At 33.9% G+C, this 288,358-nt stretch overlaps 15 protein-coding genes, 4 long non-coding RNA genes, 1 other non-coding gene and 2 pseudogenes across 23 annotated transcripts; 15 read left to right on the forward strand and 7 right to left on the reverse strand.

Annotated features, from left to right (window-relative positions):
• The first annotated feature begins 7,948 nt into the window (after positions 1-7,948).
• On the forward strand, positions 7,949-9,821 carry LOC144546944 (uncharacterized). The gene is made up of 2 exons (XR_013508920.1): positions 7,949-8,388; positions 8,656-9,821. It is a non-coding gene; the product is annotated as an uncharacterized LOC144546944 (long non-coding RNA).
• Positions 9,822-11,202: 1,381 nt separating this feature from the next.
• Positions 11,203-12,206, forward strand: LOC144546651 (3'-5' exonuclease-like). The gene is made up of 2 exons (XM_078295182.1): positions 11,203-11,576; positions 11,903-12,206. The coding sequence occupies exons 1-2, from the start codon at positions 11,203-11,205 to the stop codon at positions 12,156-12,158; spliced, it is 630 nt and encodes a 209-aa protein (XP_078151308.1). The 3' UTR covers positions 12,159-12,206.
• Positions 12,207-18,938: 6,732 nt separating this feature from the next.
• LOC144547079 (uncharacterized) lies at positions 18,939-63,821 on the forward strand. The gene is made up of 2 exons (XM_078295685.1): positions 18,939-19,498; positions 63,472-63,821. The coding sequence occupies exons 1-2, from the start codon at positions 18,969-18,971 to the stop codon at positions 63,638-63,640; spliced, it is 699 nt and encodes a 232-aa protein (XP_078151811.1). The 5' UTR covers positions 18,939-18,968; the 3' UTR covers positions 63,641-63,821.
• Positions 25,128-26,667, forward strand: LOC144547080 (3'-5' exonuclease-like). The gene is made up of 2 exons (XM_078295686.1): positions 25,128-25,596; positions 26,173-26,667. The coding sequence occupies exons 1-2, from the start codon at positions 25,226-25,228 to the stop codon at positions 26,426-26,428; spliced, it is 627 nt and encodes a 208-aa protein (XP_078151812.1). The 5' UTR covers positions 25,128-25,225; the 3' UTR covers positions 26,429-26,667.
• Positions 63,822-73,619: 9,798 nt separating the features above from the next.
• On the forward strand, positions 73,620-75,487 carry LOC144547075 (3'-5' exonuclease-like). Its single transcript, XM_078295682.1, has 2 exons — positions 73,620-74,115; positions 75,027-75,487. The coding sequence occupies exons 1-2, from the start codon at positions 73,702-73,704 to the stop codon at positions 75,240-75,242; spliced, it is 630 nt and encodes a 209-aa protein (XP_078151808.1). The 5' UTR covers positions 73,620-73,701; the 3' UTR covers positions 75,243-75,487.
• A 3,232-nt stretch (positions 75,488-78,719) lies between these two features.
• On the reverse strand, positions 78,720-78,803 carry TRNAL-CAA (transfer RNA leucine (anticodon CAA)). Its single transcript has one exon. It is a non-coding gene; the product is annotated as a tRNA-Leu (tRNA).
• A 1,359-nt stretch (positions 78,804-80,162) lies between these two features.
• ATIM (timeless family protein) lies at positions 80,163-90,088 on the reverse strand. 2 transcript variants are annotated; one of them, XM_078295201.1, is made up of 19 exons: positions 89,796-90,088; positions 89,547-89,699; positions 88,612-88,771; positions 87,835-88,153; positions 87,431-87,553; positions 86,870-87,062; positions 86,502-86,632; positions 85,778-85,990; positions 85,141-85,307; positions 84,851-84,929; positions 84,031-84,705; positions 83,299-83,636; positions 82,880-82,996; positions 82,686-82,790; positions 82,030-82,227; positions 81,724-81,840; positions 81,354-81,458; positions 80,862-80,960; positions 80,163-80,530 (listed from the first exon to the last, which is right to left on the reverse strand). In XM_078295201.1, the coding sequence occupies exons 1-19, from the start codon at positions 89,896-89,898 to the stop codon at positions 80,338-80,340; spliced, it is 3,588 nt and encodes a 1,195-aa protein (XP_078151327.1). In that variant the 5' UTR covers positions 89,899-90,088; the 3' UTR covers positions 80,163-80,337. The 2 variants fall into 2 exon arrangements, with proteins under 2 accessions (XP_078151327.1, XP_078151328.1); XM_078295202.1 differs by lacking the exon at positions 81,354-81,458 and having other exon boundaries at positions 89,796-90,087.
• LOC144546670 (hevamine-A-like) lies at positions 89,744-172,699 on the forward strand. The gene is made up of 4 exons (XM_078295203.1): positions 89,744-89,747; positions 170,734-171,034; positions 171,566-171,918; positions 172,195-172,699. The coding sequence occupies exons 2-4, from the start codon at positions 170,738-170,740 to the stop codon at positions 172,442-172,444; spliced, it is 900 nt and encodes a 299-aa protein (XP_078151329.1). The 5' UTR covers positions 89,744-89,747; positions 170,734-170,737; the 3' UTR covers positions 172,445-172,699.
• PKP-BETA1 (plastidic pyruvate kinase beta subunit 1) lies at positions 99,278-106,910 on the forward strand. The gene is made up of 12 exons (XM_078295506.1): positions 99,278-99,737; positions 100,083-100,373; positions 101,012-101,177; positions 102,294-102,428; positions 103,382-103,492; positions 103,670-103,758; positions 104,057-104,119; positions 104,675-104,850; positions 105,397-105,499; positions 105,829-105,977; positions 106,086-106,194; positions 106,525-106,910. The coding sequence occupies exons 1-12, from the start codon at positions 99,507-99,509 to the stop codon at positions 106,630-106,632; spliced, it is 1,731 nt and encodes a 576-aa protein (XP_078151632.1). The 5' UTR covers positions 99,278-99,506; the 3' UTR covers positions 106,633-106,910.
• Positions 108,005-110,148, reverse strand: LOC144546797 (uncharacterized). The gene is made up of 2 exons (XR_013508880.1): positions 109,902-110,148; positions 108,005-108,787 (listed from the first exon to the last, which is right to left on the reverse strand). It is a non-coding gene; the product is annotated as an uncharacterized LOC144546797 (long non-coding RNA).
• On the forward strand, positions 136,583-140,120 carry LOC144546916 (protein VERNALIZATION 3-like). The gene is made up of 4 exons (XM_078295507.1): positions 136,583-136,789; positions 139,048-139,109; positions 139,473-139,513; positions 139,775-140,120. The coding sequence occupies exons 1-4, from the start codon at positions 136,601-136,603 to the stop codon at positions 140,014-140,016; spliced, it is 534 nt and encodes a 177-aa protein (XP_078151633.1). The 5' UTR covers positions 136,583-136,600; the 3' UTR covers positions 140,017-140,120.
• Positions 140,831-146,003, forward strand: LOC144546992 (2-oxoglutarate-dependent dioxygenase 11-like). The gene is made up of 4 exons (XM_078295592.1): positions 140,831-141,204; positions 142,342-142,589; positions 142,730-143,054; positions 145,584-146,003. The coding sequence occupies exons 1-4, from the start codon at positions 140,941-140,943 to the stop codon at positions 145,824-145,826; spliced, it is 1,080 nt and encodes a 359-aa protein (XP_078151718.1). The 5' UTR covers positions 140,831-140,940; the 3' UTR covers positions 145,827-146,003.
• LOC144546993 (uncharacterized) lies at positions 143,058-145,686 on the reverse strand. The gene is made up of 3 exons (XR_013508937.1): positions 145,554-145,686; positions 143,213-143,302; positions 143,058-143,174 (listed from the first exon to the last, which is right to left on the reverse strand). It is a non-coding gene; the product is annotated as an uncharacterized LOC144546993 (long non-coding RNA).
• LOC144546554 (hevamine-A-like) lies at positions 149,284-150,597 on the forward strand. The gene is made up of 2 exons (XM_078295090.1): positions 149,284-149,627; positions 149,879-150,597. The coding sequence occupies exons 1-2, from the start codon at positions 149,328-149,330 to the stop codon at positions 150,479-150,481; spliced, it is 903 nt and encodes a 300-aa protein (XP_078151216.1). The 5' UTR covers positions 149,284-149,327; the 3' UTR covers positions 150,482-150,597.
• LOC144546917 (hevamine-A-like) lies at positions 160,313-161,877 on the reverse strand. Its single transcript, XM_078295508.1, has 2 exons — positions 161,555-161,877; positions 160,313-161,024 (listed from the first exon to the last, which is right to left on the reverse strand). Exons 1-2 carry the CDS (start codon positions 161,858-161,860, stop codon positions 160,431-160,433), a joined length of 900 nt encoding a protein of 299 aa, XP_078151634.1. The 5' UTR covers positions 161,861-161,877; the 3' UTR covers positions 160,313-160,430.
• A 9,907-nt stretch (positions 172,700-182,606) lies between the features above and the next one.
• Positions 182,607-184,406, reverse strand: LOC144546756 (photosystem II CP47 reaction center protein pseudogene; annotated as a pseudogene). The gene is made up of 2 exons (XR_013508874.1): positions 184,350-184,406; positions 182,607-183,200 (listed from the first exon to the last, which is right to left on the reverse strand). The product of XR_013508874.1 is annotated as a photosystem II CP47 reaction center protein pseudogene (transcript).
• A 17,072-nt stretch (positions 184,407-201,478) lies between these two features.
• LOC144546671 (hevamine-A-like) lies at positions 201,479-202,571 on the forward strand. Its single transcript, XM_078295204.1, has 2 exons — positions 201,479-201,799; positions 201,957-202,571. The coding sequence occupies exons 1-2, from the start codon at positions 201,494-201,496 to the stop codon at positions 202,548-202,550; spliced, it is 900 nt and encodes a 299-aa protein (XP_078151330.1). The 5' UTR covers positions 201,479-201,493; the 3' UTR covers positions 202,551-202,571.
• A 4,614-nt stretch (positions 202,572-207,185) lies between these two features.
• LOC144546851 (hevamine-A-like) lies at positions 207,186-209,428 on the forward strand. Its single transcript, XM_078295421.1, has 3 exons — positions 207,186-207,488; positions 207,976-208,328; positions 208,898-209,428. The coding sequence occupies exons 1-3, from the start codon at positions 207,192-207,194 to the stop codon at positions 209,145-209,147; spliced, it is 900 nt and encodes a 299-aa protein (XP_078151547.1). The 5' UTR covers positions 207,186-207,191; the 3' UTR covers positions 209,148-209,428.
• Positions 209,429-214,993: 5,565 nt separating this feature from the next.
• Positions 214,994-217,062, forward strand: LOC144546860 (hevamine-A-like). Its single transcript, XM_078295444.1, has 3 exons — positions 214,994-215,296; positions 215,784-216,136; positions 216,532-217,062. The coding sequence occupies exons 1-3, from the start codon at positions 215,000-215,002 to the stop codon at positions 216,779-216,781; spliced, it is 900 nt and encodes a 299-aa protein (XP_078151570.1). The 5' UTR covers positions 214,994-214,999; the 3' UTR covers positions 216,782-217,062.
• A 16,262-nt stretch (positions 217,063-233,324) lies between these two features.
• Positions 233,325-235,393, forward strand: LOC144546861 (hevamine-A-like). Its single transcript, XM_078295445.1, has 3 exons — positions 233,325-233,627; positions 234,115-234,467; positions 234,863-235,393. The coding sequence occupies exons 1-3, from the start codon at positions 233,331-233,333 to the stop codon at positions 235,110-235,112; spliced, it is 900 nt and encodes a 299-aa protein (XP_078151571.1). The 5' UTR covers positions 233,325-233,330; the 3' UTR covers positions 235,113-235,393.
• Positions 235,394-242,584: 7,191 nt separating this feature from the next.
• LOC144547077 (uncharacterized) lies at positions 242,585-244,239 on the forward strand. Its single transcript, XR_013508996.1, has 4 exons — positions 242,585-242,784; positions 243,096-243,215; positions 243,553-243,588; positions 244,017-244,239. It is a non-coding gene; the product is annotated as an uncharacterized LOC144547077 (long non-coding RNA).
• A 7,478-nt stretch (positions 244,240-251,717) lies between these two features.
• On the reverse strand, positions 251,718-253,400 carry LOC144546794 (F-box/kelch-repeat protein At3g61590 pseudogene; annotated as a pseudogene). The gene is made up of 2 exons (XR_013508878.1): positions 252,072-253,400; positions 251,718-252,020 (listed from the first exon to the last, which is right to left on the reverse strand). The product of XR_013508878.1 is annotated as an F-box/kelch-repeat protein At3g61590 pseudogene (transcript).
• Positions 253,401-288,358: the final 34,958 nt, after the last annotated feature.

Genomic DNA, 288,358 nt, shown 5'->3' on the forward strand with positions numbered 1-288,358 from the left:
AACAAACAATTATACAAACACAAACAAGTTGTTTATTTTTTTTAAATAATCTCTGGTTATATATATATTTCTCAGATAACTTAAATACATATAACAAATGAAATATATATCAGAAAATAGCATCAGGATTGGTTTTTAGCAATAAAACCGATCCAGATACTATCAGGAACGGTTTTATTGCTAAAAACCGTTCTTGATAATTTTTTTTTTTTTTTTTTTTTTTAAGGTAGCATGGTAAAACCTGGCCAGCTTTCAAGTACGTTTTTTTTTTTTTTAAAAGAGGTTTATAATTGAATTAATTTCTTTAAAGAGGTCAAATTAAAGATATTTCATTCCCTATGTACATCCTATATATGAACCGTCTGATCAAATTCGAATCAATATGGTCTTGGTCTAACCATATATATTTTGTTATCTCAGGTAATATGAATTCGTTTCCATTTGTTCATGACATCAATTAAGCAATTAATTTTATGGTATTAATTTATAAATAACAAATAAATAATTAAACAAACAATTATACAAACACAAACAAGTTGTTTATTTTTTTTAAATAATCTCTGGTTATATATATATTTCTCAGATAACTTAAATACATCTAACAAATGAAATATATATCAGAAAATAGCATCAGGATCGGTTTTTAGCAATAAAACCGATCCAGATGATATCAGGAACGGTTTTATTGCTAAAAACCGTTCTTGATAATTTTTTTTTTTTTTTTTTTTTTTTTAAGAACAACTTTGAAAATAAAATAGTATTAGAATCAGTTATTTCAAATAACCAATTCTAATACTATTTTTTTGTATATGGCATATGGTTCAATTATATGGTTGTTGTATATGTAATTAGTGTGGTGATTAATAGAATATATATATGGTTGTTGTATATGGCATATGGTTCAATTATAAATTTTTTTTGATGAAAATTAATGTAATTTATATTATTAAAATTTATGTGATAATATAATTAGTTATTTGACATTAATATTTCATTTTGAAGTCATTTTGACTATTGAATTTTTTTTATACAATCATGCATGATGCATCAATGACTTGTGCCATATAATAATATACATAGGACTTGAACCCTTGTTGTGTGGGGTTGTGAAGGAACGAATACGAATATTAGCATTTGGTCGATCGGAACCGTTAAAATGAAAGAATGTCATATTAATTTCACCATTATAAAATTTGATACAATTCGGGATTCGTGTACTAGTTCATCAAAGCAAAACAATATAGCAACATCGCACGGCCGTAAATAATTTACGTTGGATCAAAACATACAGTTGTCGGGCCTTCGGCACTTTTACGTTATTAATGTTCCATGTTATATCTTGATCATTTTAAAAATTATTACATGTCATTTAATTACAGACCCACCGTTGGATGATCATGCAGAAATGAACGGTCTGCATTCCATTTAACAATTTGATGCCATTAATAATAATAAAATTGTACAAAATTGATCATAGTAGAGTTGATTTGGCCATACAAACACAAATAAATAAATTTTATATTTTTCACATTTTTCTTAATATTTATCTGTGTACATGCATTACCAACAGAAAAGAAAATAAATGGTAGCCGTTTGATGGTTGATAGACCATCAATATGAGTGGGGTTTACCGCAGTGATCTTTCTTATATATAGTATCAGGATCGGTTTTTTATAAAAAACCGATCTTGATACCATTTTTTTTCAAAGTTGGTTCTGCAGCAAAAAAAAAAAAAAAAAATAATAATTATTAGGGTCGGTTTTTTATAAAAAACCGATCCTAATAGTATCAGGATCGGTTTTTTATAAAAAACCGACCCTGATTTTTTTTTTTTTTTTTTTGCAGAACCCATTTTGAAAAAAAAAATTATCAAGATCGGTTTTTATATAAAAAACCGATCCTGATACTATTTTTTTCAAAGTTAGTCCCGCCAAAAAAAATTAGTATTAGGATCGGTTTTTTATAAAAAACCGATCCTGATACTATTAGAATCGGTTTTTTATAAACAACCGATCCTAATGATAACTCCCTATATAACCTGCTTAGGGTTCTTCTTATTTTCATTCCGCGCCTCTCATTTTCAACTTAGCGTCTCTCTCACTGTCTCCGGCTCTCCCTCTGTACTCTTTGTGTCTCTCTCTCTGTCTCCGTCTCTCCCGCTCCTCCGTGTCTCTCTCTCTCTTTCTCTCCGTCTCTTCCTCTCAAAGCCGAGCCTCTCGCACCTCCGGCTCGGCCGATCAACTATTACGGTATTAACTTTATCTAATTTTCTCATTATTATGCTTTAAAAACACATTTTTTGTATTTTTTATTGTAAAATGTTTTTCCATCTAATTGTTACATTTGTTTTTATTTTTAGGATCTTTTTTAATCTCAAGTGATGTGATTGCAAAAGAGGTAATTATTGATTTTTTTATTGTTGTGCTTTACATTAATTGCATAAATGTGTGTTAATTGAAGAAATAGCTCAATTAGTCACTTGTATGTTTGTTAATTAATTTTTTTTGGATTTAAATTTCTTGTTATAATATGTAATGCTTCACAAAACTTTGTATGAACATGAATTTTTTGTAATAATTTAAGATGTGTATGATATTTAATTTATGATGTGTATATGATATTTGATTATTGTTTCTTACTGTGCAAAAAAAAAAATATTTAGGATGCTGGCCAGCAAAATATATATGGAAGCTGGTCAAATAAATAAAAATATTTTTTTTAGCTTCAATAAAACATCAGGATCGGTTATTTTAAACAACCGATCCAGATTACTACTATTAGGATCGGTTATTTTTTTAAAAACCGATCCAGATTTCAGATCCTCATTCCAACAAAAAAAAAAAGTATCAGGATCGGTTTTATATAAAAACCGATCTTGATAGTTCGTATCTGGATCGGTTGTTATTCAAAAACTGATCTAGATATGTAATTTTTAATAAAAAAAAAATTCGAAAAACTTATCAAGATCGGTTTTTATATAAAAACTGATCTTGATAGTTCGTATCTGGATCGGTTTTTATTTAAAAACTGATCTAGATATGTAATTTTTAATAAAAAAAATTCGAATAAATTATCAAGATCGGTTTTTATATAAAAACTGATCTTGATAGTTCCTATCTGGATCGGTTCGTATTCTAAAACGGATCTAGATAACTACTATTAAGATCGGTTTTATTAAAAAACCGATCCTATTAGTTTCTATTTGGAACGGTTCTTTAAAAAATATAAAACCGATCCTGATAGTATCAGTATCGCCTTCATTAGTATCGGTTGGATTCCGATACTGATATGTGTATATAACCGATCCTGATTCCATATTTTCCACCGGTTAACCGATCTTAATAGGCACTTATCTGGATCGGTTATATCTAAGAACCGATCCTAATAGCTTTTTCCCACATTTTTTAATACCCATTAAAAAAAACAATTATTATCGGTTTTAATTAAACCCGATCCAGATTCTTCTTTCTAAGTATCGGTTTTAATTAAAAAACCAAATCTGATTCAGATGCTACACTATCAAGATCGGTTGTACATAACAACCGATCCAGATACTAAACTATCAGGATCGGTTTTAATGTAAAACCAATCCTGATAGTTTAGTATCTGGATCGGTTTTGTTGTACAACCGATTCAGATACTAAACTATCAAGATCGGTTGTTATGTACAACCGATCCTGATAGTGTCCTAAAAGTTTTTTTTTTAGAATTAGGATCGGTTATTTTAAACAACCGATCCTAATAGTAGTAACAGTTGTTTAAAATAACCGATCATGATGTTTTATTGAAGCTAAAAAAATATTTTTATTTATTTGACCAGCTTCCATATATATTTTGCTAGCCAGCATCCTAATTTTTTTTTTTTGCACAGTAAGAAGCAATAATCAAATATCATATACACATCCTAAATTAAATATCATACACATCTTAAATTATTACAAAAAAATTCATGTTCATGCAAAGTTTACCTAAACTAAAGCTTTAGAAATAACCAAAATGTGAACTCTCTATCAACAAAAATTAAGTTTTGCATCGCTAAAGAGCATAGTGAATTAGTCATCACTACTTATCCCTACAAGAAGATAACACCAAAAAAAGGAAAACAAATCATCAAAGTGAATTCCTCGTACGACCCTTGAAAAAATTTCATAATTTTGGCACCAAAAACACAATATCAAATAAATTTCAGAACCTGTCCTTGCCGAAAATAAGCCTTAGCATGACTCTCTCTCTCACGAATTGCAAAATCAGTATCTAATAGAGCACCATTGAAATCCCCTAACTTCAATTTGCAAGCTTGAAAAAATACCAACAAGGTAACGTTCAAAATAAAATTTGCAAATGGAAGACAAAATTAACATCAAAGCTCTTAAATCACATGCAAATTCACTTTGTTAATAAACCTAAAATTAATAGTAAAGCTTACTGAGCGGAGAGGGTGAGGCGAGAGGGAGAGCGACTTTGAGAGAGAAAGACGGAGACAGAGAGAGAAACATGGAGGAGAGAGAGAGACGGAGATAGAGAAAGAGAGAGACACGGAGGAGAGGGAGAGAACGAGAGAGGGATGAGTTGAGACTCAAATATTTTAGCTAAGTACAGAGGCGCGAAACGAAAATAAAGGGATGAGTTAAGACTCAAATATTTTGGATAAGTACAGAGGCGCGAAACGAAAATAAACCCTAGCGCTACATAAGCATTAGGATCGGTTAATTCCAAAAAAACCGATCTTGATACTATCAGGATCGGTTATTATAACCAATCCTAATTCAAAAAAAAACTTTTAGGATCGGTTATTTTAAACAACTGATCCTAATAGTAGTAATCTGGATCGGTTATTTTACTGATCCTAATTCTAAAAAAAAAATCTTTTAGGATCAGTTATTTTTAATAACCGACCCTAAAAGTGCTTCCAAAGCAACATAAAAGTAGATAGGCGTATATAAGTATATTACTAGTATCATACCCGTGCGTTGCAACGAGGACATATTATAAGAAACTAATATATCAATGAAAATAATATTTATCTAAAAATTAAAACACATGTTAATAGAAAATTTATATGATTATGTATTTTTAATTAACTTTAATCGTGATCTCTGATAACAATTTGATGATGTGATGATTTTTTATTTTTAAGTACCAATGATATCAAATAATAGCTCGATTCGAATCTAATATCAAATATCATACAATAATTCAATATCAACATATAATATGATATCAAAAAACATAAATAAAAAGTGTTATCGTGTGTATGTATAGGATACACACATACACATATTATAAGAAAAATATATATTTACACACACATTCCAATTTATATTCTTCTTTGTTTCCAATTTAAAACACACACACACACACATTGATATATTATATATCGAAAATATATTATAAATTGCCCACACCAATATGTATAGAAACAAAGAAAGAGAAATAAGGAAATAAAAAAAAATGATTTCCATTGTGATCCGTATAGAAATGAAGAAGGAAACAATAAATAAGAAAATGGAAGGTGGAGTCTTCTCAATTGAAGAGGAGAAATATGGAAAAAAAAAAATAAGGAAACGGATAAATATATCGCTAAATTTCAGAATTTATTCAATTTTAATTGTAACGTATCGTGTGGCAGTATATGTGGTGGGTATGTTTTTAACTAAATTTAGATTTCTATACATAAAACAGATGCATTTAATCAAAAGAAGATGAAATATGTAATTGGAGAGCTGAGATCAAATCCGAAATTTCATCTCTCAATCGTAGTCATTGGTGGATCGGACACCCAAAGTGCTTAATAATAGAATAAAGATATCCAAAGCAACATAAAATTTAATTGATCTAAAGTCATTAAAAGTTTATTGCTAAAAATTAATTGCAATTATTTGATAAAATGTAATCTTCAAATTTAATGCACCCTTATTTAAATAATTGTATATATATTAACAAATTTAATTAAATTTTAGTAATTGTTTTCAAAATGTATATCAGAAGAGTTAGAACATGCTAAGTACTCTTCTAGGCCCGAAGTGAAATCATGAACATTAGGATCCGTTATTAGCAACACAACCGATCCTAATATTTTTTAAAAACTTAATTTAATACAATCTGGATCGGTTCCTTACTAAATAACCGATCCTAATAGTATCTGGATCGGTTATTTAGTATTGAACCGATCCAGATAGTTTAAAATAAAAAAATTCTTAGAAATAATTTTACTAATTTTTATTGGTTTGAAAATATAAAAATTAAATAAATATCTTACTTTCTAAAAATACCGATGACGCTCCTATACTTTCTACACTAGTTCTAAAAAATATTTCTTACTTGAAACGCAGGTATCATCTGCACACCAACCGGGAGTGGCAGGGAGGGAGATAGTGCATGTGTGCCACACTCCAGTGAACAAACAATGCCTACGTTTCTGATAACTTTTGATTTTTTTTTTCAGTAAACTGATAACTCCATAATTTTCATATTTTAAAATTGTAAATACAAAAATGTTTGGAATAAGAAACCCTTGTAAATATTAAAATAATTGAGTAGCTTGATTCCAACTTTACTTAAAATATATATATATAGGGTCCGGCTAATTTGCTGCCGGCAGCAGTTTAGTCGGAGGTGCTACCATTGTTTTTTCTATTTTTTGATGTTCAAACAACAAATCTAAACCGTTAGATGTTTAATCTATATTATAATCTACTTGGAGATCAAATTTTACATTTTTTTGGAATTTTTCAAGTTGCGGAGGGTGGGGGCGGGGGCTGGAGGAGGGCTTGTAGAAAAAATTCTTCCCTTTGCATTGTTATATAATTAAAGAGATTCGATTTGGGAAGAAAGATGAAGAGGACTTTTATTTGTTGTTTAACAGAGAGGGAGGGGGTTAAAAGCCATTATAATTAATTAATGTAATTTTGATGAAAGATTAATCGCACGGTGTAAAGAGGCTTCGAACAATGTCTAGTCCAAAGGCATTCAGATAGGCTCCAAACCGTTTAATGAATTTTTTTTTCTTTGAGTTAAGGTTTATTGAACCTTTAATTTATATATCCTTAATCCCCTGCTTCTCCAATTGCCCATCACCTTTAAAAGTTAAATGTTGGGTTGATACATCTGATTGCAGGGAAGGAATTTATTTGAGTGTCATGCAAGGTTGACAACTTGACATATCAATATATCATGTATTGTATGGTTAGTAAATGCATTTCTAATAGCGATATAGCATGGTAAAATTCATCTTCATTTTGTTAATTATGAGACCTTGCGGTTGAAACATGGAGAGGCACAAGATGAGGTAGTGGGATTGGAATCCGTATCACCCCAGGTACCTAAGGTGCAAGTTATAAATCTGAACTGTTCTTTTCATGTGGCACAAATCTCAAAGTAGACCCCCTACAGTCCCAACCAGTTCCGAATTGAGTTTGACCCAACTGGAATTAATCTGGACCGTTCATTCTTTTAAATTGCACCTCAGGTACCTGGGTGGATACGCACTCGTGGGATTGAAGAATCTGGCAAGGTAGGTTATGGGGGCTGCAAATGGAGAAGCCAAGGTGGGTCAAGCTTAGAAACTTACACATGGTTCTTGGCAATCTTTATACAAAATTTGGCAGAATCAGTATTAAATCTAAAGAATCGTTGACAACTTACCAATTCAAAGCAAATTTCACAGATTCTTTGATGTATTCAACAGAGTGAGGGTTACTCAAATTTGTTGCTTCCGTGCTGTGTCCATGAATTGTTGCCCGATAAATTTAATAAGAAGCCAATCACAAATAGAAGCTTAACTAGTTAAAAACACCCTAAAATTTCATAAATATTAATATGAAATCCACAATGATAATTTCCGAAACATTATTTCCTTAGATGGTAAACAGAAGCTAAAATTTCATAAATATTAATATGAAATCCACAATGATAATTTCCGACACATTACTGCCTTAGAGCATCTCCATCGGCTTTCAATTGCAATTGCAAATCCGCGTTGGCGTCTTATGTGGCATTTTATTTCTTGAATCACCGATGCAGACAAAATGGCAAATATGCAAGCTTTCATATTATGAAAGCTTTCATTTGGCCTTTCATTTCGCTAAAATCACACTTGCACGGAGAATTTCCAATCAAATTCGCTCGTCTCTTGTATTCGTCGCTCCATCTCACCTGCTTCTTCCTCTCACAGGCGCATGACGAAGCTGAAATCTATGGTCGTTTTTCCTCTCCTCCTTCCCGTTCCCGTTCCTTCACAGATCTGAGCCCATCGCCACTGCCTCCGCTCTTCCCCTCTCCCCCTTCCCGTTCCCATTCCTCAATAGGTCTTTCTTCTCCATTAGAGCCTCCACCTTCACTTCAAAGGAGTTAGTGTTCCAGGATTTCACTGATAAGCGAGCTCTAAAGGTTTCTTTTCATGTTTTCAAACTGAAATTTGGTACCAAATTTAGAGGATCAAGGTTTCTTTTCATATTTTCAAACTGAAATTTGGTATCAAATTTAGGGGATCAGCTTACCAAGTAGCTTGAACAAGGTGTTTCGAATCTTGTCAAGTTAACCAGCTTTTAAGTTTCTGCTAGTTCGAATTTTGTCGACAATTACCTTTTCTTATAATCTAAACTGAAAAATTTGATTTGTGTGCTTTTGTGTATATTTGTATATATTTGTATGTAGATGGATTAGGGACATAGCAAATGGAACTAGCTCTAAATTGGATTTTGTCAGCAACTTGACATCTTTGGAAATTTTTGTATATATCCCTTTTATTTTAAATGCTTATTCAGGATTTCATTTCTCTAGATGTGCTCTCACCTTCAGTATATTTTTAATGAAGTTTACATTGTAGAATCTTAAGGAATTGCAAGATATCAGGTACTCTCCTAACAAACTTCTCTAAGTTCAAAATTTAAAATAAAACTTAAAAAAAATTTATTCATTTATTGATGTTTATTGCTTATGTTACAAGGGAAAATACCACCAAATGTCAGATTGTTCATTTTCCTTCTGCTACAAGGGAAAATACTGACAAGAGATGTGCTAACAAAATTTAAGGACTGAAGGATTTAAAGATTTTGAGAAGTAAGATAGAGCAGGGAATCTTCTGGTTTATCATTATAGTTAGAAAGCAATGTTTTTCTTACACTTTGGAATGATGTAAAAGAGTGGATGTAACCAGAAATTGCTTAATAAAACCAATACTGGCAGCATCTGTCAGTTCATTTCAAAAAAAAAGAAAAAAAAAGATGTTTATTGCTTATGTTGTATTTTGGGGCAGATTTTTTGGGAACAATAGTCTTAATACAAACTGAATGGGAGAAATGCTCCAATTCCAGGTTGCGATTTGCGTCTCCCGGTTAATTACAAAGCACTTCCTTTCTTTTTATGGTTGCTTGATTTGTGCTTGTGCGTTTTCTGTGATTGTGGCCGTGCTTGTTTGTGTGATGTGGCACTGGTACTGCTCTTAATGGGGCCCTGATTGTGGATGTGAGGTGCTGAGAGTGGTTACTGGTACGGTTCAGGGTGTGGAGATAGAGTTATTTGGCAAGGACGGGGTTACTGGTATGGTTCCAGGTCAGGGAGAGGGGCCAGAGGTGCACCGAATACTAACTAGTATGATCCTGGTAGACCAGTCGGACTGGATTGTAAGTTCAGTGCTGAACTCAGGGTGTAGTTTGTAATTTTTAATCTTTGAGGGTGTTTTTTTTATTAAGACCAGTAGGAGCCAATTCTCTTTTCATTTAGTAATTTTGATGTATGTTGTACTGTAGAAGATGATGCTACAGGATTGTATTTTAAAATTTCATATATAATATATGGTTTGGTAGCTACTGCCAATAGTTTAGTAAAAAAAAATAGAGAGAGGTCTGAGAGACTTTATGTTTGTTTTATCTATGTGAACAAGTCGGGAGAGAGAAAGGGTTGATAAGGATATATTGTTGACGTGACATTCAAAATGCAATTAAAACGAATTGCACCGATGGAGGGATTTTGAAATTAGAATTGAAGTTAATTTCATTTTAACTTCCGATGTGTATTTGCAATTGCAAATCACTTGCACCAATGGAGATGCTCTTAGATGGTAAACAGAAGCTAGCACATTCGATGATAAAGAGACGATAATAAATATATTTTTTGTAGCAGTGTTACTATGATCACATGCGGCAGAAACTGTGTGACCACGTGCTGCCTCTATGTTTTAGAAACAGGATTGTAGGCGAATATTGCAAAATTAAAGTTCCGTACATTATTTTTGAATTTTTCTTCTATCAAACATAGGGGTTGCAACGAATCGAACTTATTCTAGTTTGAGTTTGAGTTTGAATAAGATTCGAACTGAATTATATTTGATTTGTTTCGAATCGAACTAATTCTGAATTGAATTAATTGCGAACTACACATTTTTCGAATCGAAGTCAATCGAATTACGAACTATAATTTTTTTGGCAGCCCTAGTTATATCGATAGTTTATGCATTAGTTTTATTCTTACGGGACAAAATTCACACAACTTCCTTTTGTTTTTCACGAATTCACACTGATAGATTATGGACTAGTTCAAGATTTTCTTACCTTTTACGCTATTGGATTGATTAAAATCACGGCATGGACCTAGTCGAATAAAACTTATTCCATTGTTAATTTGTTACGTTGCTGAAATATTTTTCTATTATAAGTTACCATTATATTAACAATTTTGAGCTATGATATAAGTTTAGTTCCTGCATTATTAAAATTAATGGTTGAATTCATTAGTTATATTTTATTTGAGATTTGAACTTAAATAGTTCGCGAATCAATTTCGAACAAATTATACCCAATTTGAGTTTAATTTGAATAAAATTCGAACCGAATGGGATTTGATTTGTTTCAAACCGAACTAATTTTGAATCGAACTAAACTCAAATCAAATCACGAAATACGAATTTTTTTGACAACCCTAATCAAAGATATCTAAAAAAATTCTGAAAAACAGAATTAGTAGGTCGATATCACCGTTCCACAATCCACATTTTGCTACTACCAAAGACTGAGCGGTGCATATGCACTCTCTCATTAATTTGTCACCTCGGCTTCTCTGCATTTGCTCTAGAACAGACTATCATTTATATTTTCTTTCGCCTTCTCGGCTTCTCCGCTTTCTTTCCATATATATGTTTGAAGTGAGCTTTGACAGCCTCTGCCATGTAAGTTATTCTAAAAAAAAAAAAAAGGTGAGAGAGAGATGGGGATCTTCTACGACGATACCAACTCTACCTACATCGTTAGAGCCGTCAACGACGAGATCAGAGCCACGGTTACCAATTCTGGTGAAGTAGTTTCTGACTGGATCGACGACATCCTCCGCATCCACCACCGTCGCCTCGACCGCCTAATCGTCGGCCTCGATGTCGAGTACTGGCGTCCCATTAACTTAGATGGCACCTATGGGTGGAAAGCCGTTGCCTTGCTCCAACTCTGTGTTGGCCGTCGCTGCCTCATCTTTCAACTCCACTGCAGTGATTTTATCCCTGATAAGTTGCTTGACTTTCTCAGAGATGATCGTTTCAAATTTGTTGGAGTTGGGATTAATGGAGATGCAGAGAATCTTAAGCAAAGGTACATAACCTTTTATACTCGGCTGTAATTATGGTCTTCTTTATAAGATTCATTTTCTGATTTTGTTGGTTTTAACGCATAGTGTACTAAAATTTAATTGAATAATACTTTAGTCCTTCAAATATAGCTGATTTAATGGAGGGGGTCTTTTCAGTAAAATTTTATTCAAGTTTTATTGAAGATTTATCTGAGTGTTATGAATGGCAGACAACTTAACATATCAATATATATTGTACATGGTTAGTAACCTTCTAATAGCATGGTAAGAATTATCTTCATTTGTTAATTATTTATCCTGGAGTTAAGACTCAATTATGCTAAAATAGAAATGGTATAGAGGTTGGGCACGTAATGGATCTCCGACACCTTGCGGCCGAGCACATGGAGAGGCCAGCAATCAGGCAGTGGGGGCTGAAGAAACTAGCGTACAAGATCATGCGGGTGCAAATACAGAGGCCAAAGATGGTCATACTTGGCAACTGGGGGAAGCGCGTGCTGTCAAAAAAGCAGATCGAGTATGCGACTATCGATGCATTTGTGTCGTTTGAAATTGGGCGGATGATTTATGCCGGAGAAATCTGAGAGATTCTAGGAAGAATGGCGCTGTGGTTTGCAGTTAGGGTTTCTCATTATTTGATGGACCTGATGTCTGTGCATGTTTCTGTCTGGTGAAAATGATAAAATAGTCATGGATGTTGGTAGTAATTTTGTAGTATTTGATATAAAAAGATGAAGGTTTATCCATTTAACTTCCATTTTATATTCATATTTAAAGGATTCTCTCATCGAAGTTTCGGCCTTTTGAAGATAGAAATGCAGTAAATTGCACTGTCAAAATTGTTGATAAACTATATGCATGCAAGAAGACTTAATGATTTGCTAAATTTTTGTTTGGTCCATTGTATCTAAAAATTTACAGTTTAAGCTTCTAAAACTTTGAATTATGCCACAAACCTCCAGTATTACCAATACTTAACAACAAATGAGAAGGAACCGTCTCTATACTCCAATAATATATATACCCAGTTAACAAATCAGTAACCTAATTACCAATAACATTAAAAAAAAGAAAAGTAAATCGGCGTTCTGAATTCATAATGAATTTATTATGAATTAAAAAGAGGAACTAAAGCTGCACTCTCTAAAATCTACCCTATTAACAATTAATAACCAAATTATTTAAAATTTCAATAATGTCATCAAGCACAGATAGAAGCACTCAATCCGTAAAATACTTGAATTTCAACGGACCAATCAAATTAACTAGCCTGAAAATTCAGATTAATTGACACCAAGCATTTTTGTGAGTTAATTTAAATATATATTAGCTTCACTCAAAAAAGTAAAAGCAATGCTAATATGTGCTTAGGCAAACTTAACTCTAAAACTTATCTATGAAAAATGAATCCAAACTATTTAATCTGATCTTTCACACTAGAATTGTGTTAACAAGCTAAATTATAAATTTTTTTATTTCATTTATTATATAATTTAACCGGTAAAAAATGATGAAAAATGAATACATTAAAAATAATTTATGAATCTCTTTTATCATTAACTTTGCACTAAATTGATTTTTAAATTTTACATGTAAATGCATCACTCATGAAATAGTTTAATTTAACAGTTTGAATTCATCAATAAAAACTAATTCGATAAGTTATTAACCTCACCAAACACAATTCTAAGCTTAAAAACATGTATATTAATTTGCTTCAACAAAAAACTAATGCAAAAAAAAAATACGACTTTGCATCAAACATAAAAATTCTCAATTTATTGGAATGATTCTTGCTGTTTGCATACCTTAATTAACGGTATCCATCTAAATCTGAACAGCACAATCTCTATTTCAATCGAATTGAGCTCAGATGCGATTCTTTTAATTTATTTTTGATCAAATTACGAATATATGTTCATTAATTTATTTGAGGAGTGATAACTGCATTTCTTATCCGCACTATTTATATGCATCTCAACTGTATTTATATTTCAAAACAAAGTCTTTAAAATTTCTTATGATCATTCGGAAGAAAAAAAATATGATACATGTACACTTTGTGCATTAGATATATATAAACAGTTTATATTTCAGATATAATTAAGAACTTGTTGAAGTTACAAGCTAATACGTACAACAAGGTCCACATCCGATCTAGAAGAAAATGAAGAAGGAAATCATATATTCTTGGTTTATACGGCTGGACCAAAATGTTCTATATTTCCTTTATTTGTCATGATTGATTGGTGTGTAATTTATTTCCAAGTTTAGATTGGATTACGATTTGTTTCTAAAGAGGTGAACTTTGCTATAAAACATTCTTTGTAACAGAGAGAGAAGCATGTAAGAAAAACAAATATTTGATTGAAATAAACAAAGGGAGGGAAGGGAGATTCATGGGAGTGATTGTGTTCTTGTTCTTTGTTATATTATTCTAATAATTTTGACATGGTATCAGAGCAGTGATCGATCCGAAAACTTCAATATTCCAAAACCTCACCAATAATCTCTCCCTTTTATCATGAGTGAACCTGAAGCTAGTTCTTACTCCTCACGAGATGAGAACACAACAACATTGTTGGAAAAATTAACCCAACTTGTTGCACTACAACAAACCCAAATTATGGCCATTCAACTCGGTGGTGTGAATTCGGCTCAACCAGAAATAGGTTTTCAGCAAGGGATTCATGGTGCAGTTCAAGCCAAAACCAGCTATGGGTCTGAATCTATTGCCCTTCATGCTGCAGGTAGTTTGAGCAACTCGGGTAACAAAGAATGGGTCATTGACTCAGGAGCTTCCGACCACATGACATATTCTGAAAAAGATTTTATGGTGAGAAAGAAAACCAAAAAGGATGGTATTTTTAATGCGAATGGAATCGCTTATCCGGTAAACGGGGCAGGAGATGTACAGATTTCTAAAACTCTTACTCTTAAAAACACCTTGCTAGTGCCATCTTTATCTACAAAATTGATTTCTATTGGACAGTTAACAGAAGAACAAAATTGTGTAACTCTCATGTTTCTCAATCATTGTATTTTTCAGGATATCCTCACCAAGGAGATCATTGGCCGTGATACTAAACGAGATGGATTGTATTACTTGGAGGAGATGAAGACTGGAAACTCATTTATGTCAAAAACCGATTCAAAACAACTGAGAGAGCAAGTTTTGTTATGGCATAGGAGATTAGGGCATCCCTCGTTTGGGTACATGAGAAAACTCTCACCTCATTTATTTTCTGGTTTAAATGAACTATTAGTTTGTGAAACTTGTATTAAGGCTAAAAATCATCGTACAACTTATCTTGATAGTTATCATAAAAACCTTCTTCCTTTTGATTTAGTTCATACTGATGTTTGGGGACCATCCCCGGTTGTCTCAAAGTCTGGTTGTCGATGGTTTATTCTTTTTACCGATGACTGTACACGGATGACATGGCTTTATTTACTCAAAACTAAGGATGAAGTAACAAAAGTATTTCAAGATTTTTTTAACATGATAAAAACTCAGTTTGAAAAAGATATAAAAGTTGTCAGAAGTGATAATGGGACAGAATATGTAAATAAAAATTTACATAATTACTTTAAAGATAAAGGGATTATACATGAGACCTCGTGTGTGGGAACCCCTCAACAAAATGGAATAGCAGAGAGGAAAAATAGGCATATTCTCGAAACTGCTCGGTCAATATTGTTTGAGAGTAATATGCCCCTGAATTTTTGGGATAATGCCGTGTCTTTTGCAATTTACGTAATTAATCGTACACCAACCCGAGTACATGATTACAAAACTCCTCTTCAAATGTTATCCTCTCATATCAGAATTCCGTCTGTTTTAAATTTACCTCCTAAAATTTTCGGATGCATTGCATATGTGCATGTTCAAAAGAATTTTCGGTCCAAATTAGAACCTTGTGCACAAAAATGCATTTTTTTTTGGGATTCGGTACACATCAAAAAGGATATAAATGTTATAATCCAAACACGAGAAAATTCTTTACAACTATGGATGTCACATTTTTAGAAGGTGAATATTTTTTTAAACAAACTGAAAGTCCAATTCAGGAGGAGAATCAGGTAGAATTGGATTTCTCTGATTTACATTTCTTAACCTCTCGTGCCGAAAATGGTCCACCTATTACCGAAAATATTGCTACTGTCGAAAATAATCCACCTAATATACATCCTGCCGAAAATATTGGAAATGAACCTGCTGCCGAAAATTTGGAAATTGAGATAAATCCATATCTTACCAAATTAGGAAATGTACCTGCTGCCGGAAATGAAATAAATCCATATCCAATAGAATTTGGAAATAAGTCAAATCAGAATCATGCCGAAAATGCAAACCAGTCAAATCAGAGCCATGACCCAATTCGGGTCATCCAATCTGAACCGAATTTCAGGATAGACCTAAATGATGCAGTAATACAATCCGACCAAGTATCACAAGGGCTAAGATCTCCTGAGGATATTCCCGAGGTAAGTGCTACTAACACTCTCTGTAAATTACCATCTAGAAATAACTGAGGAAAACCACCAAAAAGGTACGTTCCGGAGGATGGAACAAGTGAGGAAGTAAGATACCCTATTTCTAATTATACAACCACTGAAAAATTGTCAGAACCTTTGAAAGCCTTTGTGAACCAAATATCTTCAGTAAATGTACCAGAAAAAATAGAAGAAGCCTTGAAAGACCATAATTGGGTAAAAGCAATGAAAGAAGAAATGAATGCATTAGAGAAGAATGGTACTTGGAAATTAGTAACATTACCAGAAGGGAAGAAAACAGTCGGGTGCAAATGGGTATATACTATAAAATATAATGCAGAGGGAAAAATTGAGAGATATAAAGCAAGATTAGTTGCAAAAGGATATACACAAACGTATGGTGTTGATTTTCATGAAACATTCTCACCTGTTGCAAAATTAAATTATGTCCGAGTTCTCTTATCTCTTGCAGCAAATCTAGACTGGCCACTACATCAATTTGATGTTAAAAATGCATTTTTGCATGGTGATCTGAAGGAAGAGATTTACATGGATATCCCACCTGGATATTGGTACCCAGAAACAACTATGAAAGTGTGTAAGTTGGAGAGAGCACTCTATGGGTTGAAACAATCACCAAGAGCGTGGTTCGGACGATTTTGTCAAGCAATGAAAGGTTATGGGTACACCCAGAGTGAATCTGACCACACGATGTTCTTTAAGAAATGTCGAGGTAAGATATCTGTGTTAATAATTTATGTTAATGATATGATTATTACAGGAGATGATCATATGGAGATAAAAGAATTAGAAGCTAGATTGTCAAAAGAATTTGAAATGAAAAATTTGGGTGGTTTGAAATATTTTCTTGGAATAGAAGTATCACGCAACAAAGAAGGTATCTTTCTCTCTCAAAGAAAATACATACTTGATCTTCTAACTGAAGTTGGAATGATAGATTGTAAGCCAGCAGATACACCCATGGTTCAAAATTTAAAACTGGACATAGACCCAGATGGAAAATCGGAAAATAAGGAAAGGTATCAAAAATTGGTTGGAAAATTGATTTATTTATCTCATACTAGACCTGACATAGCTTATGCAGTGAGTGTTGTTAGTATATTTATGCATTCTCCAAGCAGAGAGCACATGGAGGCAGTAGTAAGAATCCTGAGGTATCTGAAGGGTGCACCTGGAAGAGGAATCTCTTTTCAGAAAAACCAACACATGAATATAACCGGTTACTGTGACGCTGACTGGGCTGGATGTGTGGTTGATAGGAAATCTACCGCGGGATATTTTACCTTTGTAGGTGGAAACTTTGTAACCTGGAAGAGTAAAAAACAAAATGTAGTGACACTCTCTAGTGCTGAGGCTGAATTTCGAGGAATGGTAAAAGGTATTTGTGAACTGTTGTGGTTGAGAAAACTATTAACATAATTAGGCTTTGAGCCCCGTGCTGAAATGAAACTTTTTTGTGATAATAAAGCTGCTATAGATATATCTCATAATCCAGTGCAGCATGACAGAACAAAACATATTGAAGTGGATATGCATTTTATCAAAGAGAAATTGGACTCCAAGATTATTTCAATGCCATTCGTGAGATCACACGAACAATTGGCAGATATGCTCACAAAGGCGGTATCAAGAAAGGCATTTGAGGAATCTCTATCTAAACTCGGTATGACAGATATCTACGTATGAGCTTGAAGGAGGGTGTTGAAGTTACAAGCTAATACGTACAACAAGGTCCACATCCGATCTAGAAGAAAATGAAGAAGGAAATCATATATTCTTGGTTTATACGGCTGGACCAAAATGTTCTATATTTCCTTTATTTGTCATGATTGATTGGTGTGTAATTTATTTCCAAGTTTAGATTGGATTACGATTTGTTTCTAAAGAGGTGAACTTTGCTATAAAACATTCTTTGTAACAGAGAGAGAAGCATGTAAGAAAAACAAATATTTGATTGAAATAAACAAAGGGAGGGAAGGGAGATTCATGGGAGTGATTGTGTTCTTGTTCTTTGTTATATTATTCTAATAATTTTGTCAGAACTTCTATGATATAAGTATAAACACTTGTAATAAACACTTTGTATAGGATTAGATTTGAGGACAGAATATACATATCCAAAGATCGTGGAAGCAATGTCAGTACTGTCATTCTGCATATATCTTTGTTTCATTGCTAATCGAGTTTTGTTGCGAGGCTTGGTCACTTGGTTGATGAGCTCTTCAAGCTGAGTTCAAGAGGAGAATATGTTGTGTAATATAATAGTAGATACAAAAAAGACGGACACCAGATTTTCATGTATATAATATTATGATGAATTTTGCACAATATACCGATTTAATTTTTTTGTTTCATTCTATACATAGTCTCTTGCTTTGAAAGTCGGAACATTTTACTTAAGGCCACTAGCTATAGTACCACCATCATTTTTTTTTTCAATCAACAATTCTTTCTTAATTATATCTAACTAACTAGAATTTTAATCAGTTATTTTTCCATTTAGATGAAGCTGATTGGTCGGTAAGCACTACATATATAAGCATTTGGAAGTGAAAGATAATATATTAATTTATATTTTTCATTGTGCAATGTTTAAAATTATATAGTCAAATTTAAATAGTACGTATCCTTCAACTAGCCCATAAAATCTGATCACATGTGGCAGAAGCTGTGTGTTCGCATGCGGCCTGCATGGGTCAGAAACAAGATGCATGGAATGCAAGTATTGCACGATTCGGGTCATACATAATTTTGGAATTCTTCTTATATCAAACATATTTAAAGTTTTCTGAAAAATAGAGAAGGATAAAATTTCTCAACGTTCCACAATATATCCACATTTACTCCTACAGAAACAAATTAAGTGGTCTTGGTGCATGCACTCTTTTACATTTGTCTCCTCGGCTTCTCTACATTCTGCTCCCGAGAAAATTATTCATTATCTTTTCCTTCGCCTTCTCGGCTTCTCCCCTTCCTCTCCATATATAAATGAGAAACAGGGAGATTGTGAGAGAAAGGCGAGAGAGGCCGGAGAGATGGGAATTTGTTACAATGAAGACAAGTCGACTTACACCATCACAGCCGTCAATAACATTATCGAGGCCATCGTCACCAACAAAGGCCATGTGGCAGCCAAATGGGTGGATGACATCCTACTTATCAACCATGGCCACCTGAGCGACCTGATCGTTGGCTTCGATTTAGAGTGGTGCCCCAATACCTTATATGGCACTAGAGGAGAAAATCCTGTTGCCTTGCTTCAACTCTGCGTAGGCCATCGCTGCCTTATCTTTCAACTCCTCTACTGTGATTTTATCCCTGATAAGTTGTGTGATTTTCTCAAAGATTATCGGCACCGATTTGTTGGAGTTGGGATTAAAGAAGATGCAGAGAAGCTTGAGCGGGGGTAACTTCTTTATACTCAGTAATTCTAGTTATGGGTTAACGTTGATTGCTTTGCGTGTTTTGATTTCCTGATTTTGTTGGTTTGCGCATAGAAGTCTACCAAATTTGAAATAACTAATAGTGTTAGTCTTTGAATCATGAGGGGTTAATTTTCTGAATAAAGGTTTGTTGAAGGCTTTAATATATTGATCCTTAGTTCTTAACAGAATAGTTACTGGTAAGAGACGAGATGAATTCTCAGAAATGTAATTCCATTACTAATCTTGTATTATAAAGGTGTTGTTTATATAGACTAATCAATCACCTATTTATATCCTCATGCTAAGAGTTAATACTCAATTGTGATAAAACAGATATGGCACAGAGGTTGCGCACCTAGTGGATCTCCGACACCTTGCGGCAGAGCACATGGTAAGGCCAGAGATGAGGCGTTGGGGGTTGAAAAATCTGGCAAGGGAGGTCATGGGGGGGGGGGGGGGGGGGGGGGGGGGGGGGGGGGGGGGGGCTGTCATAGTTCATTAATTAAAGAAAATTCAACTTTCGTCAATTTCATTAAATAAAATATATATTACCAGTCAACAATTAATCATTAAGTTTCGTCAAATATATTATTGGAAATTATTTAAAATGGAGTAGCCAGAAATTAATACACATGGGGTAATTAACTTTTTTTAAAGGTTATGGCGGGGTGACTCTTTATTTAAAAAAGTGAAATTTTACAAATATTTTTTTCTAAAAAAAGTCAAAGAAATTAAATTTATACCTTCTTATCATATTTCTTCATAAAATGTCCCTTTCCTTCTTCTCTCCCTCTCCCTCTCCCTCTAGATTAATTAATTATATTTGTCTTCGACTAATAATAAAATTAGTTGAGTCACAAATTAGTTCTATTTTGATTAATAATTAATGAACTTAAAAGTTTAATCATATTAGTTCTAATGTGATTAATGTACGCCATTACTGTACCTTGCTTGAAAATAATCAAATTAGTTATAATTTTTCTGTTCTAGTAAAATTTTATATACTTTTAAGTATTATTTAATTAATGATATTATATCATATAGAAAAATTATACAGAAAATCAAGGCAACACAGGATTGGAGCATGATTTCACATGTATAATTTTTTTCCGGAAAGAAGGTTAATTTGTATGCCAAAGGATGCATGTGGAGTGTAATTGAAATATAAAACCAACTGTGCATTTTAACTCTACTATTTTGTATAACGTTTCCGTCAGTATGCATGTGTGCACCCATTGTACTACAATAATGTTTGCGTATGTCATAGCTAACAAAATTTGTGCTGCAATATCTTTTTTTTTTTTGTTATATTGATTTCGCACATATTTTTAATCAACGGTTTCACAACATGATGAAACTTATAATGCAATATTTAAGGAAATGTGGCAGAGAAAAAAGTCCAATTTTTTTATTAATATCCAAAAAGAATAATTAATTTCAAAATGCCCCTATGTCTAAGAATTCGAAATCTATCCAAACCGAAATTTTTTTTTTTGCAGTTTCAGACTAACTTTCTGCAAATTTTATTCTTGGTTCTGGAACCTCTGAAACCTCTGAAACCGGAAATTAAATTCCTGGTTTCTAGAACCGGTAAAAATATTCGCAGTTGTCATGTAAAAGTTGAGATATCTCAGAGAATGCGCACCTAAAAACCTAGTAAATCATAAAATTTGCATGAAAATGATAGTTATTCAATAGAGGTGTCAAAAACCCATGACAACGTGTACTATATGAGAATATTTTTGAGTTAACGTGTTATTCTTTTTTCTTATTTCTTTTGAGGAAAGACAACGTGTTATATTCAATAGGGGTGTTAGAAACGAGAACAACTTGGGTCCGATGACTATTGGATCCAAAGTAGTTTCAATGGGTTCGCTTGCCATCGGATTTGCTTCAGGATTCGCACCCGCACTTTTGCGTATGCTTTAAAATTCGTGCGCACGAATGAACTGTATTATTAAAAAGAAAATTGGGAATTTAAACATGGTATTAAAAATCCTCCCATATATTTTTTTCAAATAACGAGAAGTAAAATAGCATTGCGAATAAATAGAATGAATAATGACAGCAAGAAGTACATAAGTACATAGCTCAGGCGGAAATGCAGCATTTTTTTTCCTGCGTCAAAATTGATTGCAAGACCACACCTACAAAATCTAGCTCCATCTCAATTCGAAATGCAAAAATACTTTACAGATACAGCTATATAAATACTCGATTTTTTTTAGAAAGTAAAAAGTTAATTATTCGGAAAAGATTTTTTTTCCGAAAGATTGATATAACCAGCACTGTATTATTCATGCAGTTTTATGCATCTAATTTTCGAAATGATTTTTTTTTTATTTCTAAAAAAATGCCTATAGTATCTCGTAACCTTGAAGGTCACGTACTTCTTAAAGGAAAGTTCATTTCGTATTTGTCGTATAAACTTGTAATTGAAATTTTCTTGAACAAGTTTTAAAATTAAATGTCAGCGGACTTTGAATAAAATCAAAATTCGAATCTAATTGAGTATGTCGAACAGAAAGTAGATATGAATTGTAGATTTTGCACGATTATCAATATTGTCATGGATATTTTAGCCGATTTCCCGCGATGCGACGGTTCCTCCTTTTTAAACAGTGATTAAATTATTTAAAGGAAAGATAATATTTTGCAATATTATACAATAAAATGATTTCAATATGCTACTTGACGACAGTCTTTAGATCCATGAAATTTACAAGGGTGTTGTGAACAATTTGCTCAAGACATTTGAGCTTTAAAGATTAAATAAAATATACTGCATGGTCCATATCTGAACATATAATCCTGAAACTTATTGAAATAGGTTCATCTTTAATATAACTTAAATTCATCAATATAATTGGTGGGTTTAACTTAAAAAATTAATAAACTATAAATTTTGAATTTGATATATTTCATACAAATAATCATTTTATTAAGTTAATTTTCTATGGTTTTTTTTAAATGTTTAAAAGGAATTAGCAGCGGAATTTCATTATGGTTCAAACCGTTTAAACGTTTTTAAAAAATAACTAGCATCGTACTCGTGCGTTGCAACGGAAACATATTATTTGATTATAAAATATTGTAAAATGAAGAAGATCAAGCGTTTCATTATTTCATTATTTGCGTGACCTTTTTGAAAATCAACCGTTCAAATACGTGCTGCACAAATCTCAAAGCAATAATAATAATGATACGATACAATACGGATACGGCTATATGGCAATTTTAAAAAATGAAGGATACGATACGGCTATTAATATATATATAGTAGTCTACGGTGAGTTCCGAAGTAAAACGCGTTTCTACTTCACGCTGTATTTTTATTTTGAAAGTCCAAATTACCGATCCGAACCGTTAGATATTTAATCCATATTGAAATGTGCTTGGAGACCAAATTTTACATTTTTTGGAATTTTTTTACTATTTATTAAGCATTTTTAAAAATTGCTGTTTTGCTGTGAACAGTAAAAAACAGTAAAATTTTCTGGACCATCAGATCAGCGACTTTCAAAATTGCTTAACAAATAGTAAAAAAATTCCAAAAAATGTAAAATTTGGTCTCCAAGCACATTTCAATATGAAGAACAAGATGAACGGTTCAGATCGACGTTTTAAACTTTAAAATCGCAAAATATGAGCGTGAAGTAAAATAGTCGCTTTACTTCGCAACTCACCGTAGCCTAGCTCTATATATATATATATATATAGAGAGAGAGAGAGAGAGAGAGAGAGTTAGGCTGGGGTGCTATGGATAGCATAGTGGCCTCCCGTGCTACGGCTCAATATTCAAGTTTTCAAAATCCAAACGGTCGATCCAAACCGTTCATCTTATTCTCCATATTAATATCTGCTTGGAGACCAAATTTTATAATTTTCTGAATTTTTTTACTATTTATTAAGCTGCTTTGAAAATCGCTAATCCAACGGTTTTACTGTTTTGTGCAGCCACCGTTGGATCAACAATTTTGTAAAATACTTAATAAATAGTAAAAAAATTCAGAAAAATGTAAAATTTGGTCTCCAAGCAGATATTAATATGGAGAATAAGATGAACGGTTTGGATCGACCGTTTGGATTTTGAAAACTCGAATATTGAGCCGTAGCATAGAGGCCACTATGCTATCCATAGCACCCCAGCCTAACTCTATATATATATATATATATAGAGGTAGGCTAATATACAATCGATTGTTCCTGAGGTCTCGTACAACCAAGTCATTTTCCGATTTTTAAAGTCCAAATTATCGATCCAAACCGTTTATCTTGTTCTCCATATTAATATGTGCTTGGAGACCAAATTTTACATTTTTTTGAATTTTTTTACTATTTATTAAGTCACTTTGAAAATCCCTGATCCAACGGTAGCTTCTGGTTTTACTGTTTTGTTAAGCCACCGTTGGATCAGCGGTTTTCAAAGTGGCTTAATAAATAGTAAAAAAATTCAGAAAAATGTAAAATTTGGTCTCCAAACACATATTAATATGGAGAACAAGATGAACGGTTTGGATCGATCATTTGGACTTTAAAAATCATAAAATGACTTGGTTGTACGGGATCTCAGGAACAATCGATTGTATATTAGCCTACCTCTATATATATATATATATATATATATATATATTTATTATTTTATATATGATATTATATAATTATAATTTAAATCAAATTTGTAGAGAAAAATAGTTAAATACTATATTTATTTACAAGATAACACATGTGAACTCTAGTGTAATGGTAAGAATTTTGGCACCAACAGAACCCAACTGGGTTCGAATCCCACCTTCAGCAGAAAAAAAGGGTGCGCGGTGCACAGGCTCGGTCCGCAGACGCCGTGCGTTGTTCAGAGGCGCAGTCCACTGGCGCTGGGATCATATGCGGCGCGACCAGTACATGCTTAAGTGTTGAAGCGCATAATTTGAAAAAAATTTCTATGTGCGATCTGGAAATTCAACGGCTGAGCATTCTCCAAAAAAAAAATCAGTAAATCAGAACTCTTGCAGGATCTAGACATTAAGCTCTTTAATAAGGAGGAGAAATTAACGAAGTGTGTCATTAGAGATTTTAACATTAAAAATTAAATAAAACTTTTAAATGACTTAATGGCAAGCCCAATTATATTCCCTAAAATTTGGTATGGAAATTTTCTGACGCCAAAAAACTTCAGATTGAAGGGCGCGACAAAAGATATGATTCTTTTGGAAGCATCTCTCTTCCATTTCTATCCTGGTTTTTCTTGGAAGTTTGTCTTATCTGCTTAAGGAAAAAAACATCTAAACATATCCCATTTAGAAGATTTCGCAATAATGGACCTTCATATGTTCAATACACCTGGCGTGCTTTCACAAAAGCATTTAAACATTTTTTTTTTTTTTGCAGCATCATTTAAACATTTTAACAAAAAAAAAAAAAAAGAGTCCTCAACGCGGTACCGGATTGTATAAAATGAAATCTGACTTGTCTGATCTATCTTGGCACGAATCTGAAAGCAGACTCCTTATATTCCGAAGTGATTTTGTCTCAGCTGAAATATTCTATGCGGTCCGGTAACGGAGATTATTGTCCACTTCTTTTTTTCCAAGAATACAGTCCTAAATACTCCTCTCCTTCAGTCCCAAAGTCACTAACTTTTCGCTTCCCCTTCTCTGCATTTTCTCCATTTCTGAGGAAGATTTAGATCAAGAAAAAGGGAAAGACTGATGGGAATCTTCTACGACTACACCGATTCAACTTACATCGTCACTGCCATCGACGAAGCGATCAAGACCACCGTTACGGACACCGGCGACGTGGTTTCTTACTGGATTGACGACATTCTCCGCATCCACCGCCGTCGCCTTAATCGCCTAATCGTCGGGCTCGACATCGAGTGGTGTCCTCACGGTTTACATGGCACCTATGGAGAGAATCCAGTCGCCTTGCTCCAACTCTGTGTAGGCCGCCGCTGTCTGGTCTTTCAACTCATCCACTGCGACTACATCCCTGACGAGTTGAATGATTTTCTCTTGGATGAGCGGTTTCTATTTGTCGGGGTGGGGATTGGAGATGATTTGAAGAAGCTTAAGCGCTGGTAATTTTCTATCTAATTAATTTACATAAGAAAGATTTAAGTAGTGTTTCGAAACTTGTGTGGACTTTTTTAATTTTGACGCATAGAACTTCACCATACCGTTGAAGTATTTTCTTGTATCGATCCTAAACCTTTTAATGGAGTTGCGTTTATAGATCTGTTATTGTTTAGCATCCTTTGACTTTTAGAAAAAATATGTAGCCTCCTTATAATCCCTGTTTATTCATCCTTCTTATTTCTTAAGGAATTTTTATTATTAGAAATCTGATTGTTGTTGTGCAATTTTTTTTTCTTTTTTTTGAGAGGAAGTAGGCAGATTGCTCTTATTATACATAGTTATATTTGTTACACTTTGATATTGACTTGATGCAATTACTTTTGAAGGATGTGATCTTTGTCCACACGCATAAAAATGCTTAATTTCTCTTTCTAACTCAAAAATCTTTTGAACTAATTAATACTAATAATTGCATGTACATCAGTTATATCTTCAAATTTAGGTTCTATTTGGCAAAACTTTGAGTTATATTAATTGTATCGTAATGATTTTTCATACTTTTAACCGTGGTTAAACAGGTATGGTCTGGGGGTGATGAATTCCTATGATTTACGGGATTTTGCAGCATGGTACCTGGGCCGGCATGAGATGAAGCAGTGGGGGTTGCAGAGTCTGGTAAGGGAGGTTATGGGGGTGCACATGGAGAAACCAAGGTGGGTCAGGATCAGCAACTGGGCAAGACGTGTGCTGTTCAAGGAGCAAATTGAATATGCTGCTGTCGATGCGTTTGTGTCGTTCGAAGTTTTCCGGCGGCTGTATGATAGATATTTCTGACAAGGATGCATGGAATCAATGGACCAACCAAATGGTACTGGTGTGATGGTTGTATAGTGAGGGTTTCAAATGCTAGATTTGGTTTTTGCCTATTGAACTTGTGTTTTCTGAAATCGAAAAGCTGGGTATTGAGTATGGACGTTTCTTTCAAAAGCAAAATAAGAGTGAGTCTATGGTACTATGCATATTACGGGTTGGTCCGTAATACGGCTCAATATTCGACTTTTCAAAATCTTAACGGTCGATCCGAACCGTTCATCTTGTTCTCCATATTAATATGTGTCTGGAGATTAAATTTTACATTTTTTGAAATTTTTTTTACTATTTTTTTAGATATTTAGAAAATCACTTGATCTTGAAAATTCTGGACTATTCAAAAACAGTGATTTTCAATAAATCTAAAAAAATAGTAAAAAAATTTAAAAAAATGTAAAATTTGGTCAACAAACACATATTAATATGGAGAACAAGATGAAAGGTTCGGATCGATCGTTAGGATTTTGAAAAGTCGAATATTGAGCCATATTACATGCCAAATCGTAATATGCATAGTACCATAGACTCACTCGCAAAATAATGTTTGAAAAAAGATGTGTTCGATCTATTGTTATTACCATCCCAGTCTTGCTTGATGTTCTATCTACTCTTTATCGGGATTTAGCAGCACTATTTTTGGTATTTAGCATTTATCAATAAGATAAATTAATTTGATTTAAAACAAAGCACAAGGATATGCAAATTAAAGAACTACTATCATACTATGTTCTGTGTAAGATTGGAATTTGGACGCCTATAATTAAAATCTTCTCAGATTGATCATATATTCAGTATTGTTTGTTTGTTTTTGTGGCTGATGATGCAGTTGTGCTACGAGATATATTATATAGTAGTTATGTACTATGATCTGTCATGCTAAGATCATTGATGTATTGTAATTGTATGTATTTAATGGATGGATAGATTCTAGTAATAGAAACGGTGACTGATTTTTTTTTTAAATAGAATTACTTTGAAATAATTTAATGGAACAAGCACAGACTGTTGGGATTTTCAAAAACTAGCCTCCACCGATCCTAAGGATCAGTGGAGCAAAAAAAACACATCGTACACCGATCCTACGGATCGGTGCAGCCTATTTTTCATCTGCCACAACACACTGCACGAAAGGTCACACCAAATACCCCTCCACCAATCCACAGGATCGGTGTAGCTTCAAAATAGCCCTCCACCGATCCTGTGGATTGGTGTAGGTTTTTTTTTTTTTTTTTTTTGATTTGATAAACTCATTTTTTATAAAATAGTTAAAGTGGTATAAAATGTCATTTCGGATCTGCTGTTCGTCTAAGATTTCAGATATGACCGTTCATAGTAAAGCAAACGGTACATCAAGATCATATCTAATTTTCTTTTCTGATGAAATCAAGTAATGCATGGGGAACGTTGCATATATTCATCATATCAATTTATAATTGACTTGCAGATTTTTTGGTGCAGCACCAAAGTTTTTATTTTGATCTAACTGATCAAGTAATGCATGGGGAACGTTGCATATATTCATAATACAAAACATCAATAGGGATCGGTGGTCTAATATAGATTTTCTGTAACGTTCTGTGGCAAGAGAATGGTGGGGTGATAAATGGGCTGCATCGATCCTAGGGATCGGTGTAAGATGTATTTTTTTTGCTCCACCGATCCTAGGGATCGGTGGAGGCTAGTTTTCAAAAATTCCAACAGTCTGTGCTTGTTCTATTAAATTATTTCAAAGTAATTCTATTTAAAAAAAAATCACGGTGACTTTGGAGCTGCTGTTTTCCAAAGATCATGAGCTACCTTTTTTTTAACAAAGAGAAACTTACAATATTTTTAGATAACAACTTTAGTTACTGTGAAAATAGCCCTTACATTATAAAAATTGCAAGTATTAGACTGGTCTTTTCTGGTAAATAAGGTAGAAATTAGACTGTAACAATGGCAAGGAAGTTTGCTATCCATAGGAGGTCGTTTAACCTTAATAAACTTTGTCCTTACAGCTGTACCTTTATATGCACTCTCAGTCTATAAGATTTCTCTTACGATAATCAAACAAATAGATAAGATTAGAAGACGTTTTTTATGGCAAGGTAATTCTAAAAAGAAAAAATATATTCTCATAGACTGGTACACCTCAAATTTAGCTAAACAGGTTGGTGGTTTAGGAATTCTCGATCTAAGAGAAATGAACATTTTCCTTCTACTCAAATGGTGGTAGAAATTGAAAAAATTTTAATACAATGGACTTTGGAAAACCCTTCTAATACATAAATATGTGACAAATCATCATCCATTAAATTCTGCTTTTTGAAATGCCATGTTGAAAGTTAATCATATAGGGGAAATGAGGGTATCTTATGAACCAGGGGTAAATTTGCAAATTAGGTTCTGGGTTGACCAATGGTATCAAAACTGCACACTAGCTACTAGGTACTACACTTTGTTTACTCAATGTACAAACCCAAACATACTCTTAATTGATGTGATACACTCTCAAGGGCGATTAATGAAATTTAAAACTTCATTAGTAGGAATAGATCTTCAGGAATGGACATAATCACTCCACCTAATCAGCTCTACTTCATTCACTTACTCACACGACAAAATTGAGTGTAAATGGGAAGCCTCAGGGAAGTTTTCAACTCATTCGATTTATAAAATTATTAACTTTGGTGGATATCAACCAAAACATTCAATGATATGGTGGAACTTGCTGGTATCACTAAAAAGTAGAGTATTTATGTGGTTAGTTTCGCATAATACCATATTAACCAAATACAATTTAGCCATTAAAGGGTGAGTTGGAGATCCCAAATGTTAGTTTTGTTTGCACCATGAATCGATTGACCATCTCTTTATCACTTGTACATTAGCTCAACAAATTTAGTTTTGGTTAGGAAAAAATCAATTTCTAATGCAATCGTGGACAACTTAGGATAGTATACTTACATTTCCATATTATCTTGATGTCATAGATAAAACAAGATTTTTAATTATCCTTAGTGTAGTTAGTTGGAGTTTGTGGAAATATAAAAATAAGGTTTGTTTCAATGCTTGTGCTATTAAAAGTGTTAGAAATCTGATTTTACTAATTAAATTTCTTTGTTCTTATTGGGTAGGAAACATGAGCAAGAAAGTCAAGAATGCTATTGGAGAGTGGCTACCGATCATAGAAGATGCAATTCCCTTGAACCAGTACATGCCGATGGAGCTAGTGCCTTTCCACTTGGGTGTAGGGGTCTATGGACAGTAAGGAGCTACTGCTACCGATGTGTGACCTTAGCACAAAATAAAGAAGCGTCACCAATTTTGTCATATAGTTATACTTAGCCTTAGCCCAATACTTTGTAGCTTAGTTTTAGCAAATTTAGTCTACTTTTGGTGCCTTGCTAGTAGCAAGATTTGGCGGTTATATTGCATTTTACTAAATTTTTTGTTTGTAAGGAGGGTTAATGAACTCCATTCTACTGGCTAGATAAGAACTAATCTTTGTAATTATTATATTTCAGAAATGAAATTGGCATTTTTGCCTTTAAAAAAAAGTTATTGTGAAAATAAATGCCTTCAATGTTAAACCTAATTACATGAATAGGGAGTAAGTACTAATTACATGAATAGGAAGTACACGTTGTAATGAATACATACGGATCTCATCAAATTTACATTAGTATTTTGGTCTCCATATTTTTCAACAATATCTCCTTAGATACCTAGTAATCGGAAAAGAGATCTGACATGTGAGTTCGATTATATTTTCAGATATATGAATAGATACATGATCAAGTTTTAATCGCGCTTCTAGTTTTTTGGTTAAAACATAACACCAAAAATATGCTCGATTTACGAAAATTTTAAAACTATAACATGTATATCATTTATACATGAATTCACATCCCCTCACTTTACCTAAAGAAACTAAGATAAGGAAAAAATGAATTTGAGGATAACCATTCTTTTGTATTTCTTTCTCTGAATCATTTCATTTACAATGAACTCATTATGTAGAGACTTGATTACAACACTTAGCTCCTCTAATTCTTGTTACAACAAGTATAATAGACTAACTACTTTGACTAACATAATATGTCTTATGTTGTCACACCCCAAATTCACGGGTCTGACAGCCTGCCGCGTGTATCTATTAAGCGTCACATATACACGCGAGGCAGTTGATATTTTATATGCATTACCAATATCCTCATTTGCTGCGTCCGTGTAATGAACCTGAAAATAATCGGGGAGAGGGGGTGAGAATAAATTCTCAGTGCGAAATTTGCCACAGTTTAGATTATTGGACTTGCAATCAAACTTTATATTCAAAAATGAAACCCAAACAATAACAATGCAAACAAATATATAGATAATCATAAATAACAGAATGCCAATGCTCGACAACAATTAATCAACCTGAAACACAGTTCACGGAATTTCCAATATGAATTTCAAAACACAACATGTATTTGGCTTAACTCGATTCATTAGGGCTTGTAGCAACTACAGATGTTCTTTCGAGCTGGACCGTTATCAAACCCACATCTGTAGGGTTACAGACGCCTACAGATGGCCAACCAAGCTGGACCCTTTATCTGACACCCATCTGTAGTTGTTTGGCTTAACCATTTCCTAAGGTCTGGTTAAAAGTCACCTATACAGGTCAACTTGACACAAATGCAAACACACGGAATCAAAGTCAGCCATACCGCTCAACTTTGCAATTTCATTAAAAAAGAATCACAATCAGCTATCAGCCTCGCACAATTCACTAAACAGGTCAACGGATAGGTCACCGTCACCTTATCCAGCCACCTTAACAGGTCGGTCTGGCAAATCCATAACAGGTCAAACGCATAAGTCAGCAGCGTCACCCTATCCAGCCACCTAAACAGGTCGGTCTGGAAAATTCTAACAGGTCAAACGCATAAGTCAGCAGCGTCACCCTATCCAGCCACCTAAACAGGTCGGCCTGACAAATTCATAAACACAGGTCAACGGATAGGTCACCGTTACCTTATCCAGCCACCTAAACAGGTCGGCCTGGCAGATTCATTCACAACAAGCACAATTAATAGAACTAAACAAATAATAACCATACCAACATGCCAATCAACCTTAACTAAAACAATTCAATCATTCTCATTTATGCAAGAATCAATATGCAGTTTGAATTCCAAAATATGCAACAATTAATCATTCAACATGACAAACGAATAAACAGTTTAATTCCTTAAAATAAAGTATCAAACAAGTCCAAGAATCCCGCACCTTATTATGACGAGCGTACCGCTTAATCTAAGGATCGGGCGTCTCGAATTACCTCGCGATATCTTGCTCGACTGAGCCTACACCTATATCATACGTATACTTGGTTTAATTCGGTTACATTATCAAAACTTAAATTCCAAAAGCCGTCTTTTAATTCGTCAATTCTTTTATACCTTTCGGCTCATTTATAATCATTTCAATTCAAGTCCATTATAACTATTTTCACTTTCAAGGCCCATGTATAAAATTCTCATGCATGTCATACATTTTAATTTAGTCCAATGCATACATAAACAAAGGCCCCCAATTCATTTAATCAATTCATCCACAAGCCAACAATAACGGCCACGGCCTAATTTATCACATATACAAATTTGGTCTTAAATTACACAATTTCACAAGGTCAATCATTTTACAATTCTAATCTCGATTTATGACAATTTAGGAGAAAGGCCACTGCCATTGCAGTTACTGGTAAGCCATTAGGATACACACAAAACCAGAGATAGAGATCAAGGAATGTGTAAGCACCAACTAACTTAACACAATCATAGAGAGCAATTCTGGACAGCAAGGGTACAAATCAGAGAGGGTAATTTGCACTATACTACATATCAACAAGGAATCAACCAAGCCGTAGCAACACAATCACATTAGCACGCTGTAGCTACCGTGCTACGAAACCAACGCTCAACTCAACCTTTTAAATATGATTTAAATTTTATTCGGAGTCGCCACCCGTAATGCAACGGGAAATACACAATCTAATTTATTTTATGCCCATGGATAAGCTAGGTTCGTGTCTTGGTTATGAATGTGGAAGGTGTTAGGCACCACACTCACCCGATCAATTGGTCTCTACTAATTCTTAGCTTTCAAAAATTTATTTCAACGATAATGTATAATACAAAATGAGATAAGCAAGCTTGACAAACAACAATAAAAAGAAGGAAGAAAGAAGAAAAAAAACCAGAAATAAAGCAACTAAGAGAGGATCAAAAAAATTTCAAGCCACAATGGTCTTCATTCTCGTTATTAGCACGTCATGATAATTTCTTCGATGGCTTGGATGGATGGTTTTAGTATGTTGAGAACTTGGTTAATGGAATAACATAACAAGGATGTCACTCATGATTTTTGAGGGTCATTATGTTAGGGTTTCATGAGGACATTTGTGGAAAAAACTGTTTTTCTTCCTTGCTGTTTTTTTTTCTGTGGGCTGAATTATGGACGTTTTGCTCTCTTTTTGTGCTTTGGATGCACTAACCAACCATGAAGATGAAGTGAAGATGTAAAGGGCAATTTATAGGTGGAGTTGGAAGCCATTTGAAGCTTAAAATCATGCTTAATCTGCTGCAAGAAGCCATGCCCCACAGCTGATCCTGTTTTGAACAGATTTGACTAGAATTAGAAAAAGGCTGTGAAAATACAGAAATATAATGATTATAATGCAGGAGCAAAATCCAAACAATGTATACAGGTACTTAGCTGGTTTTTCTTAATTTTAATGGCCATTTTACACACTTTAATGATGTTTATCACCAAGAACAAGAGAAAACATAGCAGCAGGATTCTTGCTGCTGAAATTCAGAAATTAGCCTTGTTCTTTGATCAATTCCAAGAGGATAAAAAAGCTGAAAATTTGCAGCAAGGATATGACTAGACCATATGCATAAATGAGTTAATTTTATTGCTTTAAATCTCAATTTTTGTTGTTGAATTTGCTGCTGAAAAAAAATGGTGCTGTTGCTGAATTTTTTGCTGCTGATTTTTCTAGCTGCTGGAATTTTTCCTATAGTTGAAATGAAGTCATAAAATATTCTTAATATATGTAAATACAAGTGAATAATTTAGGATTTTAAATTTTAGGTCCCAAATGATGATTTTTTATATGTTTTTGGTGTTTTGATTTGCAATTATCTAATTTATTAGGAGCATATGATCAACAACTTCCTTCTTGTGAAATAAAATTTTTGGGCAGATGGATAGCATGTTTTACACCTACAAAATTCAGTAGGTATGTTCCCCTTCAAGGAAGATTAATTCAATTAATATCTAAGAACAACATCATGTGAAATAGGCAAAGATTGTGCTGAAATTTCAGGTGCAACTTGATCTTTTGACTTGAAATGACATGAAGAGCTAGAATCTAGCTGAAAATGAGTTACAACTTGTTCCTTGGCTGGTCCTACCATTTCGAAAGGTGATTTTAACATATATTTTATAATCACAACTTGTCATATTCATTCATGAGACTTCCTTGAATTTGTCTAAGCTTTAAAACATGGTATAATCATGCACGAAGCTTCATGAAATGTAATTTTTCTGAATTTTTGTGACATTATAAAATATATTTGCTAATTCTAGAACACTTAAGTAAAATGACTTGTACACCAAATACTATCATTTTCATATTAAAAAGTTTCATTTTGGTGATGAAAATAACATATGCTTGATAGAAATAATAATGTCTTGCAAAGTAAAGAATTGACTCTAAAATTATTCTAATGGTTCGTAATATTTTCTAAACTAATTTTGATATTATAAAATCATTCATATTTTTCTTGGAAGATATGTTTGTGATTTATCCAGTATAGCTAGATGTTGACAGAAACCGTAACACACTTCTTTGCGTGCAACCTAACATTAATTTTACATGGCAAAAAAACTTGGTTCCTAGAATAGATATAAATAAGACTATCATTTAGAACACATTAATGGTATGGCTATTTCCTTTGGAGTTCAGTTGCGTAAACAAGAGTTTAGTTCAATCTTTGTCCTAACCATCATTTGTATTTCATATTGCACCTGATATATAGTCAGTCATCATTGGACTTTCTTATATGTAAAAGTATGTGCATCGATTAATTTCTGAAAGAATCCAACGATGAGCGCTTCAGCTTTCCATTATTTTTTAAGTTATCATATTATTTATTTATTTATATATATATATATATATATATATATATTTTAAGTAAAGACTTTGGATTAAACTTATCACTGATAGGGTTCTACATCTACCGAATAGTAATCCTTGTAATTACTTATGCAGGACGTACTGGAGAAAATAGCAAATTTTAGTCATAATGCTTTATCTGAAAAATGCAATTCCAATTTTAAAATAAGTCATCGGATGTTGTTGTAGGTTGGCACCATCCATAATTTAATTCGTGTCTTAGTAGAAACTAGTATTTTGTTGTATTGAAAATTTGACGTTCTTCTTTAATCAGGGCTAAATTAGCCACTTTAAAACAACTGGTTTTTGTCATATTTCTAGATTTTATCTTAATTTTGCGAGATAATATATCTGAGAAGTATATCTTTTCTCGTCATATGTTTGGATTTTATTTTAATTTTGTGAGATTATACTAATAAAATTTATTTCAAAATCGTAGATAAATGAATGACTAATGTCATTAATAAGTCGACAAAAATAAGTACCCATGAATATGATACCGTCAGTAATAATTTTATTTTTATCGTGGATATAATTATATAATATTCTCGTGCTGCATTAATTTTCACCTTATAGTGCACATATATATTCAACTCAAAAAAATGAAAAAAATCAATTACGCAGCATACCTCTTTTGCAGATACCTCGAGATTGCATTCTTCATTCGTCATTAATTTCACAGAGTTTTATGTAAGAATATATTTTTTCCAGGACTACACAATTTGGGGTGTCTACACACGCAAAAATCATGGGGGTACCAGCCGCAATTTACCAGCACAACATCAACACAGAACCAGCAAAACAGGTCAGAACAGAGCCAAGCAACAGGTCAGAACAGCCTCAACAAGGCACAACAAGGCAGCACCTTTGCCGGGAAAATCAACAATCCGACAAGGCAAGAATCCGATCAAATAAACGAGGGACTCGGAATTTTACCCGATTGAGCTATCACGAGATGGATTGGGAAAAGAACGGCCGGCTCCAACTAAGCACCAGACAGCACCAAGCCGACACCAGCACGGCATCCCGCGAGCACCGGGACAGCACCAAGCCAAGCACTGAGGCAGCACCACCTCAACCCTAGTTTCTAGAGTTTCATGGGAGGGAAGGGGGGCGGGAAAAGAGGAGGAGGGGCGGGGGTTTTCCGAACCGAGAAGGAGAGAGAGAGAGGAGAGCATGGGGCGTGGGGCGTGGGGCGTGGGCGGCTCGCCGGCGACGGGAGGGGCGGAGCCCCTTTTTCTTCTTTGGCGTAGAAGAGAGGAGAGGGGACGGAAAGGAGGGGGGCTGTCACGGGTAGAGGGAGAGGAGAGAAAGAGAGAAGGGAGTTATTAATTTGGGTTGCTTTAAGATTCGTGCTGGATCAGATGGGAGGTTGATATAATTCCAACATTTAAATTCCAACATTTAAGATCCGTGTTAGATTTAATCGGATGGTCCAAACAATTCAGAATTTCAATATGATCTCATTTAATTGGTTTAAAATCTGTTTCTCCTATAAATTCGAATCGAAAGTTCATAATATTTTTGTAACTATATTTGCACATAGAATTCGTATATTTATTTCTCAATTTAAGATTCGAATAATTTAATTTTCCTTTTATATAATTATATATATTAAATTTTAGAATTCGAATAAATCGATATCGGATAGTATCTATGTCTATATATAAATATCAAATCAAATCCTTAAAATTCTCAAATAAACGAAATTGGTAACTTTTATATAATTTATCTCGTACGAATAATTTCGTATAATTATACTCTTATTTGGAATTCAATTACTTATTTATTCACACGAATCTAATTAAATCAATTTCTTCTTTCCTAACAATTAAAAAGAATTGTAACGGATTTTCTAAGTTTCTAATTTACTGAATAATTATAATTTTATTCCTAGAGCTATATTTTATTTTATTTCTAAATCTCTAAATTTTATTATACATAATTTCATACATTATTTATATTACGAAATTTTTGTTTCGTTTTAGTCGGTCAGAAAATTCCCGAACGATCGTTAAGTTAATTAAACTTTTTTTTTATTTAAGCCAAATGATCAATTTAGAAATTTTAATCATGTTTTAAAATTTCAGAATGTAACATATGTTGTGCTAATTGCCTATCAACTGTGTGTTGTGCTAACTGCCTATCAACACTAACTAATCTTGACTCTTGACCTGTCTATTAACCCCCCCCCCCCCAAACGATAGGTGAAGAAGTCACGTAAGCTTGGATAGAAGAAAACAGAATCAAGGTGCTACTAACGGTTTGGTAAAAAGATCCGCAAGTTGGTCATGTGTGGAGATAATCGAATAATCAAGGAATTAGACATCATTCGTTCAAGAACAAAGTGATAGTCTATTTTGACATGCTTAGTGTGAGCATGGAACATAGGATTGGAAGCCAAGAAAGTAGCGCCGACATTGTCACACCATAGAATAGGTGGACCCAAGAGAGAGAGAGAGAGAGATGCGTAATTCGGCAAGTATTGAAGCCAAACAACTTCGGCACTTGTATTAGCAAGACTTCGATATTTCGATTCCATGCTCGAGCGAGAAACAGTGACTTGCTTTTTGGAGCTCCAAGATATGAGATTAGGATCAAGAAAGATACAATAGCCCGTGGTATGAGATTAAGATCAATATAACTGGCCCAATCAGCATCACTATAGGCATGCAAAGTGAACGAAGAAGCAGGTTTGATAAAGAGGCCATGAGTGAGAGATCCATGAAGGTATCGCAAAATGCGTTTGACCGCTGCCCAATGTTTGATTTTAGGTGCTTGCATAAATTGAGAGACCTTATTGACCATGAAGGAGATATCGGGTTGAGTTAAGGTAGCGTATTGGAAGGCGCCAACCAAAGACCGATACAAGGTGGGATTTTCAAAATAATCACCCTCATGTTGAGACAAGTGGGTAGATGGAACCATAGGGGTAGGAGACCGTTGGTGAATGAGAGACCTCAATACCAATAAAGTAATGGAGAGGGCCAAGGTCTTTGATGGCAAACAAGGATTGAAGCCTTTGGATAAAAGATTGAATGAGCTCTTGATTACTTCTCGTAACAACGATATCATCCACATAGACTAATACAATGATAGTATAGTCTTTAGTGGAAAGAATAAAAAGAGACAGGTCATAATGAGAAACAAGAAATCATTGTTGAATGAGAGCAGCACTTAATGTGTTGAACCATGCACGAGGTGATTGCTTGAGTCTATAAATTGCTTTGACAAGACAGCACACGTGATTTGGTTTAGTCGGGTCAATAAAACACAATAGTTGTTTAATGAGCATAAATTATGTATACTTTTGCCTAGGGTTAACTTGACCAATTTATATGCATTTAGGTTAATTTAGTTTAAAATTATACCAAGAATCAAGTTACTGTCCAAGTTTATTTAAATTTCAGGAAAGGGAGCAAATTATAGATCTCCTCGCAAGCTTTCTGAAAAGTGATAGAACACTGAAAATAGAGCTACGGATAATGAGTTATGACCATTTGAAGTTTGGTTCACAGCTAAAACAGAGGCAGTACACGGACCATGCAGAAAGCAGACAGAGCACCCCTGGCTGAATATAAAAAATTTAGCTTTCGACATCTTTTTGTATTTTGACCATATTTTGGCCATACGAACTCCGTTTTAGACAAATAAAAGCTTACTGAAAAGAGGACAATGAGATCTACAATTTTAGGAAGGTTATAAATCAGAATTTGTACTGTGAAAGTCGCAGGAACCTTTTAGAAAGGCATCAACTGAAATTTATTGCCATATCTCATGAGATCTTGATTGATTCACCTTCCATCCTTGGTTGCTTGCTCCCCAAGTCACAAAATAGCTATAAATGAGAGGGAGGCTACAGGAGAAAGGATATCTCCCATTTGGGGAGGCCATCTCTAAGATACCACCATTCTTCTCCACTTTATTTCTAGGGCTTGGAAAGAGGAGGCTCAGTTTGGAGCTTGATTTCTTAGAGTTTTATCATTTCTTTCTTCTTTCTATTTGTTTTGTTTTCTCTTTAACTATGCTAAAGTAGACTTTTTAGTTTCTAGGGTTATGATGTAGTCGAATACAGTTATTTGAATCTGTGTTGATATTTGTGTTTTTGCTTGCTTATGTAGTATTTTAATTGCTTAGTTGAAATTGTTTGAATTATTCTTGGTTTACTGTTAGATGTATGGCCACATCTTTCTTGTATTTTGGCCCTGATCTTTCTCTCAACCAGACTAAGTATATGAGATAGATTTGTGAGCCGATAGGTGAAACCAAGTAGTAGCCGAAAGGTGAAAATTTCCTTGCGTCAACAGACAGAGGTTACCTTTAGTAAACCAGACAAGTAACTTGGGTAGAATACCAATAGATGACAATTGAGGTTTCGAAACCTGAGAGGGCAGAAATTGCAATTCCAATACCGAGTTTATTAAACCAAAAGACGAAATGTGAGATTTAGGAACATCAAGTACGGTCAATAGCACCCTACATAAAGCTGCAAACATAGAAACAGATAACTGTTGTATTAACTCTAGGACCACATGGACTGTGTATGAATGTACACGGCCCGTGTACATTGGACACGACCCGTGCATGAGAGTGCACGGACCGGGCACCGAGAGGCAGAGTTGAGATGAAGTTAGAAACCCTAGAAACTTTTTTTTTTAATTCTTTCTAAAACCAAAACAAAAAATCTTTATTGTTTTAAGTACAATCAAATTACCATTTCTCACTTCTAGATTTTAGTTAACTTAAGTAGAGTCCGGTAATATTCAAACCATCCCTGAGGATCGATACCTGATAATACTACGCGACAAAATTGTATACTTGTAATATGAGTCGAAAGTGTAATCAAGGTTAAAAAGTATAGCTTTCTATTCTGAAACTTTGTGTATTACCTTTTGGTGTAACAAGTTTTTGTAGTATAGTGGTGAGTATTCCTGCCTGTCACGCGGGTGACCCAATTCGATCCCCAGTAACGGAGCCAAAAACTTGTTACACCAAAAGGTAATACACAAAGTTTAAGTATAGCAAGCTATACTTTTTAACCTTGATTACACTTTCGACTTAGATTGCAAGTATACAATCCTGTCGCGTATTATTATCAGGTATCAATCCTCAGGGACGGTTTGAATATTACCAGACTCTACTTAAGTTAACTAAAATCTAGAAGTGAGAAATGATAATTTCATTGTACTTAAAACAATAAAGATTTTTGGTTTTGGTTTTGGTTTTGGTTTTAGTTTTAGAAAGAATAAAAAAAAAGGTTTCTAGGGTTTCTAGGATTTTTGACTTCATCTCAACTCTGCCTCTCGGTGCCCGGTCCATGCACTCTCACGCACGGGCTGTGTACTTTCATACACGGTCCATGTAGCCCTCGAGTTAATACAGCAGTTATTTGTTTCTGTGTCGGCAGCTTTGTGTAGGGTGCTATTGACCGTACCTGATGTTCCTAAACCTCACCTTTCGTCTTTTGGTTTAATAAACTCGGCATTGGAATTGCAATTTCTGCCCTCTCAGGTTTCGAAACCTCAACTGTCATCTGTTGGTATTCTACCCAAGTTACTTGTCTGGTTTACTAAAGGTAACCTCCGTCTGTTGACGCAAGGAAATTTTCACCTTTCGGATACTACTTGGTTTCATCTGTCGGCTCACAAATCTACCTCATATACTTAGTCTGGTTGAGAGAAAGATCAGAGCCAAAATACAAGAAAGATGTGGCCATACATCTAACAGTAAACCAAGAATAATTCAAACAATTTCAACTAAGCAATTAAAATACTACATAAGCAAGCAAACACAAATAACAACACAGATTCAAATAACTAGCATATAAAGCAAAGTATTCGACTACATCATAACCCTAGAAACTAAAAAGTCTACTTTAGCATAGTTAAAGAGAAAACAAAACAAATAGAAAGAAGAAAGAAATGATAAAACTCTAAGAAATCAAGCTCCAAGCTGAGCCTCCTCTTTCCAAGCCCTAGAAATAAAGTGGAGAAGAATGGTGGTGTCTTAGAGATGGCCTCCCCGAAGGGGAGATATCCTTTCTCCTGCAGCCTCCCTCTCATTTATAGCTATTTTGTGACTTGGAGAGCAAGCAACCAAGGATGGAAGGTCAGTCAATCAAGATCTCATGAGATATGGCAATAAATTTCAGCTGATGCCTTTATAAAAGGTTTCTGCGACTTGCACATTATAAATTCTAATTTATAACTTTCCTAAAATTGTAGATCTCGTTTTCCTCTTTCCAGCAAGCTTTTATTTGCCTAAAACGGAGTTCGTATGGCCAAGATATGGCCAAAATACGAAAATATGTCGAAAGTTGGAATTTCTATATTCGGCCAGGGGTGCTCTGTCTGCTTTCTGCACGGTCCATGTACTGCCTCTGCTTCAGCTGTGAACCAAACTTCAAATGGGCATAACTCATTATTCGTAGCTCCGTTTTTAGTGTTCTACCACTTTTCAGAGAAATTGCGAGGAGATCTATAATTTGCTCCATTTGTTGAAATTTAAATAGAATTGGGCAATAACTTGATTCTTGGTATAATTTTAAACTAAATTAAACTAAATTAACCTAAATGCATAGAAATTGGTCAAGTTAACCCTAGGCAAAAGTATACATAATTTATGCTCATCATTGTTGCATGAAACCCGTCTCTTGAAGATCACCATATAGGAAGGCATTTGAACATCTAATTGTCGAAGCCCCAACTATAGAAAATAGCAAGTGTAAGAACAACCTGAATTGTAGTAGGGTGGACTATCAGACTAAAAGTGTCAAAAAAATCGACCCCTTCTTCTTGATGGAATCTTTTTTCCACTATACGTGTTTTGTAACATTCAAGAGACCCGTCGGCATGTCTTTTAATTTTATAGACCCATTTGCAACCAAACGACATTTTGATTGGGAGAAGGAGAAATAAGAATCCAACTGCCATTCTCTTTGAGTGCCTCAAATTTGGTTTTCATCACTTGCATCCATTCGGATTGATCTTTGGCTTGTTTGCAAGTTTTATGCTCGTTGGTAATAAGGCAATAGTGGAAAAAGCAACAAAATTAGGATTTTGCCTTTTCTTTCTGGTGTTATCTTTAGTGCGCGTGGTCATTGGGTGAACAAAATGAGTCACAACATGTGTAGCTAGAGAGGGGCTCGAATCGGGGAATTTTTACAAACTACCCATCTTTCATAAAAGATCAAACAAAATACCCCCTCTCTAAATTTCTTGACAAAATATCCTTGTGGGCCCCAAACTTCCCTCCCCTTCCTCTCCCCCCTTCTCTCTCCACGTTACTCTCTCCTGTAGGCTTTTTAATTTGGAATTTTTTCTTTTAGAAAGTGTCAAATAAAGAAGGCTCCATTATTGTTAACTTTCTTATACCACATTTAATTCCTTATGAGTCATTTATTTTTAATAACATCAAATGAGTGTAATATTAAGCATATAATTTATTTTTAATATTTTATTATATTATTAATTTATGTAGAAACCAACTGCCTCATAAATGCATGTAGATTTAAATTGAGTTCTGAAATCATCTAATTCCTTTATATCACCAGCAAATCAATGACATAAAAATATACCATAACAAATTAGAAAAGGCATTGAAATCTAAGAGGACTACATTGTATCAAAAGGCACATATACCACATCAACATTCTTACATACGTCTGACTAAAAATGAAAACATCAAGCACTCGTATCGAGTATAGAAACTTTAGTTGATAAAAATATTTCCTGATATGGGCAAGCAATTTTTTTTTTTTTGAGAAAAATTTGTAGGTATGCTTGCATTGATAAAATACTAAAATAGAGATGTTTATTACAGTAAAGGATACACTAAAAAACTGATACATAGCTAATGGTAAATAAACCTATCTACTGGTATTGAAAAAGAGAAAGATAGCTAAAATGATTTGAAAAAGTAAAAAATAAAAATAGAAACTAAAAGGAGCCTGTTTCCAGTCCATCTTATTGTTAGTCCCTGCTGCAATCACCTTCAGTCGCTTATAATGTACGTATGAGTCCGGGCTAAGCCAGGTTGGTATATGTTTGCAGCCTCTATCACTTCCAGCATATCTGTCATCTATCTCTTGTCCTGTGGACCTTGCTACATTCCTGTAGTTTCAATTTTAGCAATATATTATATCAATCTACTAAGATATCAAAAATTATATTCTGATAGAAGTTCATAGCATAGGCGTTTAGTATAAAATGTACCAACAAGGTAAATACATGCGTTGGCTTAGTTGGATGAGGATTAAAGAATATAGTATGACAATACCAAGTAGAAGTTATTCAGCAAATTGGTTTCATCAGCTCTTCTTCATAAATTGAACCCAGGTACTCGTCTATACCGTATAATAATTTCCAAATATATTTTTAATGTTTATAATATTTATCTGTAATAGGTATAACAAGGTTTAAGGGGAGGAGAGCAAACCTAACGGCAATTGGGCTATGTGCAGAGGAGAGGCATTGGGAAAGAGGTGAATCAGAGAGGCGAAAAGCAAGTCCGGAGGAGTTCCAATGAGGCGGTGCGAAGGAAAGACAGTGACGTGGTATGGAGGAGAGACAAGGGCAGTGCAGAGGAAACATGGTGCCGAAGAGGAGAAGGAAAATAGTGAAAGTAAACACAATGGAGGTAAATATTTTACTTGGGCGGGTCCTACAATGGCACTTTGACAATTTTTTTAAGAGGAGGGCATAATGTTTGATCTTTTCTAAAAAGAGGGCAGTTTGTAAAATTTATCCAAAGGGCTGGGCGCGTGAGGAAATTTGAATACCGATGGGATCCGCTCCAATTCTAGTAGTACCCACTACATGAGAAGTAGGGTGCACCAAAAGGGGTGGGGGATCCCCTGTAGAGGTAGTTGTAGCATAAAATGGGTGCCAAATATAGCATAGCCTAGCCTAGCCTATGGGTTTATGCACACCAATTCCTATTACAATAGGGGTTTATATAGTATGGGTGAGGAGTCATGGAGAACATGGAGATCATGGGAGATCATGGGTGCCAGCATAAAATGCTATATTTGGAGTGCTAAACTTAGATTTCAAGGCGAGACAAGGCCTGTCACATCTGGAGATTCGTTCTTCTAGAAGGTTGTTGTCCAACGGCTGAGATTTAATCCAAACTAGACAGTCCACAAATTCAATCTGTGTGCCCCTGCGACATAGGCATTTATGCCGCATGCGACATAGCTGAGCCATAAGGCACTGTACTTAACCGAATTTCAGTGAATTTCACCATGTTGCATGTTGTGCACTTCGTGTGAAGTGTTTGCATAATCCATGTGTTGCCCTATTTTGACGTCATCTTCAGAATTAGCTTAAATATGACATTTTTGCACCGTTTTCGGCCTAAATTCGCAACTTTCTCCAAAACCTGCCAAAATAGCCTTAAAACACGTTTGCGGTGAATAATTTGGAAAAATGGGTATTTTGCACACGCTTTTTCACTATTCTCTGTACTAAAAAGTAATGATTTTCGCTATATGTTTTGGCATTATCAACAAGCCAAGTTATTGATAGTATTGTATTAGGATTGCAAATGCCTTATTATCTTGTCATCAGGAGTGTTGTATTAGGGTTGTAAATGTCATATTATCTTGCCATCCTAAGATATTACAAGAGTGCTCCAAACACCTTCAATTCGGGTGTTGTATTAGAGTTGTATATGCCCTATTATCTTGCGATGGAAACACTACTATAGTGCTCCAAACACCTTCAATTTGAGTGTTGTATTAGGGTTGTAAATGCATTATTATCGTGTCATCTGGAGACACTACTAGAGTGCTATATACATCTTCAATTGGAGTGTTGTTTTAGGATTATAAATGCCACATTATCTTGCCATATAGAAACACAACTATAGTGCTCCAAACACCTTCAATTGGAGTATTGTCTTAGGGTTGTAAATGCACTATTAGTTGTGTCTCTAGATGGCAAGATAATAGGGCATTTACAACCCTCAAACAACACTCCAATTGAAGGTGTTTGGAACACTCTAGTAATGTCTCTCTATCATAGGGCATTTACAACCCTGATACAACATTCCAATTTAAGGTGTTTGGAGCACTCCAGTAGTGTCTCTATATGGCAAGATAATAAGGCATCTACATCCTTAATACAACACTCCAATTTAAGGTGTTTGGAGCGCTCTAGTAGTGTCTCCAGATAGCAAGATAGTATGGAATTTACAACCCTAATACAACTCTCCAATTAAAAATGTTTCGAACACTCTAGTAGTGTCTCCATATAACAACATAATAGGGCATTTACAACCCTAATACAACACCACAATTGAAGATGTTTGGAGCACTCTAGTAGTGTCTCCAGATTCCAAGATAATTTGACATTTACAACCCTAATACAATAGTCCAATTGAAGGTGTTCGGAGTACTCTACCAGTGTCTCTATATGGGAAGATAATATGACATTTATAACCCTAATACAACACTCCAATTGAAGGAGTTTGGAGCGCTCTAGTAGTATCTCTATATGACAAGATAATAGGGCATTTACATCCCTAATACAACACTCCAATTGAAGGTGTTTGAAGCACTCTAGTTGTGTCTCTAGATGGCAAGATAATATGGTATTTACAACCCTAATACACCACTCCAATTGAAAGTCTTTGCAGTACACTAGTAGTGTCTCCATATGGAACGATAATAGGGCATTTACAACCCATAAACATCACTCCAATTGAAGGTGTTTGGAGCACTCTAGTAGTGTCTCCAGATGGCAAGATAATAGGGCTTTTACAACCCTAATACAACACTCCAATTGGAAGGTTTTTGGAGCACTTAAGAAGGGTCTCCAGATTTCAAGATAATACGACATTTACAACCCTAATACAACACTCCAATTGAAGGTGTTTGGAGCTCTCTAGTAGTATCTCTATATGACACAATAATATGACATTTACAACCCCAATACGAGAATCCCATTAAAGATGTTTAGAGAACTCTAGTAGTGTCTCTAGCAAGATAATAGGGCATTTACAACCCTCATACAACACTCCAACTACAGTATTTTGGAGTGCTCTAGTAGTGTCATATGGCAAGATAATAGGGCATTTACATCCCTAATAAAACACTCTAATTGAAGGTGTTTGGAGCACTTTAGCTGTGCCTCCAGATGGCTAGATAGTAGGGCATTTACAACCCTAATACAACACTCCAATTCAAGGTGTTTGGAGCCTATGGCAAGATAATAGGACATTTACAGCCCTAATACAACACTCCAATTGGAGTTTGGAGCACTCTACTAGTGTATATGGCATGATAATAAGGCATTTACAACACCAATACAACTCTCCAATTGAAGGTGTTTGGAGCACTCTAGTAGTGTCTCTATATGGCATGATAATAGGGAATTTACAACCCTAATACAACACTCCAACTGAAGGTGTTTCGAGCACTCTAGTAGTGTATCCATATGGCAAGATAATCGAGCATTTACAACCCTCATACAACACTCCAATTGAAGGTGTTTAGAACACTCTAGTTGTGTCTTTAAATGGCATGATAATAGGGCATTTGCAACCCTCATACAACACTCCAATTGAAGGTGATTGGAGCCTATGACAAGATAATAGGACATTTACAACCCTAATATAACACTCCAATTAAAGGTGTTTGGAGCACTCTACTAGTGTTTCTATATGGCAAGATAATAAGGCATTTACAACCCTAATACAACACTCCAATTGAAGGTGTTTGGAGCATTCTAGTTGTGTCTCAAAATGGCTTGATAATAGGGCATTTACAACCCACATACAACACTAGAATTGAAGGTGTTTAGAGCACTCTAGTAGTGTATCCATATGGCAAGATAATATGGCATTTACAATCCTCATACAACACTCCAGTTGAAGGTGCTTCTAGCACTCTAATTATGTCTCAAAAAGACATGATAATAGGACATTTACAACCCTAATACAACACTCCAATTGAAGGTATTTGGAACACTCTAGTTGTGTCTTTAAATGGCATGATAATAGGGCATTTGCAACCCTCATATAACACTCCAATTGAAGGTGTTTGGCGCCCCTAGTTGTGTCTCTAAATGGGATGGTAATAGGGCGTTTACAACCCTCATACAACACTCCAATTGAAGGTGTGTGGAGCCCTCTAGTAGTGTGTCCATATGACAAGATAAAAGAGCATTAACAACCCTAATACAACTCTCTAATTGAAGGTGTGTGGAGCACTCTAGTAGTGTCCCTATATGGCACGATAATAGAGCATTTACAACCCTCGTACAACACTCCAATTGAAGGTGTCTAGAGCACTCTAGTAGTATCTTCATATGTCACTATAATAGGGAATTTAGAACCCAATACAACACACAAATAAGGCATTTACAACCCTAATACAACACTCCAATTGAAGGTGTTTGGAGAACTCGAGTAATGTCTCTATATGGCACGCTAATAAGGCATGTACAACTCTCATAAAACACTCGAATTGAAGATGGTTGGAGCACACCAGTTGTGTCTCCATATGACAAGATAATATGTCATTTACAACCCTAATACAACACTCAAATTGAAGGTGTTTGGAGCACTCAATTTGTGTCTCTAAATGGCATGATAATAAGGCATTTACAACCCTCATACAACACTCCAGTTGAAGGTGTTTTCAGCACTCTAGTTGTGTCTCTAAATGACATGATAATAGTGCATTTACAACCCTCGTACAATACTCCTATTGAAGGTGTTTCGAGCACTCTAGTAGTGTCACCATATGACAAGATAATAGTGCATTTACAACCCTAATACGACACTCCAATTGAAGGTGTTAGGAGCACTCTAGTAGTGTCTCTATATGGCAAGCTAATAGTACATTTCAAACCCTGATACAACACTCCAATTGAAAGTATTTTGAGCACTCTAGTAGTGTCTATACATGAAAACATAAAAGAGCATTTACAACCCTAATACAATACTCTAATTAAAGGTGTCTGGAGCACTCTAGTTGTGTCTTTAAATGGCATGATGATAGGGCATTTACAACCCTAATACAACACTCCAATTCAAGGTGTTTGGAGCACTATAGTTGTGTCTATAAATGGCATGATATTAGGGCATTTACAACCCTCATACAACACTCCAATTGAAAGTGTTTTGAGCACTCTAGTTGTGTCTCTAAATGGCATGATAATAGAGCATTTACAACCCTAAGACAACAGTCCAATTGAAGTTGTTAGGTGTACTCTATTTGTGTCTCTAAATAGCATGATAATAGGACATTTCCAACTCACATAAAACACCCCAATTGAAGGTGTTTGCGGCACTCTAGTAGTGTCTCTATATGGTGTGATAATAGGGCGTTTACAACCCTCGTAAAATACTCTAATTTATGATGTTTGGAGCAATCTAGTAGTGTCTCCATAAGGCAAGAAAACAGGGCATTTACAACCCTAATACAACACTCCAATTGAAGGTGTTTCGAACACTCTAGTAGGGTCTCTATATGGCACAATAATAGGGCATTTACAACACCAATACAACTCTCCAATTGAAGGTGTTTGGAGCACTCTAGTAGTGTCTCCATATGGCATGATAATAGGGAATTTACAACCCTAATACAACACTCCAATTGAAGGTGTTTGGAGTACTCTAGTTGTGTATCTAAATGGCATGATAATAGGGGATTTACAACCCTAATACAACACTCCAATAGAAGGTGTTTGGAGCACTCTAGTTGTGTCTCTATATGGCAAGATAATATGGCATTTACAACCCTAATACAACACTCCAATAGAAGGTGTTTGGAGCACTCTTGTAGTGTCTCTACATGGCAAGAAAATATGGCATTTACAACACCAATACAACACTCCAATAGAAGGTGTTTGGAGCCCTCTAATAGTGTCTCCAAATGGCATGATAATAGGGAATTTACAACCCTTATACAACACTCCAATTGAAGGTGTTTGGAGTACTCTAGTTGTGTGTCTATATGGTACAATAATATGGCATTTACAACACCAATAGAACTCTCCAATTGAAGGTGTTTGGAGCACTCTAGTAGTGTCTCTATATTCCATGATAATAGGGAATTTACAACTCTAATACAACACTCCAATTGAAGGTGTTTGGAACACTCTAGTAGTGTATCCATATGGCAAGGTAATAGGACATTTACTTCCCTAGTAAAACACTCCAGTTGAAAGTGTTTGGAGCACCCTAGTAGTATCTCTATATGGCAAGATAATAGTGCATTTACAACCCTAATACAACACTCTAAATAAAGGTATTTGGAACACTCTACCAGTGTCTCTATATGGCAAGAAAATAGGGCATTTGAAACCCTAATACAGCACTCCAATTGAAGGTGTTTGGAGCACTCTAGTTGTGTCTCTAAATGGCATGATAATATGGCTCATACAACGCTCATACAACTCTCCAATTGAAGGTGTTTGGAGCACTCTAGTAGTGTGTCCATATGGCAATATAATAGGGCATTTACAACCCTCATACAATACTACAATTGAAGGTGTTTGGAGCACTCGAGTAGTATCTATGGCAAGATAATAGGAAATTTACAACCCTAATACAACACTCCAATAGAAGTTGTTCGAAGCACTCTAGTTGTGTCTCTATATGGCTTGATAATAGGGCATTTACAACCCTCACAGAGCCCTCTAATGAAGGTGTTTGGAGCACTCTAGTAATGTCTCCATATGGCAAGATAATAGGGTATTTACAACACTAATACGACACCCCAAATTGAAGGTATTTGCAGCACTCTAGTTATGTATCTAAATGGCATGATAATAGGGCATTTACAACCCTAATACAACACTCCAATTGAAGCTATTTGGAGCACTCTAGTAGTGTCTCTAAATGGGAAGATAATAGGGCATTTACAACCCTAATACAACACTCCAATTGAGGGTGTTTTGAGCACTCTAGTAATGTCTCCATATGGCTAGATAATAGCGGCATTTACAACCCTCATATAACACTCGAATTGAACGTGTTTGGAGCACTCTAGTTGTGTCTCTATATGGTACAATAATAGGGCATTTACAACGCCAACACAACACTCCAATTGAAGGTGTTTGGAGCACTCTAGTAGTGTCTCTATATGGAATGATAATAGATAATTTACAACCCAAGTACAACACTCCAATTCAAGGTGTTTGAAGCACTCTAGTAGTGTCTATAAATGACAAGATAATAGTGCATTTACAACCCAAATACAACACTCCAATTCAAGGTGTTTGGAGCACTCTAGTTGTGTCTCTATATGGTACAATAATAGGGCATTTACAACGCCAATACAACACTCCAATTGAAGGTGTTTGGAGCACTCTAGTAGTGTCTCTATATAGAATGATAATAGAGAATTTACAACCCAAATACAACACTCCAATTCAAGGTGCTTGCAGCACTCTAGTAGTGTCTATAAATGACAAGATAATAGTGCATTTACAACCCTAATACAACACTCCAATTGAAGGTGTTTGGAGCACTCCAGTTGTGTCTTTAAATGGCATGATAATAGGGGATTTACAACCCTAATACAATACTCCAATTCAAGTTGTGTGGAGACTTTATTTGTGTCTCTAAATAGGATGATAATAGGGCATTTACAACCCTCATACAACACTCCAATTGAATGTCTTTTGAGCAATCTAGTTGTGTCTCCATATGGAAAAATAATAGTGCATTCATTTACAACCCTGATACAACACATCAATTAAAGATATTTGGAGCACTATAGTAGTGTCTCTATATGGCAAGATAACATGGCATTTACAACCCTAATACATCACTCCAATAGAAGATATTTGGCGCACTCTAGTAGTATCTCCATATGGCAAGATAATTGGGCATATACAACCCTAAAACAACACTCCAATAGAAGGTGTTTTGAGTACTCTAGTTGTGTCTCTATATGGCATAATAATAGGCATTTACAACACCAATACAACTCTCGAATTGAAGATGTTTGGAGCACTCTACTAGTGTCTCTATATGGCATGATAATAGGGAATTTACAACCCTAATACAACACTCCAACTGAAGGTGTTTGGAGCACTTTAGTAGTGTCTCCATATGGCAATATAATAGTGCATTTGCAACCCTGATACAACACTTCAATTGAAGGTATTTGGACCACTCTAGTAGTGTCTCTATATGGTAAGATAATAGGGCATTTACAACCCTAATACAACGCAATAGAAGGTTTTTGGAGCACTCCAGTTGTGTCTCTATATGGCATATATGTTTGGAGCACTCTTGTTGTGTCTCTATATGGCATGATAATAGGGCATTTACAACCCTCACACAACCCTCTAATTGAAGGTGTCTGGAGCACTCTAGTAGTGTCTCCATATGGCAAAATAATAGTGCATTTACAACCTTGAAAAACCACTTCAATTGAAGATATTTGGAGTACTCTAGTAGTGTCTCTATATGGCAAGATAATAGGGCATTTACAATCCTAATATATCACTCCAATAGAAGATGTTTGGAGCACTCTAGTTGTGTCTCTATATGGCACGAATGTTTGGAGCACTCTAGTTGTGTCTCTATATGGCACGAATGTTTGGAGCACTCTAGTTGTGTCTCTATATGGCATGATAATAGGGCATTTACAACCCTCACACAACTCTCTAATTGAAGGTGTTTGGAGCACTCTAGTAATGTCTCCATATGACAAGAAAATACGACACTCCAAATTGAAGGTGTTTGGAGCACTCTAGTTGTGTATCTAAATGGCATGATAATAGGGCATTTACAACCCTAATACAACACTCCAATTGAAGCTATTTGGAGCACTCTAGTAGTGTCTCTAAATGCGAAGATAATAGGGCATTTACAACCCTAATACAACACTCCAATTGAGGGTGTTTTGAGCACTCTAGTAATGTCTCCATATGGGTAGATAATAGCGGCATTTACAACCCTCATATAACACTCGAATTGAAGGTGTTTGAAGCACTCTAGTTGTGTCTCTATATGGTACAATAATAGGTCATTTACAACGCCAATACAACATTCCAATTGAAGGTGTTTGGAGCACTCTAGTAGTGTCTCTATATGGAATGATAATAGAGAATTTACAACCCTAATACAACACTCCAATTCAAGGTGTTGGGAGCACTCTAGTAGTGTCTCCATATAGCAAGATAATAGGACATTTACAACCCTCATATAACACACCAATTGAAGTTATTTGGAGCATGCTACTTATGTCTCTAAATGGAAGATAATAGGGCATATACAACCCTAATACAACACTCCAATTGAAGGTGTTTGGAGCACTCTAGTTGTGTCTGTATATGGCATGATAATAGGGCATTTACAACCCTCGCACAACCTCCAATTGAAGTTGTTTGGAGCACTCTAGTAATGTCTCCATATGGCAAGATAATAGGGCATTTACAACCGTAATACAACACATCAATTGAAGGTGTTCAGAGCACTCTAGTTGTGTATCTAAATAGCAAGATAATAGGGCATTTACAACCCTAATACAACACTCCAATAGAAGGTGTTTGGAGCAATCTAGTTGTGTCTTTATATGGGAAGATAATATGGCATTTACAACCCTAATACAACACTCCAATTGCAGGTATTGGGAGCACTCTAGTAGTGTCTCCATATGGCTTGATAATATGGCATTGACAACCCTAATACAACACTTCAATGGAAGGTGTTTGGAGCACTCTAGTTGTGTCTTTAAATGGCTTGATAATAGGGCATTTACAACCGTCACACAACCCTCTAATTCTTCGTTTGGAGCACTCTAGTAATGTCTCCATATGGCAAGATAATAGGGTATTTACAACCCTATTACAACACTCCAATTTAAAGGTGTTTGGAGCACTCTAGTTGTGTATCTAAATGGCATGATAATAGGGCATTTACAACCCTAATACAACACTCCAATTGAAGGTATTTGGAGCACTCTAGTAGTGTCTCTAAATGGAATGATAATATGTCATTTACAACTCTAATAGAACACTCCAATTGAGGGTGTTTTGAATACTCTATAATGTCTCCATATGGCAAGAGAATAGGGCATTTACAACCTTCATATAACACTCCAATTGAAGTTGTTTGGAGCACTCTAGTTCTGTCTCTAAATGGGAAGATAATAATAGGGCATTTACAACCTTAATACAACACTTCAACTGAAGTGTTTGGAGCACTCTCGTAGTGTCTCCATATGGCAAGGTAATAGGACATTTACTTCCCTAATACACCACTCCAATTGAAGGTGTTTGGAGCACTCTAGTAGTATCATTTTTATGGCAAGATAATAGTGCATTTACAACCCAAATACAACACTCTAATTGAAGGTATTTCGATCACTCTAGTAGTGTATGGCGAGATAATAGGGCATTTGTAACCCTAATACAACACTCCAATTGAAGGTGTTTGGAGCACTCTAGTTATGTCTCTAAATGGCATGATAATAGGGCATCTGCAACCCTCAAACAACACTCCAATTGAAGGTGTTTGGAGCACTCTAGTAGTGTCTCTATATGGCATGATAATAGGGCATTTGCAACCCTCATACAACACTCCAATTGAAGATGTTTGGAGCACTCTAGTTGTGTCTCTAAATGGCATGATAATAGGGCATTTGCAACCCTCATACAACACTCCAATTGAAGGTGTTTGGAGCACTCTAGTAGTGCCTCTATATTGCATGATAATAGGGCATTTACAACCCAAATACAAAACTCCAATTAAAGGTGCTTGGAGCACTCTAGTTGTGTCTATAAATGACAAGATAATTAGGCATTTACAACCCTCACACAACCCTCCAATTGAAGTTGTTTGGAGCATTCTAGTAATGTCTCCATATGGCAAGACAATAGGGCATTTACAACCCTAATACAACACATCAATTGAAGGTGTTCGGAGCACTCTACTTGTGTATCTAGATAGCAAGATAATAGGGCATTTACAACCCTAATATAACACTCCAATAGGAGGTGTTTGGAGCACTCTAGTTGTGTCTTTATATGGCAAGATAATAGGGCATGTACGGCCCTAATACAACACTCCAATTGAAGGTATTGGGAGCACACTAGTAGTGTCTCCATATGGCTGGATAATATGGCATTGACAACCCTAATACAACACTTCAATGGAAGGTGTTTGGAGTACTCTAGTTGTGTCTTTAAATGGCATGATAATAGGGCATCGACAACCCTAATACATCAGTCCAATTGAAGGTGTTTGGAGCACTCTAGATGTGTCTTTAAATGGCATGATAATAGGGCATTTACATCCCTAATACAGTACTCCAATTGAAGGTGTTTGGAGTACTCTATTTCTGTCTCTTAATAGCATGATAATAGGGCATTTCCAATTCTCATAAAACACTCCAATTAAAGGTGTTTACAGCACTATAGTTGTGTCTCGATATGGCAGGGAAATAGGGCATTTACAACCCTAATACAACACTCCAATTGAAGGTGTTTGAAGCACTCTAGTAGTGTCTCTATATGGGACAATAATAGGGCATTTAAAATGCCAATACAACACTCCAATTGAAGATGTTTGGAGCACTCTAGTTGTGTCTCTTTATGGCACAATAATAGGGCATTTACAACCCTAATACAACACTCCTATTGAAGGTATTGGGAGCACTCCAAGAGTGTCTCCATATGGCCGGATAATATGGCATTTACAACCCTAATAGAACACTTCAATGGAAGGTGTTTGGAGCACTCTAGTTGTGTCTTTAAATGGCATGATAATAGGGAATTTACAACCCTAATACATCACTCCAATTGAAGGTGTTTAGAGCACTCTAGTTGTGTCTCTAAATGGCATGATAATAGGGCATTCAAATCCCCAATACAGCACTCCAATTGCAGGTGTTTGGAACACTCTATTTGTGTCTCTAAATAGCATGATAATAGGGAATTTCCAATTCTCATAAAGCACTCCAATTGAAGGTGTTTGAAGCACTCTAGTAGTGTCTCTATATGGCATAATAACAGGGCATTTACAATGCCAATACAACACTTCAATTAAAGGTGTTCGGAGCACTCTAGTTGTGTCTCTATATGGCACAATAATAGGGCATTTACAACGCCAATACAACACTCCAATTGAAGGTGTTTGGAGCATTTTAGTAGTGTCTCTATATGGCAAGATAATAGGGCATTTACAACCCAAATGCAACACTCCAATAGAAGGTGTTTGGACAACTCTAGTTGTGTCTCTATTTGGCACAATAATAGGGCATTTACAACGCCAATACGACACTCCTATTAAAGGTGTTTGGAGCACACTAGTAGTGTCTATAAATGACAATATAATAGGGCATTTACAACCCTAATGCAACACTCCAATTGAAGGTGTTTGGAGCACTCCAGTTGTGTCTATAAATGGCATGATAATATGGCATTTACAACCGTAATACAATACTCCAATTGAAGTTGTTTGGAGTACTCTATTTGTGTCTCTAAATAGCATGACAATAGGGCATTTCCAATTCTCATAAAACACTCCAATTAAAGGTGTTTGCAGCACTATAGTAGTGTCTCGATATGGCAGGGAAATAGGGCATTTACATCCCTAATACAACACTCCAATTGAAGGTGTTCGAAGCACTCTAGTAGTGTCTCTATATGGCACAATAATAGGGCATTTACAATGCCAATACAACACTCCAATTGAAGGTGTTTGGAGCACTCTAGTTGTGTCTCTATATGGCACAATAATTGGGCATTTACAACCCTAATACAACACTCCTATTGAAGGTATTGGGAGCACTCCAGTAGTGTCTCCATATAGCTGGATAATATGGCATTTACAACCCTAATACAACACTTCAATGGAAGGTGTTTGGAGCACTCTAGTTGTGTCTTTAAATGGCATGATAATAGGGCATTTACAACCCTAATACATCACTCTTATTGAAGGTGTTTAGAGCACTCTAGTTGTGTCTTTAAATGGCATGATAATAGGGCATTTAAATCCCCAATACAGCACTCCAATTGAAGGTGTTTGAAGTACTCTATTTGTGTCTCTAAATAGCATGATAATAGGGAATTTCCAATTCTCATAAAGCACTCCAATTAAAGGTGTTTGCAGCACTATAGTAGTGTCTCCATATGGCAGGAAAATAGGGCATTTACAACCCTAATACAACACTCCAATTGAAGGTGTTTGAAGCACTCTAGTAGTGTCTCTATATGGCAAGATAATAGGGCATTTACAATGCCAATACAACACTCCAATAGAAGGTGTTCGGAGCACTCTAGTTGTGTCTCTATATGGCACAATAATAGGGCATTTACAACGCCAATACAACACTCCTATTAAAGGTGTTTGGAGCACTCTAGTAGTGTCTATAAATGACAATATAATAGGGCATTTACAAGCCTAATGCAACACTCCAATTGAAGGTGTTTGGAGCACTCCAGTTGTGTTTATAAATGGCATGATAATATGGCATTTACAACCGAAATACAATACTCCAATTGAAGTTGTTTGGAGTACTCTATTTGTGTCTCTAAATAGCATGATAATAGGGCATTTACAACCCCCGTACAACACTCCAATTGAAAGTGTTTTTAACACTCTAGTTGTGTCTCTAAATGGCATGATAATAGGGTATTGACAACCCTCGTACGACACTCCTGTTGAAGGTGTTTCGAGCACTCTAGTAGTGTCTCCATCTGGTAAGATAATAGGTCATTTACAACCCTCATACAACACTCCAACTGAAGATGTTTGAAGCACTCTAGTAGTGTCTCCATATGGCAAGATAATAGTGCATTTGCAACCCTGATACAACACTTCAATTGAAGATATTTGGAGCACTCTAGTAGTGTCTCTATGTGGCAAGATTAGAGGGCATTTACAACCCTAATACAACATTCCAATAGAAGGTGTTTGGAGCACTCTAGTTGTGTCTCTATATGGCACAATAATAGGGCATTTACAACGCCAATACAACACTCCTATTGAAGGTGTTTGCAGCACTCTAGTAGTGTCTATAAATGACAACATAATAGGGCATTTACAACCCTAATGCAACCCTCCAATTGAAGGTTTTTGGAGCACTCCTGTTGTGTCTTTAAATGGCATGATAATATGGCATTTACAACCCTAATACAATACTCCAATTGAAGTTGTTTGGAGTACTCTATTTGTGTCTCTAAATAGCATGATAATAGGGCATTTACAACCCCCATACAACACTCCAATTGAAAGTGTTTTTAGCACTCTAGTTGTGCCTCTAAATGGCATGATAATAGGGTATTGACAACCCCCGTACGACACTCCTATTGAAGGTGTTTCGAGCACTCTTGTAGTGTCTCCATCTAGTAAGATAATAGGGCATTTACAACCATAATATAACACTCCAATTGAAGGTGTTAGGAACACCCTTGTACTGTCTCTATATGGCAAGCTAATAGTGCATTTACAACACTGATACAACACTACAACTGAAATTATTGGAGCACTCTTGTAGTGTCTCTACATGGCAAGATAATATGGCATTTACAACCCCAATACAGCACTCCAATTGAAAGTGTTTGGAGCACACTAGTTGTGTCTATAAATGACAAGATAATAGGGCATTTACAACCCTCATACAACACTCCAACTGAAGGTGTTCGGAGCACTCTAGTAGTGTCTCCATATGGCAAGATAATAGTGCATTTGCAACCCTGATACAACACTTCAATTGAAGATATTTGGAGCACTCTAGTAGTGTCTCTATATGGCAAGCTAATAGTGCATTTACAACACTGATACAACACTACAACTGAAATTATTGGAGCACTCTTGTAGTGTCTCTACATGGCAAGATAATATGGCATTTACAACCCCAATACAGCACTCCAATTGAACGTGTTTGGAGCACACTAGTTGTGTCTATAAATGACAAGATAATAGGGCATTTACAACCCTCATACAACACTCCAACTGAAGGTGTTCGGAGCACTCTAGTAGTGTCTCCATATGGCAAGATAATAGTGCATTTGCAACCCTGATACAACACTTCAATTGAAGGTATTTGGAGCACTCTAGTAGTGTCTCTATATGGCAAGATAATAGGGCATTTAGAACCCTAATACAACACTCAAAGCCCATCTGTCATAAATCCAAGGCCCCAAACAACTTATCAAAGGCCTAGCACACATATTGAGTTTTTGAGCCTAAATCTCAAAGGCTGTTAGAATCAAGTCTCTGCACACATCTCAAAGCCCAATATGCCAATCACAAAGTCTAGTGACCAAATCTAGTGGCGAGTGCACATCTCAAAGGCCTAATATCCAAATCTTGAGGGCGTAGTACTAATCTACAAGCCCTAAAATTATTAAATGATGCCCTTTTGCATATAAACTCCTCTTTTTATACAAAATTTGCAGAGAAGCCCTTGGAAATTTACAAATAAGTCCCTGACAACATAAAATTCCTTCAAACAGTCCCTTGGAAGCCCAAATTGCACTCCATACCCTATTAAAAGCTTAAATTACATTCTCAGGTCCTTGAAAATTTACAAATACAAGAAGTACAAAAACTTTACAGAAAAGCTTTTTCAAGTCCTTTTTGGTCATAATTTCTTCGTTTTAAGTCCAAATCGACTCAAACTATGAACCTAAATTCAATTCTCTCCAATTCTGAGTAGTAATTGAATATATCCAAGTTTTGGACAAAACTTGAAATGACCAAAATACCCTCTCTTGACATATTTTTTAAATAAAAATATAAAAATAATGTTAAAACACAATGTCTTAAGTATAAATCATACAATTGACGTATTTTCATGCATTTTCATATGTTCTAAAAAATGTAAATTCACATGCATATGCACACATATCCAAAATAAATATCCAAATCATGTCCAAACCAATCGAGAACCTACCAAACAACCAAATGAACCTTACATGAGCCCTCTTTTAGCCCTATTACTCAGTTTACACCAAAATAAACGTAAATCCTGTAATGAACGAGGTATTCAGTTTGCACCCAAAAGGTCTGTTGATGTAATTCACAGGGGGGCTTGCGCCCATCGGGAGTTAAACATCCCCACAATCAAATAATAAAACTCTGATAGGCTGATTATGAATTGGTAGGCCTGTCACAAGTGTGAACCGAAAAGAATGCTGAGAGAAGTTCAGGAGCAAATGTTCCCCATTGCACTAAGGGATCAGCACATATCCAAAATCTGATTTCCCCTTCTCTAGTGCAACTCTCAGCGCCGTACAAGTTTTGGCACACCTGGTGGGACATTCTCCTCCTCACAGGTTCGGGATCCGATACGAAAATAAAAGGAACTATACCCAAGTGGCCAATGACTTTCAAAATTCCCAAAGCAACAAGTCATTGGAGCACTTGGGTAAAGTATTGTCCTTTTATGTTCGTCATTGCTGCCTATGAACTGAGTGATAGGGCTAAACTCATGTAAGAAAATTAGGTTCTCTCTTTTCAAGTAAAAATCAACTAATGAAATGTCAAGTTTTGTTTTATTCTTTTCTAAAAATTATTATTATGTTTTTATTTGTAGCAGAAGGAAAGATGATATAGGTAGCTGTGATTTTATTTAATCTTGCAAGTTATAAAAGAAAGTGAATCAAGGTAAATAAATTTCTTTTTGATGATTTTAGAGTAACCCAGCAACTGCGAATGTGCTTTTGCTTTGGCATCTTTTATCAAGAGAATGACATGGTTGAGTTTAAAAGTAAGAAAAAAATTGGATTTTTCAAGTGTAGAATTTTTCAAGTGCTGAAATTTTTTTAATTGCTTAATTGTGCTGAATTTTTTTAAAAGATGAACTTTTCTAAGTGTTGAATTGTGCTGAATTTTTTTTAAATGCTAAATTATGCTATGAGATCAAGTGTTGAATTGTGCTGAAATTATATGCTTTTATGAACAATGTGTTAAATGAATGCAATTGGGTCTAATACTATTCTATTTGTAAGCAAAATGGCAACCCCTATAGATATTATCATGGCAACTTTGCAAGAACCGAGTAATCAAAAGGAAGTAAACCTCTACTCCTAGAGAGGGCTCTGCTCCAACACCGCCAGCAAGTGATGTTGTAAATGTGACATCGGCAACAAGTGCGACACATGCATCAAGTGCGGCTGCAATCGCAACACCGTCATCAAGTACTCCTAATCGGCCAGATGTTGTTGATACATCCAATTTGAAATCTGATATGTGGGAGCATATGACGAAGAAGATGATTGGTAACAAGATGAGGGCGGTATGCAAGTACTACAACCGCAATTATGCAACAAGCGCCAACAGTGGTACACGACATCTCAGATCCCATGTAGAGTCTTTGTTTAAAGAAAAAACAACAAAAATTCCCTCAAGTTTTTCAAAAATTGTTAGTCACTAAAAAATCAGAAGGGAAAACTACCATATCAAATTATGAATTTGATCAAGGGGTTTGTAGAATAGATATTGTGCAGATGGTAGTGTTGCACGAGCATCCTCTCTCGCTTGATGGCCGGTGGGGTTCAAGATTTTTGTCAACATGATATCTCCATATTATGTCTAATTTACAGCCCTAATTCGTACTTAAACCTGTGTTTTAAAGCCTATAAATGTGGACTTTTTACTTATATTTCGAAGAAATGTGGTACTGCTATGTTTTGTTTGGTATTTTGCAGGAAAAAGGGCGAAAAACTGGATCTGACAATTTTTCATACGGCCTGTATGACATACCCTACGGGCCGTACAGGATCTGCCCAACCACACAGAAGGTTCCACAATAGAGGCACAGAGTCTCCAAGACAAAACACAGCCCTACGGGCCGTATGGGATCCCTTACGGGCTGTAGGGTGCTAAATCGGAAAAATCCAGCAGGATCTGATTTGAGCTTGATTTAAGGAGGCCGAAAAGGAAGCCTTTACACACGCGATCCAGGGCATTAAATGAGATATTTCCTCACCAAAAAAAAGGGGGATTCACCACTGGAACTTGGACAAGCTTTCTTGGAGCAAAAGACAAGGAGGAGAAGAGGAAGAGAAGTGGAAAAACGCGAGTTTGCAACGGATCTTCGGATTTCTCCACTGTTTTGTCATGAACTCTTTTATTTTCTGTTATTTGTGTTATCTTATGAACATGAGTAGTTAATTTACTTTGTTTCTAGGGCTAAGATATAGTTTCTAGTTTGGTTTTGTTTGCATGCTACTTGGATTTTGTGTTGAATGCTTTGTTTTTACTTTGTTGAGTAGTATTTTGATTGTTTTATTTGTGCTTGCTTGAATTGATTAGTCATCCCGTTAGATGAATGCGCACATCTAAGTGTTAGGAGCCAAGTCTATGACATTTAATCCAACCGAATAAAGTATATGAAGTAGGGTTAAACCAAGGAGTACCCGAAAGGTGAAACTTTCCTTGAGGCGAAAGTCCTTGGATACTTTTAGTAAACCAACAAGTAACTTAGATAAATTAGGCCAAAATGCAAAAGTTGAGGTTTAACGCATCTAAGAGGGAAGTATTTGAGTCCGGTAATCGGGTATTAGTCCAAAATGCGAAAGTTGAGGTTAGGTATCTAGATCTGGTCGATAGAAACCCTAAACATTAGTATCAACACAGAAAACAGTAGATGCAGCATTAACTCGGGGTCCCCTACGGGCCGTATGGGAAGCCATACGGGCCGTATGCCTCGGGGCTGAACAGAAATGAAATCTGAACCCTGGAAACGCCTTTTTATTAATTGAAAACAACTTTAATTCTTTTTATTGCTTTTTTAAACTTGTCATAAATCATTAGAATTGTTAGAACTAAACCAAATCAATTTCTCTCACTTCTAGAATTTTAAGTAACTTTAGGATAAGTCCGGTTATTTTCTTCCGTCCCTGTGGATCGATACCTGAGCATACTCATCGATAGGATAGTACACTTGCTATCTGATTTGACAGAGTGTAACAAAGGTTTAAAAGGTATAGCTTGCTATACTTAAACTTTGTAGCATATATTCTGTGCGAACACAACAACTTGTAACCATTGTTCAAAATCTCAAGCCGTAACACTATGAGGAGTGATGTTCTTAAACTTTATACGAATAGAATGGAGAAGACTATGGTCCAATTAGAGAGCAATGAAGGGATAGTGGCAATTACAACCGACATGAGGACGGCAGACAACCAAAAGAAGTCTTATATGGCGTACTGCACATTTTATGGATGATTCATGGCATCTATAGCAGTGAATATTAAGGTACTATTGAAACTTATTATTTACTTATGTGATGAAATTAAGTGTTAATTGTGCTAAACTTAAGTATTAATTGTAGGTTCCAATACATACCTTCTCCCCACACCATAGATGTACTTGTGGAGCACTTAATGAATGTTCTTTTAGATTGAAATTTAGATAGTAAGTTGTCAACTATAATTGTTGACAATTGTTATTCCAATGATGGAGTAGTTGAGGCTTTGGTTAATAAATTAGAAAGTGAACAACTCTTGCTAGGTGGGTCTGTTTTGCACATGCGTTGTTGCGCACATATTTTGAACCTAATCGTAAAGGATGGGTTCGATGTAATTGGTCCAAGTTTAGAAAAAAATTCGTGCTAGTTGTGTATATTAGTCCTGTACTCTTAAAAAAATAAAAATAAAAATTGAAGAGACGGCATGACAATGTAAAATCAGTTGTACCAAAAAGTTATGTTATAATGTTAAAATACGATGGAATTCAATCTATAATATGTTAGAAATAGTCCTAACATATAAGGATATTTTTCATCGTTGAAAATACGGGATACACAATACAAAACCGTGCCATTGGACGAAGATTGGGAGAATGCTAGAATTATAAGTGAAAAATTAAATATTTTTTACACTACAATAGAATTGTTTTCTGGGACAAAATACACAACGACCAGCCTTTATTTTTCTAACATTTGTGAAATAAGATTGGATTTGCGAAATTGGATGTTAGATTTCAACTTAACCATTGCGAATATGGCATTAAGAAGAATGAATGAAAAAAATATGAGAAATATTGGGGTAAGACAGTTCTCATAGGGGTTGCCGCACTTTTGGATCCAAGGTCTAAGACAGTTCTCATAACTTATTACTATAAGAAGATTTATGGTAATGATTATGCGAGCGAAGTTGAAAAAGTTCTTGATTCATGTTGTCGATTGTTTCAGGTGTATCAAATAAGAGATTCGAAACAACAAGTTGAGGAGCCAATCGTAAGGGTAAAGAAACCAAAAGTTGATTTCTCAAAGAATTACAACATGTTTGTCGAAACTATGAAAAATGATTACAACATGACTACGAAGTTGAAAATTTACTTAGAAGAAGGCATGTCATTACATAAGAGAAAAGGTGTTGGACAGGACAATAGAGACGTTGTATCTTCAAAATCGTGATCAGTTGGCAGATATATTTACCATAGCTCTGTCTAAAGGAGATTTTCAGAAATTTGCAGGCAAGCTGACCTCCAACGAACTTTACGGTTCAGCTTGAGGGGGAGTGTTGGAATATTCTAATTAAAGGAAGATTTGCTGTGATTGGTGCAAATATGGAATGACAAATTTACATGCCTGGAGCATATCTGTGCATTGAATCATAATTATTTCTTTGCAATTCTATTTGTTGTATTTTTAGGAAAAACAAAATAAGAAAGTAGATTTTAGGCTGGTGCTTGATGCCTTCTGTTATTCTATTTATATCTCTCCTTCTCTCTGCTCTTTGTATTATTGAAAAAGAAAGAAACACGCTGTAAAAAATGTGTTCAGTGAAATAAATTGGGAGGGAAGGGATTTCTGGGAGTGCTGTGTTAATTTTATGCTTTTCTTTAAATTGTAACTGTGGTTAAACAGGTATGAACTGGAGGTAGCACATGCTTATGATTTACGGGACTTTGCAGTAATGGAAATGGACCGGAATGAGATGAGGCACTGGGGGTTGCAGAGTCTGGTAAGGGAAATTATGGGGGTGCACATGGAGAAACCAAGGTATATGGGTCAAGACCAGCGACTGGGCGAGTAGAGAGCTGTCTATAGAGCAAATCGAGTATGCTACTGTTGATGATTTTGCATCGTTTGAAGTTGCTCGGCGACTGGATGTTGGAAATTTATGAGGTGGAATGGACTGAATGAGATGGTGTGATGGTTTTACAGTGAGGGTTTCAAACACTAGATTTGGTTTTTATTTTTTGTAACTTGTGTTTTATGAAGAAATAATCTGGAAATGGATGTTGCTTCTTTGAAAAGAAGAGTAATTTTTTAAAACAAAAATGTGTTGTATTGTTGTTACCACCCCTTGTCTTGCGTCTTGTTTTCTCTACTCTTTATGGTTTTTTATCAATGCTATTTTTGGTATCAAGTATTTGTCAATACTGCAAGGGAGAATGTGCAACAGAACTATCTGTCATACTATGTTATGTGGAAGAAGGTGACAAGTTTAATCATTGCATACATATAGTTGTCTTCTCTCTAGCAGTACAATATTAAAATTTTCACACCTGTAAAATCTTATATTTATCAGATGATCAGGAAAGTTGATTTGTTTCTGTGCCTGATGGTTCAATTGTGCTAGGAGATTTATTATATGTACTACTTTGATATGCCATACTAAGAGTATCATTGATGTGGTGTAAATGCATGTGTTTGTGTAAATGTTATATTCTTTTTTTTATTTTTATTTTGACAAAAGTGGGTATTCTTATCAGTTTCATTACAAAACTTAATAGTTTGGATTACAAAAGCAGAACTCTGAGACAAACTCTGAATCAAACAAAAGAAACAAGTCTAATACAGAGGCAACTATATAACAACATAGAAGTTCTGCAAGGAGTAGGAATTATACAAAACAGACAGTTAGACATCTAAACTAGGTAAAGCAAGCAACAAATAATACTATAATAGACTATACAACAGCATCAGTAAGCACCAGCTGAAGTTCCGTTTCTAGTAATAGAAATGGTGACATTGGAGCTGCTGCTTAGATCAAGAGCTATAGAGAGGGTTGATTCAATTGACTGGGCAAACTTTTTGTTTAGCAAAGAGAAGGTTACAATTTCTTTTTCAGTTTTAAGTTATATTATTGTGAAAATAAATGCCTTCAATCTTAAACCTAATATGAATTGGAAGGAATTCAATAGTATTCCGGTCTCCTTGTATTTTCGAGTTGTGAATTGCAAAATCTTGCAAGAATCTCGATTATATTTTGACATATATGATAGATACACATTATTGAGCATGAATCCCCGCGAAAACATAACCCAAAAATATTCACAAATTAAGAAAATTATAAAACTATAACGGGTATATTAATTACACAGTTGATTAGCGATGGATCTCGACTTAAAAAGTAAGATCTTGCTTCTTCGATCCGATTTAAGTCGATCAGGTCCGTGGGCTCACAAGTTCACAGCAACTAGGTCAAGGCCTGTTTCTAAACAATAATGGGCTTCCGAAGCGCAACCTAAGAATACGCATAGCCTCACCCGTGATTTTTATTTTTACCAAAAAAAAAATTAATATAAATAACCATGGTTTAGCAAGATTTTTATTTTTGCCCAAACCATACAGAATATATACGGTCCGGAATTAAATTTTTGAACCGTATATAATATTTACGGCCCGAGTTCTAAAAATCACAGCGAGGAAAAGAAGAGGAAGATGGGTTTAATTAGGGGTGGGGTCCGATTGTAGGTGAAATAGGAGGAAAAGGGTTTTGAGTGGGGATGGGGTCCACTTATCACAAAATTCAAAAGAGAGGGAGAGTGCGCATGCATCTGATTGGTTGGAAATTTGAGAATTTATTTCCTTCTCCAGGAAGGAATAACAAAAGGAGAGAGAGAAGGGATTTTAATGGGGGTGGGGTCCACAAATAAAAGAAAGGGTGAGAAGTTTGAGGTGGGATCTGTGTGGCTTTTTATAGTGCTGGATCTTGATAAGAGGTTCCCACGGTTTAGTGAAACAATTATTTGTATCATTTTTCTTATTTATTTAATTATATTGAATTATTATTCTTTCTTGTTAACTCTTAGATTTAAAGTTTCATAATAACATTTTATGTAGTGTCTTATACTCGTTTAAAAGTTTATGGTTTTCTACACCTGTTTGCACATTTAAGAAAATCCAAATTTCTCTTGGCAAACAGGTGTAGAAAACCATAAACTTTTAAACGAGTATAGGACACTACATAAAATGTTATTATGAAACTTTAAATCTAAGAGTTAGCAAGAAAGAATAATAATTCAATATAATTAAATAAATAAGAAAAATGGCACAGATAATTGTTTCACTAAACCGTGAAAACCTCTTATCAAGATCCAGCACTATAGAAAGCCACACAGATTCCACCTCAAACTTCTCATCCTTTCTTTTATTTGTGGACCCCATCCCATTAAAATCCATTCTCTCTCTCATTTTGTTATTCCTTCCTGGAGAAGGAAATAAATTTCCAAATTTCCAACCAATGAGATGCATGCGCACTCTCTCTCTCTTTTGAATTTTGTGATAAGTGGACCCCATCCCCACTCAAAACCTTTTTTCTCCTATTTCACCTACAATCGGACCCCACCCCTAATTAAACTCATCTTTCTCTTCTTTTCCTCGCCGTGATTTTTAGAACTCGGACCGTAAATATTATATTCGGGCCGTAAATATTATATACAGTTCGAAATTTTAATTCCGGACCGTATATATTCTGTACGGTTTGAACAAAAATAAAAATCTTGCTAAACCGTAGTTATTTATATTAATTTTTTTTTTGGGTAAAAATAAAAATCACGGTAGCCTCACCAAAACCCCATAAATTTATTGATATTTTGAATTGAGCAAATATTTTTTCTCGTTCAGAAAATTGTTGGGATTTCATTATTTTATTTTATTTTACTCAACAAAATAAATTCTGCCCATTTGAGGATTGAACACCGGACGAACTTTTACTAATTTATTCCCTTCAAACTCCCTAATAATATTACATTTAAAGGACTAGATTTTTAGAAAATTTGTGCGGATACGTATACCGATGCAACTTTTCTTTTATAGTAATTTAGCTAATCTGATTTAGGAAAGAGAGATATTTGTTAAGAACATATCAAAACAAAATATTTATTTGCTTTTTGACTTCTTTTTTTCTTTCTATCCCGACTCTTCCGAAAAGATCCAGAGAAAATTAGAAAACTAATCCTTTCCTTTAAATTCTCAGCATTCACACAAAAAAATGTTTTCATAAATTTTATTAGAACATGTGCTACGATTAATATTTATAATTGTCAAATATAACACTTGTGGGGTTTTGCAACGGAAATTTTTTATCTATAGAAATTTAAAAAAAAAAGAGAGAGATGTTAGAATAAATTCCAATTAAGTGGCCTAGATAATGGATATGAATGTGTTGAGAGTTTTAGTCTCTTAAAATTACCAAATAAATTTTGTAACTCTTAGTGTCATGAATATTGAGAGTTTCAATTCTTTTGGTTTTCCACTATTAATAGCACACTAAATCTAATCCATCCATTTGGTATTTGATGGACGTACCAGATTAAAGCTAAACAAGTATAAATAGGTCATATCCCTACCCATTAGAGGTTACACACAAAATATTTTCATCTCAAAGGTTTGTAACATTAAGAGAAAGAGGGTCAAGGGAGAGAAACAGTTTATACAGCAAGTTGAAGTAGCATGGCTGCATCTTCCGCATCAGGTAATTTTATGTTTGTGACAATTATATTGTTGAAGATCCTAAGGATTATGTTTAGTCTATGTTAATGCATAGAAACTTACATGTGGTATCAGAGTCTAAGGTTTTGAACATATTAATTTGTCCAATTTATGAGGCACTATAGCAAAGTAAAATAAAATTTATGTAGCCAACTTTATTTTTGAGTGCATAATTGATGGTGTAGAAATAATCCGGTTCTCTCTGAAAGAATGTTACCAACTTATGTTTAATTTGATTTGATTCTGGAAACATAATAGTAGAAATCATGAATTATTACTTTTATGAGTATTTTTTACTTTACTATGCATAAGTCAAGGAATATGTATATGGCCTATATATGAACCATTTGTGAATATTAACAATTTGACCTTAATTCGATCTGAACCTTTTATGCACCTAGGTTCAATGTTATCTAATATAAATAATATAAAACAATGGTATAGTTTTGTTATATTTTGATTTATTAATTGAATGTCCTTTATTGGACGCTTGTATCAAAATAATATATTTTGATTTATTAATTGAATGCATGAATCACTGGAACCGTACTATACGTTTATTATTTGAATTCAATGATTGTTTTATTGCCTGAACGGTTAGGTTATATTATTGCTCGTAAAACTGATGCCCATTATGCAATTGAATATTTGTGTTATCCCTTATTGAGGAGGGTTCAAATGCCTCCATTTTTTGTGCCTCCATCATGCCTCCATTTTTTAAAACTTTAATAACTCAAGATTTAAAACTTAAAAGTCAAAATAAAACTGTTAGATGTGATCTATATTATTTTCTCTATGTACTCATAAAAAATTATCACATTTCAATTTTGTTTTTATGTGAATCAACAAGTCCAAAAATCAACGTCTAGAAATCATCCAAATTAGTGCATTTTTTACAAGCTCTTGATGACAATCAAAATAAAATTGAAATGTCATAATTTTTTACATGTGCATAGATAAAATGATGTAGATCATATCCAACGGTTTTATTTTGATTTTTAAGTTTTAAATTTTAAATTATTAAAATTTTAAAAAATGGAGGCATAGTGGAGGCACAAAAAATGGAGGCATTTGAACCCTCCTCTCCCTTAATTGTATTGCTTGTATATATATACCTGAAATAATTAAATAGCGTTGAAGCAATAAATATTATGTTAGATATGAAAATATTATTTTATATGTATATGCATGATCTTATGCTTTATAGTTTGTTGTCACCAAAGTGGCCAAACTAGAATGATTCAAAATATATATATGAAATATTGTGGATCAAAGTTTGTTATATAGTTTGTTGTCACCAAAGTGGCTGAACTAAAATAATTTATTATATATATATATATTTTGTATATCATGCATAAAATAGTCACTTATCCATAATAATGTTAGAATACCTATTATAGAAAAGAATATGGATAAATTGACGTTTACTTATCTTTAGAACTTCGGGAATTACCCAAAGGTAATTTATAATTCTATGATTAGTAAGCATAAAGTAGGTAAAATAATATTTTGGTCAAATGTATTTTGTATATCCAAAGATAACATGTATATTTGGCTAAACATATTTGATTACCTAATAAAGTTTTTATGGCATTTTTAATGGTTTGCCCTAGTAAGAATTGTTGCAATACTACGAATAAAACAATGTCTAAGGCAAGTTTTGTCTAGGAAAATCGGAACTCAAAGAGATCCATGGTGATCCCTGATTTTCCTGGGAACTTACCTGGTTGTGATTTCGTGTGTAATAGTAACTGGCCCAAAAGACAACCATTGATAAAATTATGATAATATATTATAGTATCTACCCAAAGGAGAATTATAATATATTTTACGATTTATTTTCTGAATCTATTACGTTATTATTTATGAGCATTCTTTGTATTAATTTTCAGTTGTTTCACTTCATTCGCATGCTTCTTCTGTTATTATGTTTAATGGATTAAACTTTTCTGAATGGTGCGAACAAGTCAAATTCCACTTAGGTGTTTTGGATCTTGACTTGGCACTATTGGAAAAACAACCTACTGCTATTACTGATGAAAGCAGTGAGGAAGAAAAGTTACATCATAAAGCTTGGACACGGTCTAACAGTTTAAGCCTTATGTTTATGCGAATGACTATTGCCAACAACATTAAGACTACTATTCCACAAACAGAAAGTGCTAAGGAATATATTCAATTTGTGGAAGAAAGATTTCATTCTGCAGATAAGTCACTCGCTGGTACTCTTATGGCAGAACTCACGACCATTAAGTTTACTGGGTCGCGGAGTATGCAAGAGCATATCATTGAGATGACAAAATTTTTTTTTTTTTTGATAAAAGGCTGTTGCCCGTTTCATTTCAGAAACTTTTGAGTTACAAACAAAAAAAAAGAAACCAACCAATAGGTGTTCACCAGCAGCACGAGACTAAAAAGCACAGAAAAGCACATCACAAAATATATTACATCCTACTCAAGCATGCAAAAATGTAAAAAAGTATGCAACAAAACACATGAAAACCAGAAACAAGGTGAAGCACATCTGCTCCACTCTCTATGCAGGAGAAGGGGAGGAGGCATCAGAGGGGGCTTGATAGATCACCAACTGCAGCTCTGCCTCATTCGGGTCCCAAATCTGGAGAGGGATAGCGTCTAAGTCGTCCGGCATCCATAAGGCCATCAAATCTCTCACCTGCCTTTTAACATTTCCTAACCAATAAGTAATGAGAGAGATAATTAGCATGACAATAGTTTTAAAAGATTTGTTTGGTACATTGTAAAAACACATTTCATTCCGTAGTTTCCATAATGTCCAGCACATAGCACTAAGCATGATAAGAAATGCAATTTGGGTATCACCTTTGAGAGTAAATGCAAAGTCTAAGATATGCTGAAAATTGGACCAGTGCTTGAAAAGCTGTTGTCCATGTCCCATCCAAAACCAAAGGTGCTGTGCCAATTGACATGTCAAAAAGAGGTGCGAGGTGGTTTCTCTTGCATTGCAAAAATGACAAGAGGTGTCACCCTGCCATCCCCTTCGGGACAAATTATGCTTGGTTAAGATTTTATTCCGAGATACTAACCACATGAAAACCCTAATTTTGTGTGGTATAGGAACTTTCCACCACATCAATGGTTGTTGTGGTGTAACCCCTCGAAAAGTAATGAATTTGTACATTGAGATGACAAATATCGCAGCAAGGCTAAAATCTTTGGGGATGACTGTAGATGACTCATTCTTAGTGCAATTCATTCTTAACTCTTTGCCTCCTGAGTATGGACCATTCCAAATTAATTATAACACTATTAAGGATAAGTGGAATATTAGTGAATTGTCTAGTATGCTTACTCAGGAGGAATCAAGATTAAATAAACAAATGAGTCATTCTGTCAATCTCGTTGGTCAAGGAGCTAGTAAAGGACCTAAGGAAAAGGCTAACAGGTATAAGAAAAAGAAGAAATTGGCTGCTAAAGCTTCACATGCCTATAAGAAGGAACAAAAGGCAGATAAGTGTCATTTTTGTAATAAAACTGGACACTATCAGAAAGATTGCCTGAAATGAAAAGCTTGGTTCAAAAAGAAAGGTAATATTAATACTTTTGTATGTTTCGAATCAAACTTAGCTGAAGTTCCTAATAATACTTGGTGTCTTGATTCTGGTGCTACATCTCATATATCTAATATAATGCAGGGATTCAGTTCGATCCAAACCATAAATCCAAATGAGAGCTTTTTGTTGATGGGAAATCGTATGAAGGCTCCTATTGAAGGCATAGGAACTTAGCGTTTAATTTTGGATACTGGTCATCACTTAGACCTGTTCCAAACTCTCTATGTACCTTCAATTTCTAGGAATTTGATTTCTCTCTCAAAACTTGATGTTTCTGGGTTTTCTGTTAAGTTTGGAAATAAAGGTTTCAGTTTATTTAAGAATACTTGTCTAATTGGTTCTGGTATTCTTAGTGATGGATTATATAAATTGAATCTTGATAATATTTTTACTGAATGCTTACTTACAGTTTATCATAATATTGGAATAAAACGTAGCATGGAAAATTAAAAGTCTATTTTTTTGTGGCATAAACGTTTGGGTCATATTTCTAAAGAAAGGATGGAAAGATTAGTAAAGAATGAAATTCTTCCAAATTTGAATTTTACTGACCTTGGTATATGTGTGGATTGCATTAAGGGAAAGCAAACCAAACATAACAAGAAAGGAGCCACAAGAAGTAGTAAGCTTCTTGAAATTATACACACTGATATATGCGGACCTTTTGATGTTCCATCTTTTGGTGGAGAAAAGTATTTTATCACTTTTATCGATGATTATTCACGTTATTGTTATATTTATTTAATTAAAGAAAAATCTCAAGCGGTTGATATTCTTGAGATATATGTCAATGAAGTTGAAAGACAATTAGAGAAAAATGTGAAAATCATAAGGTCAGATAGAGGTGGTGAATACTATGGAAAATATAATGAAACTGGACAATGTCCTGGTCCATTTGCAAAGTTCCTCGAGAAACATGGTATAGTTGCACGGTATACTATGCCTGACACACCTCAACAAAATGGTGTAGCAGAAAGGCGTAATCGGACATTAATGGATATGGTTAGGAGTATGATGAGTAACTCGTCATTACCTAAATAAATGTGGATGTATGTGACAATTATATTGTTCAAGATCCTAAGAATTATGTTTAGTCTATGTTAATGCATAGAAACTTACAAGAGATAGAAACAAAAAGAGTACATTGTATTTCAGATTGGTTAGAAAGATTGGTAAGAATCCTACCGATCCAAATTTAAATTTTTTTTTAAATCATAGGTAGAAATAATTCTTATATTAGATTTCTGGTAAATTGTATAATATTTTTCAAAAAATAGATGAAATATTTCTATTATATATAGATTTGAAGATATTTTATCTATTTTTGTAAAAATCTTTTATACTTTACTAGAAATATTTTAAAGGAAAAGAAATACAAGGTGGTTTAGATCGGTCCTACCAATTCAATTTTTTTATTTTTTAGGATCGCTAGAAATCCTACCGATCTTTCTACCAATCAAAAATATAATATACTCTTTCTTTTTCTTAATTTGTTACAGATAAAAAAATTCCTTTTGCAACTGAGGGATTAATCTTTTAACAATTTCAAACTATATTTATCCTTACAATTTACCTCAATTTCAATTAGTATGATTCATTCACTGTAATAATATGTTCTGTTCATATTTAATTTTGCATGCCTTTAATAAATTTCAATGTATCACGTGAATGGTAGGATTAGGGCCTATTTGCTAAAAGGACCAGCCTTTGAATGAATTTGTAATAAATTTTACAATTGCTAGAGTAGACTCTGTAACCAGAATTTTTTTTATAAACCATAATTAATTAAATTAATTTTAGCAAAGCAGCATGATTATTTCGATTGTTTCGACACCTGTTTTAGCCCTGGTTCGACCTATTTCAGCTTTTCACGAACACCATGTATTTATGTGATTATGTTTCCGCCCTGTTTCTGCCAAGAAACAATCTGTTTCTTCCAAAAACAGCCCCTATTGCCAAGAACAAGCTATTTATGTCAAGGACAGCCCCCTATTTCAAAATAAAGGGAGACCGAATTCCTAATTCGGTCTAGAAAAAAGTAAAATGTGGAGACCGAATTGGAGATTCGGTCCTTATTATTTTGTAAAAAAAATAAAAAAATAATCATACTGCTTTGCTAAAATTAATTTAATTAATTATGGTTTAAAAAAAAAACAATTCCTGTAACCAACTCAAATAATTGAGAACATGAATCGTGAATATGGTAATACACGGAACGCTATCCTCTCCGGAGGTTTTACCTGCAGTGCTGTGCAGTGGTTTTGATCTGGTCCGTTCGTTTCGGATCGGACGGGCTGGATTAAGGGTTCACCAAATTTTAAGTTTTTTTTAAATTCGGACAAAATCTGATCTGGTCCGTCCGATCTGAAACGAATGACCAGATCAAAACCACCACACAGCACCGCACACATCACCGCAGGTAAAACCTCCGCAGAGGATATGCTCCCGTAATACACCGGGTGTAATTCGCGAAAAGAGTTCACTTCTCCGAATAATATTTAAGGTAACAGAATATTTCTATTTACATCAGGACTGTCCGATAAGAATCAGCACGAATATACAAGGCCTCGTGCATTTCACCTTGGTCCTGATTGGCCCAGATTCTAATTAGACGGTAAGGATCTAAACAGAAATATTCTGTTACCTCAGAGCATAAAAATCTCTTTTCCGAGTCATCAGTCATTACTAAATACCCCCACTTCTCTCTTGGTATAAGCGGGGAAGACAGCAAACAGAGAGAGAATCGACCATTGAGACTCTCTCTCTCTCGCTCTACCAAGCCATGGCAACAGGAATTTACCTGAACGACGATGAAGAAACTTACACGGTCACGTTCCCCGGCGACGATATCCTCACAACCGTCACCTCCTCTGGCGCAACCGCTGCCAACTGGATCGCCACTACGCGCCAAATCAACCAGGATCGCCTCAACCACCTCATCATCGGCCTCGACCTCGAGTGGCGCCCAACCTTCCAGCGAGGTGGTGATGTCAACTTTACCGCCTTAATCCAACTCTGCGTCGATCACAGGTGCCTCATTTTTCAGATCATTCACGCCGACTTCATCCCAGATGAGTTGTCAGAATTTCTCTCGGATGAGCGATTCAGATTTGTCGGCGTGGGGATCGATGCTGATGTGGCTAAGCTGGAGGAAGATTACGAGCTGACAGTTGCTAACCCCGTCGATCTGAGAGGGGTACGTTATTCAAATGATTGTTTTTTACTGTTTTAGTAGAAATTTTTATCTGTTAAACTATATGATTTTAGTAGTTTAATCGCACAATTTTCTTTCTATTAGAGTAAATCTGCTGCTACTTTTCCCCATTGTTTGTCAGTTTTTTAGTATTTAGTTTATCCGGTGATGCTTTGGCACATGTTTAGCGGTCAAAGTGCTAATGCTTAGGCTTAGTGCGTTGGTACAATTTGCAGAGGATGATAGAGATTATTATTAATCTGATAATAGTCCTGCTAACTGCTAAGTGCTAACTATAATGAGGACGTTAATTACTGAAATCCCATACATGCCTGGATACCCATTGGAATTATACAAATACACATTCTCAGCTTTACAAATTATAGGGTTACTATGCACATTTCAGTAGTCTCTACAAGCAGAATCCTCTGTATTAGTCTCACCTGTAAACTCTTCTAGATCTACATTGATTCAGAGAAAATGAGGAATTGAGGATTGTTTAGGTGCTTCTGGCCCTTGGATTTGCAGGGGGCACAGTAATTTTTAAATTTGCAAATTTTCAGGGGTATATTGGATATTTTCTTCGTAAGTTTTCTACGCAGCATCCTCATTTTGGTGGCCCTTTTGTTGAGTCTTCGAGTTTGCAGCGGTAATTATTAAAATTGACCCAACTTTCAACCCAAAAATCAAACTAATTGATCTAAGGTAAAACACTGTCAAAACTAACACTGAGTAGAAAATTTTGAAACAGTAAACTACAGTATGTTGGTTCAAGAAGGTATACTATGAAAAAAGAACACGACCTAATAAAAAAGATCTACCAAGAGCAATCGACGGTACATTTGTAAAACAGTTTTCCTCAGACTCATGATAAAAATGTAGATTTTTTTTATTAGTATATTGTATTTTGACAGCTGGCGGCACAGAAGATGGATCGGCCTGAGTTGAGCAGTGCAGGGCTAGCAACACTTGTCAAAGAGGTAATGGGGCTGCGCATGAGCAAGCCGAGGCACATTAGAGCAGGCGAGTGGGACCGCGAAAATCTCACTGTGCACCAGATCAGGTATGCATGTGCAGATGCATTTGCCTCCTTTGAGATTGGCAGGAGGCTCTTCTATGACGAACTTTAATAGTCCTAACTCATCAGAAATTAATGGTCGTAGTATGTTGACCATAGTTTGTAATAGAAAGTGGCATGTAGTTGGAAAGAAGAGAATGGTGTTAGTATGTTAACCATGGTTAATTCGTAGTCGACAAATCACTGGTATAAAATGCTGCTAAATTTTAGTAGATGATGTGTTTTCCTTTAGGTCCTTTCTCGTGGTTGTATAATTTTCTTGATTTAGCCTGAATATAGTTGACTCCTTGGATTTTCTGCTTATGCTGATGACTTGATGCTGATATTTTCATACATTGGAAAGAGTATGGTTTAAGTCTTGATAGAATGTATGGCCTTGTTTAGTTGTTTTAAGGAAACATGAAATAATTTAAAATGAATCGTACGCTGTGGGTTTTGTGTTATGAACATGTAATATGCTCCTAGAAAATAATTTGTGACCACCAAGCTGGACAGACGTCAGACAATAGATAGTGTAGCCGAATTTCAACACCGAAATGAAAATAAACAAGAAACAAATGAACTATCTCTGAATGGTTATGGATTTATTTCTATGGGGAGATAAAAAGACTTAAATTGAACAAAGTTAAGTTAGCATTAACTTAAAACTCATTGAAAAAGAATTTGTTAGCTTGACTTAAATACTATCGGATTGTCTTCAAGCCGAAAATTTGAACTATTGATTTGATTTATTGATGGGCCAAGCTTTTGTGTTCCAAACTGTTTTAGTTCATTTTGTATCAAATAGGGCGTTGTGAATATTCATTATTCAATCATTTTTAATAATTTGATCTCATGCAAAATAAGTTTGAATTATAAATAAATGACCAAAATGCTTGGTCGTTAAATAAATCAAATCAACGGTTCAAACGAGTTTTTAAATTAAATTGAAATTCAGAAGCCAAATTCTGGAAAAATTATATTTAAATTTGAATTTCTGAAAAATAGTCTGTGGGGTGCATTCACCTACGGAGTTGTGTACACAAAAGGGTGATGTTACTTCACAGTTCACAATAGTTAATTTGACAATATTAACAATATTTTTTTTAAATAATTCAAACATAATTTAAACCTACAAAAATTTATGTGGGATTTTTTGACATAGAGATAGATGGTACAACAATCAATTTAAAAATCTTTCAACTGTGCATCAAGAATCATAAATTTCAACTACTGAAATTTCACATCACTTGATTACGTTGAAACATATATCAAATTTCAACATTTTTTTTGACATTATATGTCTACCATATAGATCATATCTATAATGTTGTATTTTAAATTAAGTTCTGATTTTTTAAATTATCAAAATAAATGCTTGTCAAGCAATCCTTGCTTTGTATTAAAATCTGAAAAGCAAATAATAATGATTCTAATTTAAGAAATTTAAGTTACAAATAATGTGAGCTAGCATACTAATATATATATTAAAAAAAAAATTTGATATACATCTTACCAGACTATAATAAAAGGTTTGAATATTTAAAACATAGTGAGAAATCAAGTTTTGAATATTTAAATACTGACATCTATTACACATCTTACCAGACTATAAAAAAAGGTTTACTCTATGTTATATCTGAACTAGATAGTCTAGATCCATATCCAAAGGAAGATTAAAAATTTTATGTTGGAAGAGATATTTGATTGCCATAAATAATGCATCTCATGATTTAACTTTTTTTATGCCATAAAAAAATTTCGGAAAAAAATTCGCCTTCCCCAATTCTGATGTGAACCTATAACAAAACCCAATATGTGATTGCCATAGATAATGCATCTTATGCCATAAAAAAAAGTTCGGGAAAAAAATGCCTTCTCCATCCCTGATGACCTACAACAAAACCCAATAAGTGAAACTAGGCGGATGCCTCGCAATACTTCGGCAATTTTTTTCGAGGTGGAAAAAAATGTATAAAATGTTTTTATATGTATAGCGAAAATTAATAAGTTGTGTAGAGATATAATAAAAATTGTACCACAAAAGTTAAATATGTTACATAGATAGTTGGTATAGTTGTTTTGGATACAATCTAGTTTGTCATTTATCCATAACATATATTTATAATGAGGAGTGTTCAAATGTCTCCATTTTTTATGCCTCCATCATGTCTCTATTTTTAAAAACTTTAATAACTCAAAATTTACATCTTAAAATTCAAAATAAAACCGTTGGATATGAACTACATCATTTTATCTATGTACGTGTAAAAAATTATGGTATTTCAACTTTGTTTTGGTTGCCATCTTGAGTTTGTAAAAATGTATACTAATGTGGATAATTTTTTAACGCTGATTTTTTAACTTATTGATTCGTATATAAAACCAAAATCAAAACGTAATAATTTTTTATGGACACAGAGAAAATAACATAGATCACATCTAACAGTTTTATTTTGACGTTTAAGTTTTAAATTTTAAATTATTTAAGTTTTAAAAATAGTGACATGATGGAGACACAAAAAATAAAGGCATTTGAACCCTCTCATTTATAATTCTCCTATTTGAAAATACTTGCCTCTCACAAAAAAAAACTCAAATCTGACAAGTGAAAGAAGAGGACCCCTCTAACATAAAAAAAACATATATTTGTACCGTCATTTAGCCACATAAATAAAGTCTCACATCTTCTACTTTATTACATTTATCTGCCATTTAATTATAGCAAATAATTTTTCTTATTATCTTTGACAAAATCACCTTTTCAACTGCAACTATTTGTTCCAATAAACATTACCTATAATTTTGAGCTAGTGAAACATAGATATAATGAAAAGTGGGAAACAAAATATAAATATCTGGATAAATGGACTCCACAAACCTCATTTTTTACTCGATCAATAGTGGGAAGCAAAAAATTTATTTAAGGGTTTCTAAGCTCTAGCTCGGCCCTCCAGCAGCCCAACAACCAACTTAAATTTTGCATCAATCCAGAGATCAGAGAGTACCAAGCCATAATTCTAAGTTTTGTCCTTCTCTTTGTAGAAGAATAAAACTCAGATTAAATGGCTACACAGGTCTCGCAGAGGTATCTCTTTGAGCAATTATCAGTACTTCATAACTAAATGTAAATAATTTTAAAAAGGGTTTGACAAAAAAATGTTAATTAGAAAGATTAGTACCTCGGTGTCATACTTTTGCGAGTCAAGTGTAGTTGTACGATCTTTTACCGGCAGCCTTAGAGAAGCCTGCCACAAAATCTGGATTAACTGAAGTATCTACTGAAGAAGAACCTTTTTAACATGAAATAATAAGGAATAAGAGAAACATATTTGACTTAAACATTAAAAAGTATTGTAGAAAAGAGAAACTATCATCAGCCTACTCCTATCATAAATAAAATCCGTCTCTAATGACTCAGGCCACTTGTGTTAAGAGAAGACCTGCGTAACACAATCATAGGAAGATGAAATAAATTGCAATTTGCAGGTCAAATTGCGACCCACTTGTCATGCAAAAAGCACAATGTAAAATCAAAACATAAAAAAAATGTCAGAAGTGGGATTTGAACCCACGCCCTCTTACGAGGACCAGAACTTGAGTCTGGCGCGTTAGACCACTCCGCCATCCTGACCTGATGTTATAATTGATTTATTTTAACTTATTATCGTTTTCTGAAACATATTCATTGAAAGGGTAAAAAAAGAAAAAAAAAAAAAAAAAAAGGAGACTACTCTTTAAATCCCACTGCTTTGAGAATTGAGATAGCCCGGTCTCACGCTCTCACCGTCTCGGCCCATCAAGTGCATCTTAACGGACGTGATTTTCCTTTTTGTTTTATTTTTTAGATAAAATGATGTGGTCAAGTTTTTCAATTAGAAAAAAAAAAATTATGTCACTCCAAAATATAAAATTTAGAAATTTGACACTCTAAAACCTTAAATTAATTAATTGTCACTCCAAAATTATTATATTTAACAAATTGTTACAACTATACATATAATTCAGATATTTGATTAAAATTTGTTAAAAAATAACGTATAACAAAATATATTTTGATATTTCCAAAATTACCCTTCTCTCTTCACCACCCCATTTTTCTCCCTTCCCGTCTCTTCTTCCCTCTCACCTTATCTAATCCACGGAACAATCCAAATCCAAAGCAGCACTCGTCTGGGACCACATCCTTGGTGTAGCGCGCCTCCCTTTCGGCTTTCGCACTACTGATCCTGATTCCGATTCTGATTCCCTTTCTGATTCTGATCTGTCTTTTGCTTCAGCCTCCAATTCCGATGCTAATTCCAGCTCCCACCGAGTTCGAATTGTGTTTTCCTCTGATGATTATCCGATCGATGAGGATATACGTGCCATGCTCAGCTCCATCACAAAAATTGAAGATGCATTGCTAATTAAGCCTCATAAGGGTGAATCGCCTATCAGAGAGAGATGGGCCAAGTGGTTAGAAGGCAAAGGTGATTTTTTGAGAAGGAATCGAATGCTTCGGTCGCTTGGTCCAGAGAGTGCTTCTCAGGGAAATGGAGAGCATTCCATTTGTTGTTAACAGAGAGAGCCTTTGAGAGGAGAGAGTTACATGTGGAAGAGGAAGAAAAGAAAAACGAAAAGGAAGAGGAGAAAAAGTCTGTGGAGAGCAATGGGGGAAGGAAATGGGGTGGCAAGAGAAGGGCAATTTTGAAAATATCAAAATACATTTTATTATACACTACTTTTTAGCAAATTTTAATCAAATATCTGAATTATATGTATAATTGTGACAATTTGCTAAATATAATAATTTTGGAGTGGCAATTAACTAATTTAAGATTTTGAGATGGCAAATTTCTAAATTTCATGTTTTGGAGTGGCATAAAAAAAAAATCTCCTAAAATATATCACTTACAACTTAAGAACTAAGAAATATCTTGCAACAGAGAGCGAATTGTTACAATTCCTGGCTGTCATAGGCTAGTTAACTAAGTTAAGACATAAGAACTAAGAAATAAAGATAACTCTTTGGTTAAAAGTTGAACAGTGCAATTCTCCTCTTACGACCTAGGTGATAATTTTTTACAACCAATGATCAAAATATGCCAGACCTTAGTCATCTTCATCATAAAAGAACGTTTCAATATATATACACTCAAAATAGAGGCTCTTAATGTGCATATGCCTTAATCATCATCATCATCAAAAATCAACTTTAGGCTTCTCTTTGACCCGATATTTCTCGGTGGCCCATTGTCGGCACCATTATCAGAATCTTCTAATGATTCTATGTTAGAATCTTTGCTCCTGTGTGTATTACCAGCATTATCTGGTTCTGACTCTATGTCGTCATCCAAAAGCTCTGGACTATCAAAATCCCTGCAAATAGGAAGACTAATGAATACTGATTTATTCATATGTTATTTGAAAATAATCCAGTTTTAGGTTCATTTAAACTCCGGATGCATTGGATGAGCTTTAAGCTGATGCACAGTGACAATAAAAGAGATGTGCTTCAAATAAATTATTAATTATTAAATTTTATATAGATTTGTTGAAAGAAATTTTAATAGATTCAACCATTTTTGTACTGCAAAATCAGATGCTAAGAAACCATGTGTTTTCTCTAGTTTTCACCCTTGATGAGGACATGCATGATAGTTCCTACTTTCAAAGGGATATATTGACATGAAGATTGTTATATACTTACTCATGAGCAGCGTCTTCTGCAGTGTAAGATTCTTTCTCAACAAATGAATACTCAAGAGGAGATTTCCTCATTACATCTAACTTGCTTTTCTTCTTTAGCCTTGAAAAAAAAATTATATACATGCGATAAATAGATGTAACACATCAATAGGTTGTTGAAGTATGAATGAGCATTAAAATACCAACTCTAAGCATATTTTTGAGAATAAAAAGCTTAACACACTCTTAAAACCTGAATTGAATCAGAATCCATCCAAACTGATTTATTTGTATATATCATGAAGACATAAGAGACACAATTTTCTCTACTTTGCTATGACATGGAAAAGGAATAAATATATGACCTCTTGGATAAAAAAGGATCATGTACAGAAATAATCAAATAAACTCCACAAAAAACTTGCATAAAACATATTTATATGCTCAACTACAAGTAATTTATCTGACATGCATAAATATCTTACTTAGTAGACGTTATATAAAAATGGCATACCTTGAAAGGGAAGCCAAAGTGTCATCGTCAGAATAAGGCCCTTCTTTTGTTTCCACTTGTTGAAATTTTTCAGGCAAAGAATATTTTTCTAACGTGCTTCTGAGGCTAAAATTAATGATTTGGCAAAAAGAGAATTACTCAACAAACAGAAATGGCAAGTGGCAATACACAGCATCGACTGTCACACATCCATCAGAACAATTTATTTTTAAACCACAGGCACAAAATTCAAGTAAAATCTAAATGAACAGAAAAAAAAAAAACTTCCACAAAAATCTTGCATAAAACATATATATATGTTCAACTACAAGAAGTTTATCTAACATGCACAAATATCTTACCTAGTAGACGTTATATTAAAATGGCATACCTTGAAAGGGAAGCCAATGTATCATTGTCAGAATGAAGCCCACCCTTTGCTTTCTCTTGTTGAGATTTTTCAGGCAAAAAATCCTTTTCTAATGACCTTCCCTTCCCTCTTTTGCGTCTGAAGATAAAATTAATTATTTTCAGTAAAAAAAAAATCAAAAGAACTCAGATTTGTTAAAAAGAGAACAAAAAGAACTGGCACACAACATTGACTGTCACACATCCACCAGATCAATTTATTTTTAAACCACGGGCACAAAATTCAAGTCAAAACCTCAATGAACAGAAATGGTAGTAGAACAATTACCTATTTACAAGTGTTTGTAAAGTTTCATCATCAGTAGAGGAAAGCTGTGGATCTGATTTCTCTGTTGTTTTCCTTTTTCTGACATTGCTTCTTAGACCAAGTTGTTTAAGCTTGCGAGACACTTGGGCTGGAGATATTTTCTTATCAGGATCTAATGCACCGGCAATTATGCGGCAACATGCACGGTCATCCTTATGCCTGGAATGAGCAAAATAAAATTTAGAAGTCAGCATGAGATAGAGAGTTCTATTGAATCTTCCTTTTCTGAATAAACTCAATGCTTTGAAAAACATGATACATTTTCCATCTTGGCTTAAAAGGTTCTAATTTTGGTATAAAAATGTCTATATACTTAAGATTCAACAGTACTCACTGTCCCTAAACAATTTGGAAGCAAACCGTATACTGAGAATTCTCTCCTAAAATTAGCTTTCTTTCACTCTTTTTGACAGTTTTTCTTTCTTTTGAATAACTCAATTTGTGAGCTCCATTTTATTGCACAATGTCGCGTTGCTTAAGAATCCAAATGGCATAAACCAAAAATGTGAATATTGAACTTAAGCTGTCAACATGATTAAATGTAGTGTAATACGAATGTGTCTGTAACGATCTTCTTTGTTAATTAAGAAAAATAAAGAGGCATTATAATAGCTTACTTCTCAAACAGATTCCTTAGCATATTCTCTTGCTCTGGGGTGAAAACTGAACTCCTCCGCCTCTTGGCAACTTTTATACTATTGTCACCAGGTGAAACTGGGGCACTGCAGGGAAATAGAAAATCAATCAGTCTACCAAAGAGAAAAGACAAATGTTAAATTAGAGACAGTTATGGTTGTAACAACTAACAAACCTTTTATCACCATCATCTGTTTCTTCATTAAAGAGAGATCTGAGCCGCTTCCTTTTCTTTGTAGTTTGCTCAGTTTGCGGCAAGTTGTCTTCATCATCTGTATCAGAGAATTCTTCCCTGTAGATCAAAAATTACAATCATTATTATTCATTCAAAGGAATGAAATGTACTTATATGATCCAAGTTTAGATTTTATGCAAGCCCCATGCTGGTACATTCAAGCAGATTGCTGAAAATTGTTTAATGTAATATAAAAGGTAACTCCAAGCAAATAAAATCTTTTGTACTTTTGGTGATATCTGCATTGAGACTCACATTTTTCCTTCGGTTCATCAAATATCCACTAGGTACGGTTTTTTAAATACAGTGGCTGTGGCAGATACGAGCATCTGAAAAATCACAGTTACACTTATACCTACCTCTGGCTCTCAGTATAATGTGGTACCACCACATCAGCTTCATCATCTCCAAGTGAATCTGCAATGCTATTAGGAAAGCTCTTATCGTTGTCATTAAGGGCATTTATGTCCATTTTCAGACCAGCCATGTCAGACATGAGGGCATCAGCACTGATGCAATGACACTCTTTTCTTGTCTTCCAAAAGAGAATGTCAACAAAAAGCAGAGGCTGTTTCTTCATTAATTTCATCATTTCTCTGACAAGCTTGGTGAGAAAATGGATTATGTTTGGGTGCTCCCTAGATCGAGATGACTTCTGATCAGCGAGAATTGTGTAGAATATGGTGAGGAGAGAGAGCTGTAAAGCATTCACAAATGGTTTAAAAGAAATTCAATGCATGGTGCATGTCTGAAACATTAATCTTATATATACTAATACAAATTAAGAATTTCGTCATCTACACTATGAGGCTATGACACTAGGAACTATCACTATGTCCCTCCCCCCATTCTTCTTTCCAAATTTAACCATACACCCATAAAATGGAGGCGTAGAACATCTGTAGATTTATAGATGATAGTTCCTTTGTTTGGTAGGGGTACACAAGATAAATCCCTTTAAGGGCAATATTATAATCTCAGATTTTGTTGGGATATGCAGGAACCTGTCCCTTCTTTTTTGCATACACAAGATATAGTGGTTTAGGGTTTAGGGTTTTAGACTTTTCCAGAGAAAGAAACGAAAAATGTACCTGATAAAGCATCGGAGCCATCCCTAGGTCATCACATATCCTCCTTAGCATGCACAAGATATAGTGGTTCGTTCTAACTGAATTGGTTTTATAATGTTTTAACAACCAACACAGGTTATGCACAACAGTATTGTTCAAAAAACTAGCCACCAAACGTGATACATTAAAGTCAACCTCACTAGTGGCCGGCAACTCATCATCATCATCATCATCACTTGAAGATCCTGATGTTCCCTGATCATTGCCAACCACCTGATCAGAATTTATTTGCTCCGGTGGATCCATGGGCCTAAGAGTTGCATCACAATTAATTTGCGGATCTTCGGCTGCCTGATCACAAGAGGTTTTACCTGGTTCGTTGGAGACCACAGATGGATCGGGTATGGCCGCCATGTCATCTGTTTCAGTGTTTTGCATCACCTCAGTGGATTGCTTTGCTGGATCAGGTATAGCCGCCATGTCATCTGTTTCTGTGTTTTGCATCACCTCAGTGGATTGCTTTGCTGGATCAGGTATAGCGACCATGTCATCTGTTTCTGTGTTTTGCATCACCTCAGTGGATTGCTTTGCTGGATCAGGTATAGCAGCAGTGTCATTTGTTTCTGTGTTTTGAATCACCTCAGGGCTATGCTTTGCTGCCTTCTTTTTTCGGATTCTTCGGGCTTTTTTGGTTACCTGATATAAGAAATAAGAACCTTTTAATACAATTTTATGCCACGTTTTGATTATTGATATTTTATTAGGGTAATCAACATATATATATTATATATGCTCGGTCATTTGCAAAGTAATAAATGAGGTTTAGTATACAATCTCATACTCTTAATGAGCCGCGTGCTTGAAGCCTCTCCATTAGCCTAAAGATTACATGTACAATTTCCAGCAGATCAGAAAGATCACTGAAATATGTGAAAAGTAGAAAATCAGAATAACAGACGAGAGCACAATAATTACACAGAATTTTAGCTTATGCCTGGTATACAACTGGACTAACATTTTCATCTGTCAACGGCAATAAAGCAAAACAAATCAAAACATAACCCAACAAGGATAAACTCTAAATATAATACATAATGCATGCAACAATGAAAGAAATGATTGTAAAGAAACCTTTTAGGTTGCTTGTGCATGTTGAATGATCGAAAGAGGTTTAAGAGGAACTGAGTTAGTCCTTGATCTGTCTGATCATAAAATAATTTGTATAGAAGCACTCGAGCTGTTTGAGTATCTCCGGAACTTTCAGGAAGCAACTTCAAAACCAGATCTATCATGAAGATCTACACGGCATAAAGAGAGATTACATAACAGAACATCATAAATGTCTTAAGAATAAGGTTTGGTGTAAGCAACTCCTTGTAGGCTTAAAAAGTTTTGATACCCTTGCAAAAAACAAAAGGAAATAAACCAATCCACCAGACTCAAAAAGAACACAAGCAAAAACCTGATTTGTTTTCCTTCAACTACACTATTAAACAGGGATAGTGATCAGTTTGTTCAGCATCATTATTTCAAAACATTCTTTAGGTCAACAATTTTGGACTCATTGACCACTTGTGAGAATAAAATTGGGTTACAGACTACATCTGACAGTATGGATCCTACTTTTTGTCGGAGTTGACTTTGCATTATATGTCTTCAAAAATTTGAATAAACATCATTGCTAATTGGGAATCCGAGTAATTTGGTTTAACAAAAATAAAAATCCAATCCTATCCAGGCCAGGTACATAGCCACCGCTTGTACTAACCATGTTCTTCATTAGAGATCCAGCTGCTGATAGGGTTTTGTAGTCATTAGTTTGTTTTAAGCCTTCAAAAGTCTCACGCCACCTACAAATTACCAGGTTGAACATCTCCTCATTTATTGTTTCAGCCACAGGTCCACATATATCCCCTTTGAAATGTGCGCTGTCTTCTTGGTTATGCAAAGCTGCTGACGGAGACTCTGTCTCACAAGCTTTCTGACAAATTAATTTTGGTCGAAGCCAAATTAAAAGAGAACTTTAGATATGTTGCATACCAGATAAGACAATTCAGATAAATAAAAATATTTTCTGGATTGGAAGATAATGAATAAAGAATGGAAAAAAAAGACATGAAGTTCAGTTAGAGAATCTTGGTTCTTCCCGGGATTGGTACTACTTTTGAATGTAATTAATGATGTATGAATGATGGCTCATTATAATTGGGATACAGTACAAACCATAGTATAACAAATTTGTTCTAAAATGTGAAAAGTGGTAAATTTTTATTTAAGTACACCCCAATTGTATACAAAATACACAGATCAATTGGGCCTCTCCATTGGAATTCCGGCCTAATCTTGACAAAAAGATATCCTCTACAAAGCTCTGTTGAGTGATCAATTACTCAAGTGATAAACAAAACTAAAAGAAAGACAAAAATAACATAAACAGAAACGAACGATAAAAAGGGAAAAGAAATAATGAATAATATCAGTCTGGTCTTCACCTTGGAAATGGAGATATGATGGTATTGAAAGGCCAGTACAAAATGAACAACTTGAAAAAATGTTATGATGTCAGAATTCTGAATAGAGGGGTGCTCTTTCCTTGTATCTTTGCGTATCGACTGCATCAGAACTGATTGGCATAACATGAAAAATAAAAAATCAGGTCATAGCAAGTGCAATGGAATCATGTCAGAGCAGAGCAAGTGGTATACTATCTGTTCAGTACAGCTGGTTTATTGTGGTATTGGATGCCAGTTACATAGTCATGCCAGAGTTGGCTGGTACATACTGAACTTGCCAATACATTCAGGTAACTGTACCAACTATTTACAGCACAATTTGGTAGATGTTAGAAAAGCATATGTACCATTATATCCTCCTGATAAGAACTGTTCAAGAAAATTCCTTAGATGTTCTAAAAGGTTCTCCTTTGGTGTGATAAGATTCCGGTGGTCCCATGCAATCCTCTTTTGTGGACCCCTTTGAACATTGTGCACTTTCAACAGCATGTCTCCGGGCCCAGAAGCAGGGTAGCATTTATGCAGTGTCTTTGATCCATCCTGATACAAAATAAAATAAAAGCAACATAAATAAAGGAAACACCCAAGGTTCGGAATCATTGTGTTAGGTACGAGTGAACGATAAAAGAAACCACAAGCTAAGCTAAAGAATTTGTGATCTATATTTGAGTCGATCAAAACTTACCAAAAGGTTATTGCTTGGGAAGCATTATGTTACCAGTAATGTATCAGCCATAGACCAATTATATAAAAAATAGGCCAACTTTTGTATTTTTTTTTCTTTTTGGTACAAAGGATTCAGTGCCAAATATTTTGGGAATATAAAAGAAAATTCCTTTTATATTTTAAAAAAAATTACCATCTTTTATCAACTCTATTTATTTTTACTTCTATTTTTAGAGCAATACCATAAAGATGCGAGAAAATGTGCCACTATGGTCCAAGTTGCTGTGAACAACAGCCCTTCTTTTTTTAGATTCTTCTTCCATAATTGAAATCAATGAATCAACAGATGCACTTAGTTCTCCATCCTGAAAAAAAGAACTTTAATAAATAAGCAATTACCCAGAAGTAGTATCTTTAGAGAAGAAAAGTTGGCTTTGGATTTTGTCAGTCAGTACTATAGGATACATTTTGAAACTAACTAAAAGGACATTTTTGGAATGCAAATGCTTTCAACAGAGTTCTCTTACAAATTTAGCTCAAGAAAGAAATTAATCCAAGTCCCTGTCTTCAACATCAAAGGCATCTCAGATATTAACAGAGGCTTCTGCGCAAATATTGAAAGACAAGGCTCTATGTGCAAAAATACCTGGGATCCTTTTTTGAAAGATTTGGCAACTACTTCTGGGTCCCGGCCGAGAAAGACATAATAAAATATTTCCAAAAGTAGCAGTTTGTCCTGCCTGATAAAACCACAGTCTTCCTCAACATGCTGAGTCAGCACTAAAATTACATCCATGACATTCTCTTCGAACATAAGCTCCAAAAATGTATCGGCAAGTTGAAGCAGTTGTGCAGTTGAGCCACAGGCCTTTTGTTGTGATGTTATTTCTCTTATGGCCAGAAGGTTGCGAAACAGAGTAAGAACTAGCTGGACCAGCTTCCAGTCTTCTTCTGTGAATGCATTGCTGGTTTGGATTTACAAAATGAGATAAATAAGAGACAAGTGTTCTTTTGTTGAATTAAATTTATTGCCAGAGGTGATTCGATTCAAGCAAGTTTGTTCTGATATAGCAGAATATGTTGTCGTATCAGTGCTAAAAGGATAGACATTCCTCATTTTGTGAGGGTCTATGGAGGGAGACCAAGTGTACCCATCAAACTCTCTTGTATTGTATCAATCAATGTAAGAAAGTACAATCGATCAATGTTGGTACAGTGCCATACAGGGTAAGAAATGATTTAACTAGTCATTTTGTCCATAATTTGTGGCTAAGCCAAATAAAACCCTAATCCTGCTGCCACATGAACCTCAATTCGGCATGCAGAAACCAATGAAAAATGTAGATGATCCTAAAAGTATCAGCAACCCAAAAAAATCAAACTAAGTTTGGCAAGACACATAAGACTAAAAATGTAAATGTACCTTTCCAGATGATCCAGAGGATCTTCAAGAAGAGAGACAATAACAGCTACTGTTACATTCCTTGCCATAACAGCTTTTAGGTCCCAAAGATATTCTATCTGCTGTGCTATGTCATAAGAAGTGGGGTCCACTGGCAGTGTAAGGAACACCAAAATCTTAACTGTTGTTCAAAAGAGGTTCCCAAATTTAGCATAAAGTCTCCGTCACTTCTTATAAAATCACACAAAGTCATCAATAATGTATGAAAGCTCGCAATCTAAGCAGGTAGTTAACTTATATGTACAAATTTGCAAAAAAAAATTTTAGCCCTGAGCAACAATTTGTATAACTGAGCTTCACTTAAAAGGGCTGGGATCCATTGCAAAATGATGGAATTTGATGCAATTGTTACCATTCATAAAATGATTGAAATGTGTAGCCGTCTATATTTACATCCTTTGATAAAACATCCAATGATACTTATATTGGATGAAACTTGATACACAGCCAATCTATAAGGCCAACAGCATGTGTGTAAACTTTTTTCTATATTCAATTTTTATTGATTTAAAATATATTTTTAAGATTGTCAATTTAACCCATTGCTAATGGATCCCAACCCTCGATTACATCACAACCTTTTCTATAAACTTGATGAAACCACAAGTGTGCTTGCTCAATGCTAAATAAATGAATCATGTGACTGTTTTGGCTGTACTTCAATTCAGTCTAAATTTCATCTGATCTTAGGCAAACTTAAATATTATTCAAAATAAGTCATGCTAGATTGACCATATATATTTTTTTCAGAACAGTACTAGGGTTTTTTTTAAAGTACCGGTGGAAGTGTATAGTACTACAATCCTTACTCTTTGGTATATGTAGTAATAGCATGTATGAAGTTCCCATAGCAAGTGAAACATCTTAGCAAAAGAAAGATGAACGGAAGAATTTACCAGCAGTGATGACCAAATTGCGGTCGCTTTGATATGACTCGATAAGCGGTATTAGATCACGAGAAACGGTGTTCCATTTACAGATCTGCTTGAATACATCTCTCTTCTGGGGGTTGTCTCGCCTCAGATACCTCTGCAGATCCTTCAAGTTATCTGAGACAACAAAAGGTACGTCTTTACAGATCAAAAATATTAAATAGACTTACTAGTGTTAGAATTAGGATCAAGATTGTTGTCGAGAATAATCACCTAAACAGTACTCCCCCTTGGTGTATCCTATGACGGCGCCACTGTCGTCTTCTTCGGCGATACCAAGCCCCGCACAGATGCTGGAAAGCCTGTCCGAATCCATTTTATAGCTAGGATTTTGCGAGTGAAGTTTGATTCGAAAATTTTTGGATTAGAGAAAGAGAGAACGAAGAAATGATTTGGGAAATGGAGGTATCAGTTGAGATTTGGAGATTGCAATTTGTGTACCTATAGACCGAGAGTTGCTCTTTCCTCTTTCATCTTTCCCGCCCTTGCGCGGTTTCCCTTCTCCTTTTCCCGCCACTAGCGCTATTTACTAATTTACCTTTGCAAACCAGTTATTTTTACCGGGTTGGAAAAATATAAGTTTGGTCCCGGGTTAGAAACACTTTAACGCAAAATAGAAGGGCTGTATGATGGATTGATGGGCTGTCCGCGGGTTTCAAATCTAAACGCTCATTTATTTAGAGATTCGTGCATAAAAATCAACTGTTTTTGAATTCATGCATTCTAAAATATTAATTGTTAGATTTGGAAAATAAGAGTCCTACAATTCTTGTTGGAACCGTAGCAGATTTATTTCCTGGTAGAAAATAAATCCTACAAAGATGGTAACAGAGTAGTTTTGGGATTCATGCAGCGCACGGATTATAATATCAAAACGGCGCAGCTTATGGTTGCAGCATGAAGTGGAAAATTTTATTGTTCGAATCATTACCTGCTGTCCGCAGGGTGGTAGTGGGCCGGGTTTTATAAAGACTCGACCCTCGAGTAATTGTCCGGTCCAACCCAGCGATATGGTTTAGTTTAGGTGGGTTTTGAATGAGATTTTGTCCATTCAATTTCATTTCTTTATACCCTCGAAAACCTCAAAATTACGTAAAATCCTCCAAAATTTCGAAAACTTTTGAATTTATTAAATTTATTGGCTTTTCTCGTTTTAAATTTATGAAGTACCCATCTATTCTTTATTAGAAAAAATATGCAATTTGTGTAGAATAAAATTTGAATAACTAAAATTAACTAATGCTCTTGATAAAAGAAAATAAACTGACAAATGTTGACTTTTGGAACTCTTGACTTGTATGTTTGACTAGATTTGCAAAACATACATAAATTACATTTTACAGTTTTTCTTCTTGAGAATTTATGCAGGTTCATGACAACTAAAGATTCAATAAATACACATCAATAATGAATTAATGAACTGCAATATAACATCATGGATGTAGTCATAAAGCATAAGATATTGGATAGCAGAATAATTAACTCAAGATTAAGGATAATTAATCTGTAAAATTGGTAAAATAAACTTGAGACTGACCTAAGTGAGACCTACCGTTGCAACGGAGTAAATAAATTCCCAGATGAGCTACACCGGTTTAAATCGATCAGGACCAGCGCCCAACGATTGGCAAGTCAGAGACTTCCGTTATGAGGACCGTTGTAACGGTCCTCTACCGTTGCACTCCAAACTATTTCAAATTACCCTACCGTTGTAACGGTCATTGTACCGTTGCAACGGTCAGCACCACTTCATTTTTCTTAGCTCTCTATAAATAAAAATCATACCAAGATTTGGAGTGACACTCTAGTCGCCCCCAACTTCAATAATTCATACTTTTTTCAAATCCAGAGAAAGTCGTTGTTGCTTGTGCACTTAAACTTCAATACTCATAATCAATCTCGAGTTTATTCAATCAGTTCAACAACTCCTAGAGTGGTCCTACGTGATCAAATCCATTACTACCTTGAGCCTTATGCTCACCTTGCAATCCTTGAATCCTCGCGAATCGGATTGTTTCCTTTGAGCCTTTAGTGCTCGTGTTTGGACCGTATGACTTCTCAAAAGATTGTAAGGGCTCATCGGTTCCACCTTGTATTACTTTCTCATTGGGTAGAGAAAGGCGCACCATCTCAAAGGCATTAGTGCCGAACTCCGTAAACAACTCTCGTGTCAAGTGTCTCTAAACTTTACTATATTACTTTATTTATTTTATGTCTTAGTTTAGGACAAAGTTATTATAGTTTCCGTCAATAATAACTATACGACACACTAGGACTTTAATTTATAACTTAAATTAAAAATTTAAAAAGGCTTTATTCATTCCCTTTAAGTGACTTTGGGACCAACGGACCAACAACAAAGAAATCAGAACAATAATTATTTCATTGACTTGTTGATTGTTTGTTTGTTCAGTATGATTAATAGATTATATTATTTTGATTATTTAATATATGAAGACAATGTTTCAATTCTTTTAATCACCTAGACCGAGCAATGATCTCTAAAATCACAAGAAGATGTGTTTCAAATTATTTTGTTTGGTTCCACCACGTTTGTTGAACTGAAGTCATAAATATATAAATCTTTCAAAATATCTAAGTTCATGTAAATATTGTTGACATGTCATATTATTTTATTTTCGTTTTATTACAAAAGTGTGTTGCTGTCTTTTATTTTTATAAATCAACCAAATTTGCAGTCGCTGATCAATGCCATGCATGAATAGAGGTGCAAACGGATCAGTAATAAATTGGACATCTTTTTCCAATACTATTATTTATTAAAAATGTATAAATAATAGTAAAAAATACTAAGTTCATAATATTTATTTAATTATAACGGTGAATAACATAAACATTTCGTAATATATATTAAATTATATAGTACGTATTTGCTATTTAGATACATATGAATAATTACAATTCAAAACCATATATGTAATTGTAACGGATATTCAAATATTGAATATCTCTATATAATATTTGAATATAGATTCAAGTATGAATGGACAATATCCAATATGTTTGCACCCCTAGTTTTTAATACAAAAGAACGTTTTAAGTCTTTTAATCATCAAGACAAAATGACCGATGAAAACTTAATGTAAGCAACTTATGGGTGTAAACGGTCGGATACGGATCGGATAGTGGTAAAACTGTATCCGTATCCATTATAATTTTTCGGATACGGATACGAATACGGATTGAATTTCGGACGGATACGGATACGAATATCAATATAATTCGGATAATTAAAATTAAAATACTAATGTATATTCTAGTAAAAAATAAAAGGTAACATCTAAATATAACTTTTTTTTCATTTAAATTAAATTTAATCTTTTTCATAAGTTTGTTAGTTACAAAAAATATATCATGTTAACAAAATAATAGAAACTACTCATGTCATATTGTTCATCAAAATATACCCATCTAAGCAGAATAACATTCTTTCAACCGTATAGGATAAACAAAAAAAAGCATGAAGAGTAAAATCTGAAGCTTGTAGAAGAAGCAAATATTAAAATTATCTAAGAGAGTTCGAAGCTTGCAGAAGAAATACGAAGAGTCACAGTAAAAAGTAAAAGAAAGGCTATAAAAAAAAAAATATTAAAAAAATATTATTTGTATATCAATTCAAAGGTGTAAAGCTAACTGTAGAATCAAATATTTGCAAATTTGACTGTAGAAGCAAATTTTGACTATAGGCCCAAAATCTAAAGTTGACTGTAGAAGCAAATGTTAAAATTACCAAAGAAAGTTTGACTGTAGACCCAAATGTAATGGTTCATTTCTAATTCTTGTGCAGATCAGATCAGAGATAGTTGACTATTAAAAAATTCGGATATCCGAAATAAAGAAAATGTCGGATACGGATAATTATCCGTATCCGACTTCGTATTCGAAACCGTATCCGTATCCGTTAAAAAATTATCCGAATCCGTATCCATATCCGAATATCCGTATCCGCTTTTTTTCGAATCCGGATAATATCTGATCCGTTTACACCCCTAAAGCAACTACAGATCGACCCGAAAACTTGCATGAATTATCACGTAAGCAAGTTTACTAAATTAATAATTAATTTATAATTTTAAAGTATATACTATGCACATGTAATCAGTTCGTAATCGTGCATATTTTCAAATGTTTATAGGAGAGTTCAAATACCTCCCCTTATGTTTGGATGTGTCAAGAATAGAAGCTATTCGGAATAGTAATATGCATTCAAATAACATTTTTGTTATTCAGAATAGTTAGAATAGCTGTTATTCTCTATTCCTCGTAAATGTTGGAATAACTATCATTCAAAAATGTCAAGAGAGGGGGAAAAATGACTATTTCTCTGATTTTCGTCAATACAATCCCGAAATGACAAAATTGACACTAATTTATGTTATTTCCACATTGTGACAATTCGTTTAAGACCCCACTTGCCTATATTTCCTCTTAATTAGCACCTTATTAACACTATTATTTATCAATTACAACTATTCTCTATTCCACATGTACAATTCAAACAATGTTTTTACTGATCCGAATAGCACAATTTTCACAGTAATTTAAAAACCACTATTTTTTCTCTATTCTTATTTACTATTCACAAATTTCGCTATTATAGCTATTATAGTTTTTATCCAAACGTACCCTAATGTCTTTATTAGACCTTAACTTTTAATACATTAATGACTTAAAATTTAAAACTCATATATTAAAATAAATAGTTATATATGATTTATATGTCAATTGTGACACAATCTACTTGTCTGTTTGACTAGATTTGCAAAACATATATTTATTAAATTTAACAAATTTCTTGAATTGAGATATATGCAGGTTAATAAGATCTATAATTGCAACGAGACTGTTGAGATTTTTTCATTTGTCTTTGAGATAATTGATTACACCATTGTTTTAATGAATGCTAAGACTTCAAAATAAATATCTACTCTTTACAAGTTTTCCGAAAAATGGTCATATGACGAAATCGGATACTCGAGAATCGAGATATGCCAGTTTGAAGATTGCTGAAGTTCCACGACACTTGATAACCGTTGTGATGGTTGCCACAACGGTTGGCCTCTGGAGTTTTGGCAGAAATGTGGACCTCAGAAATGAATTTTTCCTTTGTGCAACGGTTCCAACCTTTAAAATGGTTAGCATTTTTCAGCTCTGCATACGTTTTATATTTTGAATGCCATTTGGTCATACGAACTCCGATTTGAGTGAATCAAGGCTTTAAATTTTCAAGAAACCGAGATCTACAACTTTCATGTTTTAACTTCATTGAAATTATGAAGTGATGGGTCTCTATGGGCCATGGAAGGCAGATGTCCAATATAGTAACGTTTAGATTTGCTTCTCTCCCTATATATAGAAGCAAATATTAGATTTTCTCTTGTTGCTCCAGCCGCCAAACTTATCATCTCTTGCTGAAAAATAAAGCCACCTTGGTCGTTTGATCTTGAAACTTCAATACTCATTCAACAACCGAAAATATACTCCACCATACTCAATTTATTGTGAGAATTAGAGTGATTTGTGAGAGATATTTTATTCATTCAAGCATTAGAGCGTGCATGCTTCTCCTATATTAGAGCCTTTAGTGCTCTTCAGTCATTTTCGTGCTCAGGCCGTGTGACTTCACAAGCTTTGTAAGGGCTCACCGGTCTCACCTTGTACTCTTTTCTCATTGGATAAAGAAAGGCGAGTCATCAAAAAGGTCGCGAAGTTCCGAAGATACAGGCGTTAGTACCAAACTTTGTAAACAACTTTCGTATCAAGTGTCTCTAAACTCTACTATTTACTTTTATATATTTGTTTAAAGTTATTATAGTTTCTGTCAATAATAACTTGTAGACACGTTAGATAAAATAACTTGGATTTAAATTTTGAAAATGTCCTATTCATCTCCTCTAAGTGACTTTGGAACCAACACTATATTATTTTATCTATGTATATGCAAAAAGTCAAAACAAAAATATACTAATGTTTTGAATAATTAACAGACGTTGATTTTTCAACTTTCTTATTGATATAAAAATAAAACCAGAAAAGTAATATTTTGTATGTACATGTAAAAAATATATATATATATTAATCTTATATAACAATTTTATTTTGAGATTTAACAAAACATCCTATTATTATTTTCAAGTATTTATATGACTAATGTTGATAATTATTCCGCGAGAGAGCTTCAACTAAGGTTTTCTCCGAGAGCCTTTCAAAAGATTCAGTAGATTTTTATGCGGTCGCAGTTGAATAGAACTCAGCTCCATGTATGGAGACAGGGGTGAGTAAATCGCTCATAACTCGTGAGCCGCTCATAACTCGCTCATTAAAAGCTCGCCTAAACTCGCTCATTTATCCGCTCATTTAAGCTCGCTCATTAACAACTCGCTCATTTACTTAATGAGCAAGCATGAGCATGACCTAACTCGCTCATAACTCGCTCATTAAGAATTTGCCACATCTAATCCCTGCCACATTTAATCCTATGTAATTCTATATAACATCAACCTTGCCTCATTAAGATTGATAGATAGTGAGCATAGTTTCATATTTAATCCTGTGTAATATAGTGAGCACAATGTAATATTTAATCATGTGTAATATACTAATATTCATAGTTTCATATTCATTTTTTTTTGTAAATCGGCAGAACCAAAACCTCCGCTTAAAGCTCAAAACAAGTAATAGTCATAACAACTCGCTCATTTAAATGAATTATGACAATTTGTTGGATTTTGTTATGATGACTTTTAACAAATTTTGTTATGTGTGGGCACACTATATAATTTTGTTATGAGTCATAAGTCATAACTCGTGAGCCGCTCATAACTCGCTCATTAAAAGCTCGCTCATTTACAACTCACTCATTTATCCGCTCATTAACAACTCGCTCATTTACTTAATGAGCGAGCATGAGCATACCCTAACTTGCTCATGCTCGCTCATTAATCACCCCTATATGGAGTTACAAAATTAAAAAACAAAGACCTGACGAAAATAAACAATAAAGGTACTGTAACTCGTTGTTATTAAAGTATTTATGTGATTATATACCTATTGTGTGAGGTGATTTGGGTGGATGCCGAAACCATTAAATAAGAGGTTTAGGTCTTAGTTAATTAAGCTACTAAACTTGAAGAATAGTTATTTTAGCACCAGCACTACAGTACTCGTACTCAGAAAAATAGTATATTATGGTCTCCACTAGTTATATAGTCTCAACTAATTATTATTCTAAAATTTCAACAACATCATTTCTCTATGGTCCCCACTAATTATTTAGTTTTCCTTTTACAATCTACGCACTTGTTCTCGAGTCAATCTTTCTCTAACAAAAATAGTTGACTTTATAGGAATAAATACTTTTAGTACTTAGATATCAATACTTTCAGTGTCATATGTAAAAAAATACTTAGATATGTACACAATCGTAGTTATAAATACTTAGAAGATAAGATATTAACACCTAAAAAAAATTAATACTTTGATGCGTGACTTGTTATGATTATCCATTTTCGAGTTCCCCAATCATCCCCGCGTCAGCCTTCCTCTAACAAAAATAGTTGACCTCATATGTATAAATACTTCAGTGTATAAAAGTATAAATATTTTTAATACTTAGATATTAATACTTTCAGTGTCATATGTAAAAATACTTGCAAGTATAGGTATGAATATTTGTACAACGAGGTATAAATACTTGCGCAACGACGAGCCTGAAAGTACGTCATCATATATCTCATTTGAAATAAAAAATTGCTTAGGTATTAATAATATGGAAAAAAAATTAAAATTGTGGAGATTTTGAAGTCCCTGCAGGAAGTTATCTTTCTGCATTTAATTTTCTGTGGTCCCCCACAGATACAGTGCTAGTACAGTCCTGTGGGTACTATTATTTTCGCACTACAGTACCCACACAATAAATAGTTCACATCATAGCTATAAATACTTCCATATATAGGTATAAATACTTTCATGCATGGATATTAATACTTTAGAAATTTATTTTTTTACATTTAATTTTTGATGGTCCCCTTGCGGGTACAGTGCAGGTACTGTTATCAGCTCCCAAACTTATAATAATTAAATTTAGAGGCAGACTAAACTTAAACTGCGTCTCTATGTTATTTAAGTTTAGTTCGCCTCTAAACCTAACTCGTGTGATTTCAATTTTTTGTCGATATATTTTCCCACTCCATCATCTTTTGAGCAAACAAGCAATATTTTTATAAATTAATTTCAGACTCTATGAATTAATTTTGTCAGCACAAGTTATATTTTTGTTATGGTTAATAATTTTTATTCTCTTAATTTCCTCGTGTTATCAGCACCGAATATAAGTAGTTTCTCTTTTGTTATGTTCATGTTTGCAAAGAACAAATTGATTGATGTACTGCTATTTTCTATTTCAATTCAATTGTCAATTAATTTGTAAATTATGTGTTCATTCCTTGCAATTTTTAATTAAGATGTCGTTTTATTTTCATATATGTAGTGTTTTTTTCACCAGGTCATTTTATTTTTAAATTTATCTCCAATTAAGATTGCATGTAAAAAGACAACAAATTAACTCAAGTCACAAGTTTTAATCAATTATAAATTTACTGAAGTCATAACTTTAATTAATCCCTTCACCTAAATTATAAATAATTAGAAGTTCTTAATTTTAAACATCAATCAAACACCACCGAATATTACCTAAATGATACGGTGGATCTCTAGACGGTCGCGATTGAATATATCTCGATTCAACGTAGAGCCACTTAGAGCATCTCCAATCCAACAATTGAAATTAATTGTTAAATAACAATTATGAAAATTTTAGAAATTAAGCAATTCACTCCTACATTGGTACAATCAACCAAACAATTGATAATTAAACACTTGGCCAATAAGAATTAAACATTTGACCAACTCATCTTTAGAAAAAGATTTCTTATTAAGCAATTTTTTCCAACAATTGCTAAATAAGCAATAGCCATACAACCCAGCAATTACAAAAACAATTGACACATCAGCATAAGCAATCCATAAGCAATCACTGTTGGAGATGCTCTTATGACCTATTATGTGAAGATTAAAGCAGATCTACACCATATGTAAGACCGCCAATAGATGTAAGACAGCCAATAGATTAATGAGAACTTTTTATTCATAGTAATTATAAAATTGAGATCTATGGAAACAGATGGAGTACTTCGTTTTCAATCAATATAATAAGATCGTCAGCACAGATTACGATTCACATTTTATGAATATAAGACAATGCTCACGATCTTTCTTTTTTTTTTTCTTTTTTGCAATGAAAAAGAAAAAAAAAGTGGATTGTGAAATGTAGATCGTAATCCGTGTTGACGATTTTATTATATTGATTGAAAACAAGGTACTCTATCTGTTTCTGTATATCTGAATTTTATAATTACTATGAATAAAAAATTCTCGTTCCACTAGCATAGGGGCACGAGTTCAGATCTCATAAAGTAACTCAAAATTTGAGTTTAAATTCGGATCGTCCAATCATAATCAGAGCCAATCCGGCCCCAGGTGAAATGCAAGGGCACTTTAATATTCGTGCTAAATCAGATCGGACGGTCCTCATATGAACTTAACATTTGAGTTACTTCAGGGTATCCAAATGCCAGCCGTCACAGCATACAGATCTTGAAATTTTGTCGCCATCTGGTGGCAATTGCGTGATTAAATGAAAGACAAAGATCTAATTACGTAATTATACTTATCGTAGTAGGTTTAAGCAGACGGAGAGTACGAGGGTAGTAAGACAGCGAGCGAGAGAAAAACCTCTCCTGTTCGATACGAACGAGGAGCGCTCAACCTCGCCGCTAAGCTACCTTTCGATTTCCTCTTGTAAGCTTACAACGCTAGTTCTTTATCTAATCTCAAGCGACGGAGATGGCTCAGGTGGTGGCGGACACAGCGTTTCTCTCTGGTCTGAGCACCGCATCTGTTGCTCAGAGAAGAGGGGTTGGTTCTTTGAAGAAGTTCTCGGCGAGATCTTACGCCGAGAAGGGGTGGCGGAGGTGTAGAGGCAGTGCCCGTGCTTTGCGAGTTGAGGCGGTTATCAGCAAGCCACCTCCGGCTGAAACTGAGGTTGTTCCTGTGTCGCCTGAGGATTCCATCAAGGTTGCTTATTTGTTTATCTTCTTCTCTGTTTCGGTTCATTGCATTTTGGATTGGTGTTAATCTGTAAGTCGAGGCCATACAGATTGATGCAAGCTTAATATTCTGTAAAGTTGGTAGAAGAAGACCAGAGGTTTTAGTTCATAAGCTAATTCTTCAAATTGAGTGATAGTTGTGGTACTAGTTTGAATATTGTAGTTACTTCTGTCTTTCTGATGACGGCCATAATAGATTTGGATTTTTACTTTTCAAAATTGAATCAGCATTTGCATTACATTTTGGAATTGGATAAGGCTTCAAAACAAATAATTTAGCGATTTTAAAGTTAACTAAAAAATTTTTGAGCAGGAGGAAGAGAATTTCCAGCACTTGAAAACAATCCAACAGCTGGGGACAACTTTCAACAGTGGTGTCTTTCCAAAGCCAAATGTGAGGCGCAAGACAAAGATAATTTGCACCATTGGCCCCTCAACTAATACTAAGGAAATGATCTGGCAACTTGCTGAGGCCGGCATGAATGTGGCCCGCCTCAACATGTCCCATGGGGACCATGCCTCCCACCAGAAGGTCATTGACCTGGTCAAGGAGTATAATGCCCAGACAAAGGATAATGTCATTGCAATTATGCTTGATACCAAGGTTTATCTTATGCCTTACTTTATTTGTACTTCTTACTGATCATGCTAATATTATTCTTGTTTAGTGAATTGATAAGGGCCGACACAAACAAAAGGAAAATAGGAAATTGTCCAAACACTGCTAACATATTAAACAATTAAAAAAATGTATACTGATATAAATTTTCCCGGTCTATAAAAGGGGAAACAACTTCTGGGACCAAAAGGTACACTAAGGGCGGTTTACCCAACTTTTTTGTGGCTGGATTCTTTTCTCTTGTCTTTAAGATTTTAGTATGTAATTATCCCATTTAAGGAGTAATAAGTTCTGAGTAATCAACAGTTATGCCAAAAATCTGAGGATAATGCCTCGGATTAGAAACAGCTATTGTTCCGTGTTAAACCTTCTTCCACACACAAAGCATGGCAGTGCACAAACACAAACACTAAGAAATGAAAAACTAAAAATAATATATACATTTTGCCTGCTTCAAAATACCCATCAGAAGTACAGGTGTTCATACAGGACAAGTTTAAGGCTATTGTGTTTGATTACGTTTATATCACACAACTTAGATTGTGGTACATAAAATATTACCTTTCCAACAAGGAGGGAAATCTCATTTGATTTTGTTCTGTATGCTATATTGTTTACCTCAGGGGCCAGAGGTGAGAAGTGGTGATTTACCAGAGCCGATAAATCTCGAGACTGGCCAAGAATTCACTTTTACAATAAAGAGAGGAGTTGGCACTGACACATGTGTCAGTGTCAATTATGATGATTTTGTCAATGATGTAGAAGATGGTGACATGCTCCTTGTTGACGGTAAATGGAAAATATAAAAACACCTATATTTATTTTTCTTGTTTGGGTATATTAAAACTCAACTCATGGTAGTTCTTTTCAGTGAGACCATTTAGGTTCAGGTCAATTTTAGGTTTTGGGTCTTGGATTTTGGTGTTATTTTTTTAGTTGAGCCGTACCAAGTTAAGTTCAACTCCTGTTAGGTTTTCAAGCTATTCAGGTTCCATCATCTGGTCATGTTAGTTTATCTTATTAGAACCTGATCTGGAGGTGCATTTGATTTTTCTTTTTAAACTTATTATTATCTTTGTTTTTTTGTTAAATCACGTTGTAGATTCTGGTCTAGGGGTCAGATTTGGTTCTTGGTCTGTTTTAGGGTTGCCAGTAGGGGTGTCAATGGCACCCTTTTATCCATTTACCTGACCCGTACCATATTTGATAAGACGGGTATGGATGAGTTTTTTTTTTTCCCGTTAACTTATCGGGTACGGGTAAGGGTAAAGTTTTTTTTTCGTTAGCATAACGGGTAAGTGTCGGGTAATGACCATTTCTTACCCGTTACCCTATAGGTTAATTATTAAAAATAAAATTATATATATAAATATATTTATATGGAGATGATACATGATACGATAAAGTTTTGTACTTTACCAAATTTCCATAATACAAATTAGTTGTATTCATTATTCATTTTTCTTCCTTTTTCTTGCTTTCAAAAATATAATACCGAAAGCACAAATCGGGATGTCAATGACACCTTTTTATCCGTTTACCCTACCCGTACCTTATTCGAAAAGATTGGTAAGGGTAAGATTTTCTTTTTCTTTAGCTTATTGGGTACAGGTAATGGTAAAGATTTTTTCGTTGTCATAATGGATACGGGTATTGTGATTGGCTTTCATTTCTAGCCTACCCCAACTTGTTTGGGACTAAAGGCCTGGTTGTTGTTGTTGTTGTATAATGGGTGTGGGTATGAACATGCTTCCACCCGACCCGTATCGTACCCGGTGACACCCCTAGTTGCTAGGGTTCAGGTATGCCTGTGTATATGACAATGGGAGTTTTGGAAATGTGTCAAATCAAGTATTTTTTTTTATTATAATTTAACCACAGCTTGAATGAATTTTGATACTTTAGGAGGAATGATGTCCCTTGTGGTCAAGTCAAAGACTGCTGATTCAGTAAAATGTGAGGTTGTTGATGGAGGTGAGCTGAAGTCTAGACGCCATTTGAATGTGCGTGGAAAGAGTGCAACACTGCCTTCCATCACTGGTAAAAATTGCAATAATTTAGAATTTTTCTTGAGCTGCTCTTTTTAGAGGTATCTAACAATCATTGCATTTTTAATGAATATTTGTATCTAGCCCACTGATCTTATGTTTTGTTAATTGATTATTATCGAGGTTGTGAACTTAACCTCAAAATCTGTCGGTTCAGCTTCAAACAGCAATTTTTATTTCAAGTTTGTATTTATCTGGGTCAGATCAAGATGTTGAAAATTGTTAAGAAAATGAACACACCAAAAATCAACTTCTTAACCTTCAGTTTTCAAACTCTTGATGATGTCCAAAAGTTACTGAAAGAATTATAAATTTAGAATGTAAATGCTTGGCTGGTGAAGTACATCAAGATCATTAGTTTGAATTTGTTGTTTGAATCTTATGTTTTGTTAATTGATTATTATCGAGGTTGTGAGCTTAACCTCAAAATCTGTTGGTTCAGCTTCAAACAGCAATTTTTTTTGAAGTTTGTATATATCTGGGTCAGATCAAGATGTTGAAAATTGTTAAGAAAATGAACACATCAAAAATTAACTTCTTAACCTTCAGTTTTCAAACTCTTGATGATGTCCAAACGTTACTGAAAGAATTATATATTTAGAATGTAAATGCTTGGCTGGTGAAGTACATCAAGATCAGTGGTTTGAATTTGTTGTTTGAAGCTGGTCCAACCAATTTGAGGTTAAGCTCAGTGATCACGATCCTTTTGGTGACTAAACTCTCCCTAAAGTTTGATCCCTTTTCCCAAAGCTAAATATTTCACTTTGTTGTATGGCTTCTTATTGAATATGTGGAACCAACCACAAAAAAATCATAGGGTAATCTTCAGTAGCTTGGTTAAAACCATATGCGGCTTCTAAGCAAAAATATATATGGGTTGGGAGTCGCCATGTGTGTGGCTCATTTGATTTTATACTTTATAGTAATTAATCTCTTCCATTGCAGATAAGGATTGGGATGACATTAAATTTGGAGTAGATAATCAAGTGGACTTTTATGCTGTATCTTTTGTGAAGGATGCAAATGTTGTACATGAACTGAAGGACTACCTCAAAAGTAAGTGTACAGATTGTTAATGACATATTTTTCCTTTATAATAATATTTTGTTTGGACATCTCAACCTACTCTTACTAGATTTCATTTGGTTCTTTCTTTGGTGGGTAAATTTGTTTCAATCCTTCCTGTTTCATTTTTATTTATTTTACAACTTCTTTCCATTATTTCCCCTTCAGGTCGTAATGCAGACATTCATGTCATTGTGAAGATTGAGAGTGCTGATTCAATCCCTAATTTGCATTCCATCATTACTGCATCTGATGGGGTAAGCATTTTGCATTAGAGGCATACGTACATAGCCCAAACAGTATCGACATATGACATCGTGCAGAATCTGTAAACTACACCATCTGAAAAAGGGGGGGGGGGGGGGGGTGCTATGGTAATCTGCTCATATGCATTAATTCTTCTATCCTATTACAGGACACCACACAACACTTGAGTGGTATGAATTGGGATATTAGTATCATCATCCCTCAACTAGCCATTATATCTGTCATCATATAGTTTTTTCTTTGTCATTTGTCTTCTCTAATTAAAACATTATCATTTGTCATTTGTAGGCTATGGTAGCTAGAGGCGACCTTGGTGCTGAGCTCCCTATTGAGGAAGTTCCTCTCCTTCAGGTACCTGCTTGCTTTTAATCATTAAGTGATATGCAATAAGCGACTCTTGGTATAAAGAAAGAAATCACAATACTATAATCTCTCCTGTATGTTATAGGGATAAAAGACTCCTGGAGTATTTTTTTTTTTTTTTCCTTTTTGCATGTAAATAATCATGAGTGAGGCTATGGCACTACGCTCAGCAGATCTTGGTCTGTACTACGGATCAATATTGTTGTTTTCAAAGTTCAAATAGTCAATCTGAACCACTCAGCATGATCTCCATATGAAAATGTATTTGCGGACTAAATTTTACATTTTTTAGAATTTTTTTACTGTTTTTTTAAAATAGGTAGAAAATCACTTATCTAAAGATTCTAGACCATTCAAAAGTAGTTTTCTACCTATCTAAAAAAATAGTAAAAAATTTCTAAAAAATGTAAATTTGATAAGGAGATCATGTTGAATGGTAATATTCACTATGCGTAGTACCGTAGCCTCACTCAATAATCAGTCTTTGGTTATGATTTGTTAGTTGTTACACGTGGACATATAAGTGCATACGTACATGTGCAGGAGGAGATAATAAATAAGTGCAGAAGCATGGGAAAAGCTGTGATTGTAGCTACAAACATGTTAGAGAGCATGATAGTGCACCCAACCCCAACTCGTGCTGAGGTGTCAGATATAGCCATTGCTGTACGTGAAGGTTCTGATGCTGTTATGCTTTCTGGTGAGACTGCTCATGGAAAGTAAGTGCAACTTGCTTTAGTTAAGTTCGTCAGTTCTATTTTTCTTTAAGACTAGAGAATAAAACATATATATTTGTAAAAGGAAAAAGAACTCAAGTTTCTTGTTATGTTGAAAAATTCCTAGCTTAGTCCGACATAATTGTCTTAAAATGCTGTTTAAATTGCACTGTGAGAGATTACAAGAGTTACTTCTGAAACTCCATAAAATGGAAAATACACCATCCACAGGGACCATTGATAATATGCTAAACTTTCTATTACCGTTGATTTTCAGAACAACTGGTTAATTAACAAAGGTTTTGAATTTCTGGGTACATTAAATTATAGCTGTGATGGTAATTACCCAATTACTATGAAGGACCCTAATTTAACCCTATCTAGTTTCAACTCTAACTCAATTCATCGGGAATTTATAAGACATGTAATTCAGCTTGAGCTGTCTACTGCTTAATGTAAATTTTGACCTGATCTGTAAGCAATGAGCTGGCCAAAAGAGAATAACATAAGTTGCTATCTATTTAGTATCTTTTTACTGGTATTTTACAGATACCCATTGAAAGCTGTTAAGGTGATGCATACTGTAGCTTTACGCACTGAGGCAACTGTTGTCGGTGGAGAGAAACCTGAAAACCTCGGTCAGGCTTTCAAGGTTTTGAAAATTATTCATCTCTGCCCTTATCTCTGTCATTTATGACATTCTTTTTTGATTAAAAAAAAAGTTCCTACAGACATGTTAGGCATGCAACCGTTGCTTGTCAGAAAAAAACAACATGATTTGTTTACATTTCTCCTTTTTTTTTAATTCTTAAGAACTTAATTCTGAAAAAAGTAATTAAATAAAAGAATGGAGTACACACAAGCCCCATATCCTCTCTTTTTTCCTAAGCTATTTTCTTGTTTTTTCAAGGCCACAAAAACCTTCTGGAGGGCCATCCTAAAATTTCCTCTCTTTTTGATTGTATTTTTCCACCTTTTAAGATGCACATGAGTGAGATGTTCGCGTACCATGCTACAATGATGGCAAACACTCTTGGCACATCAATTGTGGTATTTACTCGTACCGGTTTCATGGCCATTCTACTCAGCCACTATCGTCCATCTGGCACCATTTTTGCCTTCACCAACGAGTAAGCTATTACAATTAATGTTATTGTACTTTTTTTTGTGTTGACCAGCTTGTTCAATAAATTGTTATATACATTTATTTGGCTGTTAACATTTATTTGTTTCTGTAGTGAGAGAGTGAGACAGAGATTGGCCTTATACCAAGGCGTGTGCCCAATCTATATGAACTTCGCTAAAGATGCCGAGGAAAGCTTTTCTGAGGCCTTATCACACCTTCTGGTAACTTGACTTTCCCTTTATTTATAGTTTAAAGGAGCATAAATTATGCAATCTAGCTATTGTCAATTCTCAGTTATGGAGTTAATCTCAGTTTTTCAATTGAGCCTAATTAACCTTTAATGGTGTAATAAAACCCTAGTTATCCTCTATTTAACAATTATGTAATTTAGCTCAGAACAAGAAAACAAACAAATAATGGAATTTACCGTGGTTATGTAACAGCATTGCCAAATCAACCTGCAAATACAGTGGATTTTCCTTTGGTGCAAATTATCGGTTTGAAACTTTGAATAAAATATAAGAGATTATTCTGTTAACTATATTACTCAGAAACATGGTATGGTGAAAGAAGGAGAGGAAGTGGCTCTTCTTCAAAGTGGCAGACAACCGATTTGGAGGTCGCAATCAACTCATAATATTCAGGTTAGGAAGGTCTAAATAAACCGTGGTTAGGTATAAAGCCTATAAGGTATTATCTAACAGTGCAAGGCAAAGTGACTATTTCTGACGAAGAGGGGTTAAGCCTGTAGGTTTTATTGTTTGCTCATTGTAGTCATCTAAGAACAGGTGGTGTTAGTTGTGTTTTGGCATTGTTCGTTTTTTTATTTTTTGTTTATTTATGTTATTATTTTCCTATGTTTTGGCAACTCTTAACATTGTAGTTAATAATTGAAGCAATTATTTATTTTTGCTCTTGTGATGATAAGTTTTAACAATTTGTATCAATAGTCTTCAAAGACTACTTTTGTGTTGGCAAGATGGCTCTGAGATCTTTTGTATCAAAAGGTCTGAAGATCTCTTAATTTTTTTTTTTTTTTTTTTATGCCTCAGCCACTGTGCTACACAGTGCTTGGCGAAGATCTCTTAATTGTAAAAGGAAAAGTGAATATTAGTACAGAATTCTCTGCAACACACGTTTTTAATAATAGATACACCTGGAATGTATTGAGCTGATACTGGTTTTTGCTGGGGTCACTCAATTTCCTGTTCCCCATCTTTGAAAATTGTTTCAGTTTGTAATAAAAACATTGAACCCCATTGTAATATGCATCCAAACAATATGTGTGCTATTAAGAATAGTTAGAATAGTTGCTATTCTCTATTCCTTGTAAATATTGGAATAACTACTATTTGAAAGTGTGAAGAGAAAAAAAATGTTTACTTATCGAATTTCCGCTAATACAATCGTGAAATTATAAAATTAACACTACTTCTGTTATTTTCACGTCGTAACAATTTATTTGAGATCCCATTTACCTATCTTTTCTCTTAATTATCATATTGTTAACACTATTATTTATCGATTATAACTATTCATTATTTCAAATGTACTAATACGAATAGCACTATTTTTATACTAATATAAAAATCACTATTTATTTTTCTGTTCTCATTTGCTATTTTTAAATTTCACCATTCTAACTATTCTATCTTCCATCCAAACTTATCCTTAAATACTATTTCATAGTTTGGAAACAAGGAAAACTGAATGACACTGTATTTAATTATTTATAGACATCTTCCTGGTATTTTACAATATAGTCAGTTTGTATGTTTAACTTTCTTTTTTAGAGGCTCATGAATTTCATTCGAGAACAATTCTGAATACATTACGGATCAAAACTTTTTTATTACATCCAAATGTAATATCCTGAAAAAGGAAAAAAAGAAAGAAAGAAAAGCCCAGCAGTACAAAAACGCTCTATATAAGAAAAAACCAACATCGCAACACAAACAAACTGGCATCGCCTCATTTATTTTAGTGCCACCTCTAACAAGGAACATTTCTAAGTTACAAAGGAATTAAACATTACGCACAAACCTCAACCTATTATGATTAAATCAAGTATCATATACAAAACATTCTCAACATGATCCAATCAGTGAGCACAAAAACCATCCAAGTTTATACTGAGTCTCTTGCATTACCCTTCTTATGACATTTAACCATTGTCACAATGCCAAAACAAAAGGAGAAAAGAAAAATAAAAATTTGCCAACCCTAATTCCTGAATCCATCATGACCACCATTGCCGGCCAACAATGCCAACAAATTTCCACCATGAACTCTTTTTTCAGTGCCAGAGACCGAAACTGAAGCCAAACTGCTCTCTAACGGGCTTGGGTCGTACACATAACCGTCTGCACCAAACAAACCCTCTTTCTCAGCCTTCAGTGCAGCCTCTAACAAGGACATGCCTCCATGAACCCGACCCTCTTTACCCGTTTCAGGCCTAAATGCCGCGCCACCACGCACACAGGCATCTTCTAGAAGCTCTTTGCAATAATATATTGTTCTTGTTTTGCAAGGCCTGGAGTCTCCTTTTAAGACCTTCAGTTTGTTGCTTGAATTACGCTTCTGACGAATTGTCAGTCCAGAAGAGCAGGAAACTGATTTTTCCGGAGATTTATTCATGATCGAAGAGAGGCGAATTACCAAAGAGAGTAATTTCTAGATTGGTAGAGGAATATTTATCCATTCAATGGGCACAACACTGTTAAAAAAAAAATTATTGCTATGTTAGGTTCAGAGGTTGAGAGAGGTGCCTCCACTGACAAATCCAGAGGTGTCATGCCGGTCCATTTGAATTACCTTCAAATTTATGAAAAGTAAATTGATTCTCAGATACAGTTTACAAATTTTTCTAATTTTCTTTGGTGAATGTCAGAAAGGATTTTGCACTTGAAAAGGAAAATTGAAGTGGCTAGTAGTGAATGTTTTCATTCCACTAGCTTTATTCCCCAAAGATGAAAATGCAATGTAAAGGGAGCATTTATTTGGTGCCCACGAATATGTTTTTCAGGCTTCTTTTATGATGAAATGTGTGTTATATGGTGCTATTTATTAATCTAAGGAACTAGAAGAAAAATATGGTATATACAAAGAAAAATACAAACAACGCACGCAACATGTGCTCGGAATCAGCCATTCCTTGTACGTGTGAGTTTTATACACCCTTTCTAAAAATATAAATATATTTAAAGCAGCTCAATCAATGTGGCGACTTAGGACAAAAATGGAAATTAATAATTTAATATCCAATACATAATTTCTGGGAGACCAAAATTTTTTTAGCCAATTTGTCGTCTAGAACTATAATTCATGCATTGGGATTCAGTAACCTTATCCTAATTTATGCAAGGTAGATAGAGGATTTATACTCTGGCTCCTAATTAAAACCAACCGACTCAAGTAAACTGATATTAATACAACTTTTACATAATTAACTTTTCATTTCGCAAAACTTGCCTAAAATATAAATTAAATCAAAATAACATTGATTTATAACTAGGGCAAAGCAAGAAACGAACTAAAATATATAGACCAAAAGTTGACCTGTACTAGACCTGTAAAGCTATATACTAATCACAATGAATTAAGAAGTAGCTAACCAAATCCATTGATCAAATAAATCTTAGATCACAAAATTAAGATCTAAACACGAGAATCGAGATAACTCCAGCAGAGGATTGACAAATGAACCCAGAAACCAAATTCGGCTTCAAAATCGGGGATTTTAGAATAAAACCCAGAAAAATAAATAAGCACTTAATTACCAATTAATTCTAAACTACAAGTACCAGAATAAGATGACCAAAAGAACTGCTCTCGCTGAGGAGACAGAGAAAATACATACAAATCCTAGCGGAGAAAGCGAGAAAAAAGTAAATAAATTCAACAACTTCAAATCAGAAGATAAACTCACCTTGGATCTCCACTTTTACAATCGTTAGAAACGGGATCCTGTAAAAGCGTCTAGCTGGGGTTTTAGAACATGTATACCCTCGAGGAGGATGGGAAGAGAGGAGGCGCGCGCGCGCGAGAGAGAGAGAGGGAGGCGGAGATATGGGAGACGTGAAAAATTGGGGACGGGAACAGGCAAATAAGAGAAGTTATAAGAAGGTGTGGATACAAATATTGTGAAATACTAGGGAGGATTTAGTAAGAAAGACATATTGGAGCGAGAGAATAAAAGACAGTCGAGCACGTTGGATGTTTCAGATCCTTCGTGGCTAATTATTTATTCTTTTCTATGTGCACATTATAAAGTGGCTGAACTGGAAGCATAGTAACGAGTTCAGTTAATTCAACATATTCCAAAAACTGTGATTTGGATGTAAAATAGAAATAATTTGAATATAATTTGTAACATGAATAATATGTCATAATATTAATATTTTGGCAAAATAATAAACAAAAACTGCTTCATAATTTTTCACGAATAATATGAGATATATAGCATGTTATTCCTACAATTAGTAAGATTTTAAACATGCTAAAAAATATATATGATATAATACATAAGATTTTTTTTATATTGTTTAGAGCTTCTATTTCTTTTTTTAAGCATTGAAGAAATATAATGAATTGTTAATTTTTGATATCTTCGAATTTGTTTGAATTTAAAAGGAAAAAGTAAAAAAAAAACTATTAGTTATCTTATATTTGGTTTGAATTTTAATGTAATATAACAATCCTTGTTTTATTATTAGAAGATTTAGGACATCATTAATACGATAATAAGAGAGATTCAATGTCTGAGATTTTGTAAAATCGGAGAGAATGAAATTAATCTCAATTACTAATTACTATTCAAGCTTTTAAATAACGAAACTAAATGATTGAATATTCTATACATCAATAAGCATTGATCCATAGTTACTATCTATATTATCATTCTAGTTTTATATTTACTAAAAATGTTAAATAGCATTGCAAATTACAAAAACAAATTACAAGCATACTTATCGCAGTCACATATTTTTTCTCTCTTCTGTACAATAGTTAATACATCTTTCGCATTTGCTTGTTTTAGCAAATGCGAAAATTAATATGAAGACACATGTGACATGTTCTCACAAAAATAATCACAAATATCATCTCTTTAGATCAATGGTTTAAATAGCAACTATAGCGGTATAACGGTACAGTTAAAAAAAATAAGCGATTGCACTAAGTGGCTAGCTATATATCGCCCATAGCGCCATAGCTTTTAGGGCCTGAAAAAGCTATAGCGTAACTATAGCTAGCTATTTAGAACACTGCTTTAGATAGAATACAGAGAGTCAAAAGTTTAATTGTCATAAATATAAAATTTTATAGGAAAATCATGTAAATAAAAAATTTCAAAGATGTTTACTCCAAATCAAGAAAATTTATGTTTCTCAATACGATATATATTTATTCTTTCGCAATAAAATCATAGATATACTCTTTATTGCTTATACAATTCAACCACCCCATAAAGCAAAATAAATCACTAAAAAAAAGGTGCAGAGCCGCAGGAGATCAAAATAGAGGTGCCGACTCGCCACCGTCTGCGCTGTTGCATCCGACGTGGGTCCCAACGACGCGGCAATTATGAGGCGAAACAAAAGCGTTACGGAAACGCGAAGAACCAATATCCAGGAGACACGTGTCCTGACGCCATCTCTGGCGTCAGATCCCCACTCGGCATCGTCTGGCCAATAGCCGCCATATTTAGTGACCTGCCGGTGGGGCCCACCTTTGCAAGAACAGTCCTTACCTACCTATATTCTGTTTTTTTTATTGTTTGTTTTAATAAAGTACAACAAACAGATTAGTAGAAAATTATTTGACTTTTGATTGTTTCACTCTTATCTGCGTTTTCACACGTCCTGTTTACATCAATGAAGTATATTTTTAACAAAAAATGAAAGATTTTTTTTGGCAAAATTCGACTTGTCAATTGTCATAGCATAATTCTTTTCCCCCACCAGGCGGGTTCGGATCCCCTAAAGTAACTTAACTTTTGAGTTTTGGATCATGATCGTCTGATTCGAATTCATTACTTGAGATCACTTCGGGATTCAAATTTATTACTTGAGATGTGTGCACTTCATTTCAGATGAATTATCATGAATTAGAATTGGACGGTCCGGATCCAAAACTCAAAAGTTGAGTTACTTCACTGAATCTCAACTCCCACCATATGCGGGCTGTTGGATCTTAGCCAACCATTGAGATTCGTACTTGCTTGCTGATCGTGAGGTTGAGATCGATTGACAATTTTACTGATGAAGAAAATATCGATCGTAAGATAAAAGACATGATCTATGCACTGACATTTTTATTAATATCCAACTTTAATTATAAATTATCAAATAAGCATCCATTTTTTAGCTTTTATTAAAAATACCAAAAATGAACTACTAGGTTCACGGTTTGGAATTTTTATTCCGAATTGTGAACCTAGTGGACTTTTTGGATTTTTTTTTTTTAGAACAAAATTACGAAATCCTGCGGTTTGGGAGATTTTTGAATTTTTGAATTTTTGAATCATAAATGTAACCATATTTTATTGAAAACATCAACAAAAACACAAAATACTTTATAACTACATTTTTAACATTTTAGAAGATTTGTATATGTAATTCTTGATATATCTCTTTGAATTAAAAAAAATAAATAATAATTACCGTGTAAAGAACATATATTGAAAATCTTAGGTAATTTCATTGATCTTTGAATAATAAATGAAACTGTAATCCATTAAAAAAAAAAGCAAACGTACGCACACAATAAATAGTAAATGCATTTTAAAATAATTATATGGATAATTCTTGAATAATCTCCTAGGCTTTTGAAAAAAATAATTATGAGCATGTAGAGGGAGATATATTGCATATTATATTATGTTTTTTGTGATCTTAAATATAACCATAATTAATTTAAAAACACAAATTACATACAATGAATGTACTGAAAATGCGTCCTAGAAGAATTACAAGAGTAATTTCGAATATATCTTTTAAAAAAAAAGGCAGATTTCCTGAGCATATTTGTTAGAAGAGAAAGAGAGTATGGATGCGTCATCGATGTTTTAGCAATGAAACATCGATGCACTTCTGCCGTCATTAAGTCAGGCATAAAGCAACGGTGCATTATCGATGTTTTTGCATGGGAGCATTTTTTTTTTAAAAAACTTTGAACGACCGTAACTTTGGCTAAAAAAGTCAAATTTATGCGTACGACCCCAATTGGAAAAGAGGGTAGGGGCGAGACAGTTGGGACCTTACCTTAGGGATCATCCCCAGGCAGTTGACATAATCAAAATTGCAAAAAAAAAATGTCGTTTAGTGTCTCAAAAATTCAGTTTAAGTTTTGTTTTTTATGAACGATGGACATGCAACGACCAACATTAGTTTTTTTTATCATCGGTAGACATAATTTAATTAGAATTGGGCGGCCTTCACTAAAATTTACCCGGTAAATAAATCAAGAGGGAGATGTAGTAACAATCTTTTGTGACAACTTTTTAAGTACGTCCGTCAATTAATGAAAAATAGTTGCTAGACCTCTATTTTTTCTCTTTAAAAAACTTTGAAAAATAATTATTTGTCTCAAACCACAAGATTTCAAAATCTTGTTCTAAAAAGAAAAAAAGAAAAAAAAATCCCAAACCGTTATTCCAAACCATGAACCTAGTGGCCTATTTAAGTATTTTTAATAAAAGCTAGAAAATAGGGATAAATTTGATAATTTATAATTAAAGTTGGATATTAAAAAAAATATCGGGTAATAAACATTTTTTTTTATAACGTCGTTGCAGATAAATTTTGTATGTTTTTTTTTTACTTGAATAAACTTGCATAATTTTAAACAAAAAAAAATATTCCTATTTATTTTACTAAAATATGTTAACAATTGTTTGAGGGTGAGTCTATGGTACTATGCATATTATGATTTGTTACCGTGCTACGGCTCTATATTCGAGTTTTGAAATCTCAATGGTCGATCTGAACCGTTCATCTTGTTCTCCATATTAATATGTGTTTGGAGACCAAATTTTATATTTTTTGAAATTTTTTTACTATTTTTTTAGATTGATTGAAAATCACTGTTTTTGGATGGTCCAGAATTTTCAGATCAAGTGATTTTCTAAATTTTTTCTAAAATTTGGTCTCCAAATACATATTAATATGGAGATCAAGATGAACAGTACGGATCGACCGTTAGAATTTGAAAACTCAAATATAGAGCCGTAGCACAGTAACAACCCGTGATATGCATGGTTCCATACTCATTGTTTGATATCCATCATGTACACCCTTTTAATATCAATTTGGTCAAAGACACGAGACTTGAAAGAAACAAAAATGCCTTTCCAGCTTTACTTGGCTATTTGATTCTGATTGGATGATTCTCTATTAAAAAATATGTGCAGCTTCTTTTTTACCTGGTTATTTTAAAATGAAATATGTATTGATAGTTGTTTGGTGTTAATATCATGATTTAATTAAAGAAGAACAATTTTTTAAATTTCTTATTAATCTTTTTTAATAATTTAATATATTTTTTTTATAAATTTTACTTTGGTCTTATACTAATATCTTCTCCAACATTAATTTGACTGGAGATATAATTGTCCATAAAGTAAGGCTCACACTTCAAGGCGCTTTAAAAGTAACAAATAATTATAGAAGATCAAGAAAAAAAATGCAAAAAAAATCTACTGGAGTGAGTGTAAAGTTCAAACTCTTCAAGCAAACTTCCATCAAGATTTGTTTTTTAGTGCTTGATTTTAGACTATTGTGTCATATAACGAACAGTGTAGCAGCAAAGCCACCAGTCGCCACATGCACAATTATTTAACTAATGTGGAAGGTTCAAAGGCTTTTCACAAATTGGAGGGCCATTTTAAAGCATATGCTAAAATTTTGTATAAATTATTGAATACCCTTTGAATGAACTTAACTTAATTTTTTTTTTATTCCTCCTTTGAATAATTCACAGGTATTTCTATTTTTTAACATTGAATATTTGGAGCAATTTTATACAGAAAACAGTCATTAATTTCGTTTTGAAATTTTCATGCATGTCGGCATCAAATGGTTAGGTTTTTATACTTCTTTTTATTATTTTCATGATTTCATGGGTAAACTGTGGCTTTCGAATGAACTTGACTTGATTTTTTTATCCCTCCTTTGAATGATTCACACTTTCACAGGCATTTCTTATTTGGAGCAATTTATGCAGAAAACAGTCATTAAATCTTATTTTGAATTTTTCATACATATCGGTATCAAATAGTCAGGTTTTGATACCTTTTTATATTATTTTATTAACATTCAGTAGCAAATTGTGGTTTGTCTTTTTTTATATGAGGCACTACATTTGACATATTTTTTAAAATACAATTGAATCATGCAAATAACAATTCTTAGATAATTATCAGATGCTTACTTTTCAAAGAAGCATAAAGGTTATCGGATAAGAGATAAAACAAAATTAAACCAACAGCACAAAAAGGCATCTAAGTTGATAAGAGATTGTATTTGGAAAAAAGGTTCTTCCAAAATTGGAGTAGAAGTACGGTGTTCTTAACTTCACTAAGTTTGAACTCAAGTTTAAAACTCATCGAATCGGCTTCAAACGACAAATCTGAACCATTGAAATCCACCTACCTTACGAGTGATGCGTCAACATGTAAAAAATAATAGTTTTGAAATTAATTTTGCATAGAGTCAAGTGGTCAAAAAAGATTCAAAAATGAATGCATTAAAATTAATTATTAATCTTCTAATTTTGACCGCTTGACTTTATACTAAATTAAATCGAATATTTAAAATTTTCACATGTAGACACATCACTCGTAAGGTAGGCGAGTTTCAACGGTTCGGATTCATTATTTAAAGCCGATTCAATAGGTTTTAGACTTGAATCCACCAAAAGACTTGATGAACTTTAGAACACCCTAGTTCTACTCCCAAAATTGTATGGACTTTCTAAATCTCATTTCTTGCACTAGTTCGAAATTTTTTAGTTTAATAGGAAATAATTTCAAAATTAAATACTTAAGGAAATTTTTTTTTTTTTGACAAAAGTGGTATTTTACCACCGGTTTCATTACGAAACAAAAAGTTTATACAACATGTCCAAAATAAAGCGCTAGCATACAATCCATTGACACCTAATAACCAAAAAAGTTTTTTAAAAAAAACAAACTAACAACAAAAAGCATACTAGCATAACATGAAATAGTAATACTAAATGGAATAAAAAATGGTTATATTATTAGAAGAGGAGGCACTAGCTGATGAAGATGAAATACTGGGCAGAAGGCCAACAGCACAATCAATAGCATCAATGACGGCTCTGTCACTCAAATAATCAGCTAGGTCCAACCTTTCTAAACCAATACTTAAGGAAACATAATGAGAATTTTTGAAAATCGGAAAGTTCAAATTTAAGTATTTAACAAACTAGTCCTCAATTTTTTTTCCTAACAGAATAAGTGAAGAATTTTTTTTTTATCGAGGTCGAGATTTTCAATCATGACCCGACATTATTCTTTTTTTAATTTTTTTTGCATCTAGGGTCAATTTTTTCTTTTGTGAGCATAGACTTGCTGAGCTCGACTTTCCATTTTTTTTTTAATTTCTTATTGTATTTTCTAATGATTTAATGTCGAAATTAATTTTGATTAAATAAAAATAAATTCCAAAATACAGTATTGCATGTATTGTAACATTTAATTATGAACATCGGATGTCAAAAAAAAAAATTTGACGTGCAAATATATTTGCCGAAAAGCAATTAGAAGTTTGAACATATGATGAAAATAACATACACCACCGCATCTAGATTTCTTAGAAAGGTACTTGTGTTTCCGTGTAGAACATTTCAATTTTAGAAGTTAAACTAGCGTATATTTGGAAATAATTTAAGGGATATGCCTTGAGAAGATGCCTCGGGTTAAATAGTATAACTCATCGCGCGCAATAGCTACTTTGTATCCAAATGGCATTTAGTTAGGGATTGGAAAAAGACAAACAATGACAGGAGAAAAGGTAGTTCATCTGTTCATGACAAGAAAAAAAATAAAAATTGCAGGAGAATAAAGAGAAATATATTCGTTGTAAACTTTATGATATTTTAGTTTAAGTGCCGTAAATTTTAAATGATAAATTTAAATAGTTTAGACTAATTTATTTAATAAGTAATGTATTTATATGTAAAATAAATTTTCAAATTTATTTAGTAGGAAGTAAGCGGTAGAAAAGAGAGAAGTTTTTTAAGTCAATATTAATGTATTTATTTTCTTATTATTGTTTGACCGTTTATTTTAATACTAAATGTTAATTGAAGACTTACAAAATTCGCATGTAGATGCATAGCTCGTGAAATACATTAATTTAAACAGTATAGATTCATTATTTAATAGATTTTAGAGGTCAGTGACAATTTAAGCTGAAATACCATCTATGAGATTGTAATTGGACTCGAACTTTATACATCTATTGTCTTAAAATATATTTAAAATATATACCTTGTTGTTAAGAAGTTGAAGCGTACATTTTTATTTTATTTTATGTTTCAATATGCATTGATATCATGTTCAACTTGCAAAAACCAATAGGTTAGTTATTCCGAATGAAAACGAACATTATTGTCAGACATTATTTTAAATATAATTGATGCTTAAAGCCTAATATAACATCACCAAAATCTACTATTACAAAAAAATGATATCTATGTTTTTTTTGGCCGATAATAATCATATCATACTTTGAAGTAAAATTATTTATCACGATTACATACGTTATACTTTTCATTTTTTGATACAAAACTCCAGTATATTTTAATATCTTTTACATGTTATTTTCCAAAAATTGAACTAATTCATTGTCAGCGATCATATTATCTCATGCATCAATAAAAGTTTAGAGCGCCTTTTGAGTAAGTGAAGCATTTTCTCTCGAATGTGTCTATGGGATGCACTATTATTTTATTATGTTGTAGAATAGAAGCCGCGACATAGGAGCGGATCTAGCACTGTACACTAGGGCCTAGCCGTCTAGAGGCGGTGAACCACTGGATCTGTAATTTTTTTTTATAAACCATAATTAATTAATTCAAATTTAGCAAATTATTATTTTTTTTTTTTTGAAAAACCACAAAGACCGAACAGCCATTTTGGTCTTCACATTTGCCTTTTCCCTAGACCGAAATGACCATTCGGTCTCATCAAATTTTCAGTTTTTTTCAGCCAAACTGTGCGGCGAATTGTGTAATTCCTTTTTTTCCCAAACCGAATCACCCATTCGGTCTCCCGTATATATATATATATATATATATATATATATATATATATATATATTCCTCCCATGTATATATATTTTTTTAATATCAGGAATGTTGCTCTTTAGTCTTTACTCTCTGCCCCTAGTCAGCATCCTTCCACTATTCTCTGTTATTCTCCTAAAATTCTATCACCATACAATTTAATAAAAATCCAAACAAACACAGTGCTGACTTCTTGGTGCATTTTTTTTTTTAAAGGTAGCAAAAAATTGCTAATTACCTATTTCATTTACTTGAAACAATAGTAATTCTTGTTGAATTATAAATATATAAATTATTTACTACTAACATTACAATAATAAAAAAATGACTAATGTCATCAATAAATTTAGTGAGATAGTTATTTCTGATAGAATTATTACCATGACATCCATGCTGTTAAGTAATTATATACATACAGTAATAAAATAGATTCTAGTAGTGCAAAAATTATGTTCTCTCATGACTTAAAACCTTTGTTAATTTGTGCTTTAATTAGATTGGCTTCCTTTTAAAATAAACAAATCCAGTTTTAACCTTCTATTTTGCTCTCTGAACAATAATGTGCTTGTATACATTTGCCATTAAGAGGATGACAGAATATGGATCTATCTTGTATGTATTGTATGTATTCTGACAAAGAGAAGTTATAATCGAAGAAAGCAGTAAAACATATTTCACAAGACCGAATCACCCATTCGCTCTGGGCTAAACATTTCACAAGACCGAACAGCGGATTCGCTCTGGGCTAAAAAATTCACAAGTTTGGATCTTCTGTGGCAGCATTTGGGAAAAAGCGAAAAAAATAGTGAGACCGAATGGCCAATTCGGTCTGGATAAAAGGCAGATTTGGAGACCAAAATGGCCATTCAGTCTTTGTGATTTTTCAAAAAAAAAAGAAACAATCATGCTGGTTTGCTAAATTTGAATTAATTAATTATGGTTTATAAAAAAATTCCCTGGATCTGAATTCAAATCCAGTGAAGTAACTCAATTTTTGAGTTTTAAATCAGAAATATCCGATTTGAATCCGTAATAATCTATCTGAAATAGAGCGCACACATTCCGAGAGACAAGTTTGATCCCTAACTATATTTTAGTAAACAAATTTCAAAAATTATAAAATTTCATTCCTAACCATATTTTAGTATATATATCATGCTGAATGGTTTAGATCGATAATTTGAACTTTGAAAACGAAGATATAAAATGTGAGGTATAATGAGATATGAAAGACACGAGGCATTAAAACTCTCCTCTATTACTTATATTATTTTTATTGAACTAATTTTTATCAAGGAATGACTGAATTATGCATCTCATTATCTTTAGCAGGAGGAATATCGTTAGACAGGCCTTAAATCTAAACTGTCCCTTTTCAATCAGACGACTAATTAATTCCCAATCAAATAAGTCCTTACCGTTAAATTAAATCTAGCCGGTAAATTCCGATGATTAATCCAGTATAATTTGGGAGGGAACAAAACCCTGGGCCTCGAAAGTGAACTTCTACCGATCCCAGTTTTGGTACCAATTTTATTTCCATCGTCATATCATCTGACTTAAAATTGGACAAATAAAGAAGGTAAAGTTCTATTTTTCTGGAGCAAAAAAATAGGACATATAAAGACTCGATTGTTACTATCATTATTCATTTCTAATTGATTGAAGATAACTATTCTAAAAATATAACTATATTTTTTTGCATAGCTGTTTTAGTATTTTTTCATTACATTAATATAATAGTTCGGATAATATAATTTGTACCTCAAATGATAAAATTGAAGAATAATTATTTTAGTACCCGCACTACAGTACCCGTACCCACACAGTACCCGCACTACATTAATCGTGCTACAATATCCGCACTTAGAGAAATAATGTATTATGGTCTCTATTAATTACATAGTCTCAACTAATTATTATTCTAAAATCCAGCACCATCGTTTCTCTATGATCCCCACTAATTATATAGTTTCCTTTTACAATCTCCGTACTCGTTCTCACGTCAACTTTTCTCTAACAAAAATAGTTGACTTCATAGAAATAAATACTTCAATGTATAGATATAAATACTTTCATTACTTAGATATTAATACTTTCAGTATTATATGTAAAAATACTTGAATATGTATACATTTGTAGTTATAAAATACTTATAATATAAGATATTAACACTTAAAAAAAAATTAATACTTTGATGTGTGACTTGTTATGATTATCCCTTTTTGAGTTCTCCAATCATCCCCGTGTCAGCCTTCCTCTAACAAAAATAGTTGACCTCATACGTATAAATACTTCAATGTACAAGTATAAATACTTTCAATACTTAGATATTATTACTTTCAGCGTCATATGTAAAAATACTTGCAACTATAGGTATAAAAACTTGTACGGTGAGGTATAAATACTTGCGTGACGAATCTGAAAGTATGTCATCATGGATCTCATTTGAAATAAAAAATTGCATAAGTATTAATAATATGAAAAAAATATTAAAATTGTGGAGATTTTGCAGTCTTTGCAGGAAGTTATCTTTCTATATTTAATTTTTGGTGATCCCCCCTACAGGTACAGTGCGGGTACTATTATCTTCACGCTACAGTACCTGCATAATAAATAATTATTCATCTCATAGCTATAAATACTTCCGTACATAGGTATAAATACTTCCATGTATAGATATTAATATTTTAGGAAAAATTCGAATTGTGAAACTTTTACAATCCCCACAAAAAGTTATTTTTCCACATTTAATTTTCGGTGGTCTCCTTGCGAGTACAATACGGATACTGTAGTGCGGTACTGATAGCAGCTTCCAAAATTGAAACCCGTCATATAAAAGATTTTTTTGCTATGCATACTACTTTATCTAATTCTTTCTACCACTAAAAAAATTAAGTTACTATCGACACTTAAATTCCTGAGATGCAATCTGGCTAGCCATGTATATAACAAAAAAAATGGGTGTAATGGATGTAATGGATGTGTCCTGTGCTTCTAAGCTGGATAGGACATATAGTAACGTAAACGTGGATGAACATTGTTCTCTGATGCTTTTTGTCTATATGTTTCCTTGAGTGGGTCTGTGGGTTTAACGATTGAGAAAATATACACAACTTATCATGGATTGACAAGTGGTTTGTCCGGTTGTTAGGTTCTCTGCTGCTAAACGAATTACAACCGCTGATTCAGTCAAAAGATCTCCTGTTGAGTATCTTGTGCCTTTAAGATTGCTTGCTTTTTTAAAAATATACACCCAACAAGCAACATGCATGCTTATTTTTTTATTTTTATTTTTTTAATTTCTTTTAATGTGTTGGCGTTCGTTGCCTTATTGCATTTTTTTCCCCATCTCTAATAGTAATTAGCAAGTGGCAAGAGCATTATTCAGGTCAAATTTGGCAATAGCTTGCATTTGAGCATTTTTTTTATATATATATATTTATTTCATATACAAATCCAAGTTTTCTACTACGAGATCGATGATAATTATTACGATAAGATAAGAATTGGAAATAATTATTTAAGCTAAGATATTTAGGGCGTGCTTCCAGAGTGGAATATATAAAGTAATGGAGAGGAAGAAAGGAAGAGAGGAGAAAGAAAGATGAAAGCAGATAAATTGTATTTACTTTTTTAATATTTATTTTTTCTTATAATTTAAAGGGTAAAATTTATTTTTCTTCATTATCTTTCCTCTTTTCTTTCTTCTTATTCATACTCAAAGCAGACCCCAATATTCATAGGAAGAAAAATGTCACAAGGAAAAGAAGAAACATTCGCTTTGTTTTATAAATAGGCCCAAACTTGGAAGTTAGAAATTATTGGATTTATATTCCAACTGGGCCTTACAGTGGATCATACTGACCATTTTTTAATGTAATAATTCAAAATGACAAAATTAGAAGACAAGAATCCAAATTAGCATCTTTTTTAATGAAATACTAAGTTGTCAGACAAAATCCACACCAGAAAACTTGGTTTGCATGGATAACCCGCGAACTTTCCATGGTGATTAATTTGACGTTATTCATAACATTCTACTTTAAAATATATAAAAATCATGTATAAGCACATTTTTTTTGAAAATGAACATGTAGATCCGCTCCTGGTTATGATAGCTTTTCTTTGTCGCAAATTCTCAGATCTCAGCAAAAATAATTTTTTTTTGAATAATTATATCATTCTCCTCACCCCTGTTCCCCAATTTATCTCCTCTCTCTCTCTCCAAATTAACTTCCTTAACTATCTTTTATCCCCCATTAATTCTGCTAAGAATTTCCATTTATCTCTGCATTAATTAATGTCCTTTAATAACAATTTCTGCATTAATTATACTGTCCTTTTAATAACAATAATCACATTAATTATATTGTCATCTAATAACAATCCCCGCATTAATTATACTGTCCTTTAATAACAATCACCGCATTAATTATATTGTCCTTTAATAACAATCCCCGCTAACAATTATTTATATGTTTATTGATGTTCAAGAAAGTATTTACCATTGTTCTGACAAGTATTTATCATTATGTCTCAGAAGTATTTATCATTGTCTCTAATATGATAATACTTTGATTTGATTAAATATTACTTATTGACAAGTTCAAGAACAAAGTTCAAGAAAATATTTATTATTGTTCTGACAAGTATTTATCATTATATCTAAGAAATATTTATCATTGTCTTTGGCGTACATATGTCTTACTGAAAATTGCAATTATGTCTGAGAAATATTTATCCATGTAACATAAAATATTTATCATTATGGTTGAGAAGTATTTATTATTGTCTTTGACATACATATATTTTACTGAAAATTACAATTTAAAATTGATAAAAATTGATAACAACCAATTATTAAAAAAAATAACGTTATATGGTTTAAATTATTTATATGAAAAATATACATTAAACTTTCGTTGGGCCGATTATTATATATGAATTCATATAAAACCATGACAGATTTCAATTCATGCAACATATATACATATTGCATTTTATACACATGCAATCCCATGTGATCCACATAACATATACTCCTTAAGATCCAATACAATGTTTGTATAGAAGTTATGTCCTTACCACTTAGTAACCATGTGATCAAGATTTGGCTCAAATTCGTAAAGTTGGGCTCATGTGATCAAGCTTTGGCCCAAAATTCGTAAAGTTGGGCTCATATTGCCAAAACGCTTGGTTATGATCTAGTTTGGACTGAAATTTCATACATACCTAGTTGTATTAGATCCAATATATCAAAAAAGGAGTGTGCATGTGATCCATGACATGATGCCTCTTGTTTAAAGGTCTCCAACAAAATTGCATCTCTAATAGAAAAATACAAGGATCAACATATATGTGCATACATACATAAGAAAATTATAATGTGCATGCTTACATATATGTTCATGCATACTTAATAGAGAAAAAAAAATTCTCAGTTAAAATTTTCGTCCAAAATTATAAGAAAATATTTATACATAAGAAAATTGCAATTATGTCTGAGAAATATTTATCCATGTAACATAAAGTATTTATCATTATGCTTGAGAAGTATTTATCATTGATGTTTTACTGAAAGTTACAGTTATGTTTGAGAAGTATTTATTCATGTAACATAAAATATTTATTCATGTAATATAAAATATTTATCATTATATCTTAGAAGTATTTATTATTGATGTTTTACTGAAAGTTGCAATTATGTTTGAAAAATATTTATCCTTGTAGCATAAAATATTTATCCATGTAATATAAAGTATTTATCATTATGTCTGAGAAGTATTTATCATTGGGTGAGGAGATTGTTTATTTAATGATCCCCAGTTGCGCGGGGACAATCTAACAAAAAAGGAAATTTTGTGTGGGGATAACTGACAAGTATTTATGAGGGGATTGTTTATTTAACGGTCCCCAGTTGTGCGGGGACAATTAAAAAAAAACAAAATTTTGTGCGGGGACAATTAATGGATTGATTTATTCTTTCATAAATAGAAATTATTGCATAATGATTAATACTTTGGAAATTCAAAATAAATATTTTGATGTTTCAAGTTAAATACTAATAGTTTACGAAACGCTTATTAATGACTAAGCGGTCCCCATAATTTTTTTTGACAATTTGTACGGAGATTGTTATAACTAGGATTTTTTTTTTTATAGCTCAAGTCTCGGGACTTGTCAAGAGAGAGAGCTGTCGTCTGAGGTGGTTTCGAGTTGGATCTGTGTTTCCATCCCCTGGCCAAGTCATAGGCCGCATTTTTTTCACACCCTAACCAAAAAACAAACAGAAGACATGACAACTGAATATGACATGTTTTGTACGTAGGTGGTTTAACCAAATAAATAATCCCAAACCAAAGCCCTTATCAGTGTGAGAAACTTAACTTTTGTCATCTTTTTTTATTAAAGATGATCTATTCCCCACAGCATCCTGAATTGGGACTGGTACCGGATCTAAAAGTATTATTCAAAACCAAATTATGATAATCCAAGGGCATAATAGGAAACAAGTACTCACAGTTTCAAGATAGTCACAAAAAATGTAACATTGAAGATCTTACTTATTATTGCGCTTTAAAAATCGTGTGCAAGAATCTCAGAGCGGGGCGCACACAAATTTAAGCACATTATACGGTTTTGATGTCCATCGGATCCAAATTTACTTCAATGGCCATCAAACCTACACTTTTCTCCGGTGGATCAGATACCCTCCTTCACCTTCATGGTATTTACCACTGCTCGGTGCTCTATGCTTCGATACTTCCCGTTGTTAGGTCCAAAAAATTTCTACTTTAATAGTTATTTTCTAACAATAAAAATAAATAAAATAACTAAAATAACATAGTAAATTAAGTTGAAAGAATTAAAGAATAAAATCTTTTTTATTACGACATGCTGTTTTTTCCTATTCATTATCTTTGAGGATCAGTCGCGGTCTTATAGACTCCACCAAAAGTCTGGACGAATTTTTTCTTCATCCAAATGTGTAAAAAATCATAGTCGCACTTAAAAGCCGAGTACTCTACCATTGAGTTAGCAACCCGGATAAATTAATAAGACAGATATATATGATCGAAATCAAAAATAAAATCAATTTTATTGCACGACTCTGTTAAAATGATAAATTAACAACAGAGAAATAACAAATTCGATAGAAAAAAATCTCAATTCAATTACTAATACTAAAATTGAGAAAATCGAAATCCATTCCAATCAAAATGAAAAAATAATGAAAAATCACCTAATTTTTGATCAAATTCTTCTTCATTAAATTAAGAAGAAGAAAAAAAATGTCTTGATGAATGAAATTGAAACCTACTGCTCAAGTAAAAAAATGCTCAAGTAAAAAAAAAATAGAGAATAGAGAACAGAATAAACAGATCTATGGATCTTTCTATAGATTAGATTCTATTTGATCAATACAATATTGTATTGATCGAATAGAATTTGTCAATAGAAAAAAAAACTGAAAAAAAGAAATGATAAAAAATATTAAGAAAGATAGATATAGAAAATTATATCTTTCTTTCTAAAAAAGAAAGATTCTTTTCTAATCTTTAGAATTTTCTTTTTTGAATTTGTTGAATTCATAAAAAACAGAATAAAATATCGAGAATTTATGATAGAATTCTCGTCTTTCTTTTTTAAGAAAGAGCGAGATTAAATTATATATATTATTTAGATTATATATATATTGTCAAAATAAATAAGATCCTTCATGTTGTTTATACCAAACTCCTTCAAAAGTATGCATACCACTTGGATAAAAAAGTTCTCAATTTTAAGAAGATAGAATTTTTTCATTATACATCTTCTTCAAACGAGAAATCATTTCTACTAGATTTGATTCTGTTAATTCTTCTGATTAGAGCGATTCTTTAGTAGAAACTATATTCTCTTCCATAAAATCCCAATATTTAACAATCTCATTGAGATCAGCAGGAGTCAAGTTTTTTTTAGAGTCTCTATTGATTCTATCCCTATGGAATAGAATCAATAGAGAACCTATGAATCTATATTATTCCATTTCAATCTCTTCCCGATACCTCCCAAGGAAAATCCCCAATTGGATCCAAAATTGACGGGTTAGTGTAAGCTTATCCATGCGGTTATGCACTCTTGAAAAGGAATCAACTTTCTGAAAGATCCTGGCTTTTGTGCTTTGGTGAGTTGTGCTAGATCCTTTCAATGACCTATGTTGTGTTGATCGTGGTTCAAACCAAAATGAGTAAAATAAAAAATAGAACAAAATGATTCCATAAACCGAATAGAAAGGAACATAGTAATTCTCTTTTCATAAATTTACTCCTTTTTTTTTCAGAAAAAGAATATTTTATTCATTATATGTCCTTTTTTTGCAAAAAAATATGGATATAGATGGTGAAGTGAATAAGTATTTGTTTTATAATATATTTATATTATACAATAACTTTTGTATATCCATACGCAAATATTTCTGAAAAATTAGTTGAAATATCAAAAAGAAATCCTTAAAAAACCAAAATTTTCTATTTTTTTCTTTCTTTTTCATGGATGATTTTTTCAATCAGGAAAAATCAGAATTATGCCAGTTATTTGAATCTAGTATACACAAAGACTTGGATTTTTTCAAATGTTTCCGATAAACGCTTAGCTACAAATATTTTCTTTACCATCAATTAATTCTTTTTTTGGTACAAAGTCTTTTAGGTAAAAATAGAAACGAGATTCTTATCCTTACCAACTTGATTTTGTTGCACCCGGTAATAAACATGCATGAACCATTTGTCGAAGTATGTGCCCGGATAGTCCAAAATCACGATAGTTAGCTCTAGGTCTTCCAATAACAAGACAACGTCTATGAAGACGTGTAGGTGCACTATTACGTGGTAGAGATTGCAATTTTCTCTGAATTTTTCTTATTTCTCTTTGACTCAGGGATGAGTCTTTGCTTTTCTTTTTTAAGGACTGATGAATCAAACGATATTTAGAATATCTGTTGAAGGAAAACATAGACATGTCGGTACGAGCTTCAATCTATTTTTTGTCAAATTCACATTAGATGCACATAATTCATCCTAATTTCAGAATCTTAACCCCACCCCAAGAATATCACCGGTATTGACGACAAATGCTTCCAAAAGGTTTTCGACACTGACCACATTTTATCCTTCTTTAGTTGCAATCCTTGGACATAATTTACATGTAGCAGCATAGTTAGATCCGCTTCGTTGGTGTGTGCTGAGAGACCCAGAACCTTTTCGGGTTGCCGGCATGATGATATATAATAGTTCAACCTCATTACTTGTGGCTGCCCCTTGGACAAATTAAACAACACATCTGTGATGCAATTCCAAGATGTAACCTCATGACTATATTAGGAATTAATTGTAATTTCCCTTCCGTAGAAAATCGTCCTCTCCTTTTTTGATGTTAATGGCTTTATTAGACTATGCTCTAGAAAATGAGGAGAAAAAGGAAGGATATGAAAATAGTAAGATTGAAGTAGAAATAATGATATTTCGCCCTCTTGAATCCTCTCGAAAATTTTAATTACTAAAATAAGTGAATTTGTTTAGAGAACCCGTCACTCTCTCTAGTAACTACTTTTGTGTGAAATAGTCTAAGAGCTACCGTACGCCGTGCGTATTTGCTGCGCAAACTCTCTATAGCGACCCTCCTATGAGTCGTGCGTCAACTTTCACCGGATCATTTCTCTCCGTGAAGATGATCTCCATATATGAACATGTTCTTAGAAATCAAATTTTATATTCTTTCAGGATCATTTTGCTATTTTTTTTAAACAAAAAATTAGATATATGCCTAGGGGTGTAAACGGATCGGATATTATCCAATTTCATCTGGATCTGAATCCAAAAAATTATCCAATCCGTATCCATATCCGTATCCAAAAAATTATAACGGATAAGAATACGGTAAAACCTTTAATTATCCATATCCGACTGTTTACACTTTTAAACCACAACAAATATGCTATATGTTCTTAAATTAATTTATTAAATTGCATATTGTACTAATAATTTATTAAATTGTATATAAATATATATTTTAATGAACAATATAATACTATGACATAATTAGTGATTAATATTTTAATAATATAATACACATTTTGTAACCAACAAGCTAATTATAAAAAAAATATCTATATCCGTACAATATCCGATCCGTATCCGTGTCCGAAAAATTATAACGGATACGAATACGGTAAGACCACTATCCTATCCATTTCTGACAGTTTATACACCTATATATGACCATCATTACATGCTAATTTAGATGAGGAGGGATCCAATTACACATTTTTTGGTGATACCGAATTACACTCTTGATTTTCAAAGTTCAAATAGTCGATCCAAACCATTCAACATAATGGATATATTAAAATGTGCTAGCAGATCAAATTTTATATTTTTTGAAATTTTTTTACTATTTATTAAGTATTTAACAAAATTGCTATATTCAGACCATTGAATTTTTGTACCCATCTTAATAAATAGTAAAAAAAAAAAAAAAAATGCAAAATTTGATCTGCCAGCACATTTTAACATATCCATTATGTTGAACGGTTTGGATCGACTGTTTAGACTTTGAAAATATAGAGTGTGTTACACTAAGTGCACCTCTAATTGCTCAAAAACTGAAATTAAATTGCAATTGAAAGTAAATAGATGAGTTTAGAGAAATTTGACACGTGAGATGTTAACGGAGTTAGGCAAAATAAAGGCCTACGTCTCCGGGGCTTCGCAACCTTGAGTGGTGCGCCTTTCTATTACCCAATACAAAATGATTACAACTTGTGAACCGTTGAGCCCTTACACACCAAGCGGGAAGTCAAACGGCCAACTCAAAGAGATGAGAACAAGATCTCTTAGTTCAAGCTACTCAAGAGAAACACTCAATAGATCACTCTAACCTAATCAAAGTTGAGATTAGTGAAGTGTGTTTGAGGTTGTTTGAGGAATTTTGAAGTTTTAAGCTCTCACAACAATGGAGTAGGCTAAGTTATCAGAAAATCACTTTTAAAAAGTTTAGGGTCGGCTCAGATAATTTGGGAAGAAAGCCCAATGCCCTATTTATAGAGTCAGCTCAAAAATGAGCTGTTTGACATAAAACGTTACAACATTTTAGTTCAAAGTGCGATTTAGGGTTTTAATTTTCTGACAGCTCAGCAAAACATTATAACGTTTGTAAAACGTTATGTAACGTTTTCTCTTGTAAAAACTTGATCAAAATAGATGTTCTTTGAAGCTCAAATTTAATTAAAACGTTACAACGTTTTGTGTAAACGTTGCAATGTTTAAGTTTGAATTTAATCTTTGGTATAGCTGTACTTAACATTTTGATATACCTAAAACGTTACAACGTTTCAAGTTGATACTGTATAGCTGTGCTTCAGTAGTTCTGTCACTACTAAAACGTTACAACGTTTATATAACGTTATGACGTTTATAAAACGTTACAACGTTTATAAAACGTTATGACGTTTATAAAACGTTACAACGTTTATATAACGTTATGACGTTTATAAAACGTTACAACGTTTATATTATATAACGTTATGACGTTTATAAAACGTTATAACGTTGTAACTTGTTTCTGATTTTGATCAACTTGTTACTTCTGACAAGCATAAAACGTTTTACAAACGTTACCAATGTTTTATCCCTGTTTAAACAGCCTCAAACATACTTTACCAAATTTTTGATTTTACAATTTGTATTCTTGATAAGTGTCCTCATGTCTTCTTCAGTCCAAGTATTCCATAATGCAATTTCTTTTGACTTGAACCTACATATCTTTCAAACATAGAACACATCGTAAAATTCAATAATTGTATGTTTTTGCAAATTAGTCAAATAGACAAATAAGATTATTGCTCAAACAACAGAGTGTAATTCGGTGTTACAAAAAAATGGTGTAATTGGATCCCTCCTCAATTAAGATATTTCTCCATCAAAATTTCAAAATTAATTATTTACTTATCTAAACTAAACTAACATATATTATCAATATACCCATTTCTTAATATAATTAAATTAAAATTAAAGATTAATACTAATAAAAGTTTGAAAGGACAAATTTTATCGAATTTTTTTCATAAACCATAATTAATAAATAGATTTTTACTAAACCAGCATGATTACTTTTTTTTTTCAAAAACCACAAAACCGAATTGCCAATTCGGTCTCTCAGTTTTTTTTCCAGACTGAATTGCCAATTCGGTCTAGCCTTTTTTTTTCAATTTTTTGTGTGGCTGATCGTGTGGTTTTTTTTTTGTCCAGACCGAATGGGGGTTTCGGTCTTGGTTATTTTTTCCTCTGGACCGATTGGCCATTTCTGTCTCTTCCTTTTTTTCCTCCAGACCAAAATGGCTATTCGGTCTCCTTGTTATTATTATTTTTAAATATGTTCTTCTTCTCCCTCCTGACGTCGAACAGAAATCAAATTCTTCTTCTCTATCATTTCCACCATTTTCAGCTGAAAATCAAGCTCCATCAAAATATTGTGTTTTTACAGATCAGTCTCTTCATTGTGTTGATAGCTTTCATCTAAAGATTGTAGTAAGTTTTTTTTTCAATTATAGTCATAAGGTTGTAAAATTAAAAATTAGTTACTAAAATGGCTAAATTTAATCGCTTTGGATGGTATGGATTTGATATGTTAGGTTTTACAATGTCGATGAGTTTTGTTTACAATTTGTATGTAGTAGTCTTAAGGTATGGATTTGATCACTCTGTAAAATTGCAAAATACAAATCAGTAGAGCGAATTCCGCTTTCGGTCTTGGAAAAAAATTGCACAAGACCAAATCCTTATTTCGGTCTCCATGAAAATGAGATCTTCTGTGGCCGCAGTTGTGAAAAAGTGAAAAAAGGACTAGACCGAATTAGCAATTCGGTCTGAAAAAAAAGAAAGCTGAGAGATCGAATTGACAATTCGGTTTTTGTGGTTTTTGGAAATAAAATAATAATCATGCTTGTTTAGTAAAAATCTATTTATTAATTATGGTTTATGAAAAAAAATCCAATTTTATCCTTATCTACAAAAGGTTATGTAGAGCTCCTCTTTGCTAACCCCTCCCCCTTGTACTGCATTTGGTGTAATGCTTTTCTCCTTTCTTTTTCCAACTCGATTGGTTTGAGATCCAACACCTCTTGCCTAAGATAATATTACGTACGGTTCATATGGAAAGTTCAGAGCAAGTTGTAAACTTTACTGAAGATTGCTGACACGTACTTGTCTAAATGTACTGCAGGAACATAATAGTATTTTATGTTTGTATAGACTTCAATTAGAATATTACTTTATTGATTGAAGTTCTAGTTACAATATAAAATGAGTAAAGTTAGGGTGTGATGTGTTCATCAAGAGAATTTGGTGAGCACAATTTCAAGAGTATATCGGATCGATTTCAAATGCCGAATTTAAACCGTTGAAATCAACAAAATTTTGAAAGTTTTGAGTTTATTTGTTACAAGATCAAGCGGTCAAAGAAATGATAAAACTTGAATATATAAAATAACTTATAAATTAACTTATAAAAAGTTCATTTCTTTGACCGTTTGACCTTGTAGCAAATAAATTTGAAACTTTCAAAATTTCGTATGTATATGCATCACTCATGAAGTACATGAATTTCAACGATTTGAATTTTATATTTGAAGTCAATCTGATATACTTTTGAGGTTGTGCTCACCAAATTTTCTCAGTGAGCACGTGGCATCCTAGCTTTGCTCGTATAAAATTGATTCTATATATATTGGTACGGATTTGGTAAGGAAATGAAAAAGTGGTAAACTTTATTCTGCTGCTCCACTACAGAGTAGGAAATAACGGGTGGAAAAGTTGGGGTAAAAGAGCCAATCTCGATTATGCTAAATGAATCTTTAGCATCTTTTGCTTATGAAGGTACCTGGTACCCATTTGAGGGAAGCAAATTTGCTCCTTTTCTTGAGAAAAGGAGGATCCTTCTATTCTCCAATTTGAGCCGTTCAAAATTGATCAAACGGCTTTAATTATATTTTTCTTTTATATCAATATAATTTATTAAAACGAATTAGATTTAATTGAAGCCGTTTGATTAATTTTGAACAGCCCGGATTGGATAATAGGAGGGTCCTCCTTTTCTCAAGTAAAGGAGCAAAATTCATTCCCCCATTTGAGTTGTGAAGTATAGCCTGAGGGCATCAGATCCAAAAAAAAAAAAAATAGTTTCTCATGTACTCTTCAAGAATTGTTGAATTTTTTATTTATCTCTCTACTTTTAGTTATATCTCACATATTTCTCAACTCTTATTTTTCTTTTCTATTTATTATTTGAATTAATAGCTCACAATTAAATACTATCTAATTTATTTATTTTCCATTATACCCTTATTCTTTCCCTTTGATTTAAATTTTAATTCTCGTGCATTCTCATGACTCTTCATTTCATCTAAAATTTCATTATTGAGCTGAAGTTTTTTTGAGAAAAACCAAAAAAAGCCGTCCCCAAATTTATTTGCAAACAAAGTAAAAAAAATGTTGATTGCCACTGCAAATTTATTTGCAAAAATGGTAAATTTAGGCCTATTGGTTTCGAATATGAGCTATTAGGTGCGTATTTACCTACATGGGTATTAATGTCATACTGTTTATTACTTATATTATCTTGAAAATGAGACTAAAATTCTGATCCTGAGCATATCTACCTACAAGGGTAATATTGTCGTACTGTTTCTTAATTGCAACTCTTTTGTTTTAGGTTGGTTGCTGCTAAGACTTGGGAGGAGCTATTCACTGCATCACCCCTAGAGTAGAGCTTTCATATAATGGGGTTGAGGTCTTTGTTAATGGGAGAGGGGGGGGGGGGGGTTCCGATGGGCATCAGACCAAATCCTATTCGATGGGCTGTTGGAACCGTTGGATTTGCTTTAGGATTCGTGTGTACGGATTTTAAGGCAAACGCGAAATTGCGGGCACGAATTCTAAAGCAGATCCGAAGGTTCCAACAGCCCATCGAACAGGATTTGGTCCGATGCCCATTGGACACCCCCCTCTCCCCTTTGTTAATGCAAGTGGGAGTCACCACCAGCTGAGAAAGCTTAATGTCAAAATTGATGCTATAAAAGGTGCTACTGTTACTTGTGGTGGTGTTTACATGTATGCTAATCAACAGGGATGTCATGGCGGTCCGAAATTTCAGATGAAATTTTGGTGAAATTTTAGATGAAATGAAGAGTCATGAGCATGTACAACAATGAAAAATTTAAATCAAAGGAAAAGAATAAGGGTATAATGGGAAATAAATAAATTAAATATTATTTAATTGTGGGCTATTAATTCAAAGGGTAAATAGAAAAGAAAAATACGAGTTAAGAAATATGTGAGATATAACTAAGAGTAGAGGGGTTAATAAGAAATTCAATAACTCTTAAAGGTCAGAAATTAAAGTTGTGAAGTATATATGAACTCTAACAGGACATTTTATTTCTCATGTACACACCTCCATCTCCATTCCTAGAGATAATGCATCCTCGATTTGCTGAGATCGATGATTGCGGAAGTTTGCAAATATCCAAAGTTTGTTCATCAATGAATCTGACTAATAAAAAGTACTCATATATTTTGCAATTTTTGGGATCATAAAATATTGACTTAGGTAAAAGAAAAGAAAAGGAATTTTGAATTACATATCTATGGGCAGGGATGGAGATGCCAAGAACGTCACTGAGTTGTGATACGCAGTGTTGTAAAAAACTTCCGTTTAGGCTGATTAATCAACCGATTAATTAGTCGTCGGCGGTAACCAAATCGTTATGGATTTTTTCAATTAATTGGCTGTTTGTCCGATAACCGCATACAGTTATTTTCAACACTGGTGATAAGATTTATTAACTTCATGGAGGATTAAATGTTTAATCAGTGAAACAAGCAATTTTATATCAAGTTTCATTTTGTTCAACATGTCATTTCAAAATGCAGGTGAAGGTCAACAAGAGTGTTACTATTGGGGATCTAGTTGATAATTTCATATGCTCCCAAAGCCTCAACTGATAACCCAAGTCCAGCTATTATGCGGTGTTGGTTTCAGTTAATTTGCTGTTAGTTCCTTTTTTGTTTTTCTGGATGTTTGTTGTTATTTTGCTTTTTGCATCAAGGATAGTCGATCTGGATGTGCGCCTCTTTATAGTCTTTAACAATTGGCATGTATACCAGGGTTGTCTTTGTATGTTTACATCTTCTACTTCTATTATAATTTTTTTTTTGTAAGATGACTATAAGAGTACTTAAAATTAATAATTTTTCTTCCACAAACAAAAATTAATATTCTTACAGTTACAAATCTTGAACGTACGTCACAAAAAGAAATAATATTCTATAACTCCTACATTCAATTTTTAAACTATATATATTATGCTTTAGCTTATATTTAATTACTAAAAAATATATTCGAAAAATATTATTTCGTCAGTTTATTGTTAATATAGAGTTATAGACAATGGGAAAAAAAATGACACACCATGTATGCATATAATAGAAAAAAAATTGGAAATAAAAAATTAAAATTTAAACCTAATTATGGAAATCTGATACAAATTTTTGAGTAGAACTAGGGTGCTCTTAAGCTCACCAAAGTTTTGGTAAGCTTAATTCTAAAACTCATCAAATCGATTTTAAATGACGAATCCGAACCGTTGAAACCCGCCTACCTTACGTGTGATTCATCCACATGTTAAATTTTTAAATATTCGAATTCATTTAGTATAAAGTCAAGCGGTCAAAATTAGAAGGTTAATAAATTAATTTTAGTAGATTCATTTTTTGAACGTTTTTTGACCGCTTGACTTTATACTAAATTAATTCGAATGTTTAAAAATTTCACATGTAGATGCATCACTCGTAAGATAGGCGGGTTTCAACAATTTGGATTCATCATTTGAAATCGATTTGATGAGTTTTAGAGTTAAGCTCACCAAAACTTTGGTGAGCTTAAGAGCACCCTAGGTCTACTCCAAATTTTTATATAACAAAAATAATTTATTTGATATTCATATTATTAATCTTTAAAGTGATTTATTTTATTCTTTTGAAATCAACGGCTATTATCCAGAGAATCAGAATGCATGCTTAAATTTTTTTCTAATTCATGATGTCATTTGAAAATGAAATGTGTACGTCAGAATCAATACTTTAATAATTTGGAAAAGAATATTCACGTAAATGGACCGGCTTTTCACGTGCATGGACTACTTTGGAATCTCTAGATTTTTTTCAAGTGGTGTACGTGGCACCTGATTAGATTAAAGCTAAATTGCTCCCTTATTCAACTTTTGCATGAAAGATGCTTCCTAACAACTAAAATTCTAAAACTAGTATCGGATGCAACATTACCAGCGGCGGAGCAACATAGGAATAGGCAACTAACTACTCTTAATATATTTTTTTTTTTTGACTAAGTTTTTTAATGAGTCTTTACCTACTTTTAAATTTAATTTTGTCTATATCTGAATTTAATTCGGAGTAGCAATTGTCAGTTCAGATTTTAGCAAATGTTTAAATAGCATTCATCGTGTCATAGCGTGCCGGCTGAAAAAACAGCGTTATTATCAAATAGCGCGCTATAGTGCCGATAGCGCCATAGCTTTTATGGTATGAAAACACTATAGCGGCGCTATTTAGAACCCTGGATTTTAGAGATGGTTTGTGAGTCGTTTAATCTAATTAGGAAATAAAGATATTTTTAAATCTTGGTTCAATTCGGAGTAACGATTCTCCTCCGCTCAATTAATACTAATTGTTTTAGAAATTACAAGTAATTATTTTAATAGTTTTGATATCAATTAGTAATTTATTAAAAATTACAACCGATTCAATAAGCAGAGATGCAATTTGATAGGCAGGCAGAGGCAGAGGCAGAGGCAGAGGCAGAGGCAGAGGCAGAAAGAGAATTATTAAGGCTATTCGAATCCAAATCCGTTCAGAAAAAAATATCCAAATTCGATTTCTGCTCACTTCTGACTCAAATCCTGACTACACCGCCACTTATGTTACCTATACCATGTAAGAAGACGCTAGCATAGTTATGCTATAAAGCTTTGCATGAACATGACAGAGACTATAAACCCACTGATCACTAACTTAAATTAGCAAAAGCCCAAAGGCATAGTATTTTCCCAATTTAGCATACACAAAGGCTAGCTGATAGCAACCTCTTTCAATATCCCATTCCCCCCCCTCCCTATAAGAAAACTTTCTTGGTGTGATGATCGAATCCAGTAATTAATTAGTTAGCTAGTTCACCTTAGTTGTTTCAGTTCATTTCACAATGTCGGATCCTTTGGTTTTGGCCCATGTAATTAGGGATGTGTTGGACCCCTTCAGACAGACAGTTTCCTTTCGAGTGTTCTATACCAATAGGTTGATGCTTAACGGGACTGAACTACGACCGTCGGCAGTTGTCAACCGACCAAAGATTGAGATCGGTGGTACTGACCTCCGAGTTTTCTACACACTTGTGAGTTATCTTATATGTATAAATAAATGTGTGTTAGTGTGTATACACACCCACACTACTTATTTAAGTATATAAAATAATTGTTCATATTAATTAAAAAAGGAACTCAGTGAAAAACATGGTCTGCAATCGGCCGAGTCCAACCGAAACCGGTCGACTCGGACCGATTCTGCCTCGCTTTTTTTCCATCACTGGTCGAAGGGATTTGGGGAGGAAATAAATGCGACTCAGAGAAGAAGAAACTTGAGCATTATAAAATACTAAATAGAATGGTGTATACTGTTTTAGGTTGAGAATATGAATTGGTTCATAATGAGCCATGTCTAGCCAAGTATCTGCTTTGAGTTACTTGATGTTGATGCCTCACCAAAGCTCTTTCGCCATCTTTTTTGCATACACCCGGATAGGAAATGAAAGGGTTTCCGAAGCGGGTGTACCCAAATCGGCCGATCCGTTTTCACTTTTGTTTTCGCCGAATGCTTTCTCTTCTTTGAATGACTCCACGTGGGTTCAGTCACGTGAACTTCGTTGAATGACTCCACGTGGGGTTCTTTTGACGGTGCCCATTTTTTCTAGTATATAAAGATCAAAATCAATACTTTAATCTCTCTGAAATAAAAAAAAAATAATACTTTAATCTCTCGTTCAAGACGTGCAGCCTGGGGACATTTTCATCCAAAAAAAAAAAAAACTATACTTTAATATCTTGTGGGACTAATAAATGTTTCGGACGGCCAGACATGCATTTGTTGAGAATGACTTGACTCTTCTACTAATTTGTAACATGTTTTTATTTTCCCCTTTCTTTGCATTACAACAAAAAAAAAAGTCTGTTTTGATTTTAATACTTATATTAAAGTACTTTCGTATATCCGGTTGATTTTGTTGTAATATAGTTATTTTTCTAATTGGTGTTTCCAAAATGTTATCTGGTATATGTGTGTTGAAATTAAAATAGCGATATTATAAAATGGTGTGGCCTTATACCCTCATGCAAAAGTCTGTTTTAAAATACAGTTTTGTTCATGTACGCGATATGTGACTGCATATATGAATATACGAAAATACATATGTAATTTTATGTATTACAGTACAGGGTACAAGGCCACACTATTTTATAATATTGCTATTTTAATTTCAACACACATATACCAGTTAACATTTTGAAAACACTAATTAGAAAAATAACTATATTACAGTGAGGGTATACATATAAATAATTAAAATATATTCGTCTATGTAAATAAAAGACATTCCTTTAATATCTCATTATTGCAACGACTATTGTACCCATTTTTTTTTTATTGCAAATTAATATAATAAGAGGAGGGTTCAAATATCTCTTTCACATCTCATCATACCTCATATTTTAAATCTTTATTTTTAAAGTTTAAATTGCTCATTCAAACTTCTCAACATTTTATTCATATTAAAATATATTTAGAGAAACTTTATATTTTTTCGGAAATGTTTTACTTTTTTTTTGGAACATTCAAAAACAGTGATTTTGTAACTATCTTAAAAATAGTAAAAAAAAATATATAAAGTTTGTCTCCAAATATATTTTGTCCAAAATAGTGATTTTGTACCTATTTTAAAATATAGTAAAAGATTTCCAAAAAAAAATATAAAGTTTCTCCGAATATATTTTAATATGAATAGAATATTGAGAAGTTTGGATGGACAATTTAAACTTTAAAAATAAAGATTTAAAATATGAGTTATGATGAAATATGAAAGATATGAGACATTTCAATCCTTTTCTAATAATAATAATAATAATAATAATAATAAATATGACATTTGAATGATTTTTATAATCGGCAGATTTGAAATATATGTTTATATTTATTATATTAGTGATTTTTTTTTTCAAGAAGTACGTGACTTTAACATTATTTTTGGACTAATTATTACTTTTTATATTTGTTAATACAAAGGACGACAAGCTCATTTAACCAGCTCGACATAGCTTTTTTACAGTAAAATAGTGTGATGGCTGTAATGCTTCTATTATAATATATTATTTTAGAAAAAACTTTTGACATTTTTTTTACCATTTTTTTTTTTCTATTTTTAGTACAAAATAATTTTCTCCCAAAAAAATAAAAAAACCGAGTTTCTGATCGATTTCGAATCCGGTTCCGACTTTGCAAACCATTATCTGAAAATATCTTGTTCCGTACTAATTTGCTCACCTAGCTACAAGTGCATGGTGTAGTTACTTTCCTTACCCTTTTTTCTTTTACTTTTGAAAGGTATTGGTGGATCCAGATGCACCTAGTCCAAGTAACCCATATCTAAGGGAGTACTTCCATTGGTGAGCTCATTTCTTACTTTCGTTGAATGTACTGGCACCGACAACAATATTAGCGCACTTGCTAGCATATATCATGTATAGAATTAATTTCTGAGATTGATATTATGTTGGTCTTTATATATACAGGCATGAGGCATGCGTGTGGGTGTATCATTTTGTATATTACGTTACATTTATATATATTAAATGTGAAATAAATGATGTTGAACAGTGCACACAACAAATTAATGTTTCATGTATTGGAAAATATATAGCTTGTTTTCATTTGGTTACTTTGTATATAGACACATTAAGGGGGGAGAGAGAGAGAGAGACCATAGACATATATAATTATTTTAATTTTTTTTTAATCTTTTATCATAGGATGGTGACTGACATCCCTGGAAGCACAGATGTCTCCTATGGTATGTAAATTTTTTTTTTTTCATCATTTTGCATTTATAAAATTCTATTATTTTATCATCTTATATATACACACACACACTATTAAAACTTCCAAAAGTAATCTAGCACTCAAAAAATATAATGACATGTTGATCATTCATTATTAGATGTTTCATTGCACCAATATAACACTTCATAATACCCAAATAATTACATCTTCTAGAGGATTTATGGGTGCTTTTATTTACTAATTAAATGTAACTACTAATTATAAAATGCAGGACAAGAGGTGATATTCTATGAGAGGCCGGAGCCAAGATTCGGAATCCATCGCATGGTTTTCGTGTTGTACCGTCAGCTCGGTCGGGCAACAGTATTCCCGCCTCACATGCGCCAAAACTTCAACTGCCGGCGTTTTGCACAGCAGTATCACCTCGATATTGTTGCCGCCATGTACTTCAATTGCCAGAGGGAGGCTGGCTCCGGTGGCAGATTGAGGCCCGACAATCAGACGCTTAATTAATTGGCTATAACTGAATAAGCACAGTCTATGCTTATCTATGCTGATTGTACACCTAAAAGTCAGAGGATTTGTTGGCCAGAATTGCAAGATTCTCTGATTCTATTGCCACAGATTTCTTCTGCTCTAGGGGTAAGTTGAAAAACGCAGTGATATCTGCCTTTACTCTCTCTCAAGTAGATATTTATCCACCCCATGATTTAATTAGTAAACCAGTTAACTCGCATAGTTGCTGCTAGTGGTCTTTATTTGCTTATGCTTTTTGTATTAAATTGTTTCCCAGTTTTTATTTCGCATTTTATAATTAGCAATTCTCATAGGGGCTATATTTGTATATTTGTAAATTCAGTATCTTTCATTATATTGTATTTGTATTTGTATTTGTGCTTTGTATGAATTCTGGGCTACAATATTATTTTTCTCTTTTCCTTAAAATTGTCTCGTCTCCTTTTTCTTTCGCTAAAAAATTAACAGCTCGTAACAGATGGGGTGGAAAAGTGAAGCATTGATGTCCGAACGTTAAAATTGGTTTTCTCTGATTTTTTTTTTTTTTATTGTTTTGAAAAGTACGTAACACCAAAATTATTCCAACAAGTTGTGTAGAACAGTTGACTTCTAATTCTCATTCAAGTCCGGTCCCTATCCTAAGAGTAATCTGGTCCATTACTCCATTATCAAGTAGCCATTTTTTCTTTATTGTTTTCCTTGTATAACCTTCTATGTTTAAATAATTAGCAATGTATGCTCCATGCCCATCTATTAATAATTAGTGTTGGAGAGATTATGGATGCTTTCTGTACGTAACAGTAAGTCAAGACACAAAACATCCAGACATGCTCTCCATTAATTATTATAAACAGATCAGGTATCCAGCTTTACATAGTAATGCAAACCTAAAAGGTCATACAAGAAAAACAATAAAGAAAAATGGCTTCTACTCTGGAAGAAAAACTCCCCACTGTTGAATTTGTCCAAGTTGAGAGTGTTCAAGCTCTTGCATCCAACTTTGGGGCCTCGTATTATGAGGTACCGGATCGGTACATCAGACCTGAGGTTGAGGCTGATACGGTTATTGAAAAAGGTTCCTTCGAGCTGCCGGTCATCGACCTTGCCAAGCTGCGGGACCCTAAGTTCAGTCAGGCAGAGATTGCAAAGCTCGGCTGTGCATGTGGAGATTGGGGCTTCTTCCAGGTTGGTATTTTTATCAATTGTGTGTGTGGATCTATGCATGGTTCTATATATCTAGCTGAGAAGCATATTTTTTTAGTATCATCAATCGAATTCGTTTCTTTTTCTTTTTGATAAAAGTGATAAAAAAAGATTAAGGACCTAGCTAGGTTATACATTAACTGAAGGGCAGAATTAGCTAACTTTTCATGTGAGTTTTGCTCATTTCAATGTAACGCTTAAGAAAAAATTGAGCTCTTAACAATGGACCATGTTACTCTTAGGATAAGGATTTAGATGAGAACTAACAAGTCGACTTTTTTTTTTGAGGGGAAGCCCGTAGAACTAACAAGTCCGCTGCTTTTCTTGTTAGAAAAGCAGCCTCTTGCTATTTTTTTTTCTCTCTCTTTTTAAAGAAGAGTAGAGAGATGGAGAGAATAGTAGAAGAAGAGTAAGAATTTGAAAAGTACCGTATCTCATTCTCTTTTATTGTGGGGCAATTTTATGTATACCCCAAAAACTTGGAAATTACGTATTTCATCCTCTAAATTCATAATATCATATATACCCTTCTATACCTCAAAATCTCACAAATTTATCCATTTTATTGTCTTTTTTATTAAAACGCATTTTAAATTTATAAGTACCCATTTTACTATTTATTAAAAAAAAACTAGTACCATATTTTAAAAAAAAGGCCAGTCTTCTAATTAGTTGATAGGGCAAATGTATCATTTCTCTATTTCTGACCCTCACACAAACATATACCTAAATGTCACTGTGTAAGCATCAAAAGTAGAGAAGTGACCAATTTGCCCTCAGAAACCGTCCAATTAGAAGACTCATATTTTTCTATACATAATATATATATTTTTTTAATGAAGCGTAAAATGGGTACTTCATCAATTTAAAACGAGATTTAATGGAAAAGATATAAAAATGAGCAATTTTGTGAGTTTTTGAAGTTTAGAAGGGTAAATATGGTATAAACTTAGAGGGTAAATTAATTTCCATGTTTTTGAGAAGTATACATGAAATTACTCCTTTTATTTAAAAAATAAATTAAACATAGCAATTATAAACTTAGGCCTATTGGAATTCCAATTCTTCCCCATTTATCCACATAGCAATTATACAAATTAACTGGTTTACTAAATGCAGCTCATAAATCATGGAGTGGATAAAGATCTACTTGAGAGAGTCAAGGCAGATATCACTGCTTTTTTCAACTTGCCTCTCGAGCAAAAGGAGGCTGTAGCCATAGCAAACAACGGCATTGATGGCTTCGGCCATCACTTCGTTGTATCCAATGAGCAGAAATTAGACTGGGCTGATATGTTGTTCTTGACCACCCAACCTGTCAGCGAGAGAAACTTGCGGTTCTGGCCAACCAATCCTCCTACATTTAGGTAACTATTTATCACATTTATTGACCCCTCTGAATTTCAAAGATATAGTTAGAGTGAGTCATCTTCACAGAAAATTTACTTTCGGAAGAATTTAACACGCTGACACAATTATCTGGAATTTGATTAAATTATTGATGTAGGGACACATTCGACGAGTACTCGCTTATGCTCAACAAAGTGACCCGTGAACTATTAGTGGCCATGTCAAAAGATCTAGGGATTGAATCAGATGTGCTGTTTAATTTGTTCAAGGGACAACCACAAGGTATGAGGATGAACTACTATCCGCCATGCCCGCAACCTGAGAAGGCTCTGGGTCTCTCCGCACACACCGACGGAGTAGGTTTAACTTTGTTGCTGAATGTAAATGATGTCCAAGGACTGCAAATAAGAAAGAATAATATGTGGTTTGGTGTCGAAACCCTCCCGGGAGCATTTGTCGTCAACATGGGTAATGTTCTTGAGGTACGATTAAGATTGCGTAAATTAAGGTGTACATTGTACATCTTGCAAAATCTTAAAGACATTAATTGATCTGATGATAACTTCAAACTATTTGGTGTCATTTCCTCTGCTTGAGGAGTACTAAGCTACCATCTCTTTTAGGGACCAATATGTTGTACTTTATCTACAAGTTGCTAATTTACATTATCCTAAATTCGACCCAGTTCTTTAGACCAGTATTGGACGAGTCCAGTGAGTAACGCTGACACCTACAAATATATATATATATATATATATATGAGATAGGCTACGGTGAGTTGCGAAGTAAAACGCGTTTCTACTTCACGCCGTATTTTTATTTTGAAAGCCCAAACGACCGATCCGAACCGTTAGATGTTTAATCCATATTGAAATGTGCTTGGAGACCAAATTTTACATTTTTTGGAATTTTTTTACTATTTATTAAGCATTTTTGAAAACTGCTGTTTTGCTGTGAACAGTAAAATTTTGTGAACCCTCAGATCAGCGGCATTCAAAATTGCTTAATAAATAGTAAAAAAATTCAAAAAAATGTAAAATTTGGTCTCCAAGCACATTTCAATATGGAGAACAAGATGAACGGTTCAGATCTACGTTTTGAACTTTAAAATCACAAAATATGAGCGTGAAGTAAAATAGTCGCTTTACTTCGCAACTCACCGTAGCCCAGCTCATATATATATATATATATATATATATAGATGGGTTACGGTGAGTTGCGAAGTAAAGCGACTATTTTACTTTATGCTCATATTTTACAATTTTAAAGTTCAAAACGTCGATCCGAACCGTTCATCTTGTTCTCCATATTGAAATGTGCTTGGAGACCAAATTTTACATTTTTTTGAATGTTTTTATTATTTATTAAGCAATTTTGAATGTCGCTGATCTGATGGTCCAGAAAATTTTACTGTTTTTTTTACTGTTTACAGCAAAACAACAATTTTCAAAAATGCTTAATAAATAGTAAAAAAATTCCAAAAAATATAAAATTTGGTCTCCAAGCACATTTCAATATGGATTAAACACCTAATGATTCGGATCGACCATTTGGACTTTCAAAATAAAAATACGGCGTGAAGTAGAAACGCGTTTTACTTCGCAACTCACCGTAGCCCATCTCATATATATATATGAGGGATCAAGTTACAACAATTTTTGAGTTACAACAAGTTACAACAAGCATTTTCTACATTTTCAAAGTTCAAATCGTCGATCCAAACCGTTAGATGTGATCCCCATATTAAAATGTGCTAGGAGACCAAATTTTACATTTTTTGGAATTTTTTTAATATTTATTAAGATGGGTACAAAAACTAGTCAAATTCAAACCATTGAATTTTGTACCCATCTTAATAAATAGTAAAAAAATTCCAAAAAATGTAAAATTTGGTCTCCTAGCACATTTTAATATGGAGATCACATCTAACAGTTTGGATCGACGATTTGAACTTTGAAAATGTAGAAAATGCTTGTTGTAACTTGTTGTAACTCAAAAATTGTTGTAACTTGATCCCTCCTCTCTCTATATATATAGAGAGAGAGAGAGTGACTAATATGCATTCGGTAGCATATGGACCGATATGCATATGGTCCAAATTTGAAATTTTAAAATTCAAAAAGTCGATCTGAACCATTCTTCTTGTTCTCCATATTAATATGTGCTTGGAGACCAAATTTTATATTTTTCTGAATTTTTTTACTATTTATAAACTACTTTATTGCTGATCCAACGGTGGCTGCTGATTTTACTGTTTTGTTAAGCCATTGTTGGATCGACAATTTTCAAAGTGGCTTAATAAATAGTAAAAAAATTCAGAAAAATGTAAAATTTGGTCTCCAAGCACATATTAATATGGAGAACAAGATGAATGGTTCAGATCGACTTTTTGGATTTTAAAATTTCAAATTTGGACTGTATGCATATTGGCCCATATGCTACCAAATGCATATTAGTCTCTCTCTCTCTCTCTCTATATATATATAGAGGATGGCTAAGCTCAAATCGTTTGTTCCTAGACTCAGGAACAAACGACTCGGTTCTCCGATTTTCGAAGTTCAAACGGCCAATCCAAACCGTTAGATGTTTAATCTATATTAAAATGTGCTTGGAGACAAAATTTTATATTTTTTGAAGTTTTTTTACTATTTATTAAGATGGTTTAAAAGTCGCTGTTTTTTTTATGGTGCAGAACTTTAATAAAAACAGCGACTTTCAAACCATCTTAATAAATAATAAAGAAATTCCAAAAAATATAAAATTTTGTCTCCAAGCACATTTTAATATAGATTAAATATCTAATGGTTTGGATCGGCCGTTTGAACTTCGAAAATCGAAGAACCGAGTCGTTTGTTCCTTAGTCCAGGAACAAACAATTTGAGCTTAGCCACCCTATATATATTTTGATGAAACAAATATATATATATTGTTTTTGAGTAAAAATATGGGTCTAGCCCGTATGTCATTTATGATGCTGACACCAACAAATATGTATATGTTTCCTTGAATAGATAGCTAGCAACGGGAAGTACCGAAGCATAGAGCATCGGGCGGTGGTAAATACCACCAAGGAGCGCATCTCCATAGCGAACTTCCAAAGCCAATGCTACTTGGAAACTGTGGGCCCACTTCCTGAGGTTGTCAGAGGAGGCAAGGAGAATTACAAGTCACTCCGCTACGTAGAATACTTCAAAGGATATTGTTCTGCAAAACTGAATGGGAGGAATTACATGGAAAGCCTTAAGATAAACTAACTTATTTATGAAAAGTATATATCTTTCAAATTTGCAATATGGAGAGGATGAAGCAGTACTATTAGCCATTTAGTTCTTGTGGTACTCGAGAAAAGACCTGATCCAAATCTGCTTTGAAGGTCATTGTTTAAACATTTAAAGCTTTAATTAATTCCAGACGTAACTTCTGTTATTTTTCTTCATTTCGTCATTACTTGAACAGTTTGTGTCAAAAAGGTTGAATTAGGTGAACTATGATGAAGAGTTTCGTCAATACTTTCTATATATTTCCACTGTATACTATTGCCACAAGTCATTGCATTTTCATTGAATTGTCGATTTCAACTCGATCATCCATTTTTCTTTCTTCAAGTTGTAAATTTCTTATATTAAACGATCAGAGAAGATACAATGAAGATGGGTAATACCAAGAAAAGAAAGACAGAGAGTGGTTGAATTTTTTTTTTTTTTTCAAAAATAGATAGAATTGTCGGTTTCACTGAAACATTAAATTACAATATATCCTACAAAAGAAAAGAAAAAATCTTTAATTGTAGACAGCACTTTGTGACCTAATTAACTGCAGTGCCAAAAAACACAAAATTCTACCCATTCTTTGCCCACTCTGTAAAGACCTCTAGTTAACTAAATGTTTAACATTTCAAAACTGGTACACCTCTCCTACCAGTACCATCTATATCTAACAATAGTCTATTTGACTATTTCACATTCCTTAACCAAAAACAAAGAAAAAAAGAATTTTTGTGCCCGAAATCGATCAGCTGGCCCTCACTAGTGGTACATGTGTTACATAGGCATCAACCTCTCATCTGGATCTAGGCTCTGAATAGGTATTGCATCCAAATCATCTTAATTTCTAGCACCCTGTTTTGACTGATGCAGACAAGCCTTCGACCCTCAGTCTGATTTTCCTCCTTGGATGTAGACAGCCACATATACTGCCTCCTCTAGAGCTCATTTTGGACATCTAATTTCTGAATTTGTTGAGATACCAACTCTTTTTGCATTTAGCTTCTATTGCTCATAACACTCAAGAGTGATTGAAATTGATTTGCATTATTTCTTGTATCTGTTTTATTTATAATCATAAACTTATATAGCGCACATCACAGCTTCTAACAAACACCTAATTGAATCTGTTTAGTGACTAACCAATATTTGACTAGTCAACCTCTACTCTAAGCTAAATCTATTTGCTAACTCTATTGTATATCAATATCTCAAAATGGATATTGGTCGGAGCGTATTGAATTCCGGCCGCTAGAATCTTGTGTACACAAAATTTTGCAAGTGTAAGATCTCAATTTTTTTTTTTTTTTATAAAGTCAGATGACTTGATTTCATAGATAATTACAGAAGCGCACAGCACCTCGCTATGGTAAAGGCCCCCCCAGGAGCATATCTCCATAGCGACTTTCCATGGCCCATAGAACTTGTCTACCTTGGGCCCAGTCTCAACTTGTCTACCTACTTCCAAGACAAGTTATAAGGAGTTAGGCTAATATGACACTAGTGTCATATCAAACTAAATAATACTACATTTTAAACCCTTAGATCTGTTTTAAGATTCGTACTATCCGCTTTTACTGTTCAAGCACTTCATTTTGTACGAATCTTAAAGCAGATCTAAGGGTTTAAGATGTGGTGTTATTTAGTTTGATATAACACTAGTGTCATATTAGCCTAACTCAGTTATAAGTTATAACAGACACTGACATATTCAAGTTCATAATGGAGTAGTCCATTTAGGAAAGAAATGGTGAGGAAAAATGTTCTTGTTTTAGAAATTCATGCTCCAATTAATGTTTTTCAGAGGTTAAGCTAGTTGATTTTCATGGAATTTTTAATTATCTACATTAGTTCATTTCTGTAAATTAAGTTGGTCAGGAGTTCGGGGGCTATTTTTATTGTAATTTAGAACTGCCACCCTATATAATTAGAAACCAAAACTGTTGATGATCGTTATATATTTTTTTAGTAATAGGTTGGAATTTGGAAGTAGTCAAGCCATATAAATCCGATTCACTATTTAAATTCAATTCGTTATTTTCTTTCTCTCTCCCTGCAAAATTTATGGATCCACATGGATCTCATTCGGATTTCAAACCTGCAACTTTCCACAAGGAAAGCATTGTCTTTGCCACTAGACTAGATGTAATATTATCGTATGCCCATTGTGCCTGATAATAAGAGTGTACCGGTGCTCCATATACCAGTGGGACAGGGGCGGACTTAGGATTTTCATCGGGGGGGGGGGGGGGGGGTGCAGAAAAATATCGAATCGGATTTAAACCCATTAACTAATTGGGTACTCGATAAAAAAAAACAATGTTTTGACTTTTATTTTCTAATACCCTGACTTATAATTTATGATCCTATAACTTATAATTACTATACCAATCATAATTCAAGAAATTTATCTTGATTTTAACACTAAATTTAATCCGAATTACAAATCAAATATCCAGAAGGGGGCAAAAAAAAAAATTCAGGAAGGAGCAAAGTCGATCGGTACTAATAGATCACCATTAAAACTTGAAATTCAGGAGGGGGGGGGGGGGGGGGGGAGGTAGATAGATCCGCCCCTGTGTGTAGAAGCTTGCCAGTATTCTTTTTCAACCCCCCTTTTAAATTATGTAAAGCCATATTTTCAATAATATTAAATGCATAATTGTCAAAAAAAGGTGATTGCAAATATAAATTAATTTGTCCTTTATTTACAATTTTATTTGATTTTTTTGAATTATTGATTAGATTGTAAAAAAAAAAAATCATTGTCGACTGATTCTCTCTTATGTACAGTACTATAATTGGTACCTAGCCAGTGAAGTACACTAAGTTTTATTGTTTTAGCGTGATGTTTTAATTCGGATGGTGTAAAAAATTTACTAAAAGATCTGTCTGGTGGCTGCTTAATTTGCTTTGGCTGTCATTTCAACATTCATAGTTATTATTTTCGTTTTGCTAAAAAAGACTTTGACCAGGTGAAAATCTTCTATCATCCTATCAATCTCCAGCTTGTACATACAGGTCTAAGAATCTTAAGTATCTCCAACGGATGAAATTATATTATGCAATCACATTTTAAATTACAGAAGGGCATAATATTTTTAACTATAAAGTTTGACTGTTTGGTGACTATGCACTGTTCATTGTTTATGATTTTTAGACTTCTGAAACACGCATCGTTTGGTCTACAAATTAGCATGGAAATTTCCCCGTGAATCAAGGCTCCTCATGCATTACCTGTCACTCAGAGTCAATAAAATGCACCATATTTTCAAATAGATTTACTTTAGAAACAAGGCATCAAACTGCTTCGTTCATATATCGAACCGAACTAACAGTCATAATTAGTCAAATTAAAACCAGAAGCCTCCGGTCCACGTGTAAGCATCCGTTCAATTCACAAATTGAAAATTGCATGAGTACGACATCCCCTATAAATGCATGCTATCTATCAACTCACCTCACAACTTCACACATATCTGTATCTGAACAATGGCCTCTCAAACCAGGAGAATTATCTCTCTCCTCACAATCCCTCTTTTCCTCTCTCTTCTCATGTCCTCTGCCCGGGCCGGCAGCATTGCTGTGTACTGGGGCCAGAATGGCAATGAGGGAACCCTTGCCAACACATGCGCCACCGGATACTACAAGTACGTCATGTTGGCTTTCCTTACGACCTTTGGCAACGGCCAAACCCCAGTTCTCAACCTTGCGGGGCACTGCAATCCGTCGTCAGGCACTTGCACCGGGCTCACCTCTGACATCCAGTCATGCCAGTCGAAAGGCATTAAGGTTTCTACCAATTCTCTAACAAACAAATTAACAACTATTAACTGCTTTGATTCTATTGTAATGTTCTTATACTATGCGTTATGTACATATCCAAAGAGTCACTTTGACTAAGTAAATAAAAGAAAAGAAATTTATATGGCTCTCAAATTATTTATTTCAATTAAAAAAGAGAAAATAAAGAAATTAACTAATAGAGAGCAATAGTTTTACTATGAATTATTCACCTTAATTACTCTGATAATAATACATAGGTTATTCTTTCCCTTGGTGGGGCATCAGGCAGCTACAAGCTCACCTCCAAGTCAGACGCGCAGAGTGTTGCCAAATACCTCTGGAACAACTACCTCGGAGGAAGCTCCTCTTCCCGTCCCCTCGGTAGCGCAGTTCTCGATGGCATTGACTTCGATATAGAAAGTGGGAGTTCAGACTACTATGGTGACCTGGCAAATTACCTTTCACAATACAGCAGCCAGAGTAAGAAGGTCTATCTCACCGCCGCTCCCCAGTGCCCTTACCCTGACTCGTATTTGGGGCCCGCATTACAGACAGGGCTGTTCGACTATGTCTGGGTGCAATTCTACAACAATCCACAATGCCAGTACTCGTCTGGCAACACAAACAACCTCGTAAGCTCGTGGAATAAATGGACGAGCAGTTTTAAGGTGACAAACGTATTTTTGGGGATACCGGCTTCATCTAGCGCAGCAGGGAGCGGGTACATTCCACCAAATGATCTGACATCTAAGGTTCTGCCGGCGATTAAGGGGTCGTCGAAGTATGGTGGGATTATGCTGTGGAATAGGTACTATGATCTGCAGAATAATTACAGTGCTCAAGTGAAAAGCAGTGTGTGAAATTGAGGGTTTGGTCATAACTGGAAATGAGTGCTTAGTTAATGTTAGAATGAATAAAAGCACGAGACATATCGAATAATAATGTTTGTAGGCTTAGCAAGCTACGAGATATTTGTGGAAATAAATTACATTTTAAAGCATTGTTGAATGCATGATTATGGCGGTGACCCAGTCAACAGTTCGGTCTGGGAAAGATACTTTTCTTTGACTCTGTTCGTTCAGGATGGTCCCAACAAAACCCCAAAATTTTAAAAATACCATAATAAAAAAAAATTAACTAAATAACCATAAAATCATGAAAATTCCGAAAATATCATGGCCAAATTTTTTAGATGCGGCTTTTTTTCTTTTCTTTTCTTTTTCCTTCTCCCAGTTAACAAAAATGCGGACCGGATTAATTTGATTATATAATTTTTTTTATCAGTAGATGCGGCAGCTCAATTGATTATAAAAATAATTATATATTATTTTATATTTTGGTTGTTTTTCAGCGAAGACTCTAAAAATTTATTCGCTAATAGTCTTAAATTAATTTTTATTACAAAGAAGTCCAATTAGATATATATTATTTCATTTTGTGGTTATTTTTCACCGAAGACCTAAATTAAACTTCGTCGATATCCCTAGAAGTTTAATTTAGGGTTATTGGCGATTAAACTTTGGTGAAAAATAATCACAAAATAAAAAATTATATCTAATTAGACTTCTTTGTAATAAAAATTAATTTAAGATCATCGACGATTAAACTTCTAGGGTCTTCGATGAAAATAACCACCAAATGAAATAATATTTATCTAATTGGACTTCTTTGTAATAAAAAATAATTTAGGGCTATCAGCGAATAAATTTTTAGAATCTTCGGTGAAAAACAACCACAACATAAAATTATATATATATATATATATATAGAGAGAGAGAGAGAGAGAGAGAGATGGGCTACGGTGAGTTGCGAAGTAAAGTGACTATTTTACTTCACGCTCATATTTTGCGATTTTAAAGTTCAAAACGTCGATCTGAACCGTTCATCTTGTTCTCCATATTGAAATGTGCTTGGAGACCAAATTTAACATTTTTTGGAATTTTTTTACTATTTATGAAGCAATTTTGAAAGTCGCTGATCTGATGGTCCAGAAAATTTTACTATTTTTCACTGTTCACAGCGAAACAACAATTTTCGAAAATACTTAATAAATAGTAAAAAAATTGCAAAAAATATAAAATTTAGTCTCCAAGCACATTTCAATATGGATTAAACATCTAACGGTTCGGATCGGTCGTTTGGACTTTCAAAATAAAAATACGGCGTAAAGTAGAAATTCGTTTTACTTCGCAACTCACCGTAGCCCATCTCTCTCTCTCTCTCTCTCTCTTTATATATATATATATACTAGTATCGTACCCGTGCGTTGCAACGGGGGCATTTTACAATATAACAAAAATATATTCTCATACAAAAATAGACCAAAAAAAGAAGAATAATTATTCAATAATGAAGTTAAATTTAAAGTCCAATGAAACAAGGTGCTAATTTAACTTCATTTTTCCTAAATTTCAAAAATAAAATAAATAATCAAATACAACTTTCTATAATATAAACAAAGTCAATAGGTAAACCATACAAATTTTCCACATTTTGGATTTTAAAAAATAAACCATACTTGCTACTGCTATAAGACTTGCATCTCCAAGTGCTTAAACAACTTCTCATGTACATACATTGGAAAGTTTCAGCATTGCGTTTTTTTTAAATAAAAATAAAATGATAAAAATTCCTTCAAACAATAAAAAATTATCCATTCCCCATCAATATTTAATTTCGACAGTGCCCTAACTGCCCTTAATGTTTCATCTTTGGAAAAGTGTATCAACTGCTATGATATTCAACTTCTCCTTCTCCTTCTAAATCCTGGCTTTAAATGACAACACTATGAAACATTAATAAAAAAAAGTATATCATTTGTTCATCCTCTTCTTATCTTCAAACCATTGTATTGTAATGGCACATGCCATGTTGTCAGAATAAGATGGAACTAAAATATTGCTTTCAACTGAAATGATGTAATCTAGAGTTGCCATTTGAAACACATCCTTACCTGATAGTGAGACATTCGAAATTTCAAATCGATTTGCAACAACAGTTAAGAAGAAATGCACCGTAGTCGGAATTCAAATCAGACATATGATAATGGATATCAAAACTCGTACAAAATATGTCTTTTATTTTTCTCTCAATTTTGTTCTCTTTTTTTTCTTCGTAATGGATATCAAAACTCAATTTATTTTCATTTTTTTATTTCTTTCTGAGTAGGCAAAGAGTAGGAAGGCCCTTTTAAAGGGATTTAGATAGAAGATCGGTTATTTAGAAATTGGTTTAATGCAGCATGTTATCTGCGTGATTAAAAAAAATCTCTCTATTTGATTCTGAAATGAATGGGTGCATTAAAGAGCATACAGGGGTGCGTTATTAGCGCCGATTAGTTTCTTTTTTTATTAATCAAATTTTCAAATGGAAATATATGCGGTTATATTCATGATAAGAAATTAGATTTAGAAATTAAGGAAACATAGAAACAAAATGGGCCAATTTTATTTCGTAATTAAAAATTAATGAAAAGCGTCAGTTGTTACATAAAAGTAGAACTCATCAGAAAGCGTCAGTTAAATTTTATAGTATTTTCAATATTATAAAAAAAAAATTCTAAGATTAATAACTCAATTTTTCTGGGATGTTACAAATAAGTATCATGACATGTAATAAAACGTGAGAACTCATCAGAAAGGGATGATCAAAAAGCCATAGCACAATTATGGGTATGTTTTTTTACACGTCAGGTCAATCCAATCCAATCCAAATCAAAAGCTCAAACATACTTCAAACAGTGTTAAAACTGAATCCATGCGCCCAAACTTCAAATAATTTTTTAGGATTTCTCCTTTTACTGATATATTCTAGATTTCTCATGGTAGTATCTATAGAAACAAAAAAAAAATAGAAATAAGGAAGTGAATAAAATCTTAATTTTCATTGCCATTAGAAGGTGTTTTAATTGGAGAGAGAGAAATAAAGAAAGAAATGGAAACAAAGAAACATAAATTTTACAGATGGAGTCATAAAATTTATCGAGAGAGAAATTGAGAAAGAAATAAATATGGAAATAATGTATTGAAATAAATTAGCGATATAATTATTGTGTGGCAGTACATGTTGTGAGTATATTTTTAGTTAAATTCAGACTTCTACACATTATTCAGATACATTTAATCAAAAGAAGACAGATTATGTGATTGGAGGGCTGAGATTAAATCCGAAATTTTAACTTTCAATCGTAGCCGTTGACGGATCGGACACCCAACGTGCTTAATAATAGAATGAAGATATATATATTGATAAAGTGAGATTAACCCACCGATTTCATTAGAAACCATAGTCTTACTGTACCCAACTCCAAACAACTGGAGATGGAACAGCTACAAAAACTGGTATATACCAGCAACTCAAAACAAACAATATATCAAACAAAGTAATGACTAATACATCAACCAACTAGACTAAGAACAGAGCCAACAGCGTAAAATTTAAGTAACTAACATTCAAACCAAATTATCATTTAGGTATTCTAACCCAAGAATATGGGTTGAATCTTCGACATCCTGAATGATTGGTAAATTTGTCACCTCTGTTGTTTCCACTTCTTCCTCTAACTGTATCAGATCCTGACATGACAAATTATTAGTGTTCAAAGGAAGAATTAATGATAAATGAAGTAAATAACCATTATTCAAAGATTTGCACCAGAATGTTGATAAAACAATAATCTTAGAACCCACAGCCTGCACAGAGGGAATAGATGTATTCTGAAAACATATTTTATTCCTTTCTAACCAAATACACCACAAAATTGCTCCTCTGACAAGTTCTACCATTGGTTTGTTTTTAAGGGGTATAAGTGCATTAATGAACTAGATGTCATCCATGGTGTAACCATCAAATATGAAGTTATTATGAGCTGCTATCCAACTCCAGATTTGAAAAATAAAAGGACAATGAACAAAGAGATGAGCAGTGGTTTCAAAAACACCACAAAAAGGACATGCTGTATTACCTAACCAACCTTTACTTAAAAGATTTTTCTTAGTAAGAATTTTATTCCTTTCGAGAATATAAAGGAAAATTTTAATTTTAAGAGGAATTTTTTATGACCATATTGATGTGAACTCATTATTAATTGTTCCTTCATATTCAAGTCAAAGATAGTAAGAGTGTACAGAAAATTTGTCCTTAGAAGACCATCTCCATAACAAGGAATCAAGTAACCTAGCATCAGGTTGGCAATCACGTAAAAGATTAGTGAAAACATTCCACTCATTAAATAAAACACATGTTAACTGCCTGGTAAAAGAGATATGTATGGAACCTTGTTGGAAAGCTTCAATAACCAATAAATAAGGATCTAATGCAATATGAAATAAATTAGGACATAAAATAAAATATAATCATTTTTATAATCAATTGAGCTGCCGCCTACCTTTTTGTATCAGTATCCGAGAGGAGGGCATGGTTGGAAAGCTTGACCGAATAAAAGAAAAATCTGTGTCTGAGGGAACTTCTTTAGGAGGGTTGTTTAAAAAAAAATGTTATAATCAAATTCGGGCCGCATTTCTGTTAATTGGGAGAAGGAAAAAAAAAAAGGAAAAAAAGGAGAGGCCACATCTAGAAGATAGAGACTCCATTAATGGTTAGCATCCTCTAGATGCGGTTCCCAGATAAGGGGTCCGCATCTAGGGATGCGACCGTGTCAAAATTGAAATTTTTCAGAATCAATACTTATTTGGTTTTTTTTTTTTGGATTATGATATTTTTTTTTAAATTTCGGCAACAAAAATGCAACTTTCAGTATATATCTTAGCAGTCCAACTTCTAACCAAAAAGATTGAACAATCCATGTAAACCGTTAAAGATAATCTTTATATAAAAATATAATTGGAAATCAAATTTACACTCTTTAGGATTTTTTCAGTATCTATTTAAATAAGTAAAAAAAACTATTTTTGGAGGGTCTAAATTTTTTAAATTAAGTAATTTTTTTCCTATTTTAAAAAAATAATAAAATTCTAAAAGTTATAAAATATGGAATGCAAGCACATTTTCATATGGAGATCATATTGAGCAGTTCATGTTGACTATTTAAACTTTAAAAACAAAAATATGAGTCCATATATATAACACTTGCCGTAATTTGCATATTGTCATAACTCACTCAGAAATATCGCACATTGTGATTTGGAGGGAAAGATACAACAAAATCTAATGTGACAGTGGAGCATATTGAATGGTTACAACAACATAAGTGGAGCCTAACTTTCGAACTATGAGGGTCAAAATACACAATGAGACTTAATCATATAAATTTTTTATACTAAGAATAAATGTCAATTTTATAGTATTCTTGACATTTTACTCTAAATTATATAGAAAATTATACATAAATACAAATTTTTTTTGAAAAATTTGAGAGTTAATTAACTCCCATTCAATATGGATGAATCCGCCCCGACAACAACATCAGGATGGATAGACAAGTAATATGATAGATCTTGTGATTTTACTTCTTTTATTTTCATATTTTTCACATCCTTTGTTTTCTTCAACATCTCAACATCTTCCAAACCTCACTTTCTTCTTCTCTAGCATCCATCTCCATGGGTTTTCAATCTCAGAAGCCCAACAACATTTAACTAATTATGGTTAATATAAAACTAGGGCTTCGCCCTAGTTGTTTCTAATTAATATATATATATAGAGAGAGAGAGAGTGTGACTAATGTGCATTCGTATGCATATGGTCCAAATTTGAAATTTCAAAATCCAAAACGTCGATCCGAACCATTCATCTTGTTCTCCATATTAATATGTGCTGGGAGACCAAATTTTATATTTTTCTGATTTTTTTTACTATTTATTAAGCGACTTTGAAAATTGTTGATCCAACGGTGGCTTAACAAAACAGTAAAATCAGCAGTCACCGTTGGATTAACAATTTTCAAAGTGGCTTAATTAATAGTAAAAAAAATTCAGAAAAGTGTAAAATTTGGTCTCCAATCACATATTAATATGGAGAACAAGATGAACGGTTCGGATCGACGTTTTGGATTTTGAAATTTCAAATTTGAACCGTATGCATATCGGATCATATGCATACGAATGCACATTATTCACTCTCTCTCTCTCTCTCTCTCTCTATATATATATAGAGGTTGGCTAAGCTCAAAACTTTTTTTATAGGCTTCAGAACAAACAACTCGGTTTTCCAATTTTCAAAATTCAAAAAGTTGATCCAAATCGTTAGATGTTATATCTATATTAAAATGTGCTTGAAGACCAAATTTTACATTTTTTGAATTTTTTTTTACTATTTATTAAGATGGTTTGAAAATCGTGGTTTTTATTAAATTTTTGCACCATTGAAAAACAACGATTTTCAAACTATCTTAATAAATAGTAAACAAAATTCCAAAAAATGTAAAATTTGGTCTCCAACCACATTTTAATATAGATTAAATATCTAATTGTTTGGACTTTGAAAATTGCAAAACCAAGTCATTTGTTCCGAAAACTAGAAAAAAAATGTTTTGAGCTTAGCCAACTCCCCTCCCCCCTCTCTCTCTATATATATAAGAGAGAGAGAGATGAGCTATGGTGCATTGCAATGCATAGGCACCCTTGTGCATTGGAGACCAAATTTAAAGCCCAAATGACCGATCCAAATCGTTCATCTTGTTCTCCATATTAATATGTGCTTGGAGACCAAATTTTATATTTTTTGGAATTTTTTTACTATTTATTAAGCCACTTTGAAAATCGCTGATCCAGTGGTCCAGAAATTTGTACTGTTTTTACTGTTCATCCGGATTTTCAGATTTTCAATAAATCTAAAAAAATAGTAAAACAATTCCAAAAAATATAAAATTTGGTCTCCAAGCACATATTAATATGGAGAACAAGATGAACGGCTTGAATCGGTTATTTGGACTTTGAATCGGTGATTTATGGTCCAATGCACAATAGTGCCTATGCATTGCAATGCACCATAGCCCATCTCTCTCTCTCTATATATATGAGGAGGGCTCAAATGCACCAAAATGCACCCTATCTTTCAAATCTTTTTTCTTCGTTTTTAAAGTCTTAATAGTCAATCCGAACCGTTAGATGCAATCTATATATTAAGATATACTTGGAGACCAAATTTTACATTTTTTGGAATTTTTTACTATTTATTAAGCCACTTTGAAAATCGCTGATTTTGCATTTTCTGGACCATTGGATCAGCGATTTTCAAAGTGGCTTAATAAATAGTAAAAAATTCCAAAAATTGTAAAATTTGGTCTCCAAGCACATCTTAATATATAGATCGCATCTAACGGTTCGGATTGACTATTCGGACTTTGAAAACGGAGAAAAATGATAGGGTGCATTTGGGTGCACAAAAATTTGAGTGCATTTGAACCCCCTCTCTCTATATATATATCCATAATTTCATTGATTGAGAAGAGGAAACACGACCAAAACATAAAAATAGATACAAAGAATGTGCAATACACAGTTCCTCGTGCCCATAACACTTCATTTTTTCTACTAGTTACAAATTATTGGCGAGTAGAATATGTACTAATTTCCTTTGTGCACCCTGAGTATAGGGAGGTAGCATAGTTAGCGAGGAGAAAAGTCTTAAAATTGTTGGTTATTCAAAAGTCGAAAGTTTGATTTCCTCTTACAACTTCGCAGCTTTTGCGAATATTTAAAAAAAAAAAAGATTATAGAGGTGATATTGTAATGGGCCCACAGTATATTCTGATAGCAAGAGTACCGGTACTCCATATATCAATGGGCCTCTTGTGATAAGCAAACTGTGTACAAGTTTACCAGTATTTTTTTTTTCAACCCCTTTCAAAATTATGTAAAGTCATTTTTCCAATAATGTTCAATTCGTAAATTGGTATGTTAAGAACATCCAAATCTTCTCATTTTTCAGGAATACAACCTCTGCAGTCTTGCCCCATTTTAACAAGTGATTGTTTATATCAGAGCCTGCAGGGTTTTATATGGGGGGTTTACTAATTTATTTTTCCTGTTAAATATAATGGGCATCTATGCAAAAAAAAAAAAAAAGTGATTGTTTCTAACTTTCTATGATTAGAATTACTATTATGCCATAGAACATATGCTTTCATTCCGTCAATTTTTTCTCATGTCTCAACGAGAGCCATTTAAGGTATTCTGTAGTAATGCTCTAATTTCTTTTATTAAATTTTTTAATAAAGTAGCTCTTTCCTTCCATTTTAATACTGTCTTGGCCCAATTGGGGCAGGAAAACAGCTAATTTCTGGCTGCGATAATGGTTATGTTTAATTCCGCCAATCATGCATTAGTTGATGGATCAAACAGAGGTGAAATTAATTTAACTTAAAAGGATAAATTTGGAAAAAGATATTCACATTTTTTTTTACTTCATGGAGTATACGGATAATAGAGTCAAAATATATATAAAAAAAAAAAAATACAACTCTGTGCATTACTACACGAAGTCACAATAGAGTTGATAGACTATTATTGTCGATACAAAACTTATTATTTATTTATTTAAAAATCAAGACGTATCTCCAGTTATTATATTGTTATTTATAAATATCCTATTGTCACAAATAAAAATTACATAGTTTAATTTTGTTTTACTAAAATCTGGTAAGATTCTAAATTAAGGTCAGTATAACTTTTTACAATCGACAAAGAATTCCTCTCTCTTTGTCCTTCGTTTATGATACTTCAACGAACTCTGTCAATCTAACTAAGCTTTATATATACAGATCAGCAAATCAAATTTGAGTGAAATTACTATATCGATTTTAAAATACGAGCTTAATTTTTAAATTCATTGGATTGAATTCAAATAACACAACTTAAAATCATTAACGTTGATCTACTTGATGAGGGAAGTTTATATTACAATTTTTTTTTTTTTTGTATTAGAACAAGAGCACGGAAATTAATGAAAGATGAACACACCAAAATAATTCATTTCAAATCTCTAAATGTTATAAAAACAAACTCAATTTTTTTTTTGTAAATGCAGTTTTTGCTCAAATAGATAAATTTAAATTTGTTTGTTCGAATTCAGTCTGATAATATTTAAAGTTAAAACTCAAAAAGGTTTTATTGAGTTTAAATTCATGCTAACTTAATTCATCAAAAATTTTAATCATATCCTCTGTCTTTTTAGTAAAAATACATAGTTATTAACTACTAGAAGTTTAATCATTTTTTATATATAAATTTATATAAATGTATATAAAATGATAAAATTTTAGTAGTTAATAATTATATTTTAGTGAACGTAAGGTTGAACAACAGGTGGATGGGCGCTCTTTTTTTTCACATTTTATATTTTTCTTCTGTGCAACCTTATTCATGCGTATCCTAATTAAATTTGTTTGATAATATATGCGCCTGAAAGTTTCGGAATGTTGGAAAATACGATTCAGATTCGTCAATTAGCATCTATGTTATTTGAAGTTTGTTATGGATCTCAATCTCCAATAGCATAGACTCTACTTGAAGTTTGTTATGGATCTTAATCTCATATAGTCAAATAGCATAGACTATTTTAAACAAGTAAATTTTAACACTACTTTTGCCAATTCAGTCTTCTCCCTTGACCAATTCAAGGAACGGATATCAAAGAAAAGTCTCTCTCAGACTCAGTAGTCGGTACTCAATTGTTGACTGGGCCACCGCCATAATCACACATTCAACCATGCTTTTTAAATGCAATAATAATGAATTGATAAGATTGTAATTTTATTTCAACAAATATATCGTAGCCGCCTAGGCCTACATGATTTATTCAATATATGTAACCAATCACTCATTTCCAGTTCTGACCAAACTCTAAATCTTACACACTGCCTTTCACTTGAGCACTGTAATTATTTTCCAGATCATAGTACCTATTCCACAGCATGATACCGCCATACTTCGATGACCCTTGAATCGCTGGCAGAACCTGAGATGTCAGATCATTTGGCGGAATGTACCCGCTTCCTGCTGCGTCAGTCGAAGCCGGTATCCCCAAAAATATGTTTGTCACCTGAAAACTGCTCGTCCAAGTGTTCCAAGAGTTTACAAGGTTGGTTATGTCGCCAGACGAGTACTGGCATGGTGCATTGTTGTAGAATTGCACCCAAACATAGTCGAATATACCTGTCTGTAGTGCGGGCCCCAGATAGGTGTCCGGGTAAGGGCACTGGGGAGCGGCAGTGAGATAGACCTGGCTGCTGTATTGCTTGAGAGAGTTTGCGAGGTCACCATAGTAGTCTGAACTACCGCTTTCTATATCAAAGTCAATGCCATCGAGAACTGCGCTACCGAGGGGACGGGAAGAGGAGCTTCCGCCGAGGTAGTTGTTCCATAGGTAGTCGGCCACATTCTGTGCATCTGAGGTGGAAGTGAGCTGGTAGCTGCCAGATGCCCCACCAAGGGAAAGAATAACCTATGTATAATTATAAAATTAAGAAGAATAATAGTATAATACATAGTAAGACTATTGTTCTCTATCAGTTAATTCAAAATTTTAACCAATTCTTTTAGCTAAAATAAGTAATTTAAGAGCCTATAAATTTGTTTTATTTTATTTAGTTAGTCAAAATGACTGTTTGGAGGTACATCATACATAGTAATTTAGATTCAACATTTCAACATCAAAGAACTTATAATTGATTGTTAATATTTTTTTGTTAGACAATTGGTAGGAACCTTAATTGCCACTTCGCCATGGACTGGCATGACTAGATTAAGCTGAATAATTACTCATTGTCAGACTATTGTCGTTATATATATGTTATCTGTCATGATTTTAAATTTTATCACGTTTTTTTTTGTTAAAATAAATAATTTGAGAGCCTGATAAATTTGTTTTTGTTTATTTAGTTGGCCAGAATCACTGTTTGGATGTACATAATAAATAGTAACAGAATAATAGGAGTTAATTAATTGTTTTGTTAGAGAATTGGTAGAAATTACCTTAATGCCCATGGACTGGCATGACTGGATGTCAGAGGTGAGCCCGGTACAAGTGCCTGCTGATGGATCGCAGTGGCCCGCAAGGTTGAGAACCGGGGTTTGGCCATTGCCAAAAGTTGTCAAGAAAGCCAAAATGACATACCCGTAGTTTCCGGTTGCGCATGTATCAGCCAGGGTTCCCTCGTTGCCATTCTGACCCCAGTACACAACAATGCTGCCGGCCTGGGCAGAGGCAGTGAGGAGAGAGAGCAAGAGAGAGATGGTGAGGAGAGAGAGAATGCTCCTGCTCCTGGTTTGAGAGGCCATTGTTGAGATATAGATGTGGTGTAAAGTTCTGAGATCATAGCATGCATTTATAGGGGAGCTAGGTTGGAATGCAATTTTCCACACGGGATTTGCAATTGGGTGGATGTTTCCTCTTGGACCGGAGAATTTTGAGTTTTGAGTCTTTTGACTAACGACTTCTAAGTCTTTTGGATATATATGTCAAAGAAGCAGTCTGAACTGTAATGCCTTCATCCTCTCCAATACCTGATAGGGGAATCTTTTCCAATTACTAGATCTGAAATTATTAAATATAACTATATAAAATTATAATATTTATTGCATTAGTTTAAAAATTAGAAATTATTAATTATATATAACTATATAAAATGTTGTAATTCAATTTTATCATATATTAATAATTAAAAATAATATAAAATGTTTACTAAATTAGTTTTCTTTTATAAATTACTTAATAAAAAATATATAATGTTGTATAAATCAATCTAATAATAATAACAAAAGATTATATAGTTAATTATATGCGTAAATAAATATATTATAAATAATTTAACTTATATTTTTACTTGATAAGTTAAGGGGAAAAAATTCTTATTTATATTTATATCCGTTAAGTTAACATTTTTTTTATTCAAACTCATCTTGTGAATACGATACGAGCTGGATAAACTGTTAAAGACTTTCATTGATACTCCTAAATCGATGCATGCTAATTTCAGAAGTCGAAAATCATGCATAAAAAATGAACACTGCGTGCGTGGCCCAAAAAAATAATAAGAACAAAGGAATAATTATCATAAAAAATATCAGTATAGTAACAAATATCATGATCGTTTTCTAATGTACACTGCAAGTGACTACAATTTCATCCGTCGGATCACACTTGAGATTATTAGACGTGTACGTATGTACAAGTTGGAGATTGATATTTTGATTGGTTGATATATAGAAGACTTTGACTTGATCAAAGCAAAGCAAAGCAAAGCAGCAAGACTTTTTGTCGCACAATCCTGACTTAAATATCACGCTAAAGAACAAAATCGACCGTATTTGACTTTGAGATGACAATCACTTGGCAATGATTATTTTAACAATTTTATCAATAATTTTCTTTTCAAAAAAGAAAAAGAAAAAAAAGACAATTTTATCAATAATTTTCCTTTTAAAAAAGTCAGTTAAAATAAAATTGTAAATAATGACAAATTAATTTATATTTACGTTCTTATTTAGTAAAGGATAGCATAGAGTAGATCTACTCTCTTCCCTTCTACTTGTCTAGTTGACAGAGCTTCTCTAATCTATCAAGTTCAGCCCGTACACTTCAAGATAATTTAATCGTGGAAATTAAGAATCTTTTGTGCCAACTAATACAAATGAGAAAGGCAAATTTATGTATTTAGAGGGAAGAGCTACTTTATATATTATTTTAGGGAGAATTTCGTATATGCCCCTAAAAAATCTAAACAAAAAAAAAATCATAATATCATATTTATTTCTCTAAATTTAAAAAACTCACGGATTTACCCTGCAATTTATTGTATTTTCTGTTACAAGTCATTTCTAAATTTACAAAATATATTTTATCCTTTATTAAAAATGTGTAGCATGTTTAAGAGAAATGTCCAGTCTTATAATTGACCGGTTGTTCAAACAACTAATCCATTGTCTTACTTGTAACATGCACGTAAACGTATGTCTAAATACCACTTTGCATGCATCACAAGTTGAAAAATGAACCATTTGCATCTGCCCTGGAAAATTGACAAATTAGATGACTGAATATTTTTTTTACACATACTACATATTTTTTTTAATAAAGAGTAAAGTGAAAATATTATAAATTTTAAATTAATTTTAATACAAAAACAATAAATTGAATAAATTCGCCAGTTTTTAAAATTTAAAGGGAGTAAATATGATAGTATGAATTTTAGTAGTAAGAATGCGTAATGTCAAAGCTTTTTAGGGATATACCGTATACATGAAGTCCCCCCTTTAATTAATTAACGTTTTGTTCCAGAGAAATTAATTGAATAAATTCGTGTTTTTGAAATTTAAATGGGCAAATATGATATTATGAATTTTTGAAGGACGAATGCGTAATTTCAAAAAAAAAAATTTCTGAAGGAATTAACTGCCGTCTTGACTCAACTAGACCAACCCATCACCCATGGTTAAAAAACAATGCTTTCGTCGTGCTTGCAAGTTTACTCAAAAAGTGAAAATTGTAAAAGATCTGAGGTGGTTCTTGAGTGTCTTCATTAATTTCATCATAAGACTTCTCTTAGCCCTTAATTAGGCCACTTCATTACAAGGTTACTTCCATATTTTCGGATTTTCAAATTTTTCCTTGAATGGCTTTTATCCTTGTAATGCAGTAGGCCGCTGAAGACATTGGATCAGACTGATAAAAAGAAGGAAACTAGGTTGAAGAAATCCAACAAAAATTACAAATGAAATTTCGGAATTTAAAAGGACGTAATTGTTGATGGAAAAAAAAAATCTAAATTCTTACTATGACCTCACTCCGAATTTATTTTTAATAGATTTATATTCATTACGGAATGCAGCGCATATAACGGATTAACGGTCATTCAGAATCAAAAGAAATCGTCTGAACCCCATAAAATTTCGTTAAATTTTTTTATTTTTTTATTTTAAGAGTATTTTTATCTTTGAAAAGACAATTATATATTTTTCTTTTATTTGAAACGGAAACATCTCTTTGAAAAGACAATGAGATATATTTTGTTAAGAATTTAGAAATCAAACGCATTTTGCTACTTGAGAGTGGCTGACAATTTTACTTTGAACAATTTAGAACAATTATGAAAAGACAATCCAATATTTTTCTTTTATCTTGACAGTAGCTGATAATATTTCTTTTCTATTGTTATATTCTTGTGAAAAAAGATGACCTACAAAATGCATTTCGTTTCGGCAAACTATGACAACTAAAAAACTGTGATAAATGTTAAATAATATTCACATTTAAATTCGGAGAAGCACCTAAATTAAGAGTAAAAAAGAAATCACGATTTATGATAAATTACATATATAGATTACTTTTGGTGTTCTTAAAAGAGTAAGGTTACGGTGAGTTGCAAAGTAAAATACGTTTTTACTTCACGCAATATCTTCATTTTCAAAGTTCAAATAGCCGATTCAAACCGTTAGATGTTTAATCTATATTAAAATATGCTTGGAAACTAAATTTTACATTTTTTGAAATTTTTTACTATTTATTAAGGCACTTTGAAAATCTGAAAATCCGGGTGAACTGTAAAAAACAGTAAAAATTTCTGGACCGCTGGATCGGTGATTTTCAAAGTGGCTTAATAAATAGTAAACAAATTTCAAAAAATGTAAAATTTGGTCTCCAAACACATTTCAATATGGAGATCATGTTGAGCGGTTCGGATCGATATTTTGAACTTTAAAATCACAAAATATGAGCATAAAATAAAATAATCACTTTACTCTGCAACTCACCGTAACCCAACTCTTCTTAAAATACAACAACTGCACAAATAATTTATTTTGTAATTTGGAGGAAAAAGGGCAGAAGAGTCTTTAGAGAGAAAATAAAAGCGACCAATGCTATACAATTTAAAATTTTATGGATTGATTGACACACCAAAGACAGCAGTCTCAAATCACATCAACGTAGGGGAATAAATCTGCTGCATCCGAAATAGATGAACAGTACCTGAAATCCTTGCTTTTTCAAATCTAACTGTTGATTTATTTTGAGATGCGTGCACAGACAAACTAGCTATTTCGAGATGCGTGCACAGAAAAAGTTGAACGGTTAGATTTGAAAAAGCAGAGATTTCAGGGTACTGTTCATCTAATTCAGATTGTAGCAGATTTATTCTCATCAACGTAGGTGTCCGTGTTGCAAATTGAATTGCCTTCTGTTTTTGTTTTTTTGACTTTATTTATTTTGGCGGGGGTATTGGGTTTGTCAAATCTGATGGTCAAAGATGCGCTGGCGATAGTATATTGATTAACGCTTTGATCCGATAGCTTTAAATATTTTTTAAACTAATGGCAGAACACAATTTCAACTGATATAAATTTTTTTTTTGTAGTAGTGGATCCCCTATGTCTCCGTCTTATTTCCTATACGGAAATTCCGTTGAAATAAGCTTAATGGACCGAAGCTCATTTAGCATGTCTTCAAATCAACACAAATTAGCCGGGTTTCGTTTATGGTAATAAAATGCTCGATCCTTGAACAATATTTGGTCTTAAATTTCAAAAGGAAAAGAAATCAAAGGCCGAATAAACAAATGAATTAAAGGGAAAAATATATATATATATTTGGACTTGACCCAATTGATTTCTGGTCAAGTCGTGCTCAGATGATGTTCTCCCATTTTACTCGATCAATCTGGATAAGAGTTTTAAATCACATGGAATTATTCAATGTTTAATTAATATTGAATTAGTAAAACATGACCTCTGAATTTGTTTTTTTTTTTTTTTTTTGGCGTACAGAATTGCCTATGCGTACTATAATACTAACCTCCTAGAAATTTCCACAAAGTTTGAGAAAGTTTGCTAAAGCTTGTATCTTCAGAGACATTGTTAGGATCAGTGTTTTAAATAGCGCGCTATAGCGGCGCTATAGCGCCGCTATAGCGTTTTCCGACCAAAAAAGCTATGGCGCTATGTCCAAATAGCGCCGCTATAGCGCGCTATTCCGCGCTATAGCGCCGCTATTTGAGCATAGCGCGATTTTTTTAACCCGTACGCTATTTCGCGATAAACGCTATTTAAACCATTGGTTAGGATAATTGCATTTGCTACTGGAATATATGTTAATAATTGCATTTAGAAAGCACTTTTTTTGGCAAAACTTGTTGCCAACTATAGATCGAACGTAATTACTGTGTCCAAATAAATTATCCATCAGTTTTTGTTAGTTTTGTGTGATTTCTCATTTAATATTTTGCAAATATTTAGAGAAGTTTTCTGATTAATTAAATACTTTCGACGAGATGTGAATTTAAATATTTAATGCACAAAGAGAACCATGCCATCCATATAGTTGTATGAAATTGGGTTTTATTCAAAGAGATTTGGACAATTTTTATTCAAAGTTGGGCTCTATTCTTCTGATCAGTATTGAGATTTTTGTGAACGATTTAAAAATTAATAAATTTAAATGACTATGTGAATCTAAATCATCTGCAATGCCCAGCTTTGGATATAGCTTTGTTTTATTTGCTTTTTCTTCTAGTTAAGGTTGGATTTCGCCTAAATATTTAATATGAATCTTTTATTTGAATTTCGAACTTGCAACATCTTATACGTAAAACATTGTTTTTGTCACTAAATTAAAAGTTCTCAACATTTAATGTTTTTGAAAGTTACTAATTAATATTTCCTTAAAAAAAATGCTAATTAATACATAATGTGTTTTAACATTACTATTTCTTATGTTAAAAGTATCATTTATATAGTGTCTGAAAATGAAAATGAATATCTGTATATAGTTTTGGTGAGAAGACATCCATAGTTTCAAAACACTTCAAATTCATCTTCTAAATCCAGCACACAAGATTCATGTCCAATTGATCCGATCTCCTCATTAGGAATCTTTTCTTATTTTGAATAGTATTTTCGATCACAAATTTTGCATAAAATTTTTTTCTAAAAGAAATTCTGCATTAAGCTGATTTAGACAAATAAGTATATTTTTGGAAACGTTAAAAAATGTATAATATAAAAAATATTTTTTGAAAGTTTAATTGCACCTTAAATAAGAAAAGGATTGAACTTATGAGTCATTTAATCACCACAAATAAGTTGCGAAAATAATTTTATTGTAAATATTGATAATATGACATAACTAAAAAGTTCAAAAAATAAATCTGATTTATTATCATTTTTTTACTAACTGGATTCGGATGAAAACAGTTTTGCAACATTTAAGACTTACATCTCTAGCTAAAAATAATAATATAATAGTACCAATCATAATAAAATAATAAATCAAGTGGGAATAGGTAACAAGTGCTACGTAATGCTTATCTTTGGATAAGTTATATATACGTGTTTAATTAATATTATGTTATTAAACCCAGTTGTGGGGCTCTTCAAATCTACTTGTCTAAATACTGCGGAAAGATATGTCGTTTTATGTACACCGGCATCCTTAAATTTCAGTTTAGAAGGAATTTTTTCAGACAATTATTTCTGAAAATTGATAGTAGAAAGTTTGGGCATATTAATTACAGTACATTAGAAAAAAAATCTCATGAGAATAAAATTGATATAGGTACATTACTGCAAGTATTGTTTTTTTTTTTAAATGCAGGCAATGTAAACAAAATAACTGCAGGATATGTTATAAAATAAAGATAAATAAGCATAAAAAAATAAACAAGAAGGAGAGAATGTAAAGAATGACTATCTCTTATTCATATATTTCTCATGTGTGTACAATACAAGATTACAAAGCCTTTATTTATAGGCTACAAATTGTAAATGAAAAATCATCTAAATAAATGGAGAAATGAATTTCAATAGTAGTCGGCATCAATATGCATGGAGTAGTGAGAAAATAAATTGAGGGTTAATATGAGAGTTACAAAATAAATGACATCTACACATTTAATATATATTCATAACACTCTCCCTTGAATGCCAATTATATAAAAATATGTCTCATTAAAACCTTACTAGGAAAAACCCTATGAGATAAAAACTTAATGAAGAAAAAAAGTACAATATTATTCTAAATACGCAACTACAACCTTACCAGGAAAACCCAGTGAGAAAAACCATGGTTAAGAAAAATATAGTGCATATTAACTCCCCCTCATGATAGCATCAATCAAGATCTTTAAGTTGGTGAACTTCAATATTACGAACTAGTTTTTCGAATATTGCAGTAGGGTTTCGTTTATGATAATAAAATGCTCGATTCACATGGAATTATTCAATGTTTAATTAATATTGAATTAGTAAAACATGACCTCTGAATTTGTTTTTTTTTTTTTTTTTTGGCGTACAGAATTGCCTATGCGTACTATAATACTAACCTCCTAGAAATTTCCACAAAGTTTGAGAAAGTTTGCTAAAGCTTGTATCTTCAGAGACATTGTTAGGATACATGCATTTGCTACTGGAATATATGTTAATAATTGCATTTAGAAAGCACTTTTTTTTTTGGCAAAACTTGTTGCCAACTATAGAACGTGAATAACAAAACTATTATTAATTTATACATGTTTTGAACAGAGTTTTATTGATTCTTTATAAATAGTTGTATAGTACCAATCATAATAAAATAATAAATCAAGTGAGAATAGGTAACAAGTGCTACGTAATGCTTATCTTTGGATAAGTTATATATACGTGTTTAATTAATATTATGTTATTAAACCCAGTTGTGGTGCTCTTCAAATCTATTTGTCTAAATACTGCGGAAAGATATGTCGTTTTATGTACACAGGCATCCTTAAATTTCAGTTTAGAAGGAATTTTTTCAGACAATTATTTTGAAAATTGATAGTAGAAAGTTTGGGCATATTAATTACATGAGGTTCCAATGCCTCATAATTTTCATATCTTATCATATTTCATATTTTATATTTTCGTTTTCAAAGTCAAAATTGTTAATCCGAACCGTTCAATATAATATCCATACTAAAATATGGTTAGAAATGAAATTTTATAATTTTTGGAAATTTTTTACTATTTTTAAAGATGGATACAAAATCACTGTTTTCTGAACGATCCAAAAACAGTAATTTTGTATCTATCTTAAAAAATAGTAAAAAAAATATAAAATTTCATCTCCTTACATATTTTAGTATAAATATTATGTTGAGCGGTTCGGATCAACAATTTGAATTTTAAAAACGAAGATATAAAATATGAGATATGATGAAGTATTGGAAACCTCCTCTAATTACAGTACATTAGAAAAAAAATCTGATGAGAATAAAATTGATACAGGTAAATTACTGCAAGTATTGTTTTTGTTTTTAAACGCAGGCAATGTAAACGAAATAAATGCAGGATATTCATTTTTTACTCTCTCAATTTCAAAGAAACAGTAATACAAAAGAAAAAGTAGAAGGTTAAAAGAAGTTGCAGCATCTGTAAAAGCAGGTCAGAGATGTGTTTTTTTTTTTTTTTTTTTTTGAGAGAGAAACTGCCAGCTTTGCATTAATTCATAAAGTCTAAAAATTACATAGTGGTACACTGGTACTGAAAAATAAAATCTCACAGGTCCTTCTGTTTCGCAAAGTAGAAAGACCCCATCCTATTATAACTTTTACAAGAGAGTCCTATCAAAAAATAGAAATTACAAAATAATTTAAAAAGCTGAAATTTTTACCAGTAACCATATGCTGCCAAATAAAAGTAGATTTCTAAATTTCTTAAGCTAATAGAAAGAAGCTGTTATTCAGCTTATGTTCTATATTTAAGTGTGCAATCAGGTCAGAGATGTTGACAAGCTTTTAGGAGATGGGAAAGACAATTCTATTGTTTTTATTTTAATATTTGGATAAAAAATGATTGGAGTCATCCAGGGAAAGAAGCAATGGAAAAGGTGCCACGATTCGTTGTTTTGATATGTGTATATTTGAGATTTTTGAGTCACTTTTGTTTTGTGCTTCTGACTCGTTATAAATAAATAGAGCAACAACAATCTTAGTTTGCTTATGGGAAACCTAACTCTGTAAATTTGGTTTTATGGCCGACATGCGCATGCCGTCGCATATTCCAAAAGTCACTGTCACAAAACAACACGCATCCTAGTTCATACCATAGCTTCTAGGAAACTAATCCACACACCTCTATATATACAATTAAGTTCTAAATAAGTAACACAAGCACACCATAATCTCCTCATTAAATATATATATAGTACTAATGGCCTCACTACCAAAAAACTTCTCTTTGATTCTGATCCCACTCTTACTTGGTTTTCTGATTGCCTCGGCTCAGGCCGGCAGCATTGCCGTGTACTGGGGCCAGAACGGCCGAGAAGGGACCCTAAAAGCAACCTGTGACACAGGCAACTATGTGTATGTCATGTTGTCTTTTCTCATCACTTTCGGCAATGGCCGCACTCCAGTTCTCAACCTTGCCGGCCACTGCAACCCGTCTAGCGGGGGATGCAAAGGCCTCACTTCTGACATTACATCCTGCCAGTCCAAGGGGATTAAGGTTTATTAATTTTTACTTCTGTACTTCCTAATTAATCAGTCTAACGAGGCCATTTGGTTCATCCTGACAAAAACAAAAATTACATATACCTTACCTTTGCTTGTAAGCATTGATGCAATTTCCCCCCTGCAATGTGGGTTCAGTTGTACAATAGTACAATATATCTATTTTAGGTCATACACTCTACATTAAATGATCAAAACAAACTGCTTAATTAGTATTAAAATCGGCAGAACAATTTAAAAGATACAGCACAACTGATCATTCAAATCCAATTTAGGTTGTCGGATCTGAAATAGACAACATAATTTTATCCCATTTCGTGCAATGAACTTTATACAATTGCAAAAGCAGCCTAAACAATTCTGTGTTAATTACAAGTTAGAGCTAATTTAGAATGCCTCCATCATTTCAACAACAATTAAGGGAAAAAAAAACAAAAACTCCTCATACTTTTTTGGATAAAAGGCGCTTAAGGCCCGTTTCATTAAGATGAAACTTAAATTACAAACTCTTCATACTTTGATTTAGGTTTTTCTTTCTCTCGGTGGTGGTGTTGGAAGTTACACCCTGTCTTCCACATCAGATGCTCAGAAAGTCGCACAATACCTCTGGGATAACTACCTCGGCGGCACATCCTCGAACCGACCCCTTGGAAGCGCCATCCTTGACGGTATCGACTTTGACATAGAGCTAGGAGGCACCGACTACTACGATGACCTGGCAAAGTTCCTCTCAGCATATAGCAGCAGGGGCAAAAAGGTCTATCTCACCGGCGCTCCGCAATGCCCCTACCCAGATTCGCATCTCGGGAAGGCACTTTCTACCGGACTATTCGACTATGTCTGGGTGCAATTCTACAATAACCAACCATGCGAGTACAGGTTAGTGTAGGATCTATGTATAGCCGAGAGAGTGCTTAGCCACCCTCATGATTTCAAAAAATTTCAATATGTATATCGAAAATTAATTTAATTTTTATTTTTATTAAAAGTTTTTATGTACTTCAGCCTCTTCATAGATTATCACACGTGTGTTTGTAGCTTAGTAGTTAGAATTTTAATTTGTTATTTTAAAAACTTGAGTTTTAGTCTCATGCATTATGCATTTCAAATTTTAATTCCACCTATGTAAATTTTCTAATTCCGCTTTTGGTATAGGTCTGGCGACATTACTAAATTGACGAGTTCATGGAATACTTGGGTTAGTAACATTAAGGCGACGCAAATTTTCGTGGGGTTGCCGGCGTCATCTGCTGCAGCAGGTAGCGGCTATATTCCCCCGAATATACTCATGAGTCAAGTATTGCCGGTGGTGAAGAGGTCGGCAAAATACGGCGGAATCATGCTCTGGAGTAGGTATTTTGATGGGCTAAATAATTACAGCGGTCAAGTGAAGAGCGCTGCATAGGATCAAGATTCTGATGCTGATGGAGTCTCTAGCACCATGGTAACTGTCTGATTAATTAATAAGCAGCAAACAGCAAAATGGCAATGGTATCTAAATATTCCAGTGGAAGTTATTAGTTTTGTGTTGGGTTGAGTGAACTAATAAGTTTGGTGAGTAAATTTAAGGAATATGGTAAACTACTTGTGATTTACACTATTGTGCGTTATATATGTAATAATCTATGTTAGTTATATATGCTGTATTGTGTTTTATTAAGAATACATCTCATTTATGTATCGATTCATAGTCTTGGTTTTCTAAGATATAAATTGAAGATCTGAATTGTTAATGTGGTAAAAAAAATTTAAAATAATAATAATTATGATTATCATGTCCATCAAATTAGTTAAATAATAAATAAAATGAACAATGATAATTAAGTTGTGCAAAAACATGGCGAAAATTTCGGACGAAACATGCATGATTTGGGGTTGAAACACAAGTAATATATTTTTTAAATCATCTTAGCACAACCTATTTGATGGGTGTTAATTATTTTGGTATAAAATCAGGGTTAAATTCTTAATTTACTTCAATACACAGAGTCACAGACATCGGATTTTGAACATGGGGTCGAGGAAGGGCATTTGACGAGTGTGAATTAATGTGGCTTTCTTGAAATGAAAATTTATTGAGAGTTAAAGAGTTTTGACAATGGAGAAAAATATATACTGTTTTGAATTAGAAGTTATATTATTTTTATGAACAAATTTATTTCTGTTAATCTTCGTCAGTATCCGAAAATCATTTCAATATATATAGTACTAATTCGAACTTTGGATCTTTTATGAAAATTAAATATGTATATTTTTATGTCCTCAAATGTGGACCCCGGAGGCATCAAAGCACATGTATATTAAATTTTGTTTTCGATTGTCTATCCAGTTTAAATTTTGTTTTCGATTGTCTATCCAGTTTATGAAATAGACTAAAATTATTTAATTTGTAATCTGTAATTCATAAAATATAAATTACAGAAACATTTAATCTGCACATTTTACACGGTTTTTTTTAATACAAATTTCGCAAATATTCATAACAAAAACTTGTTTAAAAAAATATAAAATTTTTTAATTAAAATTATATATGAAGAATACAATATACTTTAACTAATAACATGGAGCAAATTGTAATTAAGAAAATAAAAACAACATAATAACGTTATATTAGCAAAATTTATAGAGAAATAGCGTACATTGACCGAGTCATATTTGACTCAACATTTTTCCTATCTAAAATATGTTTATCGATCGGATTAATCAAAGTTTAATTCCTACCTAACTAATAAAAATATAAAATTATGGATTTTCAAATTTAATCGAATGGATTGGGTGACTAAGTCAGATTAATGATTTTATTTTTTTTAATCCTAAATATATACAATCCAAACCATTTAAACAGATATTTAATGCCATAAATTTTCCTCGATCGTTTGTCTCCTCGGACCACTGCTTAGTCTGTCCTCAAGAGAGGCATCCTTTCCAGGCCAGAAAAAGTTCCTCTTAGTTCTCTACTTCTCTTAGAGGAAGCTAGTATACCTTCATCAAAATGCTCTGTACTACCCCTATGAGGTGGGTCGGTATTGTCACCGGCAACTTTTACAGAATCTTAGTTACTATAGGATAACAAATTAACAATCATTCAATAATGATCTACACATATTTCTTTCCTGTACTGGTAATTTAGGGAGAAGAAATTGAAGTCCCGACTGGTAATGCTTTAAGCTTTTCTCTAATGCCAAATCAACAGATTTCTCTCAAAAAGTAAATCACGCGTGTTGTTTGGTAGGACTTAAGTTTGATCGTTGGTAGATCAAAATTAGAGAGAAGAGAGCTGAGAGCACCAATCATAAGGTGATTAGAAATGAAGCCTTTTAATAATTTCACACCGGCACTGGCACTTATCATGTCTCAAGCCATACTGAATAGTAACAAGTAAGGCCTTGTAGCAGCCCAAGCAAGGGCATACTGAATAGTAACATGTGGTCAAATTTAAGCTCGCCTCAGGCCCAATTTGAGAATAGATGCAGAAGATGCGGACTCCAATTTTAGAATAGATGAAGCGACATACAACAAATGGGCTGTCAATGCAAAGGATTACTGGTTTCTCGATTATTGACTCTGTCCGTGTCCCCTTTTCCGTACCTATGGGCTGACAAATCAAATTCAATCCGTTATCTATTGTCAGTTGTGAGTCTTGTGACTGGACTACTGGAGGAAGCTGCTTTGAGATTTGTGCCAAGTTAAAAGAACTATCCAGATTTAACATTTGCACCTCAGATACCTGGCATGATACAGAATCTTCTCGCTTGAGGTTCTCTCTTTGACGTTCTTATTCGGTATCATTTTTCAACCTCTATGATTTACACATTGGAATTCTCTAGACCCTCATTAAAATATTAACAATTCTAAAAATATCCTAATTAACCAACTTAGTAAAGTCATGAATTTTCAATAATTAGCTTCTTTAGAATATTACTATTATTAGATTTGGGTTGAGTGGAGCTAGTGTTGCCTTCTCATATAATTGATTATCATTTTTCCATGCAAGAGCAGAGCTTTCAAAGAATACGGATAAGTGTTGAGTTTAATACTTGAGATTAGAGAGCTTTTTGGTATGATGAAATATTTTATATTTCTTATATTGCTTTATCTGTGTACACGGCTTATATAGCCAGAGTTATAACGGTAAAAAATTCTAACGGTACAGTCCCTAAAAAAAGGAATAAATAAATTGAAGCTCCTTAAATGTGAGCTCTTTATTTTTCCTAAAAAGTGTCTATGACGAAAATATCCTCACGGGTCTGAGGCCTTTATTTCTCAACAGAACTCATCAGCATAGTACTGCCGTTGGTGAAGATGTCGCCGAAGTATGGTGGGATCATGCTCTGCAGTAGGTACTATGATGTGCTTAATAATTACTGCGGTCAAGTGAAGAGCGCTGTATAGGATTTTGATGCCGATACTGATGGAGCCTCTGGCACCACGGTAACTGCCTGATTAATAAGCAGCAAAATGGCAATGGCATCTAAATATTCCAGTGAAAATTATTACTTATCTGCTGTGAGTGAAATAATAAGTTTGGCGAATAAACTTAAGAAAATATGGTAAAATACGTGTGATTTACTATTGTGCCCTATGTAGTGATATATATGGTTATGCTATATATATTGTGTTTTATTAAGAATACCTCATTTATGTATCGATTCATAGTCTTGGTTTTTATGATTCTAATTGAAGATCTGAATTGTTTACTGTTGTTATAGAATTGAAAAAAATTTAATAATGATGATCATGTCCATCAAGTTAGTTAAAATTTAACAAAAATGAACAATTATAACTATAAGTTGTGCAAAACATGGCCAAATTTTATGATGGAATTAACTTGATTTGGGTACGTGGGGTTGAACACAAGCAATTAATCTATTTTGTAAATTATTTAGCACAACCGATTTGATGGGTATTAATTTATTCAGTACAGACATCAGACTTTGAATATACGGTCGAGGACGAGGGGCATTGAACGAGGGTTAATTAATGTGCTTTTCTTAAAATGAGAAAGTTATTCAGAGTTAAAGAGTTTTGATAATGGAGAAAAATATGTACTGATTTGAATTATAAGTTATGTTATTTTTTATCAATAAATTTAATTATCTTTGTCAGTATCCAAAACACTATTTCAATTTAATATTGAATTCGAACTTCTATTTTTTTACAAAATATTTGTTTACTGATCTAGAATGGAGCACATATATGGATCCGTACCCCCTCAAGTTACCTGATCTACGTGCAATTAAAATATTGAAATCGTTTCTTAATTCGACACAAATCTCAAAACAGACTTCTTATCAGTATCAGTATCAGTATCAGTACCACTATAATATCACCTAAAAAAATTTAGGCTCCAATCACCTATCTGTCCAAACAAAATCTCAGCCGTTTATTCAATAGATCTCAGCCTCTCATCAAAAGTATATTTCAATCTCAGCCATAAATCATTAATTGTGATTTTATACATCAGTTTTATATTGTCAAATGTATACAAGTTTAAATTTAGTTAAACACACACTTGCCACATAAAAAGACACATGGAAATTGTTTCATTTAAACAAACAAAAAGACACTTTTTTCTGTACACGGAATGCGTTTCTTCTTGTCTTCGCTTCTTCCCAACGCAAATACGCGTTCCTTTTTTTCTTTTCCTTTTCTCCGTGACAGAAGCACCGACGAAGAGAGAGAGAGATAAACTAGGCAGCCTCTTCCAGGATTTCAAAAGAGAGAGAGAGAGAGAGGCTCACCTCCCCATAAGAGACTCGAGAGAAGAAGAGAAACAGTGAAGTTGCGATTGACAGCGATGAAGGCGAAGAGCTTCGCCTCTACTCCCAAGAGGAGCTTCTCCTCAAAGTTTCACGACGATGCTTGTTCGTATCTGATCATTACCTATATTTCCTTTTTCAGATCTAGGGTTTCGATTTTCATAGTAATTTTTCTGAATTTTTTTTTTTTTTTTTAATGATAAATGAAACCACTAAATGGGAGAAGATAACCTATGTTGGGATCGTGGGTTGCACGATTTTTACAGCCTATTGTCACAACTTCCGTTTTTTCTACTTTCATTCTTAACTTCTACCAGCTATATCCCAGCCAAGAAGATGATAAAGGAGGAAAGAAGAAAAACTATTCTCAGAGGGAGTACCCAAATCACCAATTTTTTTATTTATATCCAAAAAATAACCAATTCGTGGTTGAAATTGCAAAATTATCCAAACCGGTTAACCAAAAACTGGACCTGCATTTCCGGTTAACCGCTAACCGGACTCAAGATCCGGTTAACCAATAACCGGTTTTGTAAAATATATCCGGTTAGTGGCTAACCTTTTTTTTTCGCAATTCCGGGCTCCCAAAACCCGGAAAGAATAGCTATTTCCGGTTATTGGAGCACCGGGGTGGGTATTTTTCTAAATTCTTCACAAAACGGGATAGATTCGGTAATTTATTAATTAATTTGGATATTTATAAAAATTTCAGCCCAATCACATAGAAGATAAGATAAATAAGTTAGTTGATGAAGTGGATGGAACTGCTGGGCTCTCAAGGCTTACTCTTTTCTCACCTTGCATGGTATAAGGATATATATATTTTTTTATAAGAGAAGTAAGCAATTTTAACATAATTTGGCAATTGAGACCCATAGGTTTGACTTTAATAGTAGGGAATGTTTTTATATTAGGATGATGGTACCACTTGTGATACTGGTACCAGTGATGGTATAAGGGGTATGAAGGTAGCTAACTTTAGCTTTTCAGTCACTAATTACAATAATTTTCTGGTACCAATGATTTTTATCTATTTATTTTATCAGAACTTTACTCTTAGTTTCTTAATGAAATTACGAAACAGTGGATTTCTACACTATTTAAAAAAAAAATTCCATTTGATCTTTAAAATACATATCTTTGTATAATTGACTACAAAAATTCAAATAATTGCATTTACATTCATTTCATAAAAGTGAGCAAAGTTAAAAAGGATGAAATAATTGTATAATTGATTTTTCAATCTCCACGGCAAATAAAGAAAACATAATGAATAAATTAATTAAAAATTAATCACATTTAAAAAAGTGATCAAAATAATATTTCACTCCCGTTGCAATGCACGGACATTTGACTAGTATATACAATAGACATTAAATTTCTTTTTGTCCGGCTGGGAATATGAATCTGAAGTACAATGTGTAAGGAAATATGATTAAGTTATGATTTTGTGGCCCATATAAAACAGGCCATTTAAAACACGCTATTAATCAGCCCATTTAATTAGGCCTTGATTCATATAAGCTTAATTAAAGGTGCGTTAATAAAAGGTGCCTTGATTCATATAAGATTAATTAAAGGTGCGCTATTAAAAGGCTTGAATTAAAGGGTGTGATAATAGAATGCGTTTCATGATAATAACAGATTCTGATTATGAGGCGTAATTAAATGGACTGATATAAATGGCGTGATTTATAAAATTAATTGATCTGTCCAAACTTGCGCTATTATCCTTTGGTTGATTAAAGGGTGCATATCATACTGATCTTTAATTAAAAGGTGCGTTAATTATCCATCCTTTGGTTGATTAAAGGATGCATCTTATACAGGCTATTATTGTTGGAATTAATTTTAATTAATTACAACATATGTGGGTTTATATGTAATATAAATATATATTGAATAATAGACTGTCAAAATTAGATCCGTTATGAAGTGATCAGATTAAGTATTATTTATCGGGTTCAATATGTGTTATGAGTAGTGGGGCATTTAATATGTAGAATGCGTATTAATAACTTTATGATTTAGTGATGGTCTAAATTATATAAAGTTTGGTAATAATACAATTATGTTATTGGTCTCTGGGGAATACAATCAAATATGACAATGTTCCGTAAATAAAGAAATACCCAATAATGCAAGTTCTGAATTCAAACCCGCTACAGATCCAATAAGAAAAACAAGATTAATTAATTAATCAATTAATTAATTATTGATTAATTAATTAATTGATAAGGCGTCTAATCAGAAAGAGGCGCATATGGGTCTGAATGCTCTTTGATAATTAATTGAAAGGGTGTATGCATGAATATATATACATGAATCTATATATGAATCTGAACCCCTTTTAATTAACTACGGTTCTTGATATCTTAATTTCTCTGATTCTCTCTCTACCGAAAATAAAAGAGAATAGAGATTGATATATTGTGATTAAGAAGGGGATTTTCGGTAAAGAACTTGTGATTCGGGTATCTCTCCTTGTGAAGAACGGAGTGTTGTCGCTGCTGCCTCTCTCGCTCTCTCCTTGTGAAGAGCGATGCATAGGATTTTGATGCTGACAGTGACGGAGCCTCGGGAACCACAGCAACTGCCGGACTAATTAGCAGCAAAATGGCAATTGCATCTAAATATTCCACTGAAAATTATCATTTCTGTGTTGGGTGTGTGTGAATTAATAAGTTTGTTGAGTTTTGAGTAAACTTATAAAGGAATATGGTAAAATAGTATTATGGTTGTAATGCTTTATGTAGTGATATATGGTTGTAATGCTTTTATTGTGTTTTATTAAGTTACATATATCAATTCAATGGCTTGGCTTTTAAAATTTAAATTGAAGCTCTGAAATTTTTACTGTGGTAAGAAATTGGAATTTATTCAGTAATGATTATCAAGTCCATCAACTTAGTTAAATAATTAATAAAAATGATAATCATAACTATAAATTTTGCAAAAACATGGAGAAACTTCTGATGATCGAGTTATCTAATTAACTAGACATGATTGCCATATATACCTTTGGTATCTCAAAAACATTATTAGGGGTTCAAACATAGGCAATCTATTTTGTAAATCGTCTTAGAACAAGTGAACAACCTATTCATGGGTATGTGTTAGTTTTTTTTTTTTTAGTACGAAATAAGGGTTAAATTCTTAATTTATTTCAGTACATGACATCGGATTATGAACATACGGTCGAGTAGGGGGTGCATTTGATGAGTGTTTATTAATGTATTGTTTTTCTTTAAATGCGTGGAAAGTTGTTAAGAGTTGGATAATGAAGATAAATATATACTAGTTTGAATTGTAAGGTAAGTTAATTTTATCACCAAATTAAATTATATTTTTCAGTATCCATAAATTATTTTGAGAAATTTATATATATCCCCATCAAAACTTTATCAATTAGATATTTACCCATCAAAACTTTCAAATTAGCTATTTCCCCATCAAAACTTACTTATTTTATTAATATCCCCATTTCTTAATTAATTTGATTAAAAATAGAGATTAATATTTATAAAACAACAAAATGTCAATTTTACCCTTCTCTTCAAAATACACATCACATATAATAAGAAGATAAATGACCCTGATTCAATAGAATGTCAAATATCCCGCTCACTTCAAATAAGAATAAATTAGTATAGTGTTTTGTGTTTAAGCTTGAATTGTCAATCTAGATCGGTCGAAAATTGTTCTGTTTTAGGAAGTTAGTAAAAAAATTATCCTGCTTTACAGATGGAATGAGAAAAAGTTCTCGATAGGAACTCTAAAACCTTTCTATGGTTATTTTGAGAAAATAATTGAACCAATTAGCAAGTGATGAACTCCAATTTTGCTAATGATCACACAATCAGCTTCTGATAATCAAATAAATTGATGCCTAAAATTCAATAACCCATTTCTCACATTATTTGCCCAAATCATTTGAAAAATAACCTGCATATTCAGCTTTCGTTTTTAGCAAATTGTGCTTCATTCATGTCTAAGCTTTTATCAATTTGCAAATTCTTCCTCATCTAGTTAAAAGAATGAAATTGGCTGATATCATGATGATATTAGGTAGTATAGATATCATTATCGGAGAAGTTGATCATTAAAATGATAATTGATACGACAGAAGTACAAACTATCAATTCTTTCTCTACATTGGGATTTTTCAAAGAAGTCTATGGACTGATATGGATTGTACCTATTTTGACCCTGATATTGGGAATCACCATAGGGGAACTAGTAATTGTTTGGTTAGAAAGAGAAATATCTGCAGTGATCCAACAGCGTATTGGGCCTGAATATGCTGGTCCGTTGGGAATTCTTCAAGCTATAGCAGATGAGACTAAATTACTTTTGAAAGAGGATCTCCTCCCATCTCGAGGAGATATTCGTCTGTTTAGTGTTGGACCGTCTATAGCAGTCATATCAGTTCTACTAAGCTATTTAGTAATTCCTTTTGAGTATCGTCTTGTTTTAGATGATCTCGATATAGGTGTTTTTTTATGGATCGCCATTTCAAGTATTGCTCCTATTGGTCTTCTTATGTCAGGATATGGATCGAATAATAAATACTCCTTTTCAGGTGGTCTACGAGCTGCTGCTCAATCTATTAGTTATGAAATACCATTAACTCTATGTGTATTATCAATATCTCTACGTGTGATTCGTTGGAATATGAACTTTTACCTCTTTTTCTTTTAGAAATTAAAGAACAAAAAGAGGTTCAATGTATTAAATAGATATTCTCATTTTTTTATTCAGCATTCAGGTTGATGAGTTAAACCAGATAGTTATATGAGTGAAACAAAACAACTTATACATTTGTAGTAAGAAGAAAAAAATCTCATTCCCTGTGTACAAGAATCAAGTTAAAGTAAACATAAGCAGGGTAACCTGTTTACCCAAAATTCTGATTTTTTGATTAGTCATCATATCTTGAAGCGGTGCAAACAAAAGATCAACTGTATGGAGTTTATACTACTTTCTTGTATTTATTACTATACCGGCGATCAATCAAAAGTCAGTGGACAGTTAGGAACACCAAGGTACACAAAAAGATTAGTAATCGAGATAATGTAAGGTATCAAAAAAGAGGTTTTTCCACATAAAACGAATCATAATAAGGACTTGAAATTGGTAGAAATGATCAAGTAGTACTTCCCTACAATTCCGATCTAGAGTATGCTACTATTCACTGATTAAAGAAATGACTATCAAGAACGAATAAATCTTTTTTTTTTTGAAGTACCCTCCCCTGAGACAAAAGAAGAGGAAAAAAGAAATGGAATGCCATATATGGAATGAATAATAAAAAAAAATCTTTCTTTATTCTTTCTTCCATATTCATACATATACAATTCTTATCATGATTCATGAACTAATGCCTAATTCTTTCTATTTATTGATATAACGAATATTTATTGAAAGATTCAGTTATTACCGAACAAAGAGAGATTCTCATTATAAAGGATAAGATCAATTCAGAAGCAACTTTTTGATTATTCCAGCAGACATAATTCCATTGGTCTTGGGACTCTCCGATGTATCTTTATTCTGTCCCCCAAAGAAAGATGCTGATAATACCGAACTAGTCCTTACATTTTTTGTGGCCATAGAGGAGCTGTATGAAGCTGAGGTTTCATGTACGGTTTTGAAATAGCGATGAAAACAGTAATGTTATTTTCAACTATGATTATCTAACAGTTCAAGTACAGTTGATATAGTTGAAGCACAGTCCAAATATGGTTTTTGGGGGTGGAATCTGTGGCGTCAGCCTATAGGCTTTCTAGTTTTTTTCTAATTTCTTCTCTACCTGAATGTGAAGAAGAGCAAGGCGAATGTAGCATGTCCAAAAGTAAACCAACCCCTTGGACTACTACGAAAAACATCGTCAAATTTCAAAGTAGCTCGATCTAATTCAAAAATCTCACCTAATTGGGCACGTCTAGCATATTTTTTAACAGTAGCAGGATCTGAATAAGTTACTCCATTAAGTTCACCACCATAGAACTCAACAGTTACACCTACTTGTTCAACACTATATTTAGATTCTGCCCTTCTAAAAGGAACATCGGCTCTAACAATCGCGTCTTCATCTACCAAAACTACCGGAAATGTTTCAAAAAAGGTAGGCATACGACGTACAAAAAGCTCCCGACCTTCTTTATCTCTAAAAAGGGGGTGTCCTAACCATCCAACCGCTATTCCATCTCCGTTATCCATTGAACCTGCTCTAAATAATCCCCCTTTTGCCGGATTATTACCAATGTAATCATAAAAAGCTAATTTATCAGGAATTTTAGATCAAACTTTCGATAAACTTAGATTTTTGGCTAGCTCGGCGCTAACTCTTCGATATATTTCTTGTTGAAAGTATCCCTGGTCCCATTGATAACGTACGTACTATTACGGAATAGCATAACTTTTTTGACACGCTGCTATTTCTAATAATCCTCTTTATCTTATTGATGAAACTGAATACTTGAGAACCCTTATTTTCTTCTTGTGGAATAATAGGAGTGAATGAAGAAATTCAGAAAATAATATAAAGAACGAAGTTTCTTTTTTTCAATTAGGTGAAAAAAGAAGGATTGTCAAAAAAAAGGTTTGTAGTAAAGAAAAGATTTGTAGCTAAGCATTTATCGGAAACATTTGAGAAAATAAAAAATACGACATCTGTTAACAAATTTTTGACGACACTGTGAAGATCATTTCTACAATTTCTTATTCGAGTTTTTTTCATATGTTATTGAGTGAAAAATAAGAAAAAAAGGTTAATAATAAAGTTCTTTGTAGAACTTGTGAAAATCCTTTTTTTGAATTGATTTTATTAATGGATTTTATCTCCTATTAATGGATTTCCCTTGTCCTATTAACTTAACGAATTAGCTATTTTCGAAAAAAAAAGTTCATATTGAAATTTGACTTCGTGCTCCGAATGAATGATGATTTACTCAATATAATATCTCTTCGGCAGAGGATATCTCGATCGGGGAAGAGAAGGGGTAAATCCCATATGACCCAATATATTTGACAAGTCGCACTATATGTCAAGCCAAGCTTTTCGGTTCTAGGACGTTGAAAAGATCATACGCCTCTAATGCATTGTATGTCCCATAATAAGTTCGGGACTATTCATAGCTATTACGAGTTCGACCCAATCCTTGATTAAAGCATCCTATAAAATAGAGAAAAATCTCTATCACAGATTTATAGAACACATAGAAAAAAATAATTCAAAATTGTTCCTGAAAAAATCAAATTCCACGATATAAAATCTTCAAACCAAAATGGTCAAAAATTCATTCACTCATATTATTCCACAAAAAGAAAATAAGGGTTCTCAAGTATTCAGTTTCATCAATAAGCTAAAGAGGATTATTAGAAATAGCAGCGTGTCAAAAAAGTTCTACTATTCCGTAATAGTACGTACATGTTTTCAAAAAGACAATTATGATTCTTTGACAAATATATTTGAAAAAAAGACGTGTCGGAGCTTACCTGTTCGCGAAGGCTTTTATCATCCTTGGCCTGATGGATTGCTCATGTAACATACGGGTCTATAACAGTATTCTCTTTCACTGTATAATCCATCATAAGCCTTGTCATTTCCTAAGCTCTTGGCATATTACGCAAGGTTGCATGGACGCATGCACGAGGCAGCTGTTGTTTGGAGGGTTCTGATGAAGAAATAAGCAATTTTCACCAAAGGGTTCTGATAAATGATAAAACTCAACGACACCTAAGTTGAATGAACCCAAGACTTCAAAGTTCCAGTCCCATAATATCCTTTCGAAAATTATCTAATGAACCCATTGTTGGATCTTAATCCAACGTTGAACATATATGTAATATAATTATGAATTGTTTACTGTCATATATGGTTGTCACAATTAAAGTGATATAATATGGATTTAAGATATTAGACAATCAATGTATTCAATAGGATGTGGTCCATAAGTGTGTAGAACAATTTGGGCAAAGATCAAATCATTGATGGACTGATTCTGAGATTTGCAATTAAGAAAATTGCCTTTTTGGAGCCCAGTGCGGGTGGCCCACCCGCACTAGACCTGAGTGCACCCGCACTAAGGACTTAGCCAATTTATGGGAGCCTTTTGGGAGCCCAGTGCAGGTGAGCCCACCCGCATTGGACCTGAGTGCACCCGCACTCAGTACTTAGCCAAATTCTGGGAGGCTTTTTGGAGCCCAATGGGGGTGAGCCCACCCGCACTCAGTACTTAGCCAATTTTTGGGAACTTCAGAACAACACAGGAAAAAAGTCCGAGCGTACTGCGGACGCACTGAGCTCCAGTGCGGGTGGGGTTCACCCGCACTGAGGACTTAGTCAATTTTTTAAAAGTTCTGTTTTGAGTCCAGTGCGGGTGGCTCACCCGCACTGAACCTGAGTGCGGACTGTTAGTTTGTAATAATCTAGAAGTCAATAATACGATAATTTATCATAAAGCTTTGTTCATGAATTGAATGTTTATTTATATATCATTTTGTTGCCTTGAGTATTATTGAATTTATGGATCATTTCGAGTTCATGACTGAAATTGTGAAACTTCATAATATAGATGATATATACTCTTAAAAGGTCACTGACCAAGGTAATTAGCAGGAACACTAATTACCGCGATAAGGTTAATATGTGGATTAAAAGATGGTTAAGTTTTACAAACCACCTGACACGAGATGTCATTTTAATCACATAGATACATGTTCTAGGAACATGGTATTTGACAGACCCCGAATGAAACATTAAATAGAATTGTGTTCGTGTCATTTATGTTTTATTCAGTGTCACGTTCTAAAGTATGAGGTATTTATCATTCCCACTGAGAAATATGTATGTGTAATTGTTATCTACCGCTGTCCGTAAAAAGTAGTCATAACGGTGGCTTTTCCATATGTATAGCTTAGCTGAGGAAGTGATAGTTTACCAAGAATACTATTTGTCCCTTGTATTTTATATGAGCTATAGCATCACTGGGCCCCTTGATAGAGTAAGATTATCTGCTAGCGGTATAATTACAAGAGTAATTATATTTGATAATCTGCTCAAGATCAAGAAAAGATTCAGTTAGCAAGGATGACACACATCTACCTTGAAACTAATCTGATAGCTATGATACAGAAGAACAGACACAAGTAAATTGTAATTGGATGGTCATGATGTGTTGCCAGATGCCGCTCATGATTATAGAAGTTAAAACAGTTTTAACTCTATTTACCAACATAACACAGATCCTATTGGGTCACACCATATAGGAGTTAATTGGAGAATCTTATTGTGATTGATTATAAATTGGTTATGATCAATAGTAAGATGGTTATAATTAATTATACGTGTTATAATTAAATTATAAATGTTATGTCAAAATAACAAGCAAAAACATTGGTTAATTTATAAACGTGTGTGACACGTTGTATAAAAGTTAACCGGTTAATTTATAAATGTGCAGGACACGTTGTATAAATTACCGAAACAACAACCGCAAAAAAAATATATATATAATTGTTCAGAATAATTATACGAATATTATTTGTATTCGGGTCGAGGGCATTCGGGTCTTTTCAGATTCATCCTTATCCGCATGACATGTCATCGATCCTATCCAGATGACATGTCATCAATCCTATCCACATGACATGTCATCATCCTTATCCATTCAATGGCATATCTTGTTAATAGACCGAACTTGGAGGGCATTTTGGTCTTTTGGCAACCGACCCTAAACCCTATAAATAGGGGTGGAGGGGTAGAGAGAGAAACCACTAATTCACTTGTATCGTTTCGTGCAGAATCGAATTGGTATTTTCTCTCTTTCTCGGTTTCTCTCCCAAATAGTGTTTCGGTTGACAAAAGAAAGTTATACGTAGTTGACGTATAATCTTGCGGGTTGTTGTGAAGTATATTTACGGGATTGGTGAATAGTGTTTTCTCGAATTTCGCGGTATGTCAGTTTTGCTTATTTGTGAAACTGAGTAGCTGAAAATTAGTTTTTACGGGTTTTCGTCTTTTCCCCGTGAATAGTGTTTTTACAGAATTCCGTGGTTTACGATATTTCTGACAAAAGAAATAAACCGCTCTCTGGTTAGTCCTGGTGGATAACCTATAGAGGCACCATACGTTTGGTGCTCCGAGGAGAATCATTCCCGTGATGTAGCTCTACTCGCTCGGTCTGCATTCCAACTATGATTTGGAAACAAGGTATAAATATGTTATATTAATCTATTTAATAGGTAAGTAGATTAAAGTTTTAGAAATCAATCATGGAGTGGATCTGTAAAAGGATTAAATTGGGTTTTGATGCCAAAGGAATACTGAAGGTGGACCGCCTTGGAAAGTTTCCTGACATACCCCGTTTAATCCTTGGCTTAAGTTAGAAGTAAAATTTTTGTTTTACGTTCTTTCCGCAGCTTAAGCCTAAACGGGTTTTGGTTACCCCGAAACCCAACAGACGTACTGTTATTTTTGGGGCTAAGTAAGGCGATTATCAGGACGCTCCTTTCGACCCAGTGCGGGTGGTTCACCCGCACTGGACCTGAGTGCGAACGCACTCGTGTCGCCAGAAGTGTAAAACTATATATAGATGGGTCTCCAAGGCACAAGATAACAAACTCAACTCAGAATTCTTAAAAGAGGTTATTCTTAGACATAATTCTGAGAGCCTTCTCCCTTCTTCCACCATCAAAGAATTGAGAGGAGAAATCCATTAGAAATTTGGAAAGGATTTCTCAAGGGCGATCTTGTTGCTTTGGAAGACCTAATCTAAGATCCAACCAAAAGGGCGTGAAAGGAAAAGCTTGCAAGAGTCTTGTCTCGCGCTCACGGAGACGGTTGCTTCTCCAATCTAGGGTTTGATATTCCATGGCAAACGACATGGAATCAGGTATTGTATTCCGCACTAAAGATTATGTTTTTGAGTCTCTTTGGCATAGGACAGTCTTAGGTTAAGGTGGGGATTGTTTCTTCTTCCCCGGGGTGTAAGTGTTTGACCCCTAGATGAGATGTAATTGTTTGATCTCTAGATAAGGCGTAATTGTTTGACCTTTATGATTCCCAACAAGTGGTATCAGAGCCTTCCTATGCCAAAGGATTAGGTCTTTAAGGGTCTAGAGAGAATTAGAAATTGATTTTTTCGTCGATTTTTCGGATTTTTCTTCATTTTTCTTGATTTTTTTCTGAAAATTAAAGTTTGAAAGCACGAAAGATGTTTTAAATTAAGATCATGACTACTTAAATTTTAAGTTATTAAATTGGTTAGGATTTGCTCGAAGATTTCCATTTGAAATCGCAAAATCCTAATCAAGATTCGGTTTTGGAGTTCTTTGTGGGGCTTATCTTGGCGACACAAGATTCCGCTGCCATTAATTTGGCGTTTTAAGTAGTTATGAAAATTAGGGTTTTGGAAAATTTATTCTTTGGATAAATTTTTTGAAACGAAAATTACAAAATTAGAAATCCTTCTAATTTTGAAAGGTCATTTTAAGGTGCTTTCAATTTTAAACTCTCTCTAGACCATGTATTAATTTCAGTTTTATTTTATGTTATTTGGTATAGAGTATGATTCTTATAAAGGCATTGTAGTTGTATATATATCTTGAATTGATTAATTGAGTCATTATTGTACCCTCCGGTGCCTCTTTTGACAAGATTAATTGAATTAATTATATAAAAGGAAATTAAGTGTACATTTAATGGAAGCAATCATTCATCGGCCCTCCGGAAGATAATGATTGTTGAAATTTTATGTACAATTTAGTAATATTAAAGTATAGTGATGATTATTATGATTAATACATATGTCAATAATGTCGGCCCTCCGGAAGGCATGTTCTCAATATGTTATTGAATCATCAATACTTTGTTATTGTGCCAAAGTATCATAAGAAGTTAATTCTTTAAAAAAAATGCTAATTAATACATAATGTGTTTTAACATTACTATTTCTTATGTTAAAAGTATCATTTATATAGTGTCTGAAAATGAAAATGAATATCTGTATATAGTTTTGGTGAGAAGACATTCATAGTTTCAAAACACTTCAAATTCATCTCTAAGTCCACCACACAAGATTCATGTCCAATTGATCCGATCTCCTCATTAGGAATCTTTTCTTATTTTGAATAGTATTTTCGATCACAAATTTTGCATAAAAAACAATTTCTAAAAGAAATTCTGCATTAAGCTGATTTAGACAAGTATATTTTTGGAAACGTTAAAAAATGTATAATATAAAAAATATTTTTTGAAAGTTTAATTGCACCTTAAATAAGAAAAGGATTGAACTTATGTGTCATTTAATCACCACAAATAAGTTGCGAAAATAATTTTATTGTCAATATTGATAATATGACATAACTAAAAAGTTCAAAAAATAAATCTTATTTATTATCATTTTTTTACTAACTGGATTCGGATGAAAACAGTTTTGCAACATTTAAGACTTACATCTCTAGCTAAAAATAATAATATAATAGTACCAATTATAATAAAATAATAAATCAAGTGGGAATAGGTAACAAGTGCTACGTAATGCTTATCTTTGGATAAGTTATATATACGTGTTTAATTAATATTATGTTATTAAACCCAGTTGTGGTGCTCTTCAAATCTATTTGTCTAAATACTGCGGCAAGATATGTCGTTTTATGTACACCGGCATCCTTAAATTTCAGTTTAGAAGAAATTTTTTCAGACAATTATTTCTGAAAATTGATAGTAGAAAGTTTGGGCATATTAATTACAGTACATTAGAAAAAATCTGATGAGAATAAAATTGATACAGGTAAATTACTGCAAGTATTGTTTTTGTTTTTTTTTAAACGCAGGCAATGTAAACGAAATAAATGCAGGACATTCATTTTTTACTCTCTCAATTTCAAAGAAACAGTAATACAAAAGAAAAAGTACACATGGAAGGTTAAAAGAAGTTGCAGCATCTGTAACTCTGTGTATTGAAGAAAGCCACATTAATTCACACTCGTCAAATGCCCTTCCTTGACCCGGCCATTTTTATTAATAACCCACAAAAAAAAGTTTTTTACAAAAATAACCTCAAAATCTAATTTTTTTCAAATATAACCAAACCGCCAGGGTTGCTGGCGGTCCACTTCTATAGCGGACCGCCACTATTCCTGGCGGTCCACTTTTTTTTTTTTTTTTTTTTTTTAGAGATCTGATTTTTTTTTCTTAATATTTTCATTTGTGAAGTTTTAGTTTTTTTTTGTTTAGGGTATTTGTCAAAAAATTAAGGACTTGGCATTTATTAAAATTTTAAATTTCAAGTTCTGACAGCTTGGGCGGTCCACTAGGGACCAGACCGCCAGTATCCCTGGCGGTCCGCTAGCTGTCTTATAAGCACGCTTTCTCTCTCTCTCCAGCACACAGTCTCATTTGTTAAACCACAGAGAAGAAAGAGAGAGCGATTTTGGCGATTTTGAAGCGATTTTAGGCGATTGCTACAGGTATTTTATTTTTTATTTAATTATTTTCTGTTTAATTTTTAATTAATAATTATTATACCCGCAGTATGTAAATACTATAAATTAGTCTTTAATTAATATTATAATTAACTTTTAAATTGCAAAAAATAATGAATCTATTATACTGTAATTCTTATGAATTTTTTTTTTAAATGTAGTTTGTTAAGGAAAAAATGCTGGTTGCATTGTACGTGGGCGGTAAGCTAACTAAGGGTGTAGAGGGCGTGTATTACTCGAAAGATGCCTCATTCGGCTTGCAGGTTAATGAAAGAACCACATTTATTGAACTTAAGCAACTAGTATACGAAAAGACTGGTGTAAACCCCAACCGGTATGACTTAGAATTGGCTACCCGAATTGACACACAACGGGCTGGGGCGGGTAAACCTTACTTTGTGAGTTTTCCTATAACAGATGAGGAGTTGTGGAAGGCTGTGTACCAACAATTTGAGTCTAGGGGGGTCGCGATGATAGACTTATATTCCAGGAGGGTTCCCCAGGCCGGGGCTAGACCTTTTAGTGCGGCTGGAGCTGGACCTTCTAGGGCTCCCCCTGTTGGACCTTCAGGTTATGACAATTCGGCTTATGACAGCCAGGGGTACCACCACTCCCCTCATGACAGCCAGGGGTACCACCACTCCCCTCATGACAACCAGGGGTACCACAGTCCCTGTTATGACAACCCGGGGTACCAAAACTCCTGTGAGTTTACTGAAGTTGTACCACCACCACCACCACCCAGACAGGCACCCATAATCCCTACATTTCCAGCTATACCAGAGTCAGTACCGATACAGTTATCCGTTAATCGAAATGATACTAATATTGATGTTGATGCTATTGATGCCATACCGGAAAGAGAAATGGAAACTGGAGATGAATACCAAGGAATTTGGGAATCTGATGACTTATCAGATGGTGATGCAAATGTACCAGGTTTGTCCAGGGAAGAAAAATTCCCAATCAGGGGTCGGGGGAATAGGCATCCTGTCGCCACATTCAACGATACCACAGCTTTTGAAGAGGCTGACATTAGTTTCTTTGGTCCTCGTGTTGTATACAATCGTGAACTTGCCCCAGGGCAAGTCTATACCAACATAGATGAACTTGTAAAGAAAATTCACGAGACTCACGTTCACGGCAACTGGGAATGTATATTAGAAAAAAGGGAATCAAAAAGATTGGTTGTGATATGCAAAAATGCCCCTTGTTGCGAGTTTCGCCTTTATGCAACCCCTGCGGGTTCGGGGGAAGCATGGATAATTAAAAAGTGTGAACCACCTCATACATGCAAGTCTGCGTCCACAAGGACAGACCATTCAAACCTGACAGCATCACTAATTGTCGATGCAATTGAGGCAGACATTAAGTTGGATCCATCGATGAGCATCAAGGCGGTGGCTATGGCCGTCAGACACAAATACATACATGTAATCCCAAAATATAACAGGTTGTGGAGAGGTCGTGAACTTGCGATTTGCAGAGTATTCGGTAGTTGGAAGGATTCATACAACTATCTGACACCATTGCTCCAGGCTATGGCAAGTACAAATCCTGGCACCGTATTTCAGCGGTGGCATGGCCCCATTTATGACAAGAATGGAGTACTAATAGAGGGAGTTCAACAATTCAAGGGCATAGCATGGGCTTTTGGTCCTTGTATCCAAGCTGTGCCATTATCAACATTGATGCATGCTTCATGTCTGGCCGTTACGAGGGGAGGCTACTGATAGCATGTGCATATGATGCTGAGAACCAGTTGTTGCCTTTGGCGTTTGCAATTGTTCGGAAAGAGGATGGTGAGAACTGGGGATTCTTTATGCAGTTTTTAAGAAGACGGGTGGTTGGGCCAACAAAGTTTTTCTCTGTAATATCAGACCAGCACAAAGGAATAAAATATGTTTTTGATCGTGAAGAATACGGTTGGTCAACACATACTGGCGAGTGTGTGCACAGGTTGTGTATGCAACACGTTGCGGAGAACCTTAGCAAGGCACGTGATGGGGATGGATAGTTGTCAAGGACCCCAACATGTGTATGCAATACGGTGACCTGTACATGCCAAGGACCCCAACTATCTGGAATTCCTTGTAGTCACGTGATGGGGGTATGCCGAGTGAGAAACTTCTGCGATGATCACTATGTCGCTGACATGTATCGTACCGATTACCTTGCTTCTACTTGGGGTGGATCTTTCCATTCTTATCCTAACCAGCATGAGTGGCCTGCGTATGTCGGTGATAGAATACTCCCTTCAGAAGGATGGATAAGGAAGGGGAGGAGGAGACACAAACGTGCTATAATGACCATGGACGAGATGGGTGGTAAGAGGCCATCGGGAAATCAGGCTCGCCGTTCCGTTTCTGACAGGCGCAGGGCAGGTATGTAGCATTTTTCGGAATTAATTTATGATTTTATTATATTAATAACTGAATTCTGTTGTTATGTTCAGATGCCATAAACGAACACAATGAAAGAGAAAATGCGAGAGTTGTTGCTGAAGCAACTGGTAGAACACAACCACCTCTTGCGACCCAATCATCTAGTAGCCAAGGGTCTACAAGTACTGCTGCTCCTGCAGCTGACACCAGAAAATCTTCTCGTCTATTGGGTCTATTCCGACGTCGTGAAAGATGAACTTATTATTTTGCTTAGGTGAACTAAGTTATGAATATTTGTGAACTTCAGTTGTATCGTTGAACTTTAATTGTATTTGTGAACTTATTATTCCGACGTCGTGAAAGATACGTTGTAATTTCAGAAGACCATTTCGATGTAAAGCAGAAAAAACATAAAAACCAACATGAAATATAAAATAAAACTGCAATCATAATAAAGAGCTACAGTCCAAAATACATCATAAAAAAACTGCAATCATAATAAATACATCATAAAAAAACTGTATATGTATATATGTATGTGTATGTGTATGTGTATATGTATGTATGTATATATGTATGTATGTATGTATGTATGTTTGTATATATGTATATATTATACATATATTATAAAAACCGAAAAAAAAAGACCAACAAGCTGTCAGAACTTGAAATTTAAAATTTTAATAAAGGCCAAGTCTTTAATTTTTTGACAAATACCCTAAACAAAAAAAAAACTAAAACTTCACAAATGAAAATATTAAGAAAAAAAATCAGATCTCTAAAATAAAAAAATAAAAAAATAAAAAAATAAAAAAAAAAAAAAAAAAAAAAAAAAAAAAAAGGTGGACCGCCAGGAATAGTGGCGGTCCGCTATAGAAGTGGACCGCCAGCAACCCTGGCGGTTTGGTTATATTTGAAAAAAATTAGATTTTGAGGTTATTTTTGTAAAAAACTTTTTTTTGGGTTATTAATAAAAATGGCCGTCCTTGACCCCATGTTCAAAATCCGATGTCTGTGACTCTGTGTATTGAAGTAAATTAAGAATTTACCTGTGTACTTTTTCTTTTGTATTACTGTTTCTTTGAAATTGAGAGAGTAAAAAATGAATATCCTGCATTTATTTCGTTTACATTACCTGCGTTTAAAAAAAAACAAAAACAATACTTGCAGTAATTTACCTGTATCAATTTTATTCTCATCAGATTTTTTTCTAATGTACTGTAATTAATATGCCCAAACTATCTACTATCAATTTTCAGAAATAATTGTCTGAAAAAATTCCTTCTAAACTGAAATTTAAGGATGCCGGTGTACATAAAACGACATATCTTGCCGCAGTATTTAGACAAATAGATTTGAAGAGCACCACAACTGGGTTTAATAACATAATATTAATTAAACACGTATATATAACTTAGAGTGAGTCTATGGTACTATGCATATCACGGGTTGTTACCGTGCTACGGCTCTATATTCGAGTTTTCAAATTCTAACGGTCGATCCGAACCGTTCATCTTGTTCTCCATATTAATATGTGTTTGGAGATCAAATTTTACATATTTTGAAATTTTTTTACTATTTTTTTAGATATTTAGAAAATCACTTGATCTGAAAATTCTGGACCATCCAAAAACAGTGATTTTCAATAAATCTAAAAAAATAGTAAAAAAATTTCAAAAAATGTAAAATTTGGTCTCCAAACACATATTAATATGGAGAACAAGATGAACGGTTCGGATCGACCGTTAGGATTTGAAAACTCGAATATAGAGCCGTAGTACGGTGCCAAATCGTAATATGCATAGTACCATAGACTCACTCTATAACTTATCCAAAGATAAGCATTACGTAGCACTTGTTACCTATTCCCACTTGATTTATTATTTTATTATGATTGGTACTATACTACTATTTATAAAGAATCAATAAAACTCTGTTCAAAACATGTATAAATTAATAATAGTTTTGTTATGCATGGTCTATCACAAAGAATATGTCATTAGATGTTTTTGTTTAAATTTTCAAAATTACAAAATCCGAATGGACCATCATTACCATCCGAGGAGTTCAATTTAACTTACCGTCCAAATCTTTGTAGAGATGTAAGTCTTAAATGTTGCAAAACTGTTTTCATCCGAATCCAGTTAGTAAAAAAATGATAATTGTAACACCCCAGTAATACATATATTTTTAATTATTTTGGACTTATTTATAATATTAGAAAAGTTGAAGGTGTATTATGTAAAATGAGAAAAACTTTAAAAATAAAATAGAATGAGGTGGCATTATTGCCACGTGGCTTATGCATGGTAAAATTTTATACCGCTATTGACCGGTCTATAGATAAAATCATATCTATCTCTTTGTAAATTCATGAGAGGAAATGAAATAAAGATTGAAAAATGAAAAGAAAAGAGAAATGAGAAAGATCAAAGAAAAATAAAGAGAAATCTTTTGATATTTATTTTTATTTGATTTTATATTCAATTGGAATTCCGACTACGTCGCGTTGATTCCAAACAAGTGTTGCATCTCGAATTGGATTTCTGAATCGATCACTATCAGGTAACCAGACTTCTCTATAATATGTGTAATTTGATTTTTAATTGTGTGGATTAATCCAATCCTATTGAAATGGTTGATTACTGTTATTAAGCCAATTATAGAGAAGCTGCGTCGTTAAATAACTGGTTACTCAGCTTTGTAGCTGACTCCATATTGTTTCTGTTTATTTCTGTTGCGACGTAGGTTGACAGGACGGTGGATGGATGCGAGGATGTCGTTCTGTCGCGTCACGTGGCCGGCCCGGCCGCCGGGGCTTGACAATAATAAATAAGATTTATTTTTTGAACTTTTTAGTTATGTCATATTATCAATATTGACAATAAAATTATTTTCGCAACTTATTTGTGGTGATTAAATGACTCATAAGTTCAATCCTTTTCTTATTTAAGGTGCAATTAAACTTTCAAAAAATATTTTTTATATTATACATTTTTTAACGTTTCCAAAAATATACTTATTTGTCTAAATAAGCTTAATGCAGAATTTCTTTTAGAAATTGTTTTTTATGCAAAATTTGTGATCGAAAATACTATTCAAAATAAGAAAAGATTCCTAATGAGGAGATCGGATCAATTGGACATGAATCTTGTGTGCTGGACTTAGAGATGAATTTGAAGTGTTTTGAAACTATGAATGTCTTCTCACCAAAACTATATACAGATATTCATTTTCATTTTCAGACACTATATAAATGATACTTTTAACATAAGAAATAGTAATGTTAAAACACATTATGTATTAATTAGCATTTTTTTAAGGAAATATTAATTAGTAACTTTCAAAAACATTATGTTAAGAACTTAAAATTTAGTGACAAAAACAATGTTTTACGTATAAGATGTTGCAAGTTCGAAATTCAGATAAAAGATTCATATTATATATTTAGGCGAAATCCAACCTTAACTAGAAGAAAAAGCAAATAAAACAAAGCTATATCCAAAGCTGGGCATAAACCGTTATATATGTCAAAATTCTTGCAGATGATTTAGATTCACATAGTCATTTAAATTTATTAATTTTTAAATCGTTCACAAAAATCTCAATACTGATCAGAAGAATTGAGCCCGACTTTGAATAAAAGTTGTCCAAATCTCTTTGAATAAAACCCAATTTCATAGAACTATATGGATGGCATGGTTCTCTTTGTGCATTAAATATTTAAATTCACATCTCGTCGAAAGTATTTAATTAATCAGAAAATTTCTCTAAATATTTGCAAAATATTAAATGAGAAAGGGGCCCCAATGAGAAATCACACAAAACTAACAAAAACTGATGGATAATTTATTTGGACACAGTAATTACGTTCGATCTATAGTTGGCAACAAGTTTTGCCAAAAAAAAGTGCTTTCTAAATGCAATTATTAACATATATTCCAGTAGCAAATGCAATTATCCTAACAATGTCTCTGAAGATACAAGCTTTAGCAAACTTTCTCAAACTTTGTGGAAATTTCTAGGAGGTTAGTATTATAGTACGCATAGGCAATTCTGTACGCCAAAAAAAAAAACAAACAAATTCAGAGGTCATGTTTTACTAATTCAATATTAATTAAACATTGAATAATTCCATGTGATTTAAAACTCTTATCCAGATTGATCGAGTAAAATGGGAGAACATCATCTGAGCACGACTTGACCAGAAATCAATTGGGTCAAGTCCAAATATATATATATTTTTCCCTTTAATTCATTTGTTTATTCGGCCTTTGATTTCTTTTCCTTTTGAAATTTAAGACCAAATATTGTTCAAGGATCGAGCATTTTATTACCATAAACGAAACCCGGCTAATTTGTGTTGATTTGAAGACATGCTAAATGAGCTTCGGTCCATTAAGCTTATTTCAACGGAATTTTCGTATAGGAAATAAGACGGAGACAGAGAGGGTCCACTACTACAAAAAAATTCTTTTATATTGGTTGAAATCGTGTTCTGCCATTGGTTTAAAAAACATTTAAAGCTATCGGATTAAGGCGTTAATCAATATACTATCGCCAGCGCACCTTTGACTATCAGATTTGACAAACCCAATACCACCGCTAAAATAAATAAAGTCGAAAAAAAATGAAAAAAGAAGGCAATTCAATTTGCAACACGGACACCTACGTTGATGGGAATAAATCTGCTGCGATTCGAATTAGATGAACATTACTCTGAAATCTCTATTTTTCCAAATCTAACCGTTCAACTTTTCTGTGCACACATCTCGAAATAGCTAGTTTGTCTGTGTGAGCATCTCAAAATAAATCGATAGTTAGATTTGAAAAAACAGGAATTTCAAGATACTATTCATCTATTTCGGATCGCAACAGATTTATTCCCCTACGTTGATGTGATTTTGAGACTCTTGTCTTTGGTGTGTCAATCAGTCCATAAAATTTTAAATTGTATAGCATTGGTCGCTTTTATTTTCTCTCTAAAGACTCTTCTGCCCTTTTTCCTTCAAATTACAAAATAAATTGTTTGTGCAGTTGTTGTTGTTGTATTTTAAGAACACCAAAAGTAATCTATATATGTAATTTATCATAAATCATGATTTTTTTTTTTAGTCTTAATTTAGGTTCTTCTCCGAATTTAAATGCGAATATTATTTAACATTTATCACAGTTTTTTAGTTGTCATAGTTTGCCAAAACGAAATGCATTTTGTAGGTCATCTTTTTTCACAAGAATATAACAATAGAAAAGAAATATTATCAGCTACTGTCAAGATAAAAGAAAAATATTGGATTGTCTTTTCATAATTGTTCTAAATTGTTCAAATTAAAATTGTCAGCCATTGTCAAGTAGCAAAATGCGTTTGATTTCTAAATTGTTAAAAAAATATATCTCGTTGTCTTTTCAAAGAGATGTTTCCGTTTCAAATAAAAGAAAAATATATAATTGTCTTTTCAAAGATAAAAATACTCTTAAAATAAAAAAAAATAAAAAAATGTAACGAAATTTTACGGGGTTCGGACGATTTCTTTAGGTTCTGAATGGCCGTTACTCCATTATATGCGCTGCATTCCATAATGAATATAAAGAATTTAGATTTTTTTTTTCCATCAACAATTACGTCCTTTTAAATTCCGAAATTTCATTTGTAAATTTTGTTGGATTTCTTCAACCTAGTTTCCTTCTTTTTATCAGTCTGACCCAATGTCTTCAGCGGCCTACTGCATTACCAGGATAAAAGCCATTCAAGGAAAAATATGGAAGTAACCTTGTAATGAAGTGGCCTAATTAAGGGCTAAGAGAAGTCTTATGATGAAATTAATGAAGACACTCAAAAACCACCTCAAATCTTTTACAATTTTCACTTTTTGAGTAAACTTGCAAGCGCGACAAAAGCATTGTTTTTTAACCATAGGTGATGGGTTGGTCTAGTTGAGTCAAGACAGCAGTTAATTCCTTCGGAACAAAAAAAATTTGAATCATAATATCATATTTGCCCCTTTAAATTTCAAAAACACGAATTTATTCAATTAATTTCTCTGGAACAAAACGTTAATTAATTAAAGGGGGGACTTCATGTGTACGGTATATCCCTAAAAAGCTTTGACATTACGCATTCTTACTACTAAAATTCATACTATCATATTTACTCCCTCTAAAATTTAAAAACTCACGAATTTATTCAATTTATTGTTTTTGTATTAAAATTAATTTAAAATTTATAATATTTTCATTTTACTCTTTATTAAAAAAAAATATGTAGTATGTGTAAAAAAAATATTCAGTCATCTAATTTGTCAATTTTCCAGGACAGATGCAAATGGTTCATTTTTCTACTTCTGATGCATGCAAAGTGTTATTTAGACATACGTTTGCGTGCATGTTACAAGTAAGACAATGGACTAGTTGTTTGAACAACCGGTCAATTATAAGACTGGACATTTTTCTTAAACATGCTACACATTTTTAATAAAGGATAAAATATATTTTGTAAATTTAGAAATGACTTGTAACAGAAAATACAATAAATTGCAGGGTAAATCCGTGAGTTTATTAAATTTAGAGCAATAAATATGATATTATGATTTATTTATTTTTAATTTTTAGGGGCATATACGAAATTCTCCCTAAAATAATATATAAAGTAGCTCTTCCCTCTAAATACATAAATTTGCCTTTCTCATTTGTATTAGTTGGCACAAAAGATTCTTAATTTCCACGATTAAATTATCTTGAAGTGTACGGGCTGAACTTGATAGATTAGAGAAGCTCTGTCAACTAGACAAGTAGAAGGGAAGAGAGTAGATCTACTCTATGCTATCCTTTACTAAATAAGAACGTAAATATAAATTAATTTGTCATTATTTACAATTTTATTTGAACTGACTTTTTTAAAAGGAAAATTATTGATAAAATTGTCTTTTTTTTTCTTTTTCTTTTTTGAAAAGAAAATTATTGATAAAATTGTTAAAATAATCATTGCCAAGTGATTGTCATCTCAAAGTCAAATACGGTCGATTTTGTTCTTTAGCGTGATATTTAAGTCAGGATTGTGCGACAAAAAGTCTTGCTGCTTTGCTTTGATCAAGTCAAAGTCTTCTATATATCAACCAATCAAAATATCAATCTCCAACTTGTACATACGTACACGTCTAATAATCTCAAGTGTAATCCGACGGATGAAATTGTATTCACTTGCAGTGTAAATTAGAAAACGATCATGATATTTGTTACTATACTGAAATTTTTTTATGATAATTATTCCTTTGTTCTTATTATTTTTTTGGGCCACGCACGCAGTGTTCATTTTTTATGCATGATTTTCGACTTCTGAAATTAGCATGCATCGATTTAGGAGTATCAATGAAAGTCTTTAACAGTTTATCCAGCTCGTATCGTACTCACAAGATGAGTTTGAATAAAAAAATGTTAACTTAACGGATATAAATATAGATAAGAATTTTTTTTCCTTAACTTATCAAGTAAAAATATAAGTTAAATTATTTATAATATATTTATTTATGCATATAATTAACTATATAATCTTTTGTTATTATTATTAGATTGATTTATACAACATTATATATTTTTTTATTAATTAATTTATAAAAAAAAACTAATTTAGTAAACATTTTATATTATTTTTAATTATTAACATATGATAAAATTGAATTACAACATTTTATATAGTTATATTTAATTAATAATTTATAATTTTTAAACTAATGCAATAAATATTATAATTTTATATATTATGATATGAGATAGGCTACGGTGAGTTGCGAAGTAAAATGCGTTTCTACTTCACGCCGTATTTTTATTTTGAAAGCCCAAACGACCGATCCTAACCGTTAGATATTTAATCCATATTGAAATGTGCTTGGAGACCAAATTTTACATTTTTTGGAATTTTTTTACTATTTATTAAGCATTTTTGAAAACTGCAGTTTTGCTGTGAACAGTAAAAACAGTAAAATTTTGTGAACCCTCAGATCAGCGGCATTCAAAATTGCTTAATAAATAGTAAAAAAATTCCAAAAAATGTAAAATTTGGTCTCCAAGCACATTTCAATATGGAGAACAAGATGAACGGTTCGGATCTACGTTTTGAACTTTAAAATCACAAAATATGAGCGTGAAGTAAAATAGTCGCTTTACTTCGCAACTCACCGTAGCCCAGCTCTTATGATATTACATATATGACATGTTTAATATATTATTATTTGTTATATTTTAAATTATATTATATAAACTATAAATCTATTTAATAATGATTTATTATACGTTTCGATATTTATCATTTCAACGAGTAAATATAGAATATAGACAAATTACGTGAATGTGAATGTAAAAATGTTTCCATCCTACTCATAATGAATCCGTTGACACACCTACATCCATCGCTTGATTTCCAATTTAGCAGGGAAATCTCCCCATGCATTAAGGGAATTTGTATCCTCTCTGGTATTGCGGAGAATCACTCTCACTTTACGGTTTGAGATTCGGATTGTAATAGGGGCAGTATTTTTTAGCTTTGCGATTCATGCCAAGTTAAAAAGAACGGTTCAGATCTAGTAATTGGAAAAGATTCCCCTATCAGGTATTGGAGAGGATGAAGGCATTAGAGTTCAGACTGCTCCTTTGACATATATATCCAAAAGACTTAGCAGTCGTTAGTCAATTAACTCAAAATTCTCCGGTCCAAGAGGAAACATCCACCCAATTGCAAATCCCGTGTGGAAAATTGCATTCCAACCTAGCTCCCCTATAAATGCATGCTATGATCTCACAACTTTACACCACATCTATATCTCAACAATGGCCTCTCAAACCAGGAGCAGGAGCATTCTCTCTCTCCTCACCATCTCTATCTTGCTCTCTCTCCTCACTGCCTCTGCCCAGGCCGGCAGCATTGCTGTGTACTGGGGTCAGAATGGCAACGAGGGAACCCTGGCTGATACATGCGCAACCGGAAACTACGGGTATGTCATTTTGGCTTTCTTGACAACTTTTGGCAATGGCCAAACCCCGGTTCTCAACCTTGCGGGCCACTGCGATCCATCAGCAGGCACTTGTACCGGGCTCACCTCTGACATCCAGTCATGCCAGTCCATGGGCATTAAGGTAATTTCTACCAATTCTCTAACAAAACAATTAATTAACTCCTATTATTCTGTTACTATTTATTATGTACATCCAAACAGTGATTCTGGCCAACTAAATAAACAAAAACAAATTTATCAGGCTCTCAAATTATTTATTTTAACAAAAATATACATAGGTTATTCTTTCCCTTGGTGGGGCATCTGGCAGCTACCAGCTCACTTCCACCTCAGATGCACAGAATGTGGCCGACTACCTGTGGAACAACTACCTCGCCGGAAGCTCCTCTTCCCGTCCCCTCGGTAGCGCAGTTCTCGATGGCATTGACTTTGATATAGAAAGCGGTAGTTCAGACTACTATGGTGACCTCGCAAACTCTCTCAAGCAATACAGCAGCCAGGTCTATCTCACTGCCGCTCCCCAGTGCCCTTACCCGGACACCTATCTGGGGCCCGCACTACAGACAGGTATATTCGACTATGTTTGGGTGCAATTCTACAACAATGCACCATGCCAGTACTCGTCTGGCGACATAACCAACCTTGTAAACTCCTGGAACACTTGGACGAGCAGTTTTCAGGTGACGAACGTATTTTTGGGGATACCGGCTTCGACTGATGCAGCAGGAAGCGGGTACATTCCACCAAATGATCTGACATCTCAGGTTCTGCCAGCGATTCAAGGGTCATCGAACTATGGCGGTATCATGCTGTGGAATAGGTACTATGATCTGGAAAATAATTACAGTGCTCAAGTGAAAGGCAGTGTATAAGATTTAGAGTTTGGTCAGAACTGGAAAGGTTGATCATCTCTTCATCGATATTTCAAAAAGAACAAGTTGTCATTTCTTAGAAAGGGAAAGAGGAGAGAAATTAATTTACGGTTCTTCTGACGGTTTGCGAAGAACGTTTTAATTGTTGTTCTACATATTACTATGGATAAATGTATGTAATATATTTGATTGATTTACACGTGGAGACTTTGATTTCTAAGATCTTTGATTTGCTTTTGATAATTTTTTAATTCAGCTATCGAAACTTTAAAGATGCTTAGTTGTACTTATTTTTTATGATTGTGTGTAAGTAGTTGAGCATGATAACGTCTACATACACAATGAATAAAGAACGGTCCAGATTTAGTCCCAGCCAATTTAAAAGAAATCATGTGCTTATTAAAGATATAAGGGGTCTATTTTGTGATTCATGTCTAGGGTTATTAATGATTCGAGTTTGAGCAAGTTGGGGTATGCACATACCCAGTTTATTAAGTTAATGAGCAAGTCAATTCGAGTTGAGAAGACAGTATTTACTATTTAATGAGCAAGTCAAATCCTAAATGGTGGTGCTTCAAGTTTTTTTTCTAATGCCAAAGCAGTAGATTTGCTCGAAAAAATTAAATCACACCTATTGTTTGTCGAACTATTTATTCGGCTTGGAGAGTCTATACGCTCTACAGGTAGGAGTTATATTTGAGCTCTGGTAGATCAAAATTAGAGAGAAGAGAGCAGCAATCATAAGGTCAAAAGGAGCTTCTGATTTGTTGGAGTTAAGATAGTAGAAAAGAGAGAGAATTGAGTAATTTCGACGCTACAATCATTTTGAACCTAATCTGACTCGAATGGAACGAGATATCAAATGGTTTATTGTCTTGTTTCATGAAATGAAAGCTTTCTACACCTTGGCAGCTCCTGCCTAGTTCTAAAAAATAAATAATTAATTAAAGTAGTAATGCCTCGTAGCAGCCTAAGCAAGGCCATACTGAATAGTAATAAGTGGTCAAATTCAAACTCACTGCAGGCCCAATTTTAGAATAGCAATACAACAAATGGGCTGTCGCATGTCATGGCAATTAATCTCTAAGCGTCACTTTTGCCTAGATCGGTAAAGACCGTTGCTCGTTGATCTTAGGCTCTTAGCCACTAGCCTCATGTTTGGTTGTGATCTAAAGCTAAGGAAGTCTAAATAGGTTATTTCATCTTAGGCCGGTCTAAATTATTCATGTTTGGTTGAGGTCTAAAGTTAAATCATAGCTTGAACTATTTCTTGTTAGGTTAAAGTTGGTGGAGGAGTAAAGTTTTCAAAACCTAAATTGATTAATTATTTATAATAAGATACAAATTATATAATATTAATATATTAATAATAACTGTAATATATTATATATTATTATAAAATTTATTTAATATATTAATAATATAAAATATTTATTATAAATTAATAATAATTATTAATAATAAAATACTAATTATATAATTATAAATTAATAATAATTATTAATAAAAAGATACTAATTATATAATCTTATTAAAATAATTATCTAATATATTAACAAAATAAAATATTAATTATATAATTATATATTAATAATAAGATACTAATTATATAATATTAATACATCAATAACAACTATAATATATTATAATATTATTATAATAATGATTTACTATATTAAAAATATTAATTATTAATTATATAATTATAAATTAATAATAATTATTAATAATAAGAGACTAATTCTATAATATTAATATATTAATAACAACTATAATATATTGTAATATTATTATAATAATTATTTAATATATGAACAATATAACATATTAATTATATAATTACATATTAATAATAATTATAAATAAGAAAATATTAATTATATAATTACATATTAATAATAATTATAAATAAGAAAATATTAATTATATAATATTAATATATTAACAATATAGGATATTAATTATATGATTATATATTAATAATAATTATTAATAATAAGTTACTAATTATATAATATTAATATATTAATAATAACTATAAAATATTATAATATAATTATAATAATTATTTAATATATTAACAACATAGCATATTAATTATATAGTTATATATCATTAATAAGATACTAATTACACAGTATTAATATATTAAATAATAACTATAATATATTACAATATTATATAATAATTATTTATTAATAATAATTATTAATAAAAGGATATTAATTATATAATTAAATACTAATAATAATTATTAATAATAATATACTAATTATATACAAATAAAATATTATTATAATCATTTAAGTTAGGCCACGAGGTGGAATAAAAATTAAACCACCATGTGAGGTGCTTTAATTTAGGCCGGCCTAAAGATTGGCTTATGTCATCTTAGTCCGGCTCAATTAAGGCACGTTTGGTGGAATAACGAGGCCTAAACTCCTTATTCCACCCTTTAGGCCACAACCAAACATGGTGACACAGTTACAGAATTAAAGGAGTGAGCGTCGTTTCAAAATTTAAAGAATTTAGAATATTATACAATGAGGATGGTTCATGCTCAATCATACTTTAACATTTTTATTTTCAATTTTAAAATTTAAACATATGATCGGAACTGCTCAATATGATATCCATGTTAAAATATGAATGGAAACCAAATTTTATATTTTTTGAAAAAAATTTATTTATTTTTAAGATAAGTACAAAATCATTGTTTTTATATGATCCACAATTTTCTCAAACCAATGATTTTGTATCTATCTTAAAAAATAAAATATAAAATTTGATCTCTAAGTACATTTTAACATAAATATCATGTTGAGTAGTTCAGATGTTTTATTTGGACTTCGAAATTGAAAATAAAGATGTTGGGTACGAATATTTCATCATTTATCTTTTAACAATACAAAATGATCATGAATTAAATTTAATAAACAAACCATTTTTGGTCTATGGACGTATTCTGAAACCAAATTTTTATTTTTACTATTTGTTGGGTTCTATCTAGGGCTGCAAACGAATCGAACCGAATCAAACTTATTCCAATTTGAGTTTGGTTTGAATTAATTTTGAACTAAGTTTGGTTTGAATTAATTTCGAATCGAATTTTTTACGAACTCAATTTCAAATCTTTTATGAACTTTTTTACGACAAAGAAAAGTGATCGTAGTCACCGAAAGCGAGATGTGAAAGTTGTCTAGGGTTTTAAAACTGAGAGCGAGGGTTACGACTTACGAGTTATGACTTATGGTTGAGCAGCCTTATGTTTTAACTTTTAAGTCATCAGCGGAAATCAACGGTTCACGTTACAATGAATTTCGAACTAGAATAGTTCGCTAACCTATTTCGAACGAACTAGGTCCAATTTGAATTTGGTTTGAATTAATTTCGAACTATTTCGAATCAATTTTTTTACAAATTTTTTGAGTTTGGTTCTAGGAATTTTTGAATTTTTTATTTTACTCAAATTTTTTACGAATTTTTTGAATTTGGTTCTAGGAATAACATACGAGGTTGGGGACAGTGGCGTAGCCAGGATTTTCATTAGGAGTAGGCAAAAAAAAATCCTTTTAATCAAAGACGTCGCATGCTATTTATAGTCCTATACAACTCGTCTCCGCACAGCCACACAACTGCAACTTACAATTTTTATTTCTCTGCAGTTTTTACTTCTTAAACAATGAGAAATTGAATACTGAAAGTACATAATATAGTGGCTAGGGTTTATGGCAGAGCGCCAGATTTTAGCACGGATTGTAGTACTGATGTCAAAAACCTAGAATCATAGTTCTAAAAATCAGAATCAAAATTGATAAGTTGATAATGAAATCAAAATCGAAAGAATCGGTAAACATTGACCGAATCATATCGAAAACTCATATTTTCTCAAAGTTTTATACTAAAAGAAATAGAAAAAATTATATAAATTTATTTTGTCGAAAAATTATGTTAACTCAAAATACATCCAAAAATCACTAATATAATATAATACATTCATTTTGTCAAAAAATTCTTTTCCAACTTTTATTATAGCCTGCTATAATTTTATCAATTATTAATTTTTCGGTATCATTTTTATCAAAGTAATTACTTTTCTTTTCTCCTAAACCAAGCTCCATCTCAAATTTTATAATATTAATCTCCGCTCAAATCTCCCCAGACAAATATCCATATACATTTTTCTCTACTTTATCGGCCACATACATCTTTATTTTAATATTATATTTTTAAGACCCACACAAAAGTCGGTCCAAGAAACCATCTAAACAATTGTCCCACTTTGTCAGAATCTCCTTCTACCTTGGTTCTGTTCACACTTTCCACTTTGAACAATCATCTAAATTAAAAATGACAGAGAGTCAGTCCTTTATACTCAGTACATTTTTTTCAAAATCCAGGGGTAGACAACTTGATAACTGTGGCTCCGCCTCTGGTTGGAGATCGCTGACTATATAGGATAGCCATAAGCCAAAGGTCACTGTTACAAAACAACACGCATCCTGGTTCATACAATACCTTCTAGGAAATTAATAAATGATCCCCCAAAAGTCCACACAACAATATAAAAAACCACAGCCCTCTATATATGCAGCTCAGTTGTACAAGTAAGTAGTAACACAAGCAAACCAAGTAATAGTAATGGCCTCTTTACCAAAAAATCTCTCTCTGAGTCTCCCCCTACTCTTACTTGGTTTTCTCATTTCTTCAGCCCAGGCCGGCAGCATTGCTGTTTACTGGGGCCAGAACGGCCGGGAAGGAACCCTCAAGGCAGCATGTGACACAGGAAACTACGCCTATGTCATGCTGTCTTTTCTAACCACTTTCGGCAATGGCCGCACTCCAGTTCTCAACCTTGCCGGCCACTGCAACCCGTCTAGCGGCTCATGCAAAGGCCTCACTTCTGACATCAAATCCTGCCAGGCCAAGGGAATTAAGGTTTATTATTTTCTACTTTTTTTCTTCACTAATTATCCAGTAGCCATACTTAAACCAATAAGGTCATTTTGGTTCAATCGAACAAAAGTTACATATATATCTTGATTTGTAATCGAATTTACAATTTTGGGTGGACATTGATGCATTTTCCCCCCTCCAAACGTGGGTTCAGTTCTTCTCCAGTTGTATAATTTATCTATTTTAGGTTATACACTCTACATTAAATGATCAAATCTAACTGCTTAATTAGTATTAAAATCGGCAGAACAATTAAAAAAAATACACCACAACTGATCATTTATCCAATCTTGGTTGTCGGATCTGAAATAGACAACATATATTTGTCCTATTTCATCCAATGAAATTTTTTGCAAAGCATCTCAACAATTCTAAGTGCTACAAGTTAAGAGCTGAATTTACAATGACACAATCGATCTTTTCAACGACAAATAAAAAAATAATAATAATTCTTCATACATTTATTTAGGTTTTTCTTTCTCTCGGTGGTGGCGCTGGTAGCTACAGCCTGTCCTCCAAGTCAGATGCTAATAAAGTCGCACAATACCTCTGGAACAACTACCTCGGCGGCAAATCCTTCAACCGACCCCTTGGAAGCGCCATCCTTGATGGTATTGACTTCGACATAGAGCTAGGAGGCAGCAAATACTACGATGACCTGGCAAAGTTCCTCTCAGCATATAGCAAGAGTGGCAAAAAGGTCTATCTAACCGCCGCTCCGCAATGCCCCTACCCCGATTCGCACCTCGGGAAAGCACTTTCTACCGGACTATTCGACTATGTCTGGGTGCAATTCTACAATAACCGGCCATGCGAGTACAGGTTAGGGGTGAATCTATATGTATAGCTAGGGCCTAGGGGCAGAACCAAGGCAGGGGCCAGCTCCAGGCTGGTCTCCCCTTTGGCTCAGAAAATATACAAAGTCCCCTTTAATTAATAATTCAGTGTGTTCGAAATGAATGTCTATGGAGATGATTTAGAAAATATACAGAGCCTCCTTTAATAATTAGTTAGGCCCATAAAATATACAGACTGTCTTTTTCCGCGCCGCACCAAAGCAACAGTTAGGGGCCCCCCTATATCCTGAGAAACTAGTATAGCCCCCCCCCCCTGTCATTTCTGGTTCCGTCACTGTGTATAGCCTAGTGGGTGCTAAGTCACCCTCGTGATTTCAAAAATTTTAATTACATATATCTAAATTTAATTTAATTTTTTTTTTCTTAAAACTTTTATATCGTTCAACGGTCTCCTCATAAATTATCACATGTGTACTTTAGTAGTTAGAATTTTAATTTGTTATTTTAAAGACTTGAGTTCAAGTCCCAACTATGCATTATGCATTTTAAATTTTAGCCCATCTGTCTAAGTTTCTAGTTCTGCTCTTGGTACAGGTCTGGCGACATTACTAAATTAACGAGCTCATGGAATACTTGGGTTAGGAACATTAAGGCGACGAAAATTTTTGTGGGGTTGCCGGCTTCAACTGCTGCAGCAGGCAGCGGGTATATTCCACCGAACGTCCTCAAGAATAAAGTACTGCCGGTGGTGAAGAGGTCAGCGAAGTACGGCGGGATCATGCTCTGGAGTAGGTATTTTGATGCTAAAAATAATTACAGCGGTCAAGTGAAGAGGGATGCATAGGATTTTGATGCTGACAGTGACGGAGCCTCGGGAACCACAGCAACTGCCGGACTAATTAGCAGCAAAATGGCAATTGCATCTAAATATTCCACTGAAAATTATCATTTCTGTGTTGGGTGTGTGTGAATTAATAAGTTTGTTGAGTTTTGAGTAAACTTATAAAGGAATATGGTAAAATAGTATTATGGTTGTAATGCTTTATGTAGTGATATATGGTTGATTTACTATTGTGCTTTATGTAGTGATATATGGTTGTAATGCTTTTATTGTGTTTTATTAAGTTACATATATCAATTCAAAGTCTTGGCTTTTTAAAATTTAAATCGAAGCTCTGAAATTTTTACTGTGGTAAGAAATTGGAATTTATTCAGTAATGATTATCAAGCCATAAAGTTAGTTAAATAATTAATAAAAATGATAATCATAACTAGGGGTGGCAACGAATCGAACCGAACCGAACTTACCTTAGATTTGAGTTTGGTTTGAATTAATTTCGAACCGAACTTGGTTTGATTCGTTTCGAACCGAACCCATTTCGAATCGAATTAATTGCGAACTACACATTTTTCGAATCGAACCCGAATCGAATCACGAACTAAATTATTTTTTAGCAGCCCTAGTTATACCGGTAGTTTATACATTAATTTTTTCTCGCGAGACAAAATTCATATGGCTTCCTTTTACCGGTATGAACTATGAAATGAGTGTCTTTAAGTTGAAAAATTGTTCATGAAAAAATACATCAGAGACGGCTTTCCTGTTATGAACTATGAGAGACGACCGAAGACAGAGGAGAGACAGTCATCTAGGCCGGAGAGAGGAGTGACAGCCGGAGAGACAGCCAGTTGCCGAGAGCATCGGCTAGATTTTAGAGCTAGAGGGAGAGTGAGTTAGGGAGAGGTGGAGAGAGAACTAGGTTATTGAGATTTGAGAGCGAGGGAGTGTCGGCTAAGTTAAATTATGACTCTCTATTTTTTATTTTAATTTCATCAGGCAAATGGAAGACTGATGTTATTATGAGATTCGAACCACAAAAGTAACCGAACCCATTTCGATCGAACCAGACTAGGTTTGAGTTTGGTTTGAATTAATTTCGAACCAAACCTAGTTTGATTCGTTTCAATTCGAACCCATTTCGAATCGAATTAAACTCGAATCAAACCCGAACCAAACCCGAATCGAATCACGAACTACGAATTTTTTCGCCAGCCCTAATCATAACTATAAATTTTGCAAAAAAACATGGAGAAACTTCTGATGAGTTATCTAATTAACTAGAGATGATTGCCATATATACCTTTGGTATCTCAAAAACATTATTAGGGGTTCAAACATAAGCAATCTATTTTGTAAATCGTCTTAGAACAAGTGAACAACCTATTCATGGGTACGTGTTAGTTTTTTTTTTTTTTTTTTGTAGTACGAAATAAGGGTTAAATTGTTAATTTATTTCAGTACATGACATCGGATTATGAACATACGGTCGAGTAGGGGGTGCATTTGATGAGTGTTTATTTTTTTTTTTGATGAAAAATAGGGGTTAGCCTGTATCTGACTCGAATGGAACGAGATATCAAATTGTTTATTGTCTTGTTTCATGAAATGAAAGCTTTCTACACGTTGGCAGCTCCTGCCTAGTTCTAAAAAATAAATAAATAATTAAAGTAGTAATGCCTCGTAGCAGCCTAAGCAAGGCCATAGCCATACAACAAATGGGCTGTCGCATGTCATGGCAATTAATCTCTAAGCGTCACTTTTGACTAGATCGGTAAAGACCGTTGCTCGTTGATCTTAGGCTCTTAGCCACTAGCCTCATGTTTGGTTGTGATCTAAAGCTAAGAAAGCCTAAATTAGTTATTTCATCTTAGGCCGGTCTAAATTATTCATTTTTGGTTGAGGTCTAAAGTTAAATCATAGCTTGAACTATTTCTTGTTTGGTTAGAGTTGGTGGAGGAGTAAAGTTTTCAAAACCTAAATTGGTTAATTATTTATAATAAGATACAAATTATATAATATTAATATATTAATAATAACTGTAATATATTATATATTATTATAAAATTTATTTAATATATTAATAATATAAAATATTTATTATAAATTAATAATAATTATTAATAATAAAATACTAATTATATAATTATAAATTAATAATAATTATTAATAAAAAGATACTAATTATATAATCTTATTAAAATAATTATCTAATATATTAACAAAATAAAATATTAATTATATAATTATATATTAATAATAAGATACTAATTATATAATATTAATACATCAATAACAACTATAATATATTATAATATTATTATAATAATCATTTACTATATTAACAATATTAATTATTAACTATATAATTATAAATTAATAATAGGAGACTAATTCTATAATATTAATATATTAATAACAACTATAATATATTGTAATATTATTATAATAATTATTTAATATATGAACAATATAACATATTAATTATATAATTACATATTAATAATAATTATAGAGTAGAACTAGGGTGTTCTTAAGCTCACCAAAGTGTTTGGTGAGCTTGACTCCAAAACCCGTCAAATCGGTTTCAAATGACGAATCTGAACCGTTGGAACCCGTCTATTTTACGTGTGATGCGTCTACATGTGAAACTTTTTAACTTTCGAATTAGTTTAGTATAAAGTTAATTGGTCAAAATTAGAAGGTTAATAAATTAATTTTAGTGCATTCATTTTTTGAACATGTTTTGACCGCTTGACTTTATACTAAACTAATTCGAAAGTTCCAAAATTTCACATGTAGACGCATCACACGTAAAATAGGCGGGTTTCAACGGTTCGGATTCGTCATTTGAAACTAATTTGTTGGATTTTGGAGTCAAGCTCACCAAACACTTTGGTGAGCTTAAGAACACCCTAGTTCTACTCATAATTATAAATAAGAAAATATTAATTATATAATATTAATATATTAACAATATAGGATATTAATTATATGATTATATATTAATAATAATTATTAATAATAAGTTACTAATTATATAATATTAATATATTAATAATAACTATAAAATATTATAATATAATTATAATAATTATTTAATATATTAACAACATAGCATATTAATTATATAGTTATATATCATTAATAAGATACTAATTACACAATATTAATATATTAAATAATAACTATAATATATTACAATATTATATAATAATTATTTATTAATAATAATTATTAATAAAAGGATATTAATTATATAATATTATTATAATAATTATTTAATATATTAACAATATAAGATATTAATTATATAATTATATACTAATAATAATTATTAATAATAATATACTAATTATATACAAATAAAATATTATTATAATCATTTAAGTTAGGCCACGAGGTGGAATAAAAATTAAACCACCATGTGAGGTGGTTTAATTTAGGCCGGCCTAAAGATTGGCTTATGTCATCTTAGTCCGGCTCAATTAAGGCACGTTTGGTGGAATAACGAGGCCTAAACTCCTTATTCCACCCTTTAGGCCACAACCAAACATGGTGACACAGTTACAAAATTAAAGGAGTGAGCGTCGCTTCAAAATTTAAAGAATTTAGAATATTATACAATGAGGATGGTTCATGCTCAATCATACTTTAACATTTTTATTTTCAATTTTAAAATTTAAACATATGATCGGAACTGCTCAATATGATATCCATGTTAAAATATGAATGAAAACCAAATTTTATATTTTTTGGAAAAAAATTATTTATTTTTAAGATAAGTACAAAATCATTGTTTTTATATGATCCACAATTTTCTCAAACCAATGATTTTGTATCTATCTTAAAAAATAAAATATAAAATTTGATCTCTAAGTACATTTTAACATAAATATCATGTTGAGTAGTTCAGATGTTTTATTTGGACTTCGAAATTGAAAATAAAGATGTTGGGTACGAATATTTCATCATTTATCTTTTAACAATACAAAATGATCATGAATTAAATTTAATAAACAAACCATTTTTGTCTATGGACGTATTCTGAAACCAAATTTTTATTTTTACTATTTGTTGGGTTCTATCTAGGGTTGCAAACGAATCGAACCGAATTAAACTTATTCCAATTTGAGTTTGGTTTGAATTAATTTCGAATCGAATTTTTTACGAACTCAATTTCAAATCTTTTACGAACTTTTTTACGACAAAGAAAAGTGATCGTAGTCACCGAAAGCGAGATGTGAAAGTTGTCTAGGGTTTTAAAACTGAGTGCGAGGGTTACGACTTACGAGTTATGACTTATGGTTGAGCGGCCTTATATTTTAACTTTTAAGTCATCAGCGGAAATCAACCGTTCACGTTACTATGAATTTCGAACTAGAATAGTTCGCTAACCTATTTCGAACGAACTAGGTCCAATTTGAATTTAGTTTGAATTAATTTCGAACTATTTCGAATCAATTTTTTTACGAATTTTTTCAAATCAAACTCGAATCAAATCATGAACTACGAATTTTTTGTGCAGCCCTACTTCTATCTTAGTTATATAAATTAGATGAACCTATTTAAGTGATTGTTACCAGAACGCGAACTCCCCAATATGTTGATCCTAGTTTTAATTAGCTTTCCATGAAGCGGCTTCAATGAGATCAAATAATACCACGGAATTTTCAAAAAAGTATTCTTACAATTTTTGAATTTTTTATTTTACTGAAAAGATTCTTGAAAATCCCGTTAACGGACACTACTTCTAGGAATAACATACGAGGTTGGGGACAGTGGCGTAGCCAGGATTTTCATCAAGAGTAGGCAAAAAAAAATCCTTTTAATCAAAGAGGTCGCATGCTATTTATAGTCCTATACAACTCGTCTCCGCACAGCCACACAACTGCAACTTACAATTTTTATTTCTCTGCAGTTTTTACTTCTTAAACAATGAGAAATTGAATACTGAAAGAACATAATATAGTGGCTAGGGTTTATGGCAGAGCGCCAGATTTTAGCACGGATTGTAGTACTGATGTCAAAAACCTAGAATCATAGTTCTAAAAATCAGAATCAAAATTGGTAAGTTGATAATGAAATCAAAATCGAAAGAATCGGTAAACATTGACCGAATCATATCGAAAACTCATATTTTCTCGAAGTTTTATACTAAAAGAAATAGAAAAAATTATACAAATTTATTTTGTCGAAAAATTATGTTAACTCAAAATACATCCAAAAATCACTAATATAATATAATACATTCATTTTGTCAAAAAATTCTTTTCCAACTTTTATTATAGCCTGCTATAATTTTATCATTTATTAATTTTTCGATATCATTTTTATCAAAGTAATTACTTTTCTTTTCTCCTAAACCAAGCTCCATCTCAAATTTTATAATATTAATCTCCGCTCAAATCTCCCCACACAAATATCCATAAACCATCTAAACAATTGTCCCACTTTGTCAGAATCTCCTTCTACCTTGATTTTGTTCACACTTTCCTCTTTGAACGATCATCTAAATTAACAATGACAACGAGTCAGTCCTTTATACTCAGTACATTTTTTTCAAAATCCAGGGATAGGCAACTGGATAACTGTGGCTCCAACCAGTACATTTTTTTCAAAATCCAGGGGTAGGCTAACTGTGGCTCCGCCTCTGGTTGGGGATCGCTGACTATATAGGATAGCCATAAGCCAAAGGTCACTGTTATAAAACAACACGCATCCTGGTTCATACAATACCTTCTAGGAAATTAATAAATGATCCCCCAAAAGTCCACACAACAATATAAAAAACCACAGCCCTCTATATATGCAGGTCAGTTGTACAAGTAGTAACACAAGCAAACCAAGTAATAGTAATGGCCTCTTTACCAAAAAATCTCTCTCTGAGTCTCCCCCTACTCTTACTTGGTTTTCTCATTTCTTCAGCCCAGGCCGGCAGCATTGCTGTTTACTGGGGCCAGAACGGCCGGGAAGGAACCCTCAAGGCAGCATGTGACACAGGAAACTACGCCTATGTCATGCTGTCTTTTCTAACCACTTTCGGCAATGGCCGCACTCCAGTTCTCAACCTTGCCGGCCACTGCAACCCGTCTAGCGGCTCATGCAAAGGCCTCACTTCTGACATCAAATCCTGCCAGGCCAAGGGAATTAAGGTTTATTATTTTCTACTTTTTTTCTTCACTAATTATCCAGTAGCCATACTTAAACCAATAAGGTCATTTTGGTTCAATCGAACAAAAGTTACATATGTATCTTGATTTGTAATCGAATTTACAATTTTGGGTGGACATTGATGCAATTCCCCCCCTCCAAACGTGGGTTCAGTTCTTCTCCAGTTGTATAATTTATCTATTTTAGGTTATACACTCTACATTAAATGATCAAATCTAACTGCTTAATTAGTATTAAAATCGGCAGAACAATTAAAAAAAATACACCACAACTGATCATTTATCCAATCTTGGTTGTCGGATCTGAAATAGACAACATATATTTGTCCTATTTCATCCAATGAAATTTTTTGCAAAGCATCTCAACAATTCTAAGTGCTACAAGTTAAGAGCTGAATTTACAATGACACAATCGATCTTTTCAACGACAAATAAAAAAATAATAATAATTCTTCATACATTTATTTAGGTTTTTCTTTCTCTCGGTGGTGGCGCTGGTAGCTACAGCCTGTCCTCCAAGTCAGATGCTAATAAAGTCGCACAATACCTCTGGAACAACTACCTCGGCGGCAAATCCTTCAACCGACCCCTTGGAAGCGCCATCCTTGATGGTATTGACTTCGACATAGAGCTAGGAGGCAGCAAATACTACGATGACCTGGCAAAGTTCCTCTCAGCATATAGCAAGAGTGGCAAAAAGGTCTATCTAACCGCCGCTCCGCAATGCCCCTACCCCGATTCGCACCTCGGGAAAGCACTTTCTACCGGACTATTCGACTATGTCTGGGTGCAATTCTACAATAACCGGCCATGCGAGTACAGGTTAGGGGTGAATCTATATGTATAGCTAGGGCCTAGGGGCAGAACCAAGGCAGGGGCCAGCTCCAGGCTGGTCTCCCCTTTGGCTCAGAAAATATACAAAGTCCCCTTTAATTAATAATTCAGTGTGTTCGAAATGAATGTCTATGGAGATGATGTAGAAAATATACAGAGCCTCCTTTAATAATTAGTTAGGCCCATAAAATATACAGACTGTCTTTTTTTTCTTAAAACTTTTATATCGTTCAACGGTTTCCTCATAAATTATCACATGTGTACTTTAGTAGTTAGAATTTTAATTTGTTATTTTAAAGACTTGAGTTCAAGTCCCAACTATGCATTATGCATTTTAAATTTTAGCCCATCTGTCTAAGTTTCTAGTTCTGCTCTTGGTACAGGTCTGGCGACATTACTAAATTAACGAGCTCATGGAATACTTGGGTTAGGAACATTAAGGCGACGAAAATTTTTGTGGGGTTGCCGGCTTCAACTGCTGCAGCAGGCAGCGGGTATATTCCACCGAACGTCCTCAAGAATAAAGTACTGCCGGTGGTGAAGAGGTCAGCGAAGTACGGCGGGATCATGCTCTGGAGTAGGTATTTTGATGCTAAAAATAATTACAGCGGTCAAGTGAAGAGGGATGCATAGGATTTTGATGCTGACAGTGACGGAGCCTCGGGAACCACAGCAACTGCCGGACTAATTAGCAGCAAAATGGCAATTGCATCTAAATATTCCACTGAAAATTATCATTTCTGTGTTGGGTGTGTGTGAATTAATAAGTTTGTTGAGTTTTGAGTAAACTTATAAAGGAATATGGTAAAATAGTATTATGGTTGTAATGCTTTATGTAGTGATATATGGTTGATTTACTATTGTGCTTTATGTAGTGATATATGGTTGTAATGCTTTTATTGTGTTTTATTAAGTTACATATATCAATTCAAAGTCTTGGCTTTTTAAAATTTAAATCGAAGCTCTGAAATTTTTACTGTGGTAAGAAATTGGAATTTATTCAGTAATGATTATCAAGCCATAAAGTTAGTTAAATAATTAATAAAAATGATAATCATAACTAGGGGTGGCAACGAATCGAACCGAACCGAACTTACCTTAGATTTGAGTTTGGTTTGAATTAATTTCGAACCGAACTTGGTTTGATTCGTTTCGAACCGAACCCATTTCGAATCGAATTAATTGCGAACTACACATTTTTCGAATCGAACCCGAATCGAATCACGAACTAAATTATTTTTTAGCAGCCCTAGTTATACCGGTAGTTTATACATTAATTTTTTCTCGCGAGACAAAATTCATATGGCTTCCTTTTACCGGTATGAACTATGAAATGAGTGTCTTTAAGTTGAAAAATTGTTCATGAAAAAATACTGTTACGTTACGAAATTTTTACAATTAAATTAAAATGATTTAAAAGAAAGAATCAAGTTAATTGTGTTAATAAAATGGAAGTTTAAACCTTAATTAAGGTTTTCCTAAATAAGTAAGTTAATTGTGAATTGAAATCGCGTCGAAATTTCGAGATTTCGGAACTTTATAGGCTCAGTGCGGATGGGGTCCATCCGCAGTGCGGGTAAGAGTCCATCCGCAGTGGGGTAAGGGTCCATCCGCAGTGCGGGTGGGGTGCATCCGCACTCATGAAATTCTGTGTTGGTCCAAAATCGGCTAAATAGTGAGTGCGGATGGGGTCCATCCGCAGTGCGGGTGGGGTGCATCCGCACTCATGAAATTCTGTGTTGGTCCAAAATCGGCTAAGTAGTGAGTGCGGATGGGGTCCATCCGCAGTGCGGGTAAGGGTCCATCCGCAGTGCGGGTAAGAGTCCATCCGCAGTGCGGGTGGGGTTCATCCGCAGTGCGGGTGGGGTTCATCCGCACTAGGCTCGGATTTTTCTTGAATTTGGTCTGAAAACTTTCTAAGTATCGAGTGCGGATCAAGCCACCCGCAGTGCGGATGGGGGCATCCGCATTCAGGGTAATTTTTGCCCTAAAACTCAAATCCAACCTTCTCTCTCTCTCTCACTTCACCATTTCCCCATTTCTAAGTTATTTTCGTCCAAGAGAGAAGGAAAAGAGCCCGTGAGTTTCCGTTTCTTTCAGACTCCCGATTGTTGCGAGAAATCGAGTTTGGAACCGAGAAAGCAGCCGAGGATCTCTCCGAACCCTTCTATTTGGTATTTCTTTCTCTCCTTCTTTCTTTCGAAAACTCGAATTTTCTCGATTTCTCAGATTCTCGTTTTAAACCCGAGATTTGTGTTCGAATTGCTCGAGGACTAATTCCTCTACACTCCTTACTAGTTTGTTTGCCAATCTTTTTCCCGATTTCTTCCGATTTATGAAATCTGATTTCTAGGGTTTCGTGCCAAAATTGAAAGTTGGCATAATCGTGATTTGATTTGCTTAACCCGACCAATTAGACTTGTAATCGGTAGGGTTGCCTCCTGATCGTGAATTTTTAGAACATTTAACGGCTGATTTGAGGTTTTGACCAAATTAGGGTTAACCAAACGGTGAATCGAATTGATCCGAGAACCAAAGTAGTGAAACGGTGATTGATGGTTACCAAAGTGAAATAGTATAAGGCTAGAGGGCCTAAATGGAATTGTGTACCGTTATGTGAGATTTTGGTAAGAAAGAAAGAACCGAAAAGAATCGATACCAAAACATAAGAATTGATTTAGGACTGTACAAACCCTAAGTAAACGTATGGACCACTGAATCCAAATTAAACCAAGTATACGTATAATATAGGTGTAGGCTCGGTCGAGCAAGAACTTGCGAGACAATACGAGACGTCCGATCCTTAAATTAAGCGGTACGCTCGTCATACTAAGGTGCGGGATTCTTGGACTTGTTTGATACTTTATTTTCAGGAATTAAACTGTGTTTTCGTTTGTCATGTTGAATATCATTGATTTCATCACTGAATTGCGTAGAGCATTTGCATAGCCCAATCAAATTAAACTCGAATTGATCTGAATTGAATGATTTGCATACTGGTATGGTTATAGGTTATGTCGATCTATTGTGATCTGATTTTGATTTAAAGTCACCACGAGTAGAATTGATATGTGTGTGAATGGATTTACGAAGTTAAGCACTTGGATCCAATTAATTTGCCAAGTCGGGCTGTATGCTGACTTGGATTCCCAGGACCCTAAATGGCCTTAGGTGAACGGCCCTCGATATTCCCAGTACCGGTTGGGACGAGGGAGGGTGATTATGTTATGAGATGTGATTGGAAATCGTGGGTGACATGTGTAACGTCTATGGATCTGTGGCATTTTCCTACGTGTTAATGCATTTGAACGGTCGATTGAATATGACGAATATTGGAAACGATTCTAAAAAGGATTTTCTTTATGTGATTCGAACCAGACCTTAATAAACGGTTAAGCCAAGTGATTACAGATGGGTGTCAGATAAAGGGTCCAGCGGTTGGCCATCTGTAGGTGTCTGTAACCCTACAGATGTGGGTTTGATAATGGTTCAGCTCGAGAGAACATCTGTAATTGCTACAAGCCCTATTGAACTGAGTTAGGAATCGAGTTAAGCCAAAATATATGTTGTGTTTGAGATTCATCTTGGAAATTCCGTAAACTGTGTTTCAGGTTGATTAACTGTTGTCGAGTAGTGGCATTCTGTTATTTATGTTTTCTTATATAACTGTTTGCATTGTTGTTGTTTGGGTTTCATTATTGAATATAGAGTTTGATTGCAAGTCCAATAATTCAAATGTGGCAAATTCGCACTGAGAATTTATTCTCACCCCCACCTTCCCCGTTATTTTACAGGTATTGGTGCGACTGATTCCGGAGAGGCACGAGAGTAGTAGGCCTTAGTAGCTTACCAGTATATGACCCTAGATATCTTTTGTTGTATAGATTTAGGGTAGGCCTCGTGGTTGGTATCCGGATGAGATACTTTTGTTGTATTATATGCTGACCAGACTGTGTACTCTGATATATATATTAGAAACTTGTTTGAATTGCTTGTTGTTTGGTTTGAAATGTGAGTAGCCTTGTAAGCATACACGGCGTTGTATGCTTACGGCGGGGGACTGTTACGACCCGTGGCCGCGGGGTGTGACAGCTCTCTTCGGTGGTATCAGAGCTCAAGGTTTAAACCCTAACCAGACTGATAGGATACGTGAGTGGGGTACGTTATACTTCGGGTCGTCACGGCTAACGACTTGTTCGTTCTATGGGATAAGTATATGCAAATCTAATGACTATTTTCTTCTTATTTAAGAATTATGGAAGGACGTCGAGGTAGGGGACGACCTAGAACCAGGAACCCACTGAACGAACCGATCATTCATGCGAGCGAGGCCGGATCTGCAGGGCCTGAGGTCTAGAGAGTTGATCTTGGACCTGGAGGTGCGCAGAACCGGGACCGAGATCTAGACGATAGGTTGATCGCGGCTTACGAGAGAGGTCGCCAAGCAGAAAGACGTGAGGTGGCACCGGAGGCTCCCCGAGGAGGTCCGGAAGATTTTAGGAGGTTATACGACTCCTTTATGCGCCTTAATCCACCTCGGTTTAATGGCACTGGTGAGTATGCCGCTGCTGAAGAATGGCTCGCGAGCGTGAGTGCGAAGCTAGTTCTATGTAGAGCACCAGAACAAGATATGGTGGAGCTGGCAGAGCAGCAGTTAGAGGAGGGTGCGAGGTTCTGGTGGGATGGAGCCCGACGTAGTTATGTCGGGGAGGAGGCCAAGATTCTGTGGGAGTGGTTTGAACTGCAGTTCACTCGACGGTTTTTGAGTAACATCCAGCGAGAGGCGCTGCGGAGGAAGTTCCTAGACTTAAAGCAGAGTGGGCGAGCAGTGGCGGAGTATAACAATGAGTTCCTTGCCTTGTCCAGGTACGCGATTGATGTGCAGACTGATGTGGTGAGATACCATAGGCAGTACCTGGATGGACTGGATGGAGGGATATCGATGATTGTGGATACCCCTATGGCTACTGAGTTGCAGGCCATGATGGATCACGCTGAGCAAGTGGAGTTGCACAGCAAGAGAAGGAGGTCGGAGATGACAGAGAGGAATGTCAAGCAGATGGAGGACCAAAACCGACGGTTTAGGTCAAGGGGAGGACCGTCGACAGCTAGACCACCCCCGAGACAGTTTATGGCACCTAGACCCCCTCCGAGGCAGATAGCAGCACCGGTACTCCGGCCGGGCTTCGTTTCTGTGTGGTGCCGTTCATGCAACCAAGCACACTCTGAGATCGATTGCAGACGCCGCAACCAAGCGTGTTACACCTGCGGCAGCATGGAGCATTGGGCAAGAGAGTGCCCGAATGCGGCACTAGGGTTCCAGAGGAACGGCGGTGGCAGAGGGCCCATGGGACGTGGATCTGGTAGACCACCATTCCGTGGTCGAGGTGCGTCACAGACCAGCGGAGGCAGGATTGGAGGTCGAGTGGCTGCCCACGCACTCGGCATAGCAGATGTTGCATATGACGCAACGAGGGCTCTGGAGGAAGGTGAAGGCTCGCAATCATCTGATTCTCGAGCTGATGTGATGACAGGTATACTTTCTATCTCGGATGAGAGTGCCTATTGTTTGATAGATACTGGGTGTAGCCATTCCATTGTATCGAAGGCTTGGGTAGAAAAGTATAACTGGTCAACTGAAACCAATAACCAAGTCCTGAGTGTCCAAACCCCTTTCGGTTCGACTGACCGAAAAATAACCATATGCCGAAACCGAAAAGTCAGAGTTGATGGAAGGGATCTCGAGATAGACCTGTTGGTTATGGAGATCACGGGTTACGACGTTCTATTGGGGATGGATTGGTTAACAAGACATGCCGCAACGATCGACTGTCCGCACCGCAGGATTTGTTTTGTGACCGCAAAAGGTGGTATGTTGTGCATGCTGAACTGTAGGAAGGTTGGAGGGTTGATACCGTGCATCTCGGCTGTGGAAGTTAGGCACCTGATCGATTCAGGGTGCACTGTATATCTGGCAGCAATAGTGTACACTGATACGGAAGTTCCTGAGATGAATACGATTCCAGTGGTGTCGGAGTTCGTGGATGTGTTTCCGGAAGAAATAGTCGGATTACCACCGGAACGAGAAGTGGAGTTTGGCATAGAAGTGGTACCAGGTACGACACCAATTTCAAAGAGTCCGTATCGTATGGCTCCTGCAGAATTGAAGGAACTCAAGGCCCAATTAGAAGAGATGCTGGAAAGCGGGTTTATTAGACCGAGCACATCTCCATGGGGTGCTCCGGTGCTGTTTGTGAAGAAGAAGGATGGTACCTTGCGGTTATGTATCGACTACCGTGAATTGAACAAGGTGACCGTCAAGAATAGATACCCGTTACCCCGAATCGATGACTTGTTTGATCAGCTGCAAGGATCTTCGATCTACTCCAAGATAGACTTGAGAACGGGGTACCACCAGCTGAGAATACGTCCGACTGATGTGGAAAAGACAGCCTTCCTAACGCGCTATGGGCATTACGAATATATGGTGATGCCGTTCGGGCTAACGAACGCTCCGGCTGCATTTATGGACATGATGCAGCGAGTGTTTCACGACCTATTGGATTCAACTGTGGTGGTGTTCATCAATGACATCCTGATATATTCAAGGTCACGTGAGGAGCATGAGGTACATCTGCGGATAGTGTTACAGAGATTGAGGGATCATCAACTATTCGCAAAGTTTTCGAAGTGTGAGTTCTGGCTTGAGAAAGTGGCCTTCCTTGGGCACGTGATATCAGGTGAAGGGTTGGCCGTGGATTCAGAAAAGATTCGGGCGGTGACCGATTGGAAGAGGCCAGAAACAGTTACGGAGATTCGCAGTTTTCTGGGGCTAGCCGGATATTATAGAAGGTTCGTACTTGGATTCTCACAGTTAGCTGCTCCCCTTACGAAGCTTTTGCATAAAGGTGTGAAGTTCGAGTGGGGTGCCACTCAAGATCAAAGTTTTGAGGAGTTGAAGAGTCGGTTGGTAACTGCACCGGTTCTTGCCATGCCCATCACCGACGAGGAGTATACCGTCTACACCGACGCATCCGGATCTGGTTTGGGATGTGTATTGATGCAGAAGGACCATGTTATAGCATATGCTTCTCGGCAGTTACGATCACACGAACAGAATTATCCGACCCATGATCTGGAGCTAGCTGCAGTGATCTTCGCTTTAAAGATTTGGCGGCATTACCTGTATGGAGTGAAGTGCCGTATCTTCACGGATCACCAAAGCTTGAAGTATATCTTCACTCAAAGGGAGTTGAATTTGAGGCAGAGGAGATGGTTGGAGCTGATGAAGGACTACGATCTGGATATCCAGTATCATGCCGGAAAGGCAAACGTGGTAGCAGATGCGCTAAGCAGGAAGAGTCAGATCAATCTGGCATCGATTATCACCAGCGAGACACACCTCCTCGAAGAAATGAGAAGAATGAATCTGCACGTGGGTGCATCCCGTGAGTTTGCATTGGAAACCTCATCTCGATTGATTGGAGCGGGCAATAGTGCAGGTACAGCTACAGTTGCCTCGATTATCTTGGCTGCGGTCGAGGTTCGACCAGAGTTACACAAGCAGATTCGAGCAGCACAACAAGAGGACCCAAAGTGCCAGAAATTCCGACAACATTTCGAGTCAAAGGCAGACTCGCCATTTCAACTCCACGAAGATGGTATTCTGCGGTTCCATGACCGCATATGCGTTCCGAATGTCTCAGAACTGAAGAATCTGATTCTGTCAGAAGCACATGACTCGGGGTATACCATTCACCCTGGTGAAGTCAAGATGTATCAAGATCTAAAGCGATATTTCTGGTGGCCAAAGATGAAAAGGAACGTGCAAAACTATGTGGAGAAATGTCAGGTCTGTCAGCAAGTTAAGGCAGATAGACGGAAGAGGGCGGGCTTACTAAGACCTTTGGAGATACCCATGCGGAAATTCGAGTCTATCACTATGGACTTCGTGACTGGATTTCCGAGAACCGTTGGACGATATGATGCCATATGGGTGATAGTGGATCGGTTGACGAAGATTGCACACTTCATTCCACTCCGGATCGAGACATCCGGAAGAGAGCTAGCCGATTTGTTCCTGCAATACCAGTTTAAATACCACGGATGTTCGCGACACATTGTCTCCGACCGAGACACTCGATTTACATCTCACTTTTGGGGAAGCTTTCAAGAAGCCATGGGCACGAAACTGAGATTCAGTACAGCCCATCATCCGCAAACCGACGGTCAATCCGAACGAACCATACAAACATTGGAGGACATGCTTTGATCCTGTGCTTTGAGTTTCCGAGAATCTTGGATCAACCATTTGTACTTGGTAGAGTTTGCGTACAACAATAGCTACCATTCGAGCATTGGAATGTCACCACAAGAGGCACTTACGGGACAGCAGTGTCGCACACCGCTGTGGTGGGGACCCGCAGGTACGTATTCACCAACCGGGCCTCAAATGTTAGAAGAGATTGCCGAAAAGACGAAAGTCGTTTTGAGTCGGCTTAAGTCGGCCCAAGAGAGACAAAAGAAATATGCGGATGTGCATCGAAGACCGTTGGAGTTTCAAGAAGGGGATCATGTGTGGCTTCGAGTTTCACCCGTCAGGGGTGTACACCGATTTGGCGTATCAGGCAAGTTGAGTCCTCGATATATTGGACCGTTTCAGATTTTGAGACGAATGGGACCGGTGGCATATGAGCTTGCATTGCCACCAGCATTGGACCGGGTTCATCCGGTGTTTTATGTGTCACAATTGCGCCGATACGTACGAGATCCATCTCATTGCATTAATCACTCGGACCTGCATGTCCAAGGTGACTTGTCCTATCAAGAAGAGCCAATGCAGATATTGGACCGAAAAGAACAGCAACTACGGAGCAAGACGATTAAGCTTGTCCTGGTCAAATGGGGACGCCATTCGACTAAGGAAGCAACATGGGAACATGAGGAAACCATTCGTGAGAAGTACCCGGAACTATTAAACGAATCAGGTACGCAATTTAGTTCAGAGGACTGAACTTTATTCTAAGGGGGGGAGAAATGTTACGTTACGAAATTTTTACAATTAAATTAAAATGATTTAAAAGAAAGAATCAAGTTAATTGTGTTAATAAAATGGAAGTTTAAACCTTAATTAAGGTTTTCCTAAATAAGTAAGTTAATTGTGAATTGAAATCGCGTCGAAATTTCGAGATTTCGGAACTTTATAGGCTCAGTGCGGATGGGGTCCATCCGCAGTGCGGGTAAGAGTCCATCCGCAGTGCGGGTAAGGGTCCATCCGCAGTGCGGGTGGGGTGCATCCGCACTCATGAAATTCTGTGTTGGTCCAAAATCGGCTAAGTAGTGAGTGCGGATGGGGTCCATCCGCAGTGCGGGTAAGGGTCCATCCGCAGTGCGGGTAAGAGTCCATCCGCAGTGCGGGTGGGGTTCATCCGCACTAGGCTCGGATTTTTCTTGAATTTGGTCTGAAAACTTTCTAAGTATCGAGTGCGGATCAAGCCACCCGCAGTGCGGATGGGGGCATCCGCATTCAGGGTAATTTTTGCCCTAAAACTCAAATCCAACCTTCTCTCTCTCTCTCACTTCACCATTTCCCCATTTCTAAGTTATTTTCGTCCAAGAGAGAAGGAAAAGAGCCCGTGAGTTTCCGTTTCTTTCAGACTCCCGATTGTTGCGAGAAATCGAGTTTGGAACCGAGAAAGCAGCCGAGGATCTCTCCGAACCCTTCTATTTGGTATTTCTTTCTCTCCTTCTTTCTTTCGAAAACTCGAATTTTCTCGATTTCTCAGATTCTCGTTTTAAACCCGAGATTTGTGTTCGAATTGCTCGAGGACTAGTTCCTCTACACTCCTTACTAGTTTGTTTGCCAATCTTTTTCCCGATTTCTTCCGATTTATGAAATCTGATTTCTAGGGTTTCGTGCCAAAATTGAAAGTTGGCATAATCGTGATTTGATTTGCTTAACCCGACCAATTAGACTTGTAATCGGTAGGGTTGCCTCCTGATCGTGAATTTTTAGAACATTTAACGGCTGATTTGAGGTTTTGACCAAATTAGGGTTAACCAAACGGTGAATCGAATTGATCCGAGAACCAAAGTAGTGAAACGGTGATTGATGGTTACCAAAGTGAAATAGTATAAGGCTAGAGGGCCTAAATGGAATTGTGTACCGTTATGTGAGATTTTGGTAAGAAAGAAAGAACCGAAAAGAATCGATACCAAAACATAAGAATTGATTTAGGACTGTACAAACCCTAAGTAAACGTATGGACCACTGAATCCAAATTAAACCAAGTATACGTATAATATAGGTGTAGGCTCGGTCGAGCAAGAACTTGCGAGACAATACGAGACGTCCGATCCTTAAATTAAGCGGTACGCTCGTCATACTAAGGTGCGGGATTCTTGGACTTGTTTGATACTTTATTTTCAGGAATTAAACTGTGTTTTCGTTTGTCATGTTGAATATCATTGATTTCATCACTGAATTGCGTAGAGCATTTGCATAGCCCAATCAAATTAAACTCGAATTGATCTGAATTGAATGATTTGCATACTGGTATGGTTATAGGTTATGTCGATCTATTGTGATCTGATTTTGATTTAAAGTCACCACGAGTAGAATTGATATGTGTGTGAATGGATTTACGAAGTTAAGCACTTGGATCCAATTAATTTGCCAAGTCGGGCTGTATGCTGACTTGGATTCCCAGGACCCTAAATGGCCTTAGGTGAACGGCCCTCGATATTCCCAGTACCGGTTGGGACGAGGGAGGGTGATTATGTTATGAGATGTGATTGGAAATCGTGGGTGACATGTGTAACGTCTATGGATCTGTGGCATTTTCCTACGTGTTAATGCATTTGAACGGTCGATTGAATATGACGAATATTGGAAACGATTCTAAAAAGGATTTTCTTTATGTGATTCGAACCAGACCTTAATAAACGGTTAAGCCAAGTGATTACAGATGGGTGTCAGATAAAGGGTCCAGCGGTTGGCCATCTGTAGGTGTCTGTAACCCTACAGATGTGGGTTTGATAATGGTTCAGCTCGAGAGAACATCTGTAATTGCTACAAGCCCTATTGAACTGAGTTAGGAATCGAGTTAAGCCAAAATATATGTTGTGTTTGAGATTCATCTTGGAAATTCCGTAAACTGTGTTTCAGGTTGATTAACTGTTGTCGAGTAGTGGCATTCTGTTATTTATGTTTTCTTATATAACTGTTTGCATTGTTGTTGTTTGGGTTTCATTATTGAATATAGAGTTTGATTGCAAGTCCAATAATTCAAATGTGGCAAATTCGCACTGAGAATTTATTCTCACCCCCACCTTCCCCGTTATTTTACAGGTATTGGTGCGACTGATTCCGGAGAGGCACGAGAGTAGTAGGCCTTAGTAGCTTACCAGTATATGACCCTAGATATCTTTTGTTGTATAGATTTAGGGTAGGCCTCGTGGTTGGTATCCGGATGAGATACTTTTGTTGTATTATATGCTGACCAGACTGTGTACTCTGATATATATATTAGAAACTTGTTTGAATTGCTTGTTGTTTGGTTTGAAATGTGAGTAGCCTTGTAAGCATACACGGCGTTGTATGCTTACGGCGGGGGACTGTTACGACCCGTGGCCGCGGGGTGTGACAAATACATCAGAGACGGCTTTCCTGTTATGAACTATGAGAGACGACCGAAGACAGAGGAGAGACAGTCATCTAGGCCGGAGAGAGGAGTGATAGCCGGAGAGACAGCCAGTTGCCGAGAGCATCGGCTAGATTTTAGAGCTAGAGGGAGAGTGAGTTAGGGAGAGGTGGAGAGAGAACTAGGTTATTGAGATTTGAGAGCGAGGGAGTGTCGGCTAAGTTAAATTATGATTCTCTATTTTTTATTTTAATTTCATCAGGCAAATGGAAGACTGATGTTATTATGAGATTCGAACCACAAAAGTAACCGAACCCATTTCGATCGAACCAAACTAGGTTTGAGTTTGGTTTGAATTAATTTCGAACCAAACCTAGTTTGATTCGTTTCAATTCGAACCCATTTCGAATCGAATTAAACTCGAATCAAACCCGAACCAAACCCGAATCGAATCACGAACTACGAATTTTTTCGCCAGCCCTAATCATAACTATAAATTTTGCAAAAAAACATGGAGAAACTTCTGATGAGTTATCTAATTAACTAGAGATGATTGCCATATATACCTTTGGTATCTCAAAAACATTATTAGGGGTTCAAACATAAGCAATCTATTTTGTAAATCGTCTTAGAACAAGTGAACAACCTATTCATGGGTACGTGTTAGTTTTTTTTTTTTTTTTTTTGTAGTACGAAATAAGGGTTAAATTGTTAATTTATTTCAGTACATGACATCGGATTATGAACATACGGTCGAGTAGGGGGTGCATTTGATGAGTGTTTATTTTTTTTTTTGATGAAAAATAGGGGTTAGCCTGTATCTGACTCGAATGGAACGAGATATCAAATTGTTTATTGTCTTGTTTCATGAAATGAAAGCTTTCTACACCTTGGCAGCTCCTGCCTAGTTCTAAAAAATAAATAAATAATTAAAGTAGTAATGCCTCGTAGCAGCCTAAGCAAGGCCATAGCCATACAACAAATGGGCTGTCGCATGTCATGGCAATTAATCTCTAAGCGTCACTTTTGACTAGATCGGTAAAGACCGTTGCTCGTTGATCTTAGGCTCTTAGCCACTAGCCTCATGTTTGGTTGTGATCTAAAGCTAAGAAAGCCTAAATTGGTTATTTCATCTTAGGCCGGTCTAAATTATTCATGTTTGGTTGAGATCTAAAGTTAAATCATAGCTTGAACTATTTCTTGTTTGGTTAGAGTTGGTGGAGGAGTAAAGTTTTCAAAACCTAAATTGGTTAATTATTTATAATAAGATACAAATTATATAATATTAATATATTAATAATAACTGTAATATATTATATATTATTATAAAATTTATTTAATATATTAATAATATAAAATATTTATTATAAATTAATAATAATTATTAATAATAAAATACTAATTATATAATTATAAATTAATAATAATTATTAATAAAAAGATACTAATTATATAATCTTATTAAAATAATTATCTAATATATTAACAAAATAAAATATTAATTATATAATTATATATTAATAATAAGATACTAATTATATAATATTAATACATCAATAACAACTATAATATATTATAATATTATTATAATAATCATTTACTATATTAACAATATTAATTATTAACTATATAATTATAAATTAATAATAGGAGACTAATTCTATAATATTAATATATTAATAACAACTATAATATATTGTAGAGTTAGGCTACTATGACATTGGTGTTATTTGAAATTAAATAACACCAACTTTTAAACCCTTAGATTTGCCTTGAGATTCGTAATATCCGCTTTTACTGTTCAAGCACTTTATTTTGTACGAATCTCAAGGCAGATCTAAGGGTTTAAAAGTTGGTGTTATTTAATTTCAAATAACACCAATGTCATAGTAGCCTAGCCCTATATTGTAATATTATTATAATAATTATTTAATATATGAACAATATAACATATTAATTATATAATTACATATTAATAATAATTATAGAGTAGAACTAGGGTGTTCTTAAGCTCACCAAAGTGTTTGGTGAGCTTGACTCCAAAACCCGTCAAATCGGTTTCAAATGACGAATCCGAACCGTTGGAACCCGTCTATTTTACGTGTGATGAGTCTACATGTGAAACTTTTTAACTTTCGAATTAGTTTAGTATAAAGTTAATTGGTCAAAATTAGAAGGTTAATAAATTAATTTTAGTGCATTCATTTTTTGAACATGTTTTGACCGCTTGACTTTATACTAAACTAATTCGAAAGTTCCAAAATTTCACATGTAGACGCATCACACGTAAAATAGGCGGGTTTCAACGGTTCGGATTCGTCATTTGAAACTAATTTGTTGGATTTTGGAGTCAAGCTCACCAAACACTTTGGTGAGCTTAAGAACACCCTAGTTCTACTCATAATTATAAATAAGAAAATATTAATTATATAATATTAATATATTAACAATATAGGATATTAATTATATGATTATATATTAATAATAATTATTAATAATAAGTTACTAATTATATAATATTAATATATTAATAATAACTATAAAATATTATAATATAATTATAATAATTATTTAATATATTAACAACATAGCATATTAATTATATAGTTATATATGATTAATAAGATACTAATTACACAATATTAATATATTAAATAATAACTATAATATATTACAATATTATATAATAATTATTTATTAATAATAATTATTAATAAAAGGATATTAATTATATAATATTATTATAATAATTATTTAATATATTAACAATATAAGATATTAATTATATAATGGGCTAGGCTACTATGACATTGGTGTTATTTGAAATTAAATAACACCAACTTTTAAACCCTTAGATCTGTCTTGAGATTCGTACAAAATAAAGTGCTTGAACAGTAAAAGCGGATATTACGAATCTCAAGGCAGATCTAAGGGTTTAAAAGTTGGTGTTATTTAATTTCAAATAACACCAATGTCATAGTAGCCTAACTCTTATATAATTATATACTAATAATAATTATTAATAATAATATACTAATTATATACAAATAAAATATTATTATAATCATTTAAGTTAGGCCACGAGGTGGAATAAAAATTAAACCACCATGTGAGGTGGTTTAATTTAGGCCGGCCTAAAGATTGGCTTATGTCATCTTAGTCCGGCTCAATTAAGGCACGTTTGGTGGAATAACGAGGCCTAAACTCCTTATTCCACCCTTTAGGCCACAACCAAACATGGTGACACAGTTACAAAATTAAAGGAGTGAGCGTCGCTTCAAAATTTAAAGAATTTAGAATATTATACAATGAGGATGGTTCATGCTCAATCATACTTTAACATTTTTATTTTCAATTTTAAAATTTAAACATATGATCGGAACTGCTCAATATGATATCCATGTTAAAATATGAATGAAAACCAAATTTTATATTTTTTGGAAAAAAATTATTTATTTTTAAGATAAGTACAAAATCATTGTTTTTATATGATCCACAATTTTCTCAAACCAATGATTTTGTATCTATCTTAAAAAATAAAATATAAAATTTGATCTCTAAGTACATTTTAACATAAATATCATGTTGAGTAGTTCAGATGTTTTATTTGGACTTCGAAATTGAAAATAAAGATGTTGGGTACGAATATTTCATCATTTATCTTTTAACAATACAAAATGATCATGAATTAAATTTAATAAACAAACCATTTTTGTCTATGGACGTATTCTGAAACCAAATTTTTATTTTTACTATTTGTTGGGTTCTATCTAGGGTTGCAAACGAATCGAACCGAATTAAACTTATTCCAATTTGAGTTTGGTTTGAATTAATTTCGAATCGAATTTTTTACGAACTCAATTTCAAATCTTTTACGAACTTTTTTACGACAAAGAAAAGTGATCGTAGTCACCGAAAGCGAGATGTGAAAGTTGTCTAGGGTTTTAAAACTGAGTGCGAGGGTTACGACTTACGAGTTATGACTTATGGTTGAGCGGCCTTATATTTTAACTTTTAAGTCATCAGCGGAAATCAACCGTTCACGTTACTATGAATTTCGAACTAGAATAGTTCGCTAACCTATTTCGAACGAACTAGGTCCAATTTGAATTTAGTTTGAATTAATTTCGAACTATTTCGAATCAATTTTTTTACGAATTTTTTCAAATCAAACTCGAATCAAATCATGAACTACGAATTTTTTGTGCAGCCCTACTTCTATCTTAGTTATATAAATTAGATGAACCTATTTAAGTGATTGTTACCAGAACGCGAACTCCCCAATATGTTGATCCTAGTTTTAATTAGCTTTCCATGAAGCGGCTTCAATGAGATCAAATAATACCACGGAATTTTCAAAAAAGTATTCTTACAATTTTTGAATTTTTTATTTTACTGAAAAGATTCTTGAAAATCCCGTTAACGGACACTACTTCTAGGAATAACATACGAGGTTGGGGACAGTGGCGTAGCCAGGATTTTCATCAAGAGTAGGCAAAAAAAAATCCTTTTAATCAAAGAGGTCGCATGCTATTTATAGTCCTATACAACTCGTCTCCGCACAGCCACACAACTGCAACTTACAATTTTTATTTCTCTGCAGTTTTTACTTCTTAAACAATGAGAAATTGAATACTGAAAGAACATAATATAGTGGCTAGGGTTTATGGCAGAGCGCCAGATTTTAGCACGGATTGTAGTACTGATGTCAAAAACCTAGAATCATAGTTCTAAAAATCAGAATCAAAATTGGTAAGTTGATAATGAAATCAAAATCGAAAGAATCGGTAAACATTGACCGAATCATATCGAAAACTCATATTTTCTCGAAGTTTTATACTAAAAGAAATAGAAAAAATTATACAAATTTATTTTGTCGAAAAATTATGTTAACTCAAAATACATCCAAAAATCACTAATATAATATAATACATTCATTTTGTCAAAAAATTCTTTTCCAACTTTTATTATAGCCTGCTATAATTTTATCATTTATTAATTTTTCGATATCATTTTTATCAAAGTAATTACTTTTCTTTTCTCCTAAACCAAGCTCCATCTCAAATTTTATAATATTAATCTCCGCTCAAATCTCCCCACACAAATATCCATAAACCATCTAAACAATTGTCCCACTTTGTCAGAATCTCCTTCTACCTTGATTTTGTTCACACTTTCCTCTTTGAACGATCATCTAAATTAACAATGACAACGAGTCAGTCCTTTATACTCAGTACATTTTTTTCAAAATCCAGGGATAGGCAACTGGATAACTGTGGCTCCAACCAGTACATTTTTTTCAAAATCCAGGGGTAGGCTAACTGTGGCTCCGCCTCTGGTTGGGGATCGCTGACTATATAGGATAGCCATAAGCCAAAGGTCACTGTTATAAAACAACACGCATCCTGGTTCATACAATACCTTCTAGGAAATTAATAAATGATCCCCCAAAAGTCCACACAACAATATAAAAAACCACAGCCCTCTATATATGCAGGTCAGTTGTACAAGTAGTAACACAAGCAAACCAAGTAATAGTAATGGCCTCTTTACCAAAAAATCTCTCTCTGAGTCTCCCCCTACTCTTACTTGGTTTTCTCATTTCTTCAGCCCAGGCCGGCAGCATTGCTGTTTACTGGGGCCAGAACGGCCGGGAAGGAACCCTCAAGGCAGCATGTGACACAGGAAACTACGCCTATGTCATGCTGTCTTTTCTAACCACTTTCGGCAATGGCCGCACTCCAGTTCTCAACCTTGCCGGCCACTGCAACCCGTCTAGCGGCTCATGCAAAGGCCTCACTTCTGACATCAAATCCTGCCAGGCCAAGGGAATTAAGGTTTATTATTTTCTACTTTTTTTCTTCACTAATTATCCAGTAGCCATACTTAAACCAATAAGGTCATTTTGGTTCAATCGAACAAAAGTTACATATGTATCTTGATTTGTAATCGAATTTACAATTTTGGGTGGACATTGATGCAATTCCCCCCCTCCAAACGTGGGTTCAGTTCTTCTCCAGTTGTATAATTTATCTATTTTAGGTTATACACTCTACATTAAATGATCAAATCTAACTGCTTAATTAGTATTAAAATCGGCAGAACAATTAAAAAAAATACACCACAACTGATCATTTATCCAATCTTGGTTGTCGGATCTGAAATAGACAACATATATTTGTCCTATTTCATCCAATGAAATTTTTTGCAAAGCATCTCAACAATTCTAAGTGCTACAAGTTAAGAGCTGAATTTACAATGACACAATCGATCTTTTCAACGACAAATAAAAAAATAATAATAATTCTTCATACATTTATTTAGGTTTTTCTTTCTCTCGGTGGTGGCGCTGGTAGCTACAGCCTGTCCTCCAAGTCAGATGCTAATAAAGTCGCACAATACCTCTGGAACAACTACCTCGGCGGCAAATCCTTCAACCGACCCCTTGGAAGCGCCATCCTTGATGGTATTGACTTCGACATAGAGCTAGGAGGCAGCAAATACTACGATGACCTGGCAAAGTTCCTCTCAGCATATAGCAAGAGTGGCAAAAAGGTCTATCTAACCGCCGCTCCGCAATGCCCCTACCCCGATTCGCACCTCGGGAAAGCACTTTCTACCGGACTATTCGACTATGTCTGGGTGCAATTCTACAATAACCGGCCATGCGAGTACAGGTTAGGGGTGAATCTATATGTATAGCTAGGGCCTAGGGGCAGAACCAAGGCAGGGGCCAGCTCCAGGCTGGTCTCCCCTTTGGCTCAGAAAATATACAAAGTCCCCTTTAATTAATAATTCAGTGTGTTCGAAATGAATGTCTATGGAGATGATGTAGAAAATATACAGAGCCTCCTTTAATAATTAGTTAGGCCCATAAAATATACAGACTGTCTTTTTTTTCTTAAAACTTTTATATCGTTCAACGGTTTCCTCATAAATTATCACATGTGTACTTTAGTAGTTAGAATTTTAATTTGTTATTTTAAAGACTTGAGTTCAAGTCCCAACTATGCATTATGCATTTTAAATTTTAGCCCATCTGTCTAAGTTTCTAGTTCTGCTCTTGGTACAGGTCTGGCGACATTACTAAATTAACGAGCTCATGGAATACTTGGGTTAGGAACATTAAGGCGACGAAAATTTTTGTGGGGTTGCCGGCTTCAACTGCTGCAGCAGGCAGCGGGTATATTCCACCGAACGTCCTCAAGAATAAAGTACTGCCGGTGGTGAAGAGGTCAGCGAAGTACGGCGGGATCATGCTCTGGAGTAGGTATTTTGATGCTAAAAATAATTACAGCGGTCAAGTGAAGAGGGATGCATAGGATTTTGATGCTGACAGTGACGGAGCCTCGGGAACCACAGCAACTGCCGGACTAATTAGCAGCAAAATGGCAATTGCATCTAAATATTCCACTGAAAATTATCATTTCTGTGTTGGGTGTGTGTGAATTAATAAGTTTGTTGAGTTTTGAGTAAACTTATAAAGGAATATGGTAAAATAGTATTATGGTTGTAATGCTTTATGTAGTGATATATGGTTGATTTACTATTGTGCTTTATGTAGTGATATATGGTTGTAATGCTTTTATTGTGTTTTATTAAGTTACATATATCAATTCAAAGTCTTGGCTTTTTAAAATTTAAATCGAAGCTCTGAAATTTTTACTGTGGTAAGAAATTGGAATTTGTTCAGTAATGATTATCAAGTCCATAAAGTTAGTTAAATAATTAATAAAAATGATAATCATAACTATAAATTTTGCAAAAACATGGAGGAACTTCTAATGAGTTATCTAATTAACTAGACATGATTGCCATATATACTTTTGGTATCTCAAAAACATAATTAGGGGTTCAAACATAAGCAATCTATTTTGTAAATCGTCTTAGAACAAGTGAACAACCTATTGATGGGTACGTGTTAGTTTTTTTTTTTTTTTTTAGTACGAAATAAGGGTTAAATTCTTAATTTATTTCAGTACATGACATCGGATTATGAACATACGGTCGAGTAGGGGGGTGCATTTGATGAGTGTTTATTAATGTATTGTTTTTCTTTAAATGCATGGAAAGTTGTTAAGAGTTGGATAATGAAGATAAATATATACTAGTTTGAATTGTAAGGTAAGTTAAGTTAATTTTATCACCAAATTAAATTATATTTTTCAGTATCCAAAAATTATTTTCATTGTAGTGTTGAACTTCGAACTTCGATATTTTATGAGATGCTTTCTAAAATGAAATATATATATATATATATCTTTATTAGAAATTAAACCGATCGAGTTCTTTTTTTTTTTTGAGAAAACCTGACAGAGGCTGTCCGTTGATTTTATAATAAAAACCGCAATCATACAAGGAATAATTTTATGGGCCTTAGCCCAGTACTGTGCGGCACAGTGCCATGCAATGCATGTACCTCCATACAGCCCCGCCTATCTATTACTCTCTACATACACTATCCTTGTCTTGAAAGTAATTTACAAAAACAAAAGAGCAAACGTAAATTTCAAGGAGTCTGTCTTCTTTCAATTTTTTCCCACAGCGTTGCTTCTCTGATTACCCACTGCGCAACCACATCTGGAGGAGTGTGCTTGCCTTCAAAGATAACAGTATTCCTTTGACGCCATATTGCCCAACATGTTGCAGGAAACAACCGCTTCCAACGTGAATGTAGGCTTTGCCTGCTTTTGTGTAGATCCCAGGATCGTCTCCAAGTATCACAGACTGTGTCGCCGGAATTGAGAATTCCGAAACCCACCCGTCCTTCAACCTTGTCCCAAATGGCCATTGCATAGGAACACTGGAAAAGCAAGTGTTGCAAAGACTCTAGATGGCTGGAAGGACATAGTGAGCAGAAGGCATCCTGACAGTTGAAATGCCTGTGCAACATGACCTCTTTAGTTAGGAGTTTGTTCTTAAGCAGGAGGTAAACAAAGATCCTAACCGATGGAGGGATGTTAAATTGCCACAGCGATCTAAACTCAAATCTTGTCTGACCGGAACCACTAAGGACCCGATAGGCAGAAGCTGCACTGTAGAGACCATTTGGTTGCCATATCCAAACCAGGTTGTCATACTGGTTGTTCAGGGATGGGAGCAGCAGCGATAGGGTTATGCCTGAACGGATAGCTTGTTCCAGGGACCATGCATGATTCCGTTGTCTAGTACCCGTTTCCATAAGTGTTTCCGGGCCCCAATTATCATACCAAAAGGAGATCGATTCTCCATTTCCCACTTCCCAGGAGGTTGCGCATGAAAAAATTGTTTTAATTGAGATGAGTTGAGTCCAAAAAAAAGAACCTTTTTTTGACCATAAAAGAGGCCCCTGCTGGTAATTTCCTTGCCATCTGATTGTGTAAATTACAGAGGACCACATAGAGCTGGGTTCTTTGTAACCTATCCACCACCATCGTAGCAAAAGTGAGACATTCCTTAGATGCAGATTAGACAGTCCCAATCCTCCAAATTCCTTCTGTCTACATGCTACATCCCAACTGCACAAGGAGATCGGTCGTGCCGCATTTCTGTGACTACCCCATAGGAATCTCCTTCTTGCACGATCGATCCTCTGAATTACCCATTTGGGTAGTATGAAGCAAATCATAAGATAGGTTGGCATGGCGGATAAAACCGAGTTGATGAGTTCTAGCCTTCCCCCTCTACTCAAAAGCTTGGACTGCCAGCAATCAAGTCTCTTCTCTATTCTATGAACCAGAGGCAAGAACGAATCTTTAGTTGGTTTTCTTATGGTCAAAGGCATCCCCAAGTAAACCACAGGGAAGTTAGTTTCAGAGAAACCCATAACCGCCTTCACCCAATTTTTATCCTCCAAACCTACATTAAGAGGGATGTAGATGCTCTTATTGAAGTTAACTTGCAATCCTGAGGCCTTAGTGAATAGCCTGAGGGTTAACTTGAAAGTAATGAGGGCAGTTATGTCGGCCCTTGCAATTACTGCCGTGTCGTCGGCATACTGCAGAGCAATAATAGAATCCTCTATTTTGTCGGTCAAAGGCATGGTTAGGGTTTCATTTGCCACTTGGACCATTTTCTGAAAAACATCAACTGCCACGATGAACATCATTGGTGAAAGAGGGTCTCCTTGCCGGAGACCCCTTTTGTGAGAGAACGGGGTACCTATTTCACCATTAATGCACACAGCCGAAGTAGCCGTAGACCAAATGAAAACCATCCATTGAATCCAACGTTCCGGAAATTGCCTTGCACGCATCACCCTAGTCAGAAAAGACCATTCGATCGAATCAAAAGCTTTTTTGAAGTCGATTTTTGCAAACACAGCCGGTTTACCCAAGGCCGATATGTGGTGCAGCAGTTCCCGAGTTGTGACGAAGTTCTCTGAAATTTGTCGCCCATGAACAAAGGCAATTTGTCTGATGGAGATGAGTTGTGGCAGCTTTGACCGGAGTCGGTTTGAAAGGACTTTTGACATGAGCTTGGGGACGAGGTTGAGCACACTTATAGGTCTGAAATCAGATGTAACTCTTGGATTATCTGTTTTAGGAATCATCACGATGGTTGCTTCATTGAAATGTTGGAGGTTGAGAGTGTTTTCATATAAAAGGTGCATTATTTCCATTACTTCATGCTTCATATCTGACCAATAGACTTTTAGGAACTCATTCGGGAGCCCATCAGGACCCGATGCCTTGTTGTTAGCTAATTGCATGACAGATCTCTCAACTTCTTCCAACGTGAAGCGGTCCTGTAATGAATTTAAACAGGGGTTAGATGGATATAAGACTTCTGCATTGAAAGGTAATACCAAAGCCGACGAGCCCAGAACCTCCTTCATTGCCGATGTAAAAATTTCCTTAATTCGGTTACAATCAGTGACCGTTTGCTCATCGATATCAATTTCCGTGACCATGTTCCTCCTTAGTCTTGACGATGCAAATGAGTGAAAAAACTTGGTATTTCGGTCACCAAGTGCTATCCAATGACACCTAGATCTTTGTTTCCATTTTTGTTCAATATTGCACGCTAGCTCGTAAGCCTTAGCACGACATTGAATTCTGAATTGGAATTCTTGTGTGGTCAACCCTCTTTGTTCTTCAGTTTGGTCCAGCTACAGAATGTGCTTTTTGTAGTTCTCCAACTCTTTTTCTAAATTGTCAAACTCCTGTGATTGCCATATTCTCAAGGATCTATGCAAGATCGATATTTTGTCATGGAAACCCGTCAGGGGGTCCTGTTGCCGCTGTTGTGACCAGAGATTCTGTACCATCCGCTTAGGCTGACCATACCCGAACCAGAATAATTCGAGCTTAAGTCTTCTTTGTCTGCTTTGAATTCCTCTACACGTGAGTATCAAGGGTGCATGGTCAGAGACAATTGTCTCTAAAGCTTCCAAGGTGATTATTGGGTAGGATAAGGAGAGATCAGGGGTGGAAAAAATTCTGTCAAGTTTTGATAACACCGGCTGTGGCCGTTTGCTGGACCAAGTGAAGGAGCGATTCCTTAGGGGGTGTTCAATAATGCCCAAGTCCGAGATGAATCCATTAAATAGATCCATTAACGGGAAACTATATGTCCCGCTTGACCTATCAATAACCCATCTCGTGAGATTGAAGTCTCCAGCTAAAATCCACGGCTGGCCTACCAATGTTGCCGTGTGCCTCAATTCATTAATGAAACCCTCTTTAAGGGAGTCTTCCGTAGGCCCATACACATTTGTAACCCATAGCATGTTGCCCGTCGGGACATGCCACAGTTGCACCTTAACAGAGTACCTAGTTGACCAGGACTTCATCAACTGGAAAGATTTCTTCCAGGCAATCAGTGTACCCCCTGCCGAGTTCAAAGCCAGATTATATACTACCTCCAAACTAAAAAAAGAAGGAAGAAAACGAAGGATGTAAGTAAGATTCATTGCATTACACTTCGTTTCTTGAAAAACCAACACATCACATCTTCCACTTTTAATAATATTCTTTACAACATCGCACTTTTCATCCCCTCCCAAACCACGAACATTCCAAGATAGTAATTTAAATTTTTTGTATAACATTAGGAAACTTTAGAAAACATCAAAAACTTCAAGGGAAACTAACTGGATTTCAAACCAGATCTTCGTCGGTCTCTAGTTCTTCACCAGAGTCAACACTCAAATCCAAACGCTCTTGGCCTGCCGTTGATTCTCCAGAGAGGTCCATGTCTGCCATTTCCTCTCGAGCCAGGCCCAAGTGGCCTTGTCTGTTTTGATTATCTTCTTTAAGCACCTATATGACATCTTCTGTTTGGAAACCACAGCCCGCTCCCAAGCTTGCGCAAAGTCCATACTGGACATCTACCTCATAGAAGCCATTTTCTTGTAAATGTACTTCGGCCCGCTGAGCACCAGTTATAGGTCCCTTCGGTTTAGGCTGTCCCTTTGGTTTAGGTTGGGCCATCCTTTTGAAGGTAATATGTTTGGATAGCTTTGGGCCAATATTGGGCTTTTGAGGCCTTTTCCCTTGACGGATCTCATTCCTCTTGTCCTGTATTGGATCTACTGCGTAACATGTCTGCCTTTTGGAGGATTCACCTTTGTCGTTTATCCCCAGGTGTGCACTGTTCAAAGGACATCTGCTCTGACCCCTGTTCTGACCTCTGACCTGAGTTTTCTGCGCTACTGAAGGTTCTTGTACGGAATTCGTCCTACTCGGGATAGGGGATGTAGGTGACCGTTGTAAAATTTTGACTGGAGTGGGGATCTTCTGTGGCACAATACGTTTGGGGATTGATGCTGCCATGACACCCCCCAGAGTTACCAGATGATGCGCGACTCGCTACACCTTGACTGGGTACTTCCTGACCGAGAATTGGCAGTTCGGTGCTCTGTGGCCTCCCCCCTGTGACTGGCTGTGTTGTTTCAAGAATCATAGCATCATCTTGACCCGTTTGATTTGGCGGGTCATCTCTCTGCCTCATCGGCAAGCTTGTTACCAACCTAGCTTGATCCAGGGTTATCTTCGGCGCCGCTCTACCTTCAAGGATATCCGTAATTTCAGCCGGAATGGTAGATGGGTCTAGGTCCTGGCAGAGGGAACTCAGAACCTTGCGGGATATGTGTATCATCTCTGGGCCTTCCTCTTCTAGATTTGGCCGGCCGGCAGGCTTGGCGAACTTTGGATGGTGTCTTGGGAGGTCAGTTGGAGCATACAATGGAGATCTTATCCAGTTTTCGACATGAGTAGTCATTATGTGTTCAACTCCTCCAGCATGCATCTCAATCTCTACCAGGATGCGCTCTAGCCTATCCACTGCCAATGCTACTGTCCATATGGAGAGGTTTGGGTGTCCTTCTTGGGGGATGGTTCCCAGAAAGACACCAAAGTTGCTGATGGCACCGGCTATATCCTTTTCACGACGCACATGAGAAGGAACATTGTGAAGGCGAAGAAGCACTTTGTATTTCGGTATGACTAAGCGGCCGTCATCAAGAGGAGACCATATCTGAAAGGAGTAGCCGGCCTCCCAGAGAGAGGGGGATGTGGCATTGATGAACGTCTCCGGTGCTATGCCAACTGGTAAAACAATGAGGAATTTATCCTGGCCGAGGATGCCTATGGAGATCTCATGCTTCTCCACTAGTTTGGTTCTCGTGGCAAACTTTGCTATGTCGTGAGGCTTAAACCCTAGCTCCCTGCCATGAGTGTTGAAGACAACAGCATTGTTCAGCTTGGCGATCTCGGTTAGAAAAGCTGGGTCTCTGTCAGCAAAATATGCTACCCTGGCTGGGCGGTTGTTGGGCATTGCTGGTGCCGATATAGGGCAAGGCTTCTTCAAGAGATCATCATAAGGGGTTGCCGGTGCAGATTTTGGCTTGTACTGTCTATAGATTTTGGCTTTAATAATAATACAGAATATAGACAGTCAAACCTAAATTTTTGCCCATTGGGCACCGGTGCAGATTTTGGCTTTAATAATAATACAGAATATAGACAGTCAAACCTTTAATTAATTATATATCTTTCTCAAACTTTTTTTTTTTTGAGTGGAAGCCCTTGGGCAAATCTTTCTCAAATTTTGAGTGCTTGCATGTGCTCGAAGAGTTGAACATGCTTCGAAAATTGAGCTCCAAAAGTCATGAAATGTTGGTAGAAAGCAAAATTTCTGACATGTTCGTGGAGAGCAAAAGACATCAGAATGAGGAGTTCCACTAAAAAAAAGAATCAAATACAGTTGAATATTATATGCCTTGCCTCGAGAGTTGAACATGCCTTTCGTCGAGGGTTGTGACTCATAAGTCAAGAAACTGTTTTTATTCGTGATGCATTTAATTTGTTATATCATCAAAGTGGACCAGATAGGCCGCAGAATCCGTATCCTCCCACTGGACAGTACAATAAGCGTTGACATAACTCTCAGCCAAACAATAAAAATTCGGTGCACATCTAAAGGTTTATTTTAAGATTCGTTTCAGATTAAAACTGACAACTCAGATCTCATTATAATCAGTCAGGTATTGCATGGATCTGAATTCGGAGGGAACATGGACGAGATTAATAAAAAAAAATTGTATTCTCCTTGATGTTAGCAGCAGGGCTGCTAATTGAACCGAACAAACCATGAACAAACGGGCTGAACACATAACCAATAAATATTGAACTGGCTATAATCTGAACAAAGCCCGAAGTCCAGTTCAAGTTCAAATTAATTACTACAAACTGAACGGGCCTGAACAATAACTGAATAGCCCATTGAACCAGCCCATTATCTTGTCCAGTGAACAAACCAATTCTTGACCATTGAACAGTCCAGTGAACAAACGTTTCTCGTTTGAGCAGCCTCTAGGAGTCCAGGCTACGAACTCACGCCTCTCCCTGCCTCTTTCTGCACCACTCCGCCTCTCCCTCCGCCAATCTCTCCGCCACTCTCTCCGCCTCTCTCTCTGCCACTCTCTCCGCCACTCTCTACGCCTCTCTCTCCGCCTCTCTCTCCACCTCTCTCTCCTCTTCATTGCCTCTCCTTTCTGAACTCAAATTAAGGGTAAATTTCTTTGTTAGTATTGTGATTTCTATGTATTGTCTCTACCATTTTGCAATTTGATGATTTTATTTATTTGGGACTTGCCAATAGAACCTATATATCTTGGTAAATTGGTACTGGTTAATTTCTCCTTTTAGTTCAATCAACTCAAAATGAAGGAGGTTGTAAATATATATATGAATATAACCTGACTTTTCGCAATTTCTCCTTTCTGGTAAATTGGTACTTGTAAATTTTGCAATTTCTCCTTTTAGTTTAATCAACTCAAAATTTCTTCTTTTAGAATGATTTGGATTGATTTATCTGTGCAGTGTATTTAGTCCATTGTGACTGGTACATTTGACAACATGGGGGATATGTTTTGATATCTTTGTGGGAGGCAAGGTCATGAGATCTACAGAGCAAATTTGGACTAGGATTTATGTGAAGAGGTAGTACCCTAATATCGATTTTGATAGCTTCATTGTCATCAGTAAAGTAAAATATTTACCTTTTAGTTTAACTTTTGACTATCTTGGTATGATTCTTTTCATTTTGTGTAGAGGTGCCATGCTTTCCCAGTTAATGCATTTACAAAGCTGATAGAAAGCCCAAACTTATAAACATATTGACAAAAAAAAAAATACTGACAAAAAAAAAACATACTGACAAAAAAATATGGAACAATTTTGCACTAGTATCCTGCTGGCAAGCAAGTGATCACTTGTATCAATGATATAGGGCTGTATTAAAGTTTATTAAATTTTGACATGATTGTCATTGCATCAGGTGCTTCTGAGAAAGGTTGCACAAGCAGATGGCAAGGTACAGCTGGTTTGGCATTGCTCCTGTAACAATTTATTTTTTGTAGACCCGAAAATAGAAAGTTTGTATTTATCAATAGATTAATTCCATTGACAAATAGAAAGTTTGTATTTATCAATTTAGGGTCAAGAACAGTGCAAAGTGTTTGTATCTATCAATGGATTAATTCCTCAATCCCTCTGTTGTTTCTGTAGCAGGATAAAAATATTAATAGTTTAAATTTCATCAAAATATTAGAAGTACAAATTTCATCCAAAATGATAAAAATTCTAATATAATATTTTTTATTAAAAAATAAATATAGTTATATTAAATTTTCCTTTTTCTTTGTTGCAGTGATAAGGTAAAAAAGAATAAGGTAAAAAAAGAACCTGAACACCTTTTTAATATTGTTTCTGCTAATTTTTTTTCCATTTTCTTTGTTGCAGTGATATCAACTTGAGATGTATTTGGATTCTGTGCTGTTGGTGCAAGCTTTCATTCGGTCTCTGTGCATGTCATATTGAATCTTAATTTAATTTAAATGGGCTAGATGAATGTTTAGGTGGCTTATTTTGATTTTTGTATTCGGTCTCTGTGCATTTTGATTTTTGATTTTTGTCATATGCGGTTTCTGTGCATTTTGATTTTTGTCTCTGTGCATGTCATATTCGATCATAATGGTATATTTGATTTTTGTCTCTGTGCATTTTGATTATATATCAAGTGACAACTAATGAATGTCTCTGTGCATTTTGATTATATATCAAGTGACAACTAATGAATGTCTCTGTGCATTTTGATTTTTGTCCGAACATGATAAATTGGGTAAACCGGTTATTGTCCATATAGTGGCCCGTTGGTTGTTCAATGGACACTCATTAGTTGTCCAATTATTTTTGTCCGAACAGGGCCGGTTATGAACTGGGCTTTGTAATGAATGGAGTTGGACGGGCTGAACATGGTCAAAACCTTCTCAAGTTCGGGCCGGTTATGAACTGGACATTTATCATTCAAATTTCGATACGGGCCGGTTATGGACTGAAACCCGCCCATTAGCAGCCCAGTTAGCAGAGAATAGTGGCACCGGCGGCTAAGATACCAACTATGGTCTATGGGCCAGCTACTGTTTCCTTTTTTTTTATTATGCTAGTTATATATTATATTTTTCTTATTCTCCTCTTTCATGTATCTATAAATAGGTACATTCACAACAGTGAAAACTACAGATAACAGTTCCAATTATCAGTATTGTTAATACGGTATCAGAATCCGGATTAACTCTGACTAAATTTTGAGGTTACCATGCTGTACTTCACCCTAAATCTCACTTAATTTTGATTCATGGCCCATAAACCAACCTCAAGAATCTCACTCGCTAAATTTTGTCACTCGTGCGATTTAACATGCACTGAATTCTACTAGAAGGCACATTCAGTTGAACTGAAATTACCACTCTATTTCAGTTTTTAATTTTGCTATCAACAATTATCTTAAAATTTCAAATTATCTCAAAATGTATGCTCGTTCAACTGGAGTAAATACTTGTGTTTTTCTATTCAAAAGTTAGTCCAAATGCATATGAAGTGTATTTAAAGGGTATAGTCTATAGACCCTGAAGATAACTATAAGTTTCTTTGCTTATTGTACATTTAGAATGCCAAAAGAAATGTTTCGCCAAAGAATGGTGATAATTTAGACTCTACTTTCTAATTGATATTTTAAGCAAAATAAGCATAATGAATTAACTTCTACTGAATCTTAGTTACTGTAGGATATGGCCTGAGAGACAAGATAATAGAATCGAGAGACAATGAGTAATTTTGGCGCTAGAATCATTTGTTTCATTACAAATGAAAGCCTTTTAGTAATTTCCCACTGGCACTGGTACTTGCCATGTCTCAGGCCATAGTGCATAGTAACAAGTAAGGCCGTGTACCAGCCCAAGCAAGGCCATACTGAATAGTAACAAGTGGTCAAATTTAAGCTCACTTCAGGCCCAATCTTAGAATAGATGAGTCGACATACAATAAATGGGCTGTCATGGCAAAGGATTATCTAGTGGGATTAGAATCAGAGAGGTTTTTTGGTAGACGGGCCATTCCTATTGCTTGAGGAGATTATGGTTGGTTGTGTGATTTAGAACTGAACTGCATATATAGAAGGGAGTAGATTTTCTATTGTTGTGTGGCATTTTGGGTAAGGAGAGCACTATTTTCAGGTCAACAATTGCGAAAATGAGATCCGAGAGATTTTTTTTTTTCACTCTGTACCTGTTTTACCCTTCTCCTTCTCTTAAATCTGTCTAATTAATTGACAAAGTTACTAAAGGAAAAAAAGTTATTCAAGGAATCGGATCTTCTCATTAATTATTTTTCAACCTCTACACAACAAATATGGAAATGAATCAAATGGTAGAATTAAATAGTGAGAACGCATTAATGATTAATCAAATGGTTACAATATGCTCCTTCACGTACCACTGTACCAGTCATGGATTTAATTAGTTAAATTAATAAGCCTTTTGATACAATATGAATTAAGTAAAAAGGATTTTCTGATATGAATCAGGTACAAAGTTATACTTGGTTTGAACGAACGAAATATTGGGTCACATCTTAATTTGATCAACCTCAGAATATTTGAATTGTTTAAACTCAAAATTTGGTCTGCATTTTTATTTTTTTATTTGAACCACGATGTTGTATTACACTAGTACAGTCAATAATTACATTTTTAGTACAGTGCATGATTTTATAGGAGCAATGTCGAACCAGTACTAGAAACATCATTATCTACCTTATGGTCTAAAAATAATAAAGAAGAAAGAGAAAAGATAAATCAAATAAAACATGTTAAAACTTAGATCGATACTAAACTGGTACAGAAATATGTAGTGCCTGGTACATATCATAACAAGAACTTGAATAATGCAACTGAACATTTTTTAGCAATTCTCATTAAAAATCTTTTCAACTATTTATACTGAAGTGTAGAGCATGCGCCTCAACATTTGAAAAGACAAATTGAATAATCTCAAAATTTTATTTATGCAACTTTAATCACTTAATTTTGTTGTTGTCAAAAAGTTTCTCATAGGTGCGGCTTTTAAGTGAAAAGATACGTCTTCTTCAAAGAGAAAGAAATTTTTAAGTATGCGATATGTTTAATGGTTTTACTCCAAAGCTAGATGGAAATACAAATATTTTGTTCTCAATGTCGTGCAAACAATGTTAAATTTATCAAGCTTAGGTTACTTGTAATTAAGCATGTATAAAGTGTACCAATCTATTAATCCTTTTAGATACGAATGCTTCCATTGATTATCTTATTTGTACTTTTTTTTATTCTCTCATTCCACCGATATGCAAAGTGTATCAATATTTTGTAAGCGTAGGGGTTGCAGGTATTAAAAGATTAAACCTATAAATTTTATTATAGTCTTTATATTCTATATATTTTTTGTTCTTAAAGAGATTGATATTAATTTATTTATTTTAAACAATGGACATCATTAGGGAATATGTAAATAGATAATAGGGTACTGTTTTGCTTAGAACATTAGGCATTGTAAATATGTAATTATGTATATATATATATGTGAGTCTACCTAACTTACGATGTGTTGTAAAAATATTTTTCTATTTTAATACAATTGCTGGTGGGTATCTGTTTTACCAGTATTTTACTTTTTATTTTACTTAAAAAAATTGATAGCTACTATCCGGTTTTCAAAAAAAACATTCCTTTGTTAACTTTTTGTATTAATGAGGCAAATATAAGAGAGAGAAAGTGTTGAGAGGTAAAATAGGTATTTAGAGAAAAAAAAGTTTTTCTCGGTCCTCAATTTTGCAATTGTTGACCTGAAAACAACTCCCCTTTGGGTAAAGTTTCATGAGTACCAGCGACCAGGGTTTTGGTCGGAGTTAATCAGGACTCTTATACCATGTTAACAATACTGGTAATTTCTCTCCAAAAAAAAAAAATACTGGTAATTGGAACTGTTTTCTGTATTTTTCACTGTTGTAAATTTACATATTTATAGTTACATTAAAGTATAGAATAAGAAAAGTAATAAAAGGAAAAAAAAACTATATGCTTTTGAGAATAAGGTGACAATTGTCATCTTACAATTTAAGTTATGAAAAAAGTTTTAACTTACAACTCACTATAAACTTCGTTACAGATAATAGAACTAAATCCCAATCCCTATCCTCCTAATTATGTACAATGTCAGATAGGGGGATGACCCACTAGACCAGAGTCACGCTTCCCCTGCAATCTCTCTCACCACTATATAGGAATTGAGAAAAGGTTCTTGTCCACTGACTTTTGTCCACCATCTGTCCACAGCACTTTATCCAACTCCCGTTCAACTGTCGGTCTCCACCTCCACTTCGTCTTGCTATTTAAACACCCGATCTCTCTTTCCGATCTCTCTTTTCTCTCTTCTTTCCGATCTCTCTTTTCTCTCTCTTTCTCTCCGATCTCTCTTTTCTCTCTCTTTCTCTCCGATCTCTCTTTCTGATCTCTCTTTCTCTCTTTCTCTTTCTCTCTTTCTCTCTTCTTTCTCTCTTCTTTCTGATCTCTCTTTCTCTCTTCTTTCTCTCTCTCTTCTTTCTCTCTTCGTTCGCGAATCGCCTATTCAAATCCAAATGAAATTCTCGATCGCGAATCTCATTTTTGTTTCGTTCGCGTGTCTCAGTCGCAGGAACCGAGGAGATATTCACTAATAGTGAGCTGGTTCGATTTGCTTCAATCAAGTATCTCCGATCAGGGTCACAAGGGCTTCGATTAACCTGGTTCGATTTGCTTCAATCGTGGAGCGCGATCGAATAGAAGTTGTTTTTGTTGAAGAGCACGGTAAAATTCAAATCTAGTAAGTTTTCTGTTGAATTTATTGTTTTCGTTGTATGTAGTAACAGATCTAGCATTTCAAATGAAATCTGGATGAAAGAGATGATAGAGAGGCGATATGGAGTATTGATCTGTTAATTTTACTGTATTGCCCCGTTAATTTTACAGTATTCATCTTGTTATTTTACAGTATTCATCTTGTGAAAATCTGGAGAAAATATATGATAGAGAGGTGATGGAGTATTAATCTGTTAATTTTATAGTATTGCCTTGTTAATTTTACAGTATTCGTCTTGTCATTTTACAGTATTCATCTTGTGGAAATCTGGAAGAAAGAGATGATTTGTTAATTTTACAGTATTTATCTTGTAATTTTACAGTATTCATCTTGTAATTTTACAGTATTGGTTCGATTTGTCTCTGTCCTTCATTTGTCTCCGTCCTTCAATCAAGCCCTTCGCTCTTCATTTGTCTCTGTCCTTCATTTGCTTCAATCAAGTACTGGTTCGATTTCGGCTCGCTACTCCGAACAGTGAATGCATTGTTTCAAGCTTTGGTAAGAAATATTGTATATTTCTGATTCATTTTTTCTTTGCAATGTCGATTTTAATTGAGATTACTGACTCGATCTCATTTTTTATACATGATCGCAATGGAACCTTCAATCGTGGAGCGCGATCGAATAGAAGTTGTTTTTGTTGAAGAGCGCGGTAAAATTCAAATCTAGTAAGTTTTCTGTTGAATTTGTTGTTTTCGTTGTATGCAGTAACAGATCTAGCATTTCAAATGAAATCTGGATGAAAGAGATGATAGAGAGGCGATATGGAGTATTGATCTGTTAATTTTACTGTATTGCCCCGTTAATTTTACAGTATTCATCTTGTTATTTTACAGTATTCATCTTGTGAAAATCTGGAGGAAATAGATGATAGAGAGGTGATGGAGTATTAATCTGTTAATTTTACAGTATTGCCTTGTTAATTTTACAGTATTCATCTTGTGGAAATCTGGAAGAAAGAGATGATTTGTTAATTTTACAGTATTTATCTTGTAATTTTACAGTATTCATCTTGTAATTTTACAGTATTCATCTTGTGAAAATCTGGAGGAAAGAGATGATAGAGAGGCTTCTTACTCATCTGAACAATGAACACAGGAGGTTTTTAATGTAAAAGTTATTTGTCCATAGTTTTTTTGTTGTTGTTATGCTATTCTGAATGTTGCAGTGAATATTTTTATCTTGTGTTGAACAGATGTTGTTTGTGGTGAACGGATGTTATTTTGTGGTGAATAGATTTTGTGTGTGATGATGGATGTATATATAGATTTAGCAATTTTATAGTATACATGGTATTATTTTATGGTTTATATTTTGCAATTTTACAGTATACATGATTGTTTGCAGATTGTAGTTTAAACTGAAATGTAGCATTTTTTACATTTTATCTTACAGTATAGATGGTAATATTTTATGGTTTAGTTTTAAAAATTTTACAATATACAAGATTCAATTGAAAATTTACAGTATTATGTGAAAATTTTACAGTATAGACGATTCAATTGTACATTTACAATATACAAGATTCATTTGTAAATTTTACTACGTAGAAGATTCAATTTTACAGTATACAAGATTCAATTTTACAGTATACAAGATTAAATTGAAAATTTTACTGTATACAAGATTCAATTTTACAGTATACAAGATTCAACTCAGTACCAATAACCGCTAATAACTAACTCTAACTGCCAATAACTTCCTATAACTGCAATTTCCGAAAGTACAGTTTGAAAGTACATTTATTTTGTCATGTTGTGCAAGTTGCAATCTTTTTCTAACTATTATGTGATCACTTAAAATAATTGCTGAATGTTTTGTAGTTAACTGATATATTTTATGTGATATATTGTATAATTATACAGCATGTAGAAGTAATTTTACAGTATTCGCGCAAGTCAAAGCTGTGGACAAATGGTGGACAAAAGACTGTGGACAATTAGACGCTTCCATTAATGTGGCACCGAACCGTGTGTTTCACCTGGGGCCTGATTGTCCCGAATTCTGATCGGACGGTCCAAATCTAAAAAGGAATATTTTGTTACCTCAGAGGATATGGATTCACCATATAGCCCTGTGCCTACTGCCCATGCTGAATCGAATCTGAGTTTTTCTGTCTGAGTAAGCGATGTTCGAAAATAAATACTTATATATTGCACATAAAGTGCATTTAAAGTTATAGACAGTGAAGATAACTCTGACATATCTTTTTTTTTTTTTCAATTAAAATACCAAAAAAAAAAAATGTTTCGCCAAAGAATGGTGTATTCAGGATAATTTAGATTCTACTTTTAATTGATATTTTAAGCAAAATAGACATAATGAATTAACTTTTACAGTTTATCAGGGGATCCTTAGTTACAATAGGATAGCAATCATCAATTAATAATTTCTACATATTTTTTCTTATACTGGTAATTTGGGAAGAACAAATTGAAGTCCTGACTGGTCCTGCTTTTAAGTTTTTCTCTAATGCCAAAGCAGCAGATTTGCTATCAAAAATTGAATCACACCTAATGTTTGTCCAACTTTTTATTCGGCTTGCAGATTTGCTTTTAAGTTACATTTGATTTCTGGCAGATCAAAAGTAGAAATCCGAGAACAGCAATCATAAAGTGAGAAAGGAGATTCTGATTTGGTGGAGATAAGATAGTAGCAAAGAGAGAAAATTCAATGATTCTGGCGCTAAAATCATTTCAAACTTATTCTGACTCAAATGGAATGGAAGGAGATGTCTTTTTTTGTTAAATCTTCGCAGAAGCTACGAAGTCGTGAGGGAAAATCGAACTCCCGATCTTTGAGTACAATAACTCTATGACTTTTTCCTAGCCAATTGTGCTACCTCCCCTTTCTCACAAATGAAAGGAGATATCAAATTGTTTATTGTCTTGTTTCATTAGAAATGAAAGCTTTTTAATAATTTCACACCGGCACTGGCACTTAAGGCCCAATTTTAGAATAGCTGAATCGACATACAACAAATGGGCTGTCATGGCAAAGGATTGACAATTCAACTGTATGTCAATATTTTTAACATGTACGATTCTATCCTGTTTGCTTGATCCAAATTGGGATCATTTTTTTAACTCAAATGATACTTAAATGTCAAGTTTGCCAAAATAACAAACAATCAAAATTCAACCCATACACTAAACTGAGCACATGTCAGATATATATTATAAAGAAAACTGTCAAAGAAATCTAGCCAGCATAATAAAAGAACAGTAAGTGAACGTTCCACAAATTTCATGTCAGAGGCACACTAAACTAGTAAACTCTGTCTGATTAATTAAAGAGCACATCACATGCAGTTGACATCCATTAGAATAAAAAAATTATATTACCATCAGCATGTGCTCAAGCAGTGCCAAAACCAAACAATGGCCAAAATCAAGCCTGAGATCTCCTTACAAAAGGAAGCCTTAGTCTTCCTACAAAACATATTGCAAAGAACCACACAACAACACATTGCCAACCAATAACAATCAACCCTATTGCAAATCAGAAACAATAGAAGGAACTGGAAATATCCAGTAAGCTCCAGATGCCGCTTGAAACGGTAAACCAGAAACAGGAGGCGTAGCCACACCATGAAAAATGAAAACCTTAAGAGCAAACTGGAGATATATAGCAATCAACAGGATACCTCCAGCCTTGGCTCAAAACAGAACCCAGTGAACAACTGGAGAGGAAAGCGCTTGCTTACAGGACACCTGGCCGACCACCTCCATTCCTTCTTCTCCATATCAAATACCAATAGAGCTGTGGACCCATAACTCTGAATATAAACCAACTCATGGGACCCACTACTAGCAAAAACATCATCAAGTTCACCAAAGCCTTGAAAATATTTATGGGGCATCTTTGCAACCTCTCTCCACACCTTATTCTCACGCAACTCCCATATTCCTATTCCTTTTATTATATCAGGCCGGTCATTTTTAGCAATTCCACCCACCAATACAAGTCTATCTTTCAAGTTCATTAATCGTCCACATGTCAGTGCACAAGGCACGGGTATCGATGAATGCATGAGAGAACCAGAAGAAGAACATAACCGACCTTTTACTGATGCAGCAATTATGTCATACATTATAAGCCTATGCCGAGGTACGGTGTTTGCTAGTACACCAGTGGATTGGATCAAGCAGTATAGAAAACCGTTACATATTACACTGTCATCACCACCTCTCCATCCACTAAAAACCTCCTTAACAGGCGTGACCCACTTGCCCGAACCCGACCCATAGAGGTGCACCACAAACTCCCATTGATGGAAGTCATCTGAGACCTGTTTCGACCTAACCAATGAAACAATATAATTCAAAGATTTCTTATCAACAGATATTGCAACTGTGCTGTAGTCGGGCTGAGAGTCTACGGAAGGTTCTGGAAGCTGCCTCCACTCGTGAATTATCGGGTTTGAAACAAATACCCGGCTCCATGAATCCGAATCCATGCAACAGACAAGGCCAGAGGAAGATGAGACAAACCAGTTTGACTTCTCAATGCAAGGGAAGTGGAAGGAGAACCACTTGCGGGTTAACGGGTCAAATGCAAAACCACCTGGAGAGGCCTCACTGGTGCAGGTGAACATGAAATACCACGGCTTGGATTTGCTGCCGGGGCAAAACAAGGAACGGCGGCGTGAGTGAATGATTTCATTCCACCGCTTACATGTCAAAGAGGCACGAATCACGCTAGAGATAGGAAGGAAGGAGAAGATTCGCTCGAACACATCATCAGGTAAAACCGAGTCAATAGAGAGGTCAGAGAGAGTAAGGATATCAGGTGCATCGCGATCTGTGCGGCAGTCGGTGGGTTTTGTGGTCAATGGGAGTTTGAAATGGTCCAATGGGAAGGAATCCCAGGATAGCTCGTCAACCTCCATTCTGAGATGCAGCTGGTCAAGTTGCATGCAAGTGAAGTTCGCTGCAATTATTAAGAAGTGAAACTCAAAACTAGTACTAAGAAATTAAGTTAACCCACAAATTTGCAGGTATGCAACCTGATATAGTACTGATAAAACAGTACCAGTATCTTGTACTGGATCTTTTAGTGGCATGTACCAAGAGGAAAATGTTTTGACCAGTCTACCTTTCCAGACGTTCTACGAATCAGAAAACAATACAGCCTCAAGATGGGACCCCTTAAGCAAGTTAAACTACAGAATCAACAAAGCTGCTGTATATTCTATTTACGAGATGATAGATTGTAATTAATTAGAGATGCTAGGTGCGGTGGGTACCACAAAACTTTGTAAATATTTTTCTTAATTAATGAAATTGTAAGCGGCATCAAGCTGTCTAACCTTCAAAAAAATCAAAGCTGCTGTAAAAGCACAAAAACAACCCCTCATTTCCCCTTCATATATGTAAAGGGTAACAATGAGAAAGGAATGGTATTTAGTGGAAAAATCTGGACCATACCTGTTCATTTTCAATACTTCCACAAGAACCAAATTAACTGGGGCTGAAGTCTTAGCAAAATTAAATATCCTAAAATCCAACATCACTATGAACCAGATTGACTCAAAATCCAAAAGTAACCTTAAAATCAAATGGGACATTTGCTAAAATCTAAGCTGGCCCATCCGACTTGTAGAAACCCAAAATAAACATAAACTGAATCTTATTACCAGACAATGAATGATCCAAAATGAGAACCTCGAGACCGTAAAAACAGCCAATATCATACCCCACCTGAATTGACCTATAGACCTGATGAAAACTGATTCGGTACATGAGGCAGCAAGATCCAAGATAATTTCACCTGATATTGACCCAAACCTGAACATGGCCGGAACCCAATTTCAATTACCACACCTATGTTGGGCATCTTTTGGATAAATATTGAAGCAAGCCTATACAAAATAGTTATGTATTGTAGAAGCGCACAACCACTTCGGACTTATTTGAAATGATAATTTATGGTTGAAGGAACCGGTACCTTATGAAAACCTAATGCGCTATGTACCTTAAGTCCTTTTAACATACTGGCATTACCTTATTCTACATTAAATCATTTTTGTTATATAAGAGATAGTTGATAAATATGGGATTGACCAGTCAAAGGATGACAAAACTTGAGACTGAGTCTATGAAAGAAGCCATGCATAAGATGATTAGATTTTTATTAAATTAAAAAGGACATACATTATTGATGGTACCTTTATAATAATGCATACTTAACAGAAAAGGTTAAAAAAAAATAATAATAAATAATACAGCCAAAAACAGCTTTCCCTAAGACAGACACAAGTTAAAAAATAAGGTATCATTTTTCCTTGGATATAATCTACAAGATAACAGAAGTCACTTTAACATCACTTATATCAGAAATTGTTCACAAATACCAACGTTATACAACCTAGCGTCTACTAGATCATATTAGTAAAGGATATCTCCAAATAAACGGACAATAGATAAATCACTGAACTAAAAGGAGGATTTTTACCAGTCAAGCACTGGATATTATAATCGAGAGTACCCTCCAAAAAAAAAAATTCAGCAACTGATCACCAATGCCAGTAAAAGCACAACCAGAGAATCTGAGAAATTATTACAAAGTTGGAGGGGGGTTACGTCAAACAAAGCCCCATTGGTCTCTTCTTACTCAATTGTAGCGCCAAATATAACAAAAATAGAACAAATCAATAAATCGACTGAAAGGTACCTCCTTAGAAGATAAAAAATCTCAGAGAACTAGCCACTAAAACCCAAGATTTTTCGTCTCCGCGTGCACTATATAGCTTCCCTCGTAATGGGCCTGGTGAAATATCGCCCAAATCGCATGAACGATGCGGAGAAATAGCATCCGATACAAACAAAACAAGCGATTTTTCCCCTCCAATACTCCACCGGAGAGAAAGAGGGGAGAAAAATGGTAGGAAATCAAATCCCCCTCTCGTTTTATTCTAGGGATTAGAGAACGAGAAAAGCCAAAAGAGAGAGGAGATGGAACAGGAATAGCTGAGCAGAGGGGTGAGATCAGAAAACGACAGGCTCAAGAGCGTGGTTTTCGTTTGGTTGTTTTCCCCCCTCACTCTCTCTATTCTCTCTCTATTGACAGATGGTTCAGCGAGGGAGTCTGGGGTGAAGAGAGAGGCTTAAAATAAAAGAAGAGAGGGAAGTAATTGTGAAAACCAGTAAGCGTAAGCTAGTATATATAGAGGAACAAATGTGGACACAGCCAGTAAGCGTAAGAAAAACTGTGCTTTACTATTTGGATGGATGTTTGGTCTAACTGTACGATTTCAAATTTAACTTAAAGCAAATTTGACAAAACAAGAATAATGTGAAAATATTATAATAACTACGAAATTAACGTGAAAATATTATAACAACTCAAAGACTATGAAATTTTCATCTCAAAATTCAATAATAACATAATAATCATCCTAAATTCTAATAACTCACATATTTACACAGATAATCAAAAATTAAGATTAATTAATGTGGACACAGATAATATTACGTAAAATAAATTAATCCCTTCTCGCTTCTCTTTTTACACATAATCTCCCATGCCTTCTTTTAACGCGATACTTCTTCTTCTATGCTAACTCTCATAGTTTCTTCTGCCCTCTTATGCGCTGAAACCTCTCCTCATCTCTCTTGTCCTCTTTAGCATTTGTGTATTCCGTTTCTCCAACATCACTTGTGTTCTCTTTGTTCTTTTTGTTTGTTGTTTCATTTACAAAAATAAAAATGTTTGTTGATTGTTGATGCTTGCTGATTCGATTATGATAACTTCATAATTTTCAACTTTTGTTTATGCAGATATATAATAAAGAGAATTAAGAAGGTGTGGTCTAGATGAAAATAGAGTGTACATGGCAAATGTAATTAGTTTTAATTGATCATTGATTAATTGTAGTTTTCAGAATCTTAAACATGATTAATTTGAATTTTAGACATATTTGATATAATTCATATTATATTGAATAAATATGTGAGTTATTATAATTTAGGATAGTAAATATGTAATTGTAGAATTTAAGATAGTAAATACGTGATTTATATGAAATTCTGCCTTTAAAATTTGTGTCAAGATTTAGAAAAAAAACTATAAGCATCTAAGTGCAGTAATTTTTGAGTTACACCAGCCCAGAGCCACATTAGTTATGAGAGGATGTTTGCCCAGAGTTCACCAATAATTATCGAACCGCGACTATAACGTACTCATTAAGATCAGAGTTATACTCTAATAAAATCCTATTCCCCTTTAAGGGCCGGACTTTTCTATTAAAGAGTTCATCCGAGAGATCGGATTCGAATGGAAAATCCATGGTTGGCCAGAGGGAAACTTCGAAGCGCCGCTCGTCGATTTCCCTCTTAATGTAGCCGACAAAATAACCTTTTACCATATTGCGTCCTCCTATATAGGTAAATTCTGATTCTATGTTAAATAGAATCAGTTCAATAGAATAATCGAATGTGATTTGAGAGTTCTCTTTTCTAGAAGAGGTGGAATAGAATAAGGGGAATGATCATACGCCTCTAATGCATTGTATGTCCCATAATAAGTTCGGGACTATACTTCTTTTGTTATGTTTTTTTTTCATGAAAATATATAAAGTACAAAAGAGTGATACTTTTAGAATTTTTATTACACTTTAATTACATCGAACACAATTAATTTAAATAAAGAAAGTGAAGTATAGTGATGCAATTAGAGTTAGTGATAAGAATTTTTTTTAAACAAACATATAAAAATGTTGATAATGTGATGAGTAGGGTTAAAATGTATTATTAGTTTTGTGTTTCAATCATGCTCCACATCCTTATTTTTTTTTCAGAATTCAAATAGTAGATGTGAACCGTTTAACATGATCTTCGTATTAAAATGTGCTTAAAGAACAAATTTTATATATTTTAAGAAAAATTACTATATTTTTTGAGATAGGTACAAAATCACTATTTTGGATGGTCCATAATTATCTAAAAACAGTGATTTTGTATCTATCTAAAAAAATAGTAAAAAATTATAAAATTTCAAAATCGGTCGTTTTTCCCGATTAATCAGTTGTTTTTCCGTTTAATCATCCGTGTATTCATGTTTATTTCAGTGAATTCATTTTTTTCTATGATAATTAGTTTTATTTGTACTTGAATATACATCTAATATTTTTTATATTTGTTTTTTCTTTTTACTTATTTTTAAATTGATTAACTTTTCTATTATTTATATATTATATATTTTTCTTACTTAATGATGTAATTTTTTTCAATTAGTATGACATGTTCATATATGAAATTAAGTTGTTATCATAAATTCAATTTAGTGATTTTATATGAGAATGTTTTATTTCTTTCAAATAATATGTTATTAGTATTTGAAAAAACTTAATTATTTATTTATTTTTCATTAAAGAAATGTGTTACTTACTCATATAAAGTGCTTATGTGTTGTTAAATTGTTATTAAGAAGAAATGAGCGTAGTGCCATGTAATAATAATAGAACCAAATTATATTAACTTTATTTGATAAGTTTGATGAGTTAAATTAATTATTTTTAATAAATTATGAATATATATACATAATTTGAATAAAAATTATTAATCGTCCTCATAATTTTAATTAATTAGCTGCATACTAATTAATTATTTGACGGTATCATATCCGTCCAACCAGCGCACACTAATTTTTACTAACACTGTTCCAAATACATGCCTCGGATTTTAAAAAAGGCGCCTACTCACTTTTGCTTAGCGCACGTGAAGCCTCAAGATCTGTTCCTACTTTGTGCCTGAAAATAAGAGAGAGAAAAAACATACAACATAAATTATTGGGATGCTCCGCTATCAGACCACTTAATATTTACAGAGCTCCCACTTCGCTATAACATTCTGATCGAAACAAAACTTATTAAGAATATAAACGATTTTTATTGAAACAATTTTACTATAATTGATTCCGTAAAATTTGTTTGATCAAAATACCAATTCAGTAACAAATTTTTAGAGGTCGCTAATTTTCACTCAATTTCCTCAAAAAGTCACTCAAGTTATCAAAACCAGTGTTATCAGAGCCAGATCGGACCGGTCGGTTCGACCGGAAAAAACCGGAACTGGACAACTGTTCGGTTCGGTTCTTCACAAATATCGTTTAAGATAATAAACCGGTCACAGCCGGTTTAACCATCCGGTTTTATTAAAATCCGCTGAATCTAACGGACAAAAATACCCGGTTCATTTCTCAAATCTCCTTCTCAAAGTCGCCGCTTCCCATCTCAGATCTCTCTCAAGTTTCGATCTCGCTAACCTAATAAGTTCCATTAAATTTAATAAGTTTCGATCTCTCAAGTTTCTCAAATCTCCTTTTTCTGGGCTTTAATTTTTCTTTGATCCGATATTGACACTTTGTAAAATGAGGATCAAAGATTGATGCTGCCTTTGGTCGTTTTGTGAGGAAATATGTAGTCGTTGGTATAATCAGCTGTTAAAAAATTATTGATTAGTTGTGCTGATAAAGTGATACCTAGTACCTTCAATCGTTGCCCTCGTTGTCCCATATCACTTTTTTTTTCGGTTGTAGTTTTTCAACCAAATAAAATACTTTTCTCTACTGTAGTCTGTTTTTTATTTTATTTATTTGTAAAGGCACCAGAAGAAGTTATAAAACTTACAATTCTTTCTACTGGTACAAGTACAATGTTCGAACTTGTGAAAATTTTATACCATCAATGATATATCCTTTTTGAAGGACGGAGTCAGTCACGAGCCAGTACACAATAGCTGCAGTTACTGGTAAAACACAGCTGTTGCAAATTGATGGAGATTTAAAACTGTACCGGACTGGTACATGATACTGCTTGTACGATAGGAATAAGAACCAGGGGCTCTTGTGTAAAATAGCAACTTCTAAAGGCTGTTTCTTTTTATTCGCCCATTTAGGGACTTCTCTTTCACTTGCTTTGATTTTCTCCAATTTATTTTCTGGTTTCAAGCTCAATTGTTTTGAGCATTTAAATTTCTGTAAACCGTAAATACAAACTTTGTAACCACAATTATCAATTAAATATGAAATTTGACCCAAATTTTTCTTAAAAAAAAAAATATCCTTATTCAAGGGTCTTCTCATTTCCTTGTTTCTAATTATTAATTCAATTATAATGTGTCTCTGAATGTTCAACTCCAATCAAACTGGCAAACTTTGTTTTGTTCAATTTGAATGTCACACTACTTATATTCCTAATGCAAGTGTACCATATAGCATGAACAATATTGACCTATTAACAAGTTCTGTAATTTATGCAAGTGCAACAGATTTCAATCTGTATGAACGCGTTCAGAATTGTTGGATAGAGTTGAATTCACTTGGAAAAAAAGAAAAAAAAATACTCTGCTAATTAAGAGAGATCAAATTCTTGATCAAAGCTCACATATAACTATAAATATTATAAAAAATTCCTAGAACGTTTATTGAGCTTATTAAAAAAATCTGCAATTTACCGAATCGATGTCTGGTCCAGTTCTGATAACATTGATCAAAACTATAAACTACATAGACTGATAATTGATTACAAAAGAAAAAGAAAAAAATGGTATCAGAAAGATGAGAAGAAATTGAACATATATTCTCATCAGAATGTGAAGTTTAACTAACTTTGTGAAATTATTTCTCGTTAAATCTCTATATTTTGACAATAATTGTATTGCTTATTTTATTTCTTTATTGTGCAAATCTAACTCGTCTCTATTTATATTTCTTTCACGACAATCTTCAAATTAATGGTGAATTTTCAATAACATTTATCCATAGACGTGATTAATTAGTTCCGATCAACACGCACATTTTAAAATGTTCTTGAAAAACAACATCATTCAACACTAAATAAATATGCGTACAATTTCGTAAAATTATTAAAGACATTGATAGGGGTCAGTACGTTCTGATGGTTCATCAAAGATTTTTCTTTGTTTTACATAAAATAACGCAGTTATTTGGATAACGAAACTTTCTTCTCTAACAAATGCTCTTAAGAACAATCTCTTTTAGAAATTTAAAAAATAATATGTCATAAATAAAATAAATCTGTATTTTTTTTCTTTGATAAATGGATGGAACCAAAGCAATAATTTGGTTCCATATGCTTTTTCCAAATAGTGCCCGTGTGTAAGAGAGAAAAAGAAGGAGAGATGACGGTTCAAAGATTTTACAGTCCCTACTGAAATTGAATCAACAGTTCGATTCAATAACTTTCTGATGAGAGATTAATGATGAGAGATTTGTGTTTCAATTGAGATATATATGATCAACATTAATGATCAATGCTGCAACTTTTATGCAAACTTATTGGATGTGTTTGCAAAATAATTGGTTGTCTTTGCAAAAGTTGATCATATATATCTCAATTGCAAAGCAAAATCTCTCATCATTCAAGTTGATCATATATATCTCAAATATATAAAAGCCAATTATATAAAAAAAAATCATAGAGAATAAAGATCAATTTTACAATACCATGCAATTTTATTTTAAATTATATATATAATCATACACAAATATCAAAAAAATTAATAAAAAAATAAGAATTAATTGACCCATTTTCTCTTCTTACCTCTGCCCTGTGTGATCCCAAAGTAAATAAAATTGAAATTGTCTCTTTGTGAAGAACCATATTAATTACTGACCAATAATGACGGGTTAGTTATCATATGCCTCCTATAATAATAATTTTTTTTTACCTCACGCTTCACATGCTAGCAATTGATTTTTTTTTTTTTTTTTTTTACTTTACCTTTTGAATTTGGTTGCGGCACGCCAGCTCTTACCCCCACAACGTTTTAAATGTTTTGCAAGATTTCTGACATTTTATTTTGTCTATATTCTAGTTATTCTAACATGCTTTGCAACTTTCATAATGGACCGCTTTCTAGTCAGCAAAAATTTACTACGTTGTCAGTAGTAAGAATAACCATTTTTACAAACACACTTAAAAGTTAAAAGAGAAAATAAGAATTTCTTAATTCTTAAAAATTATGAAAAGATAAGTCCATACATCTCTTGTAAAATATTAGAATTATCTCTCTTTAATCGTTCATGATTTTTACAGGAATATTTAACCTAAATCTATTCTTGTTTCTATTAAACTTGTTTTTATGTAACAAAAAATGAAGTTTGAAATGTATAATAAAATTTTCAAATATATTAATTTAAATTTGAAAAATATAATGAATTTAGTTCTTCTTCATGGAAATATGGAATCTCTTCAGGATTCTCTTTAGAAAAATATTTCAAAAAAACATTGAATGTGGTTCTTCATTAAAATAAATGAAAATTGGAAAACCGAAAAAAAAAATTTCGGAAACCGAATCCGGAAAAATTTTATCCGGTTTTTGAATTCAATTTCTGGAAATAAAATTTCTGGTGTTAGAGGTTGAATACGGAAAAAAAAATTCCGGTTTGAATACTTTTCGAAAGACAACACCTAATTGGTTATTCTTTGAATATAAATAAAAAAATCGGCAGAATCTTTGTCTGTCTATCTCTCAAAAAAAAAAAAATTACTACGTTGCATGCCAGTAAGAATGAAAATCAATGAGGTATTATATTAGATCTTTATCCGCAAATTGAAATACAATTATTGGATATCTGAATTATCATAAGATTATAGATGCAAAAATAATTTTAAATTTTCAAAATGAAAACTGGTATAAATTATAGTCTGTATTCGTATTTGTTTTTAAAATACTTTGCAATTTAAAATTGTAAAATTACATAAAATATATATATGGAACTCATAATTGAAAATAAAATACGATTTGAATGAAAGTGTTCTTTAGTGAGTATCATTTAAAGAATAAATATCATTTTACTGATTAATCAGTAAGATAATATTATCTCAAAGTTAGTTACAATTAAATTCTTTAAATATTAAATTTAATGATGTAAAGTGTATGTTACATGTAGATTGAAAAATTTAATATATTCAGAGATGATTCAAAAGTAAGAAATTATATGATATCGGTATAGTAGAAAATTAACATCCGTTACTATGTACAAATATTTTGAGACTAATTTAAAGAGCTTGCAAATGTCAAGTTACATTAGTAAATTAAAATTTTGTATTAGGCAGGTGGGACTTATTAATGATATTTGAAAAATTAAAGGTTGATTTATAAAAATGCAAAATTAGAAAAAGAAAAATAAAATAAAAGAGATTGACCAACGTGGCAAGTGCCACGCGGACTTGTGATGAAAGAAGAGCAAAATGGTATCCCTCCTCCTCCTCTCTATTTGTGTTAATGACCATCTTTAATTCTCCCTATCTATATTGTTATTGCTAATTAAGAATTGTGATTTTGAATTAATACATAATTTATTGGTATCATTTAATTTAGCTTTTGACTTGAGGAATCCGTAGCAATATTATTCAGCTAGCATCAAATAGAACTGCACCACTTTATTACTCCCGTCAGCTATTAATTTGATTCTAAGGACTGATTTGTAAGAATAAAGAAAATAAAGGGGGTAACCTATTAAATTCCCATGTGCTAGTAATATTGTCTTGTTAGAAGGGTTAAAGTAAATTAAATAAAACATACCGAAACTCAGATAAAAATTGGGAGTTGGAAATGGGAGTTTAATTATGGACATCTGGGATCGTTAAACCATAATGTTATCTACTAGATTCTCTACTTGAGTAATTAGTGGAGATTATAAATAAGATTTGTGCATATTGTCTTTATTTATACACTAGCTTATTTGCTTCAAGAAGAGTAAAATGGTGTGACTCATTTGAAATCTGACTCAAAACAAATTAACTTGCACTGGAATTAGATTTGAACAGTTAGACTTGAACTTTGATTGTTTAAACTTAAAATGATTTGGACAGATATGATGTTAGAATGAAATTGAATTAAATAACTAATGAGCATATAAAATGGGTATCTTTTTCATTGAAAATGGATCAGAGGATGATTATAAATATGCTAATTATATATATAAGAATTTATCTAATATTAATATAGCATCGTATGAAATATAGCATAATATATGCATTGATCATAACATATATATATATATTATTCTGATATAGGCATAATTAAGAAAGAGACCGATGATACAGAGTATTCAGGAAGAGTTGACTGTTGGTGACTGTACTTACGGCCATACGATATCAGGTACTTATAGTCTGAAATTCATAATTAGGAATTAAATCGTAACTCGCTATGCATTTTGAATATTTGATTGACTGCATTGATTGAACTGTTGCATCATATGCATAGCCCAATACAACTGAAACTGAATTACAGGTAAGTTTATTGACTGTCATATTGATATTGTTTATCGATTGGTTGATTCTTATTGTAAATGATTGATTCAGACCACAGTGATTGAATTGAATTAATATGAAATACTGTAATCCTTGAACCTCCATATAGTGGAGAAAAATGATTAATATATCGTAAAGTCTAGCTAGCTACTAGACTTTACTCCAGGACCCTTATGTGCATATGGTGAATGGACCAAACTGAATCCAGTACCGGTTGGATAGGGGATATTGAATAAATGTGAATTTGTGACTGTAAGACTAATGAACCGTGGTAACTGTCTTATCATTGATTTTCTTTCTGATAATAACAGTATTGTGATATTGATTTTGTATGGTTTCCGTTAATCAGGTGTCAGGATAGTTAGAATGGTATAAGTCCTGACACGACAGATACATGTTATAGTATCTTTCAGTGTTACCAGACTAGAAATTATAAAGTTAAGAAACCAAACATTATCAGACTTAGCGGTCCTAAAGATTAGGTCCCAAATATTACCTGACTTTATGGTTTAAAAGATTTTTGATCCAAACCATTTATTCTGATAAGATCCTTAGAGTTCTGATTTATTTATGTGATTTTTGTTGTTCAATTGGATACTGTTATTGAGCATTTGCATTCGTCATTATGAAATGAATTGTTTGTTTCTCGTGCGGTGATTTCATTCTGAATATGGATTTCCTTCAAATCCAATAATCTGAGTGGCAATCAGCACTGAGAAATAATTTATTATTTCTCACTTGTTTCTCCTTGTGGATTACAGGTTTATTATATGAAAATAAAGTGCGCTTTCGGGTTATATTTGACAGCATGGCCAGCTAAAGGTATGGGATTTGAGTTTATTTTATCTGACATGGTGCATAGAGTATTTCTCTAGCATCATCCATTATAAAATGTCAGGTAATTCTTGTTAAATAAATTGGGATGTGACAAAATATAATGGATGCATAAAAAGATCCATGTCATGTGTTAAGTAAATTGAATGGTAAATAGACACGACTGAATCAACGAACCTCCGTATCAGGGGTGTGACAAAAATTCATAAAAAAAAGGTATGTTATTCAGTATTTTAATTAGATAAATGTTATGAATTTATCATGTGTGTGTGTTTACAGCTATTAGTATTGAAAATTTTATTTTACAATAAATTTGATGTTTTTATTAAATACTAGTATCGTACCCGTGCGTTACAATGAAAATATATTATTAAAAAACAAAAACAAAAAATCTCATATAAAATGACATATTTTCATTAAAAAAACATATCAATGAAAATAATTGATATTCAACAATCTCTAATATTGAAAAATAAAAATAGATTGGTTCTAAATCCAAACTATGCCCATAGACATGTATATTTAATCAAATAAAGATACATAACCTTCATGCAATAATAATACAATTAATGGAGAATAAAAATATGTTTACTTAAATGAGATTATTAAATAACAAATAATATTTCTTAAATGTTAAAAAACTAGAAATAAATGAAGTTAGGACTGATTAATTAATTATTAATTAATTTAAATATTTGTTAAATGATATTTTAAAAATAAAAATAAATATAAAATAATGTAGTGAGAACATGTCAAAATAAATTTAGACTTGTACATATAAAACAACATAACAAAGATGTATAAAATAAAAAAACACAGATTTTTGTATTGAAAGGCTCATATTCAATTAGAAATTTTATCTGTTAACGGATTAGAAAATCTACATACTTAATTATATTAAGATAATAAATAAGCACGTCTCATTTCTATATACAAACTATACTCGTATTCATGTCCGTATCAAATTAATATACGATCCGTACGTTTCCGAATACATCCATATTCGTATCTAAAAAAATAAAATTAGACAGATATGGACCGTATGGTTAATGGTTCGACTGTTATCAAACCCGTTTTTACCTGTAGATGCAGCTTCAATTCCAAAGCATTATTAATTAGAATACGAAATATGTCGAAATTTTTATTTATAGCATAAAAAAAAAACAGAACCCACATTTATGGGGAATTTCAAATTTATCCAGGCTACAGAGCCAATCTGCAGACTCAAATACTACAGTTCACACAAACAATTTGCAGCTTCAAACTAGAGTCCGCAAAACCAATTTGTGACTCCAACGATTTTTTTTTTCACAGAACATTTATTAATTTATTAATAAAATAAAATGAGGCTCAAACTTTGAGATATCTTAAAGGATGCAAATTTCAAAAAAAAAACTTTGTTGGTTTGGTCTATTTTGCCTCTTTTGATTTCTCTGAGATATCTCAAAGATTGGTTCTGTGGACTTCAAATCTGAGGCTGCAGATTGTCTGCACAAACTCTATTAATTGAGGTTGTAGACTGGTTCTACGGCTTTTATTTTGTTTTTTTCTTATGCGATAAATAAAAATTTCGGCGAAATATAAGAATATCTGACTTTTTCATATATTATTCTTTTCTTATGTTGACCTCTATCATCTAATATAGCTGCTGATATATTCTGATGGAATATGCGGCACGAAGAAAGATTTGAATTTGAAATTTAGCGTATAGAATATTACATGGTTGAAAGTACTAATTCATGGTTGCAAATTTTAGCTGTATAGAATATTACATGATCGCCGACTCTACCACAGTACCACTAGTTTAATTGCTTTTAAAGTTACTTTTTGAAATGATGCAGTATGAGAATAAGAGGACCTGACTTTGCATATTAGCCTATTTATTAAGGGAAGATTTGTCACTTCAAAACTTTTAAATTGTAAAAATATCATCTCGAAATTTGAAAATGTAAAAATACCATTCCAAACTTCATTAATTTATAATTTTGTCACTCCAAATAATTAATAACTAAAATACCCTCCCTCTTCTTCTCCTTTTCTTCTTCTCCTGCCTCCTCTTCTTCTTCAGGCTTAACTCATATTCAAATCATTTTTATTTTATTTTTCAGTACCACACAAAAAAATATTTTAATTTTTCTTACAGCTGCAAAAAATCCAACCTGAAAAATAGTAATCCGAATTATTTGTTATAGTCTTTCTAATATATTCAATTATATAGTATTCCATCTATTTTTGATGAAATATAAAAATATTTATAATATTTCAATAGAAAAAATAAAACATCATAACATCTTCTATTTATTAAAATAAAAATCAGAAAATCCTAAAATCGCAAAATAATTTTACGGAAATAGGAATTCCAAAACTGCAAAATAATTTTGCAGTTTGAGCATATTCTAAAAATTTTAGGAATTGAATGTAGATTTTGAGATTTGATATATTTTTTTGAATATTAATAAGAATTTCGGAATATATTACCATAATTTTATTGAATCAAAATTAAACGTTTTAAATCATATTAAACTAAACTTTGTCAAAGATCAAGGTAAAATTTGAACAATTTGATTTGAATTGATATACTTTCATTATTTTGACAGTAATAAATCTGAACAGCCAGAAACATATTATTTGATGCTTTCGTAATTAAAAACAAAAAATAAGAATATATTTAAGTCAATTATGAGATCCTTCACAGGAAAGAAATGACTTGCATACTAAGTAAGACGTGGTTCTACATATAAAAAAATAGAGATTATTTAAAATAGATCACTATCCGCAAAGGTACATCGACAGAATAGTGTTATTTTTGAATGTATGGATATTATCAACAGAAGTATCCGTGAAGTTACCGTCGGCAAAAAACACTTTTATCTTCGCTGATAGTGACACATTTTTGTTGACAATCTTGTCGATAATTGTTTAAAAAAGTTTAAATGAATGAAAAATAAATTTATAAGTTTGATGTTTGACATATCGATAGTCTAATAATAAAATTTCATACAACTTCATTGTTGTTTGATGGTGTATCAAGAATCATTATTTTTTGGATCATTGAATGTTAATGTTAAATTTGAATCGTTATAACTTTTAAGTCACTTGATATAGGTGTCCATGCAACCAAGTCGTCATATATATTTGTCACACTCCGGAACAGGGGGTCGCGCAGTTTTGTTTTAAAATGCGGTTTTGTTCATGCATGCGGAAGACCACTGCATACCGCATATGCGGTTTTATATATATATATTGTTATGTTTATGTATGTGGGCCTGATTCTAGGAGTATGCGGGGGGTGGCAGGGGGGCGGCAGCCCCCTGCGAGCGTTGTCTGCGGGCCGCTCAATAAAAATCCTTTAACCGACAGCCCAGATTAGTCAAATTATCATATGATTTGATTTAAAACAAGTTTGGTTCAAATCCGATTTAATTTGGCTAAGTTATACCCAAAACAGCATTTTTCAGAACCCATTGCGGCCCGCAATAGGGCTGTTGCGGCCCGCAACAAAGTCCAAAATTTCCAGCCTCTGCAGATCACCTCTGGCTCCACTCATTGCGGCCCGCAATGAATGTATTGCAGCCCGCAATGACCTGGTTGGTCTCTGCTTCCATTCATTGCGGCCCGCAATGAATTTATTGCGGCCCGCAATGACCTGGTTGGATTTTTAATCTGCGAATTTCTCTCTGTCTACTCTCATTGCGGCCCGCAATAGGGTTATTGCGGCCCGCAATAAGGGTACAGTTTTTCATTCCTTTGCCCATTTTCGTGAAATTTCACCCCGTTTTCAAACCCGATCAAATCCCCGTATAATTAAACAATTATTCCCCATTTACTAGAAATTTTAATGACATTTAAACATGCAATTTCAACATTTAAGTCATAACAACAATTTAAAACATACCGTTAGGGTTTTACAACATAATACGGTTTAATAATAACCTATACCTCAAAATTATAATTTTATTCCTAGTGCTATATTTTATTTTATTTCTAATCTCTAAATTTTATTATACATATTTTCATACATTATTAATATTACGAAATTTTAGTTTCGTTTTAGTCGGTCAGAAAATTTCTGAACGATCGTTAAGTTAATTAAACTTTTTATTTAAGCTAATTGATTGATTTATCAATTTAATCAAGTTTTAAAATTTCCGAATGTAACATTTCTTCCCCCCTTAAAAATGAATTTCGTCCTCTAAATTAAAAATCACAATAGAAAATAATATCTTCCTTCATTTAACTAGTGGGACCAAAAATTTAGATGTATAATTTAACCAATTTAATTAATTGTATAAATTCACCACGCTTCCGCTGCGCTACTCTGATTGTAATATTTTGTACGAAAATTTCATCAAGAACTTTCAAACAATTACTATTGATTGCCATTCGACAAGAATTATGATTTCATTCAAAAATTATTTAGCTGGTACCCCCAATATCAAGATTATTCTAGAATAATTATTTGTTAATTTATTATTACAAGTTTGTCACAATTATAAATCAATGTAATATATTGTGTACACACGATAGCAAATTCATATCACTCTCATAATTGTTTGGCGCCACTTTACTTAAAAATTACAGAAGTATTATATATTTTAATCTACTTGTGTCACTAAACATTTATACGTATCTATATTAGAAAACCATATATTTTTCTAACAATGTTTACCATATATGTTCGTTCCAAATATCACTAAATAGTTTAGCTAGATATTCCTAATAAATGTTTACTTAAATAATTCACAATCATAACGTCTTGCTACTATAACAATCATGGAAATTTATATGTCAAAGTTCGGATTATATTTTCAAAGTTTTACCATTATATCCTAAACTCTTCTTTTATACATGTAGATGAGTCTATTAAAAATATAATACCTTATTCGACTTCCATTTAGATATGTCGTTAATAAACAAGGGAATTTCGTAAACGATAATAATGACTCGATCGAATCTCAGTGATCTTTATACTGGTCTTTACATAAGTAATTATAAACCATAAGTATATATTAGTGTACATATGCAATACTCTTAACCAATAAGGCACATATATGCAACGACTCCATAATCAAGAAAGCCCTAAAATAAATCATATTTAACTAACAAAACTATTGATGCATATGCAATAATCTTATAAAGATTACCTACTAATTATTTCCAATGAATTAAAAGAAATTTTCTAATAATACTTAAATCTATAAAGTTTGAAGTAATCAATTCAATTCATTTTTACTGTCCAAAACAATATATGTTATGTCCTCGAGTGAATTCCTTTTACTATTGGTTTTGTAACAATTAACATTGTGCTAATGCCATAACAATATCAAAACTATCAATATTCTTTTCTCTATGATTATTAATATTTATAGGAAAGAAATTATCATTACTTTTAATATAATATGTCCAGTACATATAAACCTATCTAGCGGTTTTTTTTTTTTTTTCCAATAAATCAAATTCAATCAAAAGAACAACATATGCATATGCAATACAAATGTCTTCTTTTTACTCGTATCATTTCTATTTGTTTTTCTTTAAAATAAATTGCTTCATAATATTAAAATTCTTTCATGTTTGTTTGTTACAATTAGTACCATACATGAAAATACCGTAATATAATTGTTCAAAATGATCAATAACTTTTTCTTTTCTCGGAACTACCAATATTCATCCCTTTCTCCACTACATGAAGGTCAATAGAGATATCAGTATTTATTTTCAAGAAATTATAAATATTTTGTTCTTGTAAAATGTCCAGTTTACTTAACATTGATTAACATTTTCCATCCCAATATTTTTAATTAAAATTTTCAATTCAGTTGTCCCGATAAGATATAATCAGAGAACCCTATATATAGATCCTAAACATATTACAATCCTAGTCAGAAAAACAAGAACAATACCAATACTGACTGATCTCAGTGTCAAGATAGAATATTACAATCGGGAACAAAGTACACAATCTCAGAAGAAATCTAAATAGAATCTGAGATAGATTCAAGAAATCAGAAGTCTGTATTAGAATAACTACTTTGATAATTCAGTTTAACCCATGAAAAATCATTCACAATATATACAATGTTCAGTTTAACAATTACAGTGTACTTGTATATTCGATATACTTTGACAATCAATTATTTCATATGTATATACTAATCTATCGATTTCTTTTTAATTTACAAGTAATAAGACAAACAATTATGATATGATCAAGTCTATAATATATTTTCATATAAACGTACCTATATCATATTCTTATAATCAATCGTCAGTACTACACTTTCATATTCATTTCACTAATTCATTAACAATGGTATCATATTTGTAACAGTTCACGTTTATCGTATATATCTATTACTACATTGTTTACTCTCAGTAAATCCTTACAGTCTTCAATTAACTTTCTGTATCAACTCACTTTCTATATCATTTCTCTTTTCATATCAGAGATGACGTTAATAGACCAGAAAGAGAGTTCGTAACAATACTAATAACTCAATACGATCTCAATGACGTTCACTTGACAGCAAATGAGTTATTGGCAGTGCATATTCATGCTCTGATACCATCTTAACTATCACACCCCAAATCCACCGGGTCTGACAGCCTGCCGCGTGTATAAATCAAGCGTCACATATACACGCAAGGCAGTGGATCTTTTATATGCATTGCCAATATCCTCATCTGCTGCGTCCGAGTAACAAACCTGAAAATAATCGGGAGGGTGGGGGTGAGAATAAATTCTCAGTGCGAATTTGCCACAGTTGAATTATTGGACTTGCAATCAAACTCTATATTCAAAAATGAAACCCAAACCAATAACAGTTCAAACAGATATATATTCGTAAACATAAATAACAGAATGCCAATGCACGACAACAGTTTAATCAACCTGCAACACAGTTTACGGAATTTCCAAGATGAATTTCAAACACAACATATATTCTGGCTTAACTCGATTCATAACTCAGTTCATTAGGGCTTGTAGCAATTACAGATGTTCTTTCGAGCTGAACCTTTATCAAACCCACATCTGTAGGGTTACTGACACCTACAGATGGCCAACCGCTGGACCCTTTATCTGACACCCATCTGCAATCGCTTGGCTTAATAGTTTATTAAGGTCTGGTTCAAATCATATAAAGAAAATCCACTTTGGAATCATTCCAATAGTCGTAATATTCAATTGATCTTTCAAATGCATTAACACGTAGGAAAATGCCACCGAGCCATAGACGTTACACATGCCACCCACGATTTCCAATCACACATCTCATAACATAATCACCCTCCCTCGTCCCAACCGGTACTGGGAATATCGAGGGCCGTTCACCTAAGGCCATTTAGGATCCTGGGAATCCAAGTCAGCATACAGCCCGACTTGGCAAATTCATTGGATCCAAGTGCTTAACTTCGTAAATCCATTCACATACATTCACATACATATCAAATCAAATCGTTGTGACTTTCAATCAAATCAGATCATAATAGATCGACACAACCTACAACCATACCAGCATGCAAATCACTCAAGTCACATCAATTCGAGTTTAATTTGATTGGGCTATGCAAATGCTTTACACAATTCAATGATGCAATCAATGATATTCAACATGACAAACGAATACACAGTTTAATTCCTGAAAATAAAGTATCAAACAAGTCCAAGAATCCCGCACCTGATTATGACGAGCGTACCGCTTAATTTAAGGATCAGACGTCTCGAATCACCTCGCGATATCTTGCTCGACCGAGGCTACACCTATATTATACGTATACTTAATTTAAATCATTGTTCGACAATTTATCTGCGTACTTGAGTGATATTATTTTCTTTATACTTTCCTTATCATAATCTTATTTAAAAGCTAAATCAAATTTCAGTTTCTTTTACATTCTAGCATTGGACCCAAGTATGCACAAATATATATATATATATATATATATATATATATATATATATATATATATATATATATATATATATATATATATATCATGTCGTTAATCAAACCAATTCAAAGGCAAAGTTATTTAAACTATTTCATTTTAATTCAAGTATAGCCCAACAATAAAGTCACGGCCATCATTCCATATAAATTCACATCTTTTTCATATTGGTCCTCAATCAATATAAATTTCCCACAATGGCGTCTGCTTTGCAATTATACCGCTTTACTCTAAACATTTGCAATTCGATCCTAGTAATTTTTAAAATCATCACATCTACTTACTTTAATTAAAGGACCAAATTTTAGCAAAGGTTTAAGCCTCTAATTAACAATTCACAATTTACTCCAATTCCATTATTTTAATTCTCAAAGCCGAAATCCAATTCTATTTACACATACACATCATGTCATATTCATTTCAATATTTTAGCCCCTTTAATTCATACAAATCACTATGGTCATACATTTTACAATTCCGACCCTTAATAAAAATCATTTGCAACATAGCCCCTTATACTTAATTTATTCGAGCAATTCGATCGAGTCGGGAAAATCAACAACCCGTCCTTCGATAATTAGTCAATTCAAGTGCTACGACATTAATCGATTCATCAAAACACAAATCAAGAATTTTAGAAATTAACCGAAAAAGAAAAGGTCGAAACAAGGGATCGGTTCCGAGGGTTTCGTCTCGCCTTGCGGCCATCTTACTCGAGCACAAGCGAGCACCATAGCAACACCAAGCCATCACCATCACGGCACCAAGCCAACACCGGGGCAGCACCAATCAAGCACCCGTGCAGCACCAAACCGAACCCTAATTTCTAGGGTTTCGGATTCTAGGCGGGTCTGACGGGTCTGGCGGGTCTGGCGGGTCGGACCGGGAAGGAAAGGGAGAGATGAGGCTGTGGCGGCGGCGGCGCTGCTGGCCGTGGCAGCGGCGGAAGGGGAGGGGGCGTGGCCCTGTTTTTTTGGCAGAGAAGGGAGGAGAGGGAGTGGGGGTTGGGGCTGGGGCTCTCACGGGTAGAGAAGAAGAGAGGAGAGGTCAGAGGCGGGTCCGGTGGGGTTCGCCGGCGACGGGAGAGGGGAGGGCGGGGCCCTCTTGGCTTTGACGTAGAAGAGAAGAGAGGGGACGGGATGGGGAGGGGGGTTCGGTTCTGTCACGTAGAGGGAGAGGAGAGAAAGAGAGAAGGGTGCATTAAAAAGGATGCATCAAGATTCGTGCTAGATTAGATGAGAGGTTGATATAATTCCAACATTTAAATTACAACATTTAAGATCTGTGTTAGATTTAATCGGATGGTCCAAACATTTCAGGATGAACATATGATCTCATTTAATTGGTTTAAAATCTGTTTCTACTATAATTTCGAATCGAAGTTTCGTAAAATTTTGCAATTAATTTCATATGAATATTTTGTACTTTTATTTCTCTATTCTAATATTCAAATCATTTGATATTAATTGTACATCTCTATTTATATATATTATTTAATTAAACTTCTATAATTCATTAATAAACAAGATTTATAAATTTCATAATTTATGTGTACAAATAATTCGTATATTTATTTCTCAATTTAAGATTCGAATAATTTGATTTTCCTTTTATATAATTATATATATTAAATTTTTGAATTCGAATAAATCGATATCGGATAGTATCTATGTCTATATATATATAAATATCAAATCAAGTCCTCAACATTCTCAAATAAATGAAATTGGTAACTTTTATATAATTTATTGTTGTTCGTACAATAATCTTTTACGTCTATTTGACTAATTTGCAAAAACATACAATTATTGAATTTTACGATTTCTTCTATTTTAAGAACATATAGGTCCAAGAAGAGAAAGAACTGCGATGAAATATGCTTGGACTGAAGAAATCACGAAGACTTTTATCAAGAATATAAAATGTAAATTCAAAAGATTGATAAAGTATGTGTGAGGTTGATCAAAGTGGGATAAAACGTTATGAACGTTTACAAAACGTTGGTAACGTTTTATAATGATCAGAAGCTTCAATAATATCAAAAGAAAACCAAGTTATAACGTTAGAACGTTTTATAAAACGTTGTAACGTTTTACAAACGTTATAACGGTTATGAAACGTTGTAACGTTTAACAGGCTCAGAACAACTGAAGAACAGGTGTTCAGTATAAACTAGAAACGTTGGAACGTTTAGAAAACGTTATAACGTTACAACGTTTTATAAACGTTATAACGTTTTATAAACGTTATAACGTTTTATAAAACGTTACAACGTTTATAAAACGTTGTAACGTTTTATAAAACGTTGGGCAACGTTTTACTAAGCTGTCAGAGAATTAAAACCCTAAATCGCATTTGAATAAAACGTTGGTAACGTTTTATAAAACGTTGGTAACGTTTTATATCAAACAGCTCATTTTTGAGCTGCCACTATAAATAGATTGAGGGGATCACTTTCAAAAGCACCTTAGCCGACCCTAATTATTTCAAAAGTGATTTTCTGAGAGCTTAGAAACCACCATTGTTGTGAGAGCCTATAACTTCAAAATCCCTCAAGCAACCTCAACCTATTTCACCAATCTAGCTATAGATTAGGTTAGAGTAAGCTATTGAGTGTTTCTCTTGTGTTCCTAGATAATCGAGACCTTGTTCTCACCTCTTTGAGTTGGCCGTTTGACTTCCCGCTTGGTGTGTAAGGGCTCAACGGTTCACAAGTTGTAATCCTTTCGTATTGGGTAATAGGAAGGCGCACCTCACAAGGTTGCGAAGCCCCGGAGACGTAGGCCTTTGTTTTGCCGAACTCCGTTATCACCCCGCGTGTCAAATTTCTCTAAACTCATCTCCTTACTTTCAATTGCAATTTAATTTCAGTTTTTGAGCAATTAGAGGTGCCCCTAAGTGTAACAAAGTGGTATCAGAGCAAGTTACTCGAATTAAGACACACTTAATTGGAGATTAGATCAACTTGACAAATGGCACCTTATAGATCCGTGAAAGAACCCCTAATTTTTGGTACTACTACCAAAAATTTCATGCATTGGAAGAAAACCATGATCAATTACTTGAATATCCTTGAGGTATGGTATGTGGTTGAACAAGGGTATACACCAACATACACAAGTGTAGCTACCGAGGGTTCAACTGATGCCAAAATTGAGACCATCGTTTCCAAACAAACCAAGAAAGACAATGATCTAGCAACCAATGCCATATTCAATTTGGTTAGTGAATCGGTAGCCTCACTCTTTGGTAGTGCATCAAGTGCGAAAGAAATGTGGGATGCTCTTGTAAACCGGTATGAAGGGAATACCCAAATCAAACGAACCAAAATAACCGGTTTAGAAGCAAAATTTGAAACCTTTAAGGTTGAAGATGGTGAAAGCATTGAGGATATGTATAATAGACTTATGCATATCCAAAATGAGTTTACCGAATTGGGAGAACCACTTTCTAACAATAAACTTGTAGGTAAGCTATTAAGGGTGATGCTCATGAGGGATAAATGGTCCGGGTTGGTGAGTGCTCTAGAGGCAATCCAAGGCACGCACGACACATTCACACCGGATGACCTCTATGCTCATTTTAGGAGTTTTGAAGAAAAACTTCGACAATCCGGTGATTTGAAGCAAAGCTCAAAGTCCAAAACCGTAGCTTTTCCGGCACAAAACCGAAACTTTCCAAGCTCCTCAAACACCCGTCTCTCAAATGATCAATTTATCAACAAAATTGATCATGAAACATCCAAGGATGCTCTTCTCTTATCCAAGATGTTTCAAGGAATGCTTGATTTTGAAAGAAAATACAACAAGGAACGAGAAGAGAAGAACAAAAGGGTAATGTGTTTCGCATGCCATAGAGAAGGGCATTCAATTCAAACATGTTTCAAGCTATTTCCACAATTGAAGAACACGGATGGCGAAACACAACAAGATAGAAAACCAAGACAAAAGTATGACGGGTATAAGAAGAAGAAGGCCAAAGCTTTGCAAGCCTTGTTCTCGGATAGTGAGACGGAACAATCCGACACGGAATCGGATAATGAAGAGGAGATCAACCTTGCATTGATGGCAAGTGTAGATGAAGATTCCTCAAAGATTGACATAGACTCAATTATAGCTAGCAAGAACATCACCGATGAAACAACCATCAACTTTCTCATGGAGCTTGTTAAATCAAGGAATGCCAAGAAGGGAGATGAAGGAGTCAACACCTCAACAAACTTTGCTAGTGAGGTACATTCAACTCTTAGTCTGGATGGTTATGAGACCGAACTTGAATTTGTAAATGAAGGTGGTGAAGAATATAGTGGTGAAATTGATATTGAAAATTGTATCATCACAAATGAGACCAATAATGACTTGAATATGAATCGGTTAGATACCAATGATGCAAGCACTTTCAATAGTGAAATTCTAATGCACTATGATAATGAATCTAGGTTGAAATCACTCCTTGATGAGTCAAATAGAACCTTGGTTGAGAAGGAATGTATTATCCAAAAATTAATTGCAAAAAATGACATGCTAGAACTTGAAAATAAAAAATTAAAAGTATCTCACTTAGGTGAAATAGGCATTTTAAAAGTTAAAGTTCAAACTTTGGAAACCGAAATTCGGGCATTGAAATCTCCTAGTGAATTATCAAAAGTCACTAGTCTAGATCCCTACTATGTGAGCAAATTGATAAATGATCAATCCTATTATAAAAATGATAGAGTTGGTCTTGGATTTGAGAAGGGTAAATCCTCACTTAAATCTAATCACATGCTAAGCCCTAAAGAAAAAGGGGAACATTCTCAAACTTCAAGTATTCCAAATGAAAAACTAAAGTTTAATTGTGAACAATATTCAAATTATCAATTCTTTACCAAAAATGGTTTGACTCCCTTGAACAAGGAGTCATCCAAATTGAAGTCCTCTCATGCCTCAAATGCTAATCAAGATAAAAAGTCACCTAATTATGCATTTAGATATAAGTATAATAAAAGAAATTTCAAGAACAAAAATACTTTTCAAAATAGTGATAAGAACATGTTTAATCCAAAGGGGTCAAACAAAACTTATTTCAAAGGACCCGATGGATGGTTTTATGAACTTAAAAATAAAAATGCTTTACAAAACCAAACTCAAAGAAATGGTGTAGCTAGAGATGTTCCCCAACATCACAATAGATTTAATTCTAACAAAATCAAAAGTGTTGCATTCAAAGTTGCAAATATGTCACATGATAGTAATAAGAGTAGTGTATGTGAAGTGAAGTACCAATCCATTCTCAAACAAGGTTCTACTACACTTAAGCAATCGACTACAATATGCAACTATTGTTGTAAATTTGGCCACACTTCCTTAGAATGTGGATTTAGGAATGTAAACAACAAACATAATGTTGTTTGGGTTCCTAAATCTATTCTATCTTAGGTTCACACTTAATCTCCCCTAAAAGTTTTAAAATTGCCAAATACAAAGGGGGAGATTAAAAGCAAGGTATATGTTAGTTACTAACTCAATAATAACTAATATATACTTTGTAGGTGTGTTTGATTTCATCTCAAAAGGAAAGTGCTTGGATCATTGATAGTGGATGCTCACACCATATGACCGGTGACAAATCAAACTTTAAATTCTTAGAACCATATGATGGAGGTACGGTTACCTTTGGAAACAATCAAAGGAAGAGCTCTATTATTGGTATAGGCTCAATTGGTAACCAACACTTGACCATATCCAATGTATATCTAGTTGATGGATTAGACTATAACTTACTTAGTGTAAGTAAGTTATGTGATTCGGGATACTATGCCAAATTTGATGCTAATGCTTGTCACTTAGTTAGATCTTCGAATGATGCTCTAATCTATTCGGGTAAACGAAAGAAAAATGTGTATTACTTGTATTTTACTCATTTTGATTCCGGTGAAACTTGTCTAAGTGCCGTATCTAGTGGATCATGGTTATGGCATCGTAGGTTAGGTCATGTTTCAATAGATACCATTAAGAAATTGATCAAACTAGACCTTGTGCGTGGTTTACCAACACATAAATTAGAACTTGAAGGATTATGTGATGCATGTGTTCAAGGTAAACAAACCAAGAGTAGTTTTAAATCCAAAGACATGGTTTCAACCGATCAACCTTTGCAATTGTTACATATGGATTTATTCGGACCAATTAGTGTACCAAGTTTGGCCAAAAAGAAATATGCATATGTAATTGTAGATGACTATAGTCGCTTTACTTGGGTTTTATTCCTACAACGCAAGGATGATGCAATTAGCAACTTCATTGAATTTTGCAAACGTGTTGAAAATGAAAAGGGGTCAAAAATCATTAGGATTAGAAGCGACCATGGGGGGGAATTTGAAAATGCAAAATTTGATCAACTTTGCTCTAAAAGGGGATACAAACATGAGTATTCGGCTCCTCGCACACCTCAACAAAATGGGGTAGTTGAGAGGAAGAACCGAACCTTAGTTGAGCTTGCCCGAACCATGCTAAATGAATACTCCTTACCCAAACACTTGTGGGCCGAAGCGGTAAATACGGCATGCTACGTGGTAAATCGCGTAAGCATAAGGACCATATTGAATAAAACACCTTATGAGCTATGGAAAGGGTACAAGCCTAAGATATCTCATTTTAGAGTATTTGGTTCAAAATGCTTTGTTCTTGATGAATCTCCTAAAGTAACTAAATTTGATTCTAAATCTATTGAGGGAATGTTTGTAGGATATTCAAATTCAAGTAAAGCCTATAGAATTTACATTCCATCTCAAAGAATTGTAATTGAATCCGTGCATGTTAAATTTGATGAAAATGCTAATCAAAAGGTCGAGAAAGGTATTGAGATTGTAGGTGTTGAAGTGCCAATTCTTGATCAAGATGAAATTGAGACAAGAACCGATACAATTGAGGACCAACCCGAGCAAACTCAACCCGAAATGGATGCAACCAACATTGTCGAGATGGATCCAATAGTTGAAGGAATGCAAACCGAAGAGATGCAATCTTCACGAATTGAGTATCAAATTCCTCAAGACCTAAGGGAAGTATCTTCTCATCCTCTTTCTAATGTAATTGGTGATCCTAGGGAAAGAGTTAAAACAAGATCCGAATTAAATCAAATGATTGGTCATTGTGCATTTGTATCTCATATAGAACCTAAAAATTTTAAAGATGCAAATATAGACCCAAATTGGATTTGTGCCATGCAAGATGAACTTGCTCAATTTGAAAGGAACAAAGTTTGGGAACTTGTACCTAAGCCAAATGATAGAATGATTATTGGAACCAAATGGGTCTTTAGAAATAAAAAGGATGAAGATGGAAATGTAATTCGCAACAAAGCTAGGTTGGTAGCTCAAGGGTACAAACAACAAGAGGGTATTGACTTTGAAGAAACCTTTGCACCTGTAGCTCGTCTTGAATCCATTAGAATGCTTTTAGCATATGCCTCAAACAAAAATTTCAAACTATTTCAAATGGATGTTAAAAGTGCATTTTTGAATGGATTCATAGATGAGGAGGTGTATGTTAATCAACCTCAAGGCTTTGTTGATCCAACATTTCCTAATCATGTATATAGACTCACCAAAGCTCTCTATGGACTCAAACAAGCCCCTAGGGCATGGTATGGTAGATTAAGTTCCTTTCTAATTGACAATGAATTCATTAGAGGCAATAATGATACAACTCTTTTCACTAAGAAAAGAGATGGATCACTTTTGGTGGTGCAAATCTATGTAGATGACATAATTTTTGGTTCACCTAATGCGGCACTTGCCGAGGAATTTTCTTCTCTTATGAGTAGTGAATTTGAGATGAGCATGATGGGTGAATTGAACTTCTTCTTGGGGCTTCAAATCAAGCAACTCATGGATGGCACATTTGTGAGCCAAACCAAGTATGCGAAGGAATTGATCAAGAAATTTGGGATGACCGAAAGCAATACAAGCAAAACTCCAATGGCTACGAATGCAAATCTTGACTCGGATCCAAATGGCACATCGGTGGACATCACTCAATACCGAGCTATGATAGGTAGCCTACTCTATTTAACTGCTAGTAGACCCGATATAATGTTTGCGGTATGTCTATGTGCTAGGTATCAAGCAAATCCCAAAGAATTGCACTTGAAAGCCGTTAAAAGAATTCTTAAATATGTCAAGGGTAGTTTAAATTTGGGATTATGGTATGGCAAACAATTGGATTTAGACTTGATAGGATATGCCGATGCCGATTTTGCCGGAGACCGTATGGATAGAAAAAGCACAAGTGGTACATGCCAATTTCTTGGTGGTTCACTTGTATCTTGGTCAAGTCGCAAACAAACCTCGGTTGCCCTTTCCACAACGGAAGCCGAGTATGTAGCGGCCGGTAGTTGTTGCACACAAATTCTTTGGATGATTCAATCCCTAAATGATTATGAAATTCGCTTCCGCAACGTACCAATTATGTGTGACAATACCAGTGCCATTATGATATCCAAAAATCCGGTCCTTCATTCTAGAACCAAGCACATAGAGATAAGGCATCATTTTATTAGGGATCATATAGAAAAATGTGAAATTGAACTCATACATATCGACACCAAAGAACAAATTGCCGATATATTCACAAAACCCCTAAATACACAACAACACAATGAATTGAGATTTAAATTAGGCATGCTTGAACTTAGAGAATAGTCATATTCATAACTTATTTCAAAATTATTATTTGCAATCAAAATAGGTCATTTAAGGAGTGTTTTAAAGAAACAAAACGTTATAACGTTTCTGAAAACGTTCCTAACGTTTTGTGAAACTTCAAAAAGTCCGAAAGCATTATAAAAACGTTACATAACGTTTTATAAACGTTATAAACGTTTTCACTTCCAATACTTAGCCAAAATATTGACAAATTACAATATAAACGTTGTAAACGTTTTGAAAACGTTGGTAACGTTTTATTAGACTTCAAAAAGTCCGAAAGCTTCACAAAAACATTGGACAAACGTTGCACAAACGTTCCAACGCTTTCAAAACGTCACAACGTTTATACAAACGTTCCAACGCTTTCAAAACGTCACAACGTTTATACAAACGTTGCAACGTTTGTCTGACAAGGGACCAAAAGTGCAAAAATTACAAGTGAAAACGTTGTAACGTTTTCCAAACGTTGGTAACGTTTTATGAGACTTCAAAAAGTCCGAAAGCTTCACAAAAACGTTGGACAAACGTTACACAAACGTTATAACGTTTTAGGTAAAAACAATGTATTTTAAACAAACGTTGGTAACGTTTTATAAACATTGGTAACGTTTTATAGCGAAAAATGGTTCTAAAGCCTCCAAACCCGTCCCTTCCTCTCTATTCTTTCTTTATTCCTTCAAACCTCTCCTTCTTCCTCTACTCCGATTCTCTCTCTCTCTCTCCACCCATTCTAGCCATCTACTTCACCAAATCAAGAAATTCTTCTTGATTTCTCTTCTCCTCTCTTCTCACTACTCAATTCTCTTCTCCAAATCTCCTTTCCCTCTCTCAATCTCTCTCTCTCCAAAACCCTAGCCAAAACCCTAGGAGCAAATCCGGCGATCCGACCGTTGGATTGACGATCCGGCTTCACCACTGCACTTCTAGGGCTCTTCTCTTCTCGGTTTAGCACTTCACCTCTCAATCGGTAAACTTTCTCTTTAACCCTAATCTAATGGCTCCAAAGAAAGATGCAGTGCCTAAGGGTAGTAAGAAAAGACGTGTGGACTCGGAGGTTGGTCAAGGAAGTGGGGGAAATTTGGAACCAAATTGGAACATTCACCGGTCAAATAGATACCTATTCCGGGATATTGTGGCCTATGAGAATTATGTGGGTTCTTTTATGAATAGGAAAATAACCGATTGCTACTGGTTTAACAAAGCCGCGGTTACCTTCTCCCAACCCGAGGATGACAAGATAATTGCTTATGTGAATCATTGGGGATGGGAACCTATTGTCACTTGTTATGAACCCTACAATGACCTTCTTACCCGCACGTTCTATGCAAACATCCAAACTAGTGATGAACCCTTCAGGATCATCTCTTGGGTAGGCGGGAAAGAAATTGTCCTATCTCTGGATACTGTGGCACAATGGCTTGGGGTTGAGAATGACGGGGAGGAAACCTACCCCTTGAGAAGTTGGCCTCTTTATGCCGATGGAACTTCACTTGACTATAAGAAATGGTTTGACCGCAACTACATATCCGGGGCTAAAATCTATGCTTCTCACCTTCCATCTCTACATCGATTGCTCTTTCTCTTCATCAACAACATCCTTATGCCCAAAGCCACAATCAAAACCAATCTTGAGTGGGGACCCATGTACTTTCTTCGTCATCTCATTCAAATGGATGAAAAGAGGATTAATATACCCTACTTCTTTCTTCGTCACATTAATGGTGCATTTACAACCTCGGTCCACTCTCTGCCTTATGCCCACCTCATTCACAAAATCATCCGTCTCAACGGTATCCAACTACCTGAAGATGCAGAAGTATCCTTCCCGACAAATTTGGTTGACCACCTGACAAGAATCGGGTGGGTCTATGGTCATTCAGAATCGGGTCTGAGGCGCTATGAACCCGATGCAAGAGCCATCAACCAATGGATAAACCATCAAGAGGCACTACCCAATCAATACTGGGATCCGGAAGAACAAGTTGCACCGGCTCAACCTCCACCTCAACCACAATTTGTGCCACAAGCTGGTGCGTTTGTCCCTCCAGAAGGTCAAGAAGCACAAATGATGTGGCTTTGTCAACAAATGCACAACCAACGTCTTGAGATTCAACAGAATCATCAAGCCATGAATAGGAGGTTCGACAAGCTTGAAAAGGGTCAAATGAAGATAAGGCAACAACTGCGAGCACATGCTCGAGCTCTCAATACGCTTGATGAAGCACAATCAAGCCTCTCCAATCGCTTTATCAAGCAATATGGTCCCTCTGGAAGCCCGGCACGAGCACGTGAGCGTCTGGTTGAGGAAGAAGACCTGGATGATGAGGAAGAAGACATCCCAGTTGAAAGTCAAGAAGAAATGGCCGAAGAACCAAACGACCCCATGAATGACGAATAGATCGTATTTTTTTTATAACTTAAATTGTGTGTTATTTGCATGAATTGTTTGTTGATTGCATGTTTAATTTGAATTGTTTGAATTGCTTTGATTTAGGTTATGTTAGTTGAATTGTTGTTTTGTTATGTTAGTTGAATTGTTGTTTTGTTATGTTAGTTCAATTGTTGTTTTGAAATGTTTTGAATTGTTAAATTGGTGAATTTCAACTAGTTTAAATTGATTGAATTGCATGATTTGATTGAATTGTGGTATTTGAAATTTAGTGTAGATATGTATGAGATATTGATATCTTAAAAATGGTGTATGAATTGCTAACTTGTAAGGGGCTACATTGCAAAATTGCAAAAATTGGATATCTTAGCGCCTTGACAAGTTTTATTGAATTACTTGGATTGCATGAGTTGAAATGTTGTATATGCATGAGCTATGCACATGGATATATACAACTTGATATGGTGAATTGAAATTGAATTGTTTTGCATGTAAAAGTTATGCCCTCAACTTTATTTTTGTTTGTAAATTATTGTTGCTATATTACTAAATTGAGGGGGAGTGCATAATTTGAGGGGGAGCACTTTAAATTAGTGCTAATTTTCAACCCTTTCGTCGATTTCCAAAAGGGGGAGAAATTGGTACAAATGGATTGAAATGCAAAATCAAAACTGGATTAACTAATTTCTGAAAATTTTCGATTTATGCACTTACTCACATTGTATGTTTTTGCAAATCGCCAAAAGGGGGAGATTATTGTTCGTACAATAATCTTTTACGTCTATTTGACTAATTTGCAAAAACATACAATTATTGAATTTTACGATTTCTTCTATTTTAAGAACATATAGGTCCAAGAAGAGAAAGAACTGCGATGAAATATGCTTGGACTGAAGAAATCACGAAGACTTTTATCAAGAATATAAAATGTAAATTCAAAAGATTGATAAAGTATGTGTGAGGTTGATCAAAGTGGGATAAAACGTTATGAACGTTTACAAAACGTTGGTAACGTTTTATAATGATCAGAAGCTTCAATAATATCAAAAGAAAACCAAGTTATAACGTTAGAACGTTTTATAAAACGTTGTAACGTTTTACAAACGTTATAACGGTTATGAAACGTTGTAACGTTTAACAGGCTCAGAACAACTGAAGAACAGGTGTTCAGTATAAACTAGAAACGTTGGAACGTTTAGAAAACGTTATAACGTTTATAAAACGTTGTAACGTTTTATAAAACGTTGGGCAACGTTTTACTAAGCTGTCAGAGAATTAAAACCCTAAATCGCATTTGAATAAAACGTTGGTAACGTTTTATAAAACGTTGGTAACGTTTTATATCAAACAGCTCATTTTTGAGCTGCCACTATAAATAGATTGAGGGGATCACTTTCAAAAGCACCTTAGCCGACCCTAATTATTTCAAAAGTGATTTTCTGAGAGCTTAGAAACCACCATTGTTGTGAGAGCCTATAACTTCAAAATCCCTCAAGCAACCTCAACCTACTTCACCAATCTAGCTATAGATTAGGTTAGAGTAAGCTATTGAGTGTTTCTCTTGTGTTCCTAGATAATCGAGACCTTGTTCTCACCTCTTTGAGTTGGCCGTTTGACTTCCCGCTTGGTGTGTAAGGGCTCAACGGTTCACAAGTTGTAATCCTTTCGTATTGGGTAATAGGAAGGCGCACCTCACAAGGTTGCGAAGCCCCGGAGACGTAGGCCTTTGTTTTGCCGAACTCCGTTATCACCCCGCGTGTCAAATTTCTCTAAACTCATCTCCTTACTTTCAATTGCAATTTAATTTCAGTTTTTGAGCAATTAGAGGTGCCCCTAAGTGTAACATTTATCTCGTACGAATTATTTCGTATAATTATACTCTTATTTTGGAATTTAATTTAATTATTTATTTACACGAAGCTAATTAAATCAATTTCTTCTTTCCTAAAACTTAAAAAGAATTGTAACGAATTTTCTAAGTTTCTAATTTACCGAATAATTATAATTTTATTCCTAGTTCTATATTTTATTTTATTTCTAATCTCTAAATTTTATTATACATATTTTCATACATTATTAATATTACGAAATTTTAGTTTCGTTTTAGTCGGTCAGAAAATTTCTGAACGATCGTTAAGTTAATTAAACTTTTTATTTAAGCTAATTGATTGATTTATCAATTTAATCAAGTTTTAAAATTTCCGAATGTAACAGATCAATTAATAACATTCACTTAACATGTCTCCACCCTTACCTGTCGTGGTAGAGTTTTTTTTTTTTTGAAAGTTAGCGGCTTTATGTGATAGAGGTTTTGAAACATATAGTCTTAGTGCGATTAGAATACTACAAGTTCAGATCCTTTGTAATAAATGCAATGTAATAAGAGGAGGGTTCAAATGCCTCCATGTTTTTGTGCCTCCATCATGCCTCCATCTCTCTCCATCATTTTCAAAATTTAAACAGTCGATCCGAACCGTTCAACTTAACCTCCATACTAAAATATGTTTGGAGACCAAATTTTATATTTTTAGGAATTTTTTTACTACTTTCTTAGATAGGTACAAAATTAGTAAATCTGAACCATCTAATTTTTTATCTATCTAAAAAAATAGTAAAAAAAATTCCTAAAAATATAAAATTTTGTCTCCAAACATATTTTAGTATGGAGGTTAGGTTGAGCAGTTCGAATCGACTGTTTGAACTTTGAAAATAATGAAAAGAGATGGAGGCATTTGAACCCTCCTCATGTAATAATTATGACACAATTATGATAGATGATATGTATCACTCAATTATAACTTTGATAAAAAAATCCAAAAACATTTTTACAAAGTTGTATCAAATTTAGTGTCTTTGATCTGAATTGAACATATTAGAGGACATATTAGAGGCTACATATCATATATAGTTTTGAGTTGTGACACAACTATTGTGGTAGAATGAAACTCATCAGGTTATACTGCAGTCCCTTTTACCATATTTTTTGGTTACATATATGATGCATTTTGTGAGCTTTTTTTGTTTATTTTTGGGTTTTATTCATTTCGAAGATATCAGTGCAATACATAATTAATTAGGAAGTCTCAGAATTCGTGCACTTGTTCCATCAAATATAAGTAATTTTAGAAAAAAAGAATGAAACATTGAGCAAAATTATTATGAGCTTATATTAATTAAGGTAGTTTGTGAGCAAACTTTGAAATTAATCATATGTGCTATAAATAACTAAATTTAAACCATTTAAAATCAACATATATCACGGATAATGTGCTTACATGTCAAACTTCTAAATTTTTAAGTCCATTTCGTATAAGGTAAAAAATGTCTAGATATTTAATTTAATACATTCAATTATCATCATTTATTAACTATATTGTTTTATATTAAATAACTTGAAAGTTTATAAATTTGGTGTGAAAATGTATTTTTTTTTCTAAATTAAGATTGGAGGTCAAGTCATTTAACTATTTAATATCTACAAGAGATTCTCTATTTAGATTTCGAATCTGCAACCTCTCACATATAATAAGACATTATCTTTTGCTACTAGACTAAAGATTGATTCTCGAAAATACATCATCTGTAAAATATAACAATTTGAATTGCTTTAAATCATCATTTGAAATTATGCTTATAAACCACTTTAATGCGCTAAACCTAATATTATCTTTTAGTTGATCTGCCTTTACTTGTCTTTGTCTTTTTTTCTTCCACCGGTCAAACTAAATGCGATTTTTGAGATCATATATAGTATATCTTCACATAAAAAAAAAAACTAATAATAATAATAATAATAATAATGATAATAATAGCAGCATTTCTATGCATAATGCACTTAATATAACTGTTGATGCACAGTGGATTAGTGCAAAGCTGAATGCTTTAAATTTCGATTAGTCCCCTTTGCAACAGTTATCGAGAATTCGAGATCTTGGATATTCTTTCTTAAGTACCCTTAAAAACTTAAACACAACCGTAAAATCAAATATGAATTCAGATTCCCCGAATTGATAACGAACTTGTCGTTCGTGCAGTGAGCAATTGTAGCAAGCGAGTACTTACAAAAAAAAAAAAAAAAATGTTATAGTTGATGTTTAAAAATGTGATTTTTAATATGTAAAAGCAGTTGGTCACAAATTCACAATATAAGTAATTATTTGAAAATATTGAATCATAAAAAAAAATGATTTTCTACTTATCAAAAGAAATAACATAAATTTTAAAAATGTAAAATTTGATTGGCAAGTACATTTTCATGTAGAGAATATGTTTAATAGTTCGGATCAACTATTTAAATTTTTATTTAAAAAATACTAATCACTAAAGTAAATGCTTCTCAGAAGTAAAAGTTCTCACAAAGTTGTTTGTCCTTGTAATGAAAACATTTTTAGGGATCCAATTACATTTTTTTTTTGTGACACCGAATTACATTCTATATTTTTAAAGTTCAAATGGTCGATCCAAATCATTTAATATGATGGATATGTTAAAATGTGCTTGCAGATCAAATTTTATATTTCTTTTTGAATTTTTTTACTATTTATTAAGATGAGTACAAAAATTCAATTGTCTAAATATAGCAATTTTGTTAAATATTTAATAAATAGTAAAGAAATTTCAAAAAATGTAAAATTTGATCTGCAAGCACATTTTAATATATTAATTATATTGAACGGTTTGGATCAACTATTTGAACTTTCAAAACTTTGAAAATTGAGGATGTAATACGGT

Source organism: Carex rostrata, chromosome 30 (genome assembly GCF_964058835.1).
Source record: "Carex rostrata chromosome 30, lpCarRost1.2, whole genome shotgun sequence".
NCBI classification, from domain to species: domain Eukaryota; kingdom Viridiplantae; phylum Streptophyta; class Magnoliopsida; order Poales; family Cyperaceae; genus Carex; species Carex rostrata.

Coding starts and splice junctions, on each gene's coding strand:
- LOC144546860 (XM_078295444.1), top strand. CDS start 215,000: ATGGCCTCTTTACCAAAAAATCTCTCTCTGAGTCTCCCCCTACTCTTA. Junction 215,297..215,783: donor GCCAGGCCAAGGGAATTAAG/GTTTATTATTTT, acceptor ACATTTATTTAG/GTTTTTCTTTCTCTCGGTGG. Junction 216,137..216,531: donor AACCGGCCATGCGAGTACAG/GTTAGGGGTGAA, acceptor CTCTTGGTACAG/GTCTGGCGACATTACTAAAT.
- LOC144546861 (XM_078295445.1), top strand. CDS start 233,331: ATGGCCTCTTTACCAAAAAATCTCTCTCTGAGTCTCCCCCTACTCTTA. Junction 233,628..234,114: donor GCCAGGCCAAGGGAATTAAG/GTTTATTATTTT, acceptor ACATTTATTTAG/GTTTTTCTTTCTCTCGGTGG. Junction 234,468..234,862: donor AACCGGCCATGCGAGTACAG/GTTAGGGGTGAA, acceptor CTCTTGGTACAG/GTCTGGCGACATTACTAAAT.
- LOC144547080 (XM_078295686.1), top strand. CDS start 25,226: ATGGGAATCTTCTACGACTACACCGATTCAACTTACATCGTCACTGCC. Junction 25,597..26,172: donor TTGAAGAAGCTTAAGCGCTG/GTAATTTTCTAT, acceptor GTGGTTAAACAG/GTATGGTCTGGGGGTGATGA.
- LOC144546670 (XM_078295203.1), top strand. CDS start 170,738: ATGGCCTCACTACCAAAAAACTTCTCTTTGATTCTGATCCCACTCTTA. Junction 171,035..171,565: donor GCCAGTCCAAGGGGATTAAG/GTTTATTAATTT, acceptor ACTTTGATTTAG/GTTTTTCTTTCTCTCGGTGG. Junction 171,919..172,194: donor AACCAACCATGCGAGTACAG/GTTAGTGTAGGA, acceptor CTTTTGGTATAG/GTCTGGCGACATTACTAAAT.
- PKP-BETA1 (XM_078295506.1), top strand. CDS start 99,507: ATGGCTCAGGTGGTGGCGGACACAGCGTTTCTCTCTGGTCTGAGCACC. Junction 102,429..103,381: donor AACACTGCCTTCCATCACTG/GTAAAAATTGCA, acceptor CTTCCATTGCAG/ATAAGGATTGGGATGACATT. Junction 104,120..104,674: donor AGGAAGTTCCTCTCCTTCAG/GTACCTGCTTGC, acceptor GTACATGTGCAG/GAGGAGATAATAAATAAGTG.
- LOC144546992 (XM_078295592.1), top strand. CDS start 140,941: ATGGCTTCTACTCTGGAAGAAAAACTCCCCACTGTTGAATTTGTCCAA. Junction 141,205..142,341: donor GAGATTGGGGCTTCTTCCAG/GTTGGTATTTTT, acceptor TACTAAATGCAG/CTCATAAATCATGGAGTGGA. Junction 142,590..142,729: donor ACCAATCCTCCTACATTTAG/GTAACTATTTAT, acceptor TTATTGATGTAG/GGACACATTCGACGAGTACT.
- LOC144546671 (XM_078295204.1), top strand. CDS start 201,494: ATGGCCTCTCAAACCAGGAGCAGGAGCATTCTCTCTCTCCTCACCATC. Junction 201,800..201,956: donor GCCAGTCCATGGGCATTAAG/GTAATTTCTACC, acceptor AAATATACATAG/GTTATTCTTTCCCTTGGTGG.
- LOC144547079 (XM_078295685.1), top strand. CDS start 18,969: ATGCACTCTTTTACATTTGTCTCCTCGGCTTCTCTACATTCTGCTCCC. Junction 19,499..63,471: donor GCAGAGAAGCTTGAGCGGGG/GTAACTTCTTTA, acceptor GTGGTTAAACAG/GTATGAACTGGAGGTAGCAC.
- LOC144547075 (XM_078295682.1), top strand. CDS start 73,702: ATGGCAACAGGAATTTACCTGAACGACGATGAAGAAACTTACACGGTC. Junction 74,116..75,026: donor ACCCCGTCGATCTGAGAGGG/GTACGTTATTCA, acceptor GTATTTTGACAG/CTGGCGGCACAGAAGATGGA.
- LOC144546917 (XM_078295508.1), bottom strand. CDS start 161,860: ATGGCCTCTCAAACCAGGAGCAGGAGCATTCTCTCTCTCCTCACCATC. Junction 161,025..161,554: donor GCCAGTCCATGGGCATTAAG/GTAATTTCTACC, acceptor AATTATACATAG/GTTATTCTTTCCCTTGGTGG.
- LOC144546916 (XM_078295507.1), top strand. CDS start 136,601: ATGTCGGATCCTTTGGTTTTGGCCCATGTAATTAGGGATGTGTTGGAC. Junction 136,790..139,047: donor TCCGAGTTTTCTACACACTT/GTGAGTTATCTT, acceptor TACTTTTGAAAG/GTATTGGTGGATCCAGATGC. Junction 139,110..139,472: donor CTAAGGGAGTACTTCCATTG/GTGAGCTCATTT, acceptor CTTTTATCATAG/GATGGTGACTGACATCCCTG.
- LOC144546554 (XM_078295090.1), top strand. CDS start 149,328: ATGGCCTCTCAAACCAGGAGAATTATCTCTCTCCTCACAATCCCTCTT. Junction 149,628..149,878: donor GCCAGTCGAAAGGCATTAAG/GTTTCTACCAAT, acceptor AATAATACATAG/GTTATTCTTTCCCTTGGTGG.
- LOC144546851 (XM_078295421.1), top strand. CDS start 207,192: ATGGCCTCTTTACCAAAAAATCTCTCTCTGAGTCTCCCCCTACTCTTA. Junction 207,489..207,975: donor GCCAGGCCAAGGGAATTAAG/GTTTATTATTTT, acceptor ACATTTATTTAG/GTTTTTCTTTCTCTCGGTGG. Junction 208,329..208,897: donor AACCGGCCATGCGAGTACAG/GTTAGGGGTGAA, acceptor CTCTTGGTACAG/GTCTGGCGACATTACTAAAT.
- LOC144546651 (XM_078295182.1), top strand. CDS start 11,203: ATGGGGATCTTCTACGACGATACCAACTCTACCTACATCGTTAGAGCC. Junction 11,577..11,902: donor GCAGAGAATCTTAAGCAAAG/GTACATAACCTT, acceptor ATGCTAAAATAG/AAATGGTATAGAGGTTGGGC.
- ATIM (XM_078295201.1), bottom strand. CDS start 89,898: ATGGATTCGGACAGGCTTTCCAGCATCTGTGCGGGGCTTGGTATCGCC. Junction 85,991..86,501: donor ATCATATCTCCATTTCCAAG/GTGAAGACCAGA, acceptor TTAATTTGTCAG/AAAGCTTGTGAGACAGAGTC. Junction 82,791..82,879: donor ACAGATGATGGTGATAAAAG/GTTTGTTAGTTG, acceptor ATTTCCCTGCAG/TGCCCCAGTTTCACCTGGTG.